Source organism: Prionailurus bengalensis, chromosome E3 (assembly GCF_016509475.1).
Source record: "Prionailurus bengalensis isolate Pbe53 chromosome E3, Fcat_Pben_1.1_paternal_pri, whole genome shotgun sequence".
NCBI classification, from domain to species: domain Eukaryota; kingdom Metazoa; phylum Chordata; class Mammalia; order Carnivora; family Felidae; genus Prionailurus; species Prionailurus bengalensis.
The window spans coordinates 7,923,280-8,158,084 of NC_057357.1; the positions used below are offsets into that span (position 1 = coordinate 7,923,280).

Here is a 234,805-nt window from a genome sequence, read left to right on the forward strand (position 1 = left end):
AATCTTTTTCTTTTTCCTGTAAGGTCAATAGTAATGTCATCTGAAACTCATTTCTGATTTTATTTATTTGAGTCTTCTTTGTTTCATAGTCAGTTGGGCTAAAAATTTGTTGATTTTGTTGATCTTTTTAAGGAACCAACTTTTGGTTTAATGGATTTTCCCTATTATTTTGAATTCTCTACTACTTTATTTTGTATTCTCTATCTCCACTCTAATGTTTATTATATCCTTCCTTCTGTTCTCTTTAGATTTAGTTTGCTCTTTTTCTAGTGTGTGTGTGGGGGGATGATTGGGGGGGGTACTTTCTAAGCCTGACACTGAAGGGCAAAATCATAAAAAACTTGACAGTTTAATTACAAGAAAAAAACCTTAACTTGTACATCAAAAAACACAGGAATTGGGGCACCTGGGTGGCTCAGTCGGTTAAGCGTCCGACTTTGGCTCAAGTCATGATCTCGCGGTTTGTGAGTTTGAGCCCCACATCAGGCTCTGTGCTGATAGGCTGGAACCTGGAACCTGCTTCGGATTCTGTGTCTCCCTCTCTCTCTGCCCCTCCCCTGCTCATGCTCTGTCTCACCCTGTCTCTCAAAAATAAATAAATGTTTAAAAAAATTAAAAAAAACACAGGAATAAAAGACAAAAAGCAAACTGAAAAAAACATTTGAAACCCAAGTCAGACAAAGGTTAACATTCTAACAGCTCCTACAAACAGTAAAATGAACATCTTAGCAGAAAAGTGAGCAATAGACAGGTTCAAGAAAAAGAGTAAAAGAAAAATCATCCCAATGGTTACTAAACATATAATTAAACCCTCAATCATAATTGTAAAAGAAATTAAAATAGGGGCACCTGAGTCTCAATCAGTTAAGCGTTCAACTCCTGGTTTTTGTTCAGGTCACGATCTCACAGTTCATGGGATGGAGGCCCACATCAGGCTCTTTGGTGACAGCATGGAATCTGCTTGGGATTCTCTCTCCTCTCTCTCTCTCTGCTCCTACCCCTACTCCATCTCTGTCTCTGAAAATAAATAAACATTTAAAAAATTTTTAAAGAATATTAAAAAAAAGACATAATATTTTTCTGTTTTTTTATTCAAGTGAAATTCACATAACACAAAATTAGTCATTTTAAAGTGAGCAATTCAGTGGCATTTAGTACTTTCACAGTGTTATGTAACTACCACATCCATCTAGTTCCAAAACATTTTCTTCACCCCAAAAGGAAAGCTAGTACCCATTAAGCAGTTACTCCTCACCCCCCTCCTCCCAGCTGCTAGCACCATCAATATATATATTTTTCCACCAAAGAGAAAATAAAGCAGTGATAACTCACATATCGGTATATCAGAATCACCTGGGAAGCCTCAAAAATTCCAATGCCGAAGGTCACATCCCAGACCAATTAAATCAGAATCTTTGGGAGTGGGACCAGGGTATCAGTATTTTTTAAGGTTCCCCACATGATTCCTATGTATAGTCAAAGTTGAGAATCACTAATTTAAAAGGGGGATAATATCTAACATTAATTCAAGTGAGAGTATATCCTAGTATAGGGTGCTGTGTAATTTGTGCAACTTTTTGAAAGAGCTGTCTGGCAGTAATAATAGCTCACATTTATTGAGCTCTTATCATGTTCCAGACACTAGGCTAAGTGTGTTATTAGTTCTTTCAATCCTCACAGCTGCCCATGAAGCAGTATGCTATCACCTTCATTTTATAGATGCAGAAAACAGAGTTACAGAGGGACTAAATGATGTAACTAAATTACAGAGCATGTAAGTGTTTTTAATACATGCTTTTGCCACTACTCTACACTGTGGACTGCCATCCTTTAAAATGCTCCTTCTAGAAAGTTATCCTATCTAGAAAGTGCATATCCTGGATATGCCAAGAATTTTCAGTCCATACTGTTTAAAAATGAAAATTGAAAACAATTTGAATAACCAGGTGTACAATAGGAAATTATTAAATTACATAAATTAAATGACTGAATATTAGGTAGTTTTATTTTTTTATTCTATTCTATTCTACTCTATTTTATTATTTTAGTAAGCTTCATGCCCAGCATGGAGCCCAAATTCATGACCCTGAGATCAAGACCTGAGCTGAGATCAAGAGTCAGATAGCCAACCAACTAAGCCACCCAGGTACCCCCTAGGTAGCTCTTTTAAATGGGTAGTTGAATGTATGTATGTACATAGTTGAATTATCGGTAGGCCAAAAAATCAAATAGTATGCACAATCTCTCTCTCTCTCCCTCTGTCTCCCTCTCTCTCTTCCCCCCGCCTCTCTCTCTCTCTCTCTCTCTCTATATATATATATATATATACATATATGTGTGTGTGTATATATGTGTGTGTGTTTGTGTGTGTGTGTGTGTGTGTGTGTGTGTGTGGAGCCTGCTTTGGATTCTCTCTCTCCCTCTGCCCCTCTCCCTGACTTGTTCTCTTTCTCTCTCTCTAAAAAATAAAATAAGTTTAAAGGGGTCTCATCCCAAGCACTTCCCAACCCTCAGCTACTCGCCCTTTGCTTCTCTCTTCCTTTCATTTCCTCCCCCACCCCCCCTCCATTCCTTCTCCTTCGATCTCCTTTCCCTTCTACCCTTTACCACTCTGGGTCCTCAGTGCATTTGGAGGCAGAAAGTTCAAAGACAGCAGCAGGAATTGTGCAGGAGTGCATGGCTGCCTGCCTGGTGGGGGCAAAAAGGGGCATGGGAGGTGGTGAACAGGGTCCCCACCAAGAACAACTCTTGGTTGTTTGCACCACGTACACACTTGGTTGGGAGGAAATGAAATAAAGCACAAGGAAACAAAAATGAAAGCAACAGGCACAGAATTTGTGGCAGGGTTTTCCAAATAAAGAGGCAAGAGGGAATCTGTGTCCATGTTTACAATTTTTTTTAAGTTTCTTTAGAGAGGGGGGGAGAGAGAGAGAGAGAGAGAGAGAGAGAGAGAGAGAGAAAGAGAGAGAGAGAGATTGAGCATGAGCAGGGAAGGGGCAGAGAGAGAGGGAAAGAGAGAGAATCCTAAGCCGGTTCTGACAGGGTCTGACAGGGGTTAGATCCCATGACCCTGCAATCGTGACCTGAGCTGAAATCAAGAGTTGGATGCTTAACTGACTGAGCCACGCAGGCACCCCTCATGTTTATAAATTTTTTTTTTACTTAAAAAAATCCTTATTACAATAAAGTGACATTAGACATTTTATGATTTTTAGAAATATAGCCACAAATCTGTAAATGTAAATCTGTCCTTAAGCCATTCCGTGTCACTTTTTTTTTTATAATTTATTTTTTACTTTTTAAAATTTACATCCAAATTAGTATATAGTGAAGCAGTGATTTCATGTTTATAATTTTTTAACTCAAGGAAACAAAGCGGGTCTGAGATACGGATTGTGAGAAAGTGGAAGTCTCCCTCCCTCCTGCCAGAGTCTTGAGCAGCCTGTCAGAGTAATTCAGGGCTATGCCCCCAACCAGCCCCAGGACCTCTCCCAGTCGTGACTGGCAGGACCAACTACAACATGTGGGGGCCCTGTACAAAATGAAAATGTGGGGCCCTTTGTTCAAAAATTATTACAAATTTCAAGATGGGGACAGCACAGCATTAAACCCAGCACAGGCCCTTCTGAGCACGGGACCTTGTGTGACTGTACAGTTTGAGCACCCATGAAGTCAGCTCTGATGAAAAGCAATAGTAATATGGACAGGACTGACAACACACAGGAACTGACCCAGGCAGTAGAGTAAATGACAGTCACAAAGGAAATTAGGCAGTCGGGGTCCCACAGTGGGGTCTGTGAACTATCTGAAGTATTTAAAATACTTAGTAGAAGGGCACTTGGGTGGCTCAGTCGGTTAAGCAACTGATTTTGGCTCAGGTCATGATCTCACGGTTTGTGAGTTTGAGCCCCACATCAGGCTCTGTGCTGACAGCTCGGAGCCTGGAGCCTGCTTCAGATTCTGTGTCTACCTCTCTCTCTGCCCTCCCCTTTTGTACTCCATCTCTCTTTCTCTCTCTCAAAAAATAAATAAACATTAAAAAAATTTTTTTAATAAAATACTTAGTAGAAATGGATGTTGAAGGTATCCAATGATACTGGAAATAGAAATGAAAAATTTTAATAAATTTGAAACAAAAACGGGGGAAAGGTTACATCATATTATAATATTGTAAAAAGAGACTAAAAATAGGGTGTCTCAGTCCTGGCTGCTGTACCAAAGTACCATACCCTGGGTGGCTCATATACAACAGAAATTTAGTTCTGGAGCCTGGAAGTCCAAGATCAGAGTGCCAGGATGGTCAGGTTCTGGTGAAAGCCCTCTTTTGAGTTGAGACTGCTGACTTCTAGTTTTATCCTCATGTGGTAGAGAAAAGAGACAAGAAGGAAGCTCTCCCCAGTCTCTTCTTATTGTGGCCCTAATCCCACTCACAGGGCTCCACCCTCAGGACCTCATCACCTCCCAAAGGCCCCACCTACTACCATCACATTTGGGGTTAGGATTGCAACATATAAAAGGGGGTGAGGGGAGACATTTAGTCCATGACAAAGGGGGTCATTGGTGATGAAAACGTTAAAGAATCATGAAATAATATTAACTCATATCTTCATTAGAATCTAATCAACTTGGGAAGAGTTTTCAAGGGAAAAGTCAGAATCAGAAAGGACTCTCTCCCATGTCCAACCCAGGAAAGTTCTCCTTGATGGGCCCAACCCCCTCTGTCCCTGAGATGATTTAGAACTTGGTTGAACCCCATGATCTAGCATACACCCCTCTGGGTTCATATTACCATCTCACCTCCATCTTAGCCCCTTTCTGGTCTCCCACCCTTCCTCTCTTTGGAGTATCTGCCAAGACTTGCCCAGGCCTTTATTCTTTCTGCAGTGGCTACATTGTCATTTATTTGAGGAGAGAAAAGAAAGGGTCACCAAATTTGGCTTCCTTACCTCTCATGGGTGGTTTTATGGTAAGGGAGGTGGGGATGATGGAGAGGGAGGGGTAATTGGGAAAGAGATGATACTGGATTTGTGGACCTGAATTTTATTTGATTTTGTTTTGCCCAATTTTGAGAAAATAAAGCCCCAGTTTATGAACATAATCTTAGTTTGCAAGGCAAGGGGCTAAATTCTAATGACAGCCCTGAGCTGAGGTTTGAGGGACTGAATAGAGAATGAGGATGAGCTGATATTTTCAATACAAGTAATACAGGGCTGTAACTCCACAAACGCAAGAAACTGTTGTTTAACAAGTCCACAGTGGTGCCAACTGGACTCCCATCCATTCAGGCCCTATAGGATCATGTGCACCAGGAGCTCTGGGAATTTACACATCTCCATCTTACCATCAGGATCGTTTAAATACAGATGCTCGCCCCAAATCACACTCACCTCTAATGAAGGCAGGAGAGCCCCAACTTACTCTAGCTCTCAGTCGGCTTGGTCACTTGCTGCTGACTGGCTGGCCCTGGGCCTTGGCTTTCCAGCTCACTGTGCCATGCCTCTGAGGCCACATTTGCCCACCCTCACCTGCCACATTCCCAGCTCCACTGCCTTGACCTGGAAGGGACTCAAGCTCATAACTGCTCAGGGCCTTTCAGATCCTACCGCAAGTTGCTCCTGTTATCTGCCAACAACCCTCCTCCCTCATTTCTAAACAATGTCAGCTCCTGGCTCAGTGTCACTCTCTCCAATTCCCTACCTGTCCTAACACTCAGCAATTTCAAAATCCATGTGGGTGAATCTTTCAACACCACAGCCTTTCACTTCCGTGAGCTGCTCTCCACCAACGATGCTGTCATCCACCTTCCTTAGTCACTCTTTCTGGGATGACCATTTCACACCTGGGCCTGTGTCCTCAAACTCCAAATACATCATCTCCCCCTCTCTCCTAGGCAATGGCTGTAGTCCCCAATTCTGAAAATATTTCACAGACTCCCCCACCCGCATTTCTATCCAGCTACTATCAGCATCTGTGTCCATATAACCAGCCTGCCCATCAGTTGCCATGAATGAACCATCCATATTCTTATCTAAAGACCATCCTTCACTAGACCCCATCCTCCCTCAATTTCACAAGGCTATTGCCCCAGAAATTTTCTTTGCTCTCTCCTACATCACCACCCGCCCCCCTCCCCCACTGCTTCTGAGTTATTCCTAACAGCATAGAACTCTGCTTTTATTCTCTCAATTTGACAAAACCTTCCCTTGACCCCGTTGATCACCAAGGCCTGTTCTGATCACTGATTAATCCACTGATTAATCCACAGATTAATCCTTCTACCAGCTACTGCCCCTTTTCTTTGAGTCCTTTGCAGTAAAACTCTTAAAAGTATATGACTTTACTCAATGCAATTGATTTCTCCACTCCCATTCTCTTAATCTTATATCAGACTCTGTTCTGACCATTCCACTGAAACTGTCCTTCTTGAAATTATCAATGATCTTCATAGCACATAATCCAACAATCAATCACTTACTGATGGTTCTCAGCACCTATCAGCAGTGTCTGCACCAGCTGGTCACTCACTCCCCCCTGATATATACTCTTCACTTGTTTTCCAGGACACCTCACTTTCCTGGTATCCTCTAACCTACCAATTGGTAAATTGTTCCTTCCCAGACTCCTTCACTGATTCCTCCTCTTCTCACAATCTCTTGATGTTGCCATGCCCCAGGGATCAGACTTTGATTCTCTTCTCTATTTACATTCACTCCCTTGTTTAGCTTATCCAATATCATGGCCATCTATTAACCAATAGCTCCCGAATTTATATTTCTAGCACAGAACTCCTTCCTGATTTCCAGACTCTTCTATCTGCCTACTCAAAATCTCCACTTGGATACATACCGGATAGATATGGGCAAAAATGAACTGATTCCATCACCAACTGCCCTCTAAATTAACTACTCTATCCTTATCTTTTCCCACTAAGTTGATAATGCCATCCTTACAGTGGCTCAGGCCAAACACCTTAAAATCATTCTTATTGCTTTATTTTTTCTCACATCCTACACTCAATGCTTCAGGAAATCCTATTGGTTTCACCTTCAAGATATATTTATAATCTGACTACCTCTCAATACCTCCACTACTACTACCCTGGTCAACGTCACCATAATCTCTTACTTAATTGGTCTTCTTGCTTCAGCACTTACTTTCCTATAGCCTTTTCTCAACAGAACATCCAGAATGATCCTTTTAATAGTAAGATCATGTCATTCCTCTGTTTAAACTCCCTGGTGAGTCCCTATTTCACTCAGCATGCATTCTCAACAGGAACAATATCATCTCCAAGGGGATGAAAGTTGTTTTGGGGGGAGCAGGGGGTGAAAAAATCTTGGATATTATAATGGTTTCTAGCCCTCCAAAGGGCCACAGTACATAGATAAATAGAAGCTATATCTATGCTATTAAAATTTCATGAGAGGGTAGCAATTAGGAAAATAAAAATCTAAAAAGTCTCCTACAGGGCATAATAATGGGGGGGGGGGGGAAGTTGACAACAACTCAGAAGAAAAACCAAATTCCTATATAGCTATACATGTTCTGGCCTCCATTACCTCCCTGAACTTGTCTCCTACTACTCCTACTACTCCCCACTCGATCATTTAGTTTCAACCACATTGGCTTCTTTGCTAATTCTCAAGTATATCAGATAAGCGCATTCATATGCACACACACTGAGCCTTTGTATTCGTTACCTCTTCCATGGATACTCTTTCCCATTTCCTCCAGGCTGACTCCCTCACCTCCTTCCAGTCTTTGCCGGAGTCTTCTCAATGTCTCCTCAGTGAAACCTACCAGGACCACCCTATTTAATAGAGCAGCAGGTCCCCTCTTACCTCCACACTCTGGATCCCATTTACCCTGATGATTTTTTTCCTATACCACTTCTCATCTTCTAACACGCTACTTAATTTTCCTTTTATATGTGTTGCTTATTTTCTGTCTCCATCTACTAGAGTATCAGCTCCATGACGATAGACAGCTTTGTTCTACCCACAACCTCTAGAACAATGTCTAGTAGTAGCTCTGTAATGAATGAATTAATCCTTTCTAGCCTTAGGGGAAAAACTTACGTCCTAAAAGTAATTATAAATTCAGTTGAGGGTAAATCTATAACTGGAAAAAAAAGTATGAAGCCAGGGCTGAGGATGTGACTCATGACCACATTATTAATTCTGTCTGGGACCCCCTCCTTAAGGCCATAAAAATAACAAGAAATTGAGGCATGTTAAAGCTGTCGGGAGCCTAGCCCAGGCTGAGAGGGACTTTTTGCCTGGGCTTCACATTCATGAAAGCCTCAAATGTAGGTTTTGAACATTCCTTCTAAAGGGTGTTGGTTATATATTCAGTCAGAGACATGCCCACAAGAAAGGAAGGAGACTTTCAGATTACAACTTAACTGGTGTCCTATAGCATTCTGCTTCTCAGATTAACTTTGTAAACCTGGCAATTGCATTACTGTCAAAATCATAAAGCTTTGTAATATCTCTGTGTTAAAAGCATTCATTTGTCAAGTGCAACCATTTTAGTCATAGCACAATTTTGGAACCCTGCTTTTGCTTCTTTCTGTTTTTTCACATACTACTAAATTTGAGAAACGAAGTGGCTTGAGCCTGTGCATTATTAGATGGGCTTTGTTGTCTCTTGGCCACAGAAAGCCAAGGAAGTGGACTCTCCAACTTTATATGGGCTCCCAGCACTCATAGGCTGTAGTGCTCCAGACATTCAAATGTCTCCTCCCCTTCTGGCTCACCAGTGCTTCCTCAAGATATGTACTTACAAAGCACATTCCTTCCCCTTTGCTCAGTTATCCCATAAGACTCCTGGGTGGAGACAAGGGAAAGCCAGTGGGAAAGGATTACCCACAACTGCAGTCCCAGGTATGAATGCTGCCACAGAGACCATCACAGCAAAGGGGCACCCACCCTCTTTGGCTTTTGTGGATGTGATGGTTCACTTTATGTGTCAACTTGCTTAGGCTATGGTACCCATCGGTTTGGTCAAACATCAGTCTAGATGTTGCTGTTGAAGGAAATTATAGTATGTCACCCGAAAATATGTCTCTGTGACATAAAAATTATTATGAGCTAAAGGTACATAAAACAGCAGGTACAAGAAAGGCACTCTGACTCTCCCCCTTTTCTTCTTGGAAACAGATGGTAAGACCCTTAGATGTCCTCCCTGTATCAGAGGGCAAGTAACATTCTTAATTATCAAGGACAGGAAATTGTGACTAGAGAATTCTGTAAAACAGACGTTACTAAAATAATTCTTCTTACCTTCCTTTACCACCCACACACAGTTTAGTTTTCCACAACTGTCTTCCTTTGTTCAACCTAGTATAAAAGGTTTTGTCACTTCTTTCAGTCTCTGTTTCCTTATGAAGGCTTCCGAATCATGTAAAACTTGCATTAAATAAATGTGTATACTTTTCTCCTGTCTTATGTCAATTTAATCATCAGACCCAGACAAAGACCCTAGGAGGGCAAAGGTAAAAATCTGCCTCCCCTACACTGTGAAAGCATTTTTTAAGATATGATGAATATTTAATTTTGAACAAAACAGATTAACTGCCACTGCGGGTGGGCCTTACCCAATCAATTGAAGACCTTATAAGAAAAGATCAAGCTTTTTCAGAAAAGAAGGAATTCTCCAGAATTCCTGTAATAACATAAAACCCCCGAGTTCTAGCCTTGCGTCCTGCAGGTTTCAGATTCAAGGTGCAACATCAACTCTTCCTGCTGGCCCACCCTACAGATTTCCTACTTGCCAGTGTGATTTGCTTGAGATTCCTTAAAATAAATCTCTCTCTCTACAGAGAGAAGGGGAAGGGATTTTAAGAAATAAAATATTTTAAAATATGTATTATATATAACCATCAACAGACTTTCAAACCCCAACTCTATTCTTCCTGGATCTTAACCCTGGCACATCCATTCAACCAGCACTTTTTAAAGACTGCAGGGTAATAGTCATATGCTTTGGGAATAACATGTTGAAAATATCAAAGACCTGACCCCATGCTGCTCAGCTTGTAAGTGAGCTAGGCAGGTAAACAAAGAGTAGCAGTGAAGTGTAGTAAGCATTAGACTAGAAATAGGAGCCACTTAGATCCTGGTGGGATAAAGTATGTGTGTTGGGAGGGGTCCAGTTGGGGGTAAATAAAGGAACATGTGGTTTCCAGGCAGAGAGAGGAAGGTCTGAGATTATTTGGAAACAGCTGGGAATAAACATTTTACATCTCAGGATTTGTTCCCTCCTTTCCAAAAGAAGAAAGTACCATGGAAGGGTACAGAGCAGAATTAAGAGACCATGAGGCCAAAAAAAAATAAATAAATAAATAAAATAAAATAAAATAAAAAGGCTCTAAAACCAGAAGGAAGTGGGGTGCCTGGGTGGCTCAGTCAGTTAAGCATCCAACTTCAGCTCAGGTCATGATCTCACGGTTCGTGAGTTCGAGCCCCACATCAGGTTGTGTGCTGACAGCTTGAAGCCTGGAGCCTGCTTCAGATTCTGTGTCTCCCTCTCTCTCTCTACCCCTCCCCCACTCATGCTCTGTCTCTCTCTGTCTCAAAAATAAATAAACATTAAAAAAAAATGAAAAAAAAAATATAAAACCAGAAGGAAGTGCTAGAAGTGACTAGGACAATATACCGAAAACAAATTATTCAATTTGCAGGTTAGCAATGTGGTAGGTGCTGAGGTAAACACTGGAATTTCAAAGGTATACCAGGTGTTTATCTTCAAAGAACTCAGTCTAAGACAAGCTAGATGAGCACTCACCAGAATATTCTACCCCCAGGTATGTAGATACCCACATGGTTCACTCCCTTGGGTTTCTGCTCAGTTTTCTCCTCATGAGAGGCCAGTCCTGCCCACCTGGTGTAAAACAGCACACCCATCACCACCCTGACCTTCTCTATCTTCTCACTCAACTTTTTGTAACTTTTTATTCAAATATATAGACATGAAAAGTTCACATATCACAAGTGTACAGCTCACCAATTTTTCACAAACTGAACACACACAGGACACTAACATCCAGACCAAGAAATACTATTACCAACTACTGGAAGCATCCTTCTTGTCCAATCTCAACCCTTCCCCCATGGATAACTACCATCCTGATTTCTACAACATAGATTGCTTTGCCTGTTTTGGTACTTTACATAAATGAAATCACACAGAATTTACTCTTTTGTGATTTGTTTATTTCACTAGATATCAAGTTTGTGCAATTCATTTATGTTGTGTATGGTTTAGTTCATTCCTTCTCATTGATCAATAGTGCTCCATTACGTGAATGTGACACAATCTACTTCTGTCTTTGGGCAGATATATGCACACATTTTCTGTTGGGTATATACCTTGGGGTAAAATTGTGGGGTCATAAGACCTATTTTTTTTTTATTTTTTAAAGTTTGTATCTTTATTTTGAGAGAGAAGGAGACAACACAAACAGGGAGAAGCAGACAGAGAGGCAGAGAGAGCATCTCAAGCAGGCTCTGTGCTGTCAGCATGGAGCCTCATGTGGGGCACGATCTCATGAATGGTGATCGTGACCTCAGCCAAAACCAAGAGTTGGACACTTAACTGACTGAGCCAAATAAGGTCAGGTGCCGTGACCTACTTTATTTTTTTACGATTTTTAAAACTATCAAATCTTTCATGTATTAAAAAGTGTGTATGGGGGCACCTGGGTGACTCAGTTGGTTGAGCGGCCAACTTTGGCTCAGGTCATGATCTTTTTTTTTTTTTTTTTTTTTTTTAACGTTTATTTTTTGAGACAGAGAGAGACAGAGCATGAACGGGGGAGAGGCAGAGAGAGAGGGAGACACAGAATCAAAAGCAGGCTCCAGGCTCTGAGCCATCAGCCCAGAGCCTGACGCGGGGCTCGAACTCACGGACCGTGAGATCGTGACCTGGGCTGAAGATGGATGCTTAACCAACTGAGCTACTCAGGCACCCCGGCTCAGGTCATGATCTTATGGTTTGCAGGTTCGGGGCCCGGCATCGGGCTCTGTGCTAACAGCTCAGAGCCTGGAGTCCACTTTGGATTCTGTATCTTCCTCTCTCTCTGCCCGTCCCCAACTTGTGCTCTCTCAAAAATAAATATTAAAAATTTTTAAAAAGTGTGTATATATGTACACACACACACACAGAGGACACAGAAACAGAGACTTAGAACCTAAGAAATAGAATATTACCGCCATAGTCCATTCTGGTTGCTATAGAGCTGAATATACAGAACTGGGTGGTTTATAAGCAACAACATTTATTTCTCACAGTTCTAGAGACTAGGAATCCAAGATCAAGGCACTAGCAGATCCTACAGTCTGGTGGAGGCCTGCTTCCTGCTTCATAGACTGCCATCTGTGCTGTGTGCTCACATAGCAAAAGGGGGGAGGGGTCTCTGGGGTATATCTTAAAAGGGCATTAATCCCATTTAAGAGGGTACCACTCTCATGACATAAGCACTTCCCAATATCCCTACTTCCAAATATCATCAAAATGGGATCAGGGTCAATATATTAATTTGGGGATCAATATATGAATTTGAAACCTTTTGTGTCTCTTTCTATCCCATCCCCTTCTCTATTCCAGAAGTAACCATTATTCCAGTTTTAAAAATCATTCCCTTGAGGGGTGCCTGGGTGGCTCAGTCGATTAAGCATCCGACTTTGGCTCAGGTCATGATCTCATGGTTCATGGGTTCGAGCCCCACATCAAGCTCTGTGCTAACAGCTCAGAACCTGGAGCCTGCTTCGTGGATTCTGTCTCCCCCCCTCTCTCTATCTGCCCCTTCCCTGCTCATATTCTATCTCTCTCTCTCAAAAATAAATAAAACATTAAAAACATTTTTTAAATAAAAATAAAAATCGGGGCGCCTGGGTGGCGCAGTCGGTTAAGCGTCCGACTTCAGCCAGGTCACGATCTCGCGGTCCGGGAGTTCGAGCCCCGCGTCGGGCTCTGGGCTGATGGCTCAGAGCCTGGAGCCTGTTTCTGATTCTGTGTCTCCCTCTCTCTCTGCCCCTCCCCCGTTCATGCTCTGTCTCTCTCTGTCCCAAAAATAAATAAACGTTGAAAAAAAAAAATTTAAAAAAAATAAAATAAAAATAATTCCCTTGATCTTTATCATTTTGAGATAGGTAGCTAGATAATAGATAAATCCCTAAATAATACATTATTTTGTTTTTCATGTTTTTTGAACTGAATGGAAATGGAAGCCTGCTTTATTTTTCCTCATAGCACTTCTTGATAACTTAACATCTTCTTACTCATTATCTGGCTCACCCTCTCCCTCACAGCTTCTTGAAAACAATACAAAATGTCTTTTTAATTTAATTTTTTAATGTTTATTTATTTTTGAGAGAAAGACAGAGTACGAGCATAGGAGGGATAGAGAAAGAGGGAGACACAGAATTTGAAGCAGGCTCCATCCAGGCTTGGAGCTGTCAGCACACAGCCCAAGGTGGGGCTTGAAGCCACAAACTGTGAGATCATGACCTGAGCTGAAGTCGGATGCCTGAGTCACCCCGGCGTCCCCAAAAAATCGTTTTTATTCACTGCCGTTATCTCCAATTCCAAGAAGAGTGTCTAGTACACAGAAGGTGCTCAATAAACATTGGTTAAATGAAAGAACGAGAAACTTTGCTCTCTACATGGGTAGTATGATTTGTGAAAATGAAACAATTCTGATGATGGCTGATAAACACTGCTTTGCGAGGGGCTTCTCTGCATCAAGAAAAAGGAAAATAGGGAATTTCTGTGGTAAAGTTAAATGTAGCTTTAAAAAATAACAATAAACATAGTTGGCCAATGGAGTAATAGAAAAGCATCAGACTCAGTGTCAGCAAACTTAGACTGGAATCTGGCTCTGCCACTTGCCCACTTGGGTGCCTGTGAGCAGGGCTCAACCTCTCTTAAATTTGCACTTCCTCAGCTGCAAAATAGAGACACTATTACGGGGTGGTTAATGAGAGGGAGAAGTAAGCGTATGGATGAAAATGCCCTGAACAGTAAGTTAAAGAAAATGACGCTACGAAGTATTGTCAATATCTAAGGCCAAGGGAAGCCTTTGCAAATTAAGCATCTCCACATAACTTTGTCTCTCTACACCCTCCTCCCAATTTAAATTTTGTTATACTTATTTTATTTTATTTTATTTTATTTTATTTTATTTTATTTTATTTTATTTTATTTTAGTGAGAGTAGGGGAGAGGGGCAGAGGGAGAATCTTAAGCAGGCTCCACATTCAGCACAGGGCTCAATTCCACAACCTTGGGATCCTGACCTGAGCTGAAATCAAGGGTTGGAAATTCAACTGAGCCACCAAGGCTCCTCTAAACATACCTCGTTTTAAATAAAATACATCCATCTTCTCTAATTAACCTTCTCCTCAAGTAACAGTACTTAGTTTTATTTTATTGAGATGCAATTCACATACTCTAATATTCACCATTTTAAAGTGTACAAATCAGGGGCACCCGATCCAGCTCAGATCATGATCCCACAGTTCATGAGTTTGATCCCCACATCAGGCTCCGTGCTGACAGCGTGGATCCTGCTTGGGATTCTCTCTCTCTCTGTCCCTCCCCCACTTGCTCACTCTCTCAAAATAAATAAATACTTTTAAAAATAAAGTGCACAATTCAGTGGTTTTATTACATTCAGACTGCGGAACCACCATCACTCTATCATTCCAGAACATTTCCATCACCAAGTAGCAGTCACCCCCCCCCCCCATTTCTCTCTCCCCTCTGCCCCTGGCAACCTCTAATCTTCTTGTTTCTACGGATTTGCCTCGTCTAGACATTTCGCATAAACAGCAAAATACTCTATGTGGCCTCGTGTATCTGATTGCTTTCACTCAGGGTTCATGTTTCCAAAGTTTATCCATGCTGTAGGATTTACCAATACGTCATTCCTTTTTATGGCTGCATGAGAGTCCACTGCATGGATACGCCACATTTTATTTCTCTGTTGTTCAGTTTATGGATATTTGCGTGGTTTCCATCCTTAGGTTATTAAGAGTATTTGTGTGCAAGTTTTTGCGTGGACATGTTTTCAAGTCTCCTAGGTATCCATCTAGGAGTGGAACTGCTCATGGAACTAACTCTGTATTTGGCTTTTCCAGGAACTGTTGATGGGTTTTCCACAGAAGTGGCATCATTTCACAGCCCCATCAGCAACGCACCGAGGGCGCCAATTCCCCCATCTTATCACCAAAAAGTACTTATTTCTAGAATCATCCTTCGTTTTACTTCACCAGCACTTTCTCGGTCACATTGGTATTGCGGGCCCAGAAACTATTTATATTAAAACAAAAACTTTCGATGTGACACTCATGTATTAAAAAGTGACTTCAAAGTACTGTTGCTAATGTTTCCTGGCACATACTAGACAAGACAGCACCACGACTGCTTTGCCTGAGGGGAGGAGGCGGGGGACTCGACTCACCATCACACCGTTCCTCACAGAATCCCAGGAGGAAAAGCCGCTTTGGGAACAAACCCCTGTCTTAAACAGAGAGCTGCCTGGAGTAGGTATAAAAATAGCATTTGAATAGCTCTTCACTCTGCATTTCACTTTATTCTCTCACTCGCTGTCACACTCTCAAGTGCAACCCCAGCTCATGGAAAACGCCGAGCCCTCTGCGCGCAGGCGCACACCCTCAGCCCGCCCTCCTCCCTCCGGCCCCGCCCCCACCCACCGACACGCCCCCCTGTCCTCGAACTCTGCGGCTGAGGGGCTGGGAGATGGGTATTTAAGGCGGACCTGCGACCAATCCGCTTGCGTCTCTCGGAAGCGGCGCTCCTCACTGGCAGATTAAGGCTGATGATGTAGTCATGTTCCAATCCGCGCTTTGGGGGCGGAGCTAAAGTCCGGAGGCGCAAGGCTGGAGGGGACCGCCTGGAGAAGGCACGTGACCTGGGTCTGGAGCCGGAAGCTACCTATCTGAAAGGGAGCGCCCCCAGCACCTAAGGCTGCGATGGTGAGTGAGAACGCATGCGCGGGAGTACGCGCCAGGGGTTCCGCATCCCTGTTCCCCAATCTCTTTGGTTGCCCCCTTTTGGGCCTGCACTCAGCCCTTACCTCCTGTCCACCCCGGGACGCAGAGAGAATGGAGATGGGAGGGGAGGCGACGTAGAGGGCTGAGGAGGGATCTGTGGGAGGGTGTACGGACGCTGGCGAGTAGTCGGCGGGGGAGGGGTGGGCCACTAGGAGAATTGGAGATGGGGTGGGCCGATGGGGCTGCTGAGGCCAAGGGAGCCCAGGGTCAGAGGGTGAGGAAGATGGGAGCCTCAGGCTCTGTGTTGAAGGCTCTGTAGAGGGGAGAGGGTCTGGAAGGACCCTGGCTGGGGAAAGGTCTGGGGGGGCACTGTTACGAGAGAGAGACATGGGTTTGCAAATGAAGGTCATCGAGGGCCATCCTTGGCATGCTTCTCACCAATTGCAACTTTACCCACTAGACTTCTGCACTGACCCAGGGGCTGGAGAGAATCCCAGACCAGCTCGGCTACCTGGTTTTGAGTGAAGGCGCAGTGCTGGCGGTGCGTTGTGGGCAAGGGCGGGGGTCTCCCAAGGACACAGGGCCCAGTGATCCCTTTTAACATCGCCCAGTTTAGCCTAATTTGTCTCCACTCTCACTGTTAGCTATCATGCCTGGCACGTAGTAAGCTTTTGGTAACTCATTAAATAAAATCTCTGGAATCAGTCTGGGAACTTCTGAGGTAGAAGTTTACTATCTTTTCAGACAACTAGTTACAGGTTTGTTGATAACTGATATTACCCACGTTATTCTCGAATATGTTTTTATTTGGTATTTACTCAAGATCCTTTGTATTTTGTTTGTTCCGTAGTACAATACAGTGTTAGCTCTCTAGAAGTTTTTAATCTAGCTGGAGAGACAAGGCTTAAGGTTAAAAGCTGTTATAATTTACATTATGACAAGGAGACTTTCTTGGAGGAGGTGAGAATTCAGCTGGTCTTAAAAGGATGGATGGTTGTGAACAGGCAGAAAAGGACAGTACTCAGGGTAGGAGTGGTAGGTTCGTGTTGAGATTTGGAAAGGTTTGGAAGAAGAGAATATGGTAAGGAAAGATCTGACTGTGGAGGACTTTCAAGGCTGGATTAGCACATTTATGTTAATCTTGAGGGTGATAGGAGCTTTGAACAGAAACGTGAGCTGATGAAATAGTTAAGCAAGATTTTTCTATTAGGTGTGAAGATAGACGGGAAAGGGCGAGATTCAGAAGTGGTGAGGGCTGCTTTGAAAATCTAGGTCTGAGATGGGTCTGGTGGCAGTGAAGAGCAAGGAGAGAAGAAATTTTAAAGGAAGAATCAATATATCGTGGCAATGACTAGAGACGGGTAATAGAGATACTCTTCTGTCTAGTAAGACAGTGAACCCAAGTCTAGAATGATGGCACCATGGCAGATAGGAAATTAAGAAAGGAAGTTGATTGGGGAGGGGGTGAACTAAGGGGAATTTTGGTGACTTGACTTTAGACATTGGTTAGAAACAGAGTAAGAGCAGTTAGTATATACTGCTAGGAGCTGTTCTAAGCATCTCACCAGTGATATCTCAACATAATCCTCACCATGAGCCCATAAATAGGAACTTGTCCCAATTTACAGATGAGGATACCGAGGTACAGAATGTCACAGAGAGCAAAGGGCACTGAACTTAATCTAATTGGGAGGCCCATGTTGAGGACGTTAGGAGAGGAAGTCGAGACAAGCACCAGAAAAGAGGAAGCCTGGGCCGCTGTCACATCATTACCCAAGGGCTAGGTAGTAGGGCAGGCCTCAGGGACAAAGAGGATGTGTATGTTTCAGATTCTACAGACAGGGCAACCAGAGGAAAGACTGAGGAAAAGACAGAGCCTTGAACCAGTCAGTAGTGGGCGGGCACAGATGTTTGAGAATGTGGATTTATCAATAAGTGGGGACACAGGGAGAAATCAAGTTTCAGGGATTAGGAAAAAATGGTCAGTAAAGAAATGAATGAGAGTCCGTGCTCACTGGGGGAAGGCCCATGTTGTAAGAATGAGAAACAGGATGGCATCAAGAGGGGCAGCAAAATGGGGCATCAAGAGGGACAGAGGAAAATTTCAGGTTTGTTTTTCTCCCCAAATGGGGGTATCCTTAGGAGTACCGTAAAGTTGAGAGGTAGAATTACAAGTGCAAGAGCCAAAGTGACTGTTCTTGGAATTCTTTCCCGGTTCTGTTTCCTAATTTCTGCCCTCCTTCCTCCATCTGCATGCAGTCATCTGGGGATCTAGAGAATGATGAGCAGGCAGCCAGTGCTATCTCTGAGCTGGTCAGCACGGCCTGTGGCTTCCGGTTGCACCACAGCACGAACATACCCTTCAAGCGCCTATCGGGTGAGCCTCAGCCCCTGCCCCTAATGGTGGTGATGGGAGGGGGTGGGGGTTGCTCCCAGAGGCTTCTTTTCTTGGGGAAAAAAAAATTTGTCTCCTGCCAATCTCTCACCATCTCTCTCTCTGAGATCCCTGGTTCTGGCCACTTTCTTCCATTTGGGATTCACTCCTGCAATCAGGAGAAACCAAGAGAAGGAAGGGGATTTAATGGAGCCCTCCTATCTTCAAATCTCTGAGCCTTGAACTATCACATGCCTTTGGCTTTTGATCCCACCGGTTTGCGTGACCCTGTAGAGGCCATTGTACCCCACTAACTCTGTGCTCCCTTCCCTCCCCCGGGTGGGGGAAGGTGTGTCTCCTCTCCAGTGGTCTTTGGAGAACACACGCTGCTGGTGACCGTGTCAGGACAGAGGGTATTTGTGGTGAAGAGGCAGAACCGAGGCCGGGAGCCTGTTGACGTCTGAGCCTGCCAGAGGGCAAGGGGCAGAGGTGGATTGGGTCCATGAGCCTCTGTGATGAGGAAGACGCAAACCTCCTCCCCCTCTTTCTTGGCTTGCTGCTAGAACTAAGGCTTTCTGCTCACCCACTGCCCCACCCCTACCTGGAAGGGCAGAGGCTTGGGGACTTTGCACTGTGTCAAGGAGAGTGAGGGCAAGGGGATCTCCCTCTTCCCTCCCTCCCTCCTAATAAACATGAGTTTGATGCTCCCAGGCCTAGGGATGTGTGTACGATGGGGGGGTGAGGGAGGTTACATCCTGAGTCAGTCTTCCATCTTCTAGGGAGACAGTCGTGTGTTGACACGGGGTGGGGTGGGGGGGCGGCAAGGCACCTGGGCATATAAAACTGGCAGTCGGAGAATAGTACGATAGGAAGGGAGCTATTTGTGTGCCTACTGAAGGGAACCGTTCTGAGCCCCTGGGATCTCTGCTCCTGCCACCAACACACAAATGCAGGTCATTCTTCTCCCTCCTGAACAGGCATTTAATAGTCTTATTTCAGTTGGAAGCAGTAGTTGGAGAATAAGTTACAGGAACAGAGAGATTAAAAAAAAAAAAAAAGAAGAAGAAGAAACAAAGAAAAAACCCCCACACAACTTAAAGTGCTTCAGGCCACAAACGTAAACATGAGGGGCAGGAGGAGGCCACCTGGCTATCCCCCCTCACCCCTGAGACAGGAGGGCCATTGTCAGGGTCCCTTTGCCATCACCACCCTCTAATCTCAGCCCTGCAGGTGGGTGGGAGGGAGGGTGTCAGAGTCAGGAGAGACAACTTAATAGGAACAAGGAATACACTTTGTAAACTTAGAACCAGGGTACTGGGCGGGAGGGGGGCAAGGGAGCTCTCGGAGCCCTTGCCCCTGGCCTTGGGGTGGGGCCAGCCCCCCCCAGGGAGCCGGGGAAATACTGTTGGCTTAGTGCTGCAGCCATACCCGCCCATTTCACAGCTTCTTCCCTGTCCCTCATCAGCAGACACAGACAGGCGGCCCTCTTGGGCCTCCTCATCCATGGTGGGAGGCATCCCAGGGGAGGCACAGTCTGGAGCAAGGGCCCCCTCCAGGGGGCTTTCGGTTTCTGGGAGCGTAAGAGGGAGGAGAGCCAGCAGGGTGCTACTTGACAGGCTCCACCACCAGGACCTTGCACTCGCGCTTGGCAATCTTGTCCAGAGAAAGCACAGCCTTGTCCGGAGGCAGGTAGAGGGGGCGGCCCACGGGGGAGGCCACAGGAGGTGTGATGGCCCTGCGCTCCATCACGCTGCCTGACCTGGGGGGGAAGGCAGAGGCTGTGGGCTCTGGTTGGGCCCCAGGACCCTTTCCTGTTCCCCCTCCAACTCTGGCCTCTCCACAGTCTGGTGCCCACGCCACCCCCCCCCCCACCCCCCCGCTTCCATACCTCATGAGGTGGCTCCGGGAGGGCTGTTGGTGAGAAAAGGACTGAGAGCGGCCTAAGCTAGCCTGGTGTCTCTCTACCAGGTCCCGGACAGCAGGGCTGCTGGGGCTGCTCTTTCGAGACAGGGGCCGGGCCTCGGGCGGAGGGTGGGACACACTGGCGGTGAACTGCAGCTTCAGTTTCATGTGCTGGCTCAGCTGGGGCGGGGAGACACAGGTCAGCATTCCAGCTCAGCCTCCAGGCCCCGACGCTCCTTTCAAATCAAGTTCCCCACTTGCCCGGCCAACGTTGGATGGAAGTTCCCCCTTCCCTATACCCGGCTGTTCAGTGCCATCCATGGTGTTTCCTCCACAGAGGCTGGAGGCCTGGACTCCTCCCACCCTGACATTCCCTTAACCCATAAGCCCAGCCCCTCCCCAGCCCACCTCAAAGAGCCCTGTCCTCAGAGCCTGGAAGGCCACACTGAAGGTGAGCGCACTGCCCTTCCGGGAAAAGCCTAGATTGTTGAGTGGCGTGTGGCAGACAATGGAGTCCAGGGCTGCCTGCATGGCCCGGCGCTCCTCCTCACACAGCTGCTTTCCTGGCGGGGGGGGGGGGGGAGCAGAAACAGCCACCAGTAAACACATATGTATAGCACTTCTCAGTTCGCAAAGGGCTTTTCATGAGCACAGTCTTTATATATTCTCTTTTGTTGAACTTTATAAATAACAATAGCAAATCCTTACTGTGTGCTGAAGTCTATTCTGACCACTTCACTTATGCTACACTATTAGATCACCATTAACAATCCTAAGAGATATCATTTCCCCCGTTTTAGAGAAGAGGAATCTAAGTGAGGCTCGGAGATTAAGTAACTTACCTAAGGTCACACAGCTAGTGAAGGGGAGAGATAGAAATCAAATATACAAGGGAGCCCAGATCCAGGGTCAATGTCCTTAAAATCACTGCCCCACTGCTTCTCTGATCTCTTCGTTTGTAACACTGTGGAGACCACCTAGGTATAGAGCCAAAGGAGCCTGCCACAAGCCCCCCACCTCTATAACTTCCTTTCCCCTCCTCTTCTGGGACAAGTCCCCAGAGCCTGACAGCCCACCTACCAGCCTGTGCATGCTCCGGGGTCCACACAAGTCTCACAGCAAGGAAGTCTTGGAGATTGTTGAGCAGTGTGTAGGTGACAGTGAACCGCTCATAAGTTCGAACGGGGGACTCACAAGAAGCAGTCATCACAAAGCATGGGCGGTCCAGGCGGATGCTGGGCAGGCTAGAAGCAGTGAGAGAGGGAAGAAGGGTGTGTGTTGCCAAACAAAGGTGAACAGGATGGTGTCTAGCGGGGAGTCCCACAAACTCACCGGTAGTGGGTATAGATGCTCTGGGTGAAGGGCAGCTTTGGGGTGGACCACTGAACCACAGCAATCAGGGGAACTTCTAGGCCCTGGGGGAGAGACAAAGGGAAACATCGTGTGTACCTGAGGTTCCCCTCTCATCTTCTGTGGCCCACTGGCCTTTCCCTCCCACTGCTTTTTGTTAACCTTTTCCTTGAGCATCCAGTCCCCTATACTCACCTCCTTGGCCCCTTGAGGGGGTTGCTCTCCCCCTCTCAGCTGAAACAGGAAGTTGTGTTCCTCCAGGGCACTAAGCGGGCAGGGGAAGCAGCCAGAGGTACCAGGGAGCCGGCAGAAGGAGCCCATGGAGACTTCCCCAGATTGGTGACTAGTTCAGAAGAAAGAGCGACACAGCTTGATCTTTTCCTGCCAGAGCTCTTGGCCCTGCCCCCATCCCCACTTTGCATCCCTGCCCCTCCTCAGGATCTCACCAGACATTATCCACCAGCAGCACAGAGCCATCAGGCATGACAGGTAGATAACTAGCGTTGAAGTTTGGGAGAATCCGGATATCCCAGATGGAAATTTCCTCCTGGGAGGAGCTGTTCAGCACTGTTGGAAGTAACCAGGTCAGCTCAGTTGAGAGTACCGGGACACCTCAAACCCCAACTTTACCCCTCCCAAATGGACCGATCCCCACCAGTGTGCCCAGAGTAACTGCCACCTAGTCAATGCCCCTACTGCTACCCAAGACCCAAGCCACAGATCTGCTCACCCTTGAGCACGGTCAAGTGTTTTCCAGCCACAGTGAACTGGCGGCATTTCAGAACCGGAGGGGGCAGCAGAGTCAGCAGGGTGCTCACTGCAGGAGGGCCAAGGCAAGAACTGATGAGCTGGGCAGAGACCTCATCCCCAACACAGTTCTAATCCGGCGCTTGCCAGTGTCACCCCTCCACTCTATCCCCTAAATTTCAGACTCGAGCATTTCCCCTCTACATTCTCCCCACCTTGGGCCTTGAAAGCGCTCTGCTCGCCCCGGAACGTCTCCCCAGGAGATCGGGTCTGCAACAAGCGCAAGTAGCCTTGATCTCTGACCTCTGGTGCCTCAACCTCCCGTTTCCACACAGTCACTACAATCTGAGAACAAGGGACACGGGGCCACAGTTAAGAGGAGAGCCAGCCAGCCCTGCCTTAGAAAGGGAGTCTGAATTAGGACAACAGTTCCACCCCTTGTCAATCTTACCTTGGCCTTAGGTGTCCCGGGGGGCAGTCTATCCAGTGAAACGGTGAGTGGGAAGATGACCTCATCTGTGGACACAATTGGTTCCTCCACAGGCAGCTGGTGTTTGCGAAAGGGGTAAAAGGGCGGGAGAGTCAAAGAGGCAGCCTGCAGCGTCCCCTTTTAAGATGTGCTGTACGCGGTTCTTCTTGGCTTCCTTCATCTGCCTCCTTCATGCCCCCAGCGTCCATCCCCCTCCTGTCTCTGGAGCCCAGCAAACCGCCCCTCCGCCCTGTGCCGTGTCACCCCAAGCTCCTCACCGTGGTCGCTCCCCCTGAGGTAGCAGGACCCGGGCCGTGGGTGAGGAGGGGGCTGCAGCCTCGAAACAACGGCCCACCGCCGGGATCCCCGCCCCCTGGGGGTTCGGGATCCTGGTCTGCGGAGCCACCACCCCCGGGCGCCCCGCCTCCGGCGCTGACCGAGGCCAGGGCGGCCAAGGCCGTTGCCAGTTCTGCCCAGGCCCCTCGAGAGCCCAAGCCCGCGCCACCCCCGGTGCCGGACCCTGCGCCTCCCCGGCAGCGCAGCACCAGCAGGAAGCGGACAGTCTCCCCCAAGTAGAGATGGTTGCGCCGGGGCAGCGCCCGGTACCGGCCCGGATCCCCCGCCAGCTCCGCGCGCGGCGGCAGCGGCACGGCCGGGAAGTACATGGAGTAGTCACACTGGGACTCCATGGGGCGGCGAGGACGGCGCGGGCCGGGGGCGAGGTGGGCCGGGCCGGCGGAGGGCGAGGGGGCCGTTGGGGTGGGGCTGGGGAGTCCCGACACCCGACGGGTGCTGTGCGCGGCCGGGCCGGCCCGGGAGACCGGCCGGGGCCGGGAACCGGGGCAACGAACCCGGAACCGAGACCCCGCAGGGCCGGAACCGGGCTGCTGGGCCGATTGACTGGAGAGAAACCGGAAGCGGAAAGGAAGGGGCGTGGCCTCCGGGGCCCCGGAATTTGTGGGTGACCGGACTGCTGGGGAGAGAGGCGGGGTCCGGCTGGGGTTAGGCTGCAGTAAGAAGGCTTTAGGGGAGACAAGACAGGTTTCTTAGAGAAGAAATATTAAAAGGACCCCCTGCAACTCCGCTTCTCCCGGGAAGATGGAACATCCCGCCCCCTTTCCACCCTACATAATGCAAGTCAAAGGTTCAAATTATTTATTCACAAACATTTCACAGTTAAATGAGCATAGTCTGGAACCAAATAATTCATAGAGAAATGGACGCATTATTCCAATCCACAAGTTCCAAGTTATTTCTGGCTTACTCCATGATTTGCTCCTCCAGGGGACTTTTGAGAGTGCAATGGGGACCTGCCAGGGGTTTGGAAAGGGGAAGGGGCAAAGTTGGGGGGAGGGGTACTGCTGGAATTCCTCCACACAGGCCGGAGGACTTGGTGCCCACATCTGTGCAAAGTTCCACTCATCGTCTAGGGCACAAACATGCTTTCAGAGGGAAACAGAAACGGCGTCTGGCTGCCCCATACTCATCATGTTTGCCCTTGTGGCTTAGCTGCTTTTAAGCTAAAACTTAGTAGTCTAATGGCTACGGGGAGAGTAGCCTTGAAGTCTTAAGGGGCAGAGAGACTGTTGAGGGAAATTGCTTGGCATCTAGCTTGTCCTTGTACTGTAGCTCAGGGGTAGCCAGGCGCTCACACTCCTCCTGGTCTGGGAGGCTCAGTCCACTCCGAAGTACATAGCCCAAAACCTTACCGGACCCAAACTGGAAAGGGCGGAATCGACGGTCAGTGATATATTTGGGGTCTAAAGCCTCACCCCCCACTAGACAATGTTTAGCCAGGGCCTCTCGGCGAGCCCGGAGCTCGGCCACAGCACTCTCCAGCCGGCTCTGGCCGTATTGATTGATCCGTGCCCACAGACTGTGGTTGAAATGAACGTAGAGAGCCCAGTCCAGGTGGTTCCAGGCTCGGGCCCGTGCAGTCAGCTGCCTGTCCTCAGCAGTCAGTCCACCACTGCTGACCGCGCTTCTGCCCTGCTCACCTCCAGCCTGGGCATTGTGCATGAAGCCCACCACATCATCTAGACCCCAGCACAGGGCATCTGCCAGTAGAACCAGTGACTCATCAAAGTACTCGGCCACCAAGACCAGGTCAAAGACAGAGTCCAGCCAGGCCAGACTCCACTGGATGAAGGATGAAGACCCCAAATCCAAAGAGGCATGGCTGGATGTCTGGCTGTGACCACCAGCAACTGTAGGAGCAGGATGGAGGAGAGCACTGGGATCCAGGGTATAGTGGGCTCTCAGGCCAGCGCCAGAAGGCAAAACATTCAGCTGTGGGGATTTGGGGTCTCTAGGGGGATGAGGATTCCCTCTCTTGGTCTTCATCTCTGGGGGGAAGGGGAGGCCAAAGTCAAACCAGAGTAAGTTGCGTGCATAGTGGTCCCCACGGGCTCCAGGCCGGTAGAAGGCTCGAGGATTGGCCAGGAAGGCAGCCAATGATGGTGCCTTGCGGAAGGCTGATGAGGTGGATTTATAGTAGGAGAAAGCAGAGCGGGCCAGAGCTGCTGGGTCTCGGACAATGGAAAAGAAGAAGCTGTCAGAGGGCATGACCTGGAGTACCTGCGGAGGAGAGAAAACAGGCATAGGGAGAAAGAAGTGGACCAGGAAGAAACTAAGAGCATGCCCATTGCTGGCTGATTCCCTAGACTCCTCAAACCACCTTCTTAAAGCTCTGCTGGGAACCCCTATCTTCCTTCATTAACTGACAAATCTTGGGCAAGTTACTTAACATTTCTAAGACTCAATTTGCTCATCTGCAAAATGGGGATAATCATACCTTACCAAATGATTATGGAGTTACAGGAGATAAGGATATGAAGGAACCTGGAACACGGGAAGCTCCTTGAGAACATTAATTTCCTTGGGATTTTTTGTGTGGCTTTGGTCAGAACCAAATCTCTAAGAATCAAACTTCGTGTTCACTTCTCCAACAAAAACCTATTAAGTGCCTACCCTGGGACTCTTGGTCACAGTTCCAAGAAAGGAACTGCCCTCAGGCCTCTTCCCAGAGTACCAGTGGGTCACTGGCAGCAAAAAGGGAGGAAAGGGGCCAACCATAATGCTGTCTCATGTATAGGCATCAGGTGGGCAGGCCAACCCCAGGATGGCCAAAAGACAGGGTATTTCTGGGGCTCCTAGGCATCTAAGAAAGTAAAGGCCACCCCTGGACTGGGCACTGGGGAGCTATGGACACTTGGTAGGCTGCTACCCTGAAGCCTGGGACATGTGACTCAACTTCTCAGCAAGAAGGGAGGTGAGACTTGGGCTGAGCCACTCCCTAGCATGGTCCTACAGGCACATACACATCAGAACCCAGCTCCTGGGCTCCCTGAAGGGTTTCTGCCTCTGAATACGGCTTATCACTGAACCTAACATCCCTCACAACAACCTCCAATCTGCTCTGCTAATGTGGGCATGCCCACAGAGCACCGCCTGTGAACTGAGTGTCTCTTTGAAGGCAGAGGAGAGCAGTGCAAAGAACAGTCTGTGGCATCAGGTGAACCTGGAATAAATCCCAATTAGCCATTTACCAGTTGTGTAACTTTAGGCAGGTTATTGAGCTTCTCAGAGCCATCATTCCTGCATCTCAAATCTGGGTTAACGCTTACCTTGAATGTGGGAGCGCATGGTACTCAATGAATGGTAATGACAATGAAGGTCAAAAACCAGAGAAGCCTGCCTGAAAGCTCATTGTCATCATGTCACGCCCAGCAGTGACCCCCCTCCCCCACTGCCTTTTAGGTCCCACACATACTCCTCAGCTGCTTTCTCCAGCTCTGGCTTCATGGGAGCATCTGGGGTTCTGCCACCTACACACATTTCCCCTGTTACACACGTGCCACCACTACCACCACAGCTTTGCTGGTGTTCTGCTTCCTCTAAAATACCTGATATTCAAGGGGCACCTGGGTGGCTCAGTCAGTTAAGCATCTGACTTTGGCTCAGTTTATGATTTCGCAGTTCATGAGTTTGAGCCCTGCGTCAGGTTCTGTTCTGAAAGCTCAGAGCCTGGAGCCTGCTTTGGGTTCTGTGTCTCCCTCTCTCTCTCTCCGCCCCTCCCCTGCTCACACTCTGTCTCTCTCTCTCTCAAAAATGAATAAACTTAAAAAAAAATTTTTTTAAATATCTGATATTCTTACTACAGAGTTCTGTCAAACCTTTCCTTAAAACTCACTTCAACAGAAAGCTCCACCTCTTTTGCTGAATCTTCTCCCCATAGTTCCAAATACAAACACACATATGCATGCACACATGCCAGGGAAGGCACTTTGACTTTGGAGCAGACGGGCCCAAGTTCAGATCCTAGCTCTGCTGCTTTCTATGAAGGAGGCCAGTCACTTAGGCTCTCTGAAACTTGCCCTCTTCATCTGTGTAATGGGGACACTTATAATGCCTTTCTGGCGAGGTGATGGTGAGGTAAGAACCCAGCACTCAGTAAGTATTCAGTAAAAGTTCCTTCCCTGTATGTTGTCATTTGCACATTGATTTTGTGTGTCTGAGAGCTCTCGGGTTCCTGTGTATGTATGGATGAGCTCGTGAGTGCACGCACGTACCTTCCCCTTTAGAACTGGGGTCAGGACCGGGCTAGGGCTTGGCATGGAGCTGATTCTCAATATCTGGCAGAGGAAGGTAGTCAGAAGGCAGTGGCTGAGCAGGGGCCCTGGTAGTGTTAATAGAAAGGGCCAAGAAGAGCAAGAAGCCCCTGGAGGGAGAGTCTGGGGGGTCAGAGTTGTCAGGGCACTGATACCAGTGGGGTAAACTGGCCAAGGAAAGAGACCAGAAAGCTCCAGATGTGAGAAAGCAGGACTTTGGCTACCAGAAACTACTAGGCAAGAGACAGCTGAGGAGAGGGGAATAGGAAACACTGTGACCCCCATGCCCAACTTTTGGGTGAGGACCAACTTTTGCCTGGGGCCTCCTCCCCTGGTGGTCTTGACCACAGGCCTGAGACCATCTCTCTCCAGTCCCACCCTCCCCCTTCTATGCCCCTCACCTCTTTCAGGTTGAACCTCATGTGATGACAGAGGATGTGGAAGGGGAACTTGGTGCCTCCACCCTGAGGGCGGTAGCCTTTGACCCGAGAGGCCTGGAAAAGCCTTGGGTAGCCGAACTGGTAGCGGGCAGGGAGGGCAAAGCGCAGCCCGTGTCGGTCCCCGTAGCGATGAAGCAGGTTCAGCACAGAGCTGCTCCCAGATTTGTGCGTCTTCAGGAACACAAGTCGCTGCCGGGGTGGGCAGGACGAAACAGCTGATCCCAGGGATGGGGCCAAGGGCTGTCGGAGTTGCAGGCCTGGTAGCCTGGGGAGAGATGGGAGGGGAATTTTCCTGTCCCTCACCAGCAGGTGAGTGGGCATCTTGTGGAGCAAAGACAGAGGACATGGAACCTCCTCTGAGTCACCAAGAGTCACAGCCCTAGGTGGCATGGGGAGGAGCAAATAGGGGACATCTATCAGGCATTGGGACAAGATGGGAACTCACCTCTTCTGGAAGGGGCCCCCCCAGAGCTGGAGGGCAAATCCGATGGTCATGAAGACTCCCAGAGCCAACCCCAGGCTCCGAGGCCCCCAGAGGCGCATGGTCCTGGTAGGAGACAGAGGGCCCATGTGGCAGGTAAGGGTGATGCTATCGAGGGACAGGGCAAGGGCCAGGCACAGAGGCAGAGACAGCTTGAGACAGCCGTGCAGCCGTGGAAGGCGCTGGTTGGAGATCGGGGGGTCATTCCCCAGGCCTGCTCGCAGCCCTGGTTGAGTCTGCCCCCTGAGTTAGCAGATTTTTGCCTCTGTCAGCGTCTAGAAGGGAAATGAGGGGGAAAGGAGGGGAGTCTAAGGAGAGGGTAAAGCTTTCTCTCCTGCTGCTACAGCTCATACCAGGAGTGGGAGCCTGCCAGGAGGGGCATGTGCTCTCTACACCCAGATCTTCCAGGTGGCCCACAAGTACTCCTCTGCCATCAGTCTCCAGTTTTCCCAGACCCCCACCTGCAGTTCTCCCTGAGCCTCAGGGATTCAGAGGGGAGGGGAGAAAGACCAATCTGCTCATGTGACAGTGAGATGGACATCGGCCGGACGCCCGGCTTCCTCGTGAGTTCCTCTGCCTGTGACAGATGGGGATGAAGAGCCCCATTCTGAGGCCAAGAAGGCAGCCATAAGGAGGGAATGAGGGTCAGACAGGTACAGGGTGCTGAACCCAGGGAGGTCAAACTATAGGAGCAACTTTGTCACGAGTAGGAGTTAAAACTCGGGCATTTCTTTTCTCTTCTGAAACGTTCTCAGCATAAGGCAGACCCCCGTGTATGAAAAGCTGGGGGAGACGGGTGATTTATGAAGCTCAGATCCCCGGACCCCCCCCAACACCCCTGTGCCCGCTTTCCAATCCCCTCTGTACCTAGAGAAGATGGAGAGGGTGGAGCTGGAAAGAGAGAGAAAAAAACTCTGCGACATAAGGATACTGAAAGATACAAACATCGAGCTTCTGAGTTCCTCCCCGAAGGCCCCAGCTTCCTAATCAACTGGGAGTCTGGACCCACCCCTTCAGATTACAGCCACAACCAAGGGCCACAGCCCTTCCCGACAACCCCTTTCTGGGACAAGCTAGGAGTGACCCCAGGTAAGGAGAACCCACACTTGCTACCTAGAGACCCGCCCCCTCTGGCATCACCCCCTAATTCCCTCCCCCAACACAGCCCCCAGGATCCAGCACCTCACCGGACTCCCTCCAGTGTCCTGATTTCTTCTATTCCTTCCATCCATCTCTGTCTCCTCCCATTACCCCCATTTCAGCCCTGTGTCCCCTCCAGCTTTGGTGACCGCTCAGTCGCCAGCCCTTTGTTGGCCCCCTCCGAGGTTCTCTCTGTGACCCCCCCCAGGTCTCCCCCCATAAATTCGAGAGTCCCTCCACTGGCTGCGGCCTCGGCTTCACTTGCCCACTCACCAGGCCACCTGAAGAGCAGCAGGGAGATCGGGGTCTGGCCCTCCCGCACGCCCCAGCCACCGCCCGGCTCCTCGCTGTGCTCAACTTTCCCCACAAACTTGCTCCGCGCCCAGGCTCCTCCCCCTCCCTCCCTTTGTCCCGCCAGTCCCTGCAGCTGCTCGGTCTTTAATTGTGTCTCTGGCTCTCTCTCTCACGGCATCTTTCCTTCTCCGTCAGGGCACCCAGCCCGCCCTTGGAAGACAGCACTTCTACCCTCCTTTCACGCTTAGGAATCAATTCTACCTTTTCCTTTTTGCTTTCTTCAGAACAAAAGACTCATTCAGGCAACAGAAAGAAAGAAAGAAAAAGAAAATAACAGACGAGTTGAAAGCAGACATTGTCAAGGACATGACAAGGTAGCCCCAGGCTGACACAGAGAATAGGGGCCCCCACCCTGAAGGCAAGGGGCAGTCTTGTGATATTAATGATGCCTCAGGTTCAGAAAGAATTTTGCCAGTCCCTACAATTCTCCCCATTTTACAGATGAAGGTGCCCAGACCCAGAGGGTAGACAACTTGCCCAAAGTGAATGACAGGGGGCAGGTTCCAAGAGAGGCCAGAAGCCTCTGCCAGGAGCCTGGGCTCAGGGAGGGATGTTAGAAGTACAAGGCAAACACAGGGTCCAATAAATTAGCTGTTTATTTGCAGAATAAACACTGAATCAAACACTGAAACATGAAATGGTGAAGCTTGTGAAGGATGTGGATGGCAGAGGTCATGAGAACAGCCCTTTTTCAAAAAATTTTTGGTATTGTAGTTTAAGAAATTGATAACTGAGAAAACTCCATAGAAACCAGGCCCACAGATCCTGACATCCTATTCACACACCCCAGTCCCCTGCCCTGCACCCCACCAGCACCCAGCTTGGTCCCTTTGAGACAGAGTGCCCCACCCCTCCCCACTTCCAACTTCCTTCAAACCCCACCCCCAACTGCAACTCTAAAACTCCTCCCCTTTTCTTTGTTGGGGCTGACAACTTGCCCAACATAGAGGTGTGCTTGGAAAGCACACACCTTCTTCCTAAATAAATACCCCCAGCCCCTCCTCCCCAGATTGTAAATGAAAAAATAAATATTATGAACACCCACCCACCCCCAACCCACCAATGGTAATCTCCTGGATTTGGGGCCCCAGCCATTCACCCAAAAAGTCCCTTTCTTTACCTCTCTGCATCCCCCTTCGACTCCTTCCCAGACCCAGCTGAGGGAGAGGGGGAGGAGGGGAAGGGCCATGAACCCTTCTGATGCTAGGGCACCCTTCCCCTGTTATCTTGGTCCAAGCAGGGCCAGGACTGAGAGGAAGAGAATGAGGATGGGTTGGGTGTGAAAACCAACAGATGTCCCCCCAGTCCTGCTCCTGCCCTGGTTGTGGCGGACAAGGACACCTCCTCCTTTGCCCCCAGAAGTGTCCCTTCGAGGAGGGCGAGGCAGCCGGGCTGGGGGGGCCACAGCTGCTGCCCCAGCCATCCAGTCATCTGCATAGTGCTGTCCCTCTCCAGAACCGCTGGCGTCCTCCTCCTCCTCATCTGCAGGAGGGAGAGGATCAGAAACAGGGTTGGAAAAGACATAATGGGAGACAGAGGAGAGAGAGAGACATGTAAACGGGGAGGAAGAGAATTTGAGATTAAAAAAAAGAAAAGGGATGCCTGGGTGGCTTAGTCAGTTAGGCATCTGACTTTGGTTCAGGTCATGATCTTGCAGTTCATGAGTTCAAGCCCTGCATGGGGCTCTGCACTGACAGCTTAGAGCCTGGACTCTCCTTCAGATTCTGTGTCTCCCTCTCTCTTTGCCCCTCCCCTGCTCATGTTCTGTCTTTCAAAAACCAATAAACATTACCAAAAAAAACCACACACACACACACACACACACACACACACACACACACAGAAAGGAGAGACAGGGAAGAGAGAGACACAGATAGATGGAAGTTGGGAGGTGAGAGAAGTTAGTGACAGGAAGGCAAGGAGAGAGATCGGACAGACTTGGGAATGAGAGACAATGAGACAGACACAGAACAGAGAGATGGAGAGAAGATAAACAGAAAAGACAAAATAGACACGCACAGAAGCAGCTGGCAGACAGAAAGACGGGTGTTGGAAGAGAGAAGATGAAAGACAGAGACAAACAGTAGTAGAGAAAAAAATGAACGTCTGTCTGTGCGTTGCTTCTCTGGCAAATACCTTGGGAGTCTGCTCAGTGGCTTCCCACCTGGCTTCCCTGCCCTCCCCAACGATCCACAGCCTTTTGCTTACTCTAAGAGGTTTCCCGCTATTCTGTAGGAATGCTTTGGTGTCTCCCCACTGGACCGCGAACTTAAGGATGGAGAGCCTGTCATCAGTCTTCTAACCCCTCACCTTTGAGGTAAGCGTTCAGTACACGCGTGTTCAAAGGAGTGAGAGAATGAGTAACTGAGTAGAGACTGGGGGGGGGGGGCGGGGAGGAGGGGCTCAGAAAGCAGTGGGCGGGCCCAGACCCGAGCGCTGAAAGCCTGGAGCTTCGAGAGGCTCTCGGGGAACCCGGGGCTCTCACCCCAGTCCTCCAGTTCCATGTCACGTCCCAGGGCGGCCGCCCTCATCCTGGTGGTGGCTAACCGGAGCTGCAGCCGCCGCCTGCGTGTCTGGACGTCAGATCTCAAGGATTCACGGTCCAGCTCTGGATTTTCGAGCTGCTCCAGGGAACTTGCGACCACAGGCGACAAATACCTGCCAGCAGAGCAGCCCCGAAGGCTCCCAGGCTCCCGCCAAGCCCGCCCCGCCCCGAAGTCGCGTCCCACCCGCCAGCTGCCGCCCGGTCTCACCGGCCCCGCCCAGCTCCTGTCCAGCAGGGCGCCGCCTCCTGCGAGATGTCCGCCGCCATGCGGGGGTTCGCGCACACCGTCAGGGCCAGCCCGGCCCAGAAGCCCCTCACCCGGCCCAGCCGATCGCGGAGTTCCCACACCTGGGCAAGCAGAGAGAGAGGCTGGGCTGGAGCGCACGCCCCCCACTACCCACCCAGCCTGGCTGCCCCGTCCCTCCCCCGCGCCCCACTCACCAGGCGGTTCAGGCTGGTGCCTGCGGCCGTCGTGGGCCTCTCCTCCTCCGTCCCCGCCGCCCCCGCCGCCGCCGGGGTCCAGAGGCGGCTCACCTCCTCCCGGGGGGCTGGGGCTCGGCGGGCGCGGGACGGTGCCCTTTGGGGATTCCCGCATTCCCGAAACACCTACCGCCCAGGGAAGAGACCCCCTCCCAGTCATCCTGCGGTGAAAGCCACACAGTGTCCCCACTCCCAACACCCCCAGTATCCCTGATACCCCACACTGTCCCCCCACTCCAGGCCCTCACCTCCTGTATTCTAGCTGACACACCCACACTGTCTTTCCCCCTGTCCTCAGTTTGACACTCCCACCTTTCTCACGGCCCCTGTACCTGGGCTGACACCACTGCACTGTTTTCCTGCAGATACACCAAACCCTCTGAGATCTTCACCCCAATGGACTGGGCTGCCAGTTCAAAAGAAAAAGGGCCCTGGAGCTTCTCAGCCAGGAACAGGAGACCATCTTGAAGGAGGGGAAGACAGAGAAAGGGTGCTATGAGGGACTAGATGTCCCCACAAATCCTCCCGACCTGGGTCTTGGAGGGAAGCAGCAAGGTGTTGGAGAGGGCAAACTTACATGAAAGTTTCTTCACTCAATAGGGTTTAAAACTCCCTCCCCAGTCCACCCGGAAAGCATCCAGAACACAAACAGCCCTCCCAGACCCTCCTGAATCCCCTCACCCAGATAGGCCCCCCAGTCAGGATCCAGTCCCTGGCTGCTGAGACAGCCATGGGCCACGTTGAGGCAGAAGCCCCGGCAGGGTGGCAGCGAGGGGACACCCCGACAAAGAGGACAGCCGGTCAGACGCATCACAGCCTGCCTACAGCCTTCGGACAACGGCATCTGAGGGCAGACAGCAGGACTATGTCATTCACAAACACAGTAGCTGCACTTACACAAGTTTGGTGTTGGACAGAGCGAAATCAAATACATACTCCACCCCACCTTCCCTAGGCTCTCTGTGGAGAGCTGGATGTGAATGTCTAGGGTTGCTGACCCCATGTGGCAGCAGGTAAGACAAAACTGCCAAAGATCTGATGAGAGAGGTTCCTAGGGGCCCAGGCTGTAGATACCACTTCTTGAAGGGTATGGAATTAGAGAGACAGTGGGAAGAGGGGTCTGAGAAAAGGTTCAAAGAGAAGAGTGAGCCCATTGTGGCTGGGAAGAGAGGAGACTGGGGATGCAGGAGGTAAGGCTGGGAGGTCAGGGAGAGAATGGGTGGTGAAGAGAGGGCTTTAAAGGCCAAGGCAGGAATCTGGCCTTCAGTAGCAGGGGAATGGGGAGACACTGGGGGGTGGGGGGGAAGTGGTAGAGGCACTACTTCAATCTCAGGCTGCTATGGAGATAAACAGACCACCAGAAGCTGGCAGGGGTGGGGTGGGGGGAGTCATCAGAGAGCAGAAGAGAGTCAGAGAATGGAAGGAGATCATGGATCATGACACACGGGAGACTTCACTCTGGCCTCCCCCCCTCCTGATTTACCCTGGATCCCAGGGCCTTGGGGCTGATATGGGAAGGCCCCATACCTCTCCAGTCAAGCTGTCACTTGACTCTTTCTCATAGGGCCTCTCTTACTTCTGCCTCTCCCTCTCTAGGCCCTGCCCACACTCAGGTCCCCTCTAACCTTAAGTGTTTCGCTGACCACATCTCTTCCGGTTTCCAGGCCCTGGATAAAGGCCCGGGCAGCCACCAGGGCCCGGGTTATCTGGGGTAGGGGAAAGAAGGTGAGAGAAACCACAGGGTCAGTCATGATTCAGGCAAGACAGGGACCAAGAGACTGAACCAAGGGCACAAGCACTGGGGGGGGGGGGGGGGGGGCAGGTTTGTGGAGTTATGTTGGGGTAGTTAGGAGTGTCAGGTGGTACAGGGAAGCAGGTTCAAAGGAATTGCAGTCTAGAAGGATAAAGGGGAACTGGGCTTAGGAAAAGACAGAGAGATCGTGTTTTACAGGGCTTGGAAATAGAGAAACGATGTATCAGAGCAAACAATAAACTGAAAGCCAGAAGATCTGGGTATGAGACACAGCTCTACCACTGGCTCTGAGACCTTAACTTCTGGGAGGCTCAGTTTTCTTACCCATAAAATAGGGATAATACTTTCTACCTCCAAGGGTTATGACAATTAAATGAGATACTACAGATGAAAGTCTGTCTCAACTATTAAGTGCCTAATTCATGTTTAGTTGAACCAGAGAAAGTCAAGATATTAGGACTGGGGAGCAGTTGGCAGAAAGGTGGCTAGGGGCCAAGAGCAGGTGAAAGGGTCAGGGATTTGTGTGAAATTAGGGCACCAGATGAGAGTGAGGGAGTACCCATTCAAAGGAGACCAGAGAGCATTGGGTCAGGCAGAGGGGACTGGGGCTCAAGCTAGGGGTCACCAGGTCAGAGACGTCTGCCATGCAGGATGAGGAGATCACCAGGTCAGGGGTGACTGGAGCATGAGGGGGGTGGTCACTGGGCCAGAGGTGAGTGGTGCACAGCTCAGAGGTCACCAGGTCAGAGGTGGCTGAAGCTCAAGCCTCGGGGCCTCTCACCTGCAGGCGGAGGCGGCGGGGTGCCTCCCCAAAAGGCTTCAGAGAGTCATCAGGAGAGGAGGCGAGGCGAGTGAGGCAAAACAGGTAGTCGGGGGAGAAGATGTAGTGTGGATGCAGCAGGGGGAACATTTTCTCCAGGAGCTGTGCCCAGAAATCCACCAAAGCGTCCTCTAACCCCTCACCGGACCTCTCATAGTAGTCCCGCAGCCGAGAGAACAAGCCAGTGAATACAGGGGCGTGCTGGGAATACAGGTGGCCGTAGGAGCGGTGGAAGAGCAGGGCCAGAGAGTGCTCAGATGACGAGAGCATCTCCCGAAAAACCTCTGTGGCAAATGCAGAGAAAGGGGTGTGAGTTGGGGTGAGGCCAGAGAAGGATGGAAAATTGGAAGGGCAGAGGCAGGAAGAGATGGGGATTGGAAGAAAAAAGACGAGTGCGTTAGAGCCTCAGGAACTCTCAAGAGACCTGGGCAGGCTGGGAAAGGGGTGGGGGACAGATCCTGGAGAGGAGGCTGAAGAGAGGCTAAGCCAGGGTTCGGATGCCTTAGGGATGAATTAGGGAGTGAAGACATGATGTTTGCTGGGGTCATGAGCACAGAGAGGAGGGATGAGGCCAGGTGTGGGGACCACCAATTCCTCACCATCAAATTTTCTGTGCCGGGCAGCCAGTGTGTGAACCAGGAATGAGCCGCTCTCCTCCACCAGGCCTCTGAAGGTGGCCTCAGTCTCCCAAGTCAGCCTCTGCTCTATCTCACTGGAACAGCAGGTGTACTCCTGGGGACAGATCCGAAGGTGCTCACCTGGACAGAGGAGACAGAAGAATGGGGTGGGGGAGAGTGCTAGCAAGAAATTCCTTCCTTCTTCCTCTGTCTGGGAGATTTTCCTTTCTCTTCTACTTGTCTGGTCTCTTTTCTATTGTCTATCCCTCAATCCCACCTATCCCCTCCTTATTGTCCCATCACCCATCCCAAGTCGACTGCCATTAGTCATGGGATCAAATAGTGATGGGCGAAATGAATGATCAGAGTGTCCTCAGGTGACCCTCCCCAACACTGCACACTTCAGGCCTCTAAGGACCTACAGGGACAGCATCGATGGAAGAATGGGATTTGGAGGGGTGGGGTTACTAGGTAAGCAAGAAAGTATTATCATAGAAGGGGCTCTTAGAAACACCGAAGGGAACAAATTGAGATGTGAAGAAACAAACACGGGGGGGGGGGGGGGTGCCAATTATTAGAAAGGTATTCCTAGTGTGAGGGTGGAGTAAGAAAGCTATTATGTCAACAAGAGGATAACTGTGATCCTAGTAAGTAAGTTCAGGAGAAGAGACATTATTGGCATGACAATGGCATGAAAAGATTATTATAACGGTCATTCTGAAAAGGAAGAGTTATTGTGAAGCGGGGGGGAGCCGCCCCCGCCCCCTCCCTCGCCCCCAATTCTTTAGTCTTCCTCATTCTCCTCACCTGAGATCACTGCGGGAGGGAGTAGGCTTAAGCTATATCCCCGAGCCCCCAGCACCTGCCGGGTCTCAGTGCAACTCCGGGTGACCTTTGCCTCACTCCCGGGTCCAGGACCAGGACCGGGACACAGAGACAGCAGCAAAAGCAGAAGAGATGGCAGAGCGAACATAGCTGCTGCAGCCCTGGTTCTGCAAAGTGTGTCCTAAGAAGGAAAGAAGAACAGCCCGAACTCGGGAATCCGGTTCTCTGCAGCGCGACCGCTGCCCCGGCCAGAAAAAGAGCGCGACCTCAGAAAACTGAACACCGCGCACGATAGCAGGACCAAGCGGCATCTGCGGAGACAATGGGAGCTGGGAGCCGGACAGGGGGCGGGGTCCGAGGCGGGGTCCCGCCAATGATGGTAAGGAGCGGGCCTCAGGGGCGGGGTCGAGGGAGAAGTTAAGCCAATGTAGTGGGGAAGCTCGTCGGGGGGGCGGGACTCGGCGGAACTAAAGAGGCTGGTGGGGGAGGGGCGTGGCCTTTCTTGGGGGCGTGGCTATCCTATTCGAAAGGCGGGGCCTGGGTGGAACCCAGCCTATGGCAGTTGAGAAGCCAGAGTGAAGGGGCTACAACAAGTCTAGTGCGAAGCCCGACCAATGGAGGGGGAAATTGGGGGCAGCGGGGGCGGGACCGAGGTGGAGCAGGGCTAAAGCCAAGGATCAGCGCGCCTGAGTCCACGTGACGGGGCGGCACGCCAAAGAGCTCGAAAAGCTCGGGCTGCACGAGGCTGCTGGAGCAGCGTGACTGTAACGTGGTGAACACGAGCTCGCACACGCCCAAGCCTCGCGACAATTTCCAGTCCTGGGACGTGCCGTTGAGCTCGCGTCTGCGCACAACGTGTCTCGCGCCTTCCCGCGTTTTTCTGGATTCTTCCACCACCGGAAGAGAAGCAGCCGGCGCCTGTTCTGGTCGCGGGGTGAAGAACGCAGAACCCCGAGGGAGCCAAGGCTGTGATCTTTCCTCATCCCTGATCAGCCAGACGTCGCTATTCCAGGCTCAGACAGTGAGGCTCCTCTTTGACCCAAGAATACGCCCTCTCCCCGCACTCCCGGCCCTGAGAGAGGAACCCACCCTCCCCCAAGCCTCAATGGCTTCCTCCACAGAAGCTAGGAACCCCAAGCCCCAGGCCCCAAGACACTGACAGTCACTCCTGTCAGCGATTAGGAAGCTCCTCAGCCCACTTGCCCCAGGGTCAGTCAGAGATACCATCTGCTGGAAAAGTGGAGAACGAGAGTTTTCCTTTACTCCCTCAGTGTTTCTGCTCCAGTTCTAATGGTGACTGCACCCGTAAGTCGTGAAGTGCTTCCCATTCCATTCTATGTGGAATCAGGTTCTAGCCTGAAAATGAAAGACTGGGGTTTTGTTTTGTTTTGTTTTTCAATTTGTACCGCTTGAGCTGGTCTCCTTTGCACCAGGCAATCTACGTTTCCGACGCGTGCAGAGAGGGGTCTGCTTTAAGCGGCTCTGGTGTGCGCATCGTGGCGGCCTTGGAGAGGATTCCAAACGCGCGGCCGTGATGTCTCTAATCCCCAGATGCCTTAGGTCAGGACGGTCATTTTTTTGTGCGCATCCACACCCCACCCCCGAGTTGCAGAGCACTTCCCTTGGAAAGGAAGGGGATGGTCAGAGCTGAGGCTGGAGACGTGGTGGGCTAGAGGCCCTTTCCTCTCCTCCTTACTTCCGCAGCTCGACCATCATGCCTACGCTGCGGTCCTCCTCCTCCCCAAGCAGTGTGTCCTCCCCACTGCGGAGAGCGTCGGGAGGCGGACAGAGGGTCTTGTCTGCGTCTTCTAGTTCGTCTGTCAATATGCCCTGTGGTGACAGGGACTCGGACCAGACTGCAGAGGGGTGAGTGGAGTCGAGAACTTGTTGCATTGCCTGGCCTTCTCCCACAGTGGGGGCAGCTTTCAGCTCTGTCTGCCCCTCTGTGTAAACATTAAGAGATGCACTCTCAGAGCAGTGACTCTCTCCTGCTTTGCTAGCTAATTGGGTTTTTCTCCCCCTTGCCGTACATGTTGTAGACATCAAAAATAATATATCCACTTCCAAATCTATCATCCATTTGTCCAAACTTTTCTTGCATATATTTGTATGCTCAGCATGTACAGCCTCTACTGGGAGTGGGGAGGTGGGGGAGGGAGAAGAGTTCTTTGTTTGCTCCTGACAAATAGTATATACTTGTTGGTTGGTGTGTGATCCTTTATTTGGGGATTTTATAAACAGGTTTGTCTATCCTTCTCTATTATCATTTACCAGCTTGTTTTGTGAAGGTTATAATAATATATCTTTTTTATCTTTCCAGGAATAAAATAACCTCATACAAGATCTGATTTATCTCCTGGTTATTTTTAAATTGGCTTCCTCTGACTCATTTCTATCAGTGCCACTGTTGGAGAGAAGATTATATCTATGTTATAAACTTAATTCTAGTCAATACAACTTACAAACTTTCTTCAAGGGATGAAATTTAACTCTAGGCACATATTAACATCCAAGTTATATATGAGTAATATGCGACTTACCAGGCCATGCTGATTTTTCGCCACAGCAGTGATCCCTCTGCCTGTTTAAGTGAATATCACTTGATTTTCTTATTCAGAGAGAATATTAGGAAAAGGTTGTCCTTCACCCATCTCAGTTTCTCATTTTTCATCTTCACTGCTCTCTTCAAGTGAAAGCTTTCTTTTAAGATTTTTGTCTCTACTCCCTGTAACAGTAAGCACATCTCTTATTTAAAAAAAAAAAAGACTTTATTTCACTTTGAGAGAAAGTACACATGTGCATGAGCAGAGGAGGGGCAGAGGGAGAGGGAGAGAGAGAATCTTAGCAGGCTCCACACCCAGCATGGAGCCTGATGCAGGGCTCGATCTCACAACTGTGAGATCGTGACCTGAGCTGAAATGAAGAGTCAGTCACTTAACCGACTGAGCTACCCAGATGCCCGCTAAAGATTTTATTTTTAAGTAATCTCTACACCCAACAGGGCTTGAACCCACAACCTCAAGATCCAGAGCCACACACTCCACTAACTGAGCCAGCCAGACACCCCAACACATCTTAAGAAAATGTGAATATATTTTTCTCACAGAGAAAGGGCTACAGTCAGAGACAAAGAAATTCTAATTCATTTACCCTTGTATGTAAAGACTGGGGTGTTGTATCTAAGGAGAACCACATTCCCTCATAGGGATAGTGATTCTTTGTCAGCTGATGAAGGCAGTGACTTTGAAGACAGCCTGAGACACAGTGTGAAGAAGAGAGCAGCAAAACGACCACTCAGGACAACCCCAGTGAGTCAGTCCATTTTGTTTTGCTTTTGAATTTGGTCTGGGAAGCAGCAAAAGAAAACCTAGAAAAAGCCTCAGATGATATGTTTGATGAAAGGATAAAATTTAAAGAGCATGAAGGGACAGAAATAAGAAGAGGGCAAATTTTGAAGAGAAAAGATAAGAGAAAAGGGTAGTAAGGGCATAAAGAAATAGAAATGAGCCTAAGGGACTTTTTTAAAAGAGAAGAAAATAATAAAGTTCACAATATAAGAATTAGTTATTTCAGATCTCAGTAACTCATACTCTGCTGTGAAATTGGCAGCTTAAGCCTACTCGTGTGACAATGATGAGACTAAGTGTTAATATCACTTCTACTTTTTAAGGATATTCATGATCTCTTTATACTTACTAGGTGGCCAAACATCCAAAGAAGGGGCCCCGAATGGTACGTGGTCATGGCCAGAAAGGCTCAGAACCACCAACCAGTGATCTTTTTGATGCTGTGAAAGCTGCCAAAAGTGACATGCAGGTAAAACGGTGTCTCACCCTCTGTTTCATGATACTATCTCACTCTTTGTAGGATAAAAAGAAAAGGACAAATGTTTACAAAATTGATTTAATGTGGACATGTTAGGGAATATAACCTATATCAGGAAAGAGAGATAAGACCATGGAGTGAATCCTTGGAATGATGTAAGGGAGACCTTGGATGAGAGAGAATGCGCCTTTCCTAGAAGTGTCACAGAACAAGGTGGATTTTGCTTTTATTGACTGACGGGGGAGGCAGGCAGAGGCATTGGATAGTCTAGAGAGGAAATGGTATGGGTGGCAACTTGTTCACCCTTGTGACTTTTTAGCTCCACTTTAACAGTTACACCTAATCCTTTTTTCTCTCTCCACATTTCTTTTTCCATAATTTTATTGTAATTCTATTATCATCTAAAAGTGTAGAAGGCTCATGTATAATTTTAAAATTTTGAATGATCACCCAGATCTCTAGTCCCACCTCAAGAAATGAAACATTAATAGGGCCACAGTAGATCTTCTCTCCACCTGGCTGGCCCCCACAGTCCCCTCACCACCCAGAGATAACCACTAGAGTAAATTTTATGTTAATCATTCCCTTGCCTTTCTTTTTTTTTTTTTTTTAAATTTTTTTTTCAACGTTTTTTATTTATTTTTGGGACAGAGAGAGACAGAGCATGAACGGGGGAGGGGCAGAGAGAGAGGGAGACACAGAATCGGAAACAGGCTCCAGGCTCTGAGCCATCAGCCCAGAGCCCGATTCGGGGCTCGAACTCCCGGACCGCGAGATCGTGACCTGGCTGAAGTCGGACGCTTAACCGACTGCGCCACCCAGGCGCCCCCCCTTGCCTTTCATTATACTTTTGTCACCAGTGAATGTGTTTTTTTTAAATAAGTGAGCAGTTCTTTATATGTATAGTCTTCTGTGACTTATTTCGATTGTTTGAGATTTAGTCATATTGATGTGTAGTATAGGTTTTTATAGTTTCTAGAACAGTTTTAGATTTTCAAATATAGGAAGTTTTTCTATTTATATTTTTGTTACTGATTTCTAACTTTATTGCATTATAGTCAGAAAATGTGGTCTTTGAAACTTACGGAGACTAGCTTTATGACTTAGCATTTAACCCATTTCCAAAACTATTTCACCTGTGCTCACAGAAGATGTGTATTCTCCAGTTGTTGGGTAGAGTGTTCTCTAGGGTGAGATCAAAACTCCCAAATGGTACAAATGTGGTACTGTTTTGATCTTTCTACTACGTGTTAGGGTTTCCTTGTTTTTGGTCTGGTATGTCAGTTACAGAGAGATGTATTAAAACCCACAAAGATGTTCTCTTTAGTTACTACTTTTGTATTCATGCCTGTCTTTGCCTTAAGTATTTTGAGCATTTGTTGCCTAGAAAATTGAACCTTTTATTGATATTTACTGTCGTTTTTTATATTTTAAGATAAACAATTGTTCTGTTTTTTTATTAACATAATCTGTACTAGCTTTATTTTTAGTTACTATTTGTCTGATACCTTTTTTATCCTTTTCCCTTCAATCTATGTATGTTTGGAGTGTGTCTCCTGCATATAGCGTATATCTAGATTATGTTATTCAATCCATTCTGCCAATCTTTCCTTTAACAAGAGAGTTTGATTCGTTTATATTTATTGGCACTATTGATACATTTGAATTTGTTTCTCCCATTTTATGTGCTTCATTTTGTTTTAGCTTTTCTGTTTCTTTTTCTCCTTTACTTCCTTGCTTTTGGATTCTGTCTTCTATAAGGACCTATGCACACTTTAATTCTAATTGCCCCTTCCAATTTACATGCTGTCTTGTAGTGTTTTACTTGTATCTATTTCCCTTTCCAACAAATTAGACATTGCTGTTTTATAAAATGTTTGTATTTACTTGCATTTCTATCATTTTATTTATCATTCCTTCTCAAATCTTCTGTAAAAATTCATTCTCTTGCTGTTCAAAGTTTCTCTCCTTTAAAATTTCTGTTAGGTAGAGTTTATTAACTCTTTGTTGTTGTTGTTGTTGCTTGTATGAAATGTCTTTTACCCTTGTTCTTGAAAGGTTATTTTCTGGGTATAGAAGTCTAAGAGGACATTTTTCTGCTTCAGCACATTAAAAAGATTATTCCACTGCCTTCTAACTTCACTTATTGCTGGTGAAAGTCAGCTGTCAGTTTAAGTTAGCACTATCTACTACAACAATTTGTAATGATGGAAATGTTGCATATCGTCATTTAGTATAGTATTCACTAGCCACATGTGGCTGTTGAGTACTTGAAATGTGACTGGTGTGACTGTGGAACCGGATTTTAATTTTCATTTGATTTAATTTTAATAGCCACATATGGTTAGGGGCTTATGGATTAGTTCAAATCTAATTTATAAGTGGTTTTGTTTGTAAGTGTTATATGCAGATCCTTTGTAAGTGATCTCTTTTTGCCCTGTTTTTGAGATTTATTTTGCTTTTGTGTTCTGATGTTTTATATAATGTTTATAGGTGTAAATTTTCTTTTCATCTGTTATGTTTGAAATCTATTGGCTTCCAGGCTCTAAAGATTGGGGTCTTTCAACAACTATGGAAAATTCTTTTCAAATACTGCCTCTTCGTCATTCCATTATCTTGTTCTGAAATTCAATTAGATATTAATTAGAACTTCTCACTCTATTCTCCATGTCTCTTAATAGCTCTGTCACTGTTTCTGTTAGTCTGTCCAGGCTGTATTTTGGATACTTTCTTTGATTTAATCTTCTAGTTCACTCATCTTTTGTTTTTCTGTGTCCAATCTGCTTTTAACCCATTCATTAAAATGGGTTTTAAATTTTTTTTTTCATTTTTATAGATTTTTGGGGGGTCTTTTTTCAAAATTGATTGTTCTTTGCTTCTGGTTTAAAGCTTCACTTTTATTTTTTTATTCATAGCATAATTTATAATCTGTGATAACTTTAATGTTTGAAATCTATGAATATGATTCTGCTGTTTTTTCTGCTAATTCTTACTTTCAGTGCCTTATTTCTTTACTAAGTTTCACTTTGAGCTGCTCATTTTCTCTTGGAGTTCTATACTTTGGACTCTATATTTTGGAGTTCTATATTTTGGAATTCTTTGGGTCCTGAATTAAAGGTGTGGTTGGTTGGTTGGTTGGTTGGTTGGTTGGTTTTTAAAGGTGTGTGTTTTTTTTTTTTTAACGTTTATTTATTTTTGGGACAGAGAGAGACAGAGCATGAACGGGGGAGGGGCAGAGAGAGAGGGAGACACAGAATCGGAAACAGGCTCCAAGCTCTGAGCCATCAGCCCAGAGCCTGACGCGGGGCTCGAACTCACGGACTGTGAGATCGTGACCTGGCTGAAGTCGGACGCTTAACCGACTGCGCCACCCAGGCGCCCCTAAAGGTGTGTTTTTAAGAGAGGAACCTGCTTGGCTTGGCTGTAGTTGACTGGGGACCCTCCAGAATCACTTTGAATTAAATTCTCTAATTGAGAGTATTCTGATCATATAGGGAGTGTGGATCTAGACTGCAAATCTAGACCTGAGAGCTGACTTACGGTTATGAATTTTCAAGGGCGAGTTCTTTTTTTTCCCTCCACCCCACGTTAACGTCCTAACAAGCTGGTGTTCATGCTGTCCCTTTCTGACCTGTGGGTTTATTTTTCATTCCTGTTTTCATGCTAACATGACTTTTAAAAAAAAATTTTTTTTTTAACGTTTATTTATTTTTGAGACAGAGAGAGACAGAGCATGAACAGGGGAGGGGCAGAGAGAGAGGGAGACACAGAATCTGAAACAGGCTCCAGGCTCTGAGCGGTCAGCACAGAGCCCGACGCGGGGCTCGAACTCACGGACCGTGAGATCATGACCTGAGCCGAAGTCGGACACTTAACCGACCGAGCCACCCAGGCACCCCCATGCTAACATGACTTTTTCCAGCACCTCGCTTTATCGCAGGAGCCTACTTTTGGACCTCTCTTCTTGGAAAGCCCAAAAGCTCGATCTTCTATGCTCTGCATTCCATGCAGCTATCTGGACAGAAAGTCATGGTTCCTGGGGTTCCATAGAACCCTCAGGGCAAGAATCAGCTTGCTTATCTCCCAGGATTGCTACTCTCATTTCATTTTGGGCCTATACAGAATTCTACCTTTCATTCCAGTTCAGCAATACGTTTTAAAAGATGTTTTTAACATTTTAATCAGAAGTTTAGCTGTTTCAGTTGGTACAATCATACAGGATTTCCATTCTGTCATATTGCCAGAAATAGAAATCATCCACCTTTTTTTCCCTAGTCTTTGGTGGATGAGTGGCTGGATAGCTACAAGCAAGACCAGGATGCAGGATTCCTGGAACTCATTAACTTTTTCATCCGATCTTGTGGATGTAAAGGTAAGGAAACTCCAACCCCTTTCTAATCCCTAGCCCTTTGCTCCTATGTTATAGAACTTTTGCTACATTTAGATGAGTAGGACTGGGAATCGCCTAAATAAAGAGAGAAGGTTAAGCATATGAAAAGTTTCACTGATTTGACCACATTGTAGATTGGTAAGTAGGAAAGTGGTCCAGTTAGGGAACTATGTTGGTTTGGTTGGAGATAAGACCCTTTGGGGAAAAGTAACTAATCACACTAACGTGAGGCCAATGATACTCACAAATTTGAAAATAGACCATTAGACATCTTTTAGTCTTCCTATCTTTAGATGAAATCATCCTTCATTATTCCCTATTTCTCAGATACTCCCTTCCATATTTCTCCACTGAAGCTGTGGATTCCCCAGATCCCCACAGGTCATGACCTAACTTATTGGGGTAAGATAATCTCAGGCAGGTTGTGTTATAAGAATCCAGAATTGGTGTGGTTTTTTTGCTTTATTTATTTTTTATTTGGGTTTAAAGAAAAAAATTGTAATGTTTATTTGTTTTTGAGAGAGAGAGAGAAACAGAGTGTGAGCAGGGGAGAGGCAAAGAGACCCAGAGACACAGAATCCCAAGCAGGCTCCAGGCTCTGAGTTGTGAGCACAGAGCCCGACATGGGGCCCAAACTCACGAGCCATGAGATCATGACCTGAACCAAAGTTGGACACCCAACTGACTGAGCCACCCAGGTGCCCCAGGATTTTTTTTTTAAACTATTCTTTTCCATTGCTTGATTCCTTTGGGTTTTCTAGAGAGGTTGCTTTAACAGCAGATACACAGTTTGATGGCAGCAGGTTTAGGACTGGGATTTAGGTTTTCTGATTCCCCACTTATGCTCTTTTCAATATATGTTCTAGCTCATCTTCAGGTGTATGTGCAAATGGTCACAGTGTCCTGTTATTTTTCTTGTAACTACTTCACCTCCTCCATTCCTCAGGCAATGTGACCTCCGAGATGTTCAAGAAGATGTCCAACTCAGAGATCATCCGGCACCTAACAGAACAGTTTAATGAGGTAGAGGAAGACAATCAGAATTCTCTTGCCACTCTTATTTCAAAACACAACGCCCATTATCCCCTTCTTTCTGACTGTGGGAAATAGGATAGCTTTTGGAAGAAGGAGTTCAATCTCTTGGGGGCAAAAGGGACCCATAGATGTTATCTGAATATGCCTCTGAAGTTGAGAATAGCAGGAAATGAGGTATAACAGAGAAAGATTTTTACTATACTATTGGGTTTTGACATCCAAAGTCCCTATGGTTTCATAGACTTGGTAGTACTTTTTCTCATTCAGTTCATAAACCCTTCTATAGGATTCAGGAGAGTATCCCCTGACAGCACCGGGTCCATCCTGGAAGAAGTTCCAGGGCAGTTTCTGTGAATTTGTGAAAACATTGGTCTATCAGTGCCAGTATAGCCTCCTCTATGATGGCTTCCCTATGGACAACCTCATCTCCCTGCTCACTGGCCTCTCAGACTCCCAAGTCCGTGCCTTCCGTCACACTAGCACCCTGGCTGGTGAGCATTCATTTTTAGTCTATAAATGTTCTTTTGGGGATTTCCTGTGTTCTCTGGTCTCTGAATTCTTCTTAGCCTTTCAAGCCCTGGCTTCTTTTACCCTGAACTTCAACCAAGTTTCTCACTAGTAGTATTGCAAAAAAGGGTAGATTACAGTGACAGTTTCCAGTCTTAACTTGTTTCTCATAGCTCAACAGCTGGGAACATGCTGAGGATTAAAAGAAGCCCAAAAGGGGGAGAAAAAAATGTCCAGAACAGTCTTAGGATTTTAGGGTCACCCTGCTCTAGCTTTTCATTTTGAGTCCCCTTCCTTTTTCTTTCCTTCTTTTCTTTCTTTCTGTGGCAGAGGTGGCAGCAGCCATGGTGGGTTACCCCCAAGTGCCCCACTCCCTGCTTCCTCCTCTTCTTCCCACTGGAACCACAAGATGCTTTTTTTTCTTCCTTTTTAAAATCTATCCTCCCTCCTCTGACCTAAGTAAAAATTCCCTTTTCTTGTTTTTCCTGGCTCAAAGCCATGAAGCTAATGACCTCCCTGGTAAGAGTTGCCCTCCAACTGAGTCTGCACAAAGACAATAATCAGCGGCAGTATGAGGCTGAACGAAATAAGGGACCAGGACATAGAGCTCCCGAGCGACTGGAGAGCCTGTTGGAGAAACGCAAAGAGGTAAAAAGTGTTCCCTGCCTCTTCCCTCTCTCTCTCTCTCTCTCTCTCTCTCTCTCTCTCAGCTTCATCCACTGTTGCTGAAGCCCGTTTTACCCCTGCCCACACACTTCTCTCTTGTAAGGCACAGGCCCCTAAGCAACCTTTTGGGTCATGAACAGTGGAGTCTGACAGTAGTCTAATAGACCCATCCTGTCAGAGGTCACTGCATGCTTATCTTGTTTCTGGGATGTGATCTCAATGAATTAGTTCTAACTCAGAGTAAATTTTAGAGTTCTTTATAATCCAACTTTTGCTTAGTTTCCATTATCTACATTCATTACCAGGAATGTTTTTAAGTGCTGTGCTTGCATCTCATGCAAGGAGTTAATTTTTGACTTTCTGGTCAACTATATAGTCTGCAGATCACCAGAGGAGTATTAAAGGCCAACCACTGATGAGGGAGGCCAACTGTTTGAGGACTGGAAAGTGACTGGCCTTTCAATCACTCCTGGACTGTCTGTTCCAATTAGCTACCAGTTCCATGGCCTTATATAACTTCCAAGCTTCCATTTCCTTTTCTTTAAAAAGGGGGATAATTCTACCTTTTTATGAAGATTAAATAGATGGTGAGTGAATAGTCTGGCACATAGTGGACACTTGCTTTATTTCCTTTTATACTTAAAGACAACTGGAGGACATAAGCCCTAACAAAATCTTTTACACTGATTAAACCCTCAAACAGCTGTGCGTGTCATGAGACACTGATTTTCCCCCTACTCTCTCTTAGTAATATCTCTTAGTATCTGAGACTCCTCCAGCATGAGGTTGGCAGGACTCCCCATGCCTAACCACAACAATTGACTGTCTTCTCACCCCTCACCAAGATTTCTTCCATGGTAAACCTTCTTTCCTTACTCTCTCTTACTATTTTCAATGTCAGTATGATCTTAAACCTTATGTGTATTAGGTCTGTCTCATATCCTATGTATAATACCGTGAATCTTTTTTTTTTTTACTTGTCTAGGCTCTTGCTTTATTAGTCATTATTTCTCTTTTTGTTTTTAATCCCTCTCTCCCCACTGTTCTCTTCACTTAGAAATGTCTGTAGGCCTTTGAATCTTCCCTTTACTCTTCCTCTCTATGAACTACTCCATTTCTATCCTTCCTTTTTAGTATTTTCTTACTTCCTTAATATCCAACTGAATCCATTTTTTACTACCTAGCTTCTATCCCCATTTTTCTTTGAAATTATTCTTTCCAAACCAGTGACTTTTTTTTAATGTTTTTTTTAACGTTTATTTATTTTTGAGACAGAGAGAGACAGAGCATGAATGGGGGAGGGACAGAGAGAGAGGGAGACACAGAATCAGAAGCAGGCTCCAGGCTCTGAGTCATTAGTCCAGAGCCTGATGCAGGGCTCAAACTCACGGACTGCAAGATCGTGACCTGAGCTGAAGTCGGACGCTTAACCGACCAAGCCACCCAGGCGCCCCAACCAGTGACTTTTTAATCCCTATAGTCAGTGGTCTTTTCTTAATTTCCTTTTTCCAAACTTCTATAGAAATTGGTACTGATGACAACTTTTCCTCCTTCTGTCCCTCTCTCTCTTTCCTTTTCTTTTCAATATGAAATTTCCCAAACATTCTGAGAGAGAGAGACATTGGCAGAGTGAACATCATATACAAATTATCTGGATTTAACAACTAATATTTCATTATATTTGTTTCTTCTAATTTTTTGTTATTTAAATTTTTTAAATGTTTATTTTTGAGAGAGAGAGAGAGCGAGAGCGAGAATGAGTGGGGGAGGGGCCGAGAGAGAGCGAGACACAGAATCCGAAGCAGGCTCCAGGCTCTGAGCTGTCAGCACACAGCCTGAAGCAGAGCTCAAACCCATGAACCGCAAGTTCATGACCTGAGCTGAAGTCAGACACTTAACTGACTGAGCCACCCAGGTGCCCCAATTATTTTGTTATTTTATAGTAAATTATATATATACTGGTATTTCCACCTAAAGACTTAAATATGTTCTCTGAAAATTATTTTAAAACTTATCATCCAAGAAAATTATTCCTGCATTAACTCAATACCATTTTAACATTCAAAAATATTAATTATTCCTTAATATTTTGTAATTCCAATTCATATTTAAATTTCCCTGTGTATCCCCAAAATGGCTTTTATATCTGATTAATTCCAACCAGGATCTAATTAAGGATTATGATGCATTGCATTTGTTGTATTTCTTAAGCCTCTTTTAACCTCTCCCTCTCCCATTCCCCCCCCCCCAATATATTGATTTATTGAAGAGGTAGGGTCAGTTGTGTTCCCTTATAATTCTGCTTCCTTGATATCTATTCATCTAATCCAGGGTTTCTCAACAATGGCACTGTTGACCTGGGGCCTGTCTTGGCATTGCAGAATGTTTAACAGCATCCCTGGACTCTATCCACTAGATGGCAGTAGTACCCCCTCCCATTAGTGACCACCAAAAATGTTTTCAGAAGTTGCTAAATGTCCCTTGAGGGGCCCTGGTTGAGGACCATTGGTCTAATCTCTTCCTTTTCTTCTTCTGCTAGGTTTTCTATTTCTATCAAATAAACTGCATTTATTTAAAAATTCATGTTCTCAATTGTAAGTCAAAAAACCTGTGTAACTACCAGCTAGTGCCTCTGAATAGCCAAAAATAACCAGACCCAGAGGTGATATTATTTTTTCCAAACACAAAGAATCCTCTGAGTCGGTGGTTGACTCTACAGCTTCTTCCAGAATTAGAAGGTTGAAAAGAAACCTAAGATATCAGGGGTTCAGATTATGTCCTGTAATAAAAGGAAGTAAGTGGAAGTCATACTTTTCTGTATACTTTTGGGGCACAAGAAAGATTGACCTGTTACTCCCTGTCTTCCAGCTCCAAGAACATCAAGAGGAGATTGAAGGGATGATGAATGCGCTCTTCAGGGGGGTCTTTGTGCATCGGTACAGGTGAGTGAATGCGCTCCTCTCGTTGAAACAGCTGGTCCTTGGTTATGGAATCTGTAAACGTAGCAAGGTGTCCCTCCGTTATAACCCTGGTAATTTGGTTAGTCCTAGGCAAATGCAGCTGGAGCAAAAACTTTGACAACAGATGTTTTAAGTTAGTAAGGTTTAGTTCACCCCCAACTCGAGGGGCTCTTGTAGCTCTTTTGAGAGAGAAAATAAGAGAATAAGGCACTGTTGAGTAGTATTCTGCTCCAGCTTTGCCCAAGATCTTCCCTTCCCCATCTTCCTGGAGCTGGAGACCTGAGAAGACCGCAGCAGAGGGACAAAAGGCAGGGCTTTTCTGAGCATTTGCAACTTGGCAGGCCTTTTCCTAGCGCAGCCTGCTGTTTCACTGGGCTAAAGGCAGGGGAGTTTTACACTGTTTAAAAGAACTGGTGGAATTAAGTTAAAAATAGCATCCATATTTTTTTCTCACTGTTACCTAGATTTCAACCTCTGCCTTTCCAGAACTCTTCAGCTGATTTAATATTTTCTTCAAGTGGAAATTTGGCCAACAGTTAAACTGACTTCCGAAGTCAGTTTTAAAAGGGGCATGGAAAATAAGCTCAATTATTTTATGCAGTATTACCAAAAAAATGTGAATTTTTTATTTTTAAATATTTATTTGAGAGAGAGAGAGAGAGAGAGAGAGAGAGAGAGAGAGAATCCCAAGCAGGCTCTGTGCTGTCAGCACAGAGCCCATCATGGTGCTCAAACTCACGAACCATGAGATCATAATCTGAACCAAAATCAAGAGTCAGATGCTCAACCAAGCAAGCCACCCAGGTGCCCCTAGAAAATATTTATTGTTTATATATTTACATTGGGAGGGAGAAATGAAAGGCTTGGAGCATGTTGTTCAGTCAAGAAAGTAGATTCTTCTATGGCAGGGAGAATGTCTGGGTGGATGGAAAGTAAATTTAGAGAAAGACGGTGATAGGGGTCAGTTTATCTCTCTGTGCCTAGGGACATCCTTCCTGAGATCCGTGCTATCTGCATTGAAGAGATTGGGTCTTGGATGCAAAGCTACAGCACATCTTTCCTCACTGACAGCTATTTGAAATATATTGGCTGGACCTTGCATGATAAGGTCAGTGTTGAGTCAGCTTCTTTTCCTCTGTTACCCTCACCATCTTCCCTGTCTCAAGACACCACAGCTTTTCCTGGTCCTGCTGCTTAGGAGCTTCACTAGTGATCAGCCCATCAAGACAGTGAACCTCAAAACTCTGCAGTATTGGGGAGGGTAGGATGAGGTAGAAGAGAGAAAGATATATCCAGGAGATGAACACCTTAAAACCAGAGTAGAGAAAAACTTTCCCTAGAAGAAGGCAAGAAAGCTATTAGTGGATTGGTGATACAGGTACTAGGGTGGTGATAGCCAAAAGATCCTTTTCTTTTTTTTAATGTTTATTTATTTTTGAGAGAGAGACAGAGGGTGTGAGCAGGGGAGGGGCAGAGAGGGAGGAGAGAAAGAGAATCCCAAGCAGGCTCCACAATGCCAGTGCACAGCCCAACGCAGGTCTCGATCCCATGAACCATGAGATCATGACCTTAGCTGAAATCAAGAGTTGGATACTGAACCAACTCAGCCACCCGGGTGCCCCAAAGATCCTTTTCATTATGATTGCTAAATTCTGCTGTGATCTTTTCATTTTTTTATATAAGAAGACAGCTGTCTGTTGTCTCTGAGTCACCCCAAAGTCCTCAGCATAGAGGACACCAAAGCCCAGAAAGAGTAATCGGAGGGGCATGGAAGCCCAGTGGGGGTTGAGTAGAGGAATAGTTAGTCATATTCCATTTTCCTCAATAGCATCGAGAAGTCCGTCTGAAGTGTCTCAAGGCTCTAAAAGGGCTGTATGGCAGCCGGGATTTGACTGCCCGCCTGGAGCTCTTTACCAGCCGCTTTAAGGTAAAATTGGGACAGTATTCCTGTGTTTGGTTCTTTCTTTGGTTCCTGTTTCCCCCACCTCATCTTTCCATTCCTATTGCTCTTATGTGTCTACAGCTATCCCAGCCTCTGCCTACTCATTCTTTTTAGGAATCTCTCAAATTCTAAGAGAGCATAATGTTTTGGGATGGATACAATGAAGTACTGAGCAACGTTCTCTCTCCTTATAGGACCGGATGGTTTCCATGGTCATGGACCGAGAGTATGATGTGGCGGTGGAAGCTGTCAAGTTACTAATACTCATCCTTAAGTGAGTCCTGGGGAATGGGGAGGCACGCATCTCAGACTTCTACCTTTCCAGCATTAGGCAGGCCCTTCCAGAGTTCTGTCCCTCCGCTTGTCATAGGTTGACTCTTCTTTCTATAACAGGTTGAAAGACAGAGGTCATTCCTGAGTTGCAGGATCTCCAGGGGGGATATTTCTTATCTTCTCTAACTCTCCATACTCTTCTGTTTTCCACTCTTCATTTAAAAGTTCTTGGGCGCCTGGGTGGCTCTGTCGGTTAAGCATCCGACTTCGGCTCAGGTCATGATCTCGCCGTTTGTGAGTTTGAGCCCTGCATCGGGCTCTGTGCTGACAGCTTGGAGCCTGGAGCCTGCTTTGGATTCTGTGTCTCCCCGTCTCTCAGCCCCTCCCCTGCTCATGCTCTGTCTCTCTCTGTCTCTCAGTAATAAATAAGTGTTAAAAAATTAAATATTAAAAATAATAATAAAAATAATAATAAAAGTTCTCTGTCAGCTAATCCTCATTGATTTTTGTTGTTGTTGTTCCTCTTTTGGATCGTTCCAAATCCTTATTTGCCTCTTTGTGTTTCTAGCCCTAGTTGTGCTAGGGGACATCCTTCATATCCACCTGCTTTTTCTCCTTTTCTCTTGGCAGGAACATGGAAGGGGTGCTGACAGATGCAGACTGTGAGGGCATCTACCCAGTTGTATATGCCTCTAACCGAGCCCTGGCCTCTGCTGCAGGGGAGTTTCTCTACTGGAAGTGAGTAGGGTCCTCTCATTTGTTCCTTTAACACCCTCCTGTGTTGTTTTTTCTCCTGCGTCTGCTGCTGCTCTTCCCAACGACCACCCTGCATACCTGTTAAAGTCTCTCTTTTGTTGCTTTCCCCCTCTTAACTCCTTGAGGCTTTCCTTGGCTCTGCACCTCTTTTCCTCACACGTCTCCTTGGACTCTTTCTTTCTTTCATGGAGATTATTCCACTCCTCATTTGCTCCCAGGTGTGCCCTTTCCCTGTGTTTGTTCTACCAGACTCTTCTACCCTGAGTGTGAGACTAAAATGGTCAGTGGGAGAGAGCGACGCAGAAGTCCACGTGCCCAGAGAACTTTCTTCCACCTTCTGCTGTCCTTCTTTGTGGAAAGTGAGGTGACGTATGGGAAGGAACTATTTGGCTGTTGTGCATAAAGACCTGTGAGTAGAAAAAGATGGGACTGGCACTACAGGAAGGAGAGACATGGTTTGTCAGTAGCCACTTCCCAGAATTTTCTAACATAGCTTCAGTAACTTAACATGTACCTTCTTCCACAGCTCCATAACCATGCTGCTTATTTAGTAGACAGCCTGTGGGACTGTGCAGGGTCTCAGCTGAAGGACTGGGAGAGTCTGACAAGCCTATTGCTGGAGAAGGACCAGAGTGCGTGCCACATGGTAGCTGGAGGAGGGGACATTTCCCCCATGAGGCATAGGTGTCCTGGGCAGTGGGGGAGTTGGGGTGACTTGGGAGATGGAGGGTGGCTAATTTGCTATTCTGGTTTTCATCCTCCTGCCAACCCAGACTTGGACGATGTGCAGGAGAGCACATTGATTGAGATCTTGGTGTCCAGTGTTCGGCAAGCTTCTGAAGGTCACCCACCTGTGGGGCGGATCACTGGGAGGAAGGTATGGTGTGAAGGGTGGGTGGGTTGGTTAGCAATAAAAGTCCAGACAGGTATGGTCTATCTTCACCCTCAAGCCTTGGGTTAGGGTGCCTCTTCTCTGCCCCTCAAGGAATTCCATTTCTAGAAAAATAAATCTGAAGGAGGTGCCAAATGAATTATCTTTTCCTTCCTGGGCAGATGAGATTGTGGGGAGGAGGGATACACACGCACTCCCTATGGACCTAGTGTTTTTCCATATCTTTCCCTATACCCCCAAATGACTAATTCCAGGGCTTAACCCCGAAAGAACGTAAGATCCAAGCCGATGACAAGGTGAAGCTGACAGAGCACCTCATCCCCCTGCTACCCCAGCTCCTGGCCAAGGTAGAGCTGCCCTACCATTCGGTACCTGGGAATGAGAGGTGAAAGGAAATGGCCCCCAGTGAGGACTGGGAGTAAGACTTAGCATACATTAGCTAGTAATTAGGTTTCCCTCTCAACCCCTACAGTTCTCAGCTGATGCAGAGAAGGTTGCTCCCTTGCTCCAGCTTCTTAACTACTTTGACCTCAACATCTACTGCACAAGGCGCTTGGAGAAGGTGAGTAGAGAGGAAGGTAAAGTTCCTACACCTTGCTGCTTTCTTGGTAGGACCAAAGGTTCTATTGCCAATATCTGGTTCTCAAGAACCCAGGTTCCAGAAAAATCAATAAGCCTTCTCTTCCATAGGCATCTTCCCCTTGAAAGTTAATGCTTTCAATTGTACTTCTCATCTCTCCCAACCCCACTCCCCTCCAGAAGACTTGCCCCCTCTTTTCCTTGCCCATAGCACTGTGTTCTCCCATCTCTTTTTCTGTCAGCACCTGGAGCTCTTCTTGCAGCAGCTCCAGGAGGTGGTGGTGAAGCACGCGGAACCCACGGTGCTTGAGGCAGGTGCTCATGCCCTCTATCTGCTCTGTAATCCTGAGTTCACGTTCTTCGGCCGGGTAGACTTTGCCCGCAGCCAGCTGGTGGATCTGCTGAGCGACCGCTTCCAGCAAGAACTTGAAGAGCTGCTGCAGGTAGGAACTGGGGCTGAAATATGGGAAGCCCCAAACTTGGGTCCAAGGGGCCGCTAGGTGGGGAATGTGGATCTATGCGTTATTGGGAAAATCCTGTTGTGGACCTTTTCTCTCCCTCAGTCGTCCTTCCTAGATGAGGATGAGGTGTACAGCCTGGCAGCCACTCTGAAGCGCCTGTCTGCCTTCTACAAGTGAGCAGCTCACCTCCCATTCCCTCTTCCTATTTCTACTGGTGTCTGTGGTGGTGATTCCTCTCATTCTGTTCCTGCATCATGTTTCCATCTCTTCCCCAAAGTGCTCACGACCTGACTCGCTGGGAGCTCTATGAGCCATGCTTCCGACTCCTCCGGAAGGCTGTGGACACAGGAGAAGTTCCTCAGCAGGCAAGTAGATGAGTCGGAGATGTGGAGGCAGAGGGGAGTTTTTAAGGGCCCTGTGTCCCAGGTGGCCGACTATCCCAGGCAGTTCCGGTCCCAGGGTTGCAGAGGAGACACGAGAGGAAGAGCATGTGCATATCTTTCCTTCAGTTCCACTCTAGAAGGTGAACTGTACTTTCCAGTGCCTGAAAACAGCCATCCTCTCTGGTTTCCGGGGAGTCAAGGATAATGTTGAGGGATTCTAGGAGACATCAGATAAATAAAGAAGAGGTGGCATTCCTGTCCAAGACAGAATGCTCTGAAGATTGTCCAGAATCAGATCTTTTCCCCCAGAGAAGGAATCAGGTCTCTTCTAATCTCATTTTCTCTCTTCACTCCTTTGTGTGTGTTGCTCATCTGTCTTTTCCTTTCTCTCTTCCTCCCTCTTTCCCTTTCTGCCCTTCACTCCTGACTCCCCCTTTTTTGTAACATTTGGTTGTTACAGGTGATGCTGCCAGCCTTGACTCTTGTCTATTTTTCCATTCTCTGGACACTAACCCACCTTTCTGGATCAGGTGCTTCCCAGGTGAATATGGGTCTGAGTAGGGAGAGTGGGAATGGAGGAGCCTGTGTCTCCATTCCTCCTCCTCAAGCCACTGTCTCCACAGAAGCAGCTGTTGAGTTTGAAGGACAGGATGGTGGCATTCTGTGAACTCTGCCAGAGCTGCCTCTCAGATGTGGCTTCTGAGATCCAGGAGCAGGTTAGCATTTCCTCAAGTGGGACCAAGGAGGCATGTCACTTCTCATGGTCTGAGGAACCCTTATTCTAAGGAGAAATTAGCTGTGTAATTTCTGTCTTGTGAATATCCTGTCCTCTTTAAGCATTCTTTTTTCTCCCCCCCGCCCCCAACAGGCTTTTGTCTTATTAAGTGATCTACTTCTCATCTTCAGCCCTCAGATGATTGTAGGGGGTCGCGATTTTCTTAGACCCCTTGTCTTTTTTCCTGAAGCCACGCTCCAGTCTGAACTAGCCAGCTTCCTCATGGACCATGTCTTCATCCAGCCTGGAGAACTGGGCAGTGGTACAAGGACTCTATACCTGGGGCTCAGGAAGGGTCTGGGGCTTGGGCCTGCCTCAGGCATATAAGGGCAGGAGGCCTAGATCTGTGGTTCTGATCTTTCCATTCTGCTTTTGATGTGAGCCAGGTCATTCCCAGGAGGATCATTTACAGATAGAGCAGCTGCACCAGCGGCGCCGCCTCCTGGCTGGGTTCTGCAAGCTGCTGCTTTATGGGGTGCTGGAGATGGATGCAGCCTCAGATGTTTTCAAACACTACAACAAGGTACAGTGAGGCGTCAGGCTGAGTGAGCACAGCCACGACTTCAGATGCTGGAACACTGCAGGAAAGAACGTGGCGAGGATGACAGTACCAGGCTTGAAGAAAAGCAGGAGGAAAAAGGCAACAGGAGTTTAGAATAAGGGGACAAAGAGGAATTGGTAGTAAATAATTACAGAAAAAAAGCTGTTAGGAAATTCATTGGAGAGAAAGTAAGCTTATTCATCCTGTCCAGATCTTTTTTTTTTTTTTTTCTGTGAACCCAGTCTCTGTAAACTGGGGTAATATAAGAAGAAAAAAAAAAAAGAATGGAAGATGTGTACCTCAGTTTCCTCAACTCACCATTGTATTGATTTCTGTTTGCTGTGAGCACTTCTTCCCCAACAAATGGGCTCTGAGCAGAATTTCTTCCCATATTTATTTGCCTAAACTCTGAGGTCTTCAGGCTTTGACCTATTGGTCTAGTCTGAGTTGTTTTATACTTAGATTCATGTTTCCTGAATTAACTCACTTTAGGAAGGAGACATGATGAGAAATGTAAAGGAAGAAACAACAGAACCGGTCTTGCCCTGTGGCCAAACGATATCTTCTTCATTTCCTGTCCCTCAGTTCTATGGTGACTATGGTGACATTATCAAGGAAACATTAACTAGAGCAAGGCAGATTGACCGAAGTCATTGTTCCCGAATCCTGCTGCTGAGCCTCAAGCAGGTACTCCCTTCTGCCTGGAATACCTCTGACCTGTGATATGCCTTCCCTGTAGCCCACAAATTCTCTGCTCACCCTCAGCCATTTAGAATGTGAGATCCTTAAGGAACTTTCTAGTTTATTTTGACTCTTAACTTTACTTGACTGTCTTCTTCATAACTAGTAGGTCTGTAGAAACTATTAGGTGATGGGCAGTTTCCCCAACTTCATAGAAATTGAACTATCAGGACATAGGAGCACCAACTATAAAGTGATAAGAATACCTAATTTTTTTCTGCCCTGTTCTCTGTCAGTCTCTTCAGTTACTAGGGACATTTTTATTGTTACAGAGCAAGGGTGAAGTTTCTTTCTGTAGGGGTTCAGGAATAGGAACAGTGTCCTGGGAGGAAAGAAAGAGTAAAGGTAGCAGGTGGCATCCCAAGTCCTTTAGAATTTCTACGCGGAGAAAGGAATGCTGTACTTCTCTATTTCCACTTTGTTCCTTCGTTTCCCAAATGTACCATGTCTCCTGGACACAGTTGTACACAGAACTGCTGCAAGAACAGGGGCCCCAAGGCCTGAATGAGCTTCCTGCCTTCAGTGAGATGAGGGACCTGGCCCGAAGGTTTGCCTTGAGCTTTGGGCCCCAGCAGCTACAGAACCGTGACCTTGTGGTCACGCTACACAAGTAAAGTACTGGTTAAAAGGGTACTTGATTGAAGAGGGGTGAGCCATAGGCTGTGTGCAGGGAGAGTGGGAGTGTGGTCTTGGAGGGAGGGATAAGCATGTTGAGGAGCAGCAGTCAGGTTGGCTGGTGGGTATTCTCTGGGAGACAGACTGGGAACAGGGGAAGGGTGCACTTGACAGGATGCTTCCCCGGGAGGAAAGTGAGGAGGGGCCATCTTCCTAAAATAATTCTGTTCAACCAAGGGAAGGCATCAAATTCTCCTTGTCTGAGTCTCCTCCAACTGGTTCCTCCGGTCAGCCCCCAAACCTAGCATTCCTGGAGCTCCTTGCCGAGTTTTCCCCCCGACTCTTCCATCAGGACAAGCAGCTGCTGTAAGTTAGTGGGTAATGGATAAAGATGAGGATTAGGGAGTAGTGAGGGCCTAGCAGACAAGTCAGCCTCTTCATCTCACCCCTTCCTTAGACTGTCCTACCTGGAAAAGTGTCTGCAGCGTGTCTCCCAGGCACCTGATTGTCCCTGGGGTCCAGTCACCACCTACTGCCACTCCCTCAGCCCTGTAGAGAACACAGTGGAGGCCAACCCTCAGGGCTATCCCCGCTCTAAGAAGAGGCGCACTGAAGGTAAGTGTGTGTGGATATCAGGGTAGTGAGCACTACTTCCTTCCTCCATAGCCAATACCTAGATGTAGGGTCTTTTGCCTTCTACACACTTTTGTCTTTAGTCAAATAAAAAACATTTCACTGAGCATCTGCTATCAGTAAGGGGTACTCATTTTCTTCAGAGTTTATCTAGGCAGCTAAAAATAGCAAACCTCTGTGAAAAATCAAATAGCGACTGATGATAAGACCAAAAATGAAAATAAGAAATCTGTACATTTAGGGGGCCCACCCTTGCATCTAGTATTCTATTATTTTCTAAATGTTAAAGATTTTCACACAATCTTTATGATTTTTTTTTACTCTCAGATCATTACTTGTCTTCTAATGCTTTTTCTTTAATCTTCTTTTTTTTAATTCTTATTATTTTTGTGAGAGTGTGTGCACACACACACATGTGAAGCGTGGGAGGGGCAGAGAGAGAGGCCAATTGTCAGCGGAGAGCTCAGTGCGGGGCTTGAACTCACAAACCTCGAGATCATAACCTGAGCTGAAGTCGGATGCTTAGCTGACTGAGCCACCCAGCTGCCCTTCTTTAATTTTCTTTTTAAATATAATTTCATTTTAGGTGAAAAATATCCTAGAAATCACAAGCTTGATGTGTTTACACGTATGTGTTTTCTAGTGAACAATTGAAAATCTTGGTTCTCCCCACCCCACCCCCCAGGCAGTATCACTTATCTACTTTCTGTCTTTGGGTCTGCCTACTCTAGACATTCATATAAGTGAAATCATACCATATGTGGCCTTATGTGACTGCCTTTATTCACTTAGCATAATGTTTTTAAGGTTCATCATGTTTTAGCATATATCAGTACCTCATACCTTTTTATGGCCAAATAATATTCTATCGTATGGCTGTGCCACATTTTATTTATCCCTGTATTAGTTGATTGCCATCTGAGTGGTTTTCATTTTTTTTTTAATTGAAGTATAGTTGACATACATTACATTAGTTTCAGGTGTACAATGTAGCTGATTCTATAACTCTGTATAACTTGATAGGTTATGTTGTGCTCCCCCTAAGTATAGCTGTCATCTGTCACCATACCCCTGACTGTGTTCCCTGTGTTGTACCTTTCATCCCGTGACTTACTCATTTCATGACTGGAAAGCCTAGGCCTCACTCGCCTTCATCCATTTTGCCCATCCTCCCACCCCTCTGCCAACCACCAGTTCTCTGTATTTATGGGTCTGTTTTCACTTTTTTAGTTCATTTGTTTTGTTTTTTAGATTTCACATATGAGTAAAATCATATCATATTTGTCTGATATTTCTTGGCATGATACTGTCTAAGCCCATCCATTGTCCACAAAGCCCTTAAATGAGGGCTGAGTGATATTTCATTGTGTATGTCTACTGTATATTCTTTATCCGTTATCTGTTGTGTGTCCTTTGAAACACAAAAGTTCCTAATTTTGATGAAATCCAGATTATTTGGGTTTTTTTTTGTTGTTTGTGCTTTGGTGTCATAGCTTGAGAAATCATTGTCTAATCCAAGATCATGAAGATTTTTTAGAAGATGGTTTTCTTCTAAAAGTTTTCTAGTCTTAGTTCTTTCTGCCATCCATTTGAGTTAATTTTTGTATACGGTGTGAGGTAGAATGTAACTCTTTAAAATGTCTCTAGGTATACTACTTAAAAGTATTTTTTTATACCACTAGGAGACTCTGTTTTAATCATTTAACTAATATCTGTTAAGGACCTATCGTGTGCAGGACACTGTGCTAGGTGTTTTAGAGGCTGTGAAGGATCCTCAAGCAGCTTACCATCTAATAGAGAAAATACATTTATAGAAAATCTAAATTATGAACCATCACCAGTAAATGATAACTTCCTGAGGGTTTTGAGAATTGACAGATTGAGGGGCTCCTGGGTGGCTCAGTTGGTTAGAGGTCTGACTCTTAGCTTCGGGTTAGATCATGATCTCACAGTTCATAAGATCAAGCCCTGCATTGGGCTGGGCACTGACAGCATGGAGCCTGCTTGGGATTTCTCTCTCCCTTTCTCTCTGCCCCTCCCCAGCTTGCTGTCTCTCTCTCTTTCTCAAAATAAATAAACATTAAAAAATTAAAAAAAATTGACAGATTGAATGCTTTAGACTTCCAGGAAAGAAGGTATCACTTTGAGTTTAGTTGATCTAAAGCCTAGGAAGGCTTCACCAGGAAGATGGAGTTTAAGCTGGAGCTTGAAAAATGGACAAGATTGATGTAAGCTAAACAGAGGAAGAACGAGTATCATGAGCTACCAGAGTAGCACAAACAAAACATAGGAAGGTATGTATTAGCTGAGTATGCAGATGTTTAGGCTGGTTTGCCTAAAACAGAGGGTTTGTAAAGGTAGGAGAAAACTGAAAAGACTGGTTCCATTGTCCACTCAACAGATATTTACTGAGCACTATGTACTGGGAATATAGCAGTGAACAAAAAAAGACAAGTCTCTTTTCTTTAGAGTGTGTGTGTGCTGTGGTGGAAAAGCAGGGAAGAGGACAGGGAAACCTTGGTGAGGTGGGAATCGCAGTCTCTTATTGCTGGGGGAAGGCTGGCAGAGCTTGTGAGTGTTGGGCCAGGACTGCGAGGAAGGAAGGGGTGCACAATGTCTGTAGAAGAGCATACAAGAAGGGGCGCCAGTGCACAGGGCCATGATGGCATATGCCTGTCATGTTCTGGGAAGAGCCAAGAAGGCCAATGGCCGAATGGAGAGTATGTAGGGTATAAGACCAAAGAGATTGGAGGAACCCAGAGCATATGAGGCAGAGTAAAGACCCTGGCTTTTACTCAACAGTGAAATGGGAAAACATTACAGCATTTGAACCAGAGAGTGACAGGATCTGCCTTGTTTTTAAAGGATCCCTCTGGCTGCTGTGTGAGAATGGACTGTAGAGGGGCAAGGGTAGAAGCAAAGGAACCAGTAAGGAGGCTGTTGAGTGGGTAGACTGGGGGAAGGGATGGAGGTGGTGAGAAGTGGACAGATCCTGGATATATTTCTAAGGTATCACCCATAGGATTTCCTGACAAACTGGCTGTGGGATGTAAGATGGGAATTGAGGGTGAATTTGGCCTAAAAAAAAAAAAAAAAAAAAAAAGATTTCGGTCTAACAACTAGGTAGGATGGAGTTGATACCAACAGAAATGGGGAAGGTAGTGAATGAGTAGATTAGGGCTTGAGTATTAGCCATGTTGCTACAGGTGGAAGTGTAAAACAGACAGCTGGAGATAGGAGTCTGGAGTTAAGGGTAGAGGCAAAAGCTTGAGATACATTTGGGAGTTGGTATTTGAAATGTGAACTTGCGAGGCTAAGGAAGTTAGTGAAGATGGTGGGCAGGAGATGCTGGAAGGCTGAGCCCTCGGGCATCACACTGTGACTAGGTTGGGGAGTTGAGGAGGGGCCCGTCTGGTCCTCCCCGAGGGCACAAAATCATGTGTGTGGCTCTCACTGGCTTTCTCTAGTTCTCTGCTTAGATCAGTAGCAGCTCACTTTCCAGTTCTGGAAACTTGGGGCTGTGAACATTTACAGTGGACGAGTATTAATATCCCTTTGAAAGTACTATCGCCTGGGTTTTCTGAGATAACCTTGGATTCTTTCTGGTCCTCTACCTTTCTCAGGTCTCTGCAGAAGAGACTTTAACATTGTGAGCCCAAGGTCCTCCATTTCTTCATGTCAGAAGCATGCTGACAATGCAGCCACCTCCTGTTTTCCTGGCCTTTAGAAAATCCAGTCTCCCATTTGTCTTTTCTTGCCAGCCCTCCTGCTTCCACCCTAGCAGCTTCAGAGCTCAGGAACTCTGTTACCATTTTAAGGTTGTTTTTGTTTTTTTTTTTCATACAAATGTTGAGGGGTGCCTGGGTGGCTCTGTAGGTTTAGTGTCTGACCCTTGATTTCGGCTCAGGTCTTGATCTCATGGTTGTGAGTTCAGGCCCCACAATGGGCTCCATGCTGGGTATACCTACAATGAATGAATGAATGAATGAATGAATGAATGAAGTGATTGAGTAAGTGAATAAATAAGTTTAAAAAAAAATCTTGAATGAATGAACAGGACCTCACACATCTTCATTGATTGAGACCTTGCAATCTTAAGGAATCTTATTCTCTCTCACATTCGTGTTCATGTTACTGTTTATCTGTGATTGATATATGTCTATCACATATCACATATATGTCTATTTTTTTTCTATTTTCTGAGCTGTTTCGTTTTCCTTGAACAAGTCCTAGATACTGTTGTGTAAGCCTTTACTTTTTAGTATGTAGGGTTATGCTTAATTTTTAGTCATAACCTAATGAGGCCATATAAGTTTTCCATTCTCTTCTTTCTTAACTTTCCTGAACCAAAATCTGGTCAGGTCTTGAAAATGTAGAAGATGGCCTGTGGCAGTACCTGGTCTGCAGTGAATATGTGCCTCTATTGCCTTGCAGGCCCCTCCAGGCAGCAGAGAGAGGATATCTCTTCATCCCAGGAGGAAAGCCTCCAGCTGAACAGCATCCCACCCACACCCACCCTCACCTCTACAGCCATCAAGAGGAGGCAGCCTCTGGGGGGGTTGGAAGAGATGGAAGAAGGCAGCCCAGAACCGGAGCTTGTCCAAAGGTAAGGGCTGAGGAGAGCAGTTGGGTGTCTGATCTTGGTGTTTGCCATCTTCCTCCTGCCATTGCTGTTCTCTTGTTCCATCCTGTGGCACTCCATCATCATTCTCAGGTTCTTCTCCAGGCTTTTACCATTTTCTTAGCTTTAGATTTTCTTTCTCCCTATGAGCTTTTCTCCCCTGTAACATTGCCCACCTTACCCTTTTTACCCTTCACTTTTATCCCCATCACTGATCCTGCTTTATTACCAGCAGCCAGCCCCTTTCAGGCAACCAGAGGTCAAGATTGTTGAGTCCACAGCATTTCCGGACTCTACTCAACCGTTCCGGTCCTGGTCTGGGCAACCGGCTGACCAGGTGAGCTGCTCCTTGCTTTTCATCCTCACTTCACATTAGGCACCTGCTGTGAGGGATTCTCCCCTAACCTGGTGTTTCTGTGCCCATACTTTTTGGACTTGTTTACATCACAGACCACTTCCTTCCAGGGGTACGTGTGTCCTTAGCTCATAGAACTGATAGAAGTCAGCTGCTCTGTTTGAAGCAGCAGTGGGAGCCTGGAGCTCGCTCCACATCTGCCCATCCCACTCTCTTGGGTGCCTCCCAGATACTCTCAGGGGTCCTTAAATAGCAGTGTGAAAGCCTCTACTCTTTGCCACTGCCCTCAGACTCAGCCTTATGGAAGAGGATGAAGAAGAGATCCAGAGTGAGTTAAGTGAAGAATGGCAAGATACAGACAAGGTGAGTGGACCCAACATTCCCTTTTCCTGCTACAACCAGAGGGCTTTTTGAAAGTCCTTTAAGAATCACAGAGTAAAGAAGGGAGACCTGTAAGGTGCTTTGTACTTTTCCTGGACTTTTATTAAGGAGGGGAGGGAAAACAAATTCAAAATCCCAAAAAAGGGTTTGGATAACACTCCCCCTCCCAATGTCCAAATAAGTATTTTTCCTCTGAGTCTAAGGGTTGAAAGCAGTGCCAGAGCTGGAGAAGGAAGGCGGCTCACTTTCCCCAGTTCTCCCCTTACTCCCTTTCCTACCCGGCCGCCAGGCCAGCAGGAGCACATGGAAGCTGTGAGGTGATGTGGGTCTGCCGCACCACCACTCTGTCAAGTTAGCTCCTCTTAACCCCTCAACCTCTTCATCTTTCAAGTGGAGTTTTCCCTCAAACTACAAAGCGAAGGCACCTTATAAACTGAAAAGGGTTACGTGTCTGCTGCTGATATTCTCCTCCCTTCTCTGCTCTTTGCAGAGGGAGGAAGGGAGGAATAGTGCAAGGGAATGGAGGTTTTGTGCTCAGAAGGAAAAAAACAATGACTTCTTCAACAGAGACTAGAAAACAAGGCCTCTATTAACGTAGTCTTTCCTAAAGTCCCCTCAGAAAAAATGCCATTTTCTGGTTCTAAACTGAACGAATTTAAGGGACTCAATTGGCAGCCAGGAGAGGCCTGGGACTCTGGGAACTTTCTAGGTCTGAACTTTCTGCCCACCGCTAGTCTCCCCTCCCTGGCTGCTGCAGGCACCCACCTGGGAAAGGGACCTTGGTTATTGTTTGCCCATGTGACAGGGGTGAGAAGGGCCAGTCTGACTGTCACCTGCTCTCTCTAGCACTCTTCCTCTAGTGAGCACGGGCTGGATCTCTTAGATTCCACAGAGATGAACCTTGAGGTGAGTGTCCCCAAAAATACTGTGGACAGCAGGTTAAGAGGACTTTGTGTCCTTGGGAGGTGCTGGCAGGTAACCTGTGTGCTATGCAGTAGGTGGAAATAGAGGCAGTAGCCCAAGGCCTGGCCTCTCTGCTGCTTCTGGAACCTTAGGAGTAGCTGTGGGGGGAGGGCAGGAGGAGAAGTAAACTGTCACGTGGAGGACCTTGCAGTCATCTCGTTGCCCTTTGGGCTGTTCTGTCTCTGTGTTTTCCTTTCATCTTTCCCGTTACAGGATCTCTGACATGACTCTGTGCCCCTCCCCGTCTCCACTCCCCATCTCAACTTGGAAAAGGCAAACAGGAGAACAGAGCAGAAGGAAGCACTACTCCCAGGCTCCACTCTGGTCTCTGAGGGGAAGGAGAGGTGGGCTGTGCCTTTCTAACCTGACCTTTCTCTGATGATGTTGGGATGGAGAAGCCTTAAGCCCCCAGTCCTTCTTACTGCTCCCTGGCTCTGTCCCTCTGTATTGAGAAGAGTGCCTTTTTCCTGCCACGTTTGGAGTGGGTGGGGGCTTCACCTCAGTATTGGAGAGGCACTGCCTCCTCGTGTTGAGTGGAAAGAGCCCAATAGTTTCCTGTATTTTTGGAACATCTTTCCCAGCCTCTTTTGTATCCTTGTGACTAGCTCAATAAACTTGTTTGAATCAGCTGGTTCCCAGGGTGTGGCTTGAGATTGTTAAACTGATGGAAGTCAGGTTCTTTGCTAGTGTCTCAAGCAGCTCTCCTTCGCCCTATGGCCCAGTGTACAGACACACACCAGCCCTGCACGCGTCCCCAGGTGCCTTTGTGTACTGGCTCTCAAGGATGTAATGCTTTGTAACTGGGAGACGTGGTAGGGCAGAGGAGCTAGGAAGGCACTGGCTGCCTTTCAGTGGTTTATGTAGTGAGGACTATTCAGACTGAGGAGAGAGGGCAGAATCCTGATTGCCAGAGGGTGACCTATCTCACTACACTGAGAACAGGCCATACACCTTGGCAGCCTTCAGCCAAGGATTCTTTGCAGGGGGAGTTTCATGACTTCATCCCAGAGACACCTGTTATAATTTGAAATTGTGTAGACTCTCAGTTTCTGAGTTAGGAAGAAATTTAGAAGTTATTCTAAATGTCCAACCCCCAAATCCAAGATTTTGACACTGTCTTCTCCTTTATCCTTGCCTTCCCCAGCCAGTTCTTAGCCAAATCCTCTCAAGTCATTCTGCAAAATATCTCTGATCTGTTTCCTCTCTCATTGCCACCGTCAGTTCTCACTTAGGCCGCCTCTGGACACCTGCTTCCTTGAAATTCTAACTTTTTTGTTCTTGTTCTGCTTCTTTGAAGAGCACAGCACCTCTGTTCTCTCTTTCCCCCTGACAAGCACCCAAATATGTGAAGAGACTCTTGTCACTTTCTTCTTTGACTAAGTCCACCTCCTCCTCCCTTCTCCAGCACCCTCTCTCCCAGATAGAAGCTAGAAATTGGGTTCAGGAGTCTCTGTTTGGAAAGGCAGCTGCCAGTGCCGGGCAGGGCAGCTGACCCATTCAGAGATGTTTAACCTGTATTCAGGGGGAACAGCTCCAGGGAGAGGAGCCTTTCCTATGGGATCTGGGAACAGAGTAGGAAAACCAATGTGAAGACATGGAGGTCACTAAGAATCCAGGAGGGGAAAGATTCCCAAGTTATTTAAATACCAGCCACGCTAAGGCTACTTCACAAGATCAAAAGACTTGGCAGTTCTGCAGATGTAGAGATCTGTACACATCCAGATAGCCCAGCATGGGCAGTTGAGCCCCAACCTCAGAATACATGTGAGTTTTATATCCTGCTCCCCAAATTCTTTGACACTCTTTATTGAGAGGGTGGGTCTAGGTCCTCTCTCCTGGAATATGAGCTCTGTGATTGCTTGGTTAATAGAATATAGTGGAAATGATGCTGTGCCAGTTTCTGAACCCAAAATTAACTAGCAGCTCCCAACCTCCTGTTTCTTGACATGTTTGCTCTTGGAACCCAATTACCATGCTGTGAGATAGCCCCCAAGCAGCCACATGGAAAGGCCATGTTTTAGGTGTCCTGCCTAGCTGAAGTCCCAGCCTACATCCAGTATCAAGCACCAGATGTGCTTCAGATGTGAATCAGATGATTGTAACACCCATATTTTGAATCTTCCAGCTGAGGCCCCAGGCCTCATCTTTTCTCAGCCTTTTCCAAATTCCTGCCCCATAGAATCCATGGACACGATAAAATGTTTACACCAAGTTGGGGTGGTTTGTTACATAGCACTAGTAACTAAAACAGAACCTTAGGATCCTAAGACTCCAAAAGTTAGGGCACATTTATCAGTTAAAAAATTATGTAAACATTTACCACTTGTTTTATTACACACTTTAGAAATGTATGGCATGGGGTGCCTAGGTGGCTCAGTTGGTTAAGCGTCTGACTTCAGCTCAGGTCATGATCTCCCGGTTTGTGGGTTCGAGCCCCGTGTTGGGCTCTGTACTGACAGCTCGGAGCCTGGAGCCTGCTTCAGATTCTGTATCTCCCTCTCTCTCTTTGCCCCTCCCCGGCTCATGCTCTGTCTCTCTGTCTCTCTAATATAATAAATAAACATTAAAAAATTTTTAGAAATGTATGGTGAGTTAATAACAAAATAAATGTTTTGAAATATTTTATTTAGCAGTACAAAATACCTTTTTGCTCTAAAAAAGCAAAGTAATTTTTTTTTTAGAGAGTGTAAGCTGGGAGGGGTACAGAGAGAGAGAGAGAGAGAGAGAGAGAGAGAGGGAGGGAGAATCTTAAGCAGGCTACATGCTTAGCACAGAGCCTGATGCGGGGCTTGATCCCACGACCCTGGGATCATGACCTGAGCCAAAATCAAGAGTCGGATGCTCAACTGACACTGATGTAGCCACCCAGGCGCCCCGAGAAAAAATTTTTAATGGTTTAATGTTTTCTGAGGTTCTTCTTGAAAGATCAGTTTATTTTGATAATTGTCTTTTATGGTCTACATAATTGAAAGGGGTACTTCTCAAAACCTTGTGAATCCAAATGGAATAGGTGCTGCTTTGACTGCATTTACTACTTTTTTAAATAGATGAGCCAACACCCACTGAAAGTTTTCATTTGGAAGACTTATAAACAGGTCAGAAGATGCTTTCCAAGTACAATAACAGTGTTCTTAGAGGGGATACACATTGTTCAGGACCACAAAACCACAGCATCGTATAGCATGTAAACTACAGTCCAACATCAATTGTGGGTTTCCCACTCTTACCTTAGGATGATGATCTTCTTAAGAGATGAACCGTGACATTTGGATCCTGGCGAGAGGATACTTCATTGTATTTTGGGGCGCCTGTAGCTCAGTCTGTCAAGCATCTGACTTGATTTTGGCTCAGGTCATGATTTCGAAGTTCATGAGATCAAGTCCTTCATCGGACTCTGTGCTGACATCGCGGAGACTGCATGGGATTCTCTGTCTCTCCCTCTCAGCCCCTCCCTGCTTGCATGCACACATGTGTGCTCTCTTGCTCTCACTCACAAACTAAACTATAATAAAATAATTAAAAAATTACTTCATTGTATTTTTATCTTAAAAAAAATGAAAAATGTTAATCTTTTGTCCTGCATGACAGCAGTGGATACTTTGTGTAGCAGCTGAGGTGCAAACATGGCACCTTAAAAACCACAGCTTTGAAGGATGTCGTGCCAGTGAGCCCCTTGCCAACAGAAGTGGGGCTGTGGGCTTCAGAGCAGCAGCCCAAGTGGTCAGGCCCTGGCCAGGCCGGAACCAGAGCTGAGGCCAGCTGGGGCAAGAGAGGTGGAGGCCTCTGCACAGGCTGACCTTACCTGGGTTGACAAGTGACACCAAACAGTGCTTTCCAGGGGACTGGCACTGCTGTGCATTGCCTGTTAGCTTACTATTGAATAATTGCTTTTGAATTATTTTAAGTAACCTTCAATCAAGCCTCTTTCTTTTTAACTCTTGTTGTGGCCATAAGCTCTGCAAGAAGGTGAATTGTTTGGTGTTCTCTCCTAAATTGTGAAGAGATTTTTTCCAGGTTACTGAGAAGAGTCTTCAGCTAATAGGTAAGTCATTCTGTGTTCTGAATTCCAGGCACACTGGGATGTTACAAGAAAAAAGAGAGTCTGTGCTTGGAAGGCAGGAGAGGATAAGGTGGCAGGATGGTGGAAGGTTTATTTTCACACACATTTTGAAGTCTTCCTTGAGCTCTGTAGTTCCTTCCCCGGGGTTGGGTGGATCACAGGATCTGGAAAGTCTCCCTTGAGCACAGATTCCCTGAGAGCCCTGGGTGTTGAGTTGGGACAGCAAGAGAAATAGCACTGAAGAGGGGGGAGTGTCAGGTAGGAACAGAGAACTAGAAGGGTGGCCAACCTGCCAGATGAAGCCCAGGACACTAGAGAAGCCATCTGGGTGGCAAAGGAGCCTAGAATCCTGGGTGAAATTTGAAGGCAAATATATCTAAGTTAAGTCAGTAGGTGAGAGCAGCAAAGGAATCGAGTGGAGTAGCAGCAGCTGAAAAAGCCTCTCCTGTCGGCACTGAAGCGGCTCATGTCAGGGGGTGGGGGGCAGCCCAGCCTAGGGACTAAGCACAGGTTCTCTGCTGGTGGGGCAGAGGACTGCTGGATTTTGACAAAAACCTTGTAATTTAAATTTTTTAAATGTGTTGGGAGAGGCAGCTCAGCATGGTTGTTATAGTGTGGGTTCTGAAGCTAAAATTTTTGTCAAATCCTGGCTTCAGAACCCACATATTAACAACTATGCTAAGCTGCTCTCCCACAGTGAGAGCCTTGTGACCCTGGGCAAGTTCCTTCCTCATAAGGTCATTGTAAGTATGGAGCTAAAATGTTTGACTTGTTCAGAACAAATTTAGCACAGAGTGTACACTCAGATATTACCTTTCATATTTATATTACTTTGATAGGGAAACAAAAATGGCCTTTTCACAACATTTAAGATATTTGTAAAATAAATGGATCAGGTATGAGTCTCAATCTACAAACTCAGGTGGGGAACTCATAAACTCATAAAAGGATGGTCACCAACATATGCTGAAGGCTTGAGCCAGGCATGAGCAGAGTGCTGCATGCCATGAAGCAGAGTATGATCCCTGTTGGGATGTTACTGCTTTGGGAGTTGAGGTTGCTTTGAGCTTGCAGAGCTATGAAATTGTGGCACCAGTCCAACCCTCATGGGCCTAATTCTAGAGACTGATGACAAGAGATCATCAGGACTTGAAGTGTGTGTGGCTGCAGGGATTTCACTAAGAAATGTCAGAGCTGGGGGTGCCTAGGTGGCTCAGTTGGTTAAGCCTCTGACTCCAACTCAGGTCATGACTCCCGGTTTGTGGGTTTGAGCCCCACACTGGGCTCTGTGCTGACAGCTCGGAGCCTGGAGCCTACTTCAGATTTTGTGTCTCCGTCTCTCTCTCTGCCCCTCCCCCACTTGTGCGCTCTCGCACGCGCTCTCTCTCTCTCTCTCTCTCTCTCTCAAAATAAAATAACATAAAAAATTTTTTTTTTAATGTCAGAGCTGGAGGTAGCCATTACCTGTGTCATCTAATGTGTACCTCTGGGGCAGAAAGGGAAGAGGCCCAACAATGCAGGCTTGGTGCTGCAGAGCTTTTGGTTGGTAAGTTCAATGACCTTTTGTGTCTCTGAAGCTGAAAATTCTGGAGACTGTTCAGGAGTAACCAAGAAAGTTCTGAGGGCAAGGGTCATCACATCAAAAGCATTCTAATAATTAGGACTGTGCAGTATTGAAACAGGAATAAGCAAATGAATCAACAGATTAGCAAAGAGGATCCAGAAGTAGATCATCTGTAAGAATTTATGATCAAGATGGCATTTCAAAACAGCAAGAGACCTTGAGGATGTTGGCTCTCCACCTAAAAGGTTATACTTTTTACACCATCCCCAAATTAAAATTCTTCAGGGGAAAAAGAAACTCTCCCATAGTGTTAGGGATAAAAACAAAATTTACAATGTTATTTTTATAATTTGATCTTCCTAAGCAATGTACAAAATCCAGAAATGATAAAATATTGACAGTCGTAACCTCCTGAAGATTAAAATGGGGAAGGGCATGGGAATAAGTGGGATAGGGAAAGACAACTTTGATGTTTTCTATTCAGTGTTGTTTTAATTGTCTACAATGAGAACTTACCGAGGGGACCATGTGGCTTATGAGACTAAAAAAAAGATGGAGAAGGTTGGTGAGTAGTTGTACCATTGCTTTTCTCCCATCAATCACCAAGTATCAAGCTCCCCGTCTGCTTGGCCCTCTAAAAGCTATACCTTCTTCCAGGGCTCAGAGTCCATCTGTGAGCACTGGCCCAGGGGCAGCCACCACCCAGGCCCAGCCTCTGTGCAGCAGTTGTCCAAGAAGGAAATGTTCCCTTGGGGGCAGCCTCCTGGAGGCAGTGGGATTTGAGCAGGGCCTTGAAAGTGGGGAGGATCTCGGTGGGAGAGGGGCTACCAGGCTAGGGAGGCTGAGGCTGGTATGTGCCCCCCTGCTCTGCACCCACACTGGGCTGGGTTACCACACCGGTCAGCTGTGCACAGGTCTCCTACCCTGTCGCGAACAGCAGCGGAGGAAGTGGCGAGAGCAGGTCTGAGTCAGGTGTGGAGCCAGAGAGGAGGTCAAAGGGTCCAGAGGATGCTCACTGGGCTGAGAGCGGTGAAGTGATTGGCCTGGAGGCCCTGCTTCTCTCAGTGTGGTGGGATGACAGTTTGCCCAAGGGACCAACTGGTTTTTGGCTTGCTGTCCTGCTTGAGTGAAGCACAGCCATGGGTACAGGGAAAACCTTACTGCCGTTGCTTTAAGTCTCCCAAGGCAGAGGGTGCATTGCCCTGCATTCATGAAGCTGAGGCAGACAGAGAAGGAAATGGGGCAGGGCTGCAGAGCCCAGCTGCTCCCCAGGCTTGTTCACACATGAAAACTTCCTGTGATGAGAACGGAAACACAGGTGCTGTCCCTACCACAGCAGGTCCCATAGCTGGGGCCGGAGGGGAGCCATGGACAGGCCCCGGGCCCTGGTCCTGCTCTTGGCGCTGCTGACACTCTGCATCACTGCTGGTGAGTGGGGGACTGGAGAGAAGCAGAAGATGGGGCAGGGTGGAGACCCAGCCCTGGGGCCCTCCTATGCCTGTATCCCACAGGGACCCCTGAAGTGTGGGTGCAAGTTCAGATGGAGGCCACCAAGTCCCCGTCCTTCACTGTCCGCTGTGGATTCCTGGGATCTGGTTCTGTCTCCCTGGTGACTGTGAGCTCTGGGGGGCCCGACGGTGCCGGAGGGACTAGACTGGCTGTTTTGCACCCAGAATTTGGCATCCAGCATTGGCCCCCCGCCTGCCAGGTCCACTGGGAAACCAAAACCAGCATCTCCCTCACCTTGGAAGAAGGGTCTGAGGGGATAAGCCCCAATCCCAACACCACCTTCTGCTGCAAATTTGTTTCCTTTCCTGAAGGCTCCCAGGAGGCCTGTGGGAACCTCTTCCTCAGCACAGACCAAGGTGGGGCCAATGAGAGGGGCCAGGGAGGGCAGGGAGGGACCCCAGGGCACTGGCTGCCCATCTGGTACACCTCTCTCTCTATACACAGGGCTCCCTGCCCCTACTCCATCCCCCATACTGCGGGCTGACCTGGCTGGGATCTTGGGGGTCTCAGGGGTCCTCATCTTTGGCTGTGTCTACCTTCTCTACCTGCTGCATCGGCAGAGGCACTGGTGAGACCCAACCCCTGCTGGGCCCAGTCCGAATTCCCACACCAGCGGGCTAGCCACATGCTTTGCTTCTAACCCTCCTCACTTTACCAGGTCTGTCATGAAGCTTCAGCCACCCTTCACCAGCCCCCAGACACAGACGCGAGCAAGGGTGAGGACTGGGGGATTGTTTGCGAGTGGGGAACAGAGTGGGCTGGTACTGGGGGGCTATGGGGTAGGGCCTAACTCAGGCCTCCTTCCCCATCGTCCCAGCAGGTGGCCAGCCAAGCCTCCCTGGCCTCTCTCCATATCCCGTACACTACCGTCAACACCAACCGTTACCGCCTCGCCACTCTAGACACGGTTCTTCAGCCCCGGCCACTGTCCCCATGGGCAGTGTTCCCCGCCCACACGGCGTGCCAACCTCGGCCTCCTGCCCCCTGGGTGCCCCTGCCAGCCTCTGCACGCAGCAGTTTCATCTCCATTGAGAATGGACTTTATGCTCAGGCGGGAGAGCGGCCTCTCCCAGTTGGCCCCAACCTTGTCCATTTCCCTGACCCTGTGGGGCACAGAGCCATGGAGGAGCACTTAGGAGTTCGATGAGAGGGACCCCAAGTCCGCTTGGGCTCCCTCTCTTCTCAGGCCTCTGGGATCCCCTTCTGTTGTGCACCTGTGTCCTGGGTGCCCATCATCTTTGCACATCTTATCTTATTCTCCGGCCTGCATAAGTGTCTCTAACATAAAGCTGGTCAAGGCCCACTCGCCACGGATGTGGTCAGCACGTGTGCACGTGTGGGTACGTGTGGGCACACATGTATCTATGCGAGGTGACAAAATTCCATCCCAGGTTGTTTCCTGTTTTCAAGTCCCCAGCCGTCACAGGTGATGTTGATAACTAAGTAAAAAAAAAAAAGTGGTTTCTGACTGGGGCCTTGGCTGGACCTTTTCTTCTTTAGGGGTTAAGAGGTTAGAGGCAGTTTCAACCCCTGGGAGGCAGGATCCAGGTTAGACTTGGACAGGGATGGGGCCTCAGCATAGGAGACCTCTCCCCTGCTCACCCTCCACTCTGGACCAGGGGGGTTCCTGGCCCTGTAGACCTTGCTGAGTGGCACCAGGGGCTGGGAAGGTGAGATTGGGGGGTCTATACTCTCATCTTGCCATGTCCTAGGACAGCAGCAAGGGCTTCTGGGGCTTCAACCCAAGAAAAGCCCCTGTAGCCTGGCCCAGCATGCCTATGTCGGGCTCCCTGAGATGTTCTGGGGGGGAGGTCCTGATGCCTTCCTTCCACAGAATTGATATTCAGAGGCAGGAGGATCACCTCAGATCTGCCCACAGTAGCTTCCTCTGGCTCCTCTCTTATTACTAGGGCACCAGCACTACTCACCACTGGGTACTCAGGGGGCAGGTAGAGGCGGGTCAACACAGGGAATGAACACACACTCCCCTACCCACTCATCTTCCCATCCGGGAATCAGCCTCCTGCAGTAAACAGGCCCAGCCACCAGGGCCTCATCACACCTTTGCCATGTGAGAACAGGGAAGAGCTCTACAAGCTGCAAGGCTCTACAGGAGTGTGAAAGATTCTGGGTGGCAGCGACAGAATGGTCCTGGAGCCAGGCTCAGGCCGCACCCCCAACCAGGATGGATACTAGCCTGGGAGAGGAGACACCTGCCACTAGGTCCTTTACTTGGTTCTGCTTGTGGGAAATCCCAGGCAGTGCTACCTGCCAAGCCAGGAACCACCCCCTCTGCCTGGTTCAGGAAGAGCCTGCCCAAAGCCTGTGTCCAACCACAGAACCTTCCAGAAACCCAGTTTACTATTCTAGGTATGCTCTGGTGTGGCTTTGCCAGGACCCAGCCCCACCCAGCCACCACCTCTATGAAGCACTGGGGAGAGGGTGGGGCAGGTAGGGTGAGGGGGTGGTTAAGGGGTCATAGGGCCTGCCTTCCTCAGCCTGTGATCATCTTCCTCCTCTGAGGAGACCTCAGCATTGGCCTAATCAGCTCAGTGGTCCCTGCAGGGCTGGGGGCTCAAGGGAGAGGAGAGGGTGCCACAGAGGTCCCGGAGGCCACTCAGGGAGATGTTAGGGAGGGAGTAGATCTGGGCCCAGCTGCCTTAGGACCATGTCAGGGGCAGGGGTGTGGGGGCAATGGGACTAGCAGGGTCTCAGAGGAGGTGTTGGGGTCTCCCCAGGAAGCCTCGCTTCTCTAGGAAGGGAATGTTTGTGGGACAAGGGAGGGAGCTCTGAGGGACCCCGGGGCCTGAACCTGGCTGCCTGCCCAGGCCACTTACACATTATGGAGTCAGGGAGAGCTCCCCCAACTGGAGCCTGTCTTCTACAAGCTCAGACAGCCACAGCCAGCCTGGTCCCCACGGTATGTGAAACCCAAAACTTCAGGAGCCAGGAAGTCTCCACAGCTGGCCTGCTCCCAGCAGTCCAGCCCCATGTCCCAGAACCAGCAGCGCTGAAGGGACCAGCTGGGTGAGCGCAGTTGTGGTGCCAGACCACTCAGCCCCAGAGATTCCAGGTACAGACCCCTTCTCAGACCCCAGCCTGGGAGCTCATGCTCTACTATTTGCTCATTCAGTGCACGTGGTAATCGACACCAGAGAGAGAAAGAGGTGCATTGCCCAAGAGGACAGAACTGAACTAGCCCCTTTACTTCCATGTCCAGGACATGCCTTCTGCCATAATGTGAGATAAGGTTTGGGCTTTGGACCCTCTTGACTTGGAGTTCCAGGGGCCACTCCCTGACTGTGAAACCTCCAGCAGCTTAACCTCTCTCTGAGGTTCACTTTGCTCATCGAGTACATAATAAGAGTCATAAGGCCTGAGGGGAGGGTGAAGATTGTAAACCGGGACCAAGTACTAAGCAACTTTGCACGGAATATGTTACTTAGGACTTACAACTCCAAGAGGTAGGTGTTTTCAGTAAGTCCATTTAACAGATGTGGAGCCTCAGACTGGAAGGCGGAGGTACTTTCAGCAGGGAGCAAAGGAGGCACAGCGACAGCAACGAGGTCTGGCCGTCTCCGTGCCTGTGCTTGGCTGGGGCAGCAAGGGAGGCCGCGGGCAGGCGGCGACCTTCGGGAGCCGGGAGCCGGGAGCAGAATGAGGCCTGGGCCTGGGGCGGGAGGCCGGGCGTGCAGGAACCACCAGGTGGCGCCGCTGACACCTGCTGCGGAGCTGCCGGCGAGCGGGCTCCGGAAGTCGCTCCACAGGAGACACCAGTGCCGCCCGAGAGAAGAGCATCTTCCGAGGTGCCGCCGAGGTCTCGGGGAAAGGATAAGAGTTGTGACTCACCCGTGTCTGCGACCGTCACCCCTCCGTACCGGCTCCCTCAGCCCAGCCCTCGCCCACCGCAGCTGGCCCGACAGCCCCGGACAGCTCGCCCCTCCGCAAACGGCCCTCGGGACGCCCCCACCCCGTGGCCGACTTCACTGGCGGTCAGTAGCTCCTTCTCCCCCCAGCAGCCCAGCGGTGGTCCCCGGGAACCCGCTCCCCGACCCCCCCACCCCCGCTCGGGCTGCCCCTCGGGACCCCGGAGTGCTCCTTCCGCAGGCCTGCTCCCACCCACCCTCGCGCTCGCCCACCCGATTTGGCTCCGGAGATCGTTGCCGGGCCCCTGCCAGCGTGAGCCCTTCTCCCCACCCGGATTCCGCCACCTGTTCCCCGGACCTTTCCCAGCCCTTTCCCCAGCGGCTCTTCCTAGCGATGGGAGAAAAAGAACAAAGACCAGACTTTGCTGCGACTCCTGAGGCAGCAAAGGTTACAGATTGTAACACTCCTCTATTCCCGCAGGGACTTCCTTTAATGTTTTATCGCTGTAGCTTCATCACTGTGGTCAGTGTAACTTCCCTCTGATAACTGCACACCTCCTCCTGCCCAGGATATATGTTAACAGTCTTCTTTCAACATATGGCCGCTGATACACATCTGAGAGGTCTCAGGACTGTTCTACTAGACAATGAAATAACCTTACCCTAACAACAGGATAAGTGCAGCTCTTTCTGCCCACGGTCCATCCCGTGCTGTAATACAAACACCTGTTTGGCACCCAAAACATCTCGAGAATTCTTTTTTGACTCTGCTCTGCAGCCCCGTATCACTAGTACCCCCACCCTCCTTGTGGTCCACTGCCCGTATAGACCATCCCTGCTTCTCTCCACTCAGGACTTTCAGCAGCCACCACTCTGTACTGACCCCTAGGCCGTGGGTTCAAGGCACCTGGCAGCTGCTTCCCCATGCAGGCACCCTCTGGGGATCAGAGGGAGTGCCGGGATTTGGACAGCTTGACCTCCTGCTGGCTGGGTGACTTCTGCACCTGTAGGCTAGGAAGACTCCAACCCTTGCTGGGTTCACTGCCGGACACTGGATGATGTGATGACCTCACCCCTGGCCATTGTCAGGTGCTCATCCTGCTCATGCTGACCTCTACAGTGAATGGCAGGGGCCTGGGACCTAGAAAGAAATAGGACAGAGGCTCAGCCGGTGGACATGGGTAAAAGGCCACATCCAGGATGAGCTGGGGGCTAAAAAGGGCTAGGGTTGAACTAGCAGAGCCTCCTGCCTCCCTCCTGTTTTCTGGGCCTCTCTCAGGTCCTATGGCGGAGTAACTCCCCCACGAGAAACTCCAGGCTGTGCCCCCACTGCAACACAGGGACACACATATGCATAAGATACCAGGTATGCTGGCCCAGCCATGGGCAGGGGGAAGCTTTCCAACTTCAGATTCCAGGCAAACCTTGCTGAGGGGGACCGGTGACATCTGGAATCTCAACAACTGCTCTTCAAAAAATATTGTTAAGAAAATAAAAAACCAAACCACAGGAGTGCCTGGGTAGCTCAGTCGGTTAAGCATCTGACTCTTGATTTCGTCTCAGGTCACGATCTCAAGGTTCATGGGATTGATCCCCTCATCAGGCTCTGTGCTGATAGCACAGAGCCTGCTTGGGATTCTCTCTCTCTCTCTCTCTCTCTCTCTCTCTCTCTCCCTCCCCCTACTCATGCACTCTCTCTCAAAATAAATAAATAAACATTTTTTTTAAAAACTACAGACTGGGAAATACACTTGCAAAGCATGCATCTGATAAAGGATTTGTCACCACAATCTATAAAGAACTCTCAATACTCAATAACAAAAATCCCAATTTTTAAAAATCGGACAAAAGATTTGAAGCAATACTTCATCAAAGAAGAGATACACATGACAAATAATTGCATGAAATGAACTTCAAAATCACTAGTTATTCAGAAAATGCAGATTAAAACCACAAGATACAATACCAAGAGCTAGTGAGGATGCAGAGCAACTGAAACTCTCATACTTTGCTGAGGGGGATTCAAAATAGTATAATCATAAATTGGAGCAAGAACATTCCAGAGGTCATCAGGCCCTGGGTGCTGAATGATATGGACCAAATAACAACAACAAAAGGTACAATCACTTTGAAAAACACTTTGGTGGGGGGGGCACCTCGGTGACTCAGTTGGTTAACCTTCCAACTTTGGCTCAGGTCATGATCTCATGATTGGTGAGTTCAAGCCCCGAGTCAAGCTCTGTGCTGACAGCTTGGAGCCTGAAGCCTGATTCGGGTTCTGTGTCTCCCTCTCTATCTGTCCCCCACCCCCTCACACTCTGTCTCTCTCTGTCTCTCTCTCTCAAAACTAAATAAACATTAAGAATTAAAAGAAAAATATTTTGGCAGATTCTTCTAAATATAAATACGTATGAACCATATGACCAAACCTCCCACTTCTAGGTATCTACCCCACAGAAAGGAAAACATGTTGTCACACAAATCTGTATGCTAATGTTCATAGCAGTTTTATTCATAATCCCCCAAAACTGTGGGGAAAAAAACAATTGTCCATCACCTGATCAACTGGTGACTGGATATATGAGTAGTGAGACATCCATACAATGCAATAATATTACCAGTAGTAAAAAGGAATCAACTACCAATACACATAATAATGTGAATAAATCTCAAACTTACTTTGCTAAGTGAAAGAAGCCAAACCCAAAAGGCTACGCTTCCATTTATATGACTGTGGAAAATTAATAAAGGAAATTTCACTAAAACCAAGTCGGGAGGTTAGGAAGATGGGTTCTCAAGCCTTGCTAGTAGTCATCAATTGCAAATGCAACAGAAAGAACTGAGCCTTTCAGGTGGATACTACTTTATTACCCTAACAAGAGGAAGAAAGGTTTTCATCCCCCGTCCCGCAACAGCCCAGCCAATGAGAGACATACTCAGCCAATGAGAAGCCACTGTAGTTGAACTTCCCCAGGTGAGTCCAATGGACTTGCTTATAACAGACTTCCCACCTTCCCCCTTTCTTCTGTTAAAATACATTTCTCTTTGGGAGGCAGGCGGGAGGGGGGACAATGGGTGATGGGCATTGAGGAGGGCACTTGTTGGTATGAGGACTGGGTATTGTATGTAAGCGATGAATCATGGGAATCTACCCCAAAACCAAGAGCACACTGTACACACTCTATGTTAGCCAACTTGACAATAAATTATATTAAAAAAAAAACAAAAACCAAAACATTTCTCTCCTTTATGTGGCAGACATGCCTCTGATTTTGCCATAGCTGGTTTGTTCCATATTGTTATCCTCTGCTGTTCCTGAACAAACCCATTTTTGCTGGTGAAATAACCAGCAGTTTTATTTTTAAGATGAACACAACATTCTAGAAAAGGTAAAATTATAGGGACAGAATTCAGAGCAGTGACTGCCAGGGACTAGAGCTGGAGAGAGAGGATTGATTACAAAGGGGCATGAAGGAGTTCTTGGGGTAATGGAAAAATTCTCTATTTTGATGGCAACTGCATGACCTTATACCTTTAAAAACCTCACTGAACTACAATACCTGAAAAGGAAAAATATTGTAGGTAAATTATACCTCCATAGACCAGATTTAGTTTAAAAAGATACAATTACCTAAAACAGCAAACAATGAGGTAATAGGAATAAAATGAATAAATCTAACAAAACATATGTAAGATCTTTTTGGAAACAATTAACTGTAGAATCAGGCCATCAAAGACTGCTGATATTAGAATTATCTGACACATCATAAAATAAATTATCTAAAGGAAGAAAAGAAGAAAAGATTGGAAACATGATGAAACAAGAAAATGCAAAAGCAACCAGGTAAATTTTGGGGGTAAAAACACAAATAGAAACTCTAGAAATAGAGGTGCCCCGGGGGCTGTCAGTTAAGTGGCCAACTCTTGATTTCAGCTCAGGTCATGATCCCAGGGTCATGGGATCATGCCCCCCATCAGGCTCCATGCTGAGCTTAAAGCCTGCTTAAGACTCTCTCTCCCTCTGCCCCTCCCCCAATCTTGCTCATGCACTTGCACACGCTCTCTCTCTCTCTCTCTCTCTGTGTCTCAGAAATAAATAAACATAAAAAAAAAAAAGAAAAGAAACTCTAGAAATATAACATATAAAAATTAGGGGTGCCTGGGTGGCTCAGTCAGTTAAGCATCCAACTTCAGCTCAGGTCATGATCTCGCAGTTTGTGGGTTCCAGCTCCACATCAGGCTCTCTGCTGACAGCTCCCTCTCCCTCTGCCCCTCCCCTACTCATGCTCTGTCTCTCAAAAAAAAAAATAAATATATATATATATATATATATACAAATTTAAAAAGTAAGTGGATAAATTAAACAGCAAATTAGATACAGCTAGAGATAAAATTACTGGACAGGCTTGAGACAGATCCAGAGATATTGTCAAAATGCAGCATGGAAATACGGAGATGAAAAATATGAAGAAAAAAAAACAAACATAAAAGACAGAGTAAGAAAGTTGGCTGCATCTAATAATATTAATTTCAGAAACAGAGACTGAAAAACTGGGAAGTAAGCATTGTCTCTTTGAAGAGATAATGGTTAAAACTTTTCCAGTATTGATTCAGGAAGCCCAATAAGTTCCAAGAATAATAAATATAAAAAAGTCCATAACCAGAAACATTCCAGTAAAACTACAAAATGCCAAAAACAAAGAGAGGATGTTAATAGACAAAATGATTTTAAAAAGCCACAAAAAACAATATCTATAGCATGGCCACAAGTATACAGCTAACTTCTTAATGGAACCCAAAAGGTAGTGCAATGTTATCTTTGAATTGTGAAGAAAAAGTAGTGTCCACCTAGAATTATACACTAGGATAAATTATTTTTTTTTAACGTTTATTTTTGAGAGAGAGAGAGCAGGGGAGGGGCAGAGAGAGGGGGACAGGGGATCTGAAGCAGGCTCTGCACTGACAGCAGAGAGCTCGATGTGGGGTCGAACACATGAACTGTGACATCATGACCTGAATCGAAGTCAGTTGCTCAAATGACTGAGCCACTTAGGCACTCCTAGGATAAATTATTATTTTTTTTTTAAATTTTTTTTTCAACGTTTATTTATTTTTGGGACAGAGAGAGACAGACAGAGCATGAACGGGGGAGGGGCAGAGAGAGAAGGAGACACAGAATCGGAAACAGGCTCCAGGCTCTGAGCCATCAGCCCAGAGCCTGACGCAGGGCTCTAACTCACTGACCGCGAGATCGTGACCTGGCTGAAGTCGAACGCTTAACCGACTGTGCCACCCAGGCGCCCCTAGGATAAATTATTTTTAAGAACACTGGAAAAATACATTTTCAGTCAAAAGTAACAGAAAGAAGTAAATTCTGAGATACAAAAGGGGATGGGGAGAAGAAAGAAGCATGTAGATAAATCAAAACAATTTGAGCCTGACAAACAATACCAGCAATGCCTAGTTTGTGGGATTCAAAGTATCAAGGTAGGAGTCCCAGCACTGGTTACGGTGGAATAAATAATACCCCACCCCATGTCTTCCACCCATTACAACTAAAACCTTGGACAGAGTCCACAAAGCAACTAATAGAGGACTGCAAAGTAGGTAATAACAGACTGGAGAGAGAAATCAAAACTCAGGGAAATAGGGGCACCTGGGTGGTTCAGTTGGTTAAGCGTCCGACTTTTGCTCAGGTCATGATCTCCCATTTCGTGAGTTCGAGCCCCATATGGGGCTCTGTGCTGACAGCTCTGAGCCTGGAGCCTGCTTCAGATTCTGTGTCTCCCTCTCTCTGCCCCTCCCCTGCTTGTGCTCTGTCTTTCTCTCTCAAAAATAATAAACATTAAAAATTAAAAAAAAAAACTCAGGGAAATATATGGCAGTGAGTTTATGGTTTTCTTTGGTTTTTCATCATCCCAAGTCTCCAGTTCACACTCAGAACATCCTGGATCCCAGAACTGCACAGCCGGCACAGGAAGAAAGAGCTCCAAGAGAAACTCTCTTGTTCTGGTCAGAAGACTAAGAGGGAGAGGGTAAGGGGAAACCCTGCTTTTATTTATTTATTTTTTTTAACATTTATTCATTTTTGAGAGATACAGTGTGAATGGGGGAGGGGCAGAGAGAGAGGGAGACACAGAATCCCATGCCGGCTACAGGCTCTGAGCTGTCAGCACAGAGCCCAACACAGGGCTTGAACTCAGGAACCGGGAGATCATGACCTGAGCCAAAATCAGACGCTTAACCGACTGAGCCACCCAGGCGCCCCCTGCTTTATTTTTAATCCCACCCAAGCCTGCCCTGAGGCACTCTCATGGCAGTAATGGTGACATAGCAGCAGCAGATGCGCCCACAATAACAGAGAAACCAGGAGACTGAGGGGAAAAAAAACCCAAAAACCTTTGCCTGATAGAAACTAGCAAAGGGAAAGAGTGTGGGGGGAATCCCCCTGTTTTTTTTCTCTCTTCCTTTCCTCTAACTGCTTCCCCTAAGAGGTAGATGACCTCACAGGAAGTGCATGACAAGAAGTGCAAGGGGAAACTAAAATCTTGGCCTTCTTATCTTTATGAGGAGGAAGCTTGAAAAAGGAATTCCATAAGCTGTATATGAAGCCCTAAGCCCATCTCCAAGATAGACACACATGGAATGGATCACTGAAAGCATACCACAGGCTTTGAGAACCAAACTGTGGTGTGGATCCCCACCCTGGTCTCAGAATGGCCCATGGGCAGTGGAGGGTGGGTGGAGGGGAACACGGGGGTGGGATGCACACACAGGACAGATCCAAACACCACAGCCAAGTTTTTAAATGGCACTGAAACCACAGCCCACAGAAGGTGTGTTGGGACTTGCGGTCTGAACGTAGCTCAACTGTCTGCCAAAACAGAGACGTCAACATTCTCCGTAGAACTTTAACAGGACCCAGCATCTCATAGCATAATAATACTTAAAATGTCCAGGATAATCCAAAATTACTTGGCATACAAGGAAACAGGAAAACTCAACAGCCCACAAGGTAAAAGACATGAATCCCAAGATGTTGGAATGATTAGACAAAGACTTTCGTGCAGCTGTTTTATCACTATGCCCCCATGAAATAAATGTAAACAGTCTTGAAATGAATGGAAAGATAGACCTTCTCAGCAGAAAATAAAAGCCATAAAAAAAAGTCAAGTGGAAAATTTAAAGCTGACAAATATGATAACTGAAACAAAAAGTTAATTGGAAGTCTTCAGTAGCAGAATGGAGATGAGACAGGAAAGAATCAGGAGACTTAAAAACAGATCAAAAGAAATTATCCAACCTGAACAGCCAGGAAAAGTAAGATTTTAAAAAATGAACAGAGCCTTAAAGACCCATGGGACAATATAAAAAGATCGAACACATATGCCATTGGAATTCTGGAGGAAGAGGAACTTGAGACCAATGAAGAAAGGAATATTTAAACAAACACTGGCTGAAAACCTCTCAAATACAGTGAAAGACATAAAATTAAAGATTTAAGATCAGTGAGGGGCACCTGGCTGGCTCAGTCGGTTGAATGTCTGACTTTGGCTCAGGTCATGATCTCACAGTTCGGTTCATGGGTTCAAGCCCTGCATCGGGCTCTGTGCTGACAGCTCAGAGCCTAGAGCCTGCTTCGGATTCTGTGTCCTGCTCTCTCTCTCTCTGCCCACCCCCTCTCAAAAATAAATAAACATTTTAAAATTTTTGAAAAGAAAGCAAAACAAAACAAAACAAAACAAAAACAAAAAAACAAGTAGTGTTTAAAAAAAAAGATCAGTGAACGGATCAACTCAAAGATAATCATGTCCAGACACATCATAATTAAACTAGTGAAAACCAAAGATCAAGAAATAAATTGTCAGAGCAGCCAGAGAATAACAAAGCATTGCATTCAATCATTCAAACTACTACAGATTCCTCATCAGAAACCATGGAGGCCAGAAGAGAGAAAAACCATGCTTCAAGCACTCAAAGAAAGAGCCATCAACCCAGAATCCTCTATCCAGCAAAAATATCCTGTAGCAATGAAGGAGAAAGAAAGATATTCTCCCATTATGGAAAAGTTCACAGCCAACACACCACCTGCTAAAGGAAATTTCATAGGGAAGAGAAACAGCATCACAGGGAAGCTCCAAACTTCTATAATGTAGGATAAACAACAGAAATGATGATTATCCAAGAGAATATGACAGATTATTTTTCTCCTCTTAAATTCTTTAAAGTAACATGATTACTGAAAGCAAAAAATTATAACATTATCCGGTGAGGATTTTTCATGATTTTAGATTTAACACGTATGAAAATGACAACAAAAAGGACCTCTATGGTTTACCATTTCACTTGAAATGGTAAAATATTAATTTTAACTAGACTGTGAAAAGTTCAGTGTATCTGTTGTAATCCCTATAGTAACTATGAAAACACTACTTCAATAAATGGTGCTGGGACAACTGGATATCTAGACACAACAGAAGGAAGTTTTTGTTTGGAATAATGGCAAAGTTTTATAAATAGAGACTGGTGATGGTTGTACAACATTGTACAATATTGTGAGTATAAGTGACGTCACTGAATTGCACCTTAAAAATGTTTAAAATGGAAAATGTTATGTGTATTTTACCACAAGTTTTAGGAATTAATAATGTCATATACCAAAAACAAAAGCTACTGAACTGTATACTTTAAATGAGTGAATTGTATGGTGTGTGAATCATGGCTCAGGAGAGCTTTCCTTTTTTTTTTTTAATTTTTTTTCAACGTTTATTTATTTTTGGGGGGACAGAGAGAGACAGAGCATGAACGGAGGAGGGGCAGAGAGAGAGGGAGACACAGAATCAGAAACAGGCTCCAGGCTCTGAGCCACCAGCCCAGAGCCTGACTCGGGGCTCGAACTCACAGACCGTGGGATCGTGACCTGGCTGAAGTCGGACGCTTAACCGACTGCGCCACCCAGGTGCCCCGGAGAGCTTTCCTTTTTAAATGGGACAAACAGTCTTAACTACATGTGCTTGGAAATGAAGAGACACACTCTTAACTCTTGGACCAAAAATAAGTTAAAAGAAACTCCTACTTGGCAACAAGAAGGAAAACACTGTCATAACAACACCTTTGGACATAATGAAAGCCGTATGCAGAGAAAAGTGTCCTGTCTTAAAGGCATTTGATATAAAAAAGAAAAATGAGGGGCGCCTGGGTGGCTCAGTTGGTTAAGAGTCCAACTCTTGATTTCGGCTCAGGTCATGATCTCATGGTTGGGGAATTTGAGCCCTGCCTCAGGCTCTGCTCTGACAGCATGGAGCCTGCTTAAGATCCCCTCTCTCCCTCTCTCTCTGTCTCTCTGTCTCTCTCTGTCTCTCTCTCAAAATAAATGAATAAGCTTATTAAAAATTAAAATTAGTAAATAAGAAGAAAAATGAAATGAATAAAAAATAAAGTTTGGGGATTGAGACTGTTGAATGTTTCTCAAAACTTAGATCCCTTTCCTTCAGGAAACACAAAAATGCAGGCCCCTACACACGTTTCCTGTGTATTTTAGTGGTTAATTCTTAACAGAACATTAAAGAGGTTAAAAAATATATTTACACATTAAAAAGTGGTCTATTAAAACTCTCAAAACTATTCTAAGTTTAAATATTTTTAATTATACCCCAAACAGAATTTGTTGTAATTTTACCTACCTGGGTTTACTGGAAGCAAACTCATCCACTAAACTTTTAAAATCTACTAAATTTTTTTGGAGTCCTCTTATGGCTCTGATCTGAGGCCAGTGGCTCCCCAGCCTCACCCCGATTCTAGTCCCACATCTAAATACATTTCCCCTCTCACAGACAGGTGGGGGTTGGACAACTGATTTCTGGCCAGTGCAGTGTGGGAAGAAGGATGTATATTGCCTCCAGAGGAAGTGATATAAAACTCTTTATGCAATCTTCCACGTGCTCTGTTTCCCCATCTGCCAGGCACGTGGAGAGGAGCCTCCAGAACTACAGGAGGTGAAACTGCAAGATGGAAGGAGCCTGGGTCCCTGAGTTCCTGAGTGCAGGAGAGACCAAGAAGATGCCCAGGAGAGCCTCAAACCAGGAACATCCACACTGGAATGCTACACAATCCAGTACTGACTTTCCTTGTGTTAAACCACAAGCATTTGGGGATTGCTTGTCACATAGTGGTCGGATTTACCTTATCCCATGTAGCTCCAGCCCAAGAATGAAAAAAATTATTTCTGTCTACATTTTCCAACCTACATTGTGGCTCTTCTCCCTCCAAAAACAGACGTTTTCTGCAATAAATAGAACAGAGAGCCGCCGAGCACTTCACCCTTTGTATCTACCACACATTTGCCGACAATGAATTCACACTCTGCAAGCCTTTGTCCAGGCGTAAAGCGGGGCATGTCCTGGCTGGAAACAGATGGCTCTCAGATGAAGGCAATTGCAAGAGAGCTTAAAGGAATCTTTACAGAGGATGAAATGGGCAGGGCGTAGGAACGCTGTGGAGACAGAGTGGTGGCCCACAGACACTGCAGCAAGTCTGGGGTTGTATCTCCAGGCCCCAGAGAGTAGTTACCAGAATTCAGAGGGAGGCAGGGAGAGCTGTGTGGAAAGGGCTGCCTACCAGGCTGTGATGGGCACCGTGCCTGGAGTTGGGCAACAGGGATCCCACCCTGGCCCACCCTAGAAAGTCTTGAACATAAAAACATACAAGTGGAGGGCACCTGGGTGGCTCAGTCAGTTAAGCATCCAACTTCGGCTCAGGTCATGATCCTACAGTGTGTGGGTTCGAGTCCCATGTCGGGCTCTGTACTGACAGCTCAGAGCCTGGGGGCTGCTTTGGATTCTGTGTCTCCTATCTCTGCCTCTCCCCTGCTCATGCTCTGTCTCTCTGTCTCTCTCAAACATACATATAAGTGAATTTATAAAAGACACATGAACATCCGGGAATCTGACACCCATTGCTGGGCCAGTTCAACCTGGAACCTGCTAACAGGGATCTCCAGACTATCAGTCTTCCGGCTCCAGAGAAGTGCTTCTCCCCCCAGATTGCCCCATGTTCTGACACAGGGGGGACTGGACCTAAGGCCAGAGGGGTGGGGGCTGTGCCCTTGTTGACAAAAGAGACTGTCTTTGCATGGGCCTAGGTAAAGGAAAGGGGCAGGGGAGCTACATAAGTAACAGAAAGACTAATTTGTTAAATCTTGCCCTCAGATAACTTGAATGCAATAGTTTTTGTATAACACACAACTATCTCCTAGTTGTATCAAACACCCACTCTCTCTCCTCTTCATGTTCCAATTCATCGTCCCAGAGATACTCACAGGTTAGCATGCTACGACTAACAGGTGCAGACGGCAACTGCAGAAATTCTTAGTACATACCTATATATATGCATATGTACATGTATACACAATACATATATATATATATATGTATATATATATATATGCATGGGTATAAAATATATGTGAGTTTGACATATACATGAAGTGAGCTACCAAAGTTGATTTAAAATGTGGTTAAGGGGTGCCTGGGTGTCTTAGTTGGTTGAGTGACTGACGCTTGATTTGGCTTAGGTCATGATCCCAGGGTCCTGGGAATTAGCCCCACATCTCCACTGAGTGTGGAGCCTGCTTGAGATTCTCTGTCTCTCTCTCTCTTTCTCTCCCCCTCTATCCCTCTCCCCATCTTATGCTCTCTCTCTCTAAAATAAAATAAAAGTATAAAACGTGGTTAAAATCATAATATGATAACAATTTACATCATAAAACTAAAATATTTTGTAGTATTTTCTATAACAAAGATAACTTGTGACATGTGATCCCCTCCAAGCACATGAATATGTTGGGTAAAATGTATGACATTTCCAAATCTGAGTATTGCTTTAAGAATGGTATTGATTGCTGCCTCAGCAGAGAGAAGTTTTCTCCAACTAGAATTGATAAAACAGGGACACCTGGGTGGCTTAGTCGGTTGGGTGTCTGACTTCAGCTCAGGCCATGATTTCACAGCTCCTGAGTTAGAGCCCCACGTCGGGCTCTGTGCTGACAGCTCAGAGCCTGGAGCCTGCTTTGGATTCTGTGTCTCCCTCTCTCTCTCTCTCTACCCTCCTCTGCTCATGCTCTGTCTCTCTCTGTCTCAAAAAGAAACGTTAAAAAAAATTTTATAATTGATAAAACAACACAACCACAGAACTACAATGATTCAAAAAAGGTTGCCTAATTTGGCATTACTACCCATACAAAACAAATTATATGACAATAATGATTATAATGTGTTTAGTGATTTTACTGAGAAAAGTTAAAAAATAAATTTGACTACATAAACAGATAATACATAAGAATTCCATGTCTTTAATTTTTTTTAATTTTATTTTGTATTTCTTAAAATCTACATCCAAATTATTTAGCATATAGTGCAACAATGATTTCAGGAGTAGATTCCTTAGTGCCCCTTACCCATTTAGCCCATCCCCCCTCCCACACCCCCTCCAGTAACCCTCAGTTTGTTCTCCATATTTATGAGTCTCTTCTGTTTTGTCCCCCTCCCTGTTTTTATATTATTTTTATTTCCCTTCCCTTATGTTCATCTGTTTTGTCTCTTAAAGTCCTCATATGAGTGAAGTCATATGATTTTTGTCTTTCTCTGACTAATTTCACTTAGCATAATACCCTCCAGTTCCATCCATGTAGTTGCAAATGGCAAGATTTCATTCTTTTTGATTGCTGAGTGATACTCCATTGTATATGATATTTTCTTTATCCATTCATCCATAGATGGACATTTGGGCTCTTTCCATACTTTGGCTATTGTTGATAGTGCTGCTAAAAAAATGGGGGTGCAGATATCCCTTTGAAACAGCACACCTGTATCCCGTAGATAAATGTCTAGTAGTGCAATTGTTGGGTCGTAGGGTAGTTCTATTTTTAGTTTTTTGAGGAACCTCCATACTGTTTTCCAGAGTGGCTGCACCAGCTTGCATTCCCACCAACAATGCAAAAGAGACCCTCTTTCTCCACATCCTCGCCAACATCTGTTGTTGCCTGAGTTGTTAATGTGAGCCATTCTGACAGGTGTGAGGTGGTATCTCATTGTGGTTTTGATTTGTATTTCCCTGATGATGAGTGATGTTGAGCATTTTTTCATGTGTCGGTTGGCCATCTGGATGTCTTTTTTGGAGAAGTGTCTATTCATGTCTTCTGCCTATTTCTTCACTGGATTATTTGTTTTTTGGGTGTTGAGTTTGATAACTTCTTTATAGATTTTTACTAACCCTTTATCTAATATGTCATTTGCAAATATCTTCTCCCATTCTGTCGGTTGCCTTTTAGTTTTGTTGATTGTTTCCTTCGCTGTGCAGAAGCTTTTTATTTTGATAAGGTCCCAGTAGTTCTCTTTAATTTTTTTTTAATGTTTACTTATTTTTGAGAGACAGAGGGCATGAGCAGGGGAGTGGCAGAGAGAGAGGAAGACACAGAATCTGAAGCAGGCTCCAGGCTCCACAGAGCCCCATACAGGGCTCGAACCCACGAACTGTGAGATCATGACCTGAGCCGAAGTAAGATGCTTAATTGACTGAGCCACCCAGGCACCCCTACGTCTTTAAAAATCTGCAAATATCGCCAACCCAAAACTGAACATCCAGGCTCCTGTAATAATAATCAGTTCAGCTGTCTTTGTTTTGCTGTCATTTGCATAAAAACACATTTCTCAATTTTGTATTATGAAGGCATACTTCTCAAGGCAGAGATATATTATTTGCCAAGTTATGATAACTTAAATATTTAGACATAAGGCACAGGGCTCTGGTTGTACTCTGGCCTTTTGCTGGCACCGAATAATTACATTTCTATAGACACCACGAGTTAATAAAGGCCCGTGACAGGGTGTGTGCCTGGGAGCCGTTTGCAGCTATTACCCCCAGACTCTGGAGAAGCCTCTTCCACCTGGGGTCCTTATGGGGGTCACCACCCACGCTCACTCTTCTCAGATGCAAACTCCCTCTCTTGGGTCTCCTGGGTCTCACCCTCATCCCAGCTTGTGTTGTCCAAGATGCACTGGTAACCACTTTATCACAGTAATTATGCTCCAGTGAAAGACCAGGGCCACCAGCGCCAGCAGCCACTCTGCATCTGAACAGGGAATATAGGGAAACCAATCGTCACGCTGGAAGGCAGACATGGGAGGGAGAGACTGCGTGGTGCCTCAGTGGGCCCAGGACCCCGAAGCCTGCTTTGAGCTCCAGAAACTGGGAGAGGCGGGAAGGATCCTTCCCTAGAGCCTTCAGAGGGGGCACAACCCGTCCACACCTTGACTTTGGACTTCTGGCCTCCAGAGTTGTGAGGGAATAAATGTCTGCTCTTTCAAACCAAAAACACATCAGTACCAGGGGCCAGTGACACGCAGTGAATGACATGAAGTTTGAGGCTGACGTGAACCAAAGTGTCGCCTCAGCTGAGATCCGTTGGCCAGTTCAGGCCTTGTAAGAATGTGCTCAGCTCAGGCCACTAAAAACATATTTCAAATAAAGGAAGGAAAAAAAAAAAGAGGAGGACTATGTGTCCATGATAATTCACCTTAAATTTGAATTCTGTGAAATGCACATCAACAAAAGCATTTCCTGGCTTTTTCTTCTGAATTTGCTAAGCCACCTGATGACCATGGATAAAGGGGATCCCACAGAGGGAAACGTACTGGAGCTGATTGTTAATTTGGGGGAATGTTGTGAGCCCTTTCTCAACACAGCCATTTTTAAATATTAAATATGTGTACAACAGTATAAATGTACCTAATGCCACTGAACTGTATACTTAAAAATGGCTAAAATGGTAAGTTTTTGTTAAGTATGCATTAACACAATAAAACATTTTTAATCAAGGGGCGCCTGGGTGGTTCAGTCACTTAAGCCTCCAACTTTGGCCCAGGTCATGATCTCACGGTTCATGAGTTTGAGCCCTGAGTCAGGCTCTGTGCTAACAGCTCAGAGCCTGGAGCCTGCTTCGGATTCTTTGTCCCCCCCTCTCTCTCTCTGCCCCTCTTCCACTCGTGCTCACTCTCTCTCTCAAAAATAAACATTTAAAAATGTTTTCTTAATTTTTAATCAAGAAAAAAATATAACCTGGGGCACCTGAGTAGCTCAGTTATGCCTCCAACTCATGGTTTCCGCTCAGGTCATGATCTCAAAATTCATGAGTTTGAGCCCCGTATGGGGTTCCACACTGCTAACTGTGTGGAGCCTAATGAGATTCTCTCTCTCTGCCCCTCCCCCCCAGCACTGTAAATAAATAAATACATACATACATAAACCTAAAAAAAAAAGAAAAATATAACCTTACAATAAATTATATTAAAAAGGAAGAAAGCTCGTCTCTGCCTACATAGTTTACCACATATTACTATTATCTATGCTCTTGACGTTATTTATGCTGTTGGATCTGCATGGTGGGAATAACGTAGAAGCACCTGCCACTGTGCATTTCTTCTTGGCTCAAATTCAGTGACTTCACATCGGGAGTCGTATTAGTCTGCTCGGGCTGCCATGATGAAATGCCACAGACCGGGTGACTTAAATAGCAGGAATTTCTCTCAGTTCTGGAGTGCGGGAAGTCCAAGATCAAGGTTTGGCAGGGTAGGTTGTGTCCTGAGGTCACCGTCTGTAGCTCGTAGGCAGCGCCATCTTGCTATGTGTTCACAAGGCCTTCCCTCAGCAGGTGCGTGTGGAGACAGAGACAGCAGCACTCTGACGTCACTTTCTGTAAGTACACTAGTCCTATAGGATCAGCCCTCCACCCCCATGACTCATTAACCTTGGTCATTTCCTTAGGGGCCCCACCTCTGAATATAGCCCTACTGGTGCTTAGGGCTTCAACATGTGAATTTGGGGGGTCCAGTGGGGATGCAAACATTTGGTCCACACAGAGGTAGCTAACTCCATACTATGGGAGTTCTTGCACCATGGAAACTGGCAAATGCTATGAATCGGGGCTTCTGGAGAGCTGTTTGTGACACAGAGGGGAAGGGCGACAAGGGTCACCTCTGAGAGTATCCTTCCTCCTCCCTCAAGCTGGGAGCACAGCAAGGTCAGGAGTCAGCCGGTGCCTCCCAGTCCGCAGCCCTCTGCTCTCACCTCTGAGAGGCTCTGTTGGCATTTGTCACATTGATCAGGAGCTGGAATGCAGCCAGCGGCCATGAGGAGGAGGCTGACAGGTGAGGAAGTCTCGGTCACATGACAAATGAAACTTGTGAATGTGACAGTGGCAGACTCCACAGAAGGCAGCCCCTGGGTCAGACTGCTGGGCAAATGCCTTCCCTTCCCCGAGCCTCAGTCTTCTCATCTGTAAAGTGGGGATAACAGCTACCTCCCTTAGAGGGTCTGGGGGAGGACAGAATGGGGTAAGACAGAAAACACTGCACACTGACTGGAAAGCTACATGGATCGTCATCACCTGACACCCACCTCTGTGTTCTTTCCATTCACACCAGTCGGCACTGACTGACCCGTGCACTATGCCAGGTGCCAAGGACCCAAAGCTCCATGCCCCGGTCAGTCCTCAAGCATGTCCCTGGGTAGCAGGAAGACAACACAGAAAAGGGAACCCTTGGGTGCTGATGTGGCCCAGAGGACTGTTGACGGTTGTCACTGCATGGGGAAGTGGGGGGAGCAGAGGCACAGACCCAACACCACAGCAGGTATTCAGTGGCAATGTGACCTTAAGTGATGTCCACAACCTTACTCAGGAGCTCAGTTTCCTCTTGTAAAATGAGGACCATAACAGACCCTGCCTACGGGGAGAGTTAACTCCTACTTTAAAATGTAATTTTAGGGGCATCTGGGTGGCTCAGATGGTTAAGCTGCCGATTTCAGCTCAGATCATGATCTCGCGGTTCCTGAGTTCGAGCCCCGCGTCTGGCTCTGTGCTGACAGCTCAGAGCCTGGAGCCTGCTTCAGATTCTTTGTCTCTCTCTCTCTCTGCCCCTCCCCTGCTGGCCCTCTCTCTCCTTCTTTCAAAATAAATAAACATTTAACATATATATATATATATGTGTATGTATATATATTATATATATGCATATATATAATATATATAATAAATATATAATATACATATATTATATATATATAATTTTATTTGGATTTGTTTGAATCAGATATGGTAAGACACAAAGACACAGAAATTACTGTCATGAGGTAAGAATTTATACTCACTGATCCCTAGATCCCAGAGGCATGGAATCTCATGCAGGGCTGCATTGGGAGACACCAAGGTCCGGCAGGAAGCAAAGGAAGTGAAGGGAAAACACGGGCAGGAGCCTTTATCTAGTGTCTGTGGAAAAGACAAGGCAAAGCAGGTTAAGCTGGTTTAAGATTGGCCAGTGGGAATAATTTCATCGGATTCTGCAGATTAGGGGCTGCCCTGGGGAGAATGGGGTAGAGGAATATTGCCCTCCTGGAGCAGAAGAGCCAGATGGAAGAGGTGGTTTGGAGTACGGGCTCTGGACTGGGCTCTGGACTGGTTGGTTTGCATATGAGAGGTGTGCTCCTGGGCAAGTCTTTGCCATCTCTAGGAACTGGCCAGCACTGAGAGGGGCAGTCTCTCCCTGGTCAGTGAGGCTCCACCTGTCAAAGCATCAAGAATACAGCAAATAAGCAAAACACCCAGCACCCAGTAAGTGGGAGATGTCATCCCCACCTGTTTCAGCATTGACTTTGTGGCCTCCCTCTCCTTGCTTCACACGGGTGAGTCTTCCCTTCCCAGCTGGGTCCTAATTCCTGGAGGGCTCACTGCCTGCCTGCCCCCAACCAGGGCAGAAGAAACCCTCTCTGGGCCCTGTCCTCTGGATAGAAAACAGGAGGAAGTAAATAAACACAGTGCTGTTGTCAGCAGTGACACCAGGCAGTTCATGGGGAAGGGTAGAGACCAAGATCTGGCTCCTGGTTTCTCCTCCTTCCCTGTCCTTCAGGGAACCATTGTCATCTTGCTGCCTTACCTCATGCTCACATTCTGTTGCCTTTGTTTCCCCAGACCTTGACAAGCATCCAGATGAATGAAGCACTGATGAATGGCTTTCTCTAGAAGAGCTGTGGGAGGAGAGGGGACATGGCAGAGGTTAATCTCCTGGCTGAGCTGGGAAGAAAAGAAGGGTAATCATATTGGAAAGCGCCAAGCACCCAAGGCACACAGATCTGAGCGTTGTCCAAAGTCCAGGCCGCCCCAGTAGAGGGAACTAGAGTGAGTGAGGTGACCTGTCTGAACCTTAGTTTCTTCCTCTGATGGGTGGGAATAAAATTTCTTCATCTCACAGGATTGCCATGAAAAGTAAAGGTAACAGACAAGGCAGGTCCTGAAAGTCAGTGTCCTTGTCCCGGAGCAGTGGTTCTCAAACTTCAACAGGCTGGACTGGGGCCTGAGACTTCTCATTTTCACAAGTCCCCATGTGCTGCTGCTGCTGCTGCTGGTCAACACAGTGATACCTGTCAGTGGTATGTGTATGTGGTACATGTATATGTATAGGTAGTAGGTATATGTTTCACTTTTTAAGGAGTGACCCAAACAGTTGTACCTCTTTACATTCCCAGTTGCTCCACATCCTTGCCAACAGTATGACTGATCTTTCAATTTTAGCCATTTAACAGATATAGAATGGTATCTCATTATGATTTTCGTTTTTTAACTTAATTTTAATTTTTTAGAAAGAGAGAGGGTGTGCACTAGTGAGCAGTGGAGGGGCAGAGGGGGAGGGAGAGAGAGAGAATCCCAAGCAGGCTCTGCACTCAGGGCAGAGCAAGACCCCATGACCCTGAGATCATAACCTGAGCCAAAATCAAGACATCTAACTGACTGAGCCACTCAGGCGCCCCGAACAGTATTTTCTTTAATGCTTTTGGTGTTGAATTGAGAAATCTGCACCTAAGTCACAGATTTTCTCCTGTTTTTTTTTTTCTTGAGTTACATAATTTTAGGACTTAAATTTAGGCTTATGATTCATTTTGATTTAATTTTTGTATATAATACAAAATATGAGGGGCATCTGGGTGGCTCATTCGGTTGAACGACCGACTTCGGCTCAGGTCATTATCTCACGGTTTGTGAGTTCAAGCCCTGCATCAGGCTCTGTGCTGACAGCTCAGAGCCTGGAGCCTACTTTGGATTCTGTGTCTCCCTCACTCCCTGCCCCTCCCCCACTCATGCTCTGTCTCTGTCTCAGAAATAAGTAAACATTAAAAAAAAATAAAAACAGGGGCGCCTGGGTGGCGCAGTCGGTTAAGCGTCCGACTTCAGCCAGGTCACGATCTTGCGGTCCATGAGTTCGAGCCCCGCGTCAGGCTCTGGGCTGATGGCTCAGAGCCTGGAGCCTGTTTCCGATTCTGTGTCTCCCTCTCTCTCTGCCCCTCCCCCATTCATGCTCTGTCTCTCTCTGTCCCAAAAATAAATAAACGTTGAAAAAAAAATTAAAAAATAAATAAATAAAAACAAAAACAAAATATGAAGTTCATTTTTTTTATATAAATTTCCAGTTGTTCCAGTACCAGTTGTTCAAAAGACTATAATTTCTCCACTGAATTGTCTTTGCATCTTTGTTAGAAATAAATTGACCACATAATCGTGGGTCTCTTTCTGTACTTGTTTCAGTTCCATTGACCTATTTGTCTTGACACTAATATATCTTGACTACAGTAGTTTTACAGTAAGTCTTAAAGTCAGGTAACATAAATCCTCCGTTTTTGTTCTTCAATTTCAGACAACTAGAGATAGCACTTTGAGTATTATGAATTTCTATAGGAATTCTAAGTACTAAGTACTTTGAATTTCTATAGGAATTTTAGAATTGCTTGCCAATTTCTACAAAACAGCCTACTGGGACTATGACTGAGATTGTGTTATATTTACATATTAATTTGGAGAGAACTGACTTCTGAACGGCATTGATACTGTTCATACTTATGTAGGAAATCTCCATTCGTCAATCTTTAATTTATCTCAGTAATGTTTTCTAGTTCTGTTCGGATCTTGCACATATTCTAAGTATTTCATATTTTTTAAAAATTTTTAATGTTTATTTGTTTTTGAGAGACAGAACACAGTGTGAGCAGGGGAGGAACAGAGAGAGAGGGAGACACAGAATCCAAAGCGGGCTCCAGGCTCCAAGCTGTCAGCACAGAGCCCGATACAGGTCCCGAACCCATGAACGGCAAGATCATGACCTGAGCTGAAGTCAAATGCTCAACCAACTGAGCTACCCAGGCGCCCCTAATATTTTTAAAAAATATTTTTTAATGTTTATTTATTTTGAAGAGAAAAATAGAGTGTGGGCCAGGGAGGGGCAGAGAGAGAGGGAGACAAAGAATCTGAAGCAGGTTCTAGGTTCTGAGCTGTCATTTCAGAGCCCAACGCAGGGCTTGAACTCACGAACTGTGAGATCATGACTTGAGCCAAAGTCAGACACCTAACCGAGTGAGCCACCCAGGCACCCCTAAATATTTCATATTTTTGTAGCTATTGTAAGTGATAGTGTTTTCATTTGACTTCCATTTTTTGTCACTAGTATATAGAAAACAATTGATTTCTGTGTTTTGCTCTTGATTCCTGTGAACTTGCTTAAGTCACTTATAGTTCTAGTAGGTTTTTTTGTTGATTCCATTGGATTGGCTACATAAAGCACCAAGTCATCTGTGAATAAAGAGTTTTTATTTCTTCCTTTTCAATCTGGATGCCTTTTGGCTCAATTCTTATACTCACAGAGTTTTAATTTATACAGGAGACTGAGTGATGACACAGAGAGGGTAATGACACTGAAAGGTTTTTATAACTGACATTTCTTGCAGAGAAGGAAAATGCCATGCCATAGAGGGCCACCTGGGGAAACACTAGAGGAGGCAGAAGCAAGACCAAGCGGAAGGCATAGATCACAGCCTTTATTATGTTTTCCCCTGGCAAAACAAGATAAGGAAGAGGAACCAGTTTAGGATTGGCTAGTTTGACTAATTTGAATGGGCCTTGGGTTACAAGTGCTATCTTTAGTTGTCTGGCACCGAGGACAGGGTTGACTCAGGGCAGAGGAAATACTGGATTGGTGTGTGAGAATTAGATAAAAGTAGTGTTTTAGAGTATGGGTCTCAGGGGTTAGTTTGCATATGAAAGGCATGCTAGGAGGCTTTTCCCTAGATCTAAGAATAGGCTAGCCTTGGGAGGGGCCATCTCTTCCCAGTCAGCAAGGCCACAAGTGCCAGAGCATCAAGAATGCAATTAAAAAAAAAAAAAGTCAATACAATTGCCATGTGATGAATGACTGCCAAATACATAAATACAGATTCTCAGAAAACACAGAACAACTTTACCTCTTTGTCTTGCCTTATTGCGTAAGCTAGAACCTCCACCACAATGAATGGAGGTAGTGAGAGCAGACATCTTTGCCTTACTCCTGATCTTGGGGGAAAAGCAGGAGCAGGGTGAGGTGCCATGGAGGGGAAGGGACTGGGACAGTGACAGATGTGGCCAATGAGGAAGGGAGAACAGAAACTTAGGAGAACTTGGAGGAAGATGTAAGCCGTATTCTCAAATTGTGGTCCAAAGCTCATAGCCCTCACTCTGTCCCTGACCCCTCCCCCACTCCTGACCCCTCCCCCACAGCCACCCCCTGGGCTAAAAACCTGCATTTAGGCTCTGCCCATCAGGGAATCACAAAACACCAGGCCCTCCTCCTTCCAGAAGCCCCTCTGTGAGTAGAGCCACAGCTCAATGCTGATTACAGGGCCCTCTCATGCTACCAGGACAAGGGAGGATGAACAAACACAAAGACCACACACCATCTGTGAGCAGAAATCATGTCTCCTAATTTCAAGTCTCATAGGGATCCCACTGGGGCCAGGGGCTTGAACATGGCATGGAATGTGCAGCTTGCATCTAGGGAGATCCTATATGGGAGAGGCAGGTCCTGAGGCACCTGGGCGACAGGTACTCTGCCAAAGTGACCCAGAGCCTGTTGAGTAAACATGGCACGCTGCCCAACAGAAGGGGCTGGGGCACCCCCTAGTGGGGTCCAGCCCCCTCCTTGGGTGACCTGGAAAAGAAGAGACTGTCCAGCCAGGTTCCACAGCCAGGGAGGTAAGGTGGGAATAAAATTCAGGTGTCACCCCTCAGACAGGGCAGGCCACCCTCTAGAGGAACTGCCAAAAAGGCAGTCGGTCCCTTGTCCTCTCTTCTGTCCACCTTTCCAGCTGTCACCATTCACCCAAATGTCTTTCACACCCCAGTGGACTCCATGACATTAAGGCTGCTTCCTGATGGTGCCTCAGTTTCCTGATGGTGAAAATAGAAAAACAACAAATCCACCACCCAATATTGTAGGGCTGAAAATGAGGCAATGGATGTTTAGGGCCTGGCTCAGAGAAGGGGATTCCATTAAAATGCAGAACCTGTCTCCTGGGGCCTGGGAGGAAGTACAAGAAATGCAGACACAGGGACAGGGCAGGGACTGCCTGGAAGGCCCTGGGAGAAGCGTGGGGGAAAATTAGGACTGAGGAAGCAACTGAGAAAGGAAGCTGGTCTTCTTGCTTCGGCCTCCAGAAGATGGGGCCACTTCCTGTGATGAAATCATGTTCTCCAATCCCCACCATCTACTGAGTAAGCCAATGCCAACCTCATTCTGGGGAGGGAGGGAGCTGAGCCTCCTAAAACCAGCACAGAGAGTCACCAATGGTCTCAGCCCCAGTATCTCGTCCCCACCCACCAGCAGTCACAGGCTGGCAGTGCCCTCGATTGGAGACGGTCCAGGGACTGTCCAGAGGGTGACTCATTACTGTTCTGGGCCTTATTTCCCCCCTGCTCAAGGAAGGCTCCCAATTAGCCAGGGCTCTCACAGCTGTGGAGGGAATGACCTAAGGAGCATTATAAAAATACAGCCGCCTGGGGCTTACCCCCCAGAAGGGAGCCAAGGCCCAAGGTTGTGTGGTGCAACTTGGTGGGAGCATCCAGAAGGAGCAGAAGGCTCTGTGGACTCAGTGAGACTGGAGTTTGAGTCCTAGACCTGCCTCAAGGGTCACATGACCTGAGGCAGGGCTTCTCTGAGCCCTTGATCTCCTCATCTGTGGAGTGGAAGACAGAGGGGCCTGCTGATCAAGTCTTGCCTCCTGTGGGTCAAGGCATGGGCTCCAGAAGGCCCACCCTCACCTCTTAACCCCAGGGATGGTGTGAGACTGCACAAAAGGAGCTGACCAGGGGAGGGAAGGAGCCTGGTAGGCCTGGGTCCTGGGCAGGGGAGCCCCTGCTGGGAGGGAGAGCGGCCAGGTGCAAGTTGGGTGTCCTTGGTGCCTGGTGCTGGGGTTGAGGCCATTTGATCACCAGTGGGTCCCTCCTCCTTCCTCTGGGGAGGCATTAGCTGGGCAGAGACTCATGGCTGCCTGTCCTCTGGCTGGAAGAGCCAAACTGGTCCTGCTGCAGCCCCTTCACCTGGACAACAGAAAGAGGCCAGGAGATGCCGAGAGCCAGTGAGAAGGAGAGCTGGAGAGACAGAGACTGACTCCTGAGGAGAGGTGGCCAGGAGCTGAGATGGAAGAGGCCAGGCCACAGATGGCCAAGGTGTGGGGTGGCCATGTGAAGAAAGAACCATGAACCATGGCCATGTGAAGAAAGGCCATGAACTATGGTCCTCCATGTGAAGAAAGAAGTTGGGGGCCTTTCTCACGGCTCTCTGTGCACTGACCACAAGGGAGGCGCTTTTGCAATGTAGAAAAAGAAGAAACCAGATTGATAAAGGAAGTGCTGGGTACTCCGGGGGCCCGCGAGTTTGGGGAAGCTCACCCTCCCTTGCTCTTCCGAAGGAACCTGATCCACGCTTTCCACGTTCCTCTGGACTCCCCGAGGAGGCACCTCTGTAGGGCCTGCCCTCTGGCCTTGACAGAGCTGCTTGGCTTCTCCTCTCCTGGGAGGAGAGTGAGGCAATGGGTCCGTCCCTGCTGCTGTCCCTGCTGCTGCTGCCGGCATCTCTGCAGGCTGGTGAGTGTCCAGGACACCCTGGCTCTGCCCCGAGGGCCAGGAGTCCCCAGGAAGGGCTGTGGCTGGGCAGCTGGAGAAGGGGTCTGCTGGGGTAGCCGGCCAGGCCTCCCAGCTCCAGCGGGCTGGTCCCACGGTGCCAGGTCCTCCCCAACCCTTCACCCTCCTCCCTACCCCAAGCCCGGCAAGGGGGACACCCAGGCCAGAGGGCCAGTCCTGCCATCTGTCACACTTGGTGTGCTCTGTGAGCGAGGGTGCCAGAAGGTCTGGGGTCATCGTCCTCATCTCTCCCAGTGGCTCAAAGTCTCTCCTCTCTCTCCTCCAGGCAGCTCAAAAGAATGCAATCCAAACACTGACTTTGGGGTCAACCAACCAGCGTCTCTCTCAGCCCCCGAGGGTGGTTCCACCTGCATCTCTTTCTCCTACTTCCACTGCTGGGAGTTAGCCAAGGATCCCAGACTGAGTACAGCCGTCAGACGGAGAGACTTCCATGGAGAGGTCATCTACAACAGTACCCAGCGTTTTATCCATAAGGATTACAAGAACCGGATCTCCCTGGACTTGAGAGAGGGTCAGAACTCCGGCACCCTGTGTATACGGAACCTGCGGAAAGAAGATGAGAATAGGTACTTTTGCCGGGTCCAAGTGGAAACGCTAAGAGACGGCAAACAGGTGTGGCAGTCCATCCCAGGGACCAAACTCACCATTACCAACGGTGAGTCCAGCTGCCCGGCAGCCACCACACCCACCCTGCAGGGTGCCCTCATCCCCCAGGCCTGGCCCAGGCCCCAATCTTCCTGCTTACCCCTTCTCTCAAACTCCTCTCCCCACCCCTCTCCCCTCCCCAGGCCTCTGCCAACTTTACTCTTTCTCCTGGATCTCCCCAAACCTGGGCTGCCTTCCTTGCCCATCCCCCTCACTGCCCCCTCCGGAGCCAGTCCCCACCCCGCTCCCCCAGCCTCAGCACCTTCCAGGCTGCCCAGGAATCCTCCCTTCTTGCTTCAAGCTGGGCCTCCAGTCTTGCCTCCCTCCCCTCACTCCACGCTGTCCAGGTGGACTTGACTTCTTCAGGGCGTGGTCTGCCTTCCCTTTGTCCTGTGTCCCTGTGAGTAGCCCCTGCCAGCCCCCAGTCTTGTGTCTCCCCACAGTCGCGGGCTCAACCCAGCACACACAGCAGGTACCCAATCATGACCCAAGACCCCTGGCCCCTGGCCATGCCCCATTACCTCTTTTCCCAGTCCCCCCTGCGTCCTTCTCCTGCTCTGCTCCTCGGAACCTGGCCACGATGCTCCCTGCCCCAGCCCCTTCCCTCCTCTCTTTTCCCACCCCCCTCTTCCCCTGCCTCCATCCTCTTTACCCTCCTTGCCTCCCCCCACCCCTGGTCCCCACCTCTGCCTGCACCGTCCCCATTGTCCACTCAGATCTTGCTCCTCCATCCTGGCCTTTGAGACATGCCATCTACAGCAGAAATATGACGGCTGCCGCTTACCATGCACTGTGTCAGGTTGAACAACTAGGTGTACGTCACCCTGGTTAACAACCTTCCCCGCGACCCCACAGTAACAGTAGGCACTGCTCTTATCTTCTTGTTACAGATAGGGAAACTGAGGCTCAAAGAGCCTAAACGCCTGCCCAAAGCCACACTCATGGCGCAGGCAGGACTTGAACCCCGTTTAACCCCCGAGCCTCCACTCTTAACCTAGTAGCTGGTCAGCTTCACAGCTGACCTGATCCTATTGTTGTCTTCACCTATTTTAACCCAGGAACGGGATGTGTTACAGCAGCAGATCTTCCCATGTTACCCAGCAGGCCTTGGGAACTTGAACCTAGGTTTGTCAGTCTCCAGAACGGTTGGGGAGGGAGCCCTTCCCAGGAGCAGGCACTAGGGGATGCACTGTCTGTAGAATATTATCTGTAGAAAATTCCTTAAAAACTAAAAATCCCATGTCTTCTCTTTATAATCACTTGCACTGACAATTCTAACAACGTATCACTGCTCCTGGGTGGAAGGACACTCTCTGTGCCCCCACCCTTGGTAAACCACTGTCCCATCTGGCCACCGTGCTGGTTTCAGAGCAAATAGAAAGTGGCTCACAACCTGAATTTAGCAAGACAGCGTTGGATTTCTATTTCTGGCACCTCCTCCATATTCCCTTAAATGGCCTTTTTTGAGAGGTTTTCGCTCTCCCCAGACCCCTCTTCCTCCTTTCCTGATCCTCCAACTTTCCTCATTTCTCAGTTCAGTCACATTTACTATGAGTTTTTCATCATTAAATTAATTTTTCAATTAATACAATTAATTGGATATCTATACTCATATTTTTAAAAAATACAGGAAAGTAATAAATGTTTTTTTAATCCAAGTGAGGTGCCACCATGCAAAGACACCACCCTAAAGGAATATTTGCAGCAAATAGAACTGATAAGTTTGTGGCTAGTTTAACAATGTTTTCTATATACAGATGTTTTCCTTTTATAGGCAAATCTCATTGTATTCTCCTTTATAATTTTCTCTTTTATTTCTTAGCCAAAAAATCCCATATCCCCTAGGGGCTGAAAAGATTTTAATTTCTTCTGACTTTTTAAATTATTAATTTATTTTTAATTTTTTAATGTTTATTTATTTTTAAGAGAGAGAGACACAGAGGGAGGGAAGGGCAGAGAGAGAGGGAGGCACAGAATCCAAAGCAGGCTCCAGTCTCTGAGCTGTCAGCACACAGCCTGATGCTGGGCTTGAACTCTGGAACCTTGCAATCATGACCTGAACCAAAGTAGGATGCTTAACCAACTGAGCCACCCAGGTGCCCCTAAGTTATTCTGATTTTTATATGACTTCACAATAAAACACATTAATATAGTGAGAATTTATTTTGATATATGGTATGAGGTGAAGAATTAAACTGATCTTCATACCAAGAAACGAATCAATTGTCCCAACCCCATTTATGGGATAATTTTTCTCTTCTCATTGATTCCTAGGCCGGGCTTTTTGTAGAATAGCATCCTTTCTGGTCTGTCATCTCCATTTCACTGTTCTGTCTTTTCTTATATCACTACCACTCTGTTTTAGTGATTATAACTTGGTCATGTTTCAGTGGCTGACAAGACTATTTCCATCAGAACCACATTACTTTCTCAAAAATTTTATTATTGTTTTGGCCTATTGTTTCACATAAATGTTGGAATAAGTTTGCCCGGTTCTGAGGAAAACACCTATCGGTAGCACTTACATTGGAATTGCATTAAATCTAGAAAGCAATTGATGAAAACAGAAGTCAGTGCAATATACAATCTTCCACCCAGAAATGGTTCCTGTTTTATAGCCCTCAATAACCTTGGGTGTGTTCTTCTAAAGACCATGTCAACATCTCACAAGAGATATTGCTTTCCTTTAAATCTTTTATTTTTTATTATTTTTTTTTCAACGTTTATTTATTTTTTGGGACAGAGAGAGACAGAGCATGAATGGGGGAGGGGCAGAGAGAGAGGGAGACACAGATTCGGAAACAGGCTCCAGGCTCTGAGCCATCAGCCCAGAGCCCGATGCGGGGCTCAAACTCACGGACCGCGAGATCGTGACCTGGCTGAAGTCGGACGCTTAACCGACTGCGCCACCCAGGCGCCCCTAAATCTTTTATTTTTATTATTAATATGCAACATTATTTCTGAATATTCACCTTTTTAAATTTTCACTATAAAATATTGCACAAATTCTGGCCAAGACGGTGGGTTATATGCATGTTTACATCCTCTCCCTACCAAACCCTACTAAAATGACAGCAGAGATAATTTTTTTAAGTTCATTGATTTATTTTGAGAGAGCATGGGAGGGGCAGAAATGGACAGAGAAAATCCCAAGCATGCTGATAGCATGGAGCCCAACACAGGGCTCAATCTCACCAACTATGAAATCATGACCTCAACCAAAATCAAGAGTTGGATGCTTAACCGACTGAGCCACCCAGGTGCCCCCCAAAGAGAATTTTTTAAGACAAAAATCCACAGGGACAAAAAAATATGTGAGCTATGTGGTGAAAAACAATATTTGGGAAGCTGGAAAGACATAGACTAATGTATCTGCTTAGGAGACCAGGGGAGCCAAGCCATAATCTGGCAGTGGGGAGTGCCAAAAGAAAGGCAATTCTTAAACTGCAAAACCCCTCAACGGTTTAGGAAGAGCCACCCCAGAACCCCTGACAGTGGGAGTAAAAGGGGGTTGGAAAGGTGGAGGACTAGGTGATAATGTATTTAAGAACCAGGGAGGGGCGGCTGGTTGGCTCAGTAGGTTAAGCAGTTGATTTCAGCTCAGGTCATGATTTCGCAGTTTGAGAGTTCAAGCTCCAGGTCAGGCTGTGAGTTCGAGCCCCAGGTCATGCTCTGCGCTGTCAGCAACCTACTTCAGATTCTGTGTCTCCCTCTCTCTCTGCACCTCCCCACTCACACTCTGTCTCTCTCTCTCTCTCAAAAATAAATAAACATTTAAAAAGTTTTAAAACAATAAAAAAGAAGCAGGGAAACTTCTACACCCCCTCCCCACCCAGCAGAGACTGGAGATTTGCTTTCTAGAAAGAATGGAGCAGAGGGACTCTGGGGGCAGTACCCTAGGCATACCTGGGGGCAAGAGTTCAGTCTTTAAAACTGGAGACTTGGTGAACTGATGAGATCCTAAATGCCTTACCCCCTTAGATGCCTCCTAGGACTCAGAATAGCCCAGCTGGTATTCCCTACCCTACCATGGCAAGAAATCAGGAGATTTTTCTCTAGGAAATCTATCTGATGGGCTCAGAAAGGATTCAGAAAGCCTAACAGATCCTACAGCCCACTAGCTAACAAGCACTTTCTCCCAGACCACATACACAGCTACCAATCAGCGTGGCAACCAAGCGTGGCAACACACTGGCAACCAAGGCAGCAAGATGGGGTCTTGGCCTGGCATGGAATCCCCCAGTCCTGATGATTGACAACTTGCCTCTGCTGTGCCTGGAATGCCTGAGGCTAGAGACGCCATTTAAAAATATGATTACATTCAGGGGTGCCTGGGTAGCTCATTCAGTTAAGCGTCCAACTTCAGTTCAGGTCATAATCTTGCTGTCCGTGAGTTCAAGTCCTGTGTCAGGCTCTGTGCTGACAGCTCAGAGCCTGGAGCCTGCTTCAGATTCTGTGTCTCCCTCTCTCTCTCTCTCTGCCCCTCCCCCACTCATGCTCTCTGTCTCTCAGAAATAAATAAATGTTAAAAATGATTTTTTTAAAAATATGATTGCATTCAACACTTAAGGAATCCTTCCCCCATGAAATACACAGCAAAACCAATGCAGTGGGGAGAGGGGGGAGGGGGTTCCTGGAAAAAATCAAAATAATGGAGGAAGAATGAAACTCAGATAACTACCGTCCTCAGAAAGTTAAGAGAGTGCAAACCTGTATAACAGAGGGAGCTTTCCAAACAAGGAGCTCTTGAGAATGTAAGATATAACGGCAAATATAGAAAACTCGGTTAAAGAGTTGCAAGAAAAACTTGACGGAAATCTCGCAGAAGGTAGAAAAAGAGTCACGGATTTGGGAACTGGTGGGTTGGATAGTGGCCCCCACAAAGACGTGTTCATATCCCAGTCCCCAAAACTAATGATTATTACCTTCCATGGTAAGGGATACGATTTAGCTAAGACTTCTGAGGTGAAGAAACCTGGGATTAGCTGGATGGGCCCTACATGCAAACAGGAGCCTCCTTCTAAAAGGGAGGTGGAGGGAACCTATCACAGAAGGCAATATGGTCACAGAGCAGAGACTCAGTGGTGCAGTCTCGAGAAACTGGAGGAAGTAGGCAACAGACTCTCCCCCAGAGCCTCCTGAGGTTTTGCGGCCCGTGACACCTTGCTTGCTCACTGACCTCTGGCCTCCAGAACTGCGAGAAACTAAACTTCTGTTTTAAGTCACCCAGTTTGTGGTCATTTCTTCCATTTGCCATAGTAAAGCCATACAGAAACTATAAGATAAGAAAAACTGAGGATTGGCCCAAGAGCTCCAGCCTCTGAATAACAGGAGTTCCAGACACAGAGAAGAGATAAGGCCATGGGAAGAAAATATCCTAGATAACTCTAGAAATGTTCCAGAATAAAGAAGCCCAGAAAAATGGTTACAAATAAAAAGACCTACTTCAGGACACTACAACATGAAATTTCAAAACGTCAGGGATAAAAAGAAAGAAAATCCAACAAATTTCCAAGGAGGAAAGAAACAGGCTGCAGGAGATTCGAGAATCACAATGGCATGGGGCGCCTGGGTGGCGCAGTCGGTTAAGCGTCCGACTTCAGCCAGGTCACGATCCCAAGGTCCAGGAGTTCGAGCCCCGCGTCAGGCTCTGGGCTGATGGCTCAGAGCCTGGAGCCTGTTTCCGATTCTGTGTCTCCCTCTCTCTCTGACCCTCCCCCATTCATGCTCTGTCTCTCTCTGTCCCAAAATAAATAAACGTTGAAAAAAAATTAAAAAAAAAAAAAAAGAATCACAATGGCTTTGGCAGTCTCCATAGTAACAGAGGAAGCTGGAAAACAATGGTTGAATGGCTTGAAATTCTAAGAGAAAATTATCTCATGCATTCGTTCAACAAATATTGACTGAATACCTACTATGTGTCGAGTGCTAATCTGGACACTGGGGAAACAGCAGCAAAAAAAAAAAAAAAAAGAGCAAATCATGTGTACAACAATGCTCTTTGTACATAAGTGTGGATGAGCAAGAAGACTCAAGGGAAAGCCAACAAATTAATTCTGCATGTACAGTGGTGGTGAAAAGAGAAAAGGAGGGAACTGGAGCAGAATCTGAGGGATAAAGGTTGCTAAGGGTGCTACTCTATTCAGACGGAACATCAAAGGCTCTGGGAACATTAGTCAGAGTCCTGGCAGGAAGCAGCCGCTCAAACAGGATGACTGGGGAGAGTTTAGAGTAGGGCACAGGATGGGGAAACCAGTCAGGGATGGGAGACCCCTGAGACCATCCCCAGGACTGAGGAACAGAGTAGGAAGAAGGGGGACCCAGAGATGAGCTGTAGCCTCTGGGGAGATAGAGTCAACATATCTGGGATGGTTAGTTTTGAGTGAGCTTACAGGATGCTCAGAGATCTGATAAGACATTCTTTCTGGATAGTCTGTAATGGTATTTCCAGAAGAGTCTAGCAGTGGGTGGGCATCATCCAAACCCTTGAGAGAACTAAAGGAACAAAAAAGTAGAGGATGGGCAGGGATCTCCACTTCTGCTCTCAGACTTTGGAGCTCTTGGTTCTTGGGACTTTGGAATCTGACTGGTCCCCCTGGTTCTCAGACCCACAGGTCTGGGCCTAGAACTACATCACTAGCTTTCCTGGGCCTTTTGTTTAGAGATAGCAAACTCTGGCTTCTCAGCTATCATAATCACATGAACCAACACCTCAAAACTCCACATCTGTTTCTATATCCCATTGGTTCTGTGTCTCTGAAAACCCTAATATAAGACCTGTCAGGGGGCGCCTGGGTGGCGCAGTCGGTTAAGCGTCCGACTTCAGCCAGGTCACGATCTCGCGGTCCGGGAGTTCAAGCCCCGCATCAGGCTCTGGGCTGATGGCTCAGAGCCTGGAGCCTGTTTCCGATTCTGTGTCTCCCTCTCTCTCTGCCCCTCCCCCGTTCATGCTCTGTCTCTCTCTGTCCCAAAAATAAATAAACGTCGAAAAAAAAAAATTAAAAAATTAAAAAAATTAAAAAAAAAGACCTGTCAGACAGGGAACCAAGGGCTGTGCTATGATCTGCCCTCTTCTCTCCTTCCATCTCTGGATGGTGACTCTGACTGGCTACTGACTAGGAACCAGCTGGTGAGAGAGCCCATGGATTGAGTCCACCAAGACCAGCCCCCAAAGGCACAAAGCAAGTGGAGAGGAGCTGGGGAGTGGATCTAAGAGAAGCCAGCAGAAAAATCCAGCCTAGGCACAAATCTGTAGGAAGTCAGGGAGAGGTCTGGAGAAGAATGTTCCAGTCAAGAGGGATCAGCAAGGGCAGAGGCCATGAGGTGGGACAAGTGTGTGGCTGAATCAGATAAAGAGGCTGATGGTGGCAGCAGGTGAGATCAGAACAGGCAGTGGGGGGGGGTGGGGGGGGGGAGGGCAGCCCAGTGTGGCTTTGAAAGCGAAGAAAAGAACTTTTACTCAGTGTAATGAGTCTAGTGAGGGTTTCCTGCTGTGCTGATGTCCATTGTACAAGTGTCCCTCCAGATGTTGTATGGAGAATAAGACAGTAAAGATGAGCAAGGTCACAAGCAGGGACACCAGTGAGAGGTGATGTGCCTGAAATAGGGTGACAACAAGGGCAGGTGAGATGCTGGTTCTATTTTGAAGACTGAGCAGACAGGATTTGCAGATGATGGGATGTGGGGGGTAAGAAAGAGAAGAAGCAAGGGTGACTCTGAGGCTTTTGGCCTGAGCTTCTTACAGGATGGCATTGCCATTTACTGAGAGGGGGACATGCGGTAGGAACAGGTTTGGGAGGAAATCAAGAGTTCTGTAATTTGAGACATTACAAGATAAACAGAGGTGTAAGTAGGCAGTGAGATACAGGATTCGGGAGAGCCAGGGAAGAGATGACTGGATATGTAAATTTGGGTGGGATCAGTTTGTCGCTGATAGTTGATGCCATGGGACTGGATAAATTATCTGGGAAGTGTGTGTAGATAGAGAGGGGGTCCTAGGACTGAACTGAGAAGGGCCCATGACTGTTAGAGGTTGGGAAAAGGAGGAATCAACAAGCAGCTGCTAGAGAGGCAGGAAAAGAGCCACGAGAGAATGGTGTCCCAAAAGCCAAGTGAAGACCCCATCTCATGAAAAGGACATCGAATGCTGGACTGTCCAGTAAAAAGGAGAAAACAGGGGTGTGAGAGTTCTAAATCCTCGATTTCAATGGTAGGAAGTAAATCAACAATACTTCCAACCATTCAAGCAACAACAGTGTATGCTTGTGATTTAGAAATACAAGGTTAATGCCGAAAGAAACAGCTAAAAGGTTTTAGCACTAAAAGGTGCTAAAACAGTTGACTCTGTAGAGTGGGAAGGGAGTGAGAGGCTTATGCAGGGGCTGCTGTCTTTATATACTATGGAATGTGTGGACTTTTTAACTTACGTGCCTATATAACTTTGATAAACATTAAATTTTGAAAATAGTAAAGGTATTGGTAATACTTATACTGCCTTTTTAAAAATGTTCAAACAATACAGAAGGGAGTCGAATGAAAAGTCTATTCCTCCCTCTGCACTTTATCTCTCCAGCCACTACTTCTTTCTGCGGAAATGTCCTCTCTCGCAGATATAGATACAGATATAGATACAGATATAGATACATAACACAAATAGAATCTAACCATATTACCATTCTGCTCTACAACTTATTTTTATTCCACTATCTTTCCAGTTCAGTACATGTACAGTTATGCTTTTTTTTTTTTTTTTTTTTTTTTTAAAGGCTGCAGGGAGGTGCAAGAGTGGCTCAGTCAGTTAAGTGTCTGGCTCTTGATTTCGGCTCAGGTCATGATCTCATGGTTTGATTCCTGGGTTCAGGCCCCACATTGGGGTCGCTGCTATCAGCTCAGAGCCCGCTTCAGATACTCTGTCCCCTTCTCCCTGCACTCCCTGCTTGCATTCTCACCCAAAAATGAACAAACACACACACACACACACACACACACACACACACACACACACACAAAGGCCACAGAGTGTCTCCATGCCATAATGTATCACAATGTATCTACTTACTCAGTGTCCTATTTAAAGATGTTTAGTGGGAATGCAAGCTGGTGCAGCCACTCTGGAAAACAGTATGGAGGTTCCTCAAAAAACTAAAAATAGAACTACCCTAGGACCCAGCAATTGCACTACTAGGCATTTATCCACTGGATATAGGTGTGCTGTTTCGGAGGGACACATGCACCCCCATGTTTATAGCAGCACTATCAACAATAGCCAAAGTATGGAAAGAGCCCAAATGTCCATCTATGGATGAATGGATAAAGAAAATGTGGTCTATATATACAATGGAGTATTACTTGTCAATCAAAAAGAATGAAATCTTGCCATCTGCAACTACGTGGATGGAACTGGAGGGCATTATGCTAAGTGAAATTAGTCAGAGAAAGACAAAAATCATATGACTTCACTCATATGAGGACTTTAAGAGACAAAACAGGTGAACATAAGGGAAGGGAAATAAAAATAATATAAAAACAGGGAGGGGGACAAAACAGAAGAGACTCATAAATATGGAGAACAAACTGAGGGTTACCGGACGGGTTGTGGGAGGGGGGATGGGCTAAATGGGTAAGGGCCACTAAGGAATCTACTCCTGAAATCGTTGCACTATATGCTAACTAATTTGGATGTAAATTTTTAAAAATAAAAAATAAAACAAGTAAAAAAATAAATAAATAAAGATGTTTAGCTTGTTGGGGCATCACAAAGCTGCAAGGAACACCCCTAAATACAGGCCTTTGAACACTTGCCCAGCATTTCCACAGGATAAATTTCTAGCATTGAAAGCACTGGGCCAAAGGGCACACCTGGGTATGTTACACTTTACAAATGCACTCCCAAAGGTTGTACCTACCTATCCTTCCACTGCTCAATTACTGGGTATTTTCCTCCACTCAGATCGGTAAAAATCCCAGCCTTTTGTTGTTTTAACCTGCATTAAAAAATATAGATAGATAGATAGATAGATAGATAAATTAGCATCAGGGTTATGTTATCATTTTATGAAATGAATTAGAATTGCCTCTTTCCCATATTTCCCTGTGTTCTAGAATCCATCTGGGAATTATTTGTTCTTTAAATTTTCACAAGAATTTACCCATAGGGGCAGCTGGGTGGCTCAGTTGGTTAAGCATCTGACTTCAGCTCAGGTCATGATCTCATGGTTCGAGAGTTCAAGCCCCACATCAGGCTCTGTGCTGACAGCTGGGAGCCTGGAGCCTGCTTCGGATTCTGTGCCTCCCTCTCTCTCTGCCCTACCCCTGCTCACAGTCCTGTCTGTCTGTCTGTCTCTCTCAAAAATAAACATTAAAAAAAATTAAAAAGAAAATTTACCCATAAAGCCTCCTGAGCTTGGAATCTTTATGATAGGTAGTTTTTAATAGGGCTCTCATTTCCTTTTTTGTTTTTTTTTTTTAAGTTTATTTACTTTGTTTAATAATCTTTACCCCCAGTGTGGAGCTCAAACTCATGACCTAGAGACCAAGAGTCACCTGCTCTTCTGATTGAGCCAGGCCAGTGCCCCAAGAGTCCTCCTTCTTTGTTTACCTATCAGTGAAAGTGTCTTACTTCTTAACTCCATTTTCAGAAATTTTTGTTTGTTTCAGAAAATCATCCAATTCAGAGTTTTTTTTAAGTTTATCAACCTATAATGAGCATACACTCACAAATGATTTCAACAAACTCTTGTTAGGTTTGCCAGAGTCTTGTCTGTTTTATTTCTTTCTTGTTTTTTGTTGTTTGTTTTTCCCCTAAATAACCACTCCCTGCACTTATTATTCTCTCTGTTGTCCTGTTTCCTAATAAATTTATTCCTACGTAGGTTTCATTAATTTTTTCCTCTGAGTTTTCTTAGGGCTGGCTTCTTTCTGGTTTTGGTACTTTTTCTAAGGAATTGACTATTCCATTCATTTTTTTAATTTCTTCTTGGAGTTCCTCCCCACCCTTAATATTCCCCAAACTAGGGAATGAGATGTAACAGTTTCATCCAAATACCTCAAGCCTCCAGAGGAGAATCTGCTAAATTCTCGTGTCTTCTCAGCTGCCCAGGCGACCACCAAGGGCACCACCACCGCAGCCACCATCACAGTTGACCTCAATGTCGTAGAGGACAATGGGAGCTCAGCATCTTCACCCCTGAGTGTAGGAGCTGCAGTCGGGGTGGCACTGGCTGGTGTTGTGCTCATAATAGCAGTTTTGGGACTGATTGTCTTCCTCAGGTGGAAGAGAAGCAAAGGTAAGTGGTTCTGGGCTACGCCTCCAACTTGTCCCCAAGTTTCCCAACTGAATGTTTCCCAGAACCCCAGGTCATCCTGCATTTAAAAATGCAGATCCCTGCTGGCCTTGAGGTCTGGGCTTGGGAATCTGCATTTTTAAAGATCTCAACAAGTGGTGTCTATGTGTGATCCAGTTTGAGAACCATTGCTCCAGACCAGTCCTGCCCCACAAATCTGATCATTTTCTAGTTTTTGTCTCTTGACTTAATCATTTATCATCAATCTTCATCTTTTGGTTTTTTTTTTAATTTTTTTTTTAACGTTTATTTATTTTTGAGACAGAGAGAGACAGAGCACGAACGGGGGAGGGGCAGAGAGAGAGGGAGACACAGAATCGGAAGCAGGCTCCAGGCTCTGAGCCATCAGCCCAGAGCCCGACACGGGGCTCGAACCCATGGACCGCAAGATCGTGACGTGAGCCGAAGTCGGACGCTCAATGGACTGAGCCACCCAGGCACCCCTAATCTTCATCTTTTGATTCACAGGGAGGGGAGGGTCAGCTCTTGGAAGAGTAAGGAGAGAGCAGAAGGGAAAGGAAGTTGGCTCAGCTCAGCAAGCATTGGTTGAGGGCTTATCTTCCAGGGTCTGGCTTATAATTGGAGATACAAGTGTAAATAAAGTGTGGGTCCTGCTTTCAAGGAACCCAGTGGCAGAGGGAGAGGAAAGGAGGTGACTGCCTCATTTGGAAAGAGCTGTGGTAGTCTGGGACAGAGGAGGGGAATCATGGAGAACTTCCCATAGGAAGTGACACTACAGAAAGTCTCAAAGAGTATAGGAGAATTAGCCAGGCAAGTGGTGAGGGTGGTGAAGATGTCACTGTCCCTGCAGGTACAGGAAAGCAGTGGGAGAACTCTAAGCAGCTCCATGCAGTGGAGGAGGCTAGAGATGGGAGAAGAGAACCTCGTAAATCACACCCAAGAGCCTCTGCTCCTAGAGGCAACATGAAGCAGTTCTCCATCCAGATACATCCGGGATGGAGGCGCCAGAGGTGGGCCAGGCCAATCTAAGGCAGTAGCAGTGTAGGTGGAGGGATAGAGCCAGACTCTGGAAGAGTTCAAGAGAGAAAATCAGTAGGATTTGGTGGTCAGGCTGGTGCAGGGGCAAGGGAGTGGGAAGAACTTGGATGAAACCACCAAACAAATTAGAGAATACAAGAGGTCAAAGACCATGTTTGGGGGCGGAGGGTGGGTGGGGGGTGGGGAATAATGCTTCTTTAGCTTGAGACATGTTAGACATACCTGTGTGGCATCTGAGCCTAGAGGTTCATCAGAAATTTGGATGTATGCATTTATAGCTAAAAGAGAGGACAGGGCTAGAGGCATTAATTATTTACACCCCAACACCCTCCAATACTAATTTGAAATTCCTCTAGAGAAAGATTTCAGTGAGAGGAGATTAGCCCTATCAGATATTAAAGCACAGAGGTGAGCAGCATAGAATCTAGACTGCCTGCACTCAAATCCTGGCTGGGGAAACTCTGGTGCAGTGGTTGTATTAATCTGTGCCTCAACTTACTCATCGGTAAAATGAGAATAATAATAGTACTCACCCTGGGGGTTGTCATGACAATTAAATGTAATTCATTGAGAACAGATTCTGGCACAGAATAAGGACTATGTGAGCACTAGCACCTGTAATTATTAAGCTGCAATAACTAAAATGATTCGATGCTGTCATATTCATACACAGATAAACCAATGTATTAAAAGAGAAAAGCCCGAATATAGGCAGGATAAAACAGGTCAAAATATATTCAGGAATTTAGTAGGTTAAAATCTGGCATTTCTAATCAATGGGGAAAGATGAGTAATTCAATACATGGTGAGGGAACAATTGAGCAGCCATCTGAGAAAATAATATTATCTCATAATTTGCACCAAAATAAATTCCATGGAGATCAATCAAAGAGTTAAATGTGGGGGGAAGAACCCTAGCACCAGAAGAAAGCATGTGAGACTATTTTATAACCATGGAGTGTTGATGATCTCCCTATATATGACATAAACATAAAAGCCATGAATAAAAACATTGATAAACTCAAAGGTATAGGAATTGTTTTTAATTCTGCAGAGGAAAAATCACAGTGGTTGTCTCTAGAGTGAGGATGCGGGTTAGAGATGAAGAAAAATGTGACATAGTCATTGAGGAAATGGAAGACAGTATTTAAGAATTCAACTCAGATGAGAAGCCATAAACTGTGTAAAAGCATCGCCACATGTTTTTCCTCATGCAGGTTAGAAGCCTCTGGGACTTGTTCATTAGGAGTTATGTTCACCTGCTGGCACCAGAGACCAAAAGTAACAGGGCTTAAATAAGACTGAGTTTATTGTTTTCCCTCATATAAAAGGATGAGGAAACAGATAGCAGAGGCCATTGTCCTTAGGCACTCAGACTTCTATTTTCCTGCTCACTGTCCTGGCCACTGGCTTTTATCCTGAAGGTTGCCTCATGATCCAAGATGGCTGCTCAGACTCCAGCCATTATTTTTGAATCCAGACAGGAAACAGGAGGAAGGAAGGGAAAAAAGACTATGCCACAGCTGTCTGTCCTCCTTTTAAAGAGGCTTCCTGAAAATCTTACCTCCAACTTCCCTTTGAATCTTACTGGCTAGGATGTACTCCTGTGTCCCACATCTATCAGTAGGGCAGCATACTGCCACCCCAAATAAAATCAAGGTTCTGTAACTAAGTAAGAAGAAATGAATGGTGGGGCACCTGGTTGGCTCAGTCACTAGAGCATGTGACTCTTGATCTCGGGGTTGTGAGTTTGAGCCCCACGTTGGGTATAGAGATTACTTAAAAATAAAATCTTTTTTAAAAAGTAAGAAATGAATGGATATCAGGTAAGCAAATAGCATTCTCTGCCATCAGCCACATCCAGAATTAGAGCTGTGTCAGCTAAGTGTGGCATAAGGATAGGGGAACACAGGCAGTCAAGGAGCTAGTGAAAGGGCAGGAGTAGAGAGTAGAGGATCATCAGGGAGTTTGGACAGCCCAAAAGAAAGTGGATTATCAGAGGGTCAAAACAAAGATATACCAAACAGGCTGATGGTAAAAGAGAACTGGAAGGAAAGAAAGTTGTAGTATAAAAATGATGCTGGCATTTAATATTTCAGAGTTCTCAATCCCAGGGATAAAAAGGAGTCCAGGGTATGGCTGAGTGGAGTGGAGGTCACTAGAGTTGGGGGGACATAGGAGTCCCCTGTGTTCAGAGGGCTGTCCCTGTCGATGATGGGACCTCCCAGGATAGTGTTGGGTGGTGGAGGGGATGTCTGTGAACCAGGGGCTGATCCTTGGGAAATGCTGTAGACAGACTCAGAAGGACAGGAGGGGAGATGGTGGCAGGGGGACAGCAGAGGTTTCAGTGGCAGAGGGTGGAGAGAAACTGGCTGCAGCGTAGACACAGATTCCAGCCATGAGGTTCAGGAGAGGGGAGAGAAACATGGAAAGCCAGTGTATCAGGGCATGAGAGAGCTGTGAGTCTATGATAAAGGTCAAAGGAGGGGGAGGAGGAGGTGGGTGGGCCAGGGCTCAGCAGTGGAAGGAGCAGGTGGAGGGATGGGTGAGGAATTCAAGGAAGGGGAAAGGAAGCAAAGGGAAGGGCTGAGAGAGAGAGAGAGAGAGAGAGAGAGAGAGAGCAGGCAAGAGCGATTCTCTTGATTTAGTGTTGAGGACAACCACGGAACAGGGTTGGGCAGCCTCAGAGTGCCAGCAGGTGCCACTCAAGAGTCCCAGGTGTGTCCAACAGAGCTGTTCCGCTGCCCTGACCTCTCTAGGGGTGGTCTCAGAGCACAAGAGCAGGAAGGCAGGGAGGAGAGATGCCTTCTGTGGATGGCACCCTGACATGCTGCTGTTCCCCTACAGGTCTGCAGACTAAAGCCAGAACCGTAGCCGGGTGAGTGCTTGTCCTGTTTGGGAAACAGGAAGGTCCTTATGGGGACAGCAGCTCTCCTCCTCACCTTCCAGTGGGCACCTCTTTTCTCAGAGCCACTTCCCTCCTCAGCTTCTAGACTCACCTCTCTCTCCTCCACCACCAGGCCTTCTCCCTCTTTCCCTCCCTCCAGAGCTCTCTTCTTCATCCTCCCCTTTCCTCCAGCCCATCTTCCCTATTCTATTCTTTCTTTCTCTCAGCCCCTTCCCTCCCCTCTCTCCCTTCCCACCTAGGCACCGGCCAGAAGACCATCACCACACTTCTGATGGCTCTTCCAACAAAGCCGCTTCTCCGGGATGATCTATCTTCAAGGGAGTCTCAGGACCTCTACTGGCTACACGGCAAACTGCCTCTCAATCTTCTCCCAGGCCTCCTGAGAGCCTCAAACCTTGGCTCACCTGAGTGTCAGGGGGTTGCAGAGCTCCCACAGAGGTTTGAACCCACTTCTGCCCAGCCTCTAATGCACTTCCCGCCCTCTCCTTCGCACACAGGGAATCGGTCCAAAACACTGAGGAGAAGTATGAGAACATCGGGATTACAGGTAAATTCTTACTGTGACACTCCCCTCTCTCCACCTTGGTTCGCCCTTCCTCACACACCCCCTGCCCACACACCTGCCTCAGCATTCTCCTCTTTCCCTGTCCCACCCATCCCTCTGGCCTGACCCTGGTCTTGACCTAGCAGATGATCTCACTCCCCAAGTCCCCCGCGCATCTCTCTGCCCTGGCTGACATGCCACCTGACCCCAGCACACCTTGAATTTTTCTAGGACAAAAAACAGAGCCCAAGCTGGACCCCAAGGTAAGCAGCCCAGACTAGAGCCTAAAGGAATTAAAAAGAAGTTTGGAGAAGGTGGGGTAGATGGAATAGAGGAACTGTGGTGTTGGTGGGGCACTCAGTTACGGGGTTACTGCTCTAAGTTGGGGACAGCTCCCCTTCCACTCACGCCCTTCTTCTTCATTCTCACCAGGGTGAAGCCCAGGATGACAGTGGCATCCTCTATGCCTCCCTCACCCTCTCCAGCTCATCACCGGCAGCCCCCCCCTGCACCCCTTCCAAGGAGAGCCTGCAGGAGACCCTGTATTCTATCGTAAAGGCCCAGTGAGCGGGACTGAATGGGGACTCCCTGAGACTAAGCTGCACAGAAGGTCACAGCTTCTAGTAATAACCCTGGCCAGACACAGACAAAAGCCAGTGGGTGTGGAAGGCCACCAAGGACCAGAGAGAAACAGAGCCATCTGCTTCCATTCCCTCTTCAACTTCCCAGCCCTTGCCCACAAAAATAAAAGTACTAGTAGAATTTGCCTTAAGGCACCTAAGGAGAAACTGATGGCATCTTCTGTCTTTTCCTTCTCGCCAAAAATGAGCTGTAAAAGTAGTTCACACCCAAGATCCCTCCTCCAGGGCTGGTGTTCAGTGACTGCCTTCAGGCCAGGTGGGGGACACCAAACACTGGCAGCCAGCCCAGAGCCCAGACTCTGCCCCCTTATCTAACCATTCTACTTCTGCTACCATAACATGTACCGCGTTAAGTGCATCACTCATGTAAGCATCGCCAGCAACCTTATACAGTCCTGGATGCACTCACCGGAGGCGTGAAGAGAAGACCCAGAATGGTTAGTGCTTTTCTCAAGGCCACACACCTAGTAAGTGGCTGAGTCAGGTCTGAACCCAGACCTGCCCTTCTCGACGGCCTCCTCCCAGGACTTGGGTCTCACTGCCTTCCCAGATCCCTATACTGTGCCGGCCTCCCACCAGAAACAGGGACATGCCACAGGGACCGGGGTGGAGGGGGCGAGGAGAGAAGCCAAGGGAAGCATGTGGTTAGAGACGAATGGAACCACTTAAGCCAGTAACCTGTTTTATTAACACATAAACTGCAGAGCCGTGACTTTAGCCAATTGGCCTGTAGCCGAGGAACAAACCCCACACTTGGTAGCTTCTCAGGGACCCTCTGAGGGGCTCTCTCTGCTGCTCCTGTGGAAGCGGGTGAGGCAGGAGCACACAGCTATTCCTCAAAGAAGGTCGTGGTGAACTCCCCAGGGTCATCTCCACACTGTGGCTCCTCCAGCTGCTCCGGCTCTTCTCCAACATCTTCCAGGAGTTGCTCCAGGTCCAGGTCACTGGAGGCTTCATCGTCATGGAGGACACCTCCAGCCTCCTGAGGACACTTGGAGCTTTCTTTCCCCACCATGGGACAAGCCCCAAGATGAGCTGGTGGGGTCAGGCCCTTTGGCTCCATCCTAGCTTCTTTGTCCTCAGGGAAGTTGGTTCCTGCAGCTTTGCTCTGGGGAGCTTTAAATTTTTTCTTAGGGCCTGGATGAAAAAGTGATAAAACTGAGAGCCCTATTAGGCCATCTGTCCTGGCTTTTTACAAGTCAAACCCCTACATTCCTATTTACAAAAATATCTCTAGGAAATATGATCTTTCTCAATAGAAATAAAATGGGCTTTGAAGTCAGAAAGACCTGGATTCTAGCCATATGCTAGGCATATGCCTGTCATGGGTCTTCAGCAAATTATAAACCCTTTGGGCCTCAATCCCCTTATCTCTAAAATGGCAAATGTCCAGTCACAGAGATATTGAAAGATTCAAGGGAGCCAGCAAATGTCTATCTAGCCAGCCCACAGCAATACTTGATAAATGTCTGTTCCCCCCTCCTCACCATTCTCCTGTGCTTGGATCAAATCAAACGAATAACCATTATGTTTCTACAGTGTGTACTGCACTCTACCATCTGAGATGCTTAATTCTTGTTCTTTTTAAAAGTAACAAAAAGCTATAAAGTTAAGAAACGATCTAGGGAAGGGAGACACAGACTTGAACCTCATTTCCCATAGTTTTTCCCAGGACTTGAGCCTTACCTGGCTGGTCAGGCTCTGAATTCCTGTGTCCTTCTTTCCTTCCCATTATGCGTACAGGCGTTGCTGCAGATTCATTTCCCAGAGATCTCTTCGTTGTCTTTCTTTGCAGGATCCCATCTCGTCCATCTGCTATGCCTGCATCACCCCCACCAACAACCATGAAGGACATTTGTTTATTTCTCTCTAAATGACAGCTCGGCAAGGGTCCATAGACTTCCCACAGTTAGTCTGTGCCCCACATCCTCTGCTCATTCTCAATCTAGTGACTTTTTTTGGTTCCTTCCTTTTCCCCAAATATTTCTCTCTCTCTCTCTCTCTCTCTCTCTCTCTCTCTCCGTCTCTCTGTCTGTCTCTCTTGTTGTTGTTTGTTTGTTTGTTCTGGATCTTCTTCTCTTTATATTTTTCCTCATAGACTGCCTTCTCCAGGAAGCCATCCTTCTTGGCTAAGAATTTAAGACATTCATTCCACCTTTAATCTAGTATTTTATAATCAGTGCACAGAAGCGAGGAGATGTACTCGCTTGGCAGAGGACAGCTTCCCTGATGACACAGTAGGAGCCTTGACCATTTTTGCAGATTTTAAAGCTGAGACAGGCAGTAAGATCCTGTGACCTGCAGACCCTTCCCATTGTCTATTTCTGCCCTGCCTTAATGGTAGCACATACCTGTTCCCAGCTGGCTTGCTTACCTCTTGCCTTGGGGTTTTTTGTCTGAATTTTGGCTGGCTTGGGACTGGGCAAAGTTGAGTCCTGAAAATGGGAGAGAAAAATAAGAAAATATAAATTAAGTCACATAATTGTGCTTTTAATAGAGTGGGGTGCTACAGAAATGATGGGTGGGGTAAGGGAAATCAAATTGGATTCTGTGAGCCTGATACTGTTTAAATCAATGACAACAAAGATAAAAATGTTCATCTTTCCCAGGGTGCCTGGGTGGCTCAGTCAGTTAAGCATCCAACTTCAGTTCAGGTCATGTTCTCATGGTTTGTGAGTTTGACCCCCGAGTTGGGCTCTGTGTGACAGCCCAGAGCCTCAAGCCTGCTTCAGATTCTGTGTCTCCCTCTCTCTCTCTGCCCCTCCCCTGCTTGTGCTCTGTCCCTCAAAAATAAACTTTAAAAGAATTTTTTTTTAATGTTCATTCTTCCCATTCTATTTGATATTAGTCAGTACAAGGCTTTATGTACAAGAGAAGGAAATAAAGCTAGGCCATTAGCATGGCCTGGTAAATTAGGGGCACATGGGTGGCTCAGTCAGTTAAGTGTCCAACTCTTGTTTTTGGCTCATGTAATGATCTCATGGTTCATGGAATTAAGCCCCATGTCGGGCTCTGTGTTGACAGCACAGAGCCTGTTTGGGATTCTCTCTTCCCACCCCATCTATGCCCCTCCCCTGCTCGTTCGCTTGTTCTCTCTCTCTCTCAAAATAAATAAATAAACTTTAAAAAATGCTGTAATAGAAATGAAAAAAAATGCCTTTGATGGGCTTATTAGTAGATGGAACACAGACAAGGAAAGAATCTCTGCACTTGAGGATATCTCAACAGAAACCTTCAAAGCTGAAAAGCAAAGGGAACAAAGAATAAAAAAAAAAAAAAAAAGACCAGCATATCCAAGAATTGTGAGACAACTATAAAATGCATAATATATGCACAGTGGGAATACCAGAGAAGAAAAAAAAGAAAGAAACCCGGGGCACCTGGGTGGCTCAGTCGGTTGAGCCTCCGACTTTGGCTCGGTCATGATCTCACAATTTGTGGGTTCGAGCCCCGCATCAGGCTCTGTGCTGACTGCTTGCTCAGAGCATGGAGCCTGCTTCGGATTCTGTGTCTCCTTCTCTCCCTGCCCCTCCCCCACTCGTGCTTTGTCTCACTCTGTTTCTCAAAAATAAATAAATGTAAAAAAAAAATAATAATAAAAAAAGCAAGAAACCCAAGAAATATTGAAAACAATAATGACTGAGAAGTTTCTCAAATTAACGTCAGACACCAAACCACAGATTCAGGAAGCTCAGAGAACACCAAGAAGGATAAATGCCCAACAACTATACCTAAGCATATTATTTTCAAACTACAGAAAATCAGAGATAAAGAAAAAGCCTTGGGGCGCCTGGGTGGCGCAGTCGGTTAAGCCTCCGACTTCAGCCAGGTCACGATCTCGCGGTCCGTGAGTTCGAGCCCCGCGTCAGGCTCTGGGCTGATGGCTCAGAGCCTGGAGCCTGTTTCCGATTCTGTGTCTCCCTCTCTCTCTGCCCCTCCCCCGTTCATGCTCTGTCTCTCTCTGTCCCAAAAATAAATAAATGTTGAAAAAAAAAAAAAAGAAAAAGCCTTGAGGATTAAGGTGCACCTGTTGTGATGAGCACCAAGTGATGTACAGAAGTGCTGAGTATAATAATGTGTACCTGAAACTAATATTACACTGTATGTTAACTAACTGGAATTTAATAACTTAAAAAAAGAAAAAGAAAAAAAAAAGAAAAAGCCCTGAAAGAAGCCAAAGGAAAAGAACACCTCACCTGATATGCTAAGGAAGGGGAGAAAATGGAATTATATAAGGTGCTCGATTAAAACCACTTAGGGCAGAAAAAGAGTGGAAGACAAAAATAGGAAGAAAGAACAAGGGCAACAAATAGAAAACAGTAACGAATATTATAGATATTAATCCAACTATATTAATAATTACTGTGAATGTCAATAATCTAAAAGCACCAATTAAAAGACACAGATTATCAGGATTAAAAAACAAGACCCAGCCATATGTTGTCTACAGGAAGTCTACTTTAAACATAAAGCTATAGGGGCGCCTAGGTGGCTCAGCTGGTTAAGCGTCCGACTTTGTCTCAGGTCATGATCTCGCAGTTTGTGGGTTCAAGCCCCGCGTCGAGCTCTGTGCTGACAGCTCAGAGCCTGAAGCCTGCTTTGGATTCTGTGTCTCGCTCTCTCTCTGCCTCTCCCCTGCTCATGCTCTGTGTCTCTCTGTCTCAAAAATAAATAAAACATTAAAAAAATTTTAAACATAAAGCTATATATATATATATATATATATATAGAGAGAGAGAGAGAGAGAGAGAGAGAGAGAGAGAGAGAGAGATTATAAAAGTAAACAGAAAAATACACCATGCTAGCACTAATCAAAAGAAAGCAGGAGTAGCTATGCTAATTTCAAACAGAGCAGACTTCAAGACAAGGAGAGTTATCAGGGATAAAAAGGGCATTACATAATGATAAAGAGGTCAATTCTCCAAGTACTTTAACAACAGCAGAATACATATTCTTCTCAAGTTCACATGTAGCATTCGCCAAGATTGACCACATTCTGAGCCATAAAACAAAACTTAATATATTTAAAAGAATAGAAATCATTCAATGTCTGTTCCTGGACCATAACGGACTTAAACTAGAAATCAATAACAGAAAGATAACCAAAAAATTTCCAAATACATGGAGATTAAATAGCATACTTCTATATAACACATGGATCAAAGAAGAAATCTCAAGAGAGATTTTAAAATATTGAACTAAGTGAAATTTAAAATATGAACTAAATGAAAAGGAAAACACAATTTATCAAAATTTGTGGGATACACAGAAAGCAGTACTGAGAAGGAAATTTAGCACTGAACACATTTATTAGAAAAGAAGAAAGAGGGGCGCCTGGGTGGCGCAGTCGGTTAAGCGTCTGACTTCGGCCCGGTCATGATCTCGCGGTCCGTGAGTTCGAGCCCCGCGTCGGGCTCTGGGCTGATGGCTCGGAGCCTGGAGCCTGTTTCTGATTCTGTGTCTCCCTCTCTCTCTGCCCCTCCCCCGTTCATGCTCTGTCTCTCTCTGTCCCAAAAATAAATAAACGTTGAAAAAAAAAATTTTTTTTTAAAAAGAAAAGAAGATCTAAAATCAACAGTCTAAGTTTTAACCTTCAGAAACTAGAAAAAGAAGAACAAGTTAAATCCAAAGTGAGCAAAAGAAAATAAATAATAACTGGAGTAGAAATTGATGAAATTAATAACAGGAAATTAGTAGAGAAAATGAATGAAACAAAAACCTGGTTCTCTGAAAAGATCAATAAAATTGGTAAGCCTCCAGCCAAGCTAACTAAGAAAAAGAGAGGAAACAAATGACTAAAATCAGAAAATAAAAAGGAAGTCATCACCACAGAGTCCAAGGACATTAAAAGGATAATAAAGGAATACTATGAATAATTCTTTTCTTTTTTATTAAAAAATTCTTTTAATGTTTATTTATTTTTCAGAGAGAGAGACAGAGACAGAGACAGAGCACAAGCAGGGGAGGGGAAGAGAGACAGAGAATGTGTAGCAGGCTTCAGGGCCTGAGCTGTCAGCACAGAGCCCAATGCAGGGCTCAAACTCATGAACCACGAGATCATGACCTGAGCCAAGTTGGACACTTAACCAACTAAGCTACCCAGGCGCTACTGAATAATTGTTTTCAAACAAATTTGATAACCAAGAAGAAATGGACCAATTCCTTAAAAGACAATCTGCCTAAATGCACACAAGAAGAAACAATCTGAATAGGGTCTGTATCTATTAACAAAATTGAATCAGTAATTAGTAGTTATCCTTCTAAGACAGAAAGCACCATGCCCATGGGTTCACTGGTAAATTCTACCAAACATTTAGGGAAGAAATTCTGCCAATTCTCTATAATCTCTTTCAGAGAAAAGGAGCAGAGAGAATACTTCCTAACTCATTCTATGAGGCCACCATTACCTGAACATCAAAACAAAGACATTATGAGAAAAAAAAAACTACAGAGCAATATCTCTTATGAAAAGAGATGCAAAAATACTCCATAGTGATGGCCAAAAATATTAGTAAATTGAATCCAACAATGTATAAACAATTATACACCATGAACAAGTGGAATTTATTCAAGGTATGAAAGACTGGTTTAACATTTGAAAATCAATTAATGTAATCCATCATATCAACAGGTTAAAAAAGAAAAATCACATAATCATATCAATAGATACAGAAAAAGCATTTGACAAAATCCAACACCCATGCATGGTAAAAACTCTCAGTAAACTAGGAAAAGAGAGTAACTTCCTCAAATTGATAAAGAACATCTACCAAAAACCTACAACTAACATTATACTTAATGCTGAGAAACTAGAAACTTTCCCACAAAGATCAGGAAGAAGGCAAGGATGTCCCTTCTCATCACACCTTTTCAACATCATATTGGAAGTTCTACCTAAAGCAGTAAGACAAAAAGAAATAAAAGGTATAGATACTGGGAAGGAATAAATACAGTTGATCCTTAAACAATGCAGGGGTTAGGAGTGCTGACCCTTTGCACAGTGGAAAATCTGTGTATAACTTTGGACTCCCCCAAAACTTAAGCACTAGTAGCCTACTTTTGACTAGAAGCCTTACCAATAACAGATAATTCACATGTATTTTGTCCATTATATATATTATATACTGTATTCTTAGAGTAAAGGTAAAAAAAAGAAAATATTAAAACCATAAGGAAGAGAAAATACATTTACAGTACTCCAGTGTATTTACTGAAAAAAATCCACACATAAGTGGACCTCCATAGTTCAAACCTGTGCTATTCAAGGGTCAACTGTAAAACTGTCTTTGTTTGCCGATAACATAATTGTCAATACAGAAAATCCAAGAGAATTGACAGAAACTCCACAGCTATTAAGTGTTTATAGCAAGGTTGCAGGATACAGGTTAATATACAAAAGTTAATCACTTTCTTATATACCAACAATGGACACGTGGAATTTGATATTTAAAAACACAATACCATTTTTATTAGCACCGAAAAAATTAAATACTTACATATAAATTCAACAAAATATGTACAAGATCTATACGAGTAAAACTACAAAACTCTGATGAATAAAATCAAAGAACTAAATAAACAGAAATATTCCACATCTGTGGATAGGAAGACTCAATATTGTTTAGTGTTCGTTTTTCCCAGCTTAATCTAATAGGATCAATGCAATTCCAAACAAAATCCAAGCAAGCTATTTTGTAGACATCAACAAACCGATTCTACAGTTATGTAGAAAGGCAAAAGACCCAGAATAGCCAACAAAGCTGGAGGACTGACCCTAGGCAACTTCAAGACTTACTATAAAGCTATAGTAATCAGGACTGTGGAATTGGCAAAAGAACAAATAGGTCAATGGGACAGAATAGAGAGCCCAAAAAATAAACCCACATAAAAACAGTCAGCTTGGGCGCCTGGGTGGCTCAGTTGGTTGAGTGACCGACTTCGGCTCAGGTCATGATCTCATGGTCTGTAAGTTTCAGCCCTGTGTCAGGCTCTGTGCTGACAGCTTAGAGCCTGGAGCCTGCTTCAGATTCTGTGTCTCCCTCTCTCTCCGCCCCTCCGCTGCTTGCTCTGTCTCTCTGTCTCTCTCTCTCTCTCTCTCTCTCTCTCTCAGAATAAATAAAATAAAAAATAAAAAAAAAATTAAAAAAACAGTCAGCTGATCTTTGACAAAAGAGCAAAGGCAATGAGTCTTTTCAACAAATATGGTGGAACAACTAGACATCCACACACAAAAAAGTGAATCTAGATATAAACCTTACACCTTTCACAAAAATTAACTCAAAATGTAGTATAGATCTAAGTGTAAAATGTAAAACTATAAAACTCCTAGAAGATAACATAGAAAATCTAGATGACCTTGGGTATGACAATGACTTTTTTTTTTAACTTTTATTCATTTTTAAGAGAGACAACATGCAAGGGGCAGAAAAAGAGGGAGACAGAGAATCTGAAGCAGGCTCCGTGCTATCAGCACAAAGCTCAACATGGGCTCAAACCCACAAACCGTGAGATTATGACCTGAGGCAAAGTCAGACGCTCAATCAACCAAGCCACCCAGGCACCCTGACAATGACTTTTTTTTTTTTAATTTTTTTTTCAACGTTTATTTATTTTTTTGGGGACAGAGAGAGACAGAGCATGAACGGGGGAGGGGCAGAGAGAGAGGGAGACACAGAATCAGAAACAGGCTCCAGGCTCTGAGCCATCAGCCCAGAGCCCGACGCGGGGCTCGAACTCCCGGACCGCAAGATCGTGACCTGGCTGAAGTCGGACGCTTAACCGACTGCGCCACCCAGGCGCCCCGACAATGACTTTTTATATATAACACTAAAGGCATGATCCATGAAATAAATAATTAATCGGCTGGTTGGTAGAAGATACACCTGATAAAGGACTGTTATCTAAAATATACAAAGAACTCCTAAAACTAAAAATAAATAAATAAATAAATAAACAACCCAATTTAAAAAATGGACCAAACACTTTAATGGACAACTCACCAAAAAAAATATACAGATGGCTAGTAAGAATATGAAAAGATGCTCCAGATCATATGTCATCAGGGAAACGTAAATTAAAACAACAGTGAACACCAGTACACACCTATTAGAATGGCTAAAATCTGGAACACTGACAATACCAAATACTAGCAAGGATGTGGAACAACAGGAAATCTCATTCAATGCTGGTGGGAATGCAAAATGGTATAGCCACTTTGGAAGACAGTTTGGTGTTTTCTTACAAAAGTAAACATATTCTTACCATACAATCCAGTAATCAAGCTCCTTGCTATTTACTCAAAGGAGTTGAAAACTTGTTCTCACAAAAACCTGTAAGCAGCTGTTCATAGCAGCTTTATTCATAATTGTCCAAATTTGGAAGCAACAAAGATATCCTTCAGTAAGTGAATGGATAAATAAATGTGATACATCCAGAAAATGGAAAAATTCAGCAAAAAAAAAAAATATATATATATATATAATATGTATATGTAAATAGGTATATATTATGTATATACACACACACACACAACTAGCTATCAAGCCATGAAATACATGAAGGAAACTTAAATGCATATTTCTCAGAAGCCAGTCTGAAAAGGGTACATACTACATAATTCCAACTATATGATGTTCTGGAGTGGGCAAAACTATGGAGACAATAAAAAGACCAGTGGTTGTCAGGGGTTGCGGGGTGAGGGATGAATAAGTAGAGCACACAGGATTTTTAGAGCAGTGAAAATACTCTGTATGATACTATAATGATGTATATGTATCATTATATATTTGTCCAAACTCAGACTGTAACAACACCAGAGTAAACCCTAATGTAAACTATGGACTTTGGTTGATTACAATGTGCCAATGTCAGTTCATCAATTGGAAACAAATGCATGACTCTGGTGGGTGTTGATAATGGGAAAGGCTATGCATGTATGGAGACAGGGTATGGAAACTCTGTACTTTCCTCTCAATTTTACTGTGAACCTAAAACCACTCTTTAAAAAGTCTTTAAATATTTTTTAAAAATCTATATTTCATATGCTTGAAAATACCCACAGGAAACAAGTGAATGAATATCTTAAGTGTGTACACAAGGAAGAAGAGAGTGTAAACAGAGGCACCCTGCTATTCTCTGAAATTGCTCTAGTAAGAACCAAAAACTACATTAGGAACTGGGATGATAATCAAGAAATAAATTCCTAGAAATGTGAGACATTAGAGAGAATAACTGAGGAAAAAAGAGGGTCTCCTTCCCTGAAGACCCCTAGAAGATAAGACCAGCTAGTCAGGTCCACCCTGAGGCAGGAATAGGATGGTTCCATAGTAAATATAAATTCATGCTAACCAGACGTCCTACAGGAATCTCCTAAAAGGAATCCCCAAGATCACTCTTACTTTTTCCTCTTCTTCCTCCTCCTCCACCTCCTCCAACACGGCCTCTTCCCCTTCTTTCTCCAAGCGGGAATCTGGGCTGTTAGCCCCAGTAAGCGTTATGTCTAGAACAGGAATAGGAAAGAAAGGCTAAAGAATTTATCCAATAAATTAGATGATGAGTTAATTGAGCTGATCCCAGAGAAGCAGTCTTCTAACTCTGCCTCTCATGTCCCAGTGGCATTTCTTCCACAAAACACGGCCCTAGGTTATCATGGTTCCCACCTTTTCCAAACCCCCACCACTCTTTAACATGTGCCCTCCCTCCCCATCCTCTTTTTCTCTCCATTCTTCTCTTCACCCATCCATTTATCCATCCATCCCTCCCTCCCAGATACTTGGGTCAATGGCATTCATGGAGAGCCTCCTATTAGAATCCAGAACTAGATGGATGGTATCGGATATAAAATGAAGTTTCAGTTCTGCCCTCATGAAGGACCATCTCCCTCTCTACATCCTCTCCCCACGTCCTTCACTAATCCTTATCCTCTTACTGATCCTACCTTTTCCTTCCCGACTATTGTCAGATCCATTGTATCGGCTCCAGAAACCAAATAAGTTAACCCGTTCCTGAGGGAACCAAGAAACAAAAGCATCATCCACTATTCTCCCAAGGATGACTTTTCCCCTCTGTCTTCAAGACTTCAGTTATGGGGGTGCCTGGGTGACTCAGTTGGTTAAGCATCTGACTCTTGACTTTGGCAAGATCTCACAGTTTGTGGGCTTGAGCCCCATGTCCGGCTCTGTGCTGACAGCACACAGCACGGAGCCTGCTTAGAATTCTTTCTCTTTTCCTCTATCTCTGCCCCTCTCCTGCTTGAGCTCTCTCTCTCTCAAAATAAATAAATAAACGCTAAAAAAAAAAGACTTTAGTTACATACTTTATATTCATATTCCATACCATTTTCACTTAAAATTTCATATTCTGTTTATCTAAATTTTTACGAAGATTAACTATAATACATTATAACATTATTTTTATATTATATATTTACATTATGTTATATAATTATATGCTGCAATATATTCTTATAATAATCTCTTTTTCCAGTTTACTTATAATTGTCATTCTCCACTGCACACCCAAAGGCAGAATTTGAGGGTAAACACTGCATAAAAGAGAGGTTAAGACTCATACATCTGAGATCTAAAGTTAAATACGGAGGTAGGATGCCCCCTACTACAAACTGTCTCTATGTAGGATGAGAGAAGATCCCATTTGCCCAAGGGTAGGAAAAAGAATAAATGATTTAAGGAGCTAAAGTAATCTGTCCTGGAAAGAAAAGACTAGTTCTAAGACTAAGACTGGATGATGGGGAAGGACAAGCCACTTTTCTTTAGTAGACAGTATACGGTTTGCTTTGTGTCCCAGGTCCCAAAGAGGAGCAGGTATGTAGTCTGAACACTCTCCCACCTGAATACTGATCTGTTCTGCCTCCTGAGCCATCGTCAGGGCCACTCCCAGTTTCTGACTGCAATCCTTGTTCCTGCACCTTTTCTGAAATAGAAGAAGATTAGAGTCAATGATAAATAGTAGAGAAATAATTCCAAAAGACTGCTACTCACCAGACATGATCTTTTCTGGCTCCTGATATTGACATGACACTCCTATTCTTAATCTTTTGAGCTTAGAGACATAATCTCCCTTTATCACCCAACACACTTTTCACCAATTCCTACCAATATTGTCAACCAACATTTTGGTGGCCTCTCCAAAGTAAATCTCATGGAAATGTGAAAAGGCAAGATTAAAGGAACTCAGGTAATTCCACTTTTGAGCTTCTCACATGTTTCTTCAGATCCAGCTGCTTGATTTAATACTCACTGCCTGATTTTCAAAAGCCCCAGAGCTGGTAGGCCTCTTCTCATTTCTTTTTCTTTTTTTTTTTTTTTTTAAGTTTATTTATTGAGAGAGAGAGAGCACAGAGGAGGGGCAGAAAGAGAGGGAGAGAGAAAATCCCAAACAGGCTCCATGCTCACAGCACAGAGCCCAAGTGGGGGCTCAAACCCATGAACCATGAGATCATGACCTGAGCCAAAATCAAGAGTCAGATGCTCAACTGACTGAGACACCCAGGCAACCCTCTGCTCATTTTTAAGGCTGACTGAATCCAAAGTGATTACAGGGAAGAAATATTTTTAGTTAATATTTTTAGTTTCTCAACCAGGAGAGGTTTTGCCTCCCAGAAGATACTTAGCAATGTCTAGAGACAATGTTTTTGGTTGTCACGACTGAGTCCAAGGGCAGTAGCACCCCTTGGCTAGACACCAGTAAAGACCAGAGATGCTGTTAAACATCCTAAAATACATAGGACAGACTTCCACAACAAAGAATTATCTGTCCCAAAATGTCAATAGTACCAAGACTGAGAAATCTGAGTTAACCTGTCCTCATTTCTGCCACACCTGCCTTGGCTAAACTGTAGAAAACCACAGTCTTCAGGAAGGCCCCCCGCCTGCAGGCAAGGAAGGAGACTATGAAAAATCATTATCCTGCTGCAAACCTGATAGAAAGAAGAGTCCCTCATGAATAACCTCACCCTTGCACACTTGGTCAGACATGGGACTTTCTCCCAACACAGCTTCTCCTGGAACAAAATCAGGTTTAATAAAGGGCCGATTTAGTTTTCAAGTTACCTGTATCACAACTGACCCCCAAGGGCTGCTTACCACTCCAGCTAGCTCCAGGGACAGCTCCTGGAAGTTCTTCAGCATGTTAACTGGGATCCAAGCACGAGAAACTGTCTCTCCAAAAAATGTCACATGGTACTTAGACTGAAATAGAAAAATGGTTCTCATATGGCCCCTAGTCCTTCTCTTTGCTTTGGCCCTCCAACCCGAAAAGGTGGAGGAAGAACTGAGGATTCACAAGGAAAGAGGTGTTGGGCTTCATCTGATGCCATATACCTGACCCACCCACCTCAGACTGCTGTTCTTCCATCCTGACATCAAGAATCCCAACCAAAGCATATTTATCACAATCATAAATGTCCTGGTAATGACTAAATATTTAATTAGATACAAGTTTGTATTGTATTCTATATGTGGGTACTTGTTTCTGTGTTTATCACTCTAGCTAAGTGTCGGTTTCTACTCATGTCTTCTGGCTATGTCTATGTTTCTAACTCTGCACATCTATTAGGATGGATTTGTTCATTATTTTGGCCCAAGCACCTACATACCCTAAGCCAGGAAAACTCACCGGCAGGGAATCAAGATGAGAAGCAAAAAGAAAATATTCCCCCAGGTCAGGATCAGATTCTACCATGCCTGGCCACCTGGAGAAGACAGATGGGTATAGGGAACAGAAGAGGAAGGGTTTACATGGTTTAGAGGAATAGAACACAAATTCACCAATACACATGTACATAAAAGAGCAATATGTTTTGCAAACAAAGGATCTTAAAAATAGACCTCCACCCTTGGTGATCTCCCCCAGTAGTCACTACCAAATGACTAAAGTGACTTCTATCAGTATACAAAGAAGCTCAGAATCTTCCAAGTAAGAGTATATATATTTTTTTTCCAGTAGGCTCCATGCTTAGCATGGACCCCAATGTGGGGTATGAACTCAAGACCCTGAGATCAAGAGTCAAATGCTTGACCAACTGAGCCACCCAGGCGCCCTCCCTTAACCTAGGCTTTCCATCAACCCTGAGAAAAAATCTTCTGACTAGGACATCTCCAAAGAAGAAACTATCCCACCCTTCTTTGTCCTCTCTACTTTATATATCTCTCATATCTCAATGTTTTAAAAATGCCATAAAGCCACCTTCCTTTTTCTTGCCCACCCAGAGTAGAATTGTCAGATGCTTTTTTCCAGGGAGATACCACCTCCACTGTGAAACCTTTAGAAAACACATTCTTTCAAAGCCTCCCAGCTTGGTACTTTATCTTTTCCCTCATCTCATGTTCTTTCTAAGGCAGGTACCATGTCCATTATAAATGCTTTCTATTTCTTTCCCTCTTTGCTTGAATCTACCACTCCCAAGTTCATGAAGGATGTTCTATGCCATGGTGCCCTACCAAGGATAACCATATTGCTTGGCCCAGATGATAGATCCTGGAATGTAGGAGGCATAGGCCACATCACTCTCATGCCCTATCCAGGACTCCTCAGGGATGTCACAGCGATTATACTTCAAGTCTGCCAAAAAAGAGAAGGAATGAAGGGAAGGAAAGAACCTCATCACGTAAAAATCTAGACGAGGGCAGGAGAGAGGACAAGAGTATGCACCAGGTGGGACCAAAAGGGCACTGGGAGACAGGTATGGACAAAGAACAAAGACCCATGGAGGAAATGCAGCTACAGCTAGAATAAGAGTGCTGCCTCCATGTACGTTACAGAAAGAGATTCCAAACTTCTGCCTGACCCACATTATTTGACCCTGCTTCCATCTACATAACATCATGACAGCAATTTCTCTGAGACTCTGTTACCTCATCCTTAAAATAACTGGGCTGGGTTAGATCATCATACTCTTCCAAGTGGTTTCAAACATTTTAGAATTCTAAACCACTGGCTGTCTCTCTCACCCACTTTTCCCCATGGATCCCATATCCCTTCTTATCCACCAACCCAACACCAATAACCTAATCAGGACCAGCAGGGTCAGACTAATGCTGAAGAAGATGGAATCCACTTAGAATGTACGTTTAGATTCCAGGCCCTTCCCACAATATAACTCTTCAGGGTGTCTTCTTCTAGCCCATTATGTCATATTCATCTTGATATGACAAGGAAGATCCCTTCCTCTCTCCCGAACACTACAAGGACCCCTGGGATTATAACTACATCTATGACATATTTAATCTAAGGGATACATACAGAGAAAGAAAGGAAAGAACAATAAAAACAAACAAACAAAAAACTCTCCAGTCCATTCTACCTGTATTCTGATCACAGGACCAATTATCTGGAAGCACTGAGGGGTCAATGTTCCCACAAAGCCGCCTCCACTTCTCACAGTTTGGGGAGGAACACTGGACCCAGACGAGACACTGACCTGCAACAGAAAAAAAAAAGTGAGACAAAAATATGCTCTTCCTTCTTCAGTCCAACTAAAATCAATATACCTTCATTAAAATCATAGAGCCTTAGGGGTCAAATAGTCTAATCCTAGATTTATAAGTGGGAAAACTAAGCTCAGAGAAGATAATTGACTTGCTGAAGATCAATCTAACTCAGTGGCAGAGCTGAACTTGGATCCCAGGTCTCACATCTCAATCTTTCTCCTATACCATACTATCATCTCTCCTTCCCCCAGGAAAAAAGCAAGTGTTTCCCATGTTTGTTTGTTTTCTTGTTTGTTTGTTTTTTTATTGAGAGAGAGTGAGCAGGGGAGGGGCAGAGAGAGAGGGAGACAGAGAATTCTAAGCAGACTCTGTGCTGCCAGCATAGAGTCCGATGCAAGGCTCAAACCCACAAACCATGAGATCATGACCTGAGCCGAAACCAAGAATTGGATACTTAACTGTGCCACCCTGGCACCCCAATGTATTAACAGTTCTTGAAAAGGTTGGCTGGCATCTTTCTGGCTCGTGCCTCGTTCTCCACTGGCCTGTCACTACTGGAAAGTTCTTTTGAAGGGCTAACCAGCATCTTTCGTGTACAACATCCAGAACTACTATCTGAATCTCAACTGATTTACCTGTCACCAAATCACTGCAGTGATTGGTAGCAGTCTTTGGAACCAACAGTCCTGAGATTACCCTCCTCCAAAAGACAGAGATAAGTCTATCAACTCAATCAACTATTTACTTCAGGCCTTGATCAAAGGCCTAGCATTCCTTTTATCTATTACCTTCCAAACCATTATCCCCACCAACATCTTCTAAGTTGACCCAATTTTCCTCACAGCCTCCCCTCTCTCCATCCCAAACCTTTCCACTGTGTTCTTTGGAATTCTAGACAAGAGCAACAAAAAGTCCACATATCTTCAACTTTTCTGAACATCCACCTCCTTTTTGAAACCTGGTGATGCACCAATGACAATGCCCCTGCCCAACTCCACCCCACCCACAGCTCTCTAAGTGGAGTCTGTTCCCTCTCACACACCCCAGGCCAAAGAGTGGGGTCAACATCATCCTTACTCCTCATCACCACTTCCAGACCTTTACTATCCTTCCCATAAAAACCCTCCCTCCCTTGAGATCTATGCCATGGGACTATGCCACCCTCTCATCTCCCTTGGAAAGATGCTGGCATCTGGTTCAGCCTTCTCCTCCTCCTTCCACCTCCTGCCCTCATTCCAGACAGCCACTGTTTTCATAGGAGTAACTCAAAAAGCACCCCATTCTCTGAGTTCCTTGACCTTTTCCTCTATGCCACCTCAGTAACGCACTCCACTTCAGTGGTGCACTCCCCCTCCTGCATGCCCCATCCACTCATCCTTAGGAACCATACACTCCCCTGAAGCACTGATCCAAACATTCCTCTCTGATGAAAATGCATGGTCTCCCATCTCACTTGCTCAAAGACCCTTATAGCAACTTTCACTTTACCCAGGTCACCAATCTACTGGCCTCTAACTTCCTGCCAATCTAGTGGCAACCTCCTTTCTTCACTCTGTTCTTACTCAGGTTTGACTCCTTAGATTCTAGAGCAGACATCTTCAACTCTCTTGCCCTCCACTTTTCCTCCCACTCAGCTGGGCAAACACAACCCAGAATGAACACATGCTACCTTTTCTGTGCCTACATTCATAGAAACTGAGCATTGCTAAAGAAGCAGAGCATAACCATGCACATAGGTATACACCCTAGGATCATAATTAACAACACCAGCCAACATGTTTCTCCACGTAAGTTCACTCTCCCACTGTCAAGTTTTACCTTACATGCCTGAACATAAGGGATGCCCTCCATTCCACTGAAATCATCCTTCAGAGAAGCAGCTGACTTACATTTGGGTCCTTTCAAAGTATCTCATATTTAAGGTTTTGAATTACTTTATTTTGAAAAAAAAAGTACCGGTTGAGAGTGATACATTAGTCTGAAAAGACAGCTGCCCAGCCCGGGATGCATACATGCGTGCAGCACCACAGCTACCACAGGGGGCCACGGAGACCCGTACCTCCCAGGCTGCTCATAGGCGAGGCCTGCAGCAACCGGCAGCCAACTGTGTCACTCCAGGCCTGCCTTCTTCCACGCTGCTGCCCCAAACCGAGATGGCAAGAACATCCAGCCCAAACAAATCTGTACCTTCTGCCTCGGCAACCAGAGAAAGTTGATCAAGGACCAAGACAGAAATACTATGATTCAGAGTTGGAAGCTAATGCGCTGGGCTACCCAAGAGAGCCCCCACGGACCTGACTCATGCACAGGCCTCCTGTGAGGGTGGCCACCAAGCCACCCACCAGCCCTGCCTCTGGACCAATGGAAAGACAAGTGGCAGCAGGACTCTCACTGGCCAAACTGGCCCAGGTCCACTGGAAGCTTCTGTACTGGCTTCCTACCTGGTTTTCTTCTGGTCACTACAAGCTGGCATCTTGTATCTTTGATATGATAAATATAAGTCTGGAAACTTTGTATACTTAAAAGCAAAACAACACTGTCCAAAACAAAACAAAACAAAACAAAAAACAGCTCCCAGTAACTGTTTTTGATGTTTATAGAGGTGATCTACCAAGACTAGAAAAAAAGAGTGGGAAAAGGGGCCAGAGACCATAAAAGTAAACACAGATCAATAAAATAAATGGTTGGTTGTGAAAAGAATGAATATTCCTGAGAAAATGAATAGGAAAAATGAATCCTAATGATGTAGAACTAAGGATTTGTGGCTTGAGATAAAATTTCCAATAAAAGAACACACAATTCTTTAAAGTTTCCTTTCATGGGCTCCTGGGTAGCTCAGTCGGTTAAGCGTCAGACTCTTGATTTCTGCTCAGGTCATGATCTCATGATTCATGACATTGAGCCCCACCTCCTGCTCTGCACTAATCGGAGTCTGCTTGGGATTCTCTCTCTCCCTCTCTCTCTGCCTCTCCTCTGCACTCCTGCACGTACACACACTCTCTCTCTCCCAAAATAAATAAAGAAATAAACATAAATAAAATAAAGTTTCCCCTCAAACAACTTAGAAGAGAGGATGATGTGCTCCAGAAAACTGCTTGAGGCTCATGACGCAGTTCTATGATAATGAAAACTGATGTCACAAACTACGAGTATTTCAGTTGACACCAGTTTCCTTGGGTTCTATGATCTCCCCCTTCTTCATTTCCCCGCTCCCCCCATCTTTCTGGCAGCTCCCTCCTCATTCTCCATTCCGTCTCTAAACCCTGGGGTTCCAAAGCCCAGTCACGGCCTTAGTTCCCCATGCTACACTTTTCCTGAAGCAAACTCACCCACTCCTATAGGTTTGAAACCCATCTTCGTGTCTGACCACATACAGATGAATGATGCATCTAGCTTTTGTTCTGAGTTCCAGATTCCTACAGCCACTTTACTCTTTGAAATCACCATTTGGATGTGTCACAAAGAGCTCAAACCTAATGGGCCCAAACCCAAGTGCTTGATCTTATCTCACAAATTTGTTCTTTCTCTACTTTTCCTCACCCCTCTCAAGTAACTGCTCAAGCCAGAAACTGATCATCTTAACATATTCTTGCCTCTCTCTCACCTCCCCCCATATCCAATTCATTACCAAGTTCTGACAAGTTTACATACAAAACATATCTTAAAACCATCCACTTCTGTTTCCACTTTCAACATCCTCATCTAAGCCACCAAAGTATCTAATCCTAGGACTCACTTGTCTACTCTTGTCACTACATACTTCATTTTTCAATTAATCACAAAGGGAGTCTTTTAGGACATTAATTTGATGATGTCAGCCCCACTCGGAGCACCTGGGTGGTTTAGTTGGTTAAGTGTCCAGCTTCAGCTCAGGTCATGGTCTGTGAGTTTGACCCCCGCACCAGGCTTGCTGCTGTCAGCACAGTGCCTGCTTTGTATCCTCTGTCCCCTCTCTCCCTGCCCCTCCCCTACTCACTCTCTCTCTCTAAAAAATGAATAAACATTAAAAAAAAAAAACCTCATCAGTGGCTCCCAATGCACTTAAAATTCTTACTTTGTACATTAATCCGGAGCCACTTTCTTGCCTTACTTCCCCTTGGTCTCTGAACTCCAATCATACTGGCTTCCTTTCAAAACCTGGAATATGCCAAACTGCACCTTCCCTAAATTCTTTCTCCGCATCCTACTCCTCCTTCAGATTTCAGCTTAAATGTCATTTCCTTACAAGTGTGTTCCCTGACTGGCCCAATCTTGATTAGGTCTCTGTTATTTCCTGCCATGACATTCCATTCTTTTCCTTCACTTCACCCAAACTGATTGTATTTATCAGATACCGCCCCTTCTATTTCCTACTGTGGGAGGACTCATCTCTCCCTGACAACTGTAAGAAACAGGAAGAGTGGTTCATTTATAGCAAAAGGCTTACACATTCATGACAATCACAATTCGACTCAACAAGCACTGCCAAAGGAGTGGACTTTCCATCTCCCAGTGAAAAATCCAATCCTTGCCCTCATACCAAGAGGTGCAAGAGATGGAATGGCATCACCCAGGCCGCCCAACTTCCCAAATTAGACGTACATCTCTGGTTCCTTATGTTACCATGTTATTATAACACACAAAGTAGTTTATTGCCTTGGACTATCTTGTGTGATGTCTACATAGTCTTCCTAGAGTTTTCTTTCAAGTATGCACAAGCCTGTTTTTGGTGCAAGCCTGTTTCCCCCCAGATTGTTAAGTGTATTTATTTTCAAAATTTTAAACTTACTAACATATTGTCTAATATATTTTATTTCTCATTTTAAAATTTCCCCATACTGGGGCAGCTGGGTGACTCAGTCAATTAAGCATCCAATTCTTGGTTTTGGCTCAGGTCATGATCTCACTGTGAGTTCGAGCTCTGTGCTGGTAGTACAGAGATTCTCTGCTTGAGATGCTCTCTCCCCCTCTCTGTCTCTCAAAATAAATAAAATTTAAAAGAAAAACACTTTAAAATTTCCCCATATTACCATGGTTATTTTCTATATTTGTTTATCACCTGAAACACTAAAATGGTAAATTCTATGAAAGAAAGGATTATCTATTTTTTTCACCACTATATTTCCAGTACCTAGCACAATGCCTGGAATAGAACATAAGGCATTAATAACTATTGTTAAAAGAATAAATATGGCACAAAAACAGACACATAGACCAATGGAATAGAATAGAAACCCCAGAACTAGACCCACAAACATATGGCCAACTCATCTTTGACAAAGCAGGAAAGAACATCCAATGGAAAAAAGACAGTCTCTTTAACAACTGGTGCTGGGAGAACTGGACAGCAACATGCAGAAGGTTGAAACTAGACCACTTTCTCACACCATTCACAAAAATAAACTCAAAATGGATAAAGGACCTGAATGTGAGACAGGAAACCATCAAAACCTTAGAGGAGAAAGCAGGAAAAGACCTCTCTGACCTCAGCCGTAGCAATCTCTTACTCGACACATCCCCAAAGGCAAGGGAATTAAAAGCAAAAGTGAATTACTGGGACCTTATGAAGATAAAAAGCTTCTGCACAGCAAAGGAAACAACCAACAAAACTAAAAGGCAACCAACGGAATGGGAAAAGATATTCGCAAATGACATATCGGACAAAGGGCTAGTATCCAAAATCTATAAAGAGCTCACCAAACTCCACACCCGAAAAACAAATAACCCAGTGAAGAAATGGGCAGAAAACATGAATAGACACTTCTCTAAAGAAGACATCCGGATGGCCAACAGGCACATGAAAAGATGTTCAGCGTCGCTCCTTATCAGGGAAACACAAATCAAAACCACACTCAGGTATCACCTCACGCCAGTCAGAGTGGCCAAAATGAACAAATCAGGAGACTATAGATGCTGGAGAGGATGTGGAGAAACGGGAACCCTCTTGCACTGTTGGTGGGAATGCAAACTGGTGCAGCCGCTCTGGAAAGCAGTGTGGAGGTTCCTCAGAAAATTAAAAATAGACCTACCCTATGACCCAGCAATAGCACTGCTAGGAATTTATCCAAGGGATACAGGAGTACTGATGCATAGGGCCACTTGTACCCCAATGTTCATAGCAGCACTCTCAACAATAGCCAAATTATGGAAAGAGCCTAAATGTCCATCAACTGATAAATGGATAAAGATATTGTGGTTTATATACACAATGGAGTACTACGTGGCAATGAGAAAAAATGAAATATGGCCTTTTGTAGCAACATGGATGGAACTGGAGAGTGTGATGCTAAGTGAAATAAGCCATACAGAGAAAGACAGATACCATATGGTTTCACTCTTATGTGGATCCTGAGAAACTCAACAGAAACCCATGGAGGAGGGGAAGGAAAAAAAAAAAAAAGAGGTTAGAGTGGGAGACAGCCAAAGCATAAGAGACTGTTAAAAACTGAGAACTGAGGGTTGATGGGGGGTGGGAGGGAGGGGAGGGTGGGTGATGGGTATTGAGGAGGGCACCTTTTGGGATGAGCACTGGGTGTTGTATGGAAACCAATTTGTCAATAAATTTCACATAAAAAAAAAAAAGACACAGAACAACAACAAAAAAAAAGAATAAATAAATCTATATCCATGTTTATCTGCCCTCCATCCAATGTCAAAGGCTAAGGTGTCCTTTCTGAGTAAGAATAAACCCTCTGGCTCTCTTCTCATTCCCTTCACTCTCTCCTCCTTTATAAATCATTTTCCCTCAACTTATTCATATGCTCATGACACACAGGCCAAGTCTCTTTTTTTTTTTTTTTTTTAAAGAAAGCTTAAAGGGGTACCTGGGTAGCTCAGTCGGTTAAGTGGTTAAGCATCTGACTTTGGCTCAGGCCATGATCTCACGGTTCGTGACTTTGAGCCCTGCATCAGATTCTCGGCTGTCAGCGCAAAGCCCGCTTCGGATCCTCTGTCCCCCCTTCTCTCTGCCCCTCCCTCACTCAATCTCTCTCAAAAATAAATAAACATTAAAATATAAAATAAATTAGGGGCGCCTGGGTGGCTCAGTTGGTTAAGCATCTGACTTCAGCTCAGGTCACGATCTTGCCGTTTGTGAGTTCAAGCCCTGCATCAGGCTCTGTGCTGACACTTCAGAGATTGGAGCCTGCTTCAAATTCTGTGTCCCGTCTTTCTGACTTTTCATGACTTCCTACCTGTAATATCGTTGAGCATTTTCAAATTTTTATCCTCTTTGATGTCTCTGTAGCAGCACAAGGCTAAACACTCCCTCTTTCTTGACATTCTCTCCTCCCCTGGCATCTGTGATGCCATACTCTCCTAGATTCTACCTTTCTGAGTTTTCTCTTAGTTCTTAGTTTTCTTCCTGTGCAGCTCTTCCTCTGCTTAACCCTAAACATTATGTTCCCCCTAAACATTATGGGTTTTCTATTCATTGCTCTTCTCTTTGCACTCCACACCCTCCTCTTAGAAAATTTCATCCATTCTTACTGATGCAGATGATTCCCAAACCTGTATTTCCAGCCCAGACCTCTTTCTTAGATGCAAAAGCTCATCACAGACCCTCTAACTTGTCCAAAGCTAATTCACTGTCTGAAAATGTGCCCTTTCTTCTATATTCTCCATTTCAAATAATGGTTCTTTCAAGCACTTAGGTCAGAAAACAGGATCATCCTCAGATCCCACTGGTAACCGTATCATACTGATCTTTCCTCCTAAAGATCTCAAATGTGTCTCTTCCTCTTCACTGCTACTGCCTATCTTCCTTGTTTAGATCACTATTTCTGTGGGTCTAGTCATGCTCCCACTAATCCATCTCCCATGCCAGTGGCACAGTGAGCTTTCTAAAATACAAATCTTACCAACTTTCCCCTAAAGAGGTCAATGGTTCCTCTTTACCTTTAAAATAAAATTCAAATTCCTTAGCCTGGCATATAAGGCCTTTTATGATCTGGCCCTTGCATGCCTATAACCTTATCTCCCCCTACAACATTCTATCCCCCGCAAGGTACCTAAAAGCTACAATCATTAGCTCTCCTCCATAACTTTACCAATAAATATCACTCTGACCTTCATCCCCACCTCAGTTCACCCTACTAAATGATACTTCCAACACATGGCTCAAGTACTATCTTTTCTTGTTGCTTCACTATATACTAATTTGGATGTAAATTTTAAAAAATAAAAAATAAAGTTAAATCAAAAAAGAAAAAAGTAGTATCTTTTCTTGGAAACTTTTTCAAGTCTACTCCCACCTTGTAGCTTTCTTTTTTGCCTTCCTCACAAGCCTATTTCCCTTCCAACAGGCATATATTAATTTATTCTACATTTACTCAGCACATCCTAAAATGGCTGGTACACAGTAGGCATCTAACAACTATGGATTATATGACTAAATAACTGAATAAATGAAAGCCTTCTCTTCCACAGCAGCGTATCTCTTACAAGTAGCTGTGAGAGATAAATTATTGTCTTTGCAGAATTTCCTCTAGCAACCTAACCCTTGCCTCTGTCCTCCATCTCCAATTTTCAAGCCCAGGTAGGTTTTCCAAATCATGCTGAACTCACCAAAACCACTGCCTTCTCCTTTTTGTTGGTTTCTGATCTGAGAATGATTTTGAACTGTTTTTTTCAGTTGAGCTTTCTGTCTGGGCTCACGTCCACTTTGGGCTTTCTCCATTTTCTCATCTTCTGGGAAGATAAAACAAAACACTCTATAGATAGTGAGGGCCAGTGAAATAAGGAAGAAGGATCATAATCTAATAGTTTCAAGACCTGGGTTGAAAATTTTCAGCCTGCCCACTGTCCCATTCCCTAATTTTGTGGAATAAGTACTTGAGCCAGATGTCAAAGTATATCTGACTATACTTACGGGCTCCTTTCTTTCCTTTGCTTAAGGAGAATCTATTGAATTTCTTCTCAGAAGGCGGAGGATCTGGCTGCCCTGGCTTAGGTGTCTCTATCACAGAGGTCACTCCAGCTTCCTTAGTGGCTGAAATCTCTAGAATATGAGGTACCATTACCTTCTCTCTGAAAATAAGATTTTCTTTTTAATGAAAAGGCAAAAAGGAGCCATTTGTCATACCTTTGCTTGAAAAAACCCAAGGATAAAAGTCAGGAGTATAGAAAAATCCTAGGCTCTCCACAGCCTCCAGAGGCCATCTTATCCATCTATTTGCCTACTCTTCCCAGTTCAAACAGGTATCTGTCCTGAGCTGAGAGAAATCCATAGAGATACGAAAATGACTAGATAGACTTGGATCACCTGGGTGGCTGTCAGTTAAGTGTCTTACTTCACCTCAGGTCATGATCTCATGGCTTGTGGGATTGGGCCCCGCATCCACCTCTGTGCTGACAGTTCAGAGCCTGGAGCCTGCTTCAGATTCTGTGTCTCCCTCTCCCTCTGCCCCTCCCCTGCTCACGCTCTCTCTCTCTCTCAAAAATAAAATAAAATATAAAGAAAATGACTAGATAGATAACCATTTACCAATGCTAAATCTACCCTGTGACCAACTTGCCTCACTGGGATAAACTTACCCATCAGCATTATCATTATCAGTAGAAGAAGCAATTCCTGGTTCCTTGTCTAATTGGGTACGTCTTATGGGCTGGGCACAGGAAGTCTCTGAAAAATCAAGGCTAGATCCCATCTCTCCCAAAACAAAATACTATAAGCAGAGAAGCAATTAAAGAAAATAATGACTCCATTATTTCCAAACTGTAACCTTCCGTTAAAATGATGCCTAGAAGAGTCCATCTTTGGAGTTTTGTCTGATAATAGACCTTTAAGCCTTAAAATTCTCAGGAAAAACTACAAATCTGTATCTTTTGGCAAGTCTTTCCAGATTGATCCGCCTTGCTCCAGGATAGCCAAGTAATGTCAATTTTATTTTGTGTACATAAAAGAAATCTTATGTAATGTGTTTTAGACCATTTGTTCCTCAAACTTTCTCTTGGGATAGAAGTACACCTAAGAATAGCTGAAAACATCAGACTATTCTCCTTAGCCTCAGGACATATGGCAAAATCCTCAGGGTGTACACTGTAGAGTTCTTTATTCCAAAAATCAAATCCCTGAGCATACGTTAAAACAGTATTGGAAACAAATACACAAGGGTAGATGGAAACTAAGTTCTTCAAATCTAGTAAATACAATTTATCTTTTCTAAGTAGATTGTAAACATGTGAAAGTGAATTTAAGTTACACTTAAAAAAACTATCTGAGACTGTATTTATATTCTGAAGTCAACGTAATCTATTTCAACTTAATCTATTTTTCTAGAAGTCTGTACCCCGTAAGGTAGTTTAGCTATAGTCCTGTTGATAGATGAAATATTTAAAAATATTTCAAAGCCATCTAATATTTCCTTACTTTTAGGAAACTGGAGGGAAGGAGAAAAGCTGTCAATTTACTCTACCCCTTCAGATAACAGTTTGTCTAACTGAAACTCTTTTTCTCTCACTATAAGCCATACCCAAACACTCCTGGAGGGACTTCCGTAGCACAATCTGGACAATCTCCTCAAATTCTGCATTGGTGAGACTTAATTTTTCCTGCAGAGATAAGGGCAGAGAAGGAAAACCATTCATCTTTTCCCAGGTCTCCTCTCTGACCAGCCTTTAGATCAGCCACTAAGTTCACAAGGCTGAGAGCATGAAGGTATTGTCCCTAAGGATTCTATAAACTCTGTCTCAGATTTCCTGGGAATAAAGGAGTCAAAGAAAAGGAAAATTTTATAAAGCCTCTGACCACATTTACTTTCACCTCCATTCCACCTCAATCCCTACCCACCTATTATTTCCAGCTAAAGGCTTTCTTCAAAACATTTTTCACCTCTTTAAGAAAATAGAACCCCCAAGAAAGGAATAAAAAAACTTAAAGTACAGGGTAAAGTTCCCCTACATGAAAAGACTGTCTAGACTGGATGTCTAGAAGAAACTGTCCCACTAGAACCCATCAATGAGACTGATACCTTTGCTTTCTTCTCTGCTTGCTTGTCTTTAGCCTTTCCTTTTTTCTCCTGGCCACTGCTTGGACCATTTTCTGTGGTTGCTTTCTCCTCCTTCTTCTCTAACCTGTCCTTTGAGGAACTGATCCCCAGGGTCTCCTCCTTGGGTGAGTTAGGGCTATAGCACATCAGGCTATGCATTTTTTGTACAGGTGGGGCGAAGGTTTTCTTTGACCCCTTCCCATGTTCTGAAAGAAATTTGATCATCAAATGGATTTATGAAACATAGAATCTAGCACAGAAAATGTCTGCACTGCCCATTGACTGGCCATATCAGAATTACCTGGAGAGAGCTTTTAACAAAATCAGATTACTAGGCCTCTCCTTTCCCACCCCACCCCACCCCTTAAATTCTAAATAAACAGTTGGGAGTGAGGCTGAGGAATCTGTCATTTTGCAAGGCCACCTAGATTATTCAGCCAAGTTTACAAACTACTGAGTAATTAAAAGGTGGCAAATATAAACATACAGAAAGCTGAATTATTCAAATGTGAAATTTTAAAAATTTGTTCATTTAACTTTAAAGAAAATTTTACAGGAAATCAGGAAGTTGAAAGAAAAAAAAAAACTAGTGCAATGAAAATTACACTGATCCTCCCAGGTATAAACAGTATCTCTTTCTTCTGAGCTTCCATAACATTTAATACTTCTCTGCTGGCATTTATCACATTCTAATTTGTATTATAGATATTTAAATGTCTTTTGTCTCCCTATGAGTTCATATATTTCTTGAGCTAGACTACTTCTAAGTTGTATATATTTCACGCAAAGTTTCTAGAAAAGTAGTAACTTTAACAAAGTGTATACCAAATATATATAGACTGAGCTTCCCTTTGGTGGGAAGTGTATCTACATTACCAGGGACTGAGAAAGAAGGAAAAAATGAGGGAAATGTACAAAAAAATGAATCTCCCTCATCCTTGACTCACCTTCTTTACTCTGCAACGTTGCCATCATTTAGCTCAGAAGCTACACGTTCTTTGTGCCTCTGTTAGAAAAAAGAAATTAACTGCTGTGACTTTGATTGAACTTGATTTTAAACTTTCTTTTCTCTCTATCTTGTTGGGCTTAGGATCTTTACCTGGGACTGCTGTACTACATTTTCTGCCCTCTTGTACTTTTACCTCCTCAGCAGTGCCAATCACATGCCAGGGGATAATGAGAGTTACTGTTTTAAAGATTAGCAACATTCCTTCATGTTTTAAGGGCCTAGAGTCATGTCCAACGTAAGGTCGGCACTTGTCAGTAGTGGTAGTGATGTGTTAAAAAAAATTCACTGAGTAAATGTTGAAGATCTTATTGGCTTCATTCAGTAATTCATGAATTGGGAAGCATCTGACCTAACAGATAGAAAGAACTCTGAGGAGCTGTACAAAATGAAAGACTTTTAGGGGCACCTGGGTGGCTCAGTCGGTTAAGCATCCGACTTCGGCTCAGGTCATGATCTCGTGGTTTGTGGGTTAGAGCCCCATATTGGGCCCTGTGCTCACAGCTTAGAGCCTGGAGCCTGCTTCAGATTCTGTGTCTCCCTCTCTTTCTGCCCTTCCCCCGCTCATGCTCTGTCTCAAAAATAAACATTTAAAAAAAATTTTTTTTAAATGAAAGAGTTTTGGGGCGCCCGGGTGGCGCAGTCGGTTAAGCGTCCGACTTCAGCCAGGTCACGATCTCGCGGTCCGGGAGTTCGAGCCCCGCGTCAGGCTCTGGGCTGATGGCTCAGAGCCTGGAGCCTGTTTCCGATTCTGTGTGTCCCTCTCTCTCTGCCCCTCCCCCGTTCATGCTCTGTCTCTCTCTGTCCCAAAAATAAATAAAACGTTGAAAAAATAAATAAATAAATGAAAGAGTTTTTACAGGCAGAAGGGAGCTGGAACAAGGAAGTTACACTAGGCAAACAAGCAAATTACCTATTGCAAGTCTACTTTCCTATAGGAGATGATAGGGGTCTATTAGGCAGATTACCTAAATAGTGCTGATCAAGTGATTCCTGATTGACTATAAACCAAAATTCTATTTCTGGGAGAGCCAAAACTGTTTAGTCTTGGTTTGGTGACATGGGCTTAACATAACCAACTGAGTTTTGGGCCTGTTTTTAATAGATGGAAGTATAAAAAGTAGTAGTAGTAGTAGTAGTAGCAGCAGCAGCAGCAGCAGTATGAACAGTCCTGAGAGTTAAAAAGTGAGAGTGTTCTTCAAAAGGATAAACTCATCTCACAAGGTTTTCCTAAATACTTAAAACACAAATAATCTGGCAATTATCTGACCTAATTCAGAGGTCCCTATGCATAAAGAACCTCCTTTTTAACCCCCTTTTTAACATCACTATAATCTTTACTTAGATCTTCTAGTCCAATAAATTTTCCAATGTGTTAGATTCTAGCAATCCCTATTCAAGGCTCAGAAATATTTGGTAACCAGCAGCCATCCCCAGAGAAGCTAGTCATAGGCATCTAATACTTTCCACTCTATATCCTGAAACTATCTATCTACTTGCAGATGTTCTATGCTACATCAGTATGCTTCATTATCACCATCAAAATCGTGACTAATAATAATAGGTGACACTTACTGAGCATCAACCATATTCTTTATCCTTTACATATGTCATCTCACTTAATTCTCCCAGTAAATCTATGAGATAGGTACTTTTTTACACTTGGAGAAATTTAGGCTTAGAGGGACTTAGAGATAATAGGTAACTGATAAATAGTAATTCAGGATTTGAACCCTCCTGATTTTATTTTTTTTACATTTTTTTAACGTTTATTTATTTTTGAGACAGAGAGAGACAGAGCATGAAGGGGGAGGGTCAGAGAGGGAGACATAGAATCCGAAGCAGGCTCCAGGCTCTGAGCTGTCAGCACAGAGTCTGATGCGGGGCTTGAACCCACGAACCATAAGATCATGACCTGAGCCAAAGTCAGACGCTTAACAGACTGAACCACCCAGGCGCCCCTGAACCCTCCTGATTTTAAAGTTTATGCTATTGGGGTGCCTGGGTGGCGCAGTCGGTTAAGCGTCCGACTTCAGCCAGGTCACGATCTCGCAGTCCGTGAGTTCGAGCCCCGCGTCGGGCTCTGGGCTGATGGCTCAGAGCCTGGAGCCTGTTTCCGATTCTGTGTCTCCCTCTCTCTCTGCCCCTCCCCCGTTCATGCTCTGTGTCTCTCTGTCCGAAAAATAAATAAACGTTGAAAAAAAATAAAGTTTACGCTATTAACTATGGTATGCTATATCCCAAGAGTCTAATTCAGTGCTTCACAACCATTTTGATATTATAGCACATGTGGAAAGCACACATTAAAAGTATGCATTGAAATACACAGAAAATTCTGTTTCCAGATACTTTGGATTTAAGGACCAGGCCTTTCACAGTGATAGACAACTGAGGGTTGGGAATGGGGAGACATCTAGTCACACAAAAGGCTGAAGAGATTTGTCTCCACACAGTTATGAGCCATTTGTGGCCCAGCAGAGTGCCAAGATTCCTCTTGTGAAGTTGCAATAATTTATACATTTTTTTCCAGTTTACACTTCCACTATTGATACTATTTCTACTAATTAGAAGAAAAATATGTTTGTTTTATCAGCTTAAACTTCTTATAACTCTTCTACCCAGTTTTCTTTAGGCTTAAAGCATATAAGCCATTCTTATTTTTATAACAATTATAACAAGCATTGTACCTCTGGGAGGGTCCGCAGAGGTCATAAAATGCCAGCTCACCTTTTTACAGATCAAAAAAATAGGCAAAAAGCAGTTAAGTGATTTTCCCAAAGCCTCAGTGTTAATACATGGTAGAGACAGGATGAACCCAGACTTTTCCCTCTAAATTCTACTAATAACACATCTATTCTTCTCAATGATCTTATTTCTGGCTGTTGGTTTTGAGTAATTTGAAGGCCCTGGACCTGAAACTCAGTCTTCCAACTCTATCATCTCCCATTATAAACAGACACAAAAGTAGCATAAAATGGATCTTATATATGAGATATCTATCTATCTATCTATCCATCTATGTCCCTTTAAAGGTGAAAAATTTAAGACCTTCAAATGACCAAATTATAGTGAACATTTGGTTGCTCAGGGTATAGAGTTCCTCTCTCTAGATCCCAAGGTGAATTCAAAAGGTACTGGGGGCTTGACTTAGTGTGTCCACAGCATGGCTAAATGTATTTTCAAACTATCTTTTGATATTTTTTGTTCCTTGTCTTCTATAAATGTGAATAATTCAGATGTGCTGTTCTGCAGCAACTACCTTTCCTATATATTGAGGGCAACATATTTTTTTCACTGTTTCCATCTTAACTCATCACCACCAACCCCCTAAGTCTATTTACTCTAGGAAAAAAGGCAAGTGGGATATTGAGGGAGAAACACTGCAGCAAATTGGTCTTCTTCTGATAATTCTAAATAGAAGCTAAAAACTGAATACAGTTAGGCTGAAAATGAATATTAATTTGATCAAAAATGACAAATACATTTTCTTCCAGACTCCAGAATTCAAAAAAAGATCATGAGAAGTCCCTATGAAGGTAATATAAATTACAAGATGAGCTATACTAAAAGGGGAAAAGCAAAATGAAAATTAGTGTATTTGAAATGACAAAATTTGATTTTTTTAAATGTATATCTACCTAATATGCTTAAACTTATCCACAAACTATGGAAGAATACACAAGACACTAACCTCTAGGGAGTAGAACTGGGTGGCTGGGGGTGCTTTTTAACACACGCCCTTCTATATCTCTAGCATTTTGTAACATGCCTATATTACCACTTCAAAAGTGATTTTTTTTTTAATTCCAAATTCCTTAGAGTGTTTTGATCCACCTAAAAATGCAAAAATTTTCCAATATTTAGGTTCAAATCATTATCTAAACCTATACTGACCTCTCTAGGCCAAAGTGTGTTACTGGAGCTCCAACCAACTGGATAAAATCATAGATCCTTAACAAAATAAAGTAAATCTATAAGCAGTGATACATAATAGTTCCCCTTAATCTAGAGTGGAGGATGTGATGAAGAACATTACTTTTAAAGAAAATCTCTAACCTGGTTAATAGAGAAAGAAAAGCCAGGAGTCACTCACTTTATGACAACTCAAGTCTCTGGTCCTCTGTTCCAGATGAATTTTCTCCTTCCACATAAGGAATATTAAAACAAAGCACAAAGAGAGAGAGAGATTTTTAAAACCAGACAGTTAATAAGCACACAAAATACCACCAACTTTCATTCTGACTAGCTACTAAATAACTGGGGGCTCTAGAACATTTGAGGGGTTTTGTTTTTTGTTTTTACTTCAAATGAAACAGAGAGGGAGAAAATTCAATAAAGTTTTAAGTATGAAAGTAAAAGAAAGTTCCATAAGTCAGATCCACCACTCAACATAAGAAAGGAGGATGAATAAGAACAGAAAAAGAACTTAGAAATAATGAATGAAGGGAACCAAGGTAAGGCGAATGAGGTGTTCCAAAAAAGAGTAAGTTTTCTTTCGCTTAGAACACTGAAAGCCATCAGTGATTTTAAGTTGAAATCATCTCCTTCAGCAGTTTTCAAAGTGTGATCCAAAGACCCCTGGGGGCCCCCTCCCTGTTCCAACTGCTTATCTGTATTAGGCTGGATTTTCTCATACATTTCAACCAAAACAAGATATCATAACAGACTGAAATCAGAAACAGATGAAAATCCAGCTGTCTTCTATTAGCCAGACATGAAAGAGACTTGCAAAACTGTAAAACACCACCATTCTTTGCACTAAATTTTCTTTCATTTAGGAAAAATATGTTTTCCATAAAGTTATTTAGGTCAACATATCATTATCATTTACTATTAATTATAACTTATGATTTTAAAATTAATAATTTAAAATTTTCCCCATTTATTCTAATATGTTAATATCAACATAAATAAAACCAATTATTAACCAATTATTAACCAATCTTTGGAGTCCTTTGTAACTTTTAAGAACACAAGAGGGTTCTGAGACCAATAAGCTTGAGAACTGATCTAGCTAAACAACAATTCAGTCTTGTCAATATTTTTCCAAAACCATTAATCCCCCTCCCCCCACTTAGAATGTGTTCACAAATTTCTCTCTCTTAACTACCCAGTTATTCCCTCTTTATATTGTTCCTGGACTCCTTGGTTGAAGAGAATAAAAGCAAACCTGTTAGAATTGTCCTCAGACACACAGTCCACACAGACTCCGTGAACCTAGAAAAGTATATTTAAAATCTCCTTTATGTTTGGGCGCCTGGGTGGCTTAGTCAGTTAGGCTTCCAACTCTAGTTCATGATCTTGAAGTTCATGGGTTTTGAGCCCTGCCTCAGGCTTGCTGCTGACAGCTTGGAACCTGGAGCCTGCTTCAGATTCTGTATCTCTGTCTCTCTCTGCCCTTCCCCCACTCATGCTCTGTCTCTCTCAAAAATAAACATAAAAAAAATTTTTTTTTAATCTCCTTTATGCTGAGTCTGATTTCCTTTTGGCATTAATGTCCAATGGCACGTGGACTCCTGCTTACTTTCATGCCACCATTAAGGGTCTCATACTCTTCTTATCAACTGAGCTGGTCAGGCAACTCATGCCACCATTAAGAACCAGAGAGTTTATTTCCTTCCCCCGCCTTTCCTTTTTTTTCTTCCTCAGCAAGCATGATTTCACAAGAGTGTAAAAACAGCATTCCAGCTACTTTCACTACCCATACCTAACATAACAAGATATTTACTGTGGTAACTACCTGAACTAAACTTTGTACAGAATCCTATCAATAAATTAATGGGGGGGGGGGTGCCTGGGTCGCTCAGTCAGTTAAGCCCCCCTCTCTAGATTTCGGCTTAGGTCATGACCTCACAGCTCATGAGATTCAAACACCCTCCACCCCACCTCCCCATCCTCACCTCAAGCCTGCCTGGGATTCTCTCTCCCTCTCTGCCCCTCCCCCACACATGTGCCCACGCATGCCCTCTCTCAAAATAAATAAGCTCTTTAAAAAATAAATTCATGGTGAACTAAAGCTTATTAGTTCAAAGGGCAAGGAAGCACAAAGATATGGCCACTAAGCACCAGAACACAGGCTTTCTTTCCTGAGTGCTGATATTCTAAACCTTGCTGTCTGCCGACGGCATCACTTCCACAGGTGCCCCTTACCCACCTCACATCCGCCTTAGTGTGTTGTTTTCACATTCCCAGGAACCCCTAAATCCCCGCTCCATCTCCCCTCACATGGGTGCCAAGGTCTGAAACTCTAACTCCGCCTTTCAAACCTGCGGTTAGAACTCTTGGTGATCCCCATCTTCCCTCTTTTCTCTCACCAATTCTCTCTTAAGGGCAGCAATTAATATCGGAGTTACCAGAGTCAAAGGTCCTTGATTCCCCTCAATGGGTAAAACAGTACCTTTCTAGCTTCTCTTCCACCTCAAGAACACCCCGCCCCAGGAGATTATTTCCCTCAGCTTCCCGCCTGCGCCCGCACCCCCACCCCTGGAGGAAGCACCAGGATCCTCATTCCCGCTCACTCCGTCCTTGCCCTCCAGGATATTGGATTATTTTTGTTTGTTGAGGGTAGGTTTGCGGGCGGGGGGGCGGGGGTGGAGATTCTAAGGAGGGGTAAGAGTTCGTTGTCGCCCTCAAGAGAAAACTTCTCCTCAGGAGACAGAGGACTAGCAGAGCCCAGCCCTTTCATCTACAACCAGAGAAGAGCCAGCTACCTTCTGGAGCAAGGAGGGCCTAAAGACGAGGAGCAGAGTGAGCCACTGCAGCAGTTCTGCAAGCCCCCCAACCTCGGCTCAGTTTTCCCGCCAACAAGGAAAGGCGCGAGGCCACGCACAAGCACCGTTCCCACCCCAGGGGAGTGGTCCGGGGACTGAAGCGCAAGCGCAGCTGAAGCTGCTTCTGCGTTTGCGCAGCTGTCATTTCCGCCATCTTCCAACCAAATGACACGTAAAACTACAAATCCCATAATCCTCGATGGCCTCACTTTCTTAGGCGACAGGAGCAGCGCCTGATCGTTCGTGAAGCACATCTTCCGTTTACTAACTTTTCCGTCTGTCCCATACTGCCTTTTCCTTCCTCCTTTCGTTTCTTGATTCCTAATCTAACTTTTAGTTTCCTCCACGCCCTATATTGGTATTTTAGTTGAGACTATCCGCAAGCCCACTCTCGCCTCTCCCGCCTTCTCTGCCACCAGGACCCGCTCCCTAAGCCCTGGCGGCGGGGAGAACGCGCAACCTGTGGAAAGGGCGCCGAATAGCTTCTTCCCCATTGGCCGAGGCAGGGGGCCCAAAGCAGACCAACCCTCTTCCCCGCCCACACTCGTTTTTATATAAGGCTGCACGAAGACACCGTGTGCTTGGGAAGGCCTGCGTGCGAGGTGGCGGTGGTAGTAGGGGCTGTACTGCTATTGGTGGCCGTGGTGGGTGTCGGGTCGCAGTCCGAGGGCTGGGGGGATCGCACACAGGCGTTGGGTGGTGGGAGGGGGTGTTGGTGCCAGGGCTGTAAGTGTGGAGGCGAAAAGGAGGGCGTGGTGTCCTCAGGTGATCGCGATTGGGGGAAGGCGGAGGAGCGAGAGAACGACTCGGCCGTTTCGGGGGAAGAGGAAGTTGGACAACATCGGCTGTTTTAGTGCCTTTTTTTTTTTTTTTTTCAGTTCAGCAGAGAATATTTCTCAGGGGGGTGAGTTACAATGACTTATTGTATTTCGCTGAGGACAGTTTGTAGGAAAGCCGTCTGTACGCTCCTCTCCTTCTCTTCCTCTACTTTTAGGTTTACCCCTCCGTTCCCTCGGAAGCCTTTCTAAGTAGGGGGGGGGGGGCAAATATGAATAATTCATGAGGTCCGCCCCGCTCTTTTGGCCACGCCCCTTCGGATCGTGCTGACGCGCTTGCGTGAACCAAATCTGAGGAAGCGACGTAACAGTTCCCGCCTCTAGGGTGGAGGGCGGGGTGTCATCTCCAGCACGTGCTGTTTCTACCCGCGCAAGCCCAAAGGGTGTGCGCAGGCGCTGCCCGCCAGGGGGAGGAAGGAGGCGGGGTAGGGAGGTTGCTGGGTTTAGAGCCGGGCGGAGACCGCTGAGACTCATTCCTCAGGAACAAGGGTCGGGTGTCAAGGAGACCTTTTCACACCAGCTCCCCGTCCCCCGCCTACGGTGGGTGGGATCGCGCGGCAGAGACAAAGGATATCAGTAGGGACGGACATAGCTGCGAAGGGAAGTAGGGTGTCAATTTGGGGTGGTGGGCTTTGGGGAGGGCTGAGGTGGGCTATATTTAAACTCCCAGAGCCGTTAAGTTGGTTCGTACTCTGATGCGCGCGCAACCAGGGTGGTGGCGGAGTGCGCATGCGTGGTTCAGGGGCAAGAGGAACGCGCTCTAGCAGTGCGCGCTCGCGGCGAAGCGGTAGTGGTAGAGGAGAAAGAGCTCGGCGCACGCGCGGTTGACTCCTCGAGTTGTTCGGTTCTCGCGGGCATCTTGTTTTGGTCTCGCGGGCGAGTGGGGCGCGCTTCGGGGGAGGCGCGAGACCAGGCGAGAAGAGCAGAGCTGCGCGCGCACTCGGGGAAGGGGGGGGGGAGAGAGCGGGCTCTAGGGAGGGGGTTAAGCCCCCTAGTCCCCTCTTCGTTGCCCTCGCCTGGGACGGAATAAGGGGAGGAAATGATCGAGATGGCGGCGGAGAAGGAGCCGTTTCTGGTGCCGGCCCCGCCGCCGCCGCCGCTCAAAGATGAGTCGGGCGGAGGGGGCGGCCCCACGGTGCAACCGCACCGAGAGGCCGCCTCCGGGGAGCTCTGCGGCGGGACGCAGCGTGGGCCGGGCCCGCGCGCTCATTCGGCGGGGGCCCCGGCTTCTGGGGCTGGCAAGGAGAGTCCTGGGGCTGCATCCACTCGGGGAGGCCAGTCGCAGCAGCATCGAGGGGACAGCCCCCAGGCGCAGTCGCACGGGGAGGCCCGCTTGTCCGATCCCCACGGGCGAGCCGCTCCCCCTGACGTCGGGGAGGAGCGACGGGGAGGGGGCGGTACAGAACTGGGTCCCCCTGCCCCTCCTCGGCCCCGTAATGGCTATCAGCCCCACCGGCCCCCTGGGGGAGGTGGGGGCAAAAGGAGAAATAGTTGTAATGTAGGAGGGGGTGGTGGAGGCTTCAAACATCCAGCCTTCAAGAGGCGCAGGCGGGTTAATTCGGACTGTGATTCTGTGTTACCCTCCAACTTTCTCCTGGGAGGCAATATCTTTGATCCACTGAACCTGAATAGTCTCCTGGATGAGGAAGTGAGCCGCGCACTCAATGCAGAGACCCCTAAGTCATCTCCACTTCCGGCCAAGGGGCGAGATCCAGTGGAGATCCTCATCCCCAAAGATATTACTGACCCGCTCAGTCTCAATACTTGCACTGATGAGGCCCAGGTAGTACTTGCATCACCACTCAAGACTGGTCGGAAGCGGCATAGACACCGGGGACAGCACCACCAGCAGCAGCAGGCATCTGGAGGGAATGATAGCCACTCTGTACTTCCCACAGCCCCCCTCACTCCCTCACTCCATGGGGAGGGCGCCACACAGCAGCAGCGGCATAGGGGCCAGAACCGGGATGCCCCCCAGCCCTATGAACTCAACACAGCCATCAACTGCAGGGATGAGGTCGTGTCTCCCCTTCCATCTGCCCTACAGGGTCCCTCAGGCTCCCTTTCAGCCCCTCCAGCTGCCTCAGTTACCTCTGCACCCCCGTCTTCCTCCTCACGACATCGCAAACGTCGCAGGACTTCCAGCAAGTCAGAGGCAGGGGCCAGGGGTGGAGGCCAGGTTCCCAAGGAAAAGGGCCGGGGGAGTGGGGGAGGCCGCCACCACCACCACCTCTACCCACTACCTGCAGCAATCTTCAAAAAGCAACAGTGCAAGTTCCAGTATGGGAATTATTGCAAGTACTATGGTTACCGCAATCCTTCCTGTGAGGATGGGCGCCTGCGAGTGTTGAAGCCTGAGTGGTTTCGGGGTCGGGACGTCCTAGATCTGGGCTGCAATGTGGGCCACCTGACCCTGAGCATTGCCTGTAAGTGGAGCCCATCCCTCATGGTGGGCCTGGATATCGATTCCCGGCTCATCCACTCTGCCCGCCAAAACATCCGACACTACCTGTCAGAGGAGCTGCGTCTGCCACCCCAGACTTCTGAGGGGGACCCAGGGGCAGAGAGTGAGGAAGGGACCACAACCGTCCGAAAGAGAAGCTGCTTCCCAGCCTCACTGACAGCTAGCCGGGGTCCCATTGCTGCACCCCAAGTGCCCTTGGATGGAGCAGACACATCAGTCTTCCCCAACAATGTTGTCTTCGTCACGGTAAGGGGGTCTGAAGGCTCTTGGGATAGGGGCCAGGTGTGAAGATGAGATTAAATAGGAACAAAACAGAGGAAAGTTATGACCCAGAGGGATTTCTGCATGCACTCCTTGCTGGGAGAACCAGATCAAGAGAGGGGTCTGAATCTGTGACTGCCTCTGCTGAGTGGCACTTTCCAATAATCTGGAAAGCTGGGGGCTCTACCTGGGCTCCTTTGTCATGACTGCTGGCCCCAAGATGGGGTCTGACTCCTTTTGCCCTGCTCCCGGCCTGGCCTGTAATCCAGACCGAAAGTTTGCTCTCCAACGCACTGAATGAAGGTGCATGAAGGGATAGGTGTCAGACATGGAATGTCTTGGGGTGGGAGGAGGAGGAGGGTAGTGGCTGACTAATATTTTGAGAGGGACTTAGATCCAGATTTGGTTGAAGAGTGTTGGTGATCAGGACCCAAAGTGTCTTGGCCTTAGATCATCTCATGTTGACCCTAGATGGTGGAATGGGGAAGAGTCAAAGTCCTCTGCAGGAGGAGGGGGGTATTGTGTCTTCAGTGTCTGTCTCCTGACTGCACATAGCTCTCCATAAAACATTCCAGTTAGGCCGTCTGCAGGAACAGTTGGCAATGTGTTGGGTTAAGCCTGCAAGAATGGACTTTGCAGAGGGTGTTGATGAGCTTATCATCTAGAAAAGGTTTCCTAAGGGATGGGGCTCTTCACTTCTCTCAGAGAAAGGAAACAGGCCTGGAACTCTGCCAGCTTCAACTACAGGGAAGGAACTACAGGTTCCCTTTCAAACCTGAGTTAGGTCCTTTTGCAACGTTGAGTCACTCAGCTGACTTGAGTGGTCTCCCAGATCAATGTTTGTGGGGTGGGAATAAGTACTGGATGGAGTCTCCAGAGAACCTGTGTTTTTTCTGTGAAGTTTCACACCAGTTTTGGAGACCTTGTGGGTAATTTGCTCAGTTTAAAATTATTCAGGCTCCTTTTTTATGTTTGGCTTACCACCAACAGAAAAGGGCAGGAGGGTGGAAAGCAAGAAAATGAGACTTGGGGCCCCCAAGCTGGCTCAGTCGATACCATGGGACTCTTGGTCTCCAGGTTGTGAGTTCAAGCCCCATGTTGGATGTGAAGCCTACCTAAAGTTAAAGAAAAAAAAAAAAACAAAAAACTTGGGGAGGGGGGCGGTGCCTGGGTGGCTCAGTCAGTTAAAGTCTGACTCTGGAATTTGGCTCAGGTCATGATCTCACAGTTTGTGAGTTCAAGCCCCGTGTTGGGCTCTGTGCTGGCAGTGCAGAACCTGCTTGTGATTCTCTCTCTCCCTCTCTCTCTCTGCCCCTCCCTGCTCGCTCTCTCTCTCCCTCCCTTTCTCTCTCAAAATAAATAAACTTTACAAAAAGAAAAAAAGAAAATGAGACTCAAAGAGGGCACCATTTGGGAGTTAGTCTCACAAGTGTCAGAGAAGATTGTGGCCAAGGGCTAAGGTGAGGCTGTAGGACTTTCTGTCTTAGAGGCTACAGGGTGGGTTGTGTGGGGGTAGTGGTTCTTTTATTGCCTCTGTTGACCTTGCTCCCAATTCTTGCCCTCAGGGTAACTATGTCCTGGATCGAGATGAGCTGGTGGAGGCCCAAACACCCGAGTATGATGTCGTGCTCTGCCTCAGCCTCACCAAGTGGGTGCACCTGAATTGGGGAGATGAGGGGCTAAAGCGCATGTTTCGCAGGATCTACCGGCATCTACGTCCTGGGGGCATCCTGGTCTTAGAACCCCAACCTTGGTCATCTTATGGCAAGAGAAAGACTCTCTCGGTGAGTTGGGATTTTGGTGGAAATTGGGATATCCTTCCTTTAGTTGAGACAAGAAAGGCCTCAAGGAAGCAGAAAGAGAAGTACTTTCTGAACAAGGTGAATAGGCCCCCTGGGTGGGCATCATTCCACGCCAGGGAAAAGCCAGCAAACTGAAGTGGTCCCCTGCCCTTCTCCCTAGGAAACAATCTATAAGAACTACTATCGAATCCAGCTGAGGCCAGAGCAGTTCACTTCCTACCTGACCTCCCCAGAGGTGGGCTTCTCCAGCTATGAGCTTGTGGCTACACCCCACAACACCTCCAGAGGTAAGGTTGGCTGATTTGGTGAGAATGGGGAGGGATGTCGAGGCTGACCCTGAAAGAAAACTACAGACCCTGTGGAGTCTTGAAGTCCTGCCAACCCCTACTAATTGCATACTCTCTCCTCAGGCTTCCAACGTTCTGTGTACCTGTTCCACAAGGCCCGTTCCCCCAGCCACTAAGTGGCCCCCTGAACAGAAAGTGTGAAGAAGCTACCCACTGCTCTTAAGGACCTGGGGGAAAAGGAAAGTACCCCAAGGTCTTTCCTTTTTGGCTCCAAAAATCGTTTCCTTTCTCGGATCTACAAAGAAAGCTTCTCCTATGTTGCTGCCCCAGCCTCCTCCCTCCACCTCTGCAGCAAGCCCATCCGTGCTGGAGTTACTGACATCTTCCTCTCCACCCTTCCCCACCACCCCCCAGCTTACTGGGCTGGATGGCATGGACTGTTTGCTGACCTGTTCTCCTCGGGTATGGGAGGTGGGGGGTATCAAGTTCTCTAGCCTCTTCCTTCTGTTCTCCAAAGGAGATTCCCATTTCTCCTCAGCCCTTGTCCCTAGCTGCGTTTCAGTGGACCACAGATAGATGGACTGAGGGTTAAGAGGGGGAAGTTTGGCAGGGAAGCATGCAGGTACTGTGAAAATCGTTCCCTCTGCTGACCCCCATTGGGAGAGGGGGTTGGGTCTGGAATGTAAGAACAGCACAATAAATTGATGTTCAGGGCAGTGGCCCCCACGCTGGTTTCTGGCACTTTCTAGTTGGTGGGGAAGGGATGGTGCTTCCCAGTAGAACCTGTGCTTCCTCTGCCCAAATAGAGTCCCAAGGAAGAGGACAGAGTTTTCAGTGAGTGTTGAATGCTAGTGACATCCACACACAGAACTCTAGTCTGGAAGAAGGGGTATAATGTGAATTCTTAAGTGGAAATTGAGAAAAGAGGCCATCTCCCCTCCCCAAAAAATCTCATTGACAAAAATTATTTTGTGGGAGCTTTGGACAGAGGCAAATTTACAACTTAGGAAAAATGAACAGTGGAGTTGGAAGTAGAACTAGAAAAAAGGCAGTATGGACCAGACTGCCCACCTGCTCCAGGATTACCCACCCACCTGTTTTGTAATGTGCAACTAGATGAATAGGCAATTTAACATGAAGCTCTTTAGCAGCTTGTCAAGCTGTTTCTGGAACTTGGAATATTCATTCAACAACTATTGAGCTCTCGTGGATGTGGTGAAACAAGCTGAGAAGGCTCTAAGAGGTAGAAGCAAGGAATTAATTTAAATAACTGGGTGTGAATGGCTAGTTGCCTTGCAGGCTCCTTGAGCCTTTAGGGAAGAAGGCCTCCCTAAAGGGTTACAGACTGAGACCCACATGTTAAAGTGACCCGAAATAAGTAGCGCAAAGGAACAAATGCAGTGTCTGTGACTGAAGGGGGTGGGGAGGGTGGGACAGTGTTAACTTGCTAGCACTACCAAGTTCCTAAAAGACCAAAAACTTGACTTCCAGACAGCTTCCAACCTGAGGCTTGACCTCATTTTAAGGCTCCCAAGAAGAGTCCCATTTGTTAGCAAAGCCACTTTATTCTGAAAAAGTTTTTAACACAAATATACGAACTAGCAATCCCGGGAGCCTTCACGTCTACGCTTCCCATCGCCTCAGTGTCCGGTGCATGAGGAAGGTATCTTCTGAAGGGCGGGGCCGGAGTTGGAGACGCAGAGGAGGCAGACCGTCCACGGTCAGGTGTGGAGACTCATAAAATAATGTTTCTGGGTCACAAAGGATGGTCATGTCTGGCCCTGGCCCAGGTGGCTCCTGTTGGGAATTGGGAGCCCAAAGTGAGGTTACACTCGGGAAGGGGAAGAGGGCACAAGGCCGAAACTCAAGCCCAGGTCCCTCACCTTTGGGGGCGGGGCTCGTGCCTGCGGTAGTAGGAGCGCCAGTTTCTCCCTCAGCGCCGCGTTCAGAACCTGTTCCTCCGGCACCTGCAGGCTCACCAAGTCTCGGAAGAGCCGCTTGGAGCGCGGCACGTTCAGCCCTGAGACCGCAGGGGGAGCGGAGGTGAGCGGCGCCTCTCAACCCCACTCCCGCGCCCCGCCGGCCGTCTCTCTCTCACCCTCCGCCACGCTCTCCTCCAGGCCGCAGCGGGTCTGGAACGACTTTCTCAGCTGTTCCTCCACAGCCTTCGCGGCATCGAACTGGCCCTCGGCTGCAGCCCGCGCGGCCTGCAACTCGAGACTCAATGCCAGGCTGCTCTGCTGCGCGGGCGCCCCCAGGTCCTGCGGCGCCGAGAGCTTCTCGCTGGGTGCGGCGGCGGCCAGCAGCGGCTCGGACCGCACAGGGGAGAGCGGTGCCAAGCGAAAGCGTACCTGGGAGCAGAGAGTGGGGCGGTGAAGAGGTGGGCGCGGGCTCGTCTGCGGGCTGGCGGGCAGGCCTTCCCCCAGCTCACCTGCCGCCCCTTGCGGGCCCCGCCCCGCCGGTCCGCCCGCCCCTTCCGCCGCCCAGGGCTGCAGGTCGGCCGTTCGGGGGTCTCGGGCCGCGGGCTCAGGCTCAGGCTCAAGTCCAGGCCAGGCTCGGGAACTGGGGCTCTGGGCTCCGGGGCGCGCGGTTCCGGGGGTGGCCCTGGGGCCGCCACGGCCTCCTCCCCTTCGACCAATTCCAGCCCTGGCTCCTCACAGCCCATCATCTTGGTCTGGCTACCAGAGTGCAAGGTCTCTGGAGGCCAGGGTCACGGAACACAAACTCACCGCCCCCTCTCCCCCGCCCCTCCCCTTCCAGACGCCGCTACCGGAAACCGCTTGCCCCTACCCAAACAGGGCGGAAAGACCAGCCCCTGCCCCACCCCATCGGCGCTTCTAAGCGTCATTTCCGTTACTCCCCTCTCTGTCTCCCCGAGGGCTTCCGCCCACAAAACCTCGGCCCCACCCCTAAGCCAAAGTTTCAGAGCTGGAGCCGGTGGCGGCCCTACGGGTCCTCACGAGGACCATTTCTTCTTTGGAAACCTGGATGTGGCGTCTTTTTCCTGCAGTCTTGATCTGACTTCTGCTCGAAGCCGGAGTGTGCGTGTGTCAAGTCTTTTATGCCAAATGGGACAGCTTTAACTGAACGGTCAGGCGCCCCCACGTCGGCCCTCCCTACTCGGTGCCTTCACAGCATCTCCGTGTGTTTCGTCGCCTGCCAGCTGCGACGGGAGCTTCCCAGTATGAGTGAGGGAGAAGCTCTCTGACCCCCCAGACCCGACTTCTTCCCGGGACTCTGGGCGTTCGTGGTTGCCTCGGCAAGAACTGCCTCGTTCAGCCTTGCAGCCGTTTGTGACTTTTTCCCCTTTGAGGGCTTTCTAAAATATTCGTCTCTTTAAAATTGGTGTCTGTAGGGGCGCGACCCACTCTTGATTTCGACCCAGGTCATGATCCCACGGTTGTGGGATCCAGCAGGGGTGGGGCTCTCCGCTGAGTGTGGAGCTGCTTGAGATTCTCTCTCTCCCTCTGCTCCTCTCCCCTCCTCGCGCACAGTCTCTCTCTCTCTCTCTCTCAAATAAAAAATAAATAAAATAGTTACCTGTATGTTGAGTACAGTTTTTAAAAAGAAAAAAAAAAAGGCTCGGGGGATTGCAGGGCAGGAGACTGGATCGCTTGCCCGTTTCCTGTGTTCCTTGGGGCAGGTCCTCTCAGTTCTGTGAGCCTCTTTTGTCTTGTGTGAAATGTGCTAAGTTGGGCTCATGACTCTTGAGGTTCTCCCCAGATGGGTTATTACTCCGTCAACAGGCACGTTTGTCTGCCACTTTGCAGTTTGAGTGTTTTCACATGCTTTATCTTGCTGAAAACTGCTGTGGAAGATCCGGTAGAAGGCATAGATAGCTACGTGCATTAAAAAAAAAAAAAAAAAAAAAAAAAAACGAAAAAAATGTTTCTGAGGATCTCAGGGGTGAAACACTAGAGGCTATCCTGTCTTCAGCAGGAAAGTATACAAATTCCTCTACTATTCATTTGTGACAGGGAGTGGGGAGGTACAAATTAAATTCCTGCGTTTTTTTTTTAAGTGGAAATATAACTCAAAAACTTTGTAAGAAGGAGCGAACAAAATGAAAGCAAAAGAGGCTAGACTTTGATATACTTTGTTTTGTGTGTTTGACTTTGAAGCCTATGTTTTCCATAGCTATATGACAAAAATTAATTTTTAAAAATCAGTCCCTATGGGGCATCTGGGTGGCTCAGTCCCTTAAGGTCAGACTCTTGATTCCGGCTCAGGTCATGATGTAACAGTGAGTTCAAGCCCCGCATCCGGCTCTCTACTGTCAGCACAGAGCCTGCTTTGGATCCTCTCTCCCCATCTCTCTCTGCCCCTCCCCTGCTCATGCTCACTCTATTTCTCTCAAAAAATAAAAAATATTTTTTAAAAATCAATCCCTAAAAGTTGAAAGTAAAATGAAATAAATGAACCTAAATGTGATTCTACATGGTGGCCTAACTTAATACGGAAGGGAACTTTTCTGAATGACTTGAAACACATAAATTTGACTGTACATCCCAAAGATCTACCCTAAGGACAAAATTAACTGCCATTAAAAATAAAAATTAAAAAAAAAAAAAAACACCTGCCCTAAAGTCTTAAGTTATATTCAGTAGTCATGTGGGAAATAGGTAAAAATGTGTAGGACAAAACATACTTATGTTAATAGTATCAGAACTGGAATTTTCACCTAGTAGAAAAGAGATACATATATAAAATCAATGATGTCATCCAAATTCTCTGCCATATTGAATTTAGGAAGTATCTTATGAACCCCTGGTGTATTGTAGTTTAAATTGAAAAGTGTATCCTAGTTCTGTCCACTGAAAAGCTGTTAGAAACAATGATGGACCCAGTAAGCACCCATGGCCCCCAGAATGTGTTAGCTAATTCCATAGCCCTGAGCACTTCAAAACTCATATACATGGTTATAGCAGCTTTATTCATAATAGCCAAGAACTTGAAACAACCCAAATGTCCCTCGCCAGGTAAATAGTTAAATTATGGAGGTACCTGGGGGCTCAGTTGGTTAAGTGACCAACTTCATCTCAGGTCGTGATCTCCCGGTTCATGAGTTCGGCCCCACATTGGGCTGTCTGCTATCAGCCTAAATAAACAAACAAACAAACAAATAAATGTTAAACTATCGTATATCCATACTATAAAATGCTACTCAGCAATCAAAAGGAACATACTATTGGTATACAACAACTTGGATGAATTAGCTAGGTTATGCTGAGCCAAAAAAATAATAATAAAAGCTGGGGTGCCTGGGTGGCTCAGTCGGTTAAGCATCCGACTTCAGCTCAGCTCATGATCTCACGGTTTGTGGGTTTGAGCCCCACGTTGGGCTCTGTGCTGACAGCTCAGAGCCTAGAGCCTGCTTCAGATTCTGTGTCTCCCTCTCTTTCTGCCCCTCCTCTCTCAAAAATAAATAAACATTTTTAAAAATGCATCAAAATCTCCTGGATGGCATGTTAAAACACAGAATGCCAGGCTCCAGCAAAGAGTTTCTGATCCAGTAGGTCTGTAGTATGGCCCAAGAAATTGAACTTTAAAAATTTTTATTTTATTATTTTTTTAAATGTTTATGTATTTTTGAGAGAGAGAGAGACAGAGCATGAGCCAAGAAGGGGCAGAGGGAGAGGGAGACACAGAATCTGAAGCAGGCTCCAGGCTCTGAGCTGTCAGCACAGAGCCTGACACGAGGCTCAAACCCACAAACCATGAGATCATGACCTGAGCCAAAGTTGGACACTTAACCAACTGAGCCACCCAGGCGCTCCCCCCAAGAAATTGCATTTCTAATAAACTCCCAGATGATGTTAATGCTGCTGGCCCTAGCCCACATTTTGAGAACCACAACTGGTAAGTGGTGATGCCTCAGCCTACCTTGGCCCCAGGGCCTGACTACCCAGGCTCTTACCCATAACCCCTAGTGCTTCCCAACCCGCAAGTGGGGCAGGTGGCATGAAAGAGGTCTTTGGGCAAATACTATTTGGGATGTACAACTTGGGGAAAAATGTGGCAGTTCCCCCCAGACTTTGCTGCTCCCCCCTCCCACTCCCAGGTAGGCCCACCCAGAAGCTACTAAGCCTTTGGCCTAGGGCTAGTCCCGGGCCCTCTCCTACTTCTCAACTCCTTTCCTGGCTGATTTCCACAGCTCCTAGACCAAGCGATCAACAACTGTGAGTGTGTGCATTTGGGTGAAGGGTGGTGTAGGAGGCTGAATAATGACCTCCCAGAGACATGAGGCCCAATCCCAAGTCTCCTTAAAAGAGGGAGGCAGCAAAGAGGAGACAATGTGAGAGAGATCAGAGTGGCCACCAGAGGCTGGACCAAAGCAAAGAATGGGTTCTCCTCCAGAGCCTCTGGAGGGAGCACAGCTCCCCTTGCACGTTGATTTTGGCTCAGGGAAACTAATTTCAGACTTCTGACCTCCAGAACCATGAGAGAATGAATTTATGTTGTTTTAAGGTACTGAGTGTGTGGTAACTTGTTATGGCAGCCCCAGAAAACTAATACAGTTGGGGGAAAAGTCTGGGCAGCACCTCGGGCTTGGGTCACCGTGTTCCCCAGGATCTCACCCACACTCTCACCTTGGCAGCATCCCCATCCCTTGGGGGGCTGAGATTGGAGGCCCCTTGGTGAGAAGGATCTGGTCATGAAGGACCATCTTGTCCTGAGAAGGCTTCCCCAGGCTCCAGAGAGTTACCAAGGGAAACAGGTAAAGACAGGAGGAGGAAGAGTGGGACGTGGGAGATAGACAGGTGGTGTATTGGAGGCACTGGGGAGGGAAGCCTGGTGTTGGCATTATAGAGGAATGACTCACTGGGGTCCCTCCATGTAGGGAAAGGGATGGGGGCCATATCAGCACAGAGGGAGGGGCCATTAGGGGAAGTCTTGTGTGAAGAAGTTAATGGTGAGGGTCTCTGTCCAGCAATGCCCATCCAACGGCCTCCAACATCTCAAGGTCCAGGGAGTGGCCACACAGCTGGTCACTGATCATGTCCAAAGCATCAGGCAACCATGGCAACCAGGAAGCGTGCTCAAGAAACTGAGGCCTTAGATACTGAGTTTTAGGAGACCAAAACCTGGGCTGCTAGCAGAGCCCTAGGAATTAGGACCCAGCCCCCACCCCACCCATGACAAGCTCCTCTCTGCCATGCACTGTGTCAGTCCTTAACCCAAGAAAACCCCCAAATGCCCAGCACATTTCCTATCTGCATCCTAGACTGAAGAAAGGCGTGTTGCTCTGGCACCAATGAGCTGAGCAAAGATCTGGAATTGGGTTGGTTCTAGGCTAGAGGGATGGAGGGGCCACAAGCAGGAACCAGGTAGTCCAGCAGGAAGTGAACTTGGCAGAGAAAGAGGCCTTCCACACTGCTGTCGCCAAACATGTGCCTGTGGGCACAGATATCACATCTGCTGCCCCAGGTCCATAGTCCACGCTTAGGGACAGAGAGAGGAATAGGAGGGACTCACATCCCAGAGAGGACTGGGCCTGGGTCCAGAAGCCAAAGGACTCCCCCCCACCCCCAACCCCTCCAGCAACACCATCTCTTTCCTCTTTAGGCCTTAGTCTTCTCATTATTAAAGGTGGAGGTACTATATTAGTTGATCTCTGAGCAGCTTCTGTTCCAGGCAGTACATCCCCTCCCCCAAACACCACACACACACACACACACACACACACACAGAGTTCAGTCTTTTGCCACCACCCAGGGACTGGTCCCCTCCCCTTGGCATCTCCTGCAACCAGCCCCTTCCTCTCTCCTTCCCAAGACTCTCACTTCTCCCCAGGACTCTAGCATCTCCCCTCCCCACCAGCCATGGCAGTCTCCCCAGTCAGCCCCCAGCCAGGAGTGGCAATTCAGGATGACTGGATAGATGTGTCCAACCAGCCAGGCCTACCAGGCGCCACAGGAAGCAGCAAGTATCCTGATGCAACTTAAAAGTGGGAGGTCTGAGGATGGATGCTGGAGATCAACTGCTTCTTGGCAAAAGAGAAAACCCTAGAAGCATAAAGTGGGTGCAGTGAGAGCTGCAGCGGTGGAGCAGGTCAGATCTCCTGCCAGGAGCAAGCTCCGTGCTTTGGGAGTCATCCAGTGAGCAAGGAACTGAGGTAACACAGGGCACAGGTCAAATGGAGGAACGGGAGAAGCCCTGGAATGGGAAGCCATCATTCCAAGAGAGCCCCACCATGGCCCGAAGCTAAGCTGGGACATTGGGCACCAAGACCAGGGTTCCCCAATCTGATCAAAATCTCCTCTTCCTTCTCTACCTTCAGGCCAGTGGTCCCAGCTCAGGGTGTTCCCCTTACCCAAAGCAGCCTAGATATCTCTCCCCTCCTCCACTTCCAAGAGACTGGTCCTCCATATCCTTCTCTTCCTCTTCTCTAGATCCTAGGCCAGCTTCTATCACTCCACTCCCAGCATCATCTCTGCCCCACTTGGCGCTGGAGGCATCCATGCAGTGAGCTGGATGTTCCTGAGACCATATCCATCCTCTCCAGATCTTCTCTGCCCACCCTCAAATCTGCAGGGTGCCCAGTGTGGTTCTGGGAGGGTGGGGGGGAGTCCTCTTCATAGCCCTTATAATATCAGCTTGGAGGATCAACATGCCTGGTTCATAGGGCTCATCCACTTGTCCTGTACTCCCCAGAAATCCCACCAGGAAAATCTCATCTTGCTTACAAGACACTCTCACCTGCAAGGGGTAGTTATGCTTTGGCCAATGAGGTGACCCCCAACACACACACATGTAAGCATGTACTTGTTAACAGGTACAGGTCCCACTGAGGAGCAGCATCAGGTCATGTCACAGAGCACTATCCATCAGAAGAGAGTAGATCCCTTGGGCCAGGCTCTATGAAGACCTCCATGGTCCTGTAGAAAGCCAAATTCGGTGTAGGATGGCAGATGCACCTGCTGGGAGGAGGAGGAACAAACTTGGAGAGATGGTGCAGGGACACTGGGGCAGCCCACAAGGCAATTTTGTGCAAATTAGAAAAATGTGCCCCTTTCCTGAAGCCCTTTACTGCTATGTGGTGAAAAATTGCCCTAATGGTTCCATACATGTCTGTTGATTGTAGAGTTGTGCAGTGCACAACCTACACAACAGTAACCGTTGGCCCTGAAGGACGGAGAGAGAAGGAGGAGGGGCCCCTAGGTTCAGTCAGGGAAATGGGGAAAGCAGTGATCAGTGACATCCAATATCACTAACTTAACTTAGAGGTGTTACTGAACTCCTCTAAACCACAATTTACTGATTTGGAAACCAGCAGTGATGGCCTTAGGGCCTAAGAGACAGTCTGCCTTCAGGACTAAATGAGGTGATGGATGCAAAGCTCTGTTAGGCATGAAGTGCGAGCTCCGGTGATGGTGGACATGGCAGCAAGAACAGTAGAGCAAGAGGGCGAGAGAGGCTAGCTGTTCCCCGGCAGGGGACAGGTTTCACTAGCTTGTTGAGAAGGGGTGTGTGTCTGTGTGTGTGTGTTGTGTTGTTGTTTTGGCTTTATTTGAGAACGCGCGCGCACGAGAGAGAGCTGGGGGTGTGGAGGGGTGGGGGGTTGGAGCGAGGGGCTCGATCCCAGAACCCTGGGATCAAGACCTGAGCCGAAATCAAGCCTCAAGACGCTCAACCCAAGCCCGGAATTGTTTTCACTAGAAATTAACTGTCCGGTGGAACCAGTGTCCAACGTCCGAAGTTACCACGGTGGGCGGACCCCGAGGACACAGGGCAGGGGCTCCGTAGGGGCCGCGGCGAGGAGGGGCAGGGGCTCGGGTCTGAGGCTCACACAGGGACGCCTCCCTGTTCGCGGACACTGCCAGGAGGCCCTCCCGCCCCTCCGCCGCCGTGGCCGCCGCCCCTCCAGGCCGCTGCCAGCTCCTACCCTGGGGCCGAGAGAGGCGCGGCGAGAGGGCGGTGGCAAAGCCTCGGCGGATCAGGCGTCCGCGCACGCCAGCGCCACCTGGAGCTCAGGAGATCGAGGTGGCGGATCGCGCAGGTCCCCCAGCTCGGCGGCCGGCTTGGTGCCGCGCTGTCGTTCCACCCGGACATCCCACCCGGAGCTTGGTGCCCTGGGGCCGGGTCTCCCCGCACCTACACCAGTCGGACCGCGGGAGGAGGCGGCAGAGACCCCCGGGGCGGCCAGGGCCTCAGGGGTTGTGGGGTGACGTCACGGGGTTGGGCCGGTGGCCAGGTTTGGCACGCACTGCCTTCATTGTGTACCCTTCCTCCCCTTTCCTCAGTGACTTCAGGATAAAGTGCAAATTCCTTCAGTTTCCAGCCTTATATCACCTTTCCCACCCAAAGGAAGTCCCCAGGACCCCAGGCTGGTGCCTTCAACTACCCAAGGGGCCTTCCATGACCTTTCCCCAGGGCAGCTTCTGGTGCATGGCCCCCCCATCCAACCCATCTCAGGTTAAAATATAATTCCCAGGCCTCACTTCAATCCTGGCTTTGAGGCCAGGGATCTGTATTATTTTTCTCCTTTTTAATGTTTATTTAGAAAATTTAATGTTTGTTTATTTTTGAGAGAGAGAGACAGAGAGACAGAGTGTGAGGGGGGAGGGGCAGAAAGAGAGAGGGAGACATAAAATCTGAAGCAGGCTCCAGGCTGTCAGCACAGCCCAAGGCAGGGCTCCAACTCACAAACCATGAGATCATGACCTGGGTTGAAGTCAGATGCTTAACCGACTGAGCCACCCAGGCACCACAATGTTTATTTATTTTGCCCCTCACAAGCAGAGGAGGGGCAGACAGGCGGGGGGCACAGAGGATCTGAAGCCAGCTCTGTGCTGACAACAGTGAGCCCCATGTGGGGCTCGAACTCAGGAACCAGGAGATCACGTCCTGAGCTGAAGTTGCCCACTCAACAGACTGAGCCACCAGGTGCCCCAGAATCTGTATTTTTAACGAGTTCCCAGGTGATTCTGATGTATCTGAAAGCTTCGGAATCTAATGGTCTGCATTCCCGCTCAATATGGCAATGGTTCTCAAACTTCGTCTGTCTTGTTAAAACAGATGGGTGGGACCCGCCCTCAGAGATTCTGATTCAGTGGGTCTGGGGTAGGGCCTGAGAGTCTACATTTCTACCCATTTTCAGGGTGCGGCTAGTACAGCTGGTCTAGCACCACACCCTGAGAACCACTTCTCTGGTGTGTTTAGAAGACCTATTCAGGGGCGCCTGAGTGGCGCAGTCAGTTAAGCGTCCGACTTCAGCCAGGTCACGATCTCACGATCCGTGGGTTCGAGCCCCGCGTCAGGCTCTGGGCTGATGGCTCAGAGCCTGGAGCCTGTTTCCGATTCTGTGTCTCCCTCTCTCTCTGCCCCTCCCCCATTCGTGCTCTGTCTCTCTCTGTCCCAAAAATAAATAAACGTTGAAAAAAAAATTTTTTTAAAAAAAGAAAAAAAAAAAAGAAGACCTATTCACCTGCTGCCAATTCACCATGTATCAAGCCCTGTGCAAGGCACTTCACATTCATGCAGCCGTGTGACATTAAGTATTTACTGTATTCTCCAGATAAGGAAAGTAAGATTCAGACAGGTTAACTCACTTGCTCAAGGTCACACAGCCAGGAAGGATGGGTTTTTCTGAGTTGGCTGTATCTCTTGTGCACTGCTAATTATCTGCCCCCTGAGGGTTTTGCTTGTCTCTAGAAGTCAACCCCGGCACTCCGTGAAGCCTGAAAAGGTACAGGAGAGGGCTTTGAGTCCCGTTCCCACACTGCCCTGGGTTCAGGGGACTGATTTTGCTGGGTGCCAGGTTCTCTGCTCAGAGAGTTCATGAGGAAGGGACTGAGAAGCCACCTTGTGTGGTGCTGACCCCTACTTCCTTTGCTCCCGCTCACATCGAGAGGGGAAGATCCTGACTTCTCCCTGATTGGCTCCAGAGTCTCCTGGACATTCACCAGAGAATGGGAGGAGGGAAGGACACAGAAAAGGATGGAGGCAGGGCCATCAGAGAGGAGAATGGAGAAGCAGTGCTGCACAGGTGCCCCGGCACCTGTCGGTACTGCCTGGAGGTATTGCCCCAATAAGTCCTGGGTGGCAGCCTGTCCTCAGGGGCAGGGACACACAAGTGGAGCCACAGCTGTGGATGGGGTGGAGAGGAGAGCAGGTAAAGGACAGTGTGGTGAGGGAAAAAGCAAATCTGAGTAGGCTGTTAGGGACGAGGAGAGTTCTCACCTGTGACTCCCAATTCCTGTCTATTTCACACCGGGCTTCTCCCTGGTCACCTCTGAACCCCCACTTTCTGTGGGGTAGACCCGAGACAAGGAGTCAACAACCCGTCTGGACAGTGCTTAATCTCCCCTGGCTCTCCCTTCCAGCCCCAGGCTTTGTGTTTCTCCCTGCTTGCTTCTGGGTCTTAAAGGTTTTCTTGGGGAGGGGAGCACAGTCAGGGAGCCAAAGGCAGGACCCCAAAGGGAGTGAGTCTGAACCCTGAAGCCCATCGAGTGGACAGGCCAGGACCAAGTAGTGCATACCCAATGAGTCAGCCTTCCCTACCCCAAACATCCATTGAACACCTCTGCGTGAGGGGCACTGTGCTAAGGTAAGCCTGGGACCCTGGGACACTGCCCAGGAAGGGGGCGGGGACTCAGGGAAGGCTTCTCTGAGGAAGGGGGAGAGAAGCTCTGAAGGGGGAATGGGAGCAAGCCAGGTGAAGAATGTGGGGGAACAACTTTCAAAACTGAAGAATCGGCATCTGCAAAGGCCCAGGGGCAGGAGGAAATAAATGGAAACCAACCAAGCACACTGGAAGTGACAGCAAGAGGAAACCCAGAGAGATGAGGTCAGGCAGGTGGACAGGGACCACCGCCAGGAGCTGAGGTAAGGGGATTGGGTTTCATCCTAAGGGCTGCAGGACACCCTGAAAAGGACTTACATGAAGAGACGACGTACTCCAAGTTGCACCGCAAAGATCTCTCTAACCCCATATAAAATTTCAAAACTGTATTTGTTTGGTGAAAAATAAGAGTAAATAAGCTCATACCTGTTAGAATGTCTGCCACCAAAAAGACAAGAGGGGTTCCTAGGTGGCTCAGTTAAGCGTCCAACTTCAGTTCAGGTCATGATTTCTCAGTCCATGAGTTGGAGCCCTGTGTCGGGCTCTGTGCTGACAGCTCAGAGCCTGGAGCCTGCTTTGGATTCTGTCTCCCTCTCTCTCTCTGCCCCTCCCCTACTCACACTCTGTCTCTCTTTGTCTCTCTGAAAAATAAATAAACATTAAAACACATTTTTAAAAAGACAAGAGATTGTAAGTGTTGGTGAGGGTGTGGAGAAAACACAACACTTGTGCACTGCTGGTGGGAATGTCACTTGGTGCGGCCACTATGGCAAATGGTATGGAGGTTTCTCAAAAATTAAAAATAGAACTACCATGTGATCCAGCAATCCCACTTCTGGAGATTTATCTGAAGAAGAAACAAAAACACTAACTCAAAAAGGTATCTGCACCCCCATGTTCATCATAACATTATTTTTTTCATGTTTATTTATTTATTTTGAGAGAGAGAAAGTGAGCAGGGGAGGGGTAGAGAGAGAATCCCAAGTAGGCTCCACGCTGTCAGAGCAGAGCCTGATGCGAGCCTTGAACTCACCAACCGTGAGATCATGACCTGAGCCAAAACTAAGAGTCGGATGTTTAACTGAGCCACCCAGGCGCCCCCATCATAACATTACAATAGTCAAGACATGGAAGAAACCTGAAGCTCACTGATGGACCAGCTGAGGTAAGGGGATTGGATTTCATCCAATATATATGATGGAATATTATTCCACAAAAAGAAAGGAAATCCCATTTGTGACACCATGGATGGACTTTAAGATCATTGTGCTAAGTGAAATAAGTCAGAGAAAGACAAATACCAGAAGATCTCACATCGGTAATGAATAAACTTTAAGAAATTAAATATATGTCAAGTAATTTTTTAAAAAGTGCCACCTCTATGTGGGAAAGCTGAATAAATGGTATATAGGCACTCAATATTCTATTATTTCTGATGACTGCATGTGAATCCACATTCTTTCAAAATAAAAAGTTAAAAAAGAGGATTGTGTTAAAACATTTGCAACTCATATCACAGAAAGGCTTAATGCCCTTGATATATAAAGAGCTTCTAGATATCAATAAGAAATAATAATAAAAACAAACATGTATTCAGCACATACTATGTGGCAAGTACTATTCTAAGATTTTTCTGTGCATTAATTCATTAAATCCTCACAACATTCCTACATTACCTCCATTTTGCAGATGAGGTGACGGAGACACCGAGAGGTTAAGTAACTTGCCCGAGGACATACAGCTGGTAAGTGGTAGAGCCAGGACTTAAAATCTGGTAGTCTGGCTCCAGAGTTAAGGCTCTTAAATTCAATATTAAACTCTGTGGGCCTCTAGAAAGGACCCATAACCCAGCCGAAAAACCTGTCAGAGCATATAAATAAAGGAAAAACAGCTGGGCCTATTTTTACCACATGGGTAAATGTAGAGGCAGAGAGAAAGCCAGAGAAGGGTAGTACAGACCTGCCCCTGCATCCTGGGGACCAGCCTTCTTAGGGCCTCATCTGTCCCAGCTTGGGCCAGCCACTGTCACACCTCAGTTGTGCCCTTGCACAGACTCCTTCAACACAAAACATTGAGCCTGTCTTGCAAAACCCACCCCTCTACAGCCATTCACTGCAGGAGGCACTGAGGGAAAGGGAAACAGGCCATGACTCAGCTTTCGCAGGGATACAGCATCCCAGGTGAGGTGGGCAGACAGGTGTGGGACAGGAGGGCTCAACTCGTGAAACAAAGAGGTCTAAGAAGGGAAGAGGAGATCCCTACCCTTAGGCCATTCCCAGCACCCCAGAATGACCCCACGGGACAGATAGGCAGCTCCAGCAAGGGGCAGACAGCATTTTCAGCCCTGGGATGTACAATCTTCTCCTTCAGTTAATCTCAGTCTTGCCGCTCCTGAGGGAAAAATGGAAACATGTGAAAATATAGCTACAGATACCCGCAAGTACATACAGGCACACACATCTGTGTACATGCAGCTACACACACACCCTGTCTGCATGTCTGAGAATAACTGAGGCCAAAGCCTTCGTGCCTGTAGGGGAAGTGAGGGCTGGCTCTCCTTCCTCAGGGCTCAGATATGACAGCGGATGAGGGTGAAGCAGGGAGAGTGACGTGGGTGAAAAGAAGATCTGGTGTCCAGGGCTGAGACTTTTGTCTCTGGGTTCAAAGGTTTAAACCAAGAATGTTTTCCCTGGGTTCAACTCTCTTCGCGGCAGCTTTGGCCTGTTAGGAAACAAGGTTGAGGGAAGTTGAAGGCACCATGTGTCTCCCCAACCCTGAAGGCTATGTGGTGGATAAAGAGAGCACAGGACTCAAAGCAGAACCCCTGGAAGCTGGCAGGGAGCACAGCAATCAGTTGCTTCAATCCATTATTTTCTTGGAAGAGCCTGAGGCCCAGTGAAGAAAGGTGACCAGCCCAAGTCCTGCGGTGAAGTGGTAACAACACTGAGTCCAGAACCAATGGCTTTTGACTCTCTGTCAAGTGCTCTTCCTGGTACTCGCTGCACATGGCATTCTTGGTCATTTCCAAAATGGCATGGCGCCCACAAGACAGCTGGTGGGAGTGTGCTTCCCACATAATAGGTGAAGGTTTACTTTCTGTTTTATTCAGTACTGTTTGGGGCCATGGGGATGGTAACCATACACTGTCACTCTTAACTGTTATCATAATAATAACAGCCTACATTTATTGAGTCCTTATACTGTGCTGAGCATCACTTCCTGGATCTTCATGACAACCCTGTGATACAGGTACAACTGCTTTCCCCATTTTACAGATGAGGAAACCAAGGCTCAGAGAGGTTAACAGATTCACCCAAGGTCACACATCCAGGAAGTGTTAGTTTAAACCACTTCCCATGCATTTCACAGCTGCCTCGCAAGTACACTGGTAAATAAATATAATTTCAGATACTGTTAAGTACTAGGTAAAGATAAAGCATGGTGAAAGGCAGAAGATGGCCAAGACGGTGGGTCTTTCCTGATCTCTAGGTTGTCAGGGAAAGGGTTCCTGAAGACGTGGTGACATTTGTACAGAATCCAGACTGGCAAGGAGCCCACTGTGCCAAGATCTGAGAGAAGGGCATTTTAGACAAAGGGAACAGTTTGGATTTTCTTCCGAGAATGATTGAAAACTACTGGAAGGTTTCTGCAGGGGTGTGACACGTTTTGCTGTGTGGCGGAGCTGGACAAAAGATTTGGAATCTTCAGGAAATCCGATGATCTTGGAGGAGAAGGGGAGATGGGGCAGAGAGCAAGGGCATGTGGGACCAGCACTCTCATTTTGCTGCCCAAATTCCCAGGGCCCTTCTAATAGGATGGGTAAGCTTTGAAAAGAAAGAAGGACGGTGGTCCCAACTCAGACTATCCCTAGTCCTACCACATCTGCCTCGTGGGGTGGAACAGATTTGATGGAGGAGAAGGGCCTGGGGTCTGATGGGGATGGGAGGGGAGGGTGTCCAAGGTGGGAGTTTTTCACAAGACTGTCATCAGGAGGCAGATTTCTGTGGAGGTCACTCTGTCCCACACTTCTTTTTGCCAGGAGAGGGCTGGGGTGAGTAAGCATCCTTCCCCACAAATCACTACCCCCAGGAGATTACTTCTGCTTCCCTCCCCATTGGGAAGTTCCTCTCCAGGGCTCTAGGCTGGATTATTTAGGATTTGGAGGAAGGAAGCCACTTGGGTGCACTGAGACATCTGGGAAAAGCAAGTTCTGTGGACTTGTCTTCCATCCCGCCCCTTTCTCTCAAGCAAGTCTCTGTTCCCCTGTTTGGCCAAGTCAAGACAGGACTCCATCATGTCTGGGGAGGGAGAGAGTGGTGGGAGGTGCAAACAGCTCCCTTGGCTGCTGGCTGAACTCACCTTCTTCCTTTCCTCCCCTCCCACTCCCAGGATGTTAAAGAAGCCAGAGAAAAATGAGAGCAGTATTCCTTCCCACAAGCCCACAGGCTCAAGGCTGGAATGGCTCCTGGGCCTGTAGCTACTTGCAAGGCTATTTGCCAGTGACCCTCAGGGGCACCCTTAACCCTGCTCCACCACCCTCTCACTGAAACCTTAAGGTCCCCAGTAGGAAGAGGACTTGGAGGGGCTGATCCTGAATCTTAAACAGTGAGGCAACCATTCCAACCTCTGGACACAGACCCTGTACCAATGCCATTCAGGTCCAGAATGGTTCCTGGCACATAGGGAGATGTGAGAATAACTGGTAATTGAAAGCTCCAGAAATGAGGCACTGTGTATCAGCCCGTTTTGAGGCCACACCTGAAAACAGGTTTTGACTTCATGCTAACTAAAGTCCAGACAGATTCCCAGTGAAGTCACTTAATGCACTGAACACCTGCAGTGTGACAGGTATGTGTGTGTATGTTTAACATGTTTGTTACATGTCCCCTCTGAGCTGGACTCATTAATTGGATCAATGAAAGCGGCATGACCTTATTAAACATGACCCTTCTGTCCCTGGTTTCTCTTACAAAAAACGGAAGCAATAATACCTCATCATAAAGCTGCTATGAGAATTACTTAGAACAGGACATAAAAAATAGTTGCCATAGGTGCCTAATAAGTGGTGGCTGGTATCACTGTGGCTGTAAAGGTTGAGGTGCGGCGGACAGCTAATAGGCTCAGGGTAGCACAGCTATAGGACTGGGCAGCCAGGTGCAGTTCCCGACTTTTGGGAAAGATGCCCCGGATTCCCAGCAAGGGGGCCCAACTCCTCCAGAGCAGTGAGGGATCGGGAAGCGGTGAGGGGGAGTAGTTTGCTGACTCTTCTAGTGAATTGGGTGCTTCCAGCAACCCTCCCCGTTGCTCCTCACTACCCCCCGCCCACCCCCTACCCCCCAATCCCCGCTTTCCTCACGCCCACCGCCTATTCACGACTAACCTCTACGTGAGCAAGACCCAGCAACACAGCCAGCCGCACCCTCCCTCCTCCTCCCCTTCCCCCCTACCACCCCGCCCCGGGGCCTCTGCAGTCCTCCCTTCCTCCTTCGCCAAGCCACCCCCAAGGCCCGTGAACACTGAAATCCCCTAATTTTGCAAACTTGTGACATATCCCTGCTTTTCCTTGGGGAGCCACCTCTGCGCCTCCGCGTGGACCAGCAAAAGGGCGAACTAAGTCCGAGAGGGGACCTGCGGTTCCACGGTCTCCTTCCTCTTGCCTCCCGCCACCCCCCGCCCCCCCCGCACCCAGCCTCCTCCAAACCGCCTCGGCCTCCCGCCGGGCCGTTCGCCCCGGGGCGCCAGGCTGACACCCTACCGGGAAGCAGGACTCTCGGCCCTGGGGCGCCTTTGCCCAGCCGCCGCACCACCCCAGGTCTCCCCTGCGTCTCCGCGCCCCCGCCCCCGCCCGTGGCACCGCTGGGAACCCTGGGAGGTGTAGTTTTGCGCTGCTCTCGGCAGGGGCGCGGCCAGCTGGGCCTGCGTGCCTTCCCCACCGTCGCGTGTCCGGCTCCCGGGTAGGAGTCTTCTGACCCACCAACGTCGCTGCGGCGGAGCCCTCGAGCGCCAGAGGGGCTCGTCAGTGCGCTGGCCGCTGGAGCCGGCAGTTTCCAGCAGATCTTTGCCCTCCGGCTCTACACAACCCACTTAACGTCTGCAAAACACCCATCTTGTAAGATTGCCCGGGAGAGCATGGGCTCAGGACCTGATGCGAGGTGGCGTGTCTCTGTAAAGGGTGCTGCTGCACTCCCGGCCTGGCAGGGTTGCCAAAGGCAATTCAGCCCCTGGAGGTGGGTTTGGGCCTAGGGCCTGGATGTGTTGATCCCCCCAAAGCCCCTTCCCCCAAGCCCACAAATTTCTCCCACGCATATTGGGGCAGGACCTGAGGTGCCCCCTCTGAGTCCCCCTCATTGCTTCTGGCTATCCACAAACACACTCTCCATTTACTCAGAAATATCTGATATTTATTTCCCAACTTTTGATAATTTTTTTTTTTTTTTTTTTTTTTTTTTTTTTTACAAATTGAATAAATGGAATGAAGGGGAATAAATGGGACCCCACACCTGGGCTTAGGCTCCCGATGAGAGAGGTGACAGTATGAAAACTTCTCACACACAACTCCTGGCCTGCTGTCCTAACCTCTCCTATCAACCTTACCTAAGACTGAGGTGGGGCTTTTTGAGGATGTGGGGTTCCCCCCTAAAGGGGACTCCGGGCATCCTGTTTCAGGCCCTGAGCCGTGTCAGGCTGGGAGCCAGTGTGGGCCCGGATGTGGCGCCGCCTCCGCCTCTCCTGCCTGCGGGCCAGCTGTCGCAGTTGTCTCCGAATGACCCACAGTATCAGGTACACTTCCCGCAGCATCTCAGCTTCCGACGTATCCACTGGGGACCCAGACCTCATTTGGGAGGAAATGGAGGTAGAACTCACAGATGACTATGAAAGAGAGAGAAATGTGCATAAGTAGCTTGGTCTAGGGAGAAACCGCTGCTGGAAGCACTGCCAGATAAACAGCAACCGCCTTTCTAGTTCCACCTCCTCCGTCGGACCTCGCTCAGGCACTGCCTCCTTCAGGAAGCCTTCCCAGACTGCATTGGATGGTCTTTGTCTCCACCCTTATGTTTGGCCCATCTTGTGGCATTTCATACACTATTTGTCCTGTGCACCTGTCTGCCTTCTACACTACAATGTGAACTCCTGAAAGACAGGGACCATGTCTGACTCACCTTGGAGTCCTCACTAGGGCTTCATGGGGATTGTGTTCAAATGAAGGTCAGAATGGCACCCGATCTCTATCTCCAGTCCAGAGCTCCCTCCTCACCTCCAGGCCTGTATATCCCACTGCCTCCTAGATACCTCCGTGCAGATGTCCTACTGGCATCTCAACTCATCTTGTCCCAATGCCCTAAACTCCTTACTTGCTCCCCTGAGTGTGCTCTTGCTCCTTTATTCTCCATCCCAGTGAATGGCTCCAGCCTGCTCTGACTTCTGTCTCTCTCCCTTCACCATCATCCAGTCAACCAGCTGGTGCAACAATTCTACCTCTTAAAAAAATTGTTTTCTAATTTTCTTAATGTTTATTTATTTTTGAGAGACGGAGAGAGACAGAGCATGAGTGGGGGAGGGACAGAGCAGGGTGGGTAGACCCAGAATCTGAAGAAGGCTCCAGGCTCCGAGCTGTCAGCACAGAGCCCGATGCAGGGCTCGAACTCACAAGCCGTGAGATCATGACCTGAGTGGAAGTTGGACACCCAACCGACTGAGCCACCTAGGTGCTCCCCCCCAAAAAAATCTTTAATGTTTATTTTTGAGAGAGAGAGAGAGAGAGAGAGCGCGCGCGTGTACAAGGCCGAGGAGGGGCAGAGAAAGGGAGACAGAGGATCCGAAGCAGGCTCTGTGCTGACAGCAGACAGCCCAATGCAGGGCTTGAACTCAAGAACCACGAGATCATGACCTGAGCCAAAGTCAGACACTTAACTGACTGAGCCACTCAGGTGCCCCAACAGTTCTACCTCTTAAATATCCTGCCTCTCCTCTAGTCCTTTTCTGACCTGCTCTCTCCACAGGGCAGCCAAGTGAACTTTATTATTATTATTATTATTATTATTATTATTATTATTATTAAATGCTGTAATACTTCATTCAAGGCCAAAATAAATTGGTTTGGTAGTGATCTAGACACTTCCCTTTTTATTATTTTTTATTTTTAAATATTTTATTTATTTATTGGGGGACGAGGGGCAGACAGAGAGAGGGAGAGAGAATCCCAAGCAGGCACCACACTATCAATTCAGACTGCAGGGCTCGATTTCACGAAATATGACATCGTGACATGAGCCAAAATCAAGAGTTGGATGCTTAACCAACTGCACCACCCAGGCGCCCACAGGCACTTCCCTCTTTAAAATTAAGTTTCTGACTTTGAGATAATTATAGTCACATGCAATTGCAAGAAATACCAGAGTCCTCAGATATTCTTTACCCAGTTTGCCCTAATATTAAAATCCTGCAAAACCACAGTATAGTATCATAGTCAGGATACTGACATCCATAGTCCACTGATCTTATTCATATACCTGCTCCCCCACCTGTTGCTTGTACTCATTTGTGTGTGTGTGTGTGTGTGTTGAATTCTACCTGATTTTATCTCACATACACAGGTTCACCTATCGAACTGCCACAGTCAACATACAGAACATTTCTATCATCACAAGAATTCCTCATGTTGCCATTTTATAAACAACCTACCTCCCCGCCACCTCCGCCCCGCCCCCCCACCGCCAAACCCTAATCTCTGGCAAGCACTAAACCAGGAATCGAGTCTTCATTTCTACAATGTGTTATTTCAAGAGTGACATATAATACAAATAGAATTATACAGTATAGCTATAACCTTTGGGGATTGGTTGTTTTCACTCAGACTAATTCCTGAGACTCATCTACTTCAGTAATTTATTTCTTTTTATGGCTGAGTAGTAGTCCACAGCATGGATATATCACAGTTTAACCGTTTATCCAGTGAAGGACACTGGGGTTGGTTTGGGCTGTTATAAATAAAGCTGCTAGGAACCTTTCATGTAGAGATTTTTGTGTGCACATAGTTTCATTTATCTAGAATAAATGCCCAAGAGTACAATTGCTTGGCATAAGATAATTACATGTTCGGTTTCATAAGAAACTATCCAACCATTTCCAGAATAGCTACCACATATGACAGCAGGCAAGCTTTCTAAATTAAAATCTGATCGTACAAGGGCTCCCATTGCTCTTAGGGTCAAAGCCAAACTCCACAGATGGCCACTCATTCTGCCTTGCACAAGTTGGCCCTTGGCCCTAGGATTGCCCATACCCATCACCTTGGGCCAGCACCTCCCTACCCCAGCCCACTTGCTATTCTGTCTTCATGGATTGCTCCCCCCACTCCCTCCTCAACCCACCTGAGGCAGGCCCAATCCTTCAGGCCTCAGTTTCACCCTGTCTTCTTCTAGGAAGGCCTTCCTTGACTTCCCAGGTCTGGATGAGATGTCCCTTCCCTGGGCTCCCGCAGACCACTGACCTCCCATGTCACACCCTTAAGACACTGAACCCGCAATGCCTATGACCTTGTCTGTAGCTCCCTTGGCTCCCTTAGTCCTGTTCACCTTGTATTCTCGGTTGCCTGCCTCAGTGCCTGGCACTTAGGAAAGGCACACAAAATAAATGCTGAACAAGTGATGGGAGGGAGGAATGAGTCATAGGGGCTCTGGGAGGGTGGGAGGACCATTGGGAACTAGGGAAATATGGTGCTAACCTTCCAGCTGCACATTTGCCAGCCGCTCTGCAGGGCCGATACCATGAGCATGGAGACAGACTTGACAGCTGTCCGGGGCAGCTGCAGCAGGGATCGGGCCCTATGACCCGGCTCCACCTTAGCCCTATCTGTTGCTTTGGCCAACTCGCAGGCATCAGCCACCTCGGGGGACTCCATCATCTTGGAAATCTTAGCCTCTTTGGAGGGCTCAACCAACTTGAAAGTCTCAACCACCTTGGGAGTCTTCTCCACCTTCAATACACTTTTCTGGGAATCATGGTGTTCCAAGAAGGTTGACTTAGCTTTTTGTTTCCAGAAGAAAACCTAAGAACCAAGACAGGGAGAGGAAAGACAAGAGGGGCACAGTGGTCGGCAGAAAGGCAAGCACAGAAGGAAAGGGGCAATAGGTGTCCCGGCCTCCTCCCCAGATGGGTTCCCGTGACCTCCAGGAGCAGCACCTCCAACCCCAGCATGTCATGAGGATGGAGCATTCTCTGAAACTCACCCAGCAAGTAATCTTTCGCCAAATCCATCGGAAGAACCTCATAACCACCGCCATTTCTCCCAATACACAAGCACCAAGTAGGGGGCAGGACAAGCATTTGGTACAAAGGGTGGAGGGGACCAGGCTGCAGGCCAGTGGCCACCACCTAAGGGGTCTCTTGGAAGCTTCAAGTGCAGCCAAGAAGAAAGAAATGGAGAATCTAGGGGGAAAACTTTCACTGACAACTCATCCTAAGCCTTTCCTCCCCTCCCTGAGACAGGGAGAGGAGTCAAAGTGGATGAGAACTCAGAGGAAGGCAGAGTTCTAGCCCATTGTGAGAGCCTACCTACCCCTGACCCCACCCCCCGAGGCCCTTCCAGGATCCCTGGAACCAATCCCGGAGCCCTCAGTTCTCCTTCCCCCAGGTCCAGGGAAGGGAAGCTAACATTTATTGAGCACCTGATACTCACTGGGCATTTCCCAGGTATGATGTCATGCAATCATCACAGCAACCCTTCCGGTAGGTATTACTGTCAGAGCCATTTTACCCGTAGGGAAGCTGAGATTCAGAAAAAAACAAAGAACCTGCCCAAGGTCATAAAGGCAGGGAGCCAAAGGGTGGGAAGTCCAACCTGGGTCGGCCTCCAGTGTCCCACTCTCCCTCCACAGGTCCCCTTTAGTCTGGGGTCAGGGTGGTCTGAGACAGTTGGCTGCTGCTTCTCCCCCTTCCCCACTAGATGGGGTCCTTCTCTCTACCTGTCTCTGCAGCCTGGGATGGGAGCCCAGCCCAGGCTCTCAGGGAGGGGCCTGCTCACCCACAGGGCCCGTCCTCAGCCAGCTGGGGGTGGAAGCCACAGAGGCCAGCCAGGCCTGGCGAGGGCACCGTGTGCCCGGGGAGCCTGGCCCACACCCAGCGCTGAGACAAGGGGCCCATTCAGGGCCCCCGGCCCCGCCCCCAAGCCACCACTGGGATCCAGCCCGCAGAGGGGACACGCTGGGAAGCTGGGGGTGGATCCTGCACAATTACCAAAGGCCTCATTGTTTCCCTTCCCCCCCCCCAGCACGTGGGCTGACGCCCCCCTCCTCCCCCCTCCACTCCTTCTGTCTTGCCTGCCTGCCCCTTCCCAGGACCCAGGCCACTGGCTTCCCCACCCTCCCCTCACCCCCTTCCACAACTCTTTTTCTGACCACTCTGTCTGAGCCACATTCAAACCTTCCCAGTCTGCACAAGATCTCTAAGGGAGCCCACAGCCTCAGTCTTTCCCCCACGAGTGGAAATGCCACTTCAGGCCCCATCTGGACACAAGCAACGAGATGCCAACCTCCAGATTCAAGTTTCTTCGGATTTTTTTTAATTATAATTATTATTTTAATAACAACCTGAATCCCAGAACTCGCAGACTGTCCATATTCCCTCCCCTGGGCAGAGGAGAGGGGGTACTTTGAGGGAATGAGGTGGGGATGGGGTGTCTGCCAGGGAGACTCCAACGCCCCCAGCCATCTACTGCCAGGGGTCCCAGAACACTGACACCTCGGGAGGGAGGAGGGCTCCATCTAACACCCCATCCTGAAGCCCTCCCTGCTCCTTCAAGGCCTGGAGATGCCGCAGCTCAGTCCCTGGGCACTAGGGGGAGATTGAGGAAGAGTTGTGGGGGGCGGGGACAGGCCAATTCTGAGCCTTCAACTCCCATCCCCAGGGATCAGGAGGCATTAAAGCTGCATAGGAAGAGGGGGCAGGCAGCTGGCACAAGGCCTGGCAGCTGTGGGAGCCCCCAAAGGCACATTGTGAGGGAAGGGAGGCTCAGACGGAGGGCCCATTGGGCGCAGGGGGCCCAAGCCGCGGGACCCCCGAGGAAGGCAGCTGGGCCAGCTGCTCGGGGCTGGCCAGGGCACGCAGCAGTCCATTCTCCTGCTCCAGCGCGGCATTCCGCTCGGCCAGGTCTCGGATCTGCTCCTTCAGCACCTCCACCTCCTCCCGGACCGCAAACATGAGGTGGGACTTCACCAAGTCCTGGGGGCCCGGGACAGGCAAAGGGTCAGGGGTCCCAGGCCACCCCAACTGCCCAGTGCCTCCAGGGTCTGGGTGTGAGAGATGCCCCTGCTCCCAAATGATGAAGGACCACAGGAGAAGCAGCAAAGCAGGGAAGCGGTGGGGAAGGCGGGGGGCACGGAGTGGGAAGAGGGGACAGAGACAAAGTTAGGGCTTAAAGACAGAGATGGGGGCTGGGTCAGAGACCAAGGGAAATCAGGAGTTCAGGTGGAGACAGGAGGGGGTGAAGAACCCAAGGGAACCCAGCTGGGAGTCAGATGAGGAGCTGGGAGTTAGTATTCCCTAATGAGGACAGCAGAGGAGGGGCAGCAGGACATGAGCTGGGACCACCTGGGACCAAGATGGCTTCTCTTACCATGGCTTGTTCGATCTTGTTGTCAATGCCAACCAGGCTTCCGGAGCCGCTGGGGAGACACAGGGAGATGAGAGGTGAGGGGGAAGAGCAGGTGCCAAACCAGGTGTCTGGACACCACAGCCAGCTGCCCTCCGGGTCCTTCTCAGAGCAGGCTCTGGCCTCCTCCACAAGCCCCATTCACTGCAGCCTCCCACCCACACCCCTGTCTGTACCTGTGACAGTAGAGAATCAGGGAGAGGAGGGTTTTGTCCATCCCCCGGCGGGGTGAGGGCCGCTGTCCAGGCCCCCCCAGGCCCCGGTGAGGTGGGGGTGCAGATGCCCCTCGGATGGGGGATGCTCCCCGAGGAGAGCAAGGAGAGGAGACACAGCCCCTTTTCCGGGGAGGCCCTGGAGCCATCCCCACCACTCGGGTCTCATACGATGACACCAGGGACTTGACAGAGATGCCTGGCTGGGCCATTCCCAAGGGAAAGGGCTTTAGGCAACCCCCAGAAGGAGAGGGCTGTATCAGATGGACTGCCTGGGGGGCTCAGAGCCCCCCGGGGCAGAGCGGGGTCTGGCTGGTGCCAGGCAGGCGGAAAGGAGACAGTGCCTAGGGGGTGCTGGTCTGAAAGATATACACCGCCCCCCAGGGCAAAGCCTGGCTGCTATTGGCTCCTCAGGGACACGGGGACCCCCTCCCACCAACCTCCATGGTGGGCGGGAATTCCCAGACACGGTCAGTGCCAATGTCCCCTTCTCACCCTGGCACCAATCCCAGAGCAGAGGGAAGGGGGCAGGCTGAGGGAAGTCAGCTGGTGGGCTGGGTCGGGGGAGGGACTCTGGGGCCTGAGGCTTGGGTCAGAGAGGGGTGTGTAGGGTGAGGGACAGCCTGGCCTAGGGAGACGTCCCCACTTCTCCACCCATCCCATCCCCTCTGAACTAACACTGGTCTCCCTCAAGCCCTCAGTTCCACTCTGCTGGGATGGGGGTGGGTGGTGTGGTGTTTCGGATTAACTTGTCATCTTCCTTGGACTTGTAAGCACCCCCTGCCCCAGACACAAAGCCCACATCATGGGTGACCCTGGGGCCTGGCCAGAAGGTCTCTGAGGGAGAAGAATGGAAAGGTTACCAAAGCAATGAAAACAGAGCCCTGATAAACAAGCACAGCCTATGGATCTGGAACCGGGGTCTCAGGTCTGCGGTCTTGGAGGGAACAAAGACTTGAGGGGAGGTGGGAAAGTGAGGCTGGAGATGGGACATGGAGAATTGGAGCAAGGGTTTTGAAGGCTCTTGGGAGCCAATGATAGGGGAGAGCAGGCCTGGCTGCAGTTTGTTAGGCGGCCACCAGAGGTCGACTCAGGCCTGGCCGAACGGTTCCAGGGCCGGCCTCAGGATCCCTCAGGCAAGTCTTGCCCCTCTGAGGCCAAGGGAGGCCAAGAGTCTGCACAAGCCTTTCGGCCTCACCCTATCCCCCAAGTCTCCCTCTTGTCACCACTTGGGTCTCAGCCCCCTGCTTCATGCCCTAGCTCATGACCCGCACCTGACCAACCTCTCCCTCAGCCACCTCAGCCCTGGGGCCACTTCTACACCCAGGCCCGCCCCCCCTTGTGCTGCAGGATCACCCATGATCCTGTCCTCCAGCCCTCAGCTTTGCCCCACTCAGAGTGGGTGATCTCAACATGCAGCATCCTGCACTCCTGTGCTCCCGTTGCAAGCCCTTTCTCCTGATGGTCGGTTCCAACTCGCTTCCCTGTGGGGGGAATTAGCACTCAATTCAAGGTGACCCTTGGATGAGGCCCTGCAGCCAGGAAGGGAGCACAAGGGAGCTGGGAATTTTCCATTTCCTGTCCAAGCTCTGGGTGCAGAAGGCGCTGACAGGTGGAGTAACCAAGGGGGTGACAGGGCCTGAGACAGCAGGACAGGGTGGGATGGGCAAAGGACACCAGGGACTCCTGGGGTTGGGGGGACAGGACAAGTTTAAGAGTGGAGGGTGAGCCAGCCAGCTGGAGAGCCATGGCAATTTTCAAGCTATTTCAATCTGAGACACCTGGGTGGAGCCTGGGCCACCACAGGTCACCGCCCCCTGCCCCCCTCCCCAGTACACACAAGACACACAGAGACCAAAGAGGGGAAGATTCACAGGAATAGGAACACTGGCCTTGCTTGGCGGACACTCAGGTAAAGATGCCAAGTAAGTTGTTTGTTCTTGCCAGAAATAAAGGAATAATACAACAATAAACATTTGTTGGCTGATAGATGACTATCTCCTGTTTGTCTAGTGCCGGAGAATTTTTGACAGCACTTTCCACTGTCACATTCTAACGTTAATACTTCAAGGGACCAGGACTCTGGCCGGCAACCCAAACGCTCCCCTTGAGAGCGCCCAGAGCAAGCAAGCTGCAGGCACTGTGCCGGAATCCCTGGGCAGGGCCAGGACCAGGAAGCTTGAAGTTAGCTGGGTGGGATCAGCCCCCACCACAAACCCAAAAGGCGACTGTGTGAATTAGAACAAAATGCCCCCCTTTTCAAGACACTTAGTGCCATCTTTCAGAAAACTCACATGACTTCCAAGTTTTGACGACAGTGATTTCAAATGTGAGTGGCGCCCCCTGGGGTTGTGCATGCATGGTATGCACAACTGGGGACTCTGGTTCTGTGGGACCCTTGGGTCTTGGGGCAAGGACAGCCCTAGAGGCTGGTCTTCCTTTTTGAAGGTCAAATGAAACATCCTCAAAATGAGGGCCAGATGAAGAAGTGGGACACCTGGAAGAGGTGGAAAGGTTCTGATTCGGGGGACAAGGGCCAGCTCTACTCCCTAGCTATGTTCGGAGGAGCCCGCAGGGGATGGGCCTGAGGCCAACAAAGTGGCATCCGGCTGCCCTCTCTATACTCCCTCCCGGATCTGTGGTGCCTTTGGGGTGGGGCCAGGCCAGAGTGGGGGGGGGGGGCAGGGGGGTTGGCTCCTTGCCCAGCTTGGGAGAGCTGTCCCTGCCTCTGTCCTGGAGAGAAAGGGCATCCTAGAGAGGGCTGCCTCCTCCTCTTCTCTTGGGACATAGGCATCCCAGTAGGAGAGTGGAGAATGTGGCTTTGGGGTCAGACCCAGGCTCCAAATGCAGTCCTGTCACTTACTAGCTCAGTGACCTTGAGCAGGTTTCTAAAACCTTTCTTCTCTGAGTCTCAGTTTCTTCATCTGGAAAGTGGGGATCATGGGGTTGCTTTAGTGAGGTGAGAGGTAGCACCTGACCCAACGGAGGCACTAGATAAATAAATGTACTTTTTCTTTCCCAAGTCCCTGGGATTCATTCCCTATAATGCCTGGAATCCCCATGCTGGCCATCTACCCACACATTCCCTCATCCACCCAACTATTTATCCATCTATCCACTTATTCAAGTACCTTCCAACTGCCAGGCCCTGTTGTGGACACGATGGTTCTTGCCACCCAGCAGTACATGAGCAGTCTGAATTCACCAGGCACCCTCTGTTCTCCCATCCCCAGATTCTGAGATTGGCAGGCATCCCCCATTCCCCATCTGAGATCCAAGCACTCAACTCCCCAGCCCACTTTCTCTTTGAAAGGGAGGTTCCATGCCACTCAGACCCTGTTCTCCTGCCAGCTCTGGGCACACCAGAGAGGTGAGGTGGGGGCCACATGGCTCATCCCAGGGGACCAAGGGGAATGGCCCAACCCAATCCTACTGGCCCAGCAGGGTGGGGCAAGAGAGGGGCTGGGCTGGGCCAGAGCCCCAGAGGCTTGGAGTGGAGCAGGATAAAGTGAAGCCTGGGTGCCTGACCGGTCAGACTGGGGTGTGGGGAGGGAGTGGGACAGAGGGAGGGAGGGAGGGGACAAGCCAAAAGAATAGAGCTGAGGAGGCTCCTGGAGGCAGAGCCCTCTAAGAAGGAGAAGTAGGAGGTTGGCTCTGAAATCAACATGGGTGGGGAGGGACAGGGAGCCCTCATGCCAGGGAACCTCCCAGTGGGAGGGAATAAGGGTGGGAAGCTCTGAGAATAGCAGCCATGGGGGCAGGTGACTCCCCGGCCCTGGCCAACCTCACACCTCACCTCACACATTCCTGAGAGCGGGGGGAGCCCAGAAGCAGCAATGCCCTGCCCCACTGTGTCCCTCACTCTGGAGGAGCCACCACCAGGCCCCTCGCCCTCCATCCCACTGGCTCCTGGCCACCCCTTCTCTTTCCTCTCTGCCTCCCGCCTCTCCCCAAGGCCACAAGCCCTTTTCTTTGGTGAGACTTAGTCCCTGATTCGGGGTGGGGTGGCGCCATGAAAGACACAAGCAGGCAGGAGAGACTCCCTCCTAGAATAGGTCTCCCCATCACCCATAAAACTCAAGGCTAAGCCCCACCTCTTATTTCCTTCCAAACAGGAAGTCCCTCCCCCCAGAGCCTCAAACAGGAAGTCCCACTCCTCCCTCCAAAATAAAAGTGGTGACTCCCCAGCCTTTCTATCAGTCCCCAGCCAGAAGGGAGCTGCGTGCCTATCTGACTCGCAATTTCGTTCCTCCCTTTTCAGCTTGCTGACATTCCTATGTTGAAACCTGGCCCTCGAAACAGGAAGTTCTGCCCACCGTGCCGCCAAACTGAACACACATTCTCCCCTGAAGGGCAAACTCCTGCAGATCCTGCTCTCCTGTGCCTCCCCTGTGCCCCACAGCCATCCTCTCCAGGCTCTGGCTTGGTGGCTGCAGGGAGGACTCAGCCCTCCTGGTGTTCCGAACGCAGAGAGCAGAACCTCAGGGACGTGCTTTCTTGGCACTAGAAGTCCTAGGATCCTAAAGTAGTGTACACAGTGTCTAAGGATGTTACCTCCAAAGGCTGGCGTTCCATTCTCCTCAGTAGGGAGAAGGAGGTGGGAACCCGGAGGAGACCCACTCCCTATTTGCCTCTCCAGCGCACTTGCCAGTAAATTCTTAGGGTTGGCCAAATGATCGCTAAATCTGCAAGAGCTCTGGAATTTGACAACAATGACTCCCTTCAAACTCTAAAAAAAAGTCTATGATTTGACAATCCTAAGCCAGGGAGTCCCACCCAGCTCTCTCCACAGAGAGGGAGTGGGTCCCAAATCAACTTTGCCCAGTGGTTGTGCCCAGGCCAGGTTTCACTGTTGAAGAGGTCCTCTCCAAGTTCAACTTGGGGGAAGGACACCTACCAGGCAGTTTCATGCAGTTGGCCCAGGTGCTGGGTGGAGATCCAGAGCCCACCTACCTATCATCATCGCTGTCCAGGTGGCCACTGATGGCCAGCATGGAGCGGGCCAGGCTGAGGCTCTGGGCTGCTGCTGCTCCAAAGGGGTCTGGAGACTTGTGAACCAGACTGGCATCGGGGAACAAGTAAAGGGCTGGGGAGCCGGGGCGAGAGTCGAGCGGGGGCACCTGGAGGCAGAGAGGTAGGAATCATCACATCAAGTGCAAGAAAAGAACCGGCCACCTTACAGCTTGCCTAGTAGTCTTCCTCATCTCTCCCCACATACACCCGTTCTCTTCCGAGGACCCAGGAGTTCTGACCCAAAGCCCTTCTCTCGCGCCCAGGTCTGGTGGAGGCATTAGGCAGGTATCAGAGGCAAGGGAAACAGTGCGCATCCCTAAGACTGAGTGTGAGCAGCTTCCAAAAAGTGGCTCACGGGGTACTAGGGTACTAGAGAGGGGGTCTGGCAGGCACTCCAGTACCCTTCCACGAGCTGAACCAGAACCCCCCAATCAGAGGCTAGTCAGAGAGTGTCTGGGCCTTCTGTCATCTGACTTACTAAAGCAACTCAAATGTCACTTCCTCAGAGAGGCAGTTCCCCATCACTGGACTAGTGAATTCCACTGAACTGTTCTATGTGTGTTTTTTTGTTTGTTTTTTTATAGCACCTAATAGTATCTGAAATTAAAGTATTTTTGCCTCCCTGCTACTAAAAGGTAAGCTCTAGAGGGCAGAGCTTATAGTTTGTTCAATAACTATTTGTAGAATGAATGAATCCTCAGAAACTGGTCCTCCCCCCCCGCCCCCCCCCCCCCCCATCTTTTCTAGTCTCTACTCTCAAACTTCTCAGATTCAGGTGAGGTTCTGCTCCTGCACTGGGCCCTGGGGGTGGGGGGAGCGGTTAGGTTGCGGAGATGGGGGGGGAGGTGGAGCCTGGGCATGGACCCACACAGCCCAACAGGCGCTGGGGGTGGCTGCAAAAGGGCGGGGGCCACAGGAACAAGACGCCTCTGTGAGGCCCCAGGAGGCCCCTGCTTCTCGGAAAAGCCAAGAACAGAGAGTCCAGAGTGGTTAGAAGGACACAGCAGAGGAAGGGGGCCCAGGTGGTGTCCCCCGCCCTCCTCCCAGCCTCTCTCCTGAGAGAGGGGAGCCAGACTTCGGGGCACGTGCACACAGGATGTGGGTTGAGGAGAGGGGTCTGGGGGCACTAAGGACAGACGGGCAGGGTCTGCAGGTCCAAGGGAAGCTTGGCCAGGGCTTAATGACAGAGGGACTGGGGCAAAGGGGACTTGCTTTGTAACAGCATGGGGACAGGGACCAGTAAAGGAAACAGCATCTTCTCCCCTGGAGTAAGAACTGACTCAAGAAAAGTAGGGGGCGCAGCATGAGAGATGTGAGCTTGAGGCCAGGAGGGGGTGGGGGAGCCGGTCCTGACCGGTCCTGACAGGGCCCAGACATCCAGTCCCAGGTTATTTTTATACTGTGGTTTGTGCCCAAGGCCAGGAAGGGGGAAAAGTTCTCATTCTCACACTCCCTGCCTTTTCTTCTGCAGTCCAAGGTGTTATTTTCTCCTTCAGGACAGACACATCCATCCCCCACACCCCTGGCTGCCCACCCCCACCCCAGGGACCCAAGCATCCTGCCCCCCAGCCCAGACTTGTTCCTCTTTTGGAGACAGGAAGCAGAAAGAGCAAAGGATTTAACTCTCTCTGGGCTGCTTCCTGCTTTTCTCCCATTCCCCAGTGGCCACCCCCAGTTATCAGTCGTGGAGAGGCCTAGATGCAGGGTCCCGAGACACACAAGTCAGCCAGGGAGACAGTGGGACGACCACTTTCTACCCCTCCCTGCCAACCTCGGCAGCTCCCAGAGGCCCAAGCACCCAGCCCCACCTAGGACCTCCACCCTCAATGCCTGAAGCCAGAAGGGGTGAAACCAAGACAGAAGGTAAGGGCCAAAGTGAGGAGGCCACATCTCTGTGATGGAGAGACAGGACTGGGCTATTAGGAAACGGAGACCTGGGCCAAAGGTAACAAATTAAAGGCTAAAGAGAAAGAAAGAAGGTGCAGAATGTAGGGGAAGAAGGAGCCTGAGAAAGAAAAGAAAGGCTGTGTGGGGAGAAGGATGGGCTTCCCAGGGAAAGGGCAGGAAGAGAAAAGAGAGGCTACCTGATGGGACAGACAGGTGGGGAGAGGGTGGCATGGAGGTGGAGGCAGGAAGGCCCAGGCTGGGGACCCAGGCTGAGATGGGCAAGCACCACCCCTCAGGTGTCTCCCCCACCCCAGAACCCAGCTCTTACCTGCCCCATCTCCTCTGGAGCGACCAACTCCATCCTCAGCCGCAGGGCTCCATCCTTTGACCGGGACAGGGGAGGGGTCCCTGTTGCTGCTGAGCCCCCAGCCTCCGCTTCCACCCTCAGGGATGGCAGGGGCGTGGCAGCCCGGGATGGGCCCGCGCTATCCCCAGTCCGGGGCTCTGGGGGGCGCTGCTGGGGTGGGGAGGCTGACAGTGGGGGTGTCTCCACCTTGGCCTTGCCAGGCATTGCCAGCTGGCCCAGCCCCCCGGTTAAGGAGCGGGCCTGAGGTCCAGGGGAGGTGGGGGGCGGACGGAGCCAGGAGGTGGGGCCCTGAGACAGGCCTGGCTGTGGAGTTGGGGCACCCAGGCCCAAGCTGGCCAGCTCCAACCTGGAATCCAGAGATCTGCCCCCAGTGCCTCCTGAGGCCCCTCGAATTCCCTCCAGGAGCCGGCCAAAGCCTGGGGGCTCCAGGTCTCTCTCGTAAACATCCACACACGTCCAACGGCCTCGGCGGTAAGGCTCTCCCAGGCCGTGGGGCAGCTTTACCACCCGGAAACGGGAGGCAGGGGCCCCAGGCGGTGGGGAGCCATTCCGGGGGGTGCTCTTGCCCCCCTGCTCGGGGTTGGGCTCCCCATTAGGCAGGCGGGGTGGGGGCCCAGTGGGGGTGGGCAAGGCAGGGGGCTCAGAACCCCCTGGGCTCCCTGGGCCCTCATAGTCCGTGGTGACGCTGGTGATTTGGAAACTACTCTTCTTCTTGCCCCCACTCATGGTCCCTGGGGCTAGGACTCGGCCAAGGTGGGCGGGGGTGCAGCTGGGGCTCCTCGAAGGGGCTCAGGCACCCCTGGAACAGGGGGGCCACATGGCGGGGGCATCAGGGCCCCTGGGGACATCTGGGTCCGACATGGCCGGAGGGCCCTGCAGGAACTGGGGGTGCTGGGTTGGTGAAGGGAGCACAGGGCAGGGGAGGCGGCAGGAGGTGGGGGCAGGGGCAGGTTTTTCCTGCCGCTGGCGCTGCCCAACTCCAGAGCTGAGTTTGCAAACTGGAAAAAGAGAGAGAGAGAGAGAGAGAGACTGTGAGAAAGCAGTGGGCAGGCCACCTCTGGGGCTTCCTCTCTGGGGAGCAGAATGGGGGAGGAAGGGGAAACCGCCAGAGACCCAGAGACAAAGAGACAGAGACGAAAGAGACCAGGAGATCCCAGCCGTCCCACAGAGTAGGAAGAGGCAGCCCAGACCCAAAGTTGGGCATTTCTTCCCTGGGATTCAAACTCGCAAGACCCAGTTACCCGGGGGCGGGGGGCTCCAGGGCCTTGGTTGAGCAGGGGTGAAGCAGTTTTTCAGCCTGGCCCCGCCGCTGAGAGGCCTCTGCCGGGTGTCCGGGCCCCCGCACCCCAGCTCCCCCATCCCTGGGGCAGGCCCTGCCCCGCTGCCCCAGCGCCCCGCCCAGCCCAGAGCCATACCTCTCGGCCTCGGCCACCGAGCTGGGCCGGGGGTCCCGGCCGCCTAAGATGTCGGGTTGTCCTTCCCCTGGGGCCTCTTGGCCCCAGCAGCGCGGGGGGCGCAGGCGGGAATCAGAGGCTGTCCAGTTCTCTTCGGGGACCGCACTTTGCCCCACAAGGCATCTCAGTAAAAAGTTTGCTCTCCGGAAAAGAAGGATCCCCCGCCTCCTTGGTGGAACCCAGGCGCGGCCTCTGAAGCCCCAAGGGTCTCCAGACCGGTGCGGGAAGAGGCGGCTCTGCCCCCCCCCCCCCGCCCCCCGCCCCCGATCCTCCAGGTGGAGCCGCCTGGGTGGTTGGGGCGAGTGGGTCTCCCAAAACTCCTCCGCGTGGCACGGCTGGGTCTCTCTTCGCTTCTCGGCTCCTCTCGGTTCTGTCTCTCTGCCTTTCTCTTTCTGGGCTGTTGACAACCCCCACACCAGGAAGTCCTGCCTCCTCGGGCCTGCTGACTGCTCCTCTCCTCCTCCTCCTCCTCCTCCTTCCCCTCTTCCTCCCCTTCCTCCGCCCTCACTGCCTCCTGGGGCTCCTGGCCAGCTGGCCCGGGGCCAGGCCTGCCAGCACCGCTGCTGGTGGAGTTGCTGCTGCTGCGGCGGCGGCGGCGGCTGCTGCTCCCGGGGCCCCCAGAACCGGCTTAACCCCACACCTGCTGGGCCGTAGCCCAGCGCTTCCTCGGAGGGAGGGGCTGCGGAGGGCGGAGAGAAAGGGGAGGAGCTTGCGGGTAGGCCAGGGATTCCCTTACTTGTAGGCACTTGCTGCCATTGGCCTACCGATCCACAGAAGAGTGGGAAGGAATTTACCCGGGACTCTACTGGGTGCCACCCCACGAGCACCCAGTCAGTGTTTGGGTGCTGCTGCAGCTGTTAATGTATCTTTACTGGTTTCTACAGTAACGGTATGAGGAAGGTCCCGTTACCCTTCTCTGTCCTTATTTTAAAAAGTGGATTATTATGACAATCTGCAAACATGCCCCCAAGTAGAGAGAATGTGATAAAGTCCCAGGTACCCATCATGCAATTTCCACAATGATCAACTCACAACCAACCTTGGTTCATCTATACTCCCAATATCTTTTGTTGCATTGTGCTGGAGTATTTGAACCAAACCCCAGGCACCGTAGTATTCCTCTTTTTGGATGTGGATATTGAGACCCTGGAGGTTCAGAAGGCTGTCGGTGGTGCAGCTGGGACATCCTGCACACTCAGGTGTGCCCCTGTCTGGCCCTCCCGTGGAGAAACAAAGATGTGCTCAGAAAGGTGCCCACTTGGACTTGCACTTTCTCTCCAACCCTGGTCACATATACATGTGTGCGTATGCACACACAGCCACCCACACAGATGCACCTGAAGACAAACCCAGGGGGCCTAAAGCACCCCACCTCTCCCATCCCCTCCCTCCTTCACCATGGAGAATCCTCACACAGGCTTGAAGGGTTTACTGAGTGCTAGGTGTCAAAAAATAAGCCCCCAACCGCCATTTTCTCTTTTTTGGCACCCTCAATCAACCATCTGAGCAAAAGCAGTGTCTAAAGGCCACAACTGCCTTCACTCTTGGGCTCATTAGGAAATGGATTCTGATTCATTTTGGTCAAATAGAACTATTCTTGAGCACATTAAAAATTCCTCATATTGGTCGGCTTTACATAGTTATCTCATGGATTTTCAAAACATGAGGCTAAGCTGCAGGGTTTAGCTCCAGTGTTTCTGCCGAGGTAACTGGGGCTCCTAGGCATTCGGTTATCTGCCCTAGGCCTCGGAGCTAGTATTTGATGGCATGGAGACCAGGACTGGCTGACACATCCCCTTCTTCTTCAGCTTTAGCTCATGGAAATTTTTAACCACTCTTCAGGGTTAGGGGAAAAAAATAATGCCTCCTGCCTCCACGTTTATATATTTATTCTGTATTTCTTTATTAAAATGCATCTGCACTCTGCCTCTATCCCTCCATGGTAACAATAGCTACCACAGCCAGGTCCCAGGTCCTCCCAAGTCCGGAGGTCCAGGAAGCAGCCGCCCACACAAACCCCCCACTCCTCAACTCTCTCCCCTTTGGCAATATTCAGAACACCGCCCTGCTGCTCCGCCCCCAGATCCTCCTTCCTTCAGCGCTGACTCGCTACAAACTATTCGGAAATTTATCTTTGGACGCTCCCCGTCCTACCAACTCAGACACTCAGCCTCAACTTGGACTCCTCCGCGTCTACAGGCCCTGGGACCAGCAGGCCCTGGGACATTGCTGGTCCCGGCGCCAAGTGTTTATTGCATGAATACATAAAAATTCATTCACACTAAGGTGTAAATGTGAAAGGGCTGTTATGTATTTTAATGGGTTACCTTTGGGGGGGGGGCAATAATACCCCTTTAATGTATTTTACGACTTACAAATCTCCTTGTATTAATTCTTTTGCTGCCCCAACAACTTTATGGAGGTAAATATGAGATGAGGCATCTTTCAGAGAGGTTGTGTGATTTGCCCAAAGCCACACAGCACATCTGCAAAGATCTGCCATATAAGGTAACGTGCACAGGTTCCGGAAATTAGGGGTGGATATCTTTCGGGGGTCCCTTTTTCAGCCACTTAGGGGTAGAACCCAGGTCTTCTTGCAGCTAATGTGTGGCAAAGGGATTTCCGAGGGAGGATTCCTCCGAGCTGAAGGGAAATATGATGGGGGACTGAGGAAGTGGGCGCGAGCTCGCGACCCTGAACGGCCGCCTCGTCCGCACCCGGACCGTTGCTACGGTGGTCCCAGTCAAAGGTCGACCCCTGGGGCACCCAGGACCTGGCGGGCGCCGCTGCCGAGTCAAAAGTTACTGGGGAAGGACGATTTGGGCTCCGGGGGCGGACTGGAGTAAGCCTTTGAGCTCAGGCGGTGAAACGAGGTCCGGGCGCCCGGGAGTCTTCAGGGATAGGCGAGTCAGCTCCGGTGCCCTCCCCGCACCTGGGGGGGCGGCAGGAAGATGGGGTGCAGCCAAGGGAGCTCGCCCCCTGCTGGGCAGAGACTCGGAGGGTCGGGCTCGCTACTCTCCGAGCCCCTCGGCCTGGAAAGCGGCACCCCCTGCCGGCCTCGTCACCCCACTGCACTCAGGGCCCTGCAGCCGCAGCCTCGCCCCGGCCCCACGCGGGGTGCGCACCCGGGAAGCGCCGAGCGCGCACGGGGTACGCGCGGGGGTGCAGGACCCGGGCTGCCACCGGGGGGCGCCGCTACGCGCTGCGCCCCACTTTGCTCCGCCGGGGCTTTGGACACCGAACCAAACACCGCCCAGCCGTGCAGGGGCAGAGGGGCGACGAAGAGCGGACGCCTCAAAGCGGGGGCGGGCCGGCGCCAGGTCCCCCGCGCCCCGTGCCCTTTCTCCGAGTCCCCCCCCCCCCCCGCAGGTTCCGCGGGCTCGGCGTCCCCCGTGCCTCCCACCCCAGCCTGGCGGCGCAGCGCGGCGCGGCCGCTCCCACTCCGTCCTTGGAGGGTGTGGAAGGGTGGGTTTGGGGCCGGGGGCGGGTCTGGGGGCGGACCCGGAGGCGGGGCTGTCTCTGCGGCAGGGCCCAGCTCGGCTCCCCCCGGTCTCTCTCTGTCTCTCCTCCTCCCTCCTCCTGCTCCGGGCGGAGCCCGGCATGGGGGGGCCGGCGCCCGGCAGGCCAGGTACGGTGATGTGGAAATTGGGGAGCCTTGGTGCGGGGAGGTTTGATGGGGGGACAGGGAGTAGTGAGGATTGGCGGGGCGAGAGACGGAGAAACCCAGGGTAGCAGGACAAGGGGAAGGGGAGGGGTGCCCGGGAACCTGGGGCCCTTGGATGGAGAGGGGAATGAAGCCGCCAGGTTTGGAACAAACAGGGAAGGGAGAGGACGGCAGTGAGGAGGGGCGCCTAGGAGGAGAGGTGAGGCCGACGGTGAAAAGAAGAGTGTGTTTGGGGGGGAGGGAAACCAAAGCAGGTATGGAGGCCGCAGCTCAGAAGGTAGCTGTGGGGCCAGACTAGAGACCCCGCGGGTGGGATTGAGGGCAGGGACTGGAAGAGGGAAGCCGGAGCCTCCCAGATCCTGGAGGAGGAAGAAGGTGATTTGGGCCATCATGGAGAGAGGTGGAGATGGTCACCGAGGGGCCAGGGTTGCAGGAATAGGGGTGGACCGAGGCCCGGGCCCAGGAAGAGGACCGGAAGGGGGACCTGCCCGCAGGGAATGGAAATAGATGTTTGGGTAGTATTGTAGATACCCAACTTGGAGTGCCCCCACCCCTTCCCCAGCATCCCCACCCTGCCCTCATGACACCCCCTGCCTCGGGGCCCAAGACGGGGTGGGGATTCAGACTGTCCCCCCTTCCCCTGTGGGGTGCGATGTACGCAAATAGGCCCCAGTATAACTCCTTGTCTGTAGGTATGTCCAGTTCTGTGTAGCCGATCTGTGTGTGTCTGGAGGTCTCTGTGTGCTGTGGGTGTGTCGGGGGTGTTTATGTCTGTATGTGTCTGCCTGATGCTAGGTTGTGTTTACCCATGCCGATCTATGTGTCTGGTCCTCTGTTTGTAGATATGGGTTCTGTGGCCTGGTGGTTGGTGTGTCTGAATGTGTGTTTGTGTGGCTGTGGGGTTGCTGTGCATTTGTGGGGCCTGTCTGTGTGGTAGATCAGGATGTATTTACAGGATGGGAATCTGTGTCGAGCTGATCTCTCCAGAATGTGTGTTTGTGGCTCTGGACATCTTTGTCAGGGTGTGTGACTCTGTGTACACATGTCCTCCTATGTCTGTCTGTCTACGGGTCCTAGAGGCAGTGTTGGGTTTTCTGTGCTTCCATCTGTTTTCCACTCTCTGAGGACCCAAGTCACATCTCCGCTTCTCTCTCTCCCTCTCTCTCTCTCTCTCTCTCTCTCTCTCTCTCTCTCTCTCTCATTCATTCCTGGCCCCCACCCACCCCACATCTTCCTTTTTTTCCTTCTCATCTCCACCAAGTGGATCCGGGACCCAGGGAGGGCCGCCCCCCGGGCCTGGTGGCGCTGAGCAGGGCCCCCCAGCCCCCACCTCCTGCCCCACGACATGAACCTCCTCTACCGAAAAACCAAGCTGGAGTGGAGGCAGCACAAGGAGGAGGAGGCCAAGAGGAGGTAAGGCTGCGGTCCCAGATTGCCCTCTGGGCTGTCCCACACCTCTGCTTCCCCGGTGGCTGGACCACATCCCTCTGCCCTTCCTGGCTCCAACAGCCTCGTCATGAGTCTGATCTTAGAGTCTATGCTCAGTACAGAATTGCTGGCATTGCATACACCCTGTCCCCACCCTGCTCCTGGCTTCTGGCTCCAGCCCTCGTCCTGGCCTCATGGGGGGCTTCTGGCTCAGGAGCACCCTGTTGGCTCTTCCCCACCCCTGGAGGCCCGAGTCACCCCTTCCTGACTCACCTCTGGCCTGTAGTTTCCTTTCTGTCAATGTGGGGCTGGCTCCAGGCGCCCCTGTCACCTGACCTTGGTAGGGGCAGACCCTGCTACCCTCATGGTCCAGGGACTGAGTCATTTGAGGGGCACCAGAGAAGATCCATTTGCCCCCCTCCCAGTCTCCTCTGCTGGGGGAGATGAGGGGGCCAAGCGACAGGGTTTTGTGTGTGTGTGTGTGTGTGTGTGTGTGTGTGTGTGTGTGTGTGTGGTGGGAGACGTGAAGGCTGGGTCCTGCAGAAGAGCCAGGGCTGGGGACCTCTCCCTGCTTGCCCTCTCTCCTTGCCCTCCCAGGGACCTGGATCCTGGCCTCTCCGCTCTCGCTCCCCTCTCTCTTCATTCCCATTGACTGCACAGCCTCTTGGAGCCTGAGTCAGAGCCACCTCCCTGCTCCCTTCTCCCTCCTTGAAACTGTGGAGTTTAATTCTTTTTGTTAATTAGATTAATCAGAGCTATGACTACAGTGATCTCTCCCTAATGAAGGGTTAGTAGACAGGGCCTTAATGAGAGCCCACCCCACAGTGGCTCTCCCCTTTTCCCTGCCAGCCGCCCCTCCCTTCACTCACACAGAAGCTCAGGGACAGTGAAAGGGAATGGGGGTGAGCCTGGGAGGTTGACAGAAAGGACAGCACCGAGGGAGAGGAAGAGAGAGGGGAAGGGAGGAAAAGGATCAGCAGGAGGAGGCCGATGCGGCTGTACGGCCCTCATCTGGGAATGGAGGCGCGGTGTGGTGTGGGAGCACAGGCCGTGGTAGCCGGACGTGACGGGAGGCCAGAGACCAGGTGTGGGCCAGCGTGAGCCTGGGAGGAGCAGGGCCGTGATGGCAGGTGTATGTGCCAGACAGGGCTGTGCTGCCTGCGTGTGCATCTCTCTACCTGTGCATGAAGCCGTCCACACGAGTGCCGTGTGCCAGATATGCCCAGGCTGGGATCACACAGCTCCAGCGATACTCCTCTGCACACATACTCATCCCTTCTCTCATCCCTGCTCGCCTCTCCTCCCCAATCTCCTTGTCTTTTTTAAAGCCTAGGGATTCTGCCTGACGTTTCTAGTTTAGTGCCCTGGACCTTCGGGCAGCCTCCCATCCCCACCCCAGGCCCCTTCCTCCTCTTCCTTCTCCTCGAGGCTCCTCCTCCTCCTCCTCCTTGGAGGCCACAGGGTTGCACACCCCTCTTTAGGGTAGAGGAGGGGGAGGCCCAGGCCTGAGGCCCAACCTTTGTTCCATCTTTCTCTCTCCAGCTCCAGTAAGGAGGTGGCCCCTGCAGGCTCTGCAGGGCCCGGGGCCGGCCCAGGGCCTGGGGTCCGCGTGCGGGACATCGCCTCGCTGCGCCGCTCCCTCAGGATGGGCTTCATGACAATGCCAGCCTCCCAGGAGCACACCCCCCACCCCTGCCGCAGCGCCATGGCCCCACGCTCACTCTCTTGCCATTCAGTGGGCAGCATGGACAGTGTTGGGGCTGGGCCTGGGGGGGGAGGTGGGGGTCTCACAGAGGACAGCAGTGCCCGAAGACCCCCTGCCAAGCCCCGGAGACATCCTAGCACCAAGCTCAGCATGGCAGGGTCGGGGGCAGACATGCCCCCAGGCAAGAAAGCAGGTGAGATACCCCCAACCCTTCCAGGGAGCTGGGGGAGCTGGGAGAGCTGGGAGGATCCATTCCAGGCCAAGAGAGGCCTACAGGGGAGGGTCCATTCAGGGAAGAACCAAGGAAATGGAAGGTTCCATTCTCAGAGGGAGTGGGGGGAGGGTTGTTTCTTTTTGGAAGGGCCTGAGATGAACCATTCAAGGGTAGGGGAAGCTCCCTGAAAAGCCCATTCCTGGGGAGGGGGTGGCCTGGAAGGGACACGTGAAGGTGGAACAGAATTTAGGGTGGGAGCTGCAGATTCCAGGGAGTTCATTGGAAGGATGATAGAGCTGGCTGGTAGCAAAGGAACCTATGTGCTTTAAGTTGAGGAACGTGGGGGAAATAAAGAGGCAGATATGTCCTTGCAGATAGGGTAAGAGATGAGAGGGGGTCTGCCCATCTCCTTCCCCCACTAAGAGCCCAGTTTATTTTTCTCTTTCCCATTCTGCCCAGGCTCACAGAAGCCAACCCCAGAGGGCCGAGAGTCCAGCCGGAAGGTTCCTCCGCAGAAGCCCAGGCGAAGCCCCAACACTCAGCTCTCTGTCTCCTTTGATGAGTCCTGCCCCCCAGCTCCCTCTCCTCGAGGGGGGAATCTGCCCCTTCAGCGCCTCAGTAGGGGGTCCTGCGTAGCTGGGGACCCTGAGGTGGGTGCCCAGGAAGAGGAGCCCGTGTACATTGAGATGGTGGGGGATGTCTTCAGGGGAGGAGGGCGAAGTGGAGGGGGCCTGACTGGGCCCCCTCTTGGGGGCAGAGGCCCGACCCCTCCAGCTGGTGCCGACTCGGACTCGGAGGAGAGCGAGGCTATATACGAGGAGATGAAGTACCCACTGCCCGAGGAGGCAGGGGAAGGCCGGGCCAATGGGGCCCCTCCATTGACCGCAACCTCCTCGCCACACCAGCCTCAGGCCCTGCAGCCCCACACCCACCGCCGGCCAGCTTCAGCCCTCCCAAGCCGGAGGGATGGGACACCTACCAAGACCACTCCTTGTGAAATCCCCCCACCCTTCCCCAACCTCCTCCAACACCGTCCTCCGCTCCTGGCCTTCCCCCAAGCCAAGCCTGCTTCCCGAACCCCTGGCGATGGGGTCTCAAGGCTACCGGTCCTCTGCCACTCGAAGGAGCCAGCGGGCTCCACCCCAGCTCCCCAAGTGCCTGCCCGGGAGCGGGAGACGCCTCCCCCGCCGCCTCCGCCTCCTGCTGCCAACCTGCTGCTGCTGGGACCCTCAGGCCGGGCCCGGAGCCACTCAACACCGTTGCCACCCCAGGGCTCTGGCCAGCCCCGGGGGGAGCGGGAGCTCCCCAACTCCCACAGCATGATCTGCCCCAAGGCGGCAGGGGCGCCGGCAGCCCCTCCTGCCCCAGCCGCCTTGCTCCCTGGCCCCCCCAAGGACAAGGCTGTGTCTTACACCATGGTGTACTCGGCGGTCAAGGTGACCACGCACTCCGTCCTGCCAGCTGGTCCGCCCCTGGGTGCTGGGGAGCCAAAGACGGAGAAGGAGATCTCAGTCCTCCATGGGATGCTGTGCACCAGCTCGAGGCCCCCAGTGCCTGGGAAGTCCAGCCCCCACAGCGGGGCCATGGGCGCAGCAGCTGGGGTCCTCCACCATCGTGGCTGCCTGGCCTCCCCGCACAGCCTTCCGGACCCAACCGCAGGCCCCCTGACTCCCCTCTGGACCTACCCAGCTGCAGCAGCTGGGCTCAAGAGACCCCCTGCCTATGAGAGCCTCAAGGCTGGGGGGGTGCTGAATAAGGGCTGTGGAATGGGGGCCCCATCCCCCATGGTCAAGATCCAGCTTCAGGAGCAAGGGACCGATGGGGGTGCCTTTGCCAGCATCTCCTGCGCCCATGTCATCGCCAGTGCAGGGACACCAGAGGAGGAAGAAGAGGAGATGGGCGCCACGACATTTGGGGCAGGCTGGGCTCTACAGAGGAAGGTCCTGTATGGAGGGAGGAAGGCAAAAGAGCTGGACAGTGAGTGAGGGGTAGGAATTTGGGGGTGGGGGACTGGGGATGCCCGTGATGATTTCAGGGAAGTGTTGGAAGGGTTATTTGGAAGCCACAACCCATTGTCCTGAAGTGGGAAGTTTTCAAGGAGACCAGAGAATAAGGGCATGCAAGAGACTGAGGGGAGGGGGTCCCCACATGTTCACTGGAGGGGCAAGGAAGATCTGCAATGGGAAGGGGCTGGAATCTGGCCCCAAGAGTAGCCTCCTGCCCGGTCCTGCTCTACTCCCTGCCCTTCCCTTTGCTAGGCTGCAGGGGTGTGTGTTTGTGAGTGTGCGCACACGAAGGGCTAAACACAGCTGCCTCCCAGCTGTTGCCATGGCAACCCATCCAGACAGGAGGGAGAGGAGAGGGAGGCCCCTACCGTTGCCTGGCAACGCAATGCTCTGCCAGGCCTCCTCTTGGAGCTGAGCTTAGTTCACTTGCAGCCCTTCCCCCAACAACCTCCCCCTTCCCACTTCCTGGCTCAGGATTTGGGATCTCCCCCTCCTGGGGAAGACCAGGGCTCCTGTCTCTGTTTCAGATGGTGGTCATTCTGGCCCTATCAGGCCAGGAGGGGCTCTGGGGCTAAAGCTGGGGCAGGGGAGTCCCCTTTGACCACAGAAAAGGGTTTGACAAGAGCAAATATCTGATTCTCAGCCCAGGGATGGTACCAGTGGATGGAAAGGAAAGTGGCAGTAATGGGGTCCTGTGTGTGTGTGTGTGTGTGTGTGTGTGTGTGTGTGTTTGGGCAGTGTGAGGCAGGGTCCCTGCCTTCCCAGCTGTGACTTTTAAAGGGGCAGTTACTTCTGGTCCCTGCATGCCATGGTGTGTGTTGCTGGGGGGACAGCAAGACCCTTCTCATGTGTAGGCACTGAGCTCCCCTTGTCATCCCAGCAGAGATCGAGGATGGTGCCCGGGCCTGGAACGGCAGTGCCGAGGGTCCAGGCAAGGTGGAGCGTGAGGACAGGGGCCCTATGGCATCAGGGATCCCGGTGAGGAGTCAGGGGGCAGAGGGCCTGCTGGCCAGGATCCACCACGGAGGGGACCGAGGAGGGAGCCGCACAGCGCTGCCCATACCCTGCCAGACGTTTCCTGCCTGCCACCGCAATGGAGGTGACACCCTTCCCACACCCGGACACAGATGGGACTGGATGGGGGAAATCTCTCTGGGTCCATGTCCCAGGCCCTCCATTTTACCACCACATGTCAATTCCCTTTCCTCCTCTGCTGAGTCCTGGGCAGCCTGGAAGGGGCTGCCCTCTGGGAACTTTGGGAAGGGAACCTGGAGGCCCCGACCCCTCCTCACTTCTCATTTTCCACCTCAGACTTCACGGGAGGCTACCGCCTGGGGCGCTCCGCCTCCACCTCTGGAGTCCGGCAGGCCGCGCTCCACACACCCCGGCCCTGCAGCCAGCCTAGGGATGCCCCAAGCCAGGTGAGGAGGAGGAGGACGGAGTTGGGTTTTCTTTTATTTGTGAAGGAGCAGGTAGAGAAGAAAGCCTGGGTATGGAAAGAGAAGTAGGAGGTCAGCCTGGGGCTGGCACAGTCTAATAGGGGTTCAGAGGAGAGTTGGGGCAGGGGGGGAGGCAGTGATCCTGGGAAGAGCCTGTATTAATCAGATGGACAGCCAGGCAGGGCCACCACTGGCCTGCTGTGTGCCTCTGTGCATTTAGGAAAAGGTGTCTCTTTGGGGTGGGGTGGGGCGGGACCAACTCAAAAAATGCATTCTGCAGTTTGTTAAAGGTGCCCATTCCTCAGGGTGAGACAGGCCCAGCCTGGCCGGTACCCTGTGAGGCCAAGGGTGCAAGGGCTGGGTTCCTGTCACCCACTCCCCACCCCCAGCTAGAGGGGAGAGGACAGAGGCCTTGGGGGGCATGACATGAACTTGTTTCTGGGGAAAGGCATCGGTCTTTGCAGTGGGGGACAGGACCTGGTCACTCCGAGGTCCTTGACCCCCCCCTCTTATTCCTTTCTCCCCTCGTCGCGGGCCGGCGGCGGGAGGAAGGGGCACAGACCCACCCCGCGCTGCCGCTGCCGCTGCCCCTACCGCCTCAGCCTGCCCGTGAGCGCGATGGCAAGCTGCTGGAGGTGATAGAGCGCAAGCGCTGCGTGTGCAAGGAGATCAAGGCCCGCCACCGCCCCGACCGAGGCCTCTGCAAGCAGGAGAGCATGCCCATCCTCCCCAGCTGGCGGCGGGGGCCCGAGCCCCGCAAGTCCGGCACCCCACCCTGCCGCCGGCAGCACACGGTCCTCTGGGACACTGCCATCTGAGGAGGCCGGGAGGCCGGGGCACCGGACTGGGGAGCGGGGCGGGGGTGCCAGAGACTTGCCTTGAAAGAGGGACACTTGAAGGACCAGGTGAGAGAAAGCCAGGGAGAACCCCTGCCTTCCACCCTAACCCCCGGAGACGGGGAGTGCGCCAGGCCCACCGGGCTTGGGGCGCCAGCCGCGCCCCCTGAGATTTGGGGGAGGAGGGTTTGTTTGAGGTTGGAAGTGAGGGCCTCCGCTGCTCTCCCAGCTGGGCGAGGCAGACTCCTCCTCCTGAGAGGGCAAAGGCCAAGCCAGAAGTCAGCGTGGGGGAGGAGGGAAGGGAAGGGAGGAAGGAGGGCGGGTCAAGTGAAGGACGGGGCTAGAGTGTGAGGTAGAGGGGCTCTTTTATAAGAGCCGGGAGTGGGGAGGGGGTATTTATTTCATTATTTATTTTAGTTGGGAGGGCAATTCTGGGCCCTTCTGACCTACTCCTGGGCAGGGAGCAGACAATGGTGGGCAATTAAAGGGAACCAAGTTGGCGCTCTCCCCAATGCCTGAAGGCCCCACCATCCGCGCCCACCCCCAAGCTGGGGATCAGTCTGGAGTGGGGAGCCCAGTGAGAGAAGGGAGGGAGGGGCTCCGGTGAGCTGAGGGCCGCAGACTCATTACAGTACTTACCAATGGCCAGAATTTGGTAGTGAGTGTGGCCTGCTGTGAAACAGGCATCTTATTTAGCTCTGGGGTGAGGGTCTAGCACCAGGGATGGGCGGGATGATGGGGAAGGAGGGACATTTTAGCGGGTGGGGGGTGGGTAGGGTATTTATTTAAATTTTAAAAAATCAGAAGAGATGTCAGGAACTTTTTTTTAATTCCTTTCTTTTCAGAACAATATATTAAAAGACTAACGATCCTAGAACTGGCTTCTTCTATTTCAGTGTGCTCCGCTTTTCTTAACACCTGTTTCTTTTCCCTCTTGCCCCATGGTTGGTGGGAGTTGGAGGTGGTGCAGGGAGGGGTGAGTGGCTGTGGCAAGTAACAGGGAAAGGTGGAGTTTGAGGTAAGTCTTTGGGAATGCCACCATGCTGTGATTCAGCAAGCACTTACTGAGCCAGCATCTGATATGTTTGGCAATACACTCATACAGAAGGAATATTCAGACTGAAGCCTGCCCTCAAGCAGCTTATAGTCTACTCAGGGGGAGGAGACACCTGGGACAACACCGGACAGTGCTACAGCAGTAAGGGGGCTGGGAGTGGCTGGAGTAATCTAAGGCTTCCTGGAAAGTGAGCCTAAAAGGACAGGTAAGGTTTGGATGAGCAGGGGGAGGAGGGACCGTCCCAAGGTCACAGTATGATTATCTGCAAAAGATGGAGGTGGGGCAGGCAATGTGTGTAAATAATGCAACGGGCAATGAGTCAACCATGATGAAGATGGTTCGGAGAGATGGGCATCAAAGCAAGATGCTCAGCCTCAAGAAGCAATCACGGGAGAGGATAAAAAGTGTCTGGGAGAATGGAGGGCAAGGGATACTTTGTAAGATGCAGCTGAAAGAACAGCCCCTGGTGGGGAATGAAGGAGCCAAAGGGGGGATCCTTGAAGCCCAAGTTTGGAGCTCCTATGATTGGGTAATGAGCACCTTGACAGACCAAAGCAAGATTCTTTTGAGGGAAGAATTTTGGATTGGAAGCAATGGTTAATATCCAGGCTGAAAGGTTTGTTACCAGCTAGAACAGTGTGGTGGATGGCACAAGAGATGTTTTTAAGCAATCTGAAGATGAACAATTTTTTTTTCTTTAAAAAAAAAAAAGATTTTATTTTTAAGTAATCTCTACACCCAACGTGGGGCTTGAACTCACAACCCCAAGATCAAGAGTCACATGCTCTACCGACTGAGTCAGCCAGACACCCCAAGAAGAACATTTTTTTTAAAAAGCTTTAACAGTTTTCTATTTATTTTCATTCCTATTAGAGAAATTATAACCAGGCACATGAAAGTATTTGTTATTTCATGGATATTGTTGCAAAGATGAGGCTAAATTTATTTCTAATGAGTTGGTTTAAAGAAGAATGTTAAATAATGGTACAGGTATGATATACAGAATATGGAAAATTATGACAGGGTATGAGAAATTTTGGAATTTGGGAAACACCGACTTAGAGAAGAAATGACAATAGTTTGGGAGAGATGAGAAAACTGTAGATAGTAGGAGCCATCGATATAGAAATAATACTCAGGGCTGAGACTGAGTTTTATACAGGAGAGTGTGGATGAAGATAAGCGTTAAGAAAATATGAACAGGCAATAGCTTTTTACATTTTTATTTATTTTCTAAATTGACATATATCAACGTATAACATTGTATTAGTTTCAGGCGTCCAACATAATGATTTGATATAGATATATATTGTGAATATTGTGAATATGTATTGTGAAACGATCATCACAGTAAGTGTAGTTAACCTCCATCACTAAACGGTTACAATTTTTTTTCTTGTGATGAGAACTTTTAAGACGGACCCTCTTAGCAACTTTGAAAGATACAATGCAGTCTTGTTAACTATAGTCACTATGTTGTACATTACAACTCCAGGCCTTACTTACCTTATAACTGGAAGTTTGTACTCTTTACCATCTTCATTCATTTTGCCCACCCGGCCAACCACCACCTCTGGCAACCACCAATCTGTTCTCTATGTTTGTGAGTTTTGTTGTTTTTTTTTGTTGCTGTTTTAGATTCAACATGTAAGTGAGATCATAGAGTATTTGCCTTTCTGTCTGACTAATGCCCTCAAGGCCCATCCATGTTGACAGAAATGTCACGATTTCCAATACCTTAAAAAAAATTTTTTTTTTAATCTCAGAGAGAGAGAGAGAGAGAGAGGGCAAGCCAGGGAGAGGGGCAGAGGGAGAGAGAGATTGAGAGACAGAGAGAGACAGAGAGAGAGAGAGAGAGAGAGAGAGAGAGAGAGAGAGAGAGAGAATCCCAAGCAGTCTCTACACTCATCATGGAGCCTGATGCAGGGCTCAATCCCATGACCTTGGGACCACAACCTGAGCTGAAATCAAGAGTTGGACACTCAACTGACTGAGACACCCAGGAACCCCTCAATACCTTTTTAATAATTAGTTAGAAAATTAATGTAAGTAAACAGCCTGCTTATAAGAGCAACCAAAATCATAAAATATCTTGGAGTAGCTTTAATAAGAAATGTGCAGAACTTATATTTGATCAATCAATCAAACTAAAGTCCTGGGATGCTTGGGTGTCTCAGTCAGTTGAGCGTCTGACTTCGGCTCACGTCATGATCTCACAGTTTGTGAGTTTGAGCCCCGTGTCAGGCTTTATGCTGACAGCAGAGCCTGGAGCCTGCTTCGGATTCTGTGTCTCCCTCTCTCTCTGCCCCTCCCCCATTTGCACTCTCTCTTTCTCACAAATAAAGAAACATTAAAAAAATTTTTTTAAATAAATAAAACTAAAGTCCTTTGAGTTACTTAAACCAGGAATATTTGCATAAGCAGAGCAATAACTTGTTGTCAGTGAAAAGACCGCAATATAAAAGATGTCAGTTTTCCCTAAACCCATGAATTCAATGCAGTGTCTAAATTCCAAAAGGATAAGTTGAGAAACTTGACAAAACAATGCAAAAGTTCATCCAGAATGATAATGAGAAAAACTGGAACATTCTGAAACAGATAACTAACAGGGGAACCTGGCCTACCAAATATTAAAAGTTGAAATAAAAGCACAGTGTACTGAGATTGGTACAGGACTGGCACACCCATCAGAATAGAATCCAGAAATAGCTCCAAATGCACATGAGAATTTAGCATATATATGATAAAGGTGGTATTTTAAGGATGGGGGAAAAGATTATTCAGGGGTGTTTTTTAAAACTTTCTTAAGTGTTTATTTATTTTTGAGAGACAGAGACAGAGCATGAGTGGGGAGGGGCAGAGAGAGAGGGATACAGAATCCAAAGTGGGCTCCAGGCTCTGAGCTGTCAGCACAGAGCCCAACGCGGGGCTAGAACCCAAGAACTGTGAGATCATGACCCAAGTCGAAGTGGGATGCTTAACCCACTGAGCCACCCAGGTGCCCCTAGTGGTTGTTTCTTGAGCAATTAGCTACTCAAGGGAGAATGGGAGAAGCTGGATTTCTATTTCATTCATTATGCCAAAAGATTTAAATGTAAAAACAAAACATTAAAAGCAAAAAGTGGATGAACATTCTTATAACCTTGGGATGAGGAGGTCTTTCTAAAATGGCATGAAAACCAGAAACAGACTGAAAGACTTTTAAGTTCAAACACGTTCTCAACTAAAACTTCTATCTGGCAAAACTAAACTACAAATATTCAACTGGGAAAAGATTTCTTTTTTTTTTTTTTTTTAAGATTTTATTTATAGGGCGCTTGGCTGGCTCAGTCAGTTGAGCGATGGACTATTGATTTTGGCTCAGGTCATGATCTCATGGTTCGGGGGATCGAGCCCCACATAGGTCTCTGTGCTGACAGCACGGACCCTGTTTGGGATTTTCTCTCTCTCTCTCTCTCTGTCTCTCCCCTGCTGTGCTCTCTCTCTCTCAAAATAAATAAACATTTAAAAAATGAAATGAAATAAAACTTAAAAATTTAAATTTTATAAACAATTTTTGAAAGATTTTATTAGTAAGTAATCTCTACACCCAATGTGGAGCTCAAATTCCCAACACCAAAATGAAGAGCCATGAGTTATACCGACTGAGCCAGCCAGGCACCCCATGGGAAAAGATTTCTAACACATGAAACAGATTGATTCAGTATGTGAGAAAGATGTGTGAGTTGATAAGAAAAGGAAAAAACAACCCAAACAGAGGACACGAGCAGATAATTCACCAAAGGCACAAAAATTACCAACACACATGTGCAACTATAACAGTATATGATGCAAAATAGAGCAATAATCAAATATTTTTTGCCTGTCAGACAAAACTGAAGAAAATTCATAGCATCACTCCGGTTATTATGCAGAAAACAAGCACTCATTGTGTAAACATAAATACAGCTTTTCTGGTGGTCAGTTTAATACTATTTATTGAAATCTAAATGAAAAAAAATATTTTTTGTAATGTTTATTTTTGAGAGAGAGAGAGTCAGAGTTTGAGCCAGGGGAGGGGCAGAGAGAGAGGGAGACACAGAATCCGAAGCAGGCTCCAGGCTCCGAGCTGTCAGCACAGAGCCAGACCTGGGGCTCATTTCTGGAGGGCATCTCAGTGGTAATTTTTATTTTTAATTTTTAAAAAATGTTTATTTATTTTTGAGAGAGGAGGAGCAGAAAGAGAGGGAGACACAGAATCTGAAGCAGGCTCCAGGCTCTGAGCTGTCAGCACAGAGCCCAATGCAGGGCTCGAACCCACAAACCGTGAGATCATGACCTGAACTGAAATTGGATGTTTAACCGACTGAGCCACACAGGCGCCCCAAAATTTTAAATGTACATAGTTGGGGTTTTTTTGTTTGTTTTTGTTTTTTGTTTTTGAGAGAGAGAGAAAGAGAGAGCACCAGCAGGAGAGGGGTAGAGAGAGAGAGGGAGAGAGAGAGAATCCCAAGCAGGCTCCATGCTCAGTGCGGAGCTCAACTCAGGGCTTGATCTCACCCCGGTGAGGTCATGACCTGAGCTGAAATCGTCGGACGCGTTACCAACTGAGCCACGCAGATGCCTCTAAGTATCCATAGTTGTTTTTTTTTTTAATTTTTTTTTTCAACGTTTATTTATTTTTGGGACAGAGAGAGACAGAGCATGAACGGGGGAGGGGCAGAGAGAGAGGGAGACACAGAATCGGAAACAGGCTCCAGGCTCTAAGCCATCAGCCCAGAGCCTGACGCGGGGCTCGAACTCACGGACCGCGAGATCGTGACCAGGCTGAAGTCGGACGCTTAACCGACTGCGCCACCCAGGTGCCCCAAGTATCCATAGTTTTGACTCAGATTCCATTTCTAGGAATTTATCCTACGGAAATAGTTACACAAGCATTCAAAGCTAAATGCACAAGCGTGCTAACTGCAGCATTGTTTGAAATGATAAAAAATTGGAAACAACCCCAATTTCATCAGTATGACACTGACTGACTTATGGTAACAATGGAATATGAAGCTGTTAACTAGAATGCAGAAGATATTGATGTTCTAAACACAAGAAAGTTCACAATAAATTAGTAAGTGAATAAAGAAAAATTATTCATAAGTTGCAAATTTTTAGAAAAATCATTTGTAAATTTTTGTGTAGATCTGGAAGAAGATACATTAAATAGTTGATGGTGATTATTTGAGGTCTGAGAAGATAGGGGGCTTAATTTACTTTTTAAAAATTTGTATTGCTTAGGGGTGCCTGGGTGGCTCAGTTGGTTAAACATCCAACTTTGGCTTAGGTCAGGATCTCACGGTTTGTGGGCTTGAGCCCCGCATCAGGCTCTGTGCTGACAGCTCAGAGCCTGAAGCCTGCTTCGGATTCTGTGTCTCCCTCTCTTCCTGCCCGTCTCCCACTCACCTCTGTCTCTCTCTCTCTCTCTCTCTCTCTCAAAAATAAACAAAAAAATAAAAATGTGTATTGCTTGAAGTTTTATGTGTGTATCTCCATTCTGAAATCAGAAACTATATTTATCATTTAAAAAAAATAAGTAGTTTTAGGTGTTCAAGAAAGATGAAGGTGAGTGAGTTGTGCTCAGTGACAAGAGGCAGAGGCAGGCATGAAGCATCAGCCTCATGGAGCTGGTATGTGAGTCTTCAAATCCCAGTTCAGCACTCAAAGCCAAGTTTCTTGCTTTCAGATAGCATGCGCCTCCTTGAGGGGTAGGGACAGAGATCAGAACACAGCAGAGCTGGAGGAAGGGGCAAGAACCAACAGAGTTAGGGTAGGAAGGGCTCAAGCTACGGCAGGTGCTTGAGGCTGATGTGAGTCCTTACACTACCTAAGATTGGAGACCTGTGAAGAGTTAGCAGTTTCAAGAACTTATGCTGTGCTGGCACTATATAAATTTCACATGAAGGATGGAAGGATGAACACACCCTGGGTGGTCAGCCCAGACCCAGCCCTGCCTGCCTGATACCTGGTAAAACTCACGTGGACTCACCTGGGACTACATGTCCCCTCCAGGAGTCACAAAGGCATTTCCAACACTGACTTTTTACCCTTCGAGACCCAGCACAGCAGGGAACTCTAGGACAGTACAGCCAGAGGTGAGAGGGGCCGGGAGTATTCAAGTCAAGAGGGAGACAGGAGCTGCATGGAGAGACCCCCCACTGGAGAGGTAACACATTCAAACTCCAGGGGAGAGAAAAGAAGGACTTCAGAAATAATATTCTACCTTATTTCTCATGGCCCATATTGCCTACTGAGATCATATTTCAGCTCGAAGAGAGATTTCTATCAAAGGTAGCTAGGGTCATGTCAAAAAAACCTGGGAGCAAATTTGAAAAGGCTCCCAATGGTCAAAGGATGGGATAATTTGAGCATCAAGAAGGGTAAAAACTACAATGGAATGAAAGACAAATAGGGTTAAATTCATTAGCTCATATTGACACAAAAAAATTTCTCGCCTTTGGAGGGTGTTAGAGAATCAAGTCATTATTTTGAATTATAAAGCTTCTCTATACAGAAATATCCCAGCTAATAAATGAAGACAGAATTTTAGATTTAGAATATCACCATGAAGTAATGGATCCCAAGTTTTAATGTTGAGTTTCAACAACAGACAACATCCCATATCACATGATAAGAGACAACCAGACTTTACATGCCTCCTGATGAAAGAATGTGCCATCACCTATGAAGTGTCCTCACCCACACCCCCCAAAACTTAGCCTAGAGATATGATCAAAGCCTGTAGATGCCACCATCAATTATGGGCAAAACAGAGGAGACAGGAATGTGTTGAACACCATCAAATGCAATCAACAAAATTGAGACTGTGGGAAACGCCCCAGGGCAAGCTACCTGGGTTCTTTAACAAATATATTACCAGAGGAATAAAGAGATGGAGAAGCAAGCTGTAGATTATAAGAAACTAAAAAAGACATGTCTCCCATTGCAATCTATGGACCCAATTTGGATCCTGGTTCAATCAAACAAACTTAAAAAAACAAAACAAAACAACAACAACAAAAAACCCCAAGAAAAACAAAAAAAAAACCCTAAACAAATAAATAAACAAACTAACAATTGCTCCTTGCATTTATGAGACAATTGGGAAAATGACCACTTGGGATTTTTGATGATATTAAGGAATTATTATTAACTTTTTAAGTGTGCTGGTGTATTGCAGTTATATATTTTTAGAGTCCTAAGAGAGATAATCCTGAAATATTAATGGGATAAATCTTTGGAGTCTGGAATTTGCTTCAAAATAAAACGGAAATGGAGAAAGTACATGCCAGAAAAGACAAAACAAGAATGGTCATGAGGTGATCATTGTTAGGCTGGATGAATGTTCTGTCTGCACTTGGGTCTATTTGAAAGTTTCCACATAAAAAGTCGTGTGTGTGTGTGTGTGTGTGTGTGTGTGTGTGTGTGTGTGTGTGTGTTTTAAGTCCATGTGATGAGTCAAAAATTTTCCTCTGAAAAAAATGAGGGTTGGGAGCCAATGTTCTAGGAAACCCCTCCCAGAACTTATTCTCTCTCCAATTAAAAATAACCTTTTATTTTTATGAAGCAATATTCATTGTAGAAAGTTATCAAATACTGAAAAGCAAAAATAAAACATCATATTTCCACCACCCAGAGGTTACCATTTAACAGCTTACTGTATAATGTTACAGGATTTTTTTCTATGCATATGTTTTTTAACAAAACAAGATCATCCTGCACATGCTGTTTTGAAAGCAGCTTTTCCCCATTAGTGGTCTCCACCTCTCCATATCAATAGATTTTCATCTTATCTAATACCCAGGCCATATATACATTTTCCTAATTGTGCCCCAAAGTGTTCTGGTGTCTTAACGTGGCTGCCATAACAAAATGCCATAGACTAGTTGGCTCAAACAACAGATGTTGATTTTTCATGGCTCTAGAGGCTGGGAAATCCAAGATCAATTGGCCAATTGGTTGGCCAATTTGGTTCTTGGTCAAAGTCCTCTTCCTAGCATGCAGACAGCCACCTTCTTGCTGTATCCATACATATCAAAGAGTGAGAGAGCAAGAGAGAGAACAAAGTGGGGGGAGGGTCTGATTTCTCTCTCTCTCTCTCTCTCTTTTTTTTTTGAGAGAGAGAGAGAGCGTGCGTGCAAGAGAGCGCATGAGTTGGGGGATGGAGGGAGGGGCGGGGAGAGGGACAGAGAAAATCCCAAGCAGGATCCACACTGTCAGCACAGAGCGAGATGTGGGGCTTGATGTCATGAACCGTGAGATCATGACCTGAGGCAAAATCAGGAGTCAGACACTCAACTGACTGAGCCACTCAGGCGCCCCTTTTTCTCCTTTTAAGAGAACACTCATCACATCATTAGGGTCCTACCCTCATGACCTCACCTGAACCTAATCACTTCTCAAAAGTCTTACTTCCAAATGCTATCACATCAGAGGTTAAGGCTTTAACGTGTGAATTATCGAAGTAGATTCTATCCAGACCTGGGAGTTGCATCTGGTTGTTATGGTTCTTCCTCCCTTCTAATTTGTCACATTCTCTTTGCTTCTTTTGCTCCCATAACTCTGACTTGTAAGATAGCCCGGGCCATTTGTATTAAAGAATGCCACACTCCCTGCATATGCTTAGATGCCTCCTCTGGGTACCTCTACAGTTTACAAGTACTGGGGATTGGGGCCTCTTGTCCCTTGTTAGTCAGACCCAGGTCCCCATAATGCATGTGCCTTCAGAGCGGCAGACCATTCTGATGCTCTAGTTTCCATTGGTCCTCTGCCATCTCCAAACTGCCCCTAGGATGGAGTGAGGAGCATGTTGGCTGGGGACTCATCTGCCCCAGGGCAATTTTCTGCCACCAAAAAATGGCTGTGAGTCAGAAACCCTGGGCAGGAAGCACCAGACATGGTGTCACCGCCATCTAAAAAAAATTTCCACTGACCAAGTGGTGACCTTATGCTGATTGTGTGTGACATTCCTGCCTTAAAGCCCAGGGATGGGTGGGACGGTGCGATGTACACATTCCAGAAATTTCAGAGTAATGAGGGGAAACCTTCTGGAAAAATTAGAAGCTAGAGGGAAATTTTTAATTATATGTGTTATTGATTTCCCTGCCCGTTAAGATCTGAAGTCATTTTGTTCGTTGAGTAACATAAAATGTATTCTTGTATTTGGGTCATAAAACTGTCATGGTTGGTCTACTTAGAGATATGTAAATCTAAAAGTGAAGAACATACCCCCTCCCCCCATTTTGAGGTTGGGGCTGAGTGAGAAAGTCAATGGGGGAAAAGTATTCCCCTCCCTCTCCATTTTTCGGTCTATCTCTCCCAGCTAGGAGGCCCTATGGTAAGGGAATAAAGGTGGTTCTAACAGGAACTTTTTAAGGGGAAAAACCCACATGCCCAGGGTGGGAGGGGGTCCCTGACAACAAATCAGACCTGGGGAGGACAGTCAGCTTCTAAAATTCTCTCCTGGGGTGTGGATGTGAGTCATCCACTTCTTTTCCACCTAACCTTGCCACCCTCCATCATTGCTCTGAAAGAGACCTGCCCCCCAGCCCACACCTTCTGCCGTGGATAGAGCATTTCCCTTCCTTTGCCATTCTGAAGGAGAGGGAGGGGGCATTGCCCTGTCCACCAACAGACCACCGCTCTTTATACTCAGGAGGGGGGGACCACTGAGAATTTACAGTGTTGGGGGTGGAGGAGGGTACAAGAGGACAGCAAGGAGGCCAGCCATTGCTCCTGGAGGTGCAGATGAGGAGGCAGCACAGAACCACTGGACCGGGTGCACGGAGAGGAGGACTGACAGGGCGCAGTGATGGAAGTGCCCTGCTAAGGAGGCAAGCAGCAGCCCCTCCCACAAGGGTGAGTGGGATGAGCCCAGTTGGCTAGAAAGTGACCTAGGGATGCTTGGTGCCCTGGGTGGGCCCAGTGGACACGAGTCCCCAACCCTGCTGGTATTGCAACCCAAGAGAAAACTCTACCACTCGGGTGGTGTGCTAATCAGTAGTTAGAGCATGGTTCTCCACTTGGCGATTTTGCCCCCTAGAGGACATCGGGCAATATTATTTGTTGTCACAACTGAGGATGGGGTTGCCCCTGACATCTAGCAGGTAGAGGCCAGAAATGCTGCTAAACTTCGTACAATGCACAGGACGGCCCCTCTCAACAAAGAAGCATCTGGTCTGAACTGTCAATAGCATTGAGGTTGATAAACCTTGACTTTTGGGGTCAAGAAGCCTTGAGTTAGAGCACCTTGACACTTTGAACATGGTACTTTGACAGGGGTGCCTGGCTACCTCAGTAGGTGACTCTTCATATTGGGGTCTTGAGTTCAAGCCCCACATTGGGTGTAGAGCTTATTGAAAAAATAATATATATTTTATATTAAATTATATATGTATTATATAATCATAAATTAAAAGCATATATTATATAATAATAAATAGAAAGTATATATTATATATACGTATACATATATATATAGAGAGAGAAAGAACATGGTACCTTGAGATTTCTATTGTAAAATCTAACATCTTTATTCCATTCACAAATCTGTGTGTTTTTGTTTTTGAGTGTGCCAGTAAGACTTCATATTTCTTTTCTTTTTTTTTTTAACATTTATTCATTTTTGAGAGACAGAGTGCAAGAAGGGGAGGGGCAGAGAATGGGAGGGGGGAGGGGAGGAGACACAGAATCCGAAGCAGGCTTCAGGCTGTCAGCATAGAGCCCGACGTGAGGGTAGAACCCACGAATTAATTGTGAGATCATGACCTGAGCTAAAGTCGGACGCCCAACCGACTGAGCCACCCAGGCGCCCCAAGATTTCATATTTCTAATTCAGACTGTTAGGGATGAGGAATTACACAAAACCTTCCTAAAGTTCCAACCTTCATCATTTGACTGGCACTTGAAGTTTACATTATTTTTTTGTTAACCATTGGCTATTGACCCCTGATGGCAGGCACAATGCAAGCTCTAAAATCACATTTCTACTTTTAAAAGTCAGCTTTATTGACTTATAATTTATATACAATAAAATGCATGCACCTGAAGTCTACAGTATGATGAATTTTGACAACTCTATATACCTGCAAACGTAAGTTTAAAAAAACTATGTTTAGATTTATGGAGTAACGGTTAGAAACACAGACTTTGAAGTTGATCGGACATGGGTTCAAATCCCAGCTCTGCCTTCTAAGCCTTGGTTTTCTCATCAGTAAATTGGACTAATAAAATCCACCAAAGGGGTTATCCTGAGGATAAAAATGACCCGCTTGAAGTGTTTAGCTCAGGGCTTGCCTGGCACATGGAGAAGTGTGTTGTCGGTGGTCATAATAGGCATGAGTATCAGTGTCCTCACCATTTCCTGATACACTTGGCTAATAGAATCCTTTTTTCTGTATCTACGTGTCTTCCCAGGATGAGCACACTTTCCCCAGGGTTACAGTAATTGTAATTGTATATACACGTGCAATTTCCAAACTAATATTTCCAACTTCTCTCCTGGGCTCCAGAGGAACAGGGCAGTTTCCCCCTAGGCCCACCTCAAAAACAACATGTCCCCCCAAACCACCCATCGTGACTTGGACTGCCCATCTCAGTCAATGCCATCCCATCCAGAAATCTCTTTGCAGAAGTACCTGGTTCCTTTCTCCCTCACACACACCGCTCATTCATTAGGATATCAGTTTAAGTGCTTCAAAAGAGACCCAAACAACAATGGCTGAACCTAAAAGGGAGGTTATCTCTTGATTATATAAGCATCTAGACATAATCAGTCCACAGCGGACCTAGATGATCCAGGATAATCCAGGCTCTTTCTGTTTGGTTGCTCTGCCTTCCAAGGGTATTGCCTTTGTTCTACAAGGTCTGAGTGACTCACTCCCAGGTCTAGTTTTCATGTAGCAGGATGCTCCTTGCGTACAATGCAGCAGACTGCATTTAATCCTCATGTCACATGAGAGGCAGCGGTTTTGTTAGGTTGAGCTGTGTAAAATTGCCATTTTTGTTGGTCAAATATGGTAGGTTATTGGCAATCTTATTCAACCTCATAGTAGCTCTACTTTACAGATAAGGACTCTGACGCACAGAGAAGTCAAGTAATTTGCCCAAAGCCACACAGCAAGTGAATGGCAGAGAAGGAATTCAAATCTAGAGTCTCCCTCAAAGCTGGGCCAATGGAAGATTCTTCAGAATGAGCAAGGCTCGGTTCTCCTGTCCCCAGTGTGCAACAATGAACATTGGAAAGCTACACAGCAGTTCAAGACAGAAACAGCAACAGCTTAATATGGCTGTGTAAGAATGTCACAAGACTATCTATGAATTTTTTTCCCCAAATGAGTGATAAGACAAGACATTCTTTTTCTTGAAGAAACAGAGACAGAGCAATGGTCCCAGAGTAGTGTGGCTGAGAAGACTCTGAACAAGAGGGGAGATTTCAATTGAGTCTTGAAAGCAGAGGAGGGTTAGTTCCATTGTGTGTGTGGTGGTGGGAGTGATGTTCAGTGGTGATAAGCTCATTCTAGGATATTCTACAAAAGCTTGATATGTCATCTATGAAGATTTGAGTCTCCATCATTACTTGATTGTGTGCGCACACATGGGAGTGTATACCCCCATGCGCACACGGGGGTATACACTCCCATGTGTATCTGTGGATTTCTTCCTGTAATGTCTCCCCATGTTGTCACTTTGCATGTGTGTACCTAGGTTTGTCTTTTCGTGTTTCCCTCTGTCTTTCTGTGTCTTGGTGTTGTTTTCTCTTTCTCCCTGCCCTTCGTTTGTTTGTTTTTCTTTCTTTCTTTCTTTCTTTCTTTCTTTCTTTCTTTCTTTCTTTCTTTCTTTCTTTCTTTCTTTCTTTCTTTCTCTTTCACAAACTCTCTCTCATCATCGGTCTCTCCCAGTCTTTGCTTTATAATTGGTCTCATATAAATCCTAAGTACATTTTTTTACTATTCATTGCACATATTAAACAGTTTGATGTGCCCTGCCCCTAATTTAAAATGCAAACGGACAGAATGTTCTATCCTTCCACCTAAATTTCTCTTCCATTTTCTTGTTCCTTCCCCTGTCCTTTTACTGAATTAATTTGTTTTTATCTTTATCAAGTCAGACATGCACAGGATTTTAAAAGTCAAAGAGTAAAAGACTGAAGAAAAGCAAGCTCACCTCATTACACTCTGGACCCGCTTCTCAGATTTAATCGTTTTCAAGTCTTTCAGCCATTTCTACTGGTATGTACCTCCTTGTTTCTCAGTAACATGCTTGTACAGCCATTTCTTGATTTTTTTCAGCTTTCTGTACAATTTCATAAAACAGAAAATGAGAATTTAACTCTTATACTTCCATCCCCAAACACAACTCTTCCTCTTCCTCCCTGAAAAAGTTACCCTCGGGTGCCTGGCTGGCTCAGTGGGTGGAGCATTCAACGCTTGATCTCAGGTTGTGAGTTCAAGCCCCATGTTGGGTGTAGAGATTACTTAAAAATAAACTCTTCAAAAAAAAAGTCATATCCTAGTTTTTAATCAGAGAAGAATTCAGTGTTTGTAATAGTATTATTATATACATATTATTTAACCTGAGCCATGTCATAGACTATGGTTGTATTTTCTTTCTTGGAGTTTTCTTTCCCTAGAGTTAATTGTCTCAAGTTTTTGTTTGTCTGCTTTCTAGGAACCTAACAGGAATTCAGTCCCCAGCAGGTGATCCATCAGCTTAAGCTTTTTCTTGGAGACCTTTGTCCTACAACTCTTCATCTTCCTGTTACACTCTAGAAGGCCTGTCTGTCTGCTGCGACACAGCTCTCACCCTGGGACACCAGTTACCTCTCTTCCTGCTCCTATTCCTGAGTCCACGGTTCCTCTTTCTTGGATTAGTCCTTCAATTTATGGAAGCCCATACCCTTCCTAGGAAAGTGCACCAGGGAGATTGTTTTTTTTTTTTTTTTTTAGATTTCACATACCTGAAACTGTCCTACCCTAAGTGGATTGACAGTTTGGATTGACAGAATTCTTGGTGCGCAATCATCTTTCCTCAGAATTTTTTTTTTTTTTAATTTAGTGATCAGTCTCTTTAAACAATAGTTTTTCAACAAAAATATGCTAAAACTAATATTGTGCTTCTCCATGGAAGGTTTGCTTTTTAAAAATTGAGCTATAATTGGGGCGCCTGGGTGGCTTAGTCGGTTAAGTGTCTGACTTCCGCTCGAGTCATGATCTCACGGCTTGTGAGCCAGAGCCCCATGCTCTCAGAGCCTGGAGACTGCTTCCAATTCTGTGTGTGTCTCTCTCTCTCTCTGTCCCTTCCCCAGCTCACACTCTGTCTTTCTCTCTCTCTCAAAAATAAATAAACATTAAAAAATATTGAGCTATAATTGACATAGAACATTGTATGAGTTTTAGGTATACAACATAATGATTTGATGTATGTATATTTCCTCAGAGTTTTGAAGGCATTGCTTTATTGTCTTTCTTTTTTAAGTTTTATTTATTTAAGTAATCTCTACACCCAATGTAGGGTTTGAACTCACAACACTGAGATCAAGAGTCACACACTCTTCAACCAAGCCAGACAAATGCCTCTACTTTTCTTTCTTTTTAAAAACTGTTCTTTTTGTATGGAAACCAATTTGACAATAAATTTCATATATTAAAAATAATAATAATAATAAAATAAAAAATAATAAAAAATAAACACACAAAAACTGTTCTTTTACTTTTCAATAATAAAATAAAATAAAATAGTTCTTCTACTTTTCAATAATATTGTTGAGAAGTCTGAAGTCATTCTGATTCCCTATTATTTCTCTCTATACACTTGCAGGATCTTTGATTTGGCTTATGTGCTCTGAAATTTCAAGATTTCTTTGTCTTAATATAGATTTATTTTAATTGTATTAAATACATATGGGGCATGGGATCTCTCCACCTAGAACCTAAGTTTCTTTGATTCTGGCAATTTTCCTAGAGTTATTTTATTTTATTTTTGGATAATTTCTTCCCATCTAATTTACTCTTTAAAACTATTGTTTTTTGATGTTGGATCAATCTCCTAAATGGATTCTTGAATTTTCTTATTTTTTTCTCTCTTATTTTTTATATCTTTGCCATTTGTTCTACTATCCAGGGGTTTTTTCCACCTTTTCTTACCAATCCTTCTACTGAATTTTTCATTTTCAATACCCTATTTAAAATTTTTAAGAGCCTTTTTTTTTGGTTCTGAATGTTCCTTTTTAAATGGTCTTCTGTGTTTCTTCAAGGATGAAATATCTAATCTTATCTATCCAAAAACCAGCAACATTAATTTTTCTTTCTTTGAGGTTTTCTACTCCAGCTTCTTCCAAGGTCATTTTTTCTCTTTGTTGCTTTGGTTTCTATCTTTCATGTCACAGGCCGGTGTGACCTTCAACTCTCTATTTATATTATCAATATCTGAAGGTCCTTCTCTTGAGCAAGTTGGTTACTCTAGAGAGAACTCCATCAATCATCAGTGGAGAGTGGGGGAAGAGGAAGTCATAATTCTGGCTTCCAGCAGTTAGAAAGGTGAACAGAGAGAGAGGGGCTGGCTGGAGGTCTAACTTGCCCTGTTAAGCCCCCTGCTCTCTGCTGTGTTACATCCTCAAGCCAAGAGTTCCTCTTGTTTAAACCTCCCCAGAAAGTCAATATCACATCTTAAGCTTGGACTTGGGGAGAAACTGTTATCTTGCTCAGAGTGGTGAAGGGGAGCGGAGAATCTTTACCAACTTTATTTTAATTGTGGCAAAATGTACTTAACATAAAGTCTATCATCCTGACCATCTTTAAGTGTACAGTTCAGTAGGGTCAAGTACATTCACACTATTGTGCAACCAATCTCCAGAACTCCTCACCTTGCAAAAGGGAAACTGTACCCAATAAACAGCAACTCCCCCTTCCCCCCTCTGCAACCACCATTTTACTTTTCGTCTCTATTTTTTTTTTAATGTTTATTTTTGAGAAAAAGAGAGAGAGAGACAGTGTGAGCTAGGGAGGGTCAGAGAGGGACACAGAATCCGAAGCAGGCTCCAGGCTCTGAGCTGTCAGTACAGAGCCCAACATGGGGCTTGAACTCACGAACTGCGAGATCATGACCTGAGCCGAAGTCGGACGCTTAACCGACTGAGCCACCCAGTCTCCCCACTTTTTGTCTCTATTTGACTACTCTAGGAATAATGCAGTATTTGTCCTTTGGGTTTATTTCACTAATATAGTATCCTCAAGGTTCATCCACGCTGTAGCAGGTGTCAGAATTTTCTTCCTTTTTAAGGCTGAATAATATTTCATTGTATGTATGTACTGCATTTTATTTATCCATTATCTGTTGATGGATATTTGGGTTGCTTCTATCTTTTGGCTATCGCGAATAATGCTATGAGTATGCATGTACAAATTTCTTATAAACTTTTATTTGATCTCTTTGTTCACCCCCATTTGCACTCCCACTTTCAGGAATGACTGGTATCTCTAACAAGGGAGCCCTTCTGGGGGCACCTGGTGGCTCAGTCGGTTGAATATCCGACTTCAGCTCAAGTCATGATCTCACTGTTTGTGGCTTCAAGCCCTGCGTCAAGCTCTGTGCTGACAGCTCAGAGCCTGAAGCCTGCTTCAGCTTCTGTGTCTCCCTCTCTCTGCCCCTCCTCTGCTCACGCTCTCTCTCAAAAATAAATAAACATTTAAAAAAAAAAAAAAAGGGAGCCTTTCTGGGGTACTGTGATGCCAGTCAGCTTTCTCCTGGGCTCCCCCACAGCTGGCTTAGGTCTCAGCTTTCTCTGGTCTGCTGTGATCAGAGACCAGTTACTGTGACCAGTAACCACTGTCCTTCCACTTTTTAACTTCAAAACATTTTGTTGCCATTTTCTCCTTTCTGTTTTCTTTGTGAGGGGTTTATGTCTTAAAAGAAAATTGTTTACTATCATTTTAGTGGGGTTTCAGGAGGGAGACAATGGAAACATGAGTGTACCTCCATATTTACTCAGTCTCTAAATTGTGTTACTTTAAAAAAATTATTTTAGAGAGAGAAAGAGAGCGGTGGGGAAGAACAGAGGGTGAAAGAGAGAGAGAAACTTAAGCAGGTGGAGCCCAACTCGGGCTCCATCCCATGACCCTGGGATCATGACCTGACCTGAAATCAAGAGTCAGATGCTCAACTGACTGAGCCACCCAGGCGGCCCTAAATTGTGTTATTTCTGAGTAATATAATTTCTGATTTTCTTCCCCCAAAAATCAGTGGCTTCCAATATTTTAAATATTATTTTCTTAGTGTAAATATAGATGTGGTTACGAAAAACAATTTGGCAGTTCCTCAAAGAATTGAGTGTAGAATTACCATATCACCCAATGATTACACTCCCAGGCCAAAAGGATTATAAGCATATGTCCACACAAAATGTATCCATGAATGTTCATAGAAGCATTATTCATAATATCCAAAAAGTAGAGACAATTCAAATGTTCTTCGGCAGATGCTTGGAAAAAAAAAAAAAAACCGGAACGTGATATATCCATACCATGGAATACTGTACAACCATAACAGTGAAGGTACAATATGGATGAACCTTGAAAACAGCATGCTATGTGAAAGAAGCCAGACACAAGAGATCACATATTGTATGATTCCATTTATACGAAATATCGAGAACGTGCAAATCTATATGGAAAGAATGTAGACAAGTAGATTAGTGATTACTAGGGGATAGGAAGGAGGGACACATGGGGAATGACTGCTAATGGGTACAGAATTTCTTTCTGGTGGTGAAAATGTTCTGGAATTAGATGGTAATGATGGTTGCAGAACACTGGGAATATACTCGAAACCACTGAATTGTACATTCATTTACCACCATTTAAGATGTACCACCATTTAAGATGGTGAATTTTATGGTATGTTAATTATATCTCGACATATATATATATATATATAATATATGAAATATAAATCTATTATATTTATATAATTATATATAAATCTATTATATATTTATATTTTATATAGTATATAAAATATAAATCTATTATATTTTATATAATATTTATAGTATATATAAAATATAAATCTATTATATTTATATATACTTATAATATATCTCAATTTTTTTAATGTTTGGGTTGAGAATAGGAGTGAAAGCTAGGACAAAAAAAATTTAAGTCAGGGACATAAAACTTCAATAGTGCATCAAATTCTCTTAGTCATGGATTGAGACAGTCATGATCTCGAGTTCGTGAGTTCGAGCCCCACATCAGGCTCTGTGCTGACAGCTTGGAGCCTGCTTCGGATTCTGTGTCTCCCTCTCTCTCTGCACCTCCCACACTCACACTCTGTCTCTCAAAAAATGAATAAATGTTAAAAAAACAAAGAAGCTCTTTAGGGACTGATATGGAAAAATTTCAGATATGTTGGGTTTGTTTTTTTTTTTTTTTGCTTTGTTTTGTTTTTGCTTGTTTGTTTTTTAAGGGATTTTATTTTATTTTATTTTTTTTAATGTTTCTTTATTTTTTTTAATGTTTATTTATTTTTGAGACAGAGCATGAACGGGGGAGGGTCAGAGAGAGGGAGACACAGAATCTGAAACAGGCTCCAGGCTCTGAGCTGTCAGCACAGAGCCCGACGCGGGGCTTGAACTCACGGACGGCGAGATCATGACCTGAGCCGAAGTCAGCCGCTTAACTGACTGAGCCACCCAGGCGCCCCTATTTTATTATTTTTAAGTAGGCTCCATGCCCAACATGGGACTTGAACTCACAACCCTGTGATCAAGAGTCACAACTGGGCCAGTCAGGCGCCCCGCCAAATACATTGTTAATGAAAAAAAGCCAGTTGAAAAAGCAGTGGGCTACACGTTGTATACAGGCATACTTCAGAGATATTGCGGGTTTGGTTCCAGCCCATTGCAATAAAGCAAATATTGCAATAAAGTGGCTCAAGTGAATTTTTGGTTTCCCAATGCATATAAAAGTTGTTTATACTATACTGTAGTCTCTTAAGTGTGCAAGAGCATTATGTCTTTAAAAACAATGTATACTGGGGCGCCTGGGTGGCGCAGTCGGTTAAGCGTCCGACTTCAGCCAGGTCACGATCTCGCGGTCCGTGAGTTCAAGCCCCGCGTCAGGCTCTGGGCTGATGGCTCAGAGCCTGGAGCCTGTTTCCGATTCTGTGTCTCCCTCTCTCTCTGCCCCTCCCCCGTTCATGCTCTGTCTCTCTCTGTCCCAAAAATAAATAAACGTTGAAAAAAATTAAAAAAATAAAAATAAAAACAAATAAAAACAATGTATATACCATAATTTAAAAATACTTATTGCTGGGATGCCTGGATAACTCAGTCAGTTAAGCATCCAACTCAATTTCAGCTCAGGTCATCTGCACATGGTTTGTGGGATCCAGCCCTTGTGGGATCCAGCCCTATGTCGGGCTCTGAGCTGACAGCATGGAGCCTGCTTCAGATTCTCTCTCCCTCTCCCCTTCTCTGCTCGTGTTCTCTCTCTCTCTCTCAAAATAAATAAACATTTTTTAAAAATAAAAACACAAATACATTATTGCTAAAAAATGCTATAACCATCATTTGAGCTTTCAGTGAGTCATAATCACTGATCACAGACGACCCTGACAAATATAATAATAATGAAAAAGTTTGAAATAGTCCAAGAACTAACAAAATGTGATGCAGAGACATGGAGTGAGCAGATGCTGCTGGAAAAGTGGCACCAATAGACTTGCTCAACACGGGGTGACCATAAATCTTCAATCTGTGAAAAATACACTATCTGCAAAGCACAATAAAGCAAAGAACTATAAAATGAGCTATGCCTGTATATGCCAAACTGGAGCTCTGGTACACTTGATTTCTCCCAGATAAGGGAGCAGAGGTACAGCTGTGGACCACACAGTCTGGAAATTAGGGAGAGAGATTTTTCACAATATCTCCTTAGATCTTTTTGATTTTGAATGGTGTGGCCATATTGCTTATTTTTCAAAACCAAATTAAACTTATACTTTAAGAAGGGAGCGTCCTCCAAATACGTTGGAATCTATAGATTTAGATTCTGTCTCCTTAACATCACTTTCACCCATCCAGTCGTCTCTCACAAAACCCTTGAGGAGGTCCCTACTGCTTTTTACATCAATTTCAAATTCATCAACATGGCATTCACAGACCTCATGATCTGGCCCTTTTCAGCTTTCTCTCTCTGCCTTCTTTTCCAAAACCTCTAGTTCTGGGCTACCGACTTCCTTCCAACTCTCCAAGGGAGGCAGGTTTCTCACCTCCATGACATTGTTCAATTTTTCTCTACTCAGAGCCCCCTTCTTCCCCTAACCTCTCCAGTTCAACTCTACCCTTGTTCCAGGATTCAACTCATGTGTTACTTCTTCTAAGTACTTCTTAGTACTTTTAAGTACTAAGTACTTAAAAGTACTAAGAAGTACTTAGAAGTACTTCCTGCCCCTCCTCCGAGGTGAGTTAGACAACACTTCTCATTTGTTGAGTCTTGTCTAAAGACTGATTGTCAAGACTTTTGGCCAGGACCCCTACTAGGTGCTTGTAGATACAGAAATCAAAAACATAGCTTCTGCTCATAAGAAAACAGCCGATTAGTAGAAAGGTACCCATTAGGATAAGATCAGTGTTTCCTCACGAGTTCTAAGACCCCAGACTGGTGAGTCAACTTGAGTGTGGAATTTTCAATCTTTCAACTGACTGAATAGTTCTGCCTTCTTCCCCTGTCCTTCTAGGACACTGTGCACACAGCAGCCAGAGTATTATCACATTGTAGTACAGAACTTAATTGTCCTGTTTATCTCCTCTACCAGATATCATGCTCCAAGAGTGGGGAGTAAAAAAAAAAAAAAGTTTACGTCAAGTTGGTGGAATTATAATCAGGTCTTGAAGAATGGAGATAATTCCAGCCCTTGTTGTAGATGTGGAGGCGGAGGGACATTCCAGCTGGAGGGAACGGGGTGAGCAAAGGAGAAATGTGGCAAGATCAAAGAAGACACATGGTTCCCTGTGGCTGTAATGCAGGATGAGTGTATGTGTCTGTGCAAGTGCTCGCATGCTGGGGGAGGGGGTTGTGGGAGAGCTGTGTGAGATAAACTGGGTTCACATTATTTGAAAGATCTTGAGAAAAAAAGTAACACAATCAGATCTGAGTTCTAGGAAGGAAACTCGTGGTGATTTAGAAGATGGATAGAATGAAGGGTCTTAGTTGCACTGTTATAACAGAATACAGTAGATTGGGGGGGGAAGGTGGTTATATACAACAGACATTTATTTCTCACAGTTCTGGAAACTAAAAAGTCCAAGATCAAGGTGCTGGCAGATTTGGTGTCTAGTGAGAACCCACTTCCTGGTTAATAGACAGCTATTTTCTCACTGTCTTCACGTGGCAGAAGGGACAAGGGAGCTCTCTTGGGGCCTCTTTTTTTTTTTTTAATGTTCATTTATTCATTTTTGAGAGGGGGTAGGGGCAGAGAGAGAGGGAGAGAGAGAATCCCAAGCAGCTCTGCACACGACTCCATCTCATGAACTGTGAGCTCATGATCTGAGCCAAAATCAAAAGTCAGACATCTAACTGACTGAGCCACCCAAGTGCCCCTCTGGGGCCTCTTTTAGGGCACTATCACATTCATGAGGGCTCTTCTAAAAGGGCCCACCTCCCAAAGGCCCCATCTGCAACCACCATCACACTGGGGGTTAGGATTTCAACTTACAAGTTTTGGAGGGACACAAATTCAGTCTACAGCAGGGAAAGAGATAGGCAACAGGGAGATCTGGTAGGGGTCAGCAGGACTGGTAACTAAATGAACATGGAGAGTTGGGGGGAGATTCTTGCTGGACCTTCCCTTCAGTCTCCATGTGCACCAAATCCCCTGCTATTGACTTTACCACCTCAACTGCCACTGCCTTGGCTTAGTATTGCCCATCTTGGCCTCTGGTCCAAGGCAGGCTATAAATCTTCATGCCTTCCACTTATACAGTCTACACTGCTAAAGAAATTATATAACCTTTATATAATATACATATATATTTATCACCTTTATCAAGATATAATTCACATTAAAAAAGATATAATTCATATACTATACAGGGCACGTAGGTGGCTCAGTCGGTTAGGCATCAGATTCTTGATTTCAGCTCAGGTCATGATCCCAGAGTTGTGGGATAGATCCCGTCATTGGGCTCTGTGTTGGGTGTGGAGCCTGCTTGAGATTCTCTTTCTCCCTCTGTCCCCCTGCCCCAATAAAACAAAATTAAATTAAATGAAAATTTGCATACTATACAATTCACTCATTTAAGGTATACATTTCAGAGGTTTTTAGTATATTCAGAGTTGTGCAGCCATAACACAATCAGCTTTAGAACATTTTTATAATCCCCCAAAGAAATCCCACACCTTTTTGCTGTCACCCCCCCAATGTTGCTATTCTTCCCAGTCCTAGACAACTACTTATTTACTTTCTGTCTCTGCAGATTTATCTATTCTGACATTTCATATAAATGAAATCATACGAGTGGTCTTTTTTGTGCCTGGATTCTTTCACTTAGCATGTTTTCCAGGGTCATCCACAGTGTCAAATAATACCCCATTGTATGGATATACCTCACTTTGTTTACCTGTTCATCAGTTGATGGAAATTTGGATTGTTTCTACTTTTTTTTAAGTTTATTTATTTTAAGAGAGAGAGAGAAAGCACAAGTGGGGAAGGGCAGAGACAGAGAGAAGGAGAGAGAGAGAATCCCCTCTGCCAGGATGCAGCCCGATGCAGGGCTTGAACTCACAAACTGTAAGATCATGACTGGAGCTGAAATCAAGAGTTGGACACTTGACCAACTGAGCCACCCAGGCCCCTGCCACTTTTTTTTTAAATTGAGTACATTTAACATACAGTGTTATATTAGTTTCAGGTGTATAATATAATGATTCAGCAATTCTATACATAATTCAGTGTCCACAGTAAGTGTACTCTTAATCCCCTTTATCTATTTCACCCACTTTTTGATTGTCATGCATAATGTTGCTATGAACATTCACGTACACATTTCTGAGTGGACATATGTTTTCAATTCTTATGGGTATATACCTAGAAGTGAAATTGCTGAGTCCTATTTGAGTAACTAACTGCCAGACTTTATCCAAAGCAGCTGCACCATACTACATTCCCACTAGGCGGGTAGGAGGGTTCCCATTTCTTTGCTCCTCACCAATACTTATTCTCTACCTTTTTTGTTTTTATTTTTTTAATTTTTTTGGTAACGTTTATTTATTTTTGAGACAGAGAGAGAAAGAGCATGAATGGGGGAGGGGCAGAGAGAGAGGGAGACACAGAATCAGAAGCAGGCTGCAGGCTCCAAGCCATCAGCCCAGAGCCCGATGGGGGGCTGGAACTCACGGACCGCGAGATCGTGACCTGAGTCAAAGTCGGACGTTTAACCAACTGAGCCACCCAGGCGCCCCAACCTTTTTTTAAATTATAGTTGTCCTACTGGGTGTGGAGGGGTATCTCATTAATTAGGGGTTTTTATTTGCATTTCTCTAATGACTAATGATGTTAAGCATCTTTTTATGTGCTTATTGGCCATTTGTATATCTTCTTTAGAGAAATGTCTATTCAGATCCTTTGCTCATTTTTAATTAGGTTATTTCTCTTATAATATTGAATTGTAATATTTCTTTATATATTCCAGATACAAACCATTTATCAGATACGTGACTTGGAAAAAATATTCTCCCATTCTGTGCACTGTCTTTTGCCTTTTTTTTTTTGAAGATTTTATTTTTTTAATTTTTATTATTATTAAAAAAATTTTTTTTAATGTTTATTTATTTTTGAGACAGAGAGAGACAGAGCACAAGCAGGGGAAGGGCAGAGAGAGAGGGAGACACAGAATCTGAAACAGGCTCCAGGCTCTGAGCTGTCAGCACAAAGCCCCATGTGGGGCTCGAACCCACAAACTGTGAGATCATGACCTGAGCCGAAGTCGGATGCTCAACTGACTGAGCCACCTAGGTACCCCTTTTTAATTTTTAAAAAAGGTTTATTTATTTATTTTGAGAGAGAGTGAGAGACAGCATGAATGGGGGAGGAGCAGAGAGACAGAGGGAGATGGAGAATTCCAAGCAGGCTCTACACTGTCAGCACAGAGCCTGACGTGGGGCTCGAACTCAAGAACTGTGAAATCATGACCTGAGCCGAAATCAAGAGTCGGGTGCTCAACGACTGAGCCATCCAGGTGCCCCAAAGATTTTATTTTTAAGCAATCTCCACACTCAGCATGGGGATCAAGAGTCACATGCTCCACTGACTGAGACAACAAAGTACCCAGTTTTTTGCTTTTTGATGATGTCCTTTGAAACACAAAAGTTTTTAATTTTGATGAAGCCCAATTTATTTTTTCTTTGTTTGCTTATGCTTTTGGTGTCATACCTAAGAAAGCTTTCCCAAATGTAAGGTCACAAAGATATATGCCTATATTTTCTTCTAGGTGTTTTACAGTTTTAACTCTTACATTTAGATCTTTGGTCCATTTTGAATTAATTTTTGTGTATGGTGTGAGTTAGGAATCCAACTTCATTCTTTCACGTGTAGATATCTAGTTGTCCCATTAATGTTTGTTGAAAAGACTATTCTTTCCCTATTTGGTTTTCTTGGCATCCTTGTTAAAAATGAATATATCAAAAATATAAGGGTTTATTTCTGGACTTTCAATTCTATTCCATTGATCTGTATGTCTATCCTTATGCCAGTACCACACGATATTGCTTAGATTTGTCATAAATTTTGAAGTCAGAAAATGTGAGTCCTCCGACTTTGTTCCTCTATTCCAAGATTTTTCTGGATCTTCTGAGTCCCTTGAATTCCCGTATGAATTTTAGGATCAGGTTGTCAATATCTGCAAAGAATCCACCTGGGATTTCTATAGGAATTGCACTGAATCGGGAAGTATTGCCATCCTAATAATATTACTCTCCCAACCCATTAATAGAGGATGTCTTTCCACTTATTTCACTTTTCTTTCATTTTTTTCAACAATGTTCTTTGTAGTTTTCAGAGTATACATTTTACACTTCTTTTGTTAAATTTATTCCTAAGTATTTTATTATATTTGATACTATTGTGGGGGTTTTTTGTTGTGCTTTTTAAAGTTTATTTATTTATTTTGAGAGAGAGAGACAGAGAGAGAACCAGCGGGGGAGGGGCAGTGAGAGAGGGGGACAAAGGATCTGAGCAGGCTTTGCGCTGACAGCAGAGAGCCCAATGCAGGGCTTGAACTCACGAACCATGAGACCATGACCTGAGCTGAAGTCGGCCACTTAACTGACTGAGCCACCCAGGCACCCCTATTTTTGATACTATTGTAAGTTGAGTTCTCTTAATTTCACTTTCAGACTGTTCAATGCTAATGTATAAAAATAAAATCGATTTTTGGTCTTGTATCCTACAGCCTTGCTGAACTCACATTCTTTTTTTTTTAAAGATTTTTAAGATTTTAAAGATTTTTTAAATATTTTAAGATTTTTTAAAAAAAGATTTTAAGTAATCTCTACACCCAACACTGGGCTCTAACTCACAACCCCAACACCAAGGGAACTCACGTTTTAATGATTTTTTTTTTTAGTGGATTCCTAAGGAGTGTCTATATATGAGATCATGTCATCTGTGAATAGAAATAGTTTTACTTCTTCCTTTCCAATCTAGATGCCTTTTATTTAATTTTCTTGCCTAATTGCACTGGCTAGACTTCCAGTACAATGTCTAATAGAAGTAGTGAGAGAGGACATCCTTGTCTTCTTCCTGATCTTAAGGAGAAAGCATTCCATCTTTCACTGTTAAGTGTGATCTTTACTGTAGGTTTTCTGTAGATTCCCTTTATTAGATTGCAGAAGTTCCCTTAGTCCTAGTTTGTTTAATGTTTTTATCATGAAGAGGTGTTGGATTCTATCAAATGCTTTTTCTGTATCTATTGAGATGATCATATGGTTTTTTGGTTTTATCCTAGTGATAAGGAGCATTACATTAATTGACTTTTGAATGTTAAGCTGATCAAGCATTCCAGAGATAAATCCCACTCAGCCATGGTATATAATCCTTTTTATATGTTTCTGGGTTCAGTTTGCTCATAATTTGTTGATGATTTTTGTGTCCATATTCATATTGGTCTATATGTTTTCTTTTCTTTGATGTCTTTGTCTGGTTTTGGTATCAGGGCAATACTAGCCTCATAGAATGAGTTGGGAAGCATTCTCTCCTACTCTATTTTTTGGAAGAGAGTCTGTAAAGAATTGGTATTAATTATTCTTTAATGTTGGTAGAATTCATCAGTGAAGACAAATGGGCTGGGCTTTTCTTTATGTATTGTTTGTTTTGTTTTGCAATTCAATCTCCAATTATAGATCTATTCAGATTTTATATATTTTTTTCTTGAGTCAGTTTCCATGGTTTGTGTGTTTCTAGGAATCTATTTCATACAAGTTATCTAAGTTATTGGCATGTAATTGTTTATAGTATTCCCTTATAATCCCTCCCCCTCAACTATTTTTGGAAAGGCCAGTAGTAATACCTCTCTTTCATTCCTGATTTTAGTTAATTTGAGTCTTTTTTTTTTAACTCAGTCTAGCTAAAGGTTTGTCAATTTTGTTGATCTTTTCAAATAAATAAATTTTGATTTAAGATTTTGGTTTTATTGATTTTCTCTACTTTTTTCCTATCCCCTATCTCATTAATTTTCACTCTAATCTTCATCATTCCCTTTCTTCTTCCTGCTTTAGGCTTAGTTTGCTCTTCTTTTACCAGTGTCTTAAGGTGGAAGATTGACTACTGATTTGAAGTCTTTCTCCTTTTGTAAAGTAGGCATTAACAACTATAAATTTCCCTTGCTGAGTACTGCTTTTGGTGCATCTCCTAAGTTCTGGTATGTTGTTCATTTTCATTCATCTCAAAATACTTTTTAATTTCATTTATGATTTCTTTTTTGACCCAGGATTATTTATGACTGTGTGGTTTAATTTCTACATATTTGTGAATTTCCCCATTTTTTTCTATTGTTGATTCCTAATTTCATTTTATTAAAGTTGAAGAACATGCTTTGTATGATTTCAATCTTTTTAAATTAATTGAGATTTTTTTATGGCCTAACATATCCTGCAGAATGTTCCAAGTGCACCTAAGAAGAATATACATTCTGCAGTTGGTGGGTGGAATATTCTATAGATGTTTGTTGGGTCTAGTTAGTTTATACCATTGTCCACATCTTGTATTTCTTTCTTTTTTTTTTTTTATGTTTATTTATTTTTGAGAGAGAGACTGAGCATGAACAAGGGAGGGGCAGAGAGAGGAGGAGACACAGAATCCAAAGCAGGGTCCAGGCTCTGAGCTGTCAGCACCGAGCCTGAGGTGGGGCTTGAACTCACGAACCATGAGATCATAACCTGAGCCAAAGTCGGACGCATAACCAACTGAGCCACCCAGGCACCCCAACACATCTTCTATTTCTTTGTTGATCTTTTGCCTAGTAGTTCTCCCCATTATTGAAAGAGAGGTACTGAAATCTCCTACTATTTTATTGAATTTTCTGTTTCTCCCTTTGATTCTGCCAGTTTTACTTCATGTATTTTGGGTCTCTATTGTTAGTTGCATATATGTTTATAATTGTTATATCTTTCTGATGGATTAATCCTTTTATCATTATAAAATGACCCTTTTATCTCTAATAACATTTTGTACTTTCTTTTTTTAAAGTGTATTTATTTTGAGAGAGAGAAAGCATAAGCAAGACAGAGCGACACAGAGAGAGGAACAGAGAAACCCAAGTAAGCTCCGTGCTATTAGCATGGAGCCTGACGCAGGGCTCAATCTCTCGAACCATGAGATCATGACCTGAGCTGAAGCCAAGAGTTGGACGCTCAACTGCCTGAGCCACCCAGGTGCCCCAATTTTTTCTTTTAAAATCCCTTTTGGCTGATGTTAGTATGGTTACTTTATCTTTTACTATGGTTACTATCTCTTTTACTATTTTCATGCTATTTCCCTTTTACTTGAAGCCTTGGGCTTTGAGTGATCCTAAGTGGACTCTGTCCACAGATGATTGGACTAAGGACTGGCTAACAGAGAATCTGAGTCTAAAAATAGCCAAATTAATGAGATTCTCACTGCTTAGGGAGGTGAAAATGAGAGAGAAAAGGATGACATGAGAGAGGCTATGTGGGCCATGAGAGACAGAAGAGACAGTAACCAGCCCCCAGCCCAACCTCAGACTCTGATTTCCAATTCCAGCCCACATATATCCTTACAATATGCCCGCACCCTTTTTTCCCCTAAAATTTCAGAGTTAGCCCCATTTCTTGCAAACAAAATACCAAACTACCCTAACAAGTACTGAATTTTATTCCAGGAGTAGAGCTGCAAACAACAGAATTTCAGAAGAGATATAGAACTTTCTGTAATAATTGAGTGGAGAAAAAGGAAGGGATGATCTCAACATCCCTGCAAGGGAAGTTAGAAGTCCATCGATTGATAAAACAGTTACTAAAGTCTTGGTATTCAGATGCTACACCCATTGAAAGTAAAGCTTTGGTGGACTTTATTGCCATTCCTTTAGAGCACATAAAATCACCTGAAGTACTTTTAAAAGCCTGGGTGTCTGGATTGCATCCCCAGAGATTCTGGTTTAATTTTTCTGGGGCAGGCCTAGGGCATCAGGATTTTTCAGATCTCCCTAGTTGATCCTAAAGTACATCAACATTTGAGAACCACTGCTTGCTAGACATTCTAAAGGAATAAGGAGTATAAAGGCTGTAGGATTAAATGGACATTTTTTTACAGCATTAGGTGATTTGCATCAAGAAAGGAACAAATAGGGGTGCCTGGGTGGCTCTCGTCGGTTGAGCTTCTGACTTTGGCTCAGGTCATGATCTCGCAGTTTGTGAGTTCGAGCCCCATGTCGGGCTCTGTGCTGACAGCTCAGAGCCTAGAGCCTGCTTTGGATTCTGTGTCTCCTTCCCTCTCTGCCCATCCCCCACTTGTGCTCTGTCTCTCTGTGTCTCTCAAAAATAAAAATAAATAAATGTATAAAAAATTAAAAAAAAAAAGAAAGAAACAAATATTAGTCTCAGAACACCTGAGTACATAACAACATTCAAGGCCAGTTTGTGGCCCTGCAACAAGAAATATCTTTTACTATGAGCCAGTGGTTGGAAACCGCTGAAAATTAGATCCCTAAAGTGAATATTGATTATCTTCTATTTCTTGAGTGGTGGGTTTACCAGTGTTCATTTATTTTTACACACAATAGTTAATATGTGTAATATGTATTCTTTGTATGCCTTCAAATATGTTACCACAAAAATTTTCTGCCAAATATTTTACAATAAAAAGGGATACAGTAAATCGCCAAATTACTGCATTTGTTAAGTTCACAACTGTGCTGGGTTTCTATGGTTAAAATCAAGCTCTTGATTATCAAAGACCAAAATCTTGGCAGTTGGAATAGCAATATCTTGAGAGGATGGAGCTCCCCAGTCTCCTGGGCCCCTCCAGATAATTTCTACTGCATTCATGATTACCAAGCAAATGTGATGAGTCACCTCATAATGAGGAACATCTGGTCATAGGAGTTTGGAAATACCATGAAACCAAGGATGGTGTGCAAAATCTGAGCAGGGAAAAGAGGAATTATAGGCAAAAAGAATTGCAGGAATTTTCTAAGGAGCTGTTGTAAGAGTGACTGTGTGGACTTGAAGCCTGTGGGTTCATAATCAAGGAAGATGGAATAAATAAAGGAGGGTAGACTGTTACTTTATTTCCTTCTTCCTTTATTTCTCTCTGTCTCTGTCTCCGTTCCTTCCCTCACCCCCATTTTCCTTCTCTTCCTGCATACATTTTGGCTGATTATACTTTGTCAAGCTGACACTGAAGAGGCTAATGGTTCTTGGCACATCGTAGATGAATAAATACCAAAGACTGAAGGAGAAAGGAATGACAGTGTGTTACCACTGCTGTGGCTGCTTCCCCAACCTACACCTCATCTTCTTCAGAAAAATTCACTACTGATGAAAAACTAAGTAACAAAATCTCTTTTGGGGATGACAGATGGGGAATGTGAGCAAGGGGCAGGCCACCTGCTCCAGCCAGGAACAGGAAGAAAGGCTTTTAACAAAAATGAAATTACTGATAACACTGGGAAAGGAAGAAACTAGGTGGTTAGACCCAAGGGGAGGCAGGTCTTAAAGTAAAGCGGGTGGACCATCCAGTCTCTGTTCTTTGCTAAAGCCAACCTGACATTCTGCCAATGGCCATACAGTTTGTTGAAATACTGAAATGCTTTCTTATCAGTTGGTAAATTGCTACCTAGAGTCCCCTGATGCCTCACCCCCATCTACCTGACTCCAGGCCACCAAACCTCCCTCTTATCCAGCAACTAAAGGGTTAACATCCAGCACAGCTGTTGGCCTCCAGGAATCTGACTTAGTGCTAAAGTCTTCTAATTGACTGGTGACCATGTGGTAACCAGCTGCTAAATATTTTGAATATCACCCCTAACCGTGGCCACAAAAAAGCAAAAGCCAAGGAGGTGTGGTAATTCGGTGCAAGAAATGGCCTAACACACTGAGTTGAGGTTTTGGCTTCTGCTTAAAGTGTTGGCAGGAACAGAACAGATAGGCAGGCCTGGGTTCTACTCGGTTTGTACAGCAAAATAATCCTTAGTTCAATGAACAAAGATGTAACTCAAGCCAGCATGCCACAGAGTCACAGGCCCTCTGGCCATAAAACCATCCCTGAGTCAGTTATTGCCTCAGATCTCCTTAAAGAGGAGGATGGAAGCCTTGCAGGAAGGCTGCTTTGAAATCATTCAGTTCTCCAGATTGGTTCCTAGCAAAGATTAACAGGCCTTGAAAAATAATGGAGGGTTACCTCAAGCTTCATTAGGTATATTGATATATGATAAAAGTATTCTTTCTGTTTCTGTTTACCCACACCATCCGGCAGCTGGCAGGTGTACCAGCATATCTTCACAGGGACCTAGTCCACTTGATCTAGGGTGACCAGCTCTCCAGTGGGCATGTGATGGTCTGAAAATCCCAGGAAACCACTGGTCAACA

The 234,805-nt window shown here is 47.1% G+C and overlaps 12 protein-coding genes and 2 long non-coding RNA genes across 30 annotated transcripts; 7 read left to right on the top strand and 7 right to left on the bottom strand.

The window, feature by feature from the left end:
- Positions 1-15,869: 15,869 nt before the first annotated feature.
- LAMTOR4 (late endosomal/lysosomal adaptor, MAPK and MTOR activator 4) lies at positions 15,870-19,102 on the top strand. Of its 3 annotated transcripts, none has more exons than XM_043561285.1 (4): positions 15,870-16,000; positions 16,479-16,559; positions 18,278-18,395; positions 18,742-19,102. In XM_043561285.1, exons 1-4 carry the CDS (start codon positions 15,998-16,000, stop codon positions 18,786-18,788), a joined length of 249 nt encoding a protein of 82 aa, XP_043417220.1. In that variant the 5' UTR covers positions 15,870-15,997; the 3' UTR covers positions 18,789-19,102. The 3 variants fall into 3 exon arrangements, with proteins under 3 accessions (XP_043417220.1, XP_043417219.1, XP_043417221.1); XM_043561284.1 differs by having other exon boundaries at positions 15,871-16,000; positions 18,759-19,102; XM_043561286.1 differs by lacking the exon at positions 16,479-16,559 and having other exon boundaries at positions 15,895-16,000; positions 18,759-19,102.
- A 247-nt stretch (positions 19,103-19,349) lies between these two features.
- On the bottom strand, positions 19,350-23,774 carry TRAPPC14 (trafficking protein particle complex subunit 14). Of its 2 annotated transcripts, XM_043561281.1 has the most exons (11): positions 23,139-23,774; positions 22,843-22,938; positions 22,607-22,736; positions 22,375-22,461; positions 22,091-22,211; positions 21,840-21,987; positions 21,627-21,709; positions 21,375-21,538; positions 20,703-20,857; positions 20,281-20,474; positions 19,350-20,151 (listed from the first exon to the last, which is right to left on the bottom strand). In XM_043561281.1, exons 1-11 carry the CDS (start codon positions 23,547-23,549, stop codon positions 19,998-20,000), a joined length of 1,743 nt encoding a protein of 580 aa, XP_043417216.1. In that variant the 5' UTR covers positions 23,550-23,774; the 3' UTR covers positions 19,350-19,997. The 2 variants fall into 2 exon arrangements, with proteins under 2 accessions (XP_043417216.1, XP_043417217.1); XM_043561282.1 differs by lacking the exons at positions 22,607-22,736; positions 23,139-23,774.
- Positions 23,775-24,000: 226 nt separating this feature from the next.
- GAL3ST4 (galactose-3-O-sulfotransferase 4) lies at positions 24,001-29,932 on the bottom strand. Its single transcript, XM_043561283.1, has 4 exons — positions 29,805-29,932; positions 28,356-28,666; positions 27,872-28,175; positions 24,001-25,437 (listed from the first exon to the last, which is right to left on the bottom strand). The coding sequence occupies exons 2-4, from the start codon at positions 28,478-28,480 to the stop codon at positions 24,403-24,405; spliced, it is 1,464 nt and encodes a 487-aa protein (XP_043417218.1). The 5' UTR covers positions 28,481-28,666; positions 29,805-29,932; the 3' UTR covers positions 24,001-24,402.
- A 531-nt stretch (positions 29,933-30,463) lies between these two features.
- Positions 30,464-37,078, bottom strand: GPC2 (glypican 2). Its single transcript, XM_043561279.1, has 10 exons — positions 36,908-37,078; positions 36,083-36,241; positions 35,445-35,767; positions 34,536-34,616; positions 33,592-33,754; positions 33,243-33,373; positions 32,872-33,036; positions 32,639-32,778; positions 32,371-32,543; positions 30,464-31,367 (listed from the first exon to the last, which is right to left on the bottom strand). Exons 1-10 carry the CDS (start codon positions 37,071-37,073, stop codon positions 31,108-31,110), a joined length of 1,761 nt encoding a protein of 586 aa, XP_043417214.1. The 5' UTR covers positions 37,074-37,078; the 3' UTR covers positions 30,464-31,107.
- On the top strand, positions 34,524-37,127 carry LOC122472002. The gene is made up of 3 exons (XR_006294321.1): positions 34,524-34,635; positions 36,107-36,233; positions 37,016-37,127. It is a non-coding gene; the product is annotated as an uncharacterized LOC122472002 (long non-coding RNA).
- A 468-nt stretch (positions 37,128-37,595) lies between these two features.
- Positions 37,596-65,846, top strand: STAG3 (stromal antigen 3). 5 transcript variants are annotated; one of them, XM_043561291.1, is made up of 34 exons: positions 37,599-37,946; positions 38,630-38,791; positions 40,131-40,233; positions 40,625-40,741; positions 45,026-45,122; positions 46,087-46,163; positions 46,462-46,666; positions 47,179-47,330; positions 50,217-50,290; positions 51,293-51,416; positions 52,137-52,235; positions 52,445-52,524; positions 53,154-53,261; positions 53,529-53,643; positions 53,806-53,911; positions 54,053-54,156; positions 54,426-54,518; positions 54,644-54,733; positions 54,993-55,193; positions 55,314-55,384; positions 55,489-55,576; positions 56,055-56,135; positions 56,218-56,310; positions 56,463-56,631; positions 56,756-56,892; positions 57,496-57,597; positions 58,113-58,261; positions 58,504-58,632; positions 58,724-58,881; positions 63,334-63,505; positions 63,753-63,857; positions 64,166-64,238; positions 65,103-65,162; positions 65,433-65,846. In XM_043561291.1, the coding sequence occupies exons 2-34, from the start codon at positions 38,640-38,642 to the stop codon at positions 65,439-65,441; spliced, it is 3,693 nt and encodes a 1,230-aa protein (XP_043417226.1). In that variant the 5' UTR covers positions 37,599-37,946; positions 38,630-38,639; the 3' UTR covers positions 65,442-65,846. The 5 variants fall into 5 exon arrangements, with proteins under 5 accessions (XP_043417225.1, XP_043417222.1, XP_043417224.1 ...); XM_043561292.1 differs by having other exon boundaries at positions 63,756-63,857; XM_043561290.1 differs by having other exon boundaries at positions 37,596-37,946; positions 58,113-58,198; positions 65,103-65,846.
- A 6,134-nt stretch (positions 65,847-71,980) lies between these two features.
- On the top strand, positions 71,981-73,825 carry PVRIG (PVR related immunoglobulin domain containing). Of its 2 annotated transcripts, none has more exons than XM_043561293.1 (5): positions 71,981-72,271; positions 72,355-72,708; positions 72,797-72,920; positions 73,011-73,068; positions 73,170-73,825. In XM_043561293.1, exons 1-5 carry the CDS (start codon positions 72,211-72,213, stop codon positions 73,497-73,499), a joined length of 927 nt encoding a protein of 308 aa, XP_043417228.1. In that variant the 5' UTR covers positions 71,981-72,210; the 3' UTR covers positions 73,500-73,825. The 2 variants fall into 2 exon arrangements, with proteins under 2 accessions (XP_043417228.1, XP_043417230.1); XM_043561295.1 differs by having other exon boundaries at positions 73,173-73,825.
- Positions 73,826-99,060: 25,235 nt separating this feature from the next.
- PILRA (paired immunoglobin like type 2 receptor alpha) lies at positions 99,061-117,388 on the top strand. The gene is made up of 7 exons (XM_043561302.1): positions 99,061-100,207; positions 100,530-100,919; positions 112,000-112,194; positions 116,098-116,128; positions 116,656-116,705; positions 116,934-116,965; positions 117,135-117,388. The coding sequence occupies exons 1-7, from the start codon at positions 100,153-100,155 to the stop codon at positions 117,267-117,269; spliced, it is 888 nt and encodes a 295-aa protein (XP_043417237.1). The 5' UTR covers positions 99,061-100,152; the 3' UTR covers positions 117,270-117,388.
- A 620-nt stretch (positions 117,389-118,008) lies between these two features.
- On the bottom strand, positions 118,009-151,981 carry ZCWPW1 (zinc finger CW-type and PWWP domain containing 1). 2 transcript variants are annotated; one of them, XM_043561298.1, is made up of 18 exons: positions 151,476-151,981; positions 148,859-148,906; positions 144,707-144,765; positions 143,742-143,965; positions 143,244-143,322; positions 142,306-142,393; positions 141,641-141,798; positions 141,337-141,459; positions 132,666-132,782; positions 131,803-131,923; positions 130,979-131,054; positions 130,447-130,551; positions 129,191-129,274; positions 128,280-128,346; positions 127,741-127,841; positions 119,718-119,778; positions 119,030-119,164; positions 118,009-118,480 (listed from the first exon to the last, which is right to left on the bottom strand). In XM_043561298.1, exons 3-18 carry the CDS (start codon positions 144,732-144,734, stop codon positions 118,173-118,175), a joined length of 1,875 nt encoding a protein of 624 aa, XP_043417233.1. In that variant the 5' UTR covers positions 144,735-144,765; positions 148,859-148,906; positions 151,476-151,981; the 3' UTR covers positions 118,009-118,172. The 2 variants fall into 2 exon arrangements, with proteins under 2 accessions (XP_043417233.1, XP_043417232.1); XM_043561297.1 differs by having other exon boundaries at positions 118,009-118,501.
- A 111-nt stretch (positions 151,982-152,092) lies between these two features.
- MEPCE (methylphosphate capping enzyme) lies at positions 152,093-157,911 on the top strand. Its single transcript, XM_043561296.1, has 4 exons — positions 152,093-155,081; positions 156,662-156,880; positions 157,059-157,185; positions 157,309-157,911. The coding sequence occupies exons 1-4, from the start codon at positions 153,411-153,413 to the stop codon at positions 157,359-157,361; spliced, it is 2,070 nt and encodes a 689-aa protein (XP_043417231.1). The 5' UTR covers positions 152,093-153,410; the 3' UTR covers positions 157,362-157,911.
- An 819-nt stretch (positions 157,912-158,730) lies between these two features.
- On the bottom strand, positions 158,731-160,001 carry PPP1R35 (protein phosphatase 1 regulatory subunit 35). Its single transcript, XM_043561303.1, has 4 exons — positions 159,617-160,001; positions 159,284-159,536; positions 159,069-159,205; positions 158,731-158,982 (listed from the first exon to the last, which is right to left on the bottom strand). Exons 1-4 carry the CDS (start codon positions 159,851-159,853, stop codon positions 158,809-158,811), a joined length of 801 nt encoding a protein of 266 aa, XP_043417238.1. The 5' UTR covers positions 159,854-160,001; the 3' UTR covers positions 158,731-158,808.
- Positions 160,002-162,099: 2,098 nt separating this feature from the next.
- LOC122472011 lies at positions 162,100-169,315 on the bottom strand. 3 transcript variants are annotated; one of them, XR_006294325.1, is made up of 4 exons: positions 168,738-169,310; positions 165,886-166,106; positions 163,776-165,191; positions 162,100-162,283 (listed from the first exon to the last, which is right to left on the bottom strand). It is a non-coding gene; the product is annotated as an uncharacterized LOC122472011 (long non-coding RNA). The 3 variants fall into 3 exon arrangements; XR_006294327.1 differs by having other exon boundaries at positions 165,091-166,106; positions 168,738-169,315; XR_006294326.1 differs by having other exon boundaries at positions 163,776-166,106; positions 168,738-169,312.
- A 1,752-nt stretch (positions 169,316-171,067) lies between these two features.
- Positions 171,068-191,984, bottom strand: TSC22D4 (TSC22 domain family member 4). Of its 5 annotated transcripts, none has more exons than XR_006294322.1 (7): positions 191,294-191,797; positions 189,840-190,876; positions 187,565-187,731; positions 182,364-182,412; positions 179,475-179,798; positions 175,506-176,620; positions 171,068-172,141 (listed from the first exon to the last, which is right to left on the bottom strand). XR_006294322.1 is itself a non-coding variant. In XM_043561299.1 (5 exons), the coding sequence occupies exons 2-5, from the start codon at positions 190,602-190,604 to the stop codon at positions 181,760-181,762; spliced, it is 1,191 nt and encodes a 396-aa protein (XP_043417234.1). In that variant the 5' UTR covers positions 190,605-190,876; positions 191,294-191,984; the 3' UTR covers positions 181,288-181,759. The 5 variants fall into 5 exon arrangements, 2 of the variants coding, with proteins under 2 accessions (XP_043417234.1, XP_043417235.1); XR_006294323.1 differs by lacking the exon at positions 191,294-191,797 and adding an exon at positions 191,120-191,240; XM_043561299.1 differs by lacking the exons at positions 171,068-172,141; positions 175,506-176,620; positions 179,475-179,798 and adding an exon at positions 181,288-181,969 and having other exon boundaries at positions 191,294-191,984.
- Positions 191,985-194,829: 2,845 nt separating this feature from the next.
- On the top strand, positions 194,830-203,507 carry NYAP1 (neuronal tyrosine phosphorylated phosphoinositide-3-kinase adaptor 1). Of its 2 annotated transcripts, none has more exons than XM_043559687.1 (7): positions 194,830-194,960; positions 196,258-196,409; positions 197,967-198,322; positions 198,803-200,320; positions 201,233-201,448; positions 201,661-201,770; positions 202,349-203,507. In XM_043559687.1, the coding sequence occupies exons 2-7, from the start codon at positions 196,342-196,344 to the stop codon at positions 202,604-202,606; spliced, it is 2,526 nt and encodes an 841-aa protein (XP_043415622.1). In that variant the 5' UTR covers positions 194,830-194,960; positions 196,258-196,341; the 3' UTR covers positions 202,607-203,507. The 2 variants fall into 2 exon arrangements, with proteins under 2 accessions (XP_043415622.1, XP_043415620.1); XM_043559685.1 differs by having other exon boundaries at positions 201,230-201,448; positions 202,349-203,496.
- Positions 203,508-234,805: the final 31,298 nt, after the last annotated feature.

Coding starts and splice junctions, on each gene's coding strand:
- LAMTOR4 (XM_043561284.1), top strand. Junction 16,560..18,277: donor GTGAAGGCGCAGTGCTGGCG/GTGCGTTGTGGG, acceptor ATCTGCATGCAG/TCATCTGGGGATCTAGAGAA. Junction 18,396..18,758: donor ACCCTTCAAGCGCCTATCGG/GTGAGCCTCAGC, acceptor TCTCCTCTCCAG/TGGTCTTTGGAGAACACACG.
- TRAPPC14 (XM_043561281.1), bottom strand. CDS start 23,549: ATGGAGTCCCAGTGTGACTACTCCATGTACTTCCCGGCCGTGCCGCTG. Junction 22,462..22,606: donor GAGCGCTTTCAAGGCCCAAG/GTGGGGAGAATG, acceptor GCCCTCCTGCAG/TGAGCACCCTGCTGACTCTG. Junction 22,212..22,374: donor ACACTTGACCGTGCTCAAGG/GTGAGCAGATCT, acceptor TACTTCCAACAG/TGCTGAACAGCTCCTCCCAG.
- GAL3ST4 (XM_043561283.1), bottom strand. CDS start 28,480: ATGGGCCCTCTGTCTCCTACCAGGACCATGCGCCTCTGGGGGCCTCGG. Junction 28,176..28,355: donor GGGGGCCCCTTCCAGAAGAG/GTGAGTTCCCAT, acceptor ATCTCTCCCCAG/GCTACCAGGCCTGCAACTCC. Junction 25,438..27,871: donor TGAGGTTCAACCTGAAAGAG/GTGAGGGGCATA, acceptor TCTCCTCCGCAG/GTACTCCAGGTCATGCCCTC.
- GPC2 (XM_043561279.1), bottom strand. CDS start 37,073: ATGTTCGCTCTGCCATCTCTTCTGCTTTTGCTGCTGTCTCTGTGTCCC. Junction 34,617..35,444: donor CCCGCCGCCTCCGCCTGCAG/GTGAGAGGCCCC, acceptor CCCCTACCCCAG/ATAACCCGGGCCCTGGTGGC. Junction 33,374..33,591: donor TGACTGGGGGGCCTATCTGG/GTGAGGGGATTC, acceptor CCCTCCTTCAAG/ATGGTCTCCTGTTCCTGGCT.
- STAG3 (XM_043561287.1), top strand. CDS start 38,640: ATGCCTACGCTGCGGTCCTCCTCCTCCCCAAGCAGTGTGTCCTCCCCA. Junction 53,644..53,805: donor CCTTCTTTGTGGAAAGTGAG/GTGACGTATGGG, acceptor CTTCTTCCACAG/CTCCATAACCATGCTGCTTA. Junction 55,577..56,054: donor CAGGAGAAGTTCCTCAGCAG/GCAAGTAGATGA, acceptor TGGTTGTTACAG/GTGATGCTGCCAGCCTTGAC.
- PVRIG (XM_043561293.1), top strand. CDS start 72,211: ATGGACAGGCCCCGGGCCCTGGTCCTGCTCTTGGCGCTGCTGACACTC. Junction 72,921..73,010: donor CTGCATCGGCAGAGGCACTG/GTGAGACCCAAC, acceptor TCACTTTACCAG/GTCTGTCATGAAGCTTCAGC. Junction 73,069..73,169: donor AGACACAGACGCGAGCAAGG/GTGAGGACTGGG, acceptor CCATCGTCCCAG/CAGGTGGCCAGCCAAGCCTC.
- PILRA (XM_043561302.1), top strand. CDS start 100,153: ATGGGTCCGTCCCTGCTGCTGTCCCTGCTGCTGCTGCCGGCATCTCTG. Junction 100,208..100,529: donor GCCGGCATCTCTGCAGGCTG/GTGAGTGTCCAG, acceptor TCTCTCCTCCAG/GCAGCTCAAAAGAATGCAAT. Junction 116,706..116,933: donor TGAGAACATCGGGATTACAG/GTAAATTCTTAC, acceptor GAATTTTTCTAG/GACAAAAAACAGAGCCCAAG.
- ZCWPW1 (XM_043561297.1), bottom strand. CDS start 144,734: ATGATGGCAACGTTGCAGAGTAAAGAAG. Junction 129,275..130,446: donor CCCTGGAGCTAGCTGGAGTG/GTAAGCAGCCCT, acceptor CTTCTATTTCAG/AAAAGGTGCAGGAACAAGGA. Junction 118,502..119,029: donor TTCAGAGCCTGACCAGCCAG/GTAAGGCTCAAG, acceptor TAGGGCTCTCAG/TTTTATCACTTTTTCATCCA.
- MEPCE (XM_043561296.1), top strand. CDS start 153,411: ATGATCGAGATGGCGGCGGAGAAGGAGCCGTTTCTGGTGCCGGCCCCG. Junction 155,082..156,661: donor ACAATGTTGTCTTCGTCACG/GTAAGGGGGTCT, acceptor TCTTGCCCTCAG/GGTAACTATGTCCTGGATCG. Junction 156,881..157,058: donor GCAAGAGAAAGACTCTCTCG/GTGAGTTGGGAT, acceptor CCTTCTCCCTAG/GAAACAATCTATAAGAACTA.
- PPP1R35 (XM_043561303.1), bottom strand. CDS start 159,853: ATGATGGGCTGTGAGGAGCCAGGGCTGGAATTGGTCGAAGGGGAGGAG. Junction 159,206..159,283: donor GGAGGAGAGCGTGGCGGAGG/GTGAGAGAGAGA, acceptor CTGCGGTCTCAG/GGCTGAACGTGCCGCGCTCC. Junction 158,983..159,068: donor CACGAGCCCCGCCCCCAAAG/GTGAGGGACCTG, acceptor AATTCCCAACAG/GAGCCACCTGGGCCAGGGCC.
- TSC22D4 (XM_043561299.1), bottom strand. CDS start 190,604: ATGAGTGGGGGCAAGAAGAAGAGTAGTTTCCAAATCACCAGCGTCACC. Junction 182,413..187,564: donor CTGGACAGCGATGATGATAG/GTAGGTGGGCTC, acceptor GTGTCTCCCCAG/CGGCTCCGGAAGCCTGGTTG. Junction 181,970..182,363: donor ACAAGATCGAACAAGCCATG/GTAAGAGAAGCC, acceptor CCGGGCCCCCAG/GACTTGGTGAAGTCCCACCT.
- NYAP1 (XM_043559685.1), top strand. CDS start 196,342: ATGAACCTCCTCTACCGAAAAACCAAGCTGGAGTGGAGGCAGCACAAG. Junction 198,323..198,802: donor GCCCCCAGGCAAGAAAGCAG/GTGAGATACCCC, acceptor CATTCTGCCCAG/GCTCACAGAAGCCAACCCCA. Junction 200,321..201,229: donor GAAGGCAAAAGAGCTGGACA/GTGAGTGAGGGG, acceptor TTGTCATCCCAG/CAGAGATCGAGGATGGTGCC.